This window comes from Pipra filicauda, unplaced genomic scaffold, assembly GCF_003945595.2.
Source record: "Pipra filicauda isolate LSUMZ 115617 unplaced genomic scaffold, ASM394559v2 scaffold265_size1292809_pilon, whole genome shotgun sequence".
Taxonomy (NCBI): Eukaryota; Metazoa; Chordata; class Aves; order Passeriformes; family Pipridae; genus Pipra; species Pipra filicauda.
The window spans coordinates 972,093-1,174,395 of NW_024104382.1; the positions used below are offsets into that span (position 1 = coordinate 972,093).

Here is a 202,303-nt window from a genome sequence, read left to right on the forward strand (position 1 = left end):
CTCTGATGAATCTTTCTGCACAGAAGAGCTGAGTTCTCCACATCTCTGTTTTGGAAAGCTCATTATTTTATGTGTGTGTGTATATAGCTGTATGGAGTCTGAAACATCTTGCTGACAAAAACCAGCCAATTTATCCCAGTGGAGCAAACTGAATATTTACTTCTTTTCTCTCTTGTGATCCAACCACTCCAGGCAGCATTGCAAACCTGGGCTACTGTTTTTAATGCATTGTCCTCTCAGGTGTAGATACAGGCAGCATAACTGTAAAGAGGGGCTGGAAATTCCTTTGTTTAACACGTTTTTCTTTTTAGTTTTAATTCTGCAGCCATTTTTCAGAATCTGACAATACAAATTTCAGACTGACGTGTAACACAGCATTAATTTGGAAGAGGGCACGCGTCCTTTCATGAGTTTCTTAATCATCATGAATCCAGAAGTATGTTTTCAACTGTGATAAAACACAGCTTTAATGGTTGCCCAGTATTTGGTTATTCTGGGAGGAGAAAAAGCCTGCGTGGACTGTCTGCTGATCACCAGCAACTTCCTGGAAGCTTCCATAAGCAAGGTAGCTTGGCCCAACAGAAAAAGTTTCAGTCTGAAGAAAAGATGACTCTTATTCTGTCCTTTGCTATCTTGACATGGTCATTTACCTTCTGTACATTTAATTTCTCCACATGCAAAAAAGGGATGAGGCTTTTTGCCAGCCAGCAAATGCACAGCTACTTGCTGCAGATTGTTAATGCAGAGGTATGCTGAAATTGTAGCTTTAATTCCACTGCTAATTGGAAATTGGGAAGTTTCCTAGAGCCTTTATCAAAAAGAGACATGCTAAGTGGGACTGTGGTTTTGTAAGCTGTGGCTACTTGTCATAAAGTCTTTCCCCCTGCCTGATTTTATGCCTGAAAAAGGCTGTTGAAACCAGCAGGGGTTTTACTTACTGCTGCTTATACAGACATTTCCATGAGATTTAATGTATTTTTCAATTTTATGAGTATCCATGGTAAAACTTAAGTAGTAATGAGGAATTAAGCTGGAAATATGTGGTCTCCTATGGTTTTTTTTTTCATCACTGTGAAACCAGACTCTGATGAGTCTGATCTTAAACTATTAACTTAAGGCAAATTCTGAACAGTATTTTTGACCTTTTTTAATGGATATGAAAACCCAAACTAAAGGAAACTCATTTGATGAAGAGAGAAACCCAGAACTTCTCATCAGGAACTTTTCTGGGGTGTATCCAGAGAGGAAGGTCAGGAGGAAGAGCCTCTGAATTTGAAGTACAGGTGGTTCAGAGGTCAGAGGACGCTCATGCTCCCATGAAACAAAGTTATTTCTGTGCTGCAAAAAACCTTGTATGGCACAGGGCATATTGTTTGTGTGCAGAGTCTCAAGGTGGTTCAAGGGTGTTTGGGCACCTAAACCAATAATAGTTCTTGTAGTGTTTAAGACACCATGGAATTAATAAGGTTTTCAGCTACGGTTCCTTTTCCTTTCCTAAAAATTCTATCCTTCTAGTTTCTTTTTGATTGCCACAGAATGCTGAACTAATGGTTCCAGGGAATGGTCCATGAAAACTGAAAGATTTTCCAGAGCCTGGGTATTGAATTTAAATCCTGACTTTGTACCTCCAGTGCCTAATAATTTATTTTGTGCAACCAACACTCTGCAGTTGCTGATGCTGCATTTTAGTCACCATTAAATCACTTCAGCCACTCATTACTGCAACATTCTTCTGCAGCTCTTTTCAACTGGCTTTCAATTTGGTTATCCTAAATGACATTTTATAATTTGATTTTTTTTTTTTTCCCACAAGACTATTTACCCCATTTATCAGATCACTGGTGAACAAACCCTGGCAGATCCCAAACCAGATGTGAGCAGTGTAATGCTGATCACACCCACCTATGTGAAAACTACTGTTTGTTTCTTGTCACTCCACAATTTTAATGCAGCCATTTCAGTCAGAGTTAGATCTTGTTCTCATTTCCCATCAGTACAGAGGGGAAATAGTGCTTCCTACTTTATAGGGATGCCACGGACATAAATACATTTCAGTATTACTGCATGTTAGTCAAACTGCAGCCAGAGGAACAGCAGACACAGAGGATGCTTGATTTCACCCCAGAGCTGGCAGTCCCTCAGAGCAGGAGCTGGGAGGCCCTCCTGTGTCTGGTAATATAGATAATATCCTCAGTTAGCAAGGATGGATAATGTTTATTCCACTGCAGCAAAGCGTCACAGCAGCACTGGGGAGTGTGCTCAGGAGGGTGTGGAAGGGAAGATGAAATTCCAGATCACCAGCAAATGCAGCCCTGTGGTGACCAGCTGAGGCACTGGCTAAGGTTAAACTTAGGGGATATGTTGGTAAATAATGATTGTTTGTTACAAGAAGTAGGCGTGAAAACCCCAAAGATCCTGAACAGTTGGCAAACTTCTGTTCTGTAATTTTGTAATTGTCTCCTCTTCATAAAAATAAGCGAACCACAGCCACAGTCTAGACTTCATCTCTAAACCCTGATGTCATTTTCAAATGAGAAATATTAATAAAAGTGGTCCATAAAGCACTTCTGGCTAATGGAATTATACTGACTCCTCTGTCAAACTGCCTGGAAAGACAACTAAACTTACTTTTAAAGTTAAGACTGCTTTAAAAGGTAAAAATACTTCACTTGTGCACATAAATTGTCTTCCTATTTAAGCAAAGTCTTTTAGACAGTTGAACTGATGTGTTATTAGTAAGAGCATGCACAATAATTTGTGAAATAATCTGTTGACAGGCAAGAATGAGGTGAATGTGTGGTCCACACTGTTTAAAAAGTTGAAAACTTTTGTTGGGTTTGAGTTATATGCTCAAACCTGTTGGTTGTGGCTGGTTTGCAACCTATTGCACTGTGATTCCACTGAATTCATGGAATCTACAGGTGATTTACACCAGAGTAGGCAAAAGAAATAAGGCCCCAGGTTTGTTATTTCCTGAAAGAAGACACACTGTGTGCTGTACCAGCTATAAAATTGCTTCTTATTTCAGAAAACTATAATGAACCCCCTGAAAAATAAAATAGAGCTGAGTTCACATGGGATCAGAGATGAATGATGCATCCTTGCCAAACGACTCTCTGCAAGCACTGCATTCATGGGATAGCTTCATTAACTTTCATGCAATAATTTGTAGATAAATTTCATCAAAAAAGCAACTATTTGAGCACCTCTAATAATATGAATTTGATTTTTGCGCATTAAAACTGTGATAAAGCTTTACTAATTATTTTTAATTATCTCGATGAAAGTACGTCAGTCATGTAAGTAATTATGTAAGTAATCTAAAGCTGATTACATAATAATGATGATTTGCTCACTGCCTTCAAAGTGCTTATAACCAAATTTAATTTTAAGCAGGATCAAGAAAATAATCGCTTAGTTCAAACATTAATTACTAATTGTAATCCGAATTCATTAAAAACAGACCTTTTTTTTTTTTTTTTCCTTTTTTTTTTGCAGACTCTGCAGGGCATTAATTGACATTTTACAAAACGAGTCATTCTTTTGGCAAGGAGGAGCATTTCTCAAACGGTCGAATCGCGACGGTCGGAAGGGACAGTTCAGGAGTTCCGAGGGGGCTTTGGCTGCTCAGAGAAAGCAGCTCCTTCAGCAGCAGTTCGGCTTCTCCAGGAGGAGTCCTGGTCCCTCTGCCCCCCACAGCAGCCGAGCTTTGCTGGGAGAGCAGAGTGAGCCCAAGGGAGTGTCCTCAGGCAAACAAACAGCGACAGCACAGGGAGCAGTTTGGGTGAGTTTAGAAGTGTAGGAATCCCGAGGTTTATTGCTTCTGATGCCTTTTATTTTTCTAATTTTTATAAGCTTTATAAGTAGTTATATAGTAGAAGTAGACTTTAGAAGTAGCTGTATCCCTCACCCTTTGGCACAGTAGTTTACACATTCCTCAACCCCCATTACCCCATATCAACATCCCCTGAATTCCACTAGGAAATGTTTAGTCTCTTGTCAAAGTAGGCCCATTTTGTTTAGGGAACACTTGTACCTTGGCCTAAACTGCAAGAGTACAGTCAAGAACTGGGTGAACGTGAGCCCCCTGTACCCCAAAGAAGATGAAGATGATGAAGAGGTGGTCTCGAAAAGCCCCCAGCCCCAATTCCCAAGGGGTGTGACTGAGGGTGGTCCAGGGTAAAAGCCAGTGGGTGGAAAAAACCTAAGATTGGACAGACAATATTATAAATTGTAACAACTGTACACAGGGGGTTACACACATGTCATGTAATCTTTATGCCTGGGCACGAATTAAAATCCTTTCCTTATTTCACCTCTAAAACTAATTTGCCTCGGAGTTTTTTTCTCCCTGCATTTTCTTTAGGCATCACTTCCTTTCCAGCCCGGGCTGGAGATGGACAGAGGGGCTGAGCAATCTGTGCAGGATTTGGTCTGGGACTGCAGAGCCTGACAGTTGTAGGGCTGCTTTGGGGGCGTTCTGTCCAGCCTCTCTGTACCTGTTAGTATCCCTCCTTAGGAACTGGGGGAATACCAACACCCTCCAAAAATGGGACAAACTTTTGGATGGTAAATTCCTTTTGTAAAGAATTACCTTTTTGATATGTAACTCAAAAGAGTTCAACTCAATGGCTGATTGGTCCTACAGGATACATTAAGAAAAATTACATTAATATCTCAGCAATTTTTCTGATAGTAGATCTTAAGCCCCATGTTATTATAACTGTCACATACCATTCCTGACTAATATCACCCCTTGTTCCTGCAGCTAATTCAGTCATTTAATTTTGCTCACTGCAGTCGTGTGCCTTGTAAGACTGTCATTTTATTGATGATACTTTCAGCAACATTTCCCATTCAACCTGTACTTTTTTTACCCTTACAGTTTCACCTTTCTCATCTTTTTGCTCCTCAGAGAATCCATCTTAATCTCAGGCAGAACTGGACACAGCTTGCATGGTTGGAAAATCAACAGAACTACAGTTTCAACAAGGAATTATTTAAATTATGAGGGAAAACCAGGAAAAAGGTAATCTTCATTCTTTTTGCTCCATAGAGAAAGTATTATTTTGTACTGACTCTGCATGCTGTCAGGCAATCACTAGACTTTGGGATAAAGCACTAGGAAATTTTAGATGCACAGCTGGGGGAATGAAAGGCAACAGTGCATTTTTCTGGGTCCAGTTTTTGTCCTTTTGCAGAAGAGGGGAAAGAGATTTAGTTCTTTAATTCAGGCTCAATAAAGACAGGATGCAGGTTGTTCAGGGAAGTAAAGAACTATTTTAATTGTCCCTTATCCCACAAAACGAAAAAGGATTTGACCACCAAGTACTTTTTATTTTCTCAATCTTCTTCAAGTTCAAAAGGTTCTGCTTAAAGCAAGAGGCCAAGTATTCTCAACAGCCCAACAGAAATGCATCCTGTGCAGATACCTTTCAGCCTTCCAAACCCAGGAGGAGTGCTCTGAATCCCATCTGATAGAGGGCTTATTGTTCTGCCAGGCTGGGCAGCATTTGTGGAATGGCTTGTTTTCAGCTCTGACAGACACGAGCATCCAGCAAACCAAACACACACAGAGCAGGAATGATAAAATGACAGCAGGGATTAGACAATACAAGAATTTGAAAAATTACATTAAGACTTTTATCTTTATGCAGGATACATGTACTTAGTTAAAACTACAGAAACATGACAAAAAATATAACACTATTAGTACAGTAAAATCCCTCAAACTTAAATGGGAAAACCCTCTAAAATATTCTCTACATATTTTTCCTTTTACAAAACATTTGAAAATGCCAATCCCGTGAACGGATATAAAAATATAATCTCTGGAACATTTTCCTAAAACCATGACAAGTTCTGTTTCATGCAAAAACATACCCTCCACCTTGTGTCATTTTGGAATTGTCCCCCCAGCCCAGACAAGGTCACTGATATTGGGTGCAAATGCAGTGATGGTACTTGAGTTCAATCTTACCTGAGCTACTCTAGCTGATGATTGATTAACTTTCAAAAGCCTAACACTACTGTGGCCATTCCTACCCTTTGTACACAAGGTAAAAATAAAGGCCTTTCAAAAAGCATGTCCTCTTCAAGGAGTTATTTGTCCTGTGGTGGTGTATCAGTGCAAGGATTTTCATCTTGGCTCATCTGGAAACATCTGTGAAAGCTTAACTACGAAAATCGAGCCTTTTGTTCTAAAATAATCAGGTCCTTTCTCTTTAATTCACCACTGATGCCAGTGTGGGCTTCAGAACACAAAGGTGAAACCCCTTCAGCTGATTAGGATCCAGGTACCAACAAATCTTTCTTCTGGTACACTTGATTTCAAGAGTGGGCAAGAGCCTGATTCTCAGGGTATAAAGGCTGACAATTGGAAGGATCTTAACAATATTCTCAATTAACAATGGTAAACTGGGTGATATTCTTTAACAAAGTGAAAGGTGCTACTCTGCAATCACAATTGAATAACCTCTTGCCAGGACCACAGTTTTAAAATATTATTCACCTAAAGTTTACTTATGTGCTGAATTCTGATACTCTTCAAATCAAGTAGAAACTGCTGAAGTTAAGGAAGTCTAGAGAAACTTTACACACAAATATGAGTTTATTCTTTTTCCCTAATGAAAACAGAGATGTTTTACTAGATTCCTTGATGGTATTAGTGCACAGTACTTCTGAATGCTGAAACAAGGCAGAGGAAGTACATAAAAAATACACTCAGTTCCCTTTTCTTATACCAACAACTCTCAATTATTTATGGGAAATAAAAGCAGAAATTTTTATGTGTCATTGTGATGTTTATCCTTTTTTCTAGTTTCCTGTTTTTTCAAGTCATTAAAACTATATTATACACGTAAAGCACCATCAGTTTTCAAAGCAGTTAACAATTCTTCTCCCTTGAATCTTCACAGTACCAGTGCACACAAATAGTTCCCCATTCCCTCCCCAGGCTGCTGTAGAAAGGAAATGTGAATCACTCAGTATAACCAGTGGAGCCTGCTGAGGCTGAACACAGAAATTAATGCAAGGACACGAGAATTTGTTCAGTTTATATTAAAGAAAGTGTCCTTTGGTGATGAGGTGCAGTGATGCTGTGACAGCCCCATCAACACTGTATGTACTGTGTTACCTAAGGGGAAACAGGAAGGACTTGTGCCTAGGAAGGAGCAGAAGGCTCAGAACTCAGTGGCATGGCAGTGGTTTCTTGTGCTAATCAAAGCCATGGCTCTCATGCTACAAGGTGGGAAAAATACCTTTTGCTGTTTGAAAGCTTTTCTTCCCTGTGCAGATGAACAGCTACTGCAGACTTGTCTGAATGGCAAACCTGAACTTCATATTTTAAACACTGGTGCTACATAAACACTAGCCTTGGATACAAACTGTATTGGGTAATTTGATTAACCAATGCTATCTTATCAGTAAGGCTGTGTGCTTTTGTGAATAAGCTGATTTCATGAGCTGTTTGTTGAGGTTTTTGCCATTTTAGCCATTAACAATGACCAGGTGTTTAGAAACTATGCCAGACATTTATAAAGACAAGTGTTAGGACAGATGAAATAATATACACATGAACTGTCACGGAAGTAGGACTGTTTCAGATGTTTTTTACATTGAAATTCCCAATTATTAGGCTTAGTGTTTTAAATCTTCAAATCACTTTAGAACCGTGAAACAATCAGTGCTCAAAATATTCCCTAATTAGCAGTATTTGCTGATAAGAAAATATGACAGAGGAAAAAGAATTTGCCAGAGTTCAGGTGGACTTTTCAATGTTTTTTATTCCAGATGGAAACGAGATGTGTATTTGTCTAAAGCTGTGGTTTCTCATCTAAAAATCCCAGTATTTCAGTCTGCAAATGAAGAGTGGAACAGGAAAATGTCTAATGCTGGCAGGTGGCCAAAGCCTGGGTTTGAAAAGCAGTTTGCACCTTGGCAAAGGCCAGGAGAAAAGCAGGACTACTCACCCAGCTCCCCTCTCACAGCCAGAGCAGCTTCTGGAGGGCTGGGCAGGGCAGGGCAGAGCTGGGTCGTGTCCCCCTCAGCCAGGCACCACCTCAGCCTTCACTGAGGTCACTTTTTTTGACAGAGCCTGACTGGAGAAAAACGTTTCTCAGGTCCAGAAGAATTTTCAGCCAATATTAATTAATCCCTGATCCCTGGTACCCCTTTTTTTTTCCTTCATGCTGTATTTATGTTTACACTGAACTGTCTTTACCTTTCTCATTATCTTTTTCTTATAAAGATTCCTCTTTTCCTCAACACCCAGCTACCCATTTTCACATAATTAATTAATTATTTGGCCTCAGCACAGGGCCAATATGTGTGAATACCTCACCATCCCAGCTGGCCATTTGTCTCCTAGTGCAGGCTGAGCTTTCAAGATTCTATCGAGTTGCCTCTGCATCATCTTGTGACAAACTCTATGACCAAGGTCCTTTTATTATCAATTAACCAGAAATACAGCAAGACATTTTGTTCAATCTTTGAGTGCATGAGCTAATATTTGTACTGCAAAATTCAATCCCCCTCATTTCATCCCCTTCAGCATTCAAAGTCTTACAGGGGTTTTTTGTGTGTGTACTGGGATCCTTTGCTAGAGTAGTGTCTCCCAACCCAGCATCAACCCCAGCCTGCTCAGATCTGTGCTGCAGTGGTCAATGCAAATGCAGTGGTTAAGCAAATTCAGTTACAAGATATATACATAAGAAATTCCACTTGCAGCTGCCACCCAACTCCACTTTCTTTTCAGCATTGTCTTTTTTCCTTTAGCCAGCTGCTTACACACATCATCATGCTGCTATTTCCCATGTTCTCCATCTTGACTGTTTTCCACATTTTCCACACATCCACTGTATCAGATGCTCCAAATCTATGAAATCTGTACTTGCTCAGTTGTGCCAGGCCTGACTCTTACTTTGCTTTTAGCCCTGGGAATTCCACAGACCTAATCCCTCTTTGCTTGCGGGCTCCGTTGTGCATTGCCCTCTTTTTTTTCCACTTGAATCTGTTCTTTTCCAGCACTGCATTCAAACCCCACAGTTTTACAGCATCAAAACAGGTTTTCTTTTCTACCCTCACAGGAAGTCTGCAGTGAAACCACAGCTGTAGGGGGCTGCACAAACAGGAAGAGTTCACCTCTACACTGCCACTTTGAGCTGATATCAAACCCAGCTCTCCCCTTACTGTTTAAACTTCAGGCTCCTCACCATTCCATACAAGTAGCAGAGCTTAAACTGCTCAACAGAACTTAGAGCTAAGAAACTGAAGGGGGTAACAGAAAATAAGATCATACCTTCTTTTCCTTATAATATAAACCAGCTTTTAATAATAAAAACTTCTATCACGTTTTCAGTGAGAATTACATATACATTTCAGTGTAAAACAGTGCACAGTGTAAATGCCCTTAGATACCCTTCTCTGCATCTCTTGTGTTGGCAGTGGCTGCAGACGTGGGCCAGGATCCTGCCCAGGCCATTCCACGGAGCTGAGCTGATGGAGACACAGCCAGGGCTTGGCCCACGTGTTCCTTCTTACTTCTGGGTGTTCCTACAGTTCTTATAATACTAAGTACATTTTAAGTTGAAGATTCAGTGAAGAAACATCCATTTCTTCTTCAAACAGTAAATGGTAAGAGTAACTCTCCCAAAATTAACAAGAAAGTGCATTGAAATAGTGATCTGCTCATCTGGCTGCAATCCAGAATGGACACCCAGCACCAAACCCCTGGATCCCACAGCTGGCAATCCATGGGCTGTCCTAGTTCCCTGTAACAGGTTAGAGCTGAATATTTCACAGAATATTCTGGGTTGGAAGGGACTCACAAGGATCACTGAGTCCAACTCTTAAGTGAATGGCCCATAACGAGGATGGAGCCCATGACCTCTGCGTTATTAGCACCAGGATCTAAAGAGGCTGCTGTAGGTCAGAGGAAACAGTTAAAAGTAAGAGATCAAAACAAAACATGTTCCTTCCCCAAAATTATTTCAGTCTGTGAGTGAAAAGAAAAAAAATATTTAAAAATTAAGGAACAAGGTTCAGAACAATCTGCATCCCCCAAATTGTCATAAGCCATTTTGTGTTGAAGAGAGGATCGAAAACATTTAAGAGGCCTTCACGTCCAAATGAAAAAGTCTAATTTTAGGTTTTGAGTTGGTTTGGATGTTATTAAAACAAAATGAAGTCAACTAAAAACCAAACAACATCAAAAATAACCCCCCCAAGCCTTTATTTTCTAGAAGATACATCACTGCAAAGCACTCCTGCATCTCCTGACTGGGAGCTGGTTCAAAGGAGGCTGCAGAGAGTCGGAGCAATGGGGAGATTCCTGTACACCTGCTGTGGTAGGGAGGGGTGGTCATGTTAAGGCACTCACTCCAAAGGAACATTATTTCTATCCTGAGACTGCTGACATGTTTTGATTAGTTTCAGCCAGTAATTTGGAAAAAATTACTGTGCTTAGGGTAATACTGACAGAATGGAGAACAACTTTTCAAATGAGAAAAAATAAAGTACATTATTTACAGGATTCCTTTTTTCTTTTAACTTAAAAGCATCCCTAATACATTTTAATAACTGTATTAAAGACTACTTAAATATTGAAAGATTTTTAAATAATGTAGATTTTTTTTCAGTAAACTGGGAGTAGCTGTGTAACTGCCAGCATATTGGTCCCATTTTAAACAATATAATTTTTATTTAAATCTTGTATATATAATAACATGATCGAAAACACATATTATTCCACTCCACATAAATAAGTATAGTTCTTCTGACCTGTTTTAAAAACTACATCTGTTCAAATAATCAGATTATAAGACTGTATTTTTTCCTTTGTAAAGATTCCTTTAAAATCCTTCACTCCCAATCTCTCCTCTTCACTAGCACTGTATCCCAGAGTATATAATCATAGGGCATTAGTAAAAAGTTAATCAAAAACCTGGAAGCTACAGTAAGTAAAATGAAGTAATGGTAAGAAGTATTATGGAATGTATACTCTGCAGCATAGAGAGATTGGCTCTCACTGGGCTGAAGTGGAAAATGACTCCAGAAGAAATTCTTTATGTTGATATTTGAATAAACCAAAGACTGTGCTATTCTTTGTTCAAAAGTGCAGGTCAGTTCATGAAAAACTGGTGTTTCTGAAGCCACTGCACGAGGATGTCGACCAAAATCCTGCTGGCAGTCCCAGGGCTGCCAGGGCAGCACAGGGAGAGAGACACGTGTCCCCCAGCACTTCCTGAACCAATCCAGACCCCCAAGTCCACAACCTTCAGGTGGCAGCAGAAACAAGCCACCAGTAAAACTGCACTTCCTTGAAGAACAATGGTCACTGTTCCAGGCACCCGGCAAACGGCAGCACCGTCCATCCTCGCCCCGTGGGGTCTGTTCCAAGAATTTCTTCAAGAAGTCAAAGAAACACAAGAATCCTGCACGTGCTGCAGGAGCTCAAAGGCAGGTTCCTGGGGCCTGGGGCAGCAGGTCCATCTCCCCCAGCCAGAGCAGCACCAGCAGGTGCAGTTGGTGGGGCCCTGGGCAGGGCTGCTCCCCTGGTGCTGCCACGAGTGGCTCCCACTTCTATAAATCCCCGTCTGTAGGTGGCTGGCACAACCTATAGAGCCTTTGGGGCAGATGAAGAGGAGGGAATTAAAGATCACAAGGATAATAACAAGGTTACTGCCATCGTATATGGGAGTCAGCAGCTCCTTTGTCATTTTGCAGTTTTTAGAAGTAATGCCATATCAAGAATATCATTATTTTTAATCTTAACCATTGCAAATTTAGAAGTGCCTCTAGTGATTTGTTAACTGAAGTATTTATAATCATTGTTTACAACATTGTTTGAGGCTTTCCATCACTCCCTTTTAATTTTGGGTCTTCAACAGTCCCTTCTCTCTTTTTCTATTTCCTTTGGTTTTTAAACCCAGTTCAGCATTTTACCTGAACAAAAAAGTTCCCTCCTGCTCCCTCCCAATTGGAATACCAAGCACATAAAAGAACATATTTGCTTGTTGACATGGTTGAACAAACTTTAAAATTAATAATCATATTTTCTGAGAAGTTTTTTGAGTCACAAGATTAGCAAATTGAGAGCAGTGCTTAAACCTAAGCACATGTTGACTTGTCATTCATGTACGACTTTGTGGTAGCTTTTTCTTGGCTGTTTTCTTTTCATCTGAATAAAACCAAGTCTTTTATAACTTCTCTTTCAAGACTCCTATTAGAGAGTTTGACAAACCTCAGTGTTAGGTAGTACAATCCTGAGAGTTAATATTAATTCCCCAGATCTCCTTTTAACTTAATGCTCAGTTTTATTTCCCATTATGATGATGAAACCCGGTAGGAACACACATATCTGAGCTTTATTGCCCTGAAATAACCCGAGTAAATAGCCCTGGAATTTATCATTGTGATTTGGAGTGTATTCAAAAGAACACACTCAACACAAACAAATCATCCTCTGATTTGTTTGTAAAGCTATTTCTTTTTGAATGTAACATGCTGTTATGGTCATAAAAATGGAACCAAAGTAACATACAGCTGTTAATAAGGCAAAATAACCTCCCTGTGGAAATCTGATGGATGGCACTGGGGCCGTGGTCCAGGAGCCAACAGCATCGTTTTATTCCATTTTGAAATAGCAGTTACTGGTTTGCCTTTATGTAAACAATGCCATTAATGAACAAAATCAGAAGTTCTCCCATATTTGTACAGATGGATTCTGTACATATTGTCATCTAAACCACGATGATTTGTTACTGCCATTGAGGGGAAATGCTGTGTTATGGTTTATTAAAGAACATTCTTTTGCTGAGAGGTGAAATTGGAAAAAATTGATCAGAGATACTTTTCTTAAAAATAAAGGTGTTCTTTTCCTGTAGAGAGAGGTGAACATCTCGAGCTCCCTCTCGGTGCAGTGGGATTCACAAATGTACAGAGCTTTTCAAAGCTGCCTTCTAGACAAACCCATACAGAGCCTGTGCAACAGACCCTCCTTAGGGCTGCATTACTGTGGGGTTCCTCTGACTGGCAGCACTTGCTCTCAAACCTGCTCTGCCAGAACTCAGCCATCAGGCTCTTGTAAGCACACAGTGGTATCAGCTTATGGATTATCTTTGCATATCTGCACTCAGACTTGCTGTTCAGGAGTTTTTCTTTCTAAGCATTCCACACGTGGCTGTCAATCCTTATCTTTGCCAATTCACAGCAACAGTTCAAAAAAGATCAGCTATGTTTGATTCAGAAAATGCAGAAAGTCTTTGAAGTTGATGATGCACAAATAGCAAGCAGCAAAGCTGATTAATCTACAGTGCACTTAGTTTAGTACAGGGAGAAAGAAGAACAGGATTCCTCTTTTTTTTTCTCCAGTATTGCTACTAAGATCATCTCTGGTTATAACAGGAACTCCACAATTGTTCCAGAAACATAAAACCAGCACTCAGAGCAAATGCATAATACATAATAACCTACCGAGGTGCACACTGTGGCATTTGGTCCATCACTTTCAGATTCTTGGCAGAGATTTCAACCCTTGGTCCCTGTGGAAACAGAGAATTTATGGTACTAACAGTATCGATAGAGCTGATGATCCTTAGGGGAAAATATTGTAATGGGAGTATGGTTCCTATTTGAGAATCCATTAACTACTTCTAGAAGATTTGGAATCCATTGGGTGGATACATTAGTCATCTGTGTTTACTTAAAGGACGGAATTAGTCCCAAAGCATTTTACAAGCACTGCTGTCTAGCACTAGGGAATATCTACTATTTAACACTGTGGTTGAGACTTGGGTTTTTTCTGTACTGAAATTGTCTTAAGTATGCTGCACAGTCTATCCATCAAGGCACACATTTTAAATAATGTATACTGAGGCACAGATTTTAATTGCTGTAATGGCTATACATGCAAATGTTCATTTGTTCCTGTCAAACACAGGTGTAACAATTCAGACAGTAGTAAGGTTATAAATTCCTAAGTCTGGCTACGTGGGTTTGTAGTGCACAAAACACAGTGCCCACCAAAACAACCTGGTGTTTGTGCCACGATGTCCCTGGGATGCAGCAGCCACAGCCAAATACTCACTTGCTTCCTCATGATGTCTGTAGCCTGCATGATGCACTTGGGCAGGAGGCCGTGGCTGCGGGCCAGGATGGCAGCTTGTTCCAGGGACACACTCAGGGTACTCCTGAGCGAGGGAACACGAGACAGGAGATCACAAATCAGTTTGAAAAAATATAAATATGGATGTACAGGACACTTACCTGCTCTGCTAGTTGGTTACTTCACTTGCTTAGTTTTTTTTACCTACAAAACTATTAAATTACCTCAGTCCTACATTTCCAGTCTTGTTATACTTAGATACTGCAACTGTTGGAGTCTCAGCATCATTACTACAAGGCTGTGTGTCACTGCTCTTCTGCATTAATTCATTTAAAAGGATTCACAAATGAATCTTCACTTTTGAGACACTGGAAGAACAGTGTGTTTAAAAATCATGTGCACGCCTCAAGATTCTAAAACTATTTTTGAGCAACTTCCTACATGTTCAGTATGTGACTGAAGACAGCAAGTTCTGTGCTCTCAGATCACTCAGTTGCATTGGTTGTTGCACTGAAACACAAAAACTTTTGTGTGTCAATACTAATTATTAACAAAAGTATTAATAGTCACAACCTACCCCAAAGTAAAGATGTTAGTAGATTTAGGTCCTTATGACATCCCTTAAAATTTACCTTATTTTGCTTTGAATGGAATCAAATCTCTAGGAAGGACAGAAGTTCTCACCACAGCAGCAGGACCCAGGTTTAACCCTCACCTCTGCATCCCAGTGCCACACATGGTGATCTGACAGGCTCCCAGGCGGTAACAGAGCTCAGAGGACACAGGCAGCAAGGCAGCTCCTGATGTGGGACTGCTGGAACATCCTGACTGCACTGGTTTGGTGGTGATGAAAGACTTCATCAGCCTGCAAAGCTCATCCATGGCATTGATCGGGCGAATGAGCTGAACAAAGCAATACAAACATAGTCAGTGGCATATTTACACCTTCACTTGTATGTACAAGCCTTTATCCTATATGTAAGCACAATATTCTATATGAGAGTAACTCCCACACAGGAACAACTAATCAGAACATACATGAACTTTGGAAGTGGCAAAACACAATTACTTAGGCTCGGGGTGATTCTTTGCAGTTCCCACAAATCACATACATCCTCTCCAAAGCAATTGCAAGGGTGGTCTCTGGTTTTGTGTTCCCTGCAGCAGCATTTTCATGCCTTACCTGCAGATATCCACATATGTGCCCTACCCTGTTAGACAGACTGCCTGTACATGAGATGCTGGGCAGCATCATTTTCCTCTTGGTTTAACTGTGAACAAAGTGTAACTTCCAAATGGAACATTTGCTCATTTTCATGCATCTGTGGGAGAGGAAAATGAGCCTGTTCTGTCTGGCCTCAGCCACCGTGTTGGTGAGGGGCAGGCAGGGTCACCCAGAGCCTCCTTAGTGCCAAGTTAGGGAGGGGTTGTGTCTAAGCTGGTTCTGCACAATTTCCTCTCAACAGAAGAACTGCAGCCAAGCTCCAGAGAAATTCACCCCTTCAGGGTAGGGAACATTTTAAAATGCTGTTTGGGTTTGTACAGATCTGCCATACAGGCATCCCACAGCTGGGATTTTAGAGATGTTGAAATAACACTTCTGTGAGAGAATTTATTGCAGAAATAAACACAGCAACAATACCTGGTCAATCTTCACTGCAGTAGTATTGGAATCAGTGGGCAAGTTTGATCTCTCTAGGTAAAATGTCCTGCAAAAAGGCCAGCAAGGACTAGATTAGTTGGTTGTCCCAGTTCAAGCACATATGTGTGTATTATCTTGTACAAAACAGTTGAGCAAGCTATGCTAAAAATCTGGTACTTGAGGATCTGCTTTCTTATTGAACCATTGTGATGGCAGTAATTTACAGACCCTGTATTAAAAAATATTCTGAATCTCCATTTAAAAAATAATTTTAGTTCTGCACAAAATGCTGAGGGCAAATATAATGGGCATTTCATCCTGTACAGTGCACTCCTGAACGAGCTTAACTATGGGAAGAAAATTAACAAGTTTACCACACAATGAGGATCTCCGAAAATCCTATTTGTACAAAAACCCCATCATGAATGGAACCTCTTTTTCATTAGATTTTAAGGTCCTTAGGAAGGAGTGCTCTGAAATTTTCCGTGTCTTTTAAGGCAAAGCAGAAGCACAGCATACCTGAGTTTCCGGTAGTATTGCTGCACTTTCTCAAGTGAAATGCCATTAATTTGCTGCGGGAGTTCTTCCAGAGATGAGCCAGCTGGTTGTGATTGCCCCTCCGTACTCTCTAGAGCTGAAGAAGAAAACATTTTGCTAAACCTATGTTCTTAGTGTTTTTTTTAATTCATTTATTTATCTCTGTACCATCTCATTCATTACTCAGCAGACGACTTTGTCACTGTTTGATCATGTCAAGGCTGATTCCGTTACTGCACTAATTTAGTGCCTTTCCCAATATGGGAGTACAGTGGTGATATCCTAAAGGTGAGCTTCACAGAAAGCACTTCTATCTAACAGCAACTATTCCCCATTAATGGTCCCTTGAAGGAAATGTCCTGTGTTGTATTTTGGTGGGAATATTTGCTTATCAAGTCGATTTCCAGTCCAGATGATTCTGTCATGCTGTTTGCTTTTTAAAACACTTCCCTGTAGCCTGGGCACACCTCCTGATCCCACACGAGATCAGACCATCCATGTACTCCAGTAGTGTCTCTATGGCCATTAGAGGAAAGCATAAAAAGGTCCCAAACAGGCATATCTTGTTCTCATGACTGTGCCTTATCTAGTACTCCCCAGGTCTTCCTAAAATAGAAGCACCTGCTTCTTAAATGTGTCTGTAGGTCTCAGCCGCATTTTTTTAAGAGCTTCATGGTCATTCTTTATTTGGAACCTTTCAGAACCATCAGTTAAGCTTATTTTTCTCAAGAAAGCTTTTTATAGACACCTTTTGTGAAGAGCACCGTGTGCAGTTTCAAGCTTCCCCCATTCTGAAACCGAGCAGGCAGTTTGGAGAAGTAGTAGCTGTCAAGATAAAAGATAACCTTCAAGGCCTGACGACTTCCTTCAATGTGGTAGAAGACATGAGTATCTGGAGAAATAAAGATAAAACACTTACTGCTTTACCACAGCAGGGGAATTGTGAAACCACTGTTAAGAGACTTTGTTAGATTACCTAATGACATTTCCCATCTCCACCATAAGATGAGTAAGGGAGAGCCTTTACGGAGAGAATGCAGGCTCTGACATACTACACTTAAAAAGATATTAGTTAGTGTGATTTAGTCTGATGTTTGATGCAAATACAATAAACGTGGTTAATAATTAAAATCCCGTGTTGTTTCATGGCATCTCAACCAGTAAACATGAAGAGAGAGCTGGCAGGGTGGGACACTGGACACTGGAGAGCTGGGGATTCACCACAGGGAACGTGGTGAATTACAAACATCTGTCAGGAACTGCTCATCATCTGTGACACCTCCCCAGGTACAAAGTCACCCTGATAAGGCACAAGCCACAGCTACACAGTACAGAACAGGCACCACCATCCCACCCTGTCAGTCTTGCTTTTTATGCTCTGTGTTTGCAGTGCAAACTGAGGGACTCCAACAGAGAAGCTGCCCGGTGCTCTCCAGGTCTGACATGGTCTCCTAGATCACAGTCCTAGAGGATATTAACCCATAAAACATACAACAACCGAAAAAGAGCTTTAAAGAAACAGAGGATACTCACTTGCTACAAGACTTTCATCCAGCTGCTTGAAATAGAAGGCAACTTTGTCTAGTTCAGCCAGAGTGACCTGGATGTCTTCCAGCATGGTGTGCTCCTCCTTCTGCATGTAAAGCAAGGAAACACACACAAATAGGTTATTACCTGGCAGGAAGGTGTCATTGTTATGGGTATGCTTTGGTTGAGGAGACCTAGAGCAGAGTGCAGCGCTTTCCATAAGCTCCATCCCAGCCAGGGAATTACTAACAACTCCTTAACTCATACTGGTACAAGTTTAACCACCCCTTGCTTAGGTGTCATTTGATGTGATTCACAGTCGAGAGGTTTAAGGACTGAATGTTTGAAGGGATCTCTTTCTCCAAGCTTTATTCTATAACCTAAACATGTGAAGAACAGCTGATCAGTTACTGCAAAATAAATATTGACACGCTGCATGCAATGAAAAGAAATAGCAGTTACATACACAAGTAGTTTGGATTGTATTTTGTAAAAAAAACCCACATTCAATCTACAATATTTCCACAGTCAAAAAAAAAAATCCATTTTCTATACTGTCAGAGCTACCTGTCTTTTTTATGCTCCTTTTTTTCTTAGCATTTTTACAGTTATGGCAGCTGATCTCCTGTAGCTGTGGCTCATGTGCTTGTTAGGTGCAGATGAACAGTACAAACGTGGCTGTGGTGCCTCACACCCCAGCACCACAGACCTGAGAGATGGACTGTCCATTTGTCCCAACTCCTGCAATCCTCCCAACTTTCTCGCCCGTTTGGGGAACGCGTGTCCTCGCCAGGGGATGGCAGGGGACACCTGTGTCACCAATAGCTGGGCCCTTAAAACCTCCCTAAATGCAGCAGTTGTTCCAAATGTGAAGGCAGATCAGTTCCTATGGTGTTCTGGTGTGACCATGGGCCCGGTATTTGTGAGGAGATGAAAATGGCAGGATAAGGAATATGGGCACTTGGTTGCCAGCAGCAGGAATGCCCAGAGTTTGCTGCAGTGAGAGTCTGAACATTCCACCAGAATAAGGGGCTCTAGCTGTGCTGTGAGTGGCACAGAATCACACAGGCAAGTGTGAGCAGACCCAAGGGTGCCCCAACTCTTCATCTTACCACAGTGGGGGAGAGAAGGGACTGGTAGTGCAGTAGAACTCCAGTGGCTGCGATCTGCTCCAGCCACTTCCTGCTGGCATCTCTGCTGCTCTCTTCGTACTCCCCGTTGTTGTTGTATCGATAGTTGAGAGCAGCCAGCAACTGCTCTGAAAAGGTGCAAATAGCAGCCACAAGAGACTGAGAGAAGATGGAATCACGTCTCAGCTGTAGCTCAGTATCTGCCAGAGAAGGGGAGAGAAGCACAAAGAAGTCATGAGTACACTTGTCTTTCATCTCACTGCCAACAAAGCAGTTTGTGTGGGGGTGCACATGACATTCGGCCTCAGCTTTGCACCAACTGAACAGATAACCTCCCCTTGCTGTGTGACCTGGCTGGAGAGATGAGGACAGCACAGCTGGCATACGTGCATCTTGCAAAATTTTCTAGTCCAGTAAACTGTTTATTCCTCTCTCTGCCATCTGCATGCTCCTTCTTCTGACTAGAAAGAGCTGTAACTCCTTAGATACAGCCATATCTGGACTGATTCCCTTCTTTTTATGTTTACAGAAGCAAAAGAATTATTGAAAGGTCTCTGTCCTTACTTCTCTCCTGGTCTATTACAGATTAATCTTCCTCCATCCATCTGTATTTTGTGGGCTTCCCATATGCTTAATGCATTAACTGGGCCCATCCATATGGTACCAATTGCTTTATGTTTCCTGGGAGAATTTCCCCTGCGTTAACTTTGCTTCCAGTGTGCCTGCCAGGCAGCCACATGCTGGTCAAAGCAACCTTGTCACACTTAAGAGGATTGCAGGCCAAAGAGGCACATGACTAAGTGAAGAGCTACTTCCCAGGAGCCCCCAGCTTCTCCAGCAGGCTCTCCTTGGCAAGGCAGAGTTCCCCAGGGAAAGAGGCTGAAGACATCACCCAAAGGCTTTGAATGTCTGGATTATTTTTACAAGCGCTGAACACAACAGACTGACTAATACACTCCAGGCCCTGGGCCATGTTCTCAGCTTAAGGGTAACCATCCTTCTTTCCAGAGGATGTTCATGAAAATGCTGCAGGAGATGGGGTACACATAGACAGGCATTTGGGGACACATTATATCTGCCATCAGTAAAAATAGCCTTTATGGTCACTAGACTGACCATCCACAGGCTGCTTTGGACAGACTCATGGATCAGCCCTGGCAGGAGCTGAGAGGTAACTCAGAGCCATACAAGTCTCTCATCTTCACTCTATGAAAATCTGAGAAATCAAGTCTGGCATAGTCAAATAATGACAGCATATTTCAGTTATTTATTACCTCATTTTCAAGCAAACGGACATCAAACAGATGCTACAATTACAAAAAGACTGTGCATTGGCTCCTCAGAAAGACCTGTCCCTTGCTCTGCAAGCACAAGGGTTGGTGCATGGTAACAGGTTCCTGATGTCCCCAGTGTATTTAGGAGCTCCCTGTCTTTGTCTGCTCCTGGTTGTAATTTCAGTATAGACAATCCTAACTCCCCACACGCCTGCTCTGCTTGGAAAGATGACAGAGTCCATGGTCTCACAGAAAATTGTGCAATACATCTCATTTTTGCTGCGTGTTCTCACCACAGCAGGAAGCAGTAAAGGCTGTCTGGGAAGGAGGGTTGTGCAAAGGAAAAAATGAAGACAGTAAAAAGAAAAACAGTGCTTCTGAAACAACAGCAACCAGCCAGGTAACACAAGCAGGCTCCAGTGAACTGAAATCATGTAAACTGAAGAAGAGACATCAGGTCCATGGGAAGGCTGGCCTAGATGCAGAGCAGGAGAAATGTCAGCATAAAATGCCAGGGCAAAAACCCCTAAATGCTAAGGAAACAACACATCACATTCTCATGTATGCACGTGAATGCACATAAAACTGTCTTAGGGACTTGTGATGCCTGTTGTTGTTCTGCAACAAATGAAACCCCCTTACCTGTGCATTTTAACAAGGCCAAAAGCAGCTGATTCTTCCCATCTAAAACAGTGAAGACAAGGAATGCTGTGGTCAACATAATGCAAGGAAGGTGTGTTTGGTCAACAGTCTCCCCATTTCCCCAATCCCTCACCCAGTCTTTCTACTCTGAGAGTCCTCACTCACACAGACACGTTCGTGATCCAAAAACTCAAGGTGTAAAGCAGGGAATTTTCCTGGCTACATGCTCTGTGTTAACTTCCATGAAACTTGTAGATAAATCCCTAAGGAGGTGATTTCTGCCCAGTGCTTTGCCCTGGGCTGCAAACATCAGCTTCATCTCCCATTTCAGCTCAACCAGACTGCAACAGGTTAGGATGTTGCAGCGGCTGATTAGCATTCATTTCAGTTTGGAATATACCAAGCACCTCTCTCGTCATTTTCTAAAAGCACAGGGAAATGGATCAGTTTGATATCAATCTGAATGGGCTGATGAAATAAAATAAGGGGGGGGAAGCTCTGTGGAATTGCTGCACAGGTGCAATTTCACCATACAGCACCAGGACTCTGCAAACCATAACGCTCTGCCTGCTCCTCTCTAGAGCCCAGGACAGCCTTACTACAAACTGAGATCAAAGTAGAAAACCAACTGAGAGGCTGGACTAGACCAAGATCTTTTCTCCCCGAAGCCAATAACAAACTTTTCCTTATTTACAGACCTTCCACGTGTTTCTGTATGATTTCCACAAGGTTCCTGATGCGCACTGGAAGGTTCCATGGATCTTCCTGAATGCTGGCTTGAATGTTGTTCCGGCACCTAACTGTGGTTTCTTCCTTCTGCTTAAATTCTAGAAAACATGGAGTGTGTTAGCCCTTAAGGAAATGCTCCATAGCTGAGTGGCTTAGGAGTTATAATGTAAACACAGATGAAAGCAGAGACACAGTATCAATAACAGTAATTGTGAATTGAAGAAGGTTCTTAAATAGAACCACTACAGAGGAAAAAGACTATTCCCATACTCTCAGTAACAGCAGTCTCCCTGCATTGCTTTCAGGACTGTGGGCCTGTGTGACCTGCACAGAGCAGGGAGCTCTGCCCCTCCTCAGACACAGAACCCCTCTCTGTTTCAGCTGTCAGGTAGATCTCGAGTCTCTGGCTGTGCAGAATCCCATCAGCTGTTTGGCTGCAGTTGTCACATCCCATAATACTGATGAGAAGTTCTGAAATATTCTGCTTTCTTTCACCTGATGAAAGCTAATTATTTAATTATAGAGCAGAAAATTTACTCTCCAGGACTTAGCTATGTAGCTAAGCCAGATTTCCATTGTTGAGGATAAAATGCATAAGCAGAGAAACACAGAAAAACTGTGCCAAGTAACTGCTCCAAGACAGGAACAGGGGAGCATTCCAATGTCCATCCATCACCAAAAGGTGTCTGTGGTAGCTATTAAATGGATACTGTGGTGCAGGATTCCAGCTGAGTGTAAGCATTCTGCTCTTCTCCACCAGTGATGAAGAGCTGGAATCATATTTGTTAAATAAGCAGAAAATTTACTCTCCAGGACTTAGCTATGTAGCTAAGCCAGATTTCCATTGTTGAGGATAAAATGCATAAGCAGAGAAACACAGAAAAACTGTGCCAAGTAACTGCTCCAAGACAGGAACAGGGGAGCATTCCAATGTCCATCCATCACCAAAAGGTGTCTGTGGTAGCTATTAAATGGATACTGTGGTGCAGGATTCCAGCTGAGTGTAAGCAGGGCTTGTCTGTTCCTCAGTGTGATGAGAGTGGAATCATCAGTTAAATAAAAGACTCTCTCAGGCTAATTAATATAGTTTTAATAAACGAGACTCTGTTTAAGTAAAATAAAAGAAGGGAAGTGTCTGTTGTTTCTGCACTTCATTCCAACAGTGCATGGAAAGACTAACACTCTACACAAATGTGAATGTGTTTGTAGAGATGAGTTCATGTAACAGAACTTCACATGAGTTATTCCTGGAGTCAGGAAAAAAAAAGCAGGAATGCCTCTCTAGTTCTAGAGTTTGCCACTGTAACTAAAAAACAGAACCTGTCAGGAGCTGGAGTGTGACTACAGCACCTGGGGTACAGCAGGAGTAGTAGGAAACATTTCAGATTTCAAGTGGGAAAGGAAAAGCAGCAAATGTTCAGAAAATAAAGTCCTGTGTACTACAGGGAGACAAGAAACCACATCCTGAGCCCCAAAACCACTAAACCCAAAGTCTCATCATGGTCCCTGAGGAAAAAGAAAACACGGTATCATCTGTTTGCTCTCTATGGGAATCAGTTTTCAAAATAAGTGTCATGTGAGGATGAGTTTACTCTGGCAGTTATCCATCTGAAGAAAAGCAGAGTAAGTCATTAAGCAAACTTGGGCAGAACCTTTTGGTGCCTCAGATTTCCAGCGTTCAGCCCCTCCTCAGCTTATCAGAGCACTCATTCACCTTGTATCTGACCTATCCCTACTTTGTACCTTTTGAGATATGTTCACATCAAAGGGGGGATTTGGAGACTTGTGAAAGAGCTGTGAGGATTCAGCAGCATGTAACGAAACAATGTTCTTTGTGTTCAGGAGGAATTCACATGAAAACAACCTCTTAAAGATGCAAAATTTCAGTGGTCAGAAAATTTCAGTTGTACCTGCCAATAATGCATGACTGGGCAGACTGCAGAACTAAGGAACTCTTTGTGGCCAGACAGCATGTGTGCAACCATGGTCTTGGGTCTTGGAAATCACATTACTAAATACAATCAACCTATTTCTTTACCTTGCAAACTGTGGTCCATTGGAAAGTGCTTGGTTTCTTCAAAGGCTTTAGTTATTCCTGGTCCTTTTAGAAGTGCATTGATTGCATCAACCTACAATTGGAATGTTATGCATCAGTGTAAGTAAGATTTGCAGAAGAAAATCTGAACAGAGCTCTTGTGGGGAAATGCCCAAACCATTACACTGTTTGTATTTTGGAACAACTGCCAAATAGCAGTAGGACTTTGTAGTCATGAACTGGCCTCAAGAGTCTCTCTCATTTAATACAGCATTTTGCACAATGATGATCTTCATGCTGACAAGAGAATATCAAACCATGCTCCAGTGTCACACATCTATAAAGATATCTGCAGGCCAAACCTGGGAGAACCCTCCTGCAATCTGCAAATGAGATCCATTTACATCCTACGAGTCATCAGATGCTTGTTCACCTTTTTTTTTTTCATGGAAGCCTTTTTCCTCTTAGTCTCATGCCTTAGATAAGGCAGGTCAGCCTTGCTTAAATCACATGAGGCAACTGGAATGTGGACAAAAGTGATTCCTCAAACCTTCCTATAATATACTTGCTTACACAATACCCCAAAATCCTGATAGTTTGCCCTCCTCCAAATATGATTTCATGACACAATTTACTACTTCCAATTTCTTGCACTAACACTGATAAAGAGAAAGCAATTCTGTCTAAGAATAACGTTTTACATACCTGGTTAAAAAGGTGTTCCAGACAGCCATGAAGTTTGTCTTGCTTGTCTAAAGGAATCCTCATATCATTGGGAAGCTCATCTCCTAATAAAGGAGAGATGAAAAGCTCTTAACTTCAAACACAACCTGTGACAAGGCCACAGATGACACAGGCACACCTTCACACTGGTGGGTGAACAGTGATTGCTGCTTTATCTCCAACTCTTAGATCATAATACTCTTTATTTTCATATAATGCAAGTGTCCAACAACTAAAGAAACTTATCCCTGCCTCATACCTCTCCCACGTTCCAAATTTACTGTGGTTTATTAGAAAAAGGCAAACTCTATCTTTCTGTGCTTGTTATTAGTTTTGAAGAAACCACACTTGCAACTTAAATATGCAAGTCCTTATAATCAGCAAAGACTTGTCAGCTCTGCTGAGGGGTCCAGCACGAGGAGGACTCCTGTGCCCTGTGCACATGCTCACCTGATTCCATCAGCCCTGCCCAGGTGATGTCCCCCTGCACACACTCACCTGATTCCATCGTCCCTGCCCAGGTGATGTCCCCCTGCACACACTCACCTGATTCCATCGTCCCTGCCCAGGTGATGTCCCCCTGCACACACTCACCTGAGCCCATCTCATCCCTGCCCAGGTGATGTCCCCCTGCACACACTCACCTGAGCCCATCCCAGCCCTGCCCAGGTGATGTCCCCCTGCACACACTCACCTGAGCCCATCCCAGCCCTGCCCAGGTGATGTCCCCCTGCACACACTCACCTGAGCCCATCCCAGCCCTGCCCAGGTGATGTCCCCCTGCACACACTCACCTGAGCCCATCTCATCACTGCCCAGGTAAGAGCTGTTGCTCCTCACGCTGGTGTAGGACAGCACCGAGTCCCGGTTACTGTTACATTCACTACAAAGAAAAGCAAAGAGGGGCTGAACAAAAGCTGTCCCTACACCCAGCCCCTGACACAGTGGCATTCTGGCTGCATTAGCACTGCCCCCCCACCTAATTCTGTTCCACATATGCAAATGGCACACTAATGACATGCAGAACAGCCCTCAGCAAGGCCTCTGGGGCTGGACTGCCCCAGGCTGGCTTCTCCTAGGTGTAGTGCCCACTGAATGCCCACTGTATCACCCTGGTTCTGTACAATGCAAACGGCCCTGGCACCCTCGGCTGGGTCAGCCCAGAAAACCTGCTCTGAGGACACAGAGTAGGGGACAAATAATTGAGATTTTAACTCAACGTTTGCTACAAATTCTCAGGATATTACAGCATCCAAATCCAGCATATTGAGAGGCTGCAGTAGCACAGATACTGAGATGGGAGAGGAAATTTAAGGGATCTTTACCATCGGAGAATCAGGCACTGCAGATCCTAAAACTACCTCAGGAAGCAGAGGAGTCATGACAGTCAGCTTCCTCTTGGCTATGCACACCTGGAAAACTCTAGTGTGAATCTCCCCTCCTTAAAGTTCACTTTCCACTAACTATAACTTAATAAAAGTAATCAAAAAGGCTATGGATCTCAGGCTCTCCCCTTCCAATGAAATGACAGAGGTTTTAATGGTACAAGCCCAAAACAAAGCTTACAAAAGTCTTCAAATTGTCTCTTCCTTTGATTTTGTTTTAGACTGACATGAAAGAAAAATGTAAGAGCGACTGGAAGAACCCTAATTGGGGTCCTTTGTTAAATCTACTATCAAAGAAATCTGTTTTTCCTCAAGAAGATTAATACTTATGGCAACTGCTCTGCTGTACAAACCCTTATGAATTACACTTCAAATGATCCCAGTGAAAGCAGCATAACTAATGCAAACAAGGTGTTTTCTTATCTGTAATTTGCTTGGTTTTGTAGTTCCTCAATAGTTTTTCAAATCAAAACCCACTACAACATGTTTTATTCTCCCTTGAGTAACTATTATCTGTAATATATGCTTAATTCTCTCCCTCTGTCTAATAAAGATAAGACAGAATAATGTTTCTCATCTTACATTTATGTGTAGGATTTTGGAGCAAGTGACAAACCCACAGAGACTGTGCTGTCACTTTGTTACCCAGAATAGATTAACCTCAATTACAGAAATTTAAACTAAACAGGGATTCCTATTAACAGTGAAAGAAATACAGCACATTTCACTCCAAAAGCTTCAGAGCACGTGTGCAGATTGAAATCTCACACAACAAACAGATGTCCCAGATCTCAGCACTGAACTGCTCGTTTTATTCTTCACTGACTTTGTACTTGCTGTCCTTTGAGACAATCAATACTGAACTGGACAAGACCCCGAGCAACCACTTTTGTTGGCCCTGTCCTGAGCAAGAGATGGGACCTTGGGGGCTCCAGAGACCCCTTCCAACACAAACTGTTCCCCTTCTGCCAGTTTTGCAGCCCTGCATGGATGGAAGTATAGTTATTGGTACCAGTGCCCAACAAGGGCAAGTAAAGCACCAGGACTGCAGCAGGGAATTTTCAAAGACCCAGCATTCATTCAGGTCCCTGGGATCCTCCCAGCTCTAGGGCCTTACTACAAATGTAAAACTGGCCTGTTAATGATGTTAAACTGCAGTGGTCAGACATGGCTACAACTTGTTATTCCATTTCTTCTGCAGCTGAGTTTCCAAATGTTTCCTCCCAAAAAAAGACAGATTTGGAGTGTGTGAGATCTCCTTTGGCAGCAAATATTCCTGGAGAACCAGCAGTCAATCATGTCACCAAAACAAGATTTTGAGACACCTGAATAAACATTGGCACTTGTGGTTTCAAAGGCCCACTAAAAATAAAAAACTCAACGTCCATTTCTGTTTCTGTGTCTCAGATTTTTGGGAAATTTGGTTGCAGAATCAAATGGAAACATCCCCTTACAATAAAAGCTTTATAAGAACGAACAGTCTGCAAATTCTGCTGGGTTTCTGTAGTTTCTAGCCATAAGATACAGAAAGGGAAAGTCACATTAGACCTATTTATTTAATTTTATTCAGTTTTCTAGAAGCTTTAGTATTTTGGCATTGTTTTGGGGGAGGTTTTTTGCTGTTTATGTCACCATGGTAATAAATGTAATGATAGTGAATACTTTACTAAGTGAATAGTAGATAATGGACTGACTGGAAAACAACCTGCTTGTTGGATCCACGAATTAGAACTTTGAAACACTTTATTAGCAAGGTAAAAGTGGCACAATCTTCAGACTAACCTGTAGGAGTCTCTGTAACTCATTGTGTCATGTCCAGAGTCTTCCTGGTCCTCCTCAGAAACTTTGAAACAGACCTTCTTGATTCCACCATGCTCAGCTTTGTCAGGATCACTCTCTTCTGTTCCCAGGGAAGGTGGAGATGTCTCCTCAGCAGATGGTGGCTCACAGGCACCACCCTCTGTAGGTTCTGTTATGGTGGACAAAAGTCTGCAGAAGTAGAACACACAGCTCTCAGTCTCATGAAGGAAGGATTGTGACCAAGGCTAAATTCAGCTTCATGAAATCACAAGCAACCTTGCGAGAAGTTTAGATGGACTACAGAGACCACTTCCTACTGATCCAAACACAGCCCCAGAGCAGCCACTGCGAAGGGACCCACAAGGATCCTCATGCAAAGGCAGGTGTGAACAGGTGAGGAAAGAGGCTGACACTTGGGGCTGACAGCACAATGTGTTTTCTGAGGTTAATGCCTCAATGTTATCAGAATTTCTCTCTCCAGTGCACACGGGGTTCTGTACTCACTTATTTATCTGAATGACATATTGCTTCATTTCCTTCACTGCGATGTCAAGTTTGTTAAAAAGGTGCAAGTATGAGTCCTGCATCTCCCAGTCTTCCTGTTTCAGCAGAAAACTGAGTCCTCTTTCTTCCTGAGTTGTTCCTCCATTCTGCTGGCCGAAGCTACCATCAGGATCTCCATCTTCTGGGGTCAGACATCTCCAGGACGGTGCAGCCATAGTGGTGATGCAATGTTGAGTATATGAGACTGGATTTAAAGTGCCTACTAAACATCAAAGGATCTGGTTAGTGTGGCTCTCGTGACTTTCCTCACTCCATCCCAATGAGGTTAGTTTAGGATTGGTGGAATTTTAACACGAAAAATTAAAATTTCCCAGAACTATTTTATATAATTACATTCTATGACAAAAACATTCTGGGGAAAAAAAAAAAGTTGTGGGTTTTTTTTCTTGGCATGCCAACTAGATGTTTTCAATTGACTGCAGTTCAGAAAAAGGTTAAATTACTGAAGACAGGAACTGTCTGCACATATACTCATACAGACAACATGGAGAGAATCTAAAAGCATTTGTTGAAAGTTAATGAATTTGGACTCTCAGGAATCTGTGTTATTATTCCACCTCAACAAACATTTACACTCACCCACATATTTAAATAAACAGGATTATGTCCTTACAGAAGAAAAATTAATTTTTTTTCATTTAGAAATGCTGACAGTTTTGGTGTGGTACTTTGCTAACCACCTGAACTGGGTCTGGCTGAGATAGTGTTCATTTCCCCACAGCAGCCCTCATAGTGCTGTGCTTTACCTCACATTAAAAATATTATGGGGTTTAATATTTCATATCCCCAAGCATCTTTATTGACCTCAATTTCAATAGCCATTGCCACTGTTCAAAAGATGGGTTAGTCTACACTTCCCTCCTCTAAACATTCCTGCACTCCGACCTTCACACGGCAATGAGTCAGGAGCACATCAGCTGAGATCATGATAAAGAAATGCTGGAACCCAACTAACCAGGTGGTAGGACAGAAAATAGGTCTCCTGACAGAGTGAGACTTTCAGCTCCAATGCATGGAATTTGTTCAGCAACGGCAAAAGAAACCAGCACTACAACGTGACTGACTCCTGCTGCCCCCTGAATGCAGCCTCTCCTCACAGCACGGGCATTCTGGGTCACTTTTAGTCAGGAAGTCACCTCTAGTAAGGGCAACAGTGCTCCAGGACACTGGATTGATGTGAGATGCCCAAACTGCTTAGCTAAAAACATCTGACCTGAAGCCTCTCTGTGCTCAAAGGCATTACTACTTCACAACAGAAGGAGGCTGTCATTTTACTACAAAACGTTAAAGAGGTAAAAAAAGGCACTGGCAAGGCTGTATTTCCTTGGAACTTATTTTGACCTTGCTGAGCAGTGGAAAACCACAACTTTTTACGTGGATAAAATCAGTGTGATTTGAAAGTGAGGTATCACCTTGTTCTGGATCCAGACCAATGATAGAAGGTTTGCGTCCGATGCGAATGCTGAACGACCTCCCAGCTGAGGTAGTGTTCTTGGGGTAGGACACCTCCATGAGGTTAATGTGGCAGTTGGTGGGGCAGAAATCCATGCTGCTCAGGGAATGTGCTTCCATGATGGCTTGTTTGAAGGCTGGGCTCACCTTTGTCTTCAGTTCACCTGCAAACTGGGAGAAATAAAGCAGGTGTGTGCTACTTCATTTTCAAAAAAATTATGATGCGATACAGACAATTGTTTTCTCTTCCTGCTTCCCATTCCAGAAATCCGGATTTCTGCTGCAGGTGGAACAGCACATTCAAAAAAAAAAAGCTCATAAAACAACAAATGAAAGCAATTAACTATACCTTCTAGTACACCCTTTTCAAACAGCTCAGGTAACTGCACAAAAAAAGCACACATACTTTGTTTATAGTATAATACACTGTACTTATGTTCATGTTAAATAAGACATGGATCATTCTGTTGTCATATTTATTCTTTAATACTGTGGCAATGAACCTGCAATAATATGTTATAACCCACAGCTCTGACAAGCAGAAAGGAGTGATTTCCAGACAAGGTCTTTTTTACCCAAAACTTGCAATTTCAGTAACTTGCAGAGCTGTTTTCATGCCTCCAGGACACCCAACTCAGAAGCTGCTTGGATTCATTAATACAGAATACTAAGACTCACTTATCACAATGAAGAATTGTCCTGAGACTTCACCCCTAACTAGTAGTGTTGTACCTCTTGGTAGTTCATGATCCTCCTGCTAATGCTTTCCAGCTTAGTGTCACAGATCTGCCGGAATTCATACTGGGGCATGGTGGCCACAGCACTGCTTAGGGATATGAGTCTCTTGCAATTCTTTATGAAGTGATTGTCCTCTGCAGCAAAGGCCTCTAAAATCTAAACAAAAAGACAGGGTGTCAATGATATGAGACTTGAAAGCGAGGGAAAATAGAGTTTTCTTCCACTGAGTGAGTGGTAAAGCCCCATGGCTGAAGCTGCTTCCAGAACAAGCTGCCTCTATGACTGCCTGAGAACCACCATCGTGTCCCCAAGCCACAAAACATGTCTCAAAAAATGTCAGAGTAATGGAAGTGGATCAAAAATCCACTGTGCACTGTCCAAGTTACCTGCTCTGGCCTACTTTCCTGGGACATAACAATAATGTTACTGAGATGTGACAGAAACATTTACTATGAGCTCCTTTTTCAGCGATGACCAGGACATTCAGTGCTTTGCTGCCTTCCCATAGCAGCAATTCTGCTCGATTCCTTTTGCAACCCATCCAGTCTATCAGGTGGGAAAAAGCTGCCTGATTTTCTTCCAAGTTAAAGCAAATAAAGCTGCCTGAAAAGATGAATCTTGAGTATCAGCAGAGAGTACGTTACCAGGTAGATAAATGGGAGAATTCCATAACCAAGGGCTCCCCTCCCTCTGCCTCAGCACCTGAAGTCCTGGAAGCATTTGTTGACTTGCTCATACCAAAGGAGCTGCTGTAACTCTGCACATTCTAATGAGCAGAACTCCAAGCAGGGCTGAGAAGACCATGTGTGACCTGATCCAAAGAGCCAGGCCCACACCAGCCAATAATAAACTGTATCACTGGCTTCCCACTCTGGTTAGGAACGAAGCTGGCCATGTACGTTTTCTGGTACCTTTGCAGTGAGATTGAAGCAACCTTTTGGTTCCACAATTTTCTCCAGGACAAAGGATTTGATTCCTGCACTGCTGACATACTCGTACACCACCCCGTGCTCCAGGTGGGTGTTATCCACAGTCAGGCTGACGAGAGGGGTCTCTTCCCCAGTGACCAGTGGAGAGCTGACTGTCTGTGGTGTCTGGGCTGGAACAGAAATAAGTCATTAGAGAGAATTATTAAATGCAAAGACACAACCTTTGGCTCAAGGAGCGTCTGAACTACGTACTGCTGGAGACTGGGGGAATATCCTGAGGAAGACATTTGCCCTTGGCCACTAATGGAGACAGTGAGAGAGGTTTAGATAAACCACACACTCCAATCCCCATTCTAATGTTCTTCCATGTGTGCAAGCACACATCTCTGTCAGGACACTACTTCTAGTTCTGTTCACAGACACGAGCAGAAGCTTTCAAAAGGAAGTGAAGTCTGTTAATCTGTGAGTCCTGTTGTTTGCAAAGACCCTCTGGAAGACTGAGATGCAAGGGCAGGGATGGGGTGAGGAGATAACATTTTTTTACACACAGCAATGCTATTGTCACTAGAGAACAGACTCAAGTTACATTCAGGCTGAGGTTTGCCAGAGAATTGCTCACATGCCTCCACCAGGGCACTGTTCCAGCTGTTCCACCTTGGAGCTGCACGGTTCCACCACTGGATTACCAGGTTCACTAGACCTTAGATGGGATCCACAGATGTGCATCTGTTCCAGGAGAAGTTGCCAATGGCATTCAGAGAGTCCAGGCTCAGTCCTTTGGCTTAAATCTCGTTTCAGTATTCTCCCCTATCATCTACTTTTCCAAAACAGCTCTCAACATAAAAGCTGTTTTTTATGAGTTACACTTTTGTAAGTTGGAGGAAATACACTCCCACCTTCTGCTGACACAGTGATAGCATGCCTTGAAAATCTGCTCCAGATCAAAGCAATTTAACATCTTAATCTTTAATCTAAAATAACAGAAAACACAGATTATTCTAGGTGGAGCTACTTGCAGGCCTTCCCTCCCCACCAGCTACTGCCCACAAATTCCTGGTTTGCAGGGGCTACCAAAAGATTCTAAAAATGCTGAGCCTCTTCATTCCTGAAACTGGATCTCTTGTAAAGAACAGAGTCACAGGGGTGTGATTTCTACGTGTATCTTCCCCTGAATAAATGGCAGCATATGAGTACTTCCTCTGGCAGACCTCATTTTATTACAAAGTTTTACTAAGACAAGAGATATCCTACAGTAACAATCACACCTTATATTTCTACTGCTGTTTTCCTTTTGGAAGCCTCCGAAATGCCCTAAATCTCCTTCCACCATGAGGACCTTTACCTGATTCCTGTGGGCTGTTTTGAAGAGGATCCAATTCTGCATCTCCTTCTAGTGCAGGGTGGTCTTTGGTGGAGCCAGGGTGGCTGCCATTCACATATGCAGGGGCTGCTGCTTGCTGAACTCTGTCCTCTTCAGCATCTTCATGTGTTCTGTACACCCACTGGTACAACCCCTTTCAAGAGATACAGGCTTCAGCCACGACCTCACTGAAAATGCCCAGTCTCCAAATGTTTGGACTACAAAGGTGAATCTAGCTCTCAATTCTGTACCTTCTAAGTTGGCTGAAATACGAGCATTCCCCCAGCTTTTCTCTGAACTTCAGAGAACATAAAACCTAGATCAATATCTGGGTGAACTTCTAGTGTTAGCAGTAGTTAATAACTTTCAATACTGCGTGCAGTGTGTGCATGAATTTGCTTTTATATTATTTGTAGGTATGTTGCAACTCTAGGCAACTGCAACCAGGTCCCTCAGTGACAGCAGGACACTGGGGAGGAGGAAATGAGTCAAAAGAAACACGTAGACGTTCTTTTTCTGAATATTTAGTGAGCATAAAAGCACAGGAGAAGGGGAGGGCAGAAGAAGGGCAGGAATTAATGTACTTCCTTTGAGGTTTTGAGTTCATACCAGTGCTTCCTGTTGTCTGGTCCTGTAGGCTGTGAAGTGCTCCAGAACTTCCGTATAATTGCCATGTGTTGCATTATTCCCATTAACTTTCAATATACACTGCCCGGGATGAAGGCCTGCAGCTGCAGCCTCAGAGCCTGAAAAACAGCAGGAGAGAAGTTAGACAGAAATGCCATCTGCATATGGAAGAGAACACTGGCAAGTTTGCAAAGGGTTTCTGGTTAAAAGGAGTAAGAAGAGCTGGGTGAATGCTGTGCTGCCTTTGCTAAAAAGTCCTTATTCCGAGAGCTTTGTGTTTATCCTTCATGTTTTCAGTAGTGCTGGGAAAAACAGAGACCTCCCAGATCTAAATGCACTCATACTAGAAATTGAAATCCCTGTGGGAAATCGTTTGGGATTCTTACATGGTTCTCTTTCAGCCTTATGATTACATTAGCTGAGGTCTCGCTTAAATGTAAACTGTTATATTTGTTCCAGCTTCTTGCACTCGAAAGGTACAGAACACTTGCACATTGCACAATGTGGCACAGAAAAAGACTGATGTACTTAAAGCTACAGTAAGTCTAGAGTGCAATAACCAGCTTCAATGGATTTATTCCAAACTCACACTGAACAACACTCATACCCAAATTCGGCTCCTAGAAATCAACAGCTAAGGTGATTAATCCTTTAAAGCACTTTTTTAAATGCAATTTGTCTTTTGCTGGAAAAATCCTGAAAAAAGGAGAATCTTCCTAGCTGGCATTTCCAGCTTGCCCTCTAGACTGTGACAAAGTGGTTACAGGTGCTGTTATGAAAGGGTGCAATAAATGTGTGTCCCTGGGAACACCATCTGTAGGTGCTACCTGCACAGTCACTGCACTCATCTGGAGACACGTTTGTTTGCAAGGAAGGAAGTGGTGTATGTCTGAAACACCACATTTTCTGCATCTGCTGAGAATAAAGGTTAAAGCTGTGCTTTGTTTGTAGCTCAGTTAACATTTCAGGTACAGAAGTACTAAATATCTCTGCCAAACTGTTTTCTCCTTTTAAAAAGATGAAGGAAAGCAGTTTGCCTCTATTGTACATTGGTACTTTGTAGCAGTGTAAGCCAACGTAAAGGGAGAAGTAGTCTCCAAGTATTACTTTGTGATGTCCAGATCACGTGAGGACCTGTCTCCCAACCTGCTGATCCTGCAGCAGGGTTAAGGTTAGGTTAGGGTTAGGCTTTCACTTCAAAACCCAGGGACCCAAACTGTGGCTGACTACAGGCAAAAATATTGAGGAAGCAACAGACAGCATTAACCCCTCAACTTCTTCTCAACCACCTCAGTTTTGTGTTTTAATTCCCTGTGGCTGTAAAGCTGGACCTTGGCAGTCTCAGAAGCAGCAATGGCAGGGTCACTAAGCAAGCACATTTCTAGCTTGCAAGAGCTTGAGTGAGAATGCTTTCTTAAGAGTCTTTCCACAGTACTGTGGACTGCAGTATCCAAGTTTCTTCCACTGTAGAATTAAATTATTCCTTGTTTTGTGTTGATGGGATTAGAGACCCAACACTCAGTTGGCAAGAATGATACCACTGTCTCAGAAAGCATTTACATGCTGAGCACTTTGTATGCTGAGCACTTTGAGGCAGGAACTCTCACGTTGTTCTGTGGTTACATGAGTGTGATTCTTCCCCATCACTGGGGTTCCTGTCACTGTGGTCACTAAGGTTGCCAGAACTTGTATGGAACAAGCTGGACAATGAAACCTGCATCTGTCTTAATACAGATATATTTATATACACACACACACACACACACACACACACACACACACACACTCTTTATATACATATGTATATATATTTAGCTGTACTCCCACCTTAACTGTACCACAGACTTTCTCCTTACCTCTTCCTACTGCATGAACATATGGTGGTGCTGCTCCCCGGATCTGAAAGCAAAGGGCTTCAGGACAATCTGGGATTTTAATAATCCTGCAGATAAATCAAAGAGAACAAGAAAGCAGGATTTTAAGTTAGGCTGCCAGAGCTCTGGGCAGTTGTAACAGCAGCTTTCCCTGGCATTCACAAGTGTGTTCGGCTGAAAGAAAGCACCCACACTGTTTATAAATGAGTAACAAATAAACAGACCTGAAAAAATCATCTACTCCATCATCAATCTCCAAGGCAGACGGGAGGTTCTATTTGTTAATTAAAATTTGGCATTTCTTAATTTATTACATCTTTAAGTGAATAACACCTGACAGAAACTATCTGTGGCATTTATATTCACTTCCTTTTCTAGGCACACTTTGTTGCAGCTGTGCTGACTTATACCATTTTCATTAAAAAATAAAAATATACACTAGACAAGACAACCTGGACTAGAATCCAGCATCAGGTGTTCACTGAGATGTTCAACTCTATGGTACATTCTGGGATTACAGAATCTAACAATGCACAAGACACTAACAGGGCCAACTCTCATTATAAGATATAATAATAGACTGAAAAACTGTAAGGGCTGATACTGTTAGAGTCATCAAAAAACAAGCCAAGCTTTAATGGGGTGGAAGTTTTGCTTTCCCTGGCACCAATATTAAGAGCCTGAGAAACTTCACACATGACAGAGAATGACAATCCTTGTGATTCCGTTCTGTTTGTGCACAAGGAAGTCAAAAGTATTTTACCTGCAGTACAAAGAGAACCCAACCCCTTCTAGCAGCCTGAGGGTCATCACTAAAAACAAGCTGTGACTCCTGCTCTCTCATTTCTGTCATTTGTTCTCCTATTGAGCCACTTCTGCACAGCAAAGTATTTGCACAGCTTTCACTACAACCACAGAAGTATTACTTAGGGACTGACATTTCTCAATAATCTGTCTGCCCATCTTGGCACTTACTCTTTTGACTTGGTGGCTACCAGAAGCCTGAGTGGCCTTCGTGAGCAGAAGGACTGGGTTAGGATGGTTTCCACTTCTGAAAACGGGCGCAGGAACACTAAATCCTCATTGATGGAATAGATTTTCCTTCCCGCCTGCAGGCCAGCCATCTGCAAAGGGAACAAACACCACAGAGCACTTGCATCACCGGCAGCACCTCTGAAAGCTCAGGCTCCAAGGTTCAACTCTTCCCTACTTATGGTCACTCCTCAGAGTGCTGTCAGTGGGATACCCTATAAACAGTGCTGGTTCATCAAGTCATTTGTCACTCCCCCTGAAAGTTTTCTGCTTTTGCAGAAAACAAAGAGGTTTCACCCCTATCTTTAGAAACATGTCACTGCACAGGTGTATCTTACTTTGCAACGGATATATATTTGTACTTTTCTGCTACAACTTTTTAAGGGACTATTAATAAAGGAGACTTTCTAAATGTCTTTGTGAAGACACGTGAACTTGGGATGAGCATGAGATGTGACACACTCCACATCAATTAACTAAGCAAACTCTGTGGTGTTTTGTGCCTCTCCACCTGGGTGAGCTGAGCAAGTGTCAACAGGCCCAGGCAGCTGATGCCAGCAGCAGGGGCACAGTTCCCACAGGGAGGGTCCTGGGCTGCTCATCATTCAGGAGCAGGAGAGAAAGGGCAGGAGCACTATTCTGTCTGAGGGCCAAAAGTGAGAAGCTGGACACACATGCCAGGCAAAGAGTTCCCAAACTGCAGTTCAAGTACCCCATCAGTACGTACAGGAATTGGATGTTCTTAACAACTCGTAAACACAGTTTGGAAACTGCTTCTGGCATAGGCAAATCTAACAGCTCACAAACAGTTTCTAAAACATTTTGAGAAGAAAAGACACTAATAATAAAAACAATGCTTGGCAACTCTGACAGCTCAACAGAAACCCCAAAGACCCTTGTTGCACAAGCACGAAGCTCAGTGCTGTGTGCTGCCACAACCTCTGCTTCAGCTATGTTCCAATTCTGTTTCAAGAATAGGAGGTCATAATTCCAAACTCAAAGAGAACATGTCAATCTTGAATAAATCCATGCAAGTAATAGATTTGTTCCCACTTTACTGGTGAACCTGAAATCTTACTCAGGCCTGAAGTCTGCCAGTCTTAGTGACTGCAATGAGCTGTGAAGCAAAGCTGCTGTCTTCACTTTTGTCCCTGAAGAGTATGACAGCAGGCAGAGGGTCTCTAAATGCTGAGCCACACCAAACTACACGCTGGATATATTTCTAATATCACAAAGCAATTAAAAAAGCCCAAGAATGTGATGAAATGCATCACCATTGGACCTCGGGTCTTTCCAGACTGAGCTGACAGCCCTCTGGTTCAGAGAGATGCAGATTTAGTTCTTTTCTGAAGCAATATTGTAAGACCGAGTTCAAAAGATGGGCTCATGGTCACATAGTTTGTCTTGGAAGATCAAGAAAAAGATTCCTTAAAAAATTTTGTGTTTCTGTAGTCTTAAAACACAACAGATTTGCAGGCTATTCCCCAGGCATCCAGCCAAAGAAAGGGCAGAAGGATTATCTGGCAGGCAATAGTTCACAGCACAGGTTTACATTAATAACATTTTTGGCCGACCCATGTTGACTTTGAGCACGAGGTAAAGCACAGGATTGGTTTCTTTGGCGACCATAAACCAAATGAGAATCAGGAACACTGAAATAATTTGATTTTAATACTAAACTTCAGTTCAAAATTCCTTCCCATTTGACATTCTCAGCTTGCTAAAATTCATCGCTCCACTTCAGCTGTTTCCACTGGGTAAATTATCCAGCAGTTATTTGTAGTCTAAAGCAGAGAGCCACAAATGAACATGGACATTCAGAAATTCTGTAATGGTTGTCCTGGACTCTTAAGTAGAAGCTCTGCCTGTGTGTTGCCACACTTTACTGTGAAACCCTGGACAAGTCATTTAGCCCTCTCTTATCTCTACAGGTGCTAAAAAAGCACCTAAACAGCTTTTAAAAGACAGATTTTCAGTCTGTCTGTGCCTTATTTCAGTTAATAGAGTGTGACATTGTGTCATCCACACAAGGGTTTTGTATGGATAAAAGGTGATGGTGCAGTACTCGGATTGATGATATTTTGCCCATATATGTGCCTCAAAGAAACACAGCAAATATATTCTGTAGAACTCTTGGAAAATTCCAGGGAGAGAAACGAGTGCACGCTTTTTAAGGAAAAAAAATACACATCTAAAAATGCAGCTTTCCCTCAAATAAACCTGTTTCCCACTTGAACACCTTTGCTAACCCAAAGCAGTGTTACTTTCCCTCCCTCCTTAAACTGAGGTTGCTGATGAACCTGAGGTACCACCACACAGAGATCCTGCTGTTGTCCAATCACTCATCAACGAGACTCAAGTCACCTGGTGATGCCAAAACCCTTGGCCATTCACAGGAACAGCTTTATTACCACAGCAGTTGTGGAAGACAGCCGATTTTCTATTTGCTGCCTTTAAGAGGAAACAGATTTTACAACTGTGGGTTTGTGCCTTTTCCAAGTATTGAAACACTCTCAGACAGGAGGACGTGAACGTCAGGTCCTACCTCCGCGGAGGAGCCTCGTCGAACCGACTTCACCACAACCGCTTTGTTCTTCTCTTCCACGTCAAACCCATAGTCATCCTCTTCTGGTAAAATCTTAAACAGAGCACAGGGCAATGCTTCATGAGTATGGAGCTTGCTGAAAAGCTGCTGGAGATGAGAAATCGGACTTTTCACTGCAAGCCACGATTGATATGGACCTGCATGTCTTAAGGCTGAAAGGCGCTACCAGGTCATTTGGTCTGATCTCCCACATAATATGAGGCACAACATTTAATCTAGTTATTTCCTCATTGAGCCCTTAGTGCACAGTAAAGCAGGATTTCCAGAGGGCTACCCAGGTAAGATCCACAGTCTTTAAGAAGGGAGGAACCTACTCCCACCCTTGAGAGTTTGTTCCAAACTCTTCTGTTAGAAACTGCATCTGGTTTTAACTCCTAACCCTTTATCCTTTGTTAGATCTTACACTTCTACATTACATCATTATTCGGTATTTTCCACTGGTGAAGGTACTTACAGATTAAAGTGTAGTACTTTATTTATTTTTTAAAATACATCCCATGTACCAATAATGAATGATCTGAGTCCTTCTCAGCAACCAGTCTGAGATAAATTGAGTATCTCAGGCGTATCTGTTATAGATAAAACCACACACCACAGAAATCTACACCATGACCAGTGAGAGAACAACTCCTGCATGCACAGGTCCTTCCTTTAGAGACCTGGCACAAAAGTCCTGTATCAGGGAAAAAGCACAAGCCCTGTGCTCAGTTTGCACCTCTCCCATTTGACAGAAGCCTTCATATTTCTTGCTACTGAGTTTCTGTTTCCTGTTATTTGCACTGAGGTCACACAGACCTGCCTTTTACATATTCTTTTAAACATATCAATCATGGCAAATATATGTTTCACTCATCCTTTTCAAGTGGTTTATTAATGAGTTAAAAGCTTAACAACTCACTTCCCATTATAAAAAAATTAAGCAAGCCTGGCCACTGGTAAATGGACAAGTGGAAATTCTACCAGATAAACATCTTGCATTTGAGCAAACATTATGTACTAAAACCCATCTGATAAAACAGAACTGAGCTAAAAGGAAAAATAAAGCTACTCATAATCCAGCAGGCACTGGGGAAAACAAATTACTGAGAATTGTTTCCTTGCTTCTGATGATTTCTGCACTATTTTAAAATACTGTCCTTTTTCTATTGAAGTCAATTCCATCAGCTTACACGCTTTGTTCTTTTACAGGAAATTACCTTAGAAAAAACTGAAGAACTAGAATATTTCTGTCCTGCAGGATCTTAAAATAATCTGCAGGCTGTTCAAATAATGCATGTGCAAGGAAGAAGTCCTTACCAGGTGATATTCAGATTAGATCATGGACAGGGAATTAAAAAGACTGAAAGGTAAGTTTGTCATTTTTGGCTATTTCTAACACAGTATTTTCAGAAGCAATGCTAATACTGTATGTTTAATAAGGGACCTTAGAAAACAGAGTATTCTGCTGGTTAAGAATTTTAGTGCTGCAAGTGGAATGAGTTTCAGCCCAACACAGCATGTACTTTTTATCACTTCACATTTGGGATGAAATGGAAGATTTCTAGGCTAGCTCTCCCCTCCAATTCACATTTGACATTTGAAGGGACTGTTTGTTTCTTTTGTTGAATTTTGAAAGCATATGTGGAACAGACATTAAAAAATCTGCAGCCTTTGATTTGCCCAACTTCACAAGGCAGCAGCTCCACAACCTTACCTATCTCTTGGGTGCAGCCACCATTACTATGCATGAGGATCTTTCATCTGCTATCATTTTTAATAACCTACCTTTCTCTGATCACTGATATTGCAAAAATGTATTGTTTGAAAGCAAAGAACCAAAACACTTTTAGGGAACCCCAAGTGCATCAACACTGGGAACTTCTTCAGCATGTTGTTAAGAAAATAAATCTCACATTCTGTATTCTGGTGCTCCTGTGCTGGAGACATCATGGATAATATTCTATATGCAATGCTTGGAGAAGGCTATGATTCATTCTTTACTATAAAACAGGAACACCTTACCATTCCACAGCTGATCCCCGTTCATCCCTAAGGAGTCCAAAGCAATTAACTAAATTGCCACCTACAAGAATTATTTCTGTGCCCCTAAAGCCCAATCATTTTTAGGAACATAAGGCAGCAGCTGTTTAATCTTGAAAGACAACCACGTTAACAAATGAGACCATGTGAGAAATAATGTTTAATCAAAACCAGAGGGCAAATGTAGTCAGAACACTATTCAAAGAGAATTTTGGCAGGGATATAGGGTGTGCAGAGATGAAAAGCTGTGCAAAGAATGGTCTATTACACCTGTATCAGACTGAAGCAGGAACTCTCAGCCTAAACTCTTGGGGACATCAGCACCAGATGAGGCAACACAGGCACAACAACCACTATTCCTTAAACCCAAATGTCCAGGATGCACATTCTTCTCTCACAGCCTTCCCTACAGCTCTCCAGAAAAACCCTTCTCTGTCAGACACACTTGCACAGCCTGACTTGGGTAAGAATCTCCTCAAGAGCAAAGACTTATCAGGCAATGGCCAGTCTGAACACTTCAGAACACTTCTGAGCCCTCAGCAGCATTTAAAGGGAGCTACTTTCCTTTCACCTCATCTCTCAGGGTGTTACAGCTTTTCACAAATCCACAGCTCTGGGGCACTAAAACAGGATTTGAAAAGACAAAAGCTCAACAATCTAAGCCACCCCTACTATTATCCTTAAAGGTATGTTTTGCCCCTTTAGCAAAAGAGACTGAATATATCCAGAATGACTCCAAGCTTCTTGTGGTTTGTGAGCTGTGAAATTGAGACTGAACTCCAACTGTTCCTTCTGAACAGTTAAAGACTTAAGAGCCTAAAGGCTGCTTTTCCCTTCAGAGTTCACTGGAGTTTTGAGTATCTGACTCCACCCCAAGCTCTTCTGCAGCCACCTACACCTGGATGATGGATGCCTCATCACTGACATCCCAGCCTGTCCCCTTGGGAGCAGAATTCCCTAGAGGATGAGCTCTTATTAGTGGCTTTCTTCCCAGGAGTGTTTTAAATCCTTGAGTTGAATTCTCTAGCTACAACAGACCAGTAGACCAGGATAACAAAGAACAAAGGGAAAGCTCTTTTTTGCGCTCTCTCTGCTGAAATTTTGCAGAGATAGGTTGTTTTTCATTAGCACAACACACCAAAGTAATTCTGAAACAATGAAAGATGGAAGAGAATCAAGTATGACTTTATTTCAGAAATACAAATAACTACTAGTTATTCATTATTAGAATAGCAGAAATGCATCCTATACTTTAATAAGAATTTTAAGGTGAATGCTGTGTTTATTGGTTTAGCTGGTTTAAAATGGAAAAGACATGAACTCCCATGGTATTTGTACTATTAGCTAAAAACTTCATATCTGAAGTACAGAACTATAAGGACACTTCATTTTCAAAGCTGATTCTAAGTGTAACAGCAAAGTAGCAAAGTCCTATGGATGAATGAGATTTACCACCCCAATTTTCAGATGGTAAACTGAGGCACGGAGTGACTTGCTCCAGGCAGTGAGTTCATGTGAGAAGATAAATGAAACCCCAGGTAGCCCTGACTCCCCTGGAACGTGCTGCACTACCCAGGTCCTACAGGAGCTGAATACCAGGACAGGCCCCAGCCCCGGCTACAGACTGCAGGGAGACACAGCCACACACTACTGAGGATAATAAATACAGGATATCCTGGAGGAATGTAAGAGATATCACAGGTCTGGAAAGCTGAGGAGGTTTAGAATTCCGGTCCAGACCTCAAACCCAGCACGACAGTTTTGAGAACATTACAGAAAACGTACACAGGCATCATCTTCAGAAATCACTGGGAATGCTTCTCCTCTGAGTCTTCTGGGACTGCAGCACCACGTGTGCATTAAACCTCTCAGACAACTTTGAGGGAGGCCCATGTCTACAGGCAACTCTCCTTGTGTGACACTCAGCTCCAGGTGACCAGCTCTGACGTGTGTTGTGGCTGGGCTGGGCTGACAAGGAGAGGTGCTGCTCACAAGTTCTCAGCACACTGCAATAACCAAGCCACAATGCTTGGAGCCAGGCCAAAACGCAAATTCTCCCAAATTCTCTTCAACTATGCAAAGAATGTTGTATATTTTTTCAGTTTGTCAAGATTTACGTCCCTCAATGAGAAACAATTGCGCAAATAAATAAGTATTGGATTTTGTTTGAAGTGTGTTGTTCCAGACTGAAAGCACTTTGTTCTAATATTTCTAATAAATATTTGCCAAGGTTTCTCTTGTTTTCAGTTCTCAAGGGCAGGCTCCCCTGCGATACAGCAGACTTAGATGGAGGGAGTGCAGGAACCTACCTAAAAACAGGTAGGATTTCGTGGCAGCAGAAAAGCATGTTTCAAAAGCCAGTGATGAGGAAATTCCATTAAACTTCCTATGGTGGAGTCAAGGGATGGGAAGGATCAATGCCCTGTCGTGAGTGTAGAGGCAAGCAGGGATGTTCCCCAGACAGCAAAGCCTTGGGAATTGTTGCTAAATAACTGCTCATAATTGCTAAACACAGCATAAACCAGAAGTCAGGCACTTTTTTTTGTGGGTAAGCATCATGCATTTACTGTAGTGCTTTTGTGGGGACTTCACAAATACTCAGGGCACTGCCAATTTCTGTGTGCAAATGAAAGCAACTCCTTTGTTTAGCAGGACTATACACATCTGACACAAATCTGTGCCCTCTAAGGAGGAGGTTTTTTCCTCAGCATGTGCTGCTCATTTCTGACTGTTTTCTGTTTGAGATGGGACTGCATTTTGACAAAGGCTGTCTGATGCAATTCAGAACTATAATAGTAGCAACATTAATATTTTTCCTGTCACAATTACTTCAGTTACTAAATTATGGAGTGATTGGAAGGACCAACTAGAGATTACAGTTTATTATCAGTAGTAAATAGTCCAGGAGCAAGGTCTGCTTGTTTGTTCTGTCTCTTTACTGAACACTAATAAATAATTACTACATTAAAAGAAAACAATCAGAGAACGTTAAATCCCTCCTTTCACAGCTAACATTACCACTGAGTTTTGGCATTTTAACAGAAGTGCCTTGAACTGACAGAAAAAGTGGAAGAAACATCCTGGTCAATCTGTTTCCTCACACTGTCTTGTCTTGATCAGGTATTAAAAATACCCCAACAACAGCAGTTCCCACCAACTGACATGAAACCAATGTCTGAGTGCTTTCAAACTCACAATAAAAACACCCCACAATCATATTAACTGGACACTCCAGTCCCTGGCACGTGGAAGAATAATTTTGAGGGACCATGGTGCTTAAACTATTACTTCTGGCCATTGAGACAAACACAGCTTGGTCTCCAGGGAGACAAAACAATAGTGAGATGTGAAATTTGTGTGAACCACAGGAAAGGTTTTCCCCATATAATGGACCTCTGGATCTTTTCCAGGAATTCTGCCTTTGTAGTCTCTGACCCAAGTTTTTATCCTGCTCCTGCATTCTACCAGTGTTCAAAGGGAGAAAAAGACGGGCCTGGAGCCACTGGCAGTACACATGGATCTCAGAACAAAATGTTTGCCCCAATCTGACCACCAAATCCCACCAGAATTAGAATAATCCCAGTGCAGTAAGGGCTGGGACAGCACTCAGTGAGGTGGGAATCTGGAGATAACAGTAATATTGCAAAAGCATAAATATAAACCCCAGCATTGTCTGGAAAATGGTTTTCATAAACAAAGTAAAGCTGATACTTGATCCAGTCATGCAGGGCATATTCATATGGCTTAGACTGCAATGCCCTGAAATATCTGTGTTCTTATGAACCTTTCAACTTTCACCTGAAGCTACCTCACATATAAGGGTATTTAAACTGTGTTTAAACTTGATCTCTCCCAAGACAGTAGTGCCCATTACTTTTTCCTCCACCACATCAACACCCTGGTGCCTGCTCAGACATCTCCATCTCCCAGCTCACTTCCAGACTCTCACAAGGACTTCTTGGGCATAGTGCACTGGATGAAACAGAAACATCAAGGTTTACATTAACATATTTCTTACCAGAAGATTCTTTCCCAGGATGTTTTCCACGAGCTTGAAGTCATTACGTAACTGTTTGCCCTTGGAACTGGTTCCCTCCATCTCCTCATCGGCATAAAAGCGGAAATACAAGGATTCATCCTTAAATTCACTTTTCTCCAGGACTTGAAACAATATTTATGAAATACATACGTGCATTTACCCAGAAAAAGAAAGAGAGAAACAAAAAAAGAAAGTTAAAGGAAATCCTAAATACTTCCCCAATCTTCACAGAACACAGACCAGATGCATCCCTATCAGTCAGCTACTCAGCTCTGTATTTTTATGCTAATCCTGTATTTTAGGGCAATGATTTTCTTCACAGTGTACAGTAGTTTGTGACATGATGTGACCTCCCTGGCACACAGAATGTATATAAAATGCAAAAGATCCTCTTGGAAGGAAGATGCTACTCAAAACCTCATGCTCCTTTCCCACATCAAAATGAATACAGTAAAACTACAAAAAGAGCAAAGAGGACTAAAGTGGTTGCTTAAAAGCACCTAAGATGTCCACATAGAATAAGGCTCTTCAACCTAAGAAAAAAAATGAGAGGGAAATGAGATCAATAAAATTCTGGAAGGTGTGAAAAAGTTCTTCACCACTTTCTCACATACAAGACCTGGGAAATAAAGACAAAAGCAACAAGTGAGGAGCAACTTCTTCATTCAGTGTGTATTTATGTAAAGGACTTCCTTGGCAAAGGACATTAAGAATGCAAAAAGTTTGCAAGGGCTCAAACCAGACCAAATTCTTTAAAAAAAAACCCCAATTATTCTTACATTCTTATCAAGTACTGTGCAAATTCTCAATTACTTATTTACATTAATTTGCTCTCAAAACCACTATGCAAAATACAGTGAGCAAATGTTATCCATGACTAAAACAACGTCTCACTGGACAAACTACGTTTACTCTTAGGACTTGTATGTGCTCTTTGATACTGATACAGAGGTGATTTGTTAACTTTCTCCTATTTGAGGATGGATGATGTCTAACTTGGCAATCTGGTACTTCTGATTTGGAAGCCTCAGCACTGAGGATCGTGCTTGTTGTCCAAGAGGCAAGAATAAGGCAATTTGACTTTGTACCTGACATTTCTTGGGATATTTCAGGACAGTACTTGGCTTGTGCATCGGTCTGATAGCTCTGGAAGTGATGCAGTGAAAAAAAATGTCCCCTGTAGCTTGTCTAATCCCTCCAGCACTGCCCATAGCTGTCAGCAAGGGGATTCCCTCGGGGAGGTACCAGGCTTAGACACGACGTGTAAGCTCAAAGGCTGTTCTAGAAGGACCTGCAGGGCTGCCTGCAGTCGGGTACACAGAATGTTTGGCTTAGAAAAGCCAACCTGCCTGAAGTAAGAGCTTCTTTACTTGGCTGGGGGAAGCAATTTTGGTGCATTACCATGATGCATGAAGCCGTTATTGCAGAGTCCCACACCCAGAGCCACAGCTTCCTCCCGAGTCTGACAGTCTCCCTGGAAACAAGAGGACAAATATTACAGCTGAGACAACTTTCTAAGCTAAATCATTCCCCCTTCCCCACCACACAGCTTGTGGCTCTGAAATTAGCAGGATGGTCTCTGCAGGGAACAATAGCAAGAAATTAAAATAGGTATCCCATTGCCCAAACCCTGCTCGTTCCTACAGACAGCATCTCTCCCTCCTACAGGAACCAGGAGGAGAAGGACCAGGACTGGGGAAAGTAGTTGTTTAACTCACAAAAGGATACAATTTTATCTCAATGTAAAGACTTTTTATTTGCAATCACAGTGTTGGACTTCAGGACCCATTAGCCACAGACAATAAAACTCCTTCTTGAGAGAGAAGCTGAGAGATCTCAAGAGAGAAAAACCTGAGTAAAGCCAGCATATGTGAACTCCAAAGGTCAGACAGGTTAAAACTGCAGTGGCACTGTTTGCTTACACAGCAAAGGCTTTAGTTTCTCACTACCTGAAGCCTTGAGTGCAGCCATTCAAAACAACTACCAAAGGTGACTTGCAAATTTACAAATTTCCCTGAAGTGGCAGCATTAAGCTTTGCACCCAGAACTCGGTTAAATACAAGAACTGCTTAGTTTTCTCTGTGTATCTGCTAATTTGCAGCCACAATGGAAGACTTTATAAACACAGTTGTACTTTTTAGGCAGACAAGTAAGTTCTAAATAGTGCTGGTAAAAACCAGGAGGCACTACTGGGTCTTACAGACATTGGTAACACTGGTTCCTTGATGTGGGATGGCCAGTGGCCCTGCCCCAAAGGGGCTCCAGGGAACCCAGGGTCTGGTACCCCAGTGAGAGCAGTGGGTCAGCTCATTCCAGCAGGGAGGGCACCTCCTGCTTTGGCAAGAGGAGTAATTTCAGTGCATTGCTTCCAGTCCTGCTAACTGAGAAGCTGTATCCTACACAAATAACACACCTTTTCTCCCCTCCATCTGGAGAACTAGATCCCCCAAGGCTCTCACATCAGGGCAACAAACTGACTTTGTTTTAAGCAACCAAGAGCCCTCTTATCTTGTCAGCAGAATATCAGTCCTACTTCAAGTCCTACTAAGGAGAGCCTTAGCAAATGCTGGCAAAGAACATTGTTGTAGTGTAAAGGTACTATTTAAATACAGGATAAAACTGGATCAGTTGTTGCCAATCAGCAGCACTACTGGCTTTTGTTGAAGAGGCTTTCTGAGAGCAGAAAAGGCACAACATTTACAAATTAAGACTTAAATACTGTTGTCTTGGTAGAAAAAGGATCAAGGCAGTTCTGAAGGAACTACATGGCTATGTAATCACACAAGGAAAGCCAAGAAAATAGCTTTAATAAACCTGAAGTTTAACTTTAACTATAAACTTTGAATCTTCATAAATTTTCCCTCATTTTCAACGTCTTGTCATGGGACAATTCTCAACTCCCTCTTTGTGTTACTTTATGGGATAAATGGGTTGTTTATTTTGCAGAGGCTGGGATTTAAAAACCTAATTTATTCTTTCAACTATAAATAAACTGGAGGAGAAATGCCTTCTAATATTACCATCTTAAACCCTTAGGAATCTACTTTTGTCCTAGGCAACAAAATCGTTGTGTAGGAAGGCTCTAAACCAGACTTGACTATTCCTGGTGACATTACCTTGGCCTCAAAACATTCCCCTAACAAAACAACCCACTCTCCCTTCAGGTGGCTTTACCCTATCAAAGCTACATTTTGAATTCCTCAAGCTACACACACTTCTCTGTAATTACAAGGTGAATGTGGGGCAACTACAATTTCTAAAGGCGATGGTGCAGTTGTTGGTGTAAAACTCCAGATTCATTTTTCAATAATATTTTACTAGATTGAACGAGATCAACATTAGATTAGATGTCTTCCCAAAATCACAAGAAATAGAAAACATCCCCACAAACAGCCAGTTCACCACTCCTAGGGCTAGAGCAAAGGACTTCCTCTTTATGTTGCCAAATAACAAACTTTCACCAAATGGACAGTAACAGAAGACATAAGATTATAAATTGAGAGAATCAGAATATGTTTAATTATGTTGTAATATCCTCTAGATAAATGTGTTTTATTTACTTTAAAATAGAACTGAAAAATTAAGCTCCTTATCAAAGATAGCAGTACCTGAAACTGTTCTTACCTGTGCAATAAGCCAGTCCACCAGTTTACTTGCAGGGATTACTGATTTGTAGGTCTTTAGGTGGTAGTCACGGTCTCTAATTAAGGAAGAGAATTCAGGGAAAATCAGGACAAAAAAGTATACATTTCTTTTGTACTCTAAACCCATATATACTATTGTGACCTACTATTAGTAAGCAGCAGACATCCTTTTTCTCTAGAAGAAAGGCATAAGTTTTAAACATTTCTAACAACCTGAATTAGGAATATATTTCAGATCAACACAGAGCAGTGGTATTTCTCTAGATGTTGTTTCAAGCCATCTTCAGGGAGCTCACATTCCTGCCCGACGTGACCAGGAGATTCTTTTCACAGATGTCCTGAGCTGCTGCTGTAACTCAGGTTAGAATATTGCCACCATCAGTTCTGCTAAAAATCACACTCTTCTGGCTGGAAATCACCTTCTGGTTTCCATCTGAAATCCATTCATGGCCAGCTTACATCTTTTGGCTCAGTGCCAGTCCCACCTACGACCCTCAACAGTTCTCTGGTGTTTACCCATCAGTGTATTCATAGACAGGGACCCTCCTACACACTCCCTCTGTGCCCCAATTTGGCACTTTCATGTCAAGAGAGATTTTCCTGATTGCCCACACTTGTTCAGATTTTACTTCCTTTAGTAAAATATCACATAGTGGCAAGACACAAGTAGGGTACCCAGTGTCCTTTTCTGGCATTAGATCATTTCAGTCACTGTAAATAAGAAAAGAAGTGTTGTGTTTGGGTCTTGTAACACAACTGGCACCCACTCACCCCCAGCCTTGTAGGCAGCAGCACTGCTCCTGGAAGAAGGAAAAGGAACCCTATTGTAACTTGATGCTTTTTGCAGTTTTCTTCCATTCCTCTTCTCAGAGCCATGGAGATAATTGATGTTTTTAAGTCTTCTGTGAAATACTTCTAAAGAATTTTGATACAAATATAAGAGGGCTGTGTGGCTCAGGACATTGGGCTCTAACACCTTTCACCTCCAAGGTCTCTGCATTTAATCCAGCTCGTAAGAGAAGAAAAGCCATTTGAAGGCTGTTTATTGGCCCATGTGAAATAAGTTTCGTGGTCTTGATCCAGTTCCTAGTTCCACATCACAAAAGCCATTTCCACAATTAATTTGCATTAATTGGCTCCCTCTCGTTGAGAGTCTCAGTAGAGAGGCCAAGTGCTGAACGGGCTATGAGGAATTAATTCCTCTCTCACCCTTGGGGGTGGTCCTTCTACTGGAAGCTTGAGCTGCACTGGCATGACTGTGGGAGGAAACTTTCACAGCCACTGGGACTGCTTCACAGTCCGGATGTTTCCATATGGCAGCTCAAGAGAAGATTTTATTCTTCAGTTCTGCCAAATCAACCTCCTCTTTCATCAGCACCACACTACCTGATATTTCCCTTTTTTCTACAAATCTAATATCCAAGCACCATCTAAAGTTCCATCCTACTCATGTTCCTTTTACTAATCTTCCACAGACAGAAACACGATGTGACTGGCTGCTGCAAATAAACACAGCAGAAATGCCTGTGTGTTTGTAGAACGCAGGGTGTGAGGAATTAGAAAGGGAAGCAGGACAGGAGAGCTTGGAAAAAACCCAACAAAACATGACAGCATTTCCAGAAATACGTATAACGTGTCCTCAGAACAAAAGCTTTCCTCCTCGTGCTTCCACGCAGTTTTCAACTTGTCTTCCAGTAATGTGCTAAACCCAGCACAAAGCTGTGGGAGTTTTCTGGGCAGTTTTTCCCCTCTCACACTCTTATCTTGAGAAAATGTGCTTTTGAAATGTCAGAACAATAAAGGAAAATATTAAAATATTGAGTACTAATGACTAGGGGTTTCCAGATTGTGAGAAGCAACTCCCAACATTTTCATACAGATGCTGACAGAGTTTTGAATTAGCTGCCATCAGTCTTGGTCCAAAGCCCAGTCTTTCCCTGCTTGCAGTTAAATGCTGATCAGAATCAATGTTTCAACATTAGTTCACTGGCTCTTCTCCCCATTTCAATCCAGCCTGAACAGGAGTAGAGAATGTTATCCAGAACCAGGAGCTGCAGGTGAATAGTCAATATAGAGGTGGGAACCACTCAAATTTTGGCAGAACCTTGCTGCCTCACAGAAACTAAAGGAATATTCTTCACAGGGTCCAGCCCAACGATGGGCTGAAGTATTGTCATGCAGATGCAGAAGTGGGAAGAAGTTCTGCCACCTCACAACGTCCCCAAAGTACATCAGAGACATATTCAGAATATCTAAGATTTACTTTTTATGTTTCAAGCCCCAAAGTAGTGATTTGTTTTCAGTAGGGTGTATCATCTTGCCCTCAAAGTGTAAGAGTGTCAGAGTTTACTTAATGAAAAATATAAAGGCAAAGGCTACATGGAAACTCCAAGGTTTCCAGGGAAGACAACTAAGCAAAATTGTGTCCCAAGGTTGTGAAGAAAATACTTTCATTTTGAGTTTACTATTCCTTCAGATCCTTCTGGCATATGTATCTGCTACTCCAAGCAGCTTTGCCAATTTTCCATCAGGAAGGTTGCACCAGGAAAGCCACCATGGGTGCAGGGATCAGCAGTCCTAAGATGCCAGATAAGGCAGTGTCCCAAAGGCACAGCACAAAGCAAAGGGCTTTGCCCAACTAACTTGGCTGAAAGTTACTCCTCTAGGCTAATGTCAGGCTTGCCAGAGGCAAAAAGACAGGATAAGAAGACATAAAGGGATGACAGCCTGGGAGATTCAGGAAACAGAAAATAAGAGTGGCAGGAAGAAGAGCTTAAACATATCAATAATTCAGTCCATTCAGAAGAATCCTAAAATTTCTGAGAGTCTGCTACTGTTCATTGGTCATACACAGTTTGGAGTCATGATGCCACTAGCACAGATTGATCCTGATCTGAGAAGATTCTCCAGCTGGGAAGTTATTACAAAAATAGCACACTGATAAAACACCACAAGGTGGGCCTATGGGAGTTACTTTGTCCTTGTTGATTCCCTAAAGCATTAGACTAGATCCACTTCAGTTTGTGGGTACCCTGAGGTCAGGGACATTTTTTTGAGCTTCACTTACCATCGTTTCTAGTCTGGATGTGAATTGCCATGTTCAGGGGTGAAATCTGTACGTGCAGATACACACCTGCATCTCCAGAACCATTTTGCCTACCCCTGGCAGCATCATGCCTTCCTGCTCTCTCCATACCCTTCAGGCTGAGTGAAATCTTGCAGAATAGTTATTCTGGGAAAAAAACCCAGAGGTCTAATTATATAAATTTATGACTGATGAACTGTAACTACCTTTGCAGCCTCCTCTTAGCATGACAGTGGTATCTCTCAGCAAAACATCTGTTGTGCAACCCATGAACAAGAGGTCAGTTTTGTTGAATTTGGGACTCCAGCCATCTCCACTAAAGCACTTTTTTTCTTCCTCATCAATGTTTTATTTATAAAAATGAAGTTCTCCTAAGTGAAAATGCCTAATTTTCCAACATAAACACCTAAACAGAACACCTACACAGTTCAGGGTGGTTTCCATTACTGGCCAGAAATGTTCATCTGATGTAACAGTAAGGCAACAACATCTGAAAATCACCTCCTGGGACCTGGGAAGAGAGTCACCTCACACTTGCAGACTATCTCAATTCTTCAGCAGCTTTTTATACAGAGACAAGTTCTGAAGATTCCACCCAAAACTTTCAGGACTTCTTCAAATTACAGCTTCAGGTTTTAATCCACCTCAGACTGGTTTTTGTTTGTTTAGGGTGCCCTGAATGACAGAATCCTTGCACCACACTGGAATCTGTTTACATCACGTCAGCATCTGTTGACATTTTCTATAACCCAAATAATACAGCAGCTACAATCACACCACACCATCTGCCCTGAATCAGAGTCACTTATTAATCACACCCACTACAGTCACAGAAAATGCCCAAGTAAACAAACCAAGGTGTGTCCTGCGAGGAGCTCTCCTGAGCAGCACAGGGGCCGTGTCAGGAGCACTATAATCACACACAGCCTCTCACTGCCCCAAAACCCCCCAGTCCCAACATCCTCCAGCCACAGCACAACTACACAGCTCAGCTGTGGAGATGGAAGGGCAGTAAAAGAGCCGAGAAAATGCAGAAAGTCACTGTTTATAATAAGAAACAAGAAAGATTTCAACAGTAGCAGGTCATCCTTTCCGAGGCAGGTAATAAATACAAGGGGAGCATGAAGGGGAACTTACTTCACCACTGGAGTGTAGAGGCAGTGCAGGCGGCAGTAGAGCCTCACCCCCTGAAGAAGGGAAGATGTAGGGTGTTAGCAGCTTTTTCCTTTTCAAAGAAATACTGACTAGCTAAAGCTAGAAAAACCTGGACACTGATGTCTCTACTCAGCTGGAATTATCTAGTCATTAACTGATATTCAAAACAGTTCCCTTATCCTCTCTGTCAAACATTCTTTCTTCTTTCCCTGCCTCCAACAGCCAAAAATCTGTTCTTTTATCTCTAGTCACCTCCATTCCAACATTTTCTCCATTAATGCTTCCTCACAACTAACCCATTAACCAATGTCCGTAAGAAAAAAATCAAACTTATTAAAAGGTATGTGGGCAAATATGGGATATACAGAACTCATCTGACAGACAAATATCAGGAACAGCAGTTAAATATTGATCTCTTCTATCTCCCTGAGCCATAATGCCCAGATTTGCAGCAGACATGTTGTGTTACTGCCTACTGTTTTAAGACCTTTTGTTACTCTGTTAGGAGTGCAATCAGCAGTCTTGGGTACAGTCACAACTGTAATTCACTGCTAAGCTCCCTAAAGTGAATGTCTCCTATGGCATTGGGCTGGACAGCCTAACACAGATGAGCAGCACTGGGGACCTCCTGTACAACAGGCCAGTGACATCCAGAGGCACAGCAAACCTGATGCAGATCACGAGGTTCCAGCCAAGAATGATAAAACAAACCTTGGACACGATGTCTTCCAGTTCACTTCTTGGCTTGTACGTTCCGTCATCGTAGCGAAACCTGTACATCACCTGCTCGTTCTTAAACTGGTGCTTATCTGAAACTAGAACATCAGCATGACAATCAAAATCAGTCTTTTCTTTCCCCCCCACCATGTTCTTTATTGGCCAGTTAGTACTGAGATACCAGCTAAGCATTCACTGGTGTCTGTAATTTTCTGAAGAGTATGTATTATGTACCCCAGAGAAATGACATTATTCCCAGCTTAATTTAACGGAGATTAGTTCCAACAATACAGAGAAGGAGGAAGAAATCTGGAGAAGAGCAGGTAAGGTGGGATAGCTTAGTCACTGCAATCTTCCCAAAACTATGGCCAATCTGTGTGCTGCAGCACCCTTGAATATTTTGGATGCAGCCTTTGATGAACTGAGAGAAAACATGGATTTACAGTATTTAAGATGCATCTTACTCAAGTCCAATTAACCTGAGAAAACTGGCTCCACTGGGTGACTGAGAACAATCTTCTATGGCCCTGCTTCTCAGGCAGGCTGAGGGGTTTTCACCTGACAGTAATGTTCTGCCAAGTGAAAAAAAAAAAAAGAAACTTCATAATGCAGAATGGGGGTAAGGGCTTCATTATGGTGCTTATATTTTCAGTTCTTGCTACATTAGGAGACACATAATGGGACAGTTTCATGTTAATGATTTACCAAAATCTCAAGGGATATTCCCTTAAGTAAATGCAGCATTACAAATACCTTCCAATGTCTAACAGTAACTGTCATTGAAGACACTTACATCAGGAACTCTGCACAACTCTGAACTGCAAAATTGTGTTTAGAGAAAAAGAACACTGATGAAAGTGTCAAAGTATGAATTTATGGCAAGGTAAACAGTCACCATGAAATAACAAGTCTCAAGAGACCTTTTTTTCACCAGCTGTGCATATGTGCACATTCCGAATGTAGGCAAGTCAGGCTGTGAGTGCCAAAGAGCATTCCTCATCCAAAGAGGGATCCCCATACTGGAGCCAGAGTGTTCCAGTTCTCCAAAACCACAGTTAGGGCCAAGCACTCAAAAGTGTTCAGTGCTTTTGAGCTCATGCTCAAAACTCTTTAAAGTCTCAATGTGCCTGAAAGTTTGTCTTGGTACCCGTGGGTGGAAGTGTATGTGCACGAAGGATTAAGGGACTGCTTACAATAGAGTTCTCTATGTGTTAATTAAAGTAAGATAACAGACATAATTTCTTAACAGTGTTATTGTTACCTGAAAGACAAGTCTGTGGTGCTGAGTAACCAAGAGGTTAAAGCAAGACTGGCCTAATTAAATGCCTCCCCTATTTAAATTGGTTTCCAAGAGACTACGAAAATGTAGAGCAGTGGTGACTTAACACCCATCTACAGTATTCCTTTGATGTGCATTTTGCAGCTAAACTCACCTGAATGCTGAAATTGGGGTATTTGGTGTTTAACTAGGACTATGTTGCTCTGTCTGCATAAAGTGGGAGAAATCTGAATTTAAACAATGCAATCTGGAGAAGGACCTTTTAGTAGAAATGCAGATAGCACAGACAATTTTCCAGCAAGTATCCTTTAGTCACGCAGCACTTTTGGATGCTCTATCCTTCTCTTCTAAAACACCCCTCACCACAGCACTTCAAGGTGGGTGAGATGAACAAATATGGTCTCTCACTATTTTAAAGAGACACTCTTGCCAAAAGAGCTGGAAACACAAACCCTCCATCATCTCCTCCCTTTTATGACGAGCAGCCTCATTAGAATGACCCATCACCTGGAGCCCTGTTCCAAAAGAGCACTGCTCTACTCTCTTCTGGGTTGCTGATGTCTCACTGTGCAACCCTGTGTTTATGGACTGCTACAGATTTTCAAACACACATAGTACAAAGGAACGTACACCTGATATAGTACCAAACTAAGATGTTGCAGAGAAATCAAGCAACTGCAGACATAAATATGTTCAGGATACCAAGTAAGTCCTGGTTTTGTGGCATATATTTTCCCACTCATTAATCCCCCAAATCATTAAACATTTAGAGGATTTGAAGGGTATGGCACACGAAAGTATCTGAACACCATGTGAACAGCTACGGACAATTTTCCACCCCCGTTTCCAGGGCACTACTGAAATCTGACATCTCTTTATGGCACAGCACACTCACCATGATGAATGATTCCATTTTCCAGCAGTGCCTGCCCCAGGTTGACCCCTTCCTCTGGTTTGCTTATCTCTCCAATCTCCGTGAGCCAGGACACGAACTCGCTGCAAAGGGGAGCAGAACAAACACTGAGCTCTGGGTGACAGCAGGGACCTGCCCTGCAATCATCATCCAGCCATGGAGACTCTCTCCTTGGAGCAAGTGTGAAAACTGTTGTAAGCAATGGTACCTCTACGTGGTTTGGTTTCCTCCATTTCTGGAGGAAATGCTCTGCAGAAGATCCAGACTTTCCCCACCATTCCCCTTAGCTCATAGTTAGTGTGCAATCAAAAGGAAGGACAACCTGGCTGGATCTATAAAGATGCTGCAAATCCTTATTTTATGGAGCAGTCCAGATACCCATGGGGAAAAAGGAAAGCAAGATTAACTGTTGACCTTACAGACTAGTTCAACAGTAGGATATCCTCACTTCCCAGCTACTTCTTTCCAAGCTACCCCTCTCCAAGCAGTGTTTGTGGTTTGACTTAGTTACACATGCTCATCTTTCTTCACTGGGTCTGATTTCTGCCCCCAGCCCCATGGTGTGACTGCATTGGTTTTAATGGAATCACAGTAGGACTTAGGACAGAAGATCCAACCTACTGAATTCAAGCACAGAGCAGTAACACACAGCACAAGTCCCACTGACAGGTTAATTTAAGGTCATTTTCTGGAGGTGGTGCCTGGCAGATACATACATCATGCTTCTAATTTATAGACAAAAGATGCTAAGTCTGTCTGCTCATGCAGCACGAAACCAAACCTCTCTCTGGTGAGGGGCAGAGCGAGAGGTGAGAGGCCCATATGGGCAAAATAAAAGCCAAAAATTGATAGATATGTAGGATGTTACTCATTAGAAACAGTAAGTACAAAAAACGACCATGGCAAGCCTGATGAATCCAGCCCTGTCAGAGCCCCAGGGGACTGAGCTGTTTGCCAGGTTAATTAGCAATTATGCTAGAAATGTGTTAAAGTCATAGAGAAGAACAAAAGGAGTATATGAAAGTAGAGCAACATATGGGAAATGTGAGTTCAATAAAACACTTGGGTGCTTGCCAACATGCAGAGTGCTGCTGCTTAGCAAAGCCAGTATCCAGGTCTCTGCTTGTGGGCTCTGAATGAAGTATTTTTAGTCTCTTCATATTTATCAGTGCTGACTCATCTAAACTGTAGGTAGTATTTGCATTTTGTCTTTAGAATAACTAAAAAAGCTTCAGGACTGAAAACTTCAGTTTGCTGAGGGGCTACTCTGTAGCTGTCATGGTGTAGAAAAAGCAGCAGAATCTATTCAGCTATGCCAGGGGAATCCCATGGAAACCAGCAGAGTTTTGTAAAACTCCCAGAGTCACAGTAGTGATGAGTCAGACTCTGTCCCCTAAGGAAAGCTCATTCTCAATTTCCCAGTGATTCAGAACTGTTTCTAGAAGTATTTAAAAGCTGAAACAGAATATAAACTGCAGAGGGAGGAGAAGTAAGAATGACCCTCCACCCTCACTACTGAGGACACAAGGCAGACACGCTGTGCAGGGCCCCAGCATGGCCCTGCTGCCAGTGACCACAGCCACGGGGGATGCCCAGGGGGATGCCCAGGGCCTCTACAGTTCCCCATCAGGCAGTTTACAGCACTTAAATAGCTGCTCAAAACTTCGGTGGAAGCTACCCCGTTAGCTTTCCTGCTGCTTTTATTTGGAACTGTGTCTCTGGAGTTTATCTGGAATGTAAATGTAATGCAGTCTTCTTAAAGTCTGAAACGGAGAGCAGAGAAAGGAAAATACCTGAGCACTATTCTCACAGCCTTGGAGCTTCCCAGCCATGGGATGGTTTTCTGAAGAGCTACTCTAAGACTACTCTGACATTTGACTCAGAAGTAAAATCAGTAACCATTTGCTCTGAAGGCTTTGTAAATCCTGAAACATTCCAAGAGGTTCTCAAGGAATATACCAGACTGTTTCTAAAAAATCATCAACTCAAAGAGTGGATGGCAAAGCCTGATTTGTTTTCCCATCTTGTCCTAAACAGCTCTCCAGGATAACTGAGTATCTTCTCTTCCCAGTGCTGCCATGCAAGTTAGGACACTATCTCCCAGTTATTAGTGACTCCCTTAGGTAGGAGCATCTGCAAAAAAACCCCAGGTCACAGCCAATATGCATTGTCCAGGGAAAGCTCTGGGAATGATACAAAATCTGCCAGTCATGACTGGAATGCACTCATTGAGTTGCACTCAACTTCCCAGGACTGTACCAACAAGTGACTGCTGAGAAGATATCAGCAGAGTTATTTGCTGTGGGGAAGGCTGGAACATCATGAGAAATAATCCTTTTGTCAGAGATCAGGACACCTGCAGGTATCTCAGTCTGGGCTCAGTTAGCCATAGGCAAAGTTAGGTCAGGTCCTCACTACTGGAAGGTAGGTGGCTGTCAAGCAAACTGAGGGCACTGAGCAGGACAGACTGTAAGAAAACAGACATTTCAAAAGCAGAGGGAGTAGCAGGAAATCCTGGATAAGACTTGAAACTGAGTAAAATATCATGGAATCCACAACAGACTCATACATAACAGCACTGGAAGAACATAAGTTCCTGATCTGGTACTTCTTGTTGCATGGAAAATGGGAAATGCCCTGTCAGATCTAAAAGGTTTCACTTTTAATCCAAGATCACCTGGGAGGGTGGGGGCATGGGTGTGAAGAACTAAAAAGCAACTGATTCTCCAAAAATCAAGATACTTTTTTTCTAGCTGAAGTGTCACCAGCCTATGCTCCCAGCCTGCTTCCTGTCAGGCAGGGAGACATTTCCAACCCCTGTACACAGGGAATGCTGCTGCAAACTGCCCTGGGGAGGCCAGGGGAGGGAAGAGAAATGAGGGGATACTCTGCCTCTTGGAATTCTTTTTTTCTTCCACAGCTGATCATTTCAATCACGAGCAGCTGAAGTGGAAAAGTCTTCTCAGGTCAGCAGCTCCTGTGTCTCCCCATGTGCCAAGCAGGACATTCCCCCACTGCTGCCATTTCCAGCTGCTGACTGGTCGCCCACAGGGTCTCTCCTCTGCTGCCTCATACATGTCATCCCTCAGAATTAGTCATTATTTTGTAATATCTAGCCTGAATCAAGGAGGGTTTTTCCAGCCAATACAGCCCTATACTTCTAACAAACATATCAGGTCACCTGATGCACAAAATTTCATTTGTGTCCGTTACACCGACAGAAAGGAAATTGCTAAATTAAATCCTGAGACTTGCACAGCTCTGCTGGATTTAAACATCACCAGGAAAGCACTGGTTGTATACACAAGAGGATACAGGTTAGGCCACCAACAGCCTCAAGCTTGTGGGAGTTGAGGGTTTTTCCCTCACTCCTTTTGCTGCCCTGCAGCAGTTCTGAGTTAGTGTACAACAGTGAGCTGTCACATGGTGTAATGTGCATGGTGCAAAGCAGAAACCAATGGTTAATTTTAATAAATCACAACTGTAATGGGGCTTAGGGCTTTCTTAATGAAGCTGCACCAAAACACACCTGATCTGACATCACAATGCCATCCCCAGAATATCCAGTCCATTATTTTAATTGGCATGAAAGGACCTTTTCAGTCGAAATGCCACTTACTTGCCAAGAAAGCACTTGGGAACAGTACTTAATTTTCTCCTTCTGTCTTTGATAAGGTTCACTTTCTTGCTCATCATCATTTGGTAAAGCTTCTCTCCCTTCTCTGCAATCATGACATATGCATCCCTCTCCATTCCCAGTTTCAAACCTGGAATACAAAGCAGAAATTCCTTTAGATCTTTAACATCAGACAAAGCATTTGCTCAAAGTCAAAAGCTGAGCCAACAGCAAAGAATGGAGGAAACACAAAAATTAACTGACTTATTTTCCATTTAAGGGGGAAATTAGGTCATTTTTTATCTGGGTACAAAACTGTCATTGGTGAGTTTAGCACCACTGAGATGCAGCTTTTCTTCTCCATTTCAAAAAGCAGCTTTCAACTTGTGGGCTGGGGCAACCCCAAGCACCAACACAGGCTGGGAGGAGCATGGATTGAGAGCAGCCCTGGGGAGAAGGCTTGGGGGGTGCTGGTGGGTGAGAGGCTGGATGTGCCCCATCCACGTGTGCTGGGCTGATCCCACAGCGTGGGCAGCAGGGGAGGGGGGGGATTCTGCCCCTCTGCCCCCTCAGGTGAGACCCCCCCCTGCAGAGCTGCCTCCAGCCCTGGGGAACAGCACAGGAACAACATGGAGCTGCTGGAGCAAGTCCAGGGAAGGCCATGGAGATGCTCTGAGGGCTGGAGCCCCTCTGCTCTGGAGCCAGGCTGGGAGAGCTGGGGGGGGTTCACCTGGAGAAGAGAAGCTTCAGGGAGACCTGAGAGCCCCTTCCATTACGTAAAGGGGCTCCAAGAGAGCTGGAGAGGGACTTGGGACAAGTGCATGTATTGGTAGGACAAGGCTTTAAACTGAAGAGGGAAGGTTTATATTGGATAGTAGGAAGAAATTCTTCCCTGTGAGGGTGGGGAGGCCCTGGCACAGGTTGCCCAGAGAAGCTGTGGCTGCCCCATCCCTGGGAGTGTCCAAGGCCAGGCTGGACAGGGCTTGGAGCAACCTGGGCTAGTGGAAGGTGTCCCCGCCCCTGGGGGACTGAACTACATGGCCTTTAAGGTCCCTTCCAATCCAAACCATTCTCTGACTCTGTGATTCTCAACCCTCTGAAACTGATTTCCTGTTGCAAGTTCACCTGTGCACCTGAAATAACCTCAAGCATAAGACTTGTTAAAGGCATCATTCAAGCATCTGGATATTTGAAAGAGTAGAAGACTTTCTGAGTGTTCTATTACTTGAAGCCAAAAATACAAACTGCTGAAATCAAATTCACATCTGTGAATAAATCAAAATAAGAGAGGAACATTATTTTCTCATCCTTTCTTAATTAGCCTTTTTACTAATACCTTTAGGCTAAAAATAGAGTTTGACAATCATATTACCCAGTCATTGAAAGAAATATTGCATGATTTAAAGAATAAAAGATAACTGGATATAAAGAACATTTCACATTCACTTTGTATGAGTTCCCACACAGCTCATGTTAACTTGAAAATTGCTACAGGCAGGAGGACGATTTCTGAAAACAGCAGGTGTCTACATTACAACTATCCTCATAACTGGCATTTTCTGGCCCTCTTCCCTTTAGATTTGCAAATTGCTTTAGGAGGACAGCACATGACAAAAGCTGTTTTGCTGCTGTAGATGTTTTGTCTTTTCTAGTCCAAACACATAGCTTAGTTTTCTGGCAAAGTTACTCCAGAATTTGTACATCTGGGCAACTCTGGAGTCCAAAACAGAGGCACGGATTGTAGACAACGCCAAGACTGGCCTGAAAACAGGCAGTCTGAAGTGGTCCTGTACTTACATGCCTAATTTTTACAGAGATGGACATTAGGCAGAATTTAAGTGATCAGTGTAAGGCTACAAAAGGAAACCTGTACAGGAAGAGGAGTTCATCCTAAATGCAGATAAATCCTGTTGTTTTATGGCAAGATACTGAAATGGATCAATAACCTTCTGAGCCCTCAGAGCTGCTTTCTAGCTTTTTGAAAACACTTAATGCATTTGTTTTAGAGGCTTGAAATGCACATTCCAGAAATTAGACTTGCACAACATTTTGTCATTCAAATACAGTATCTCCTTTATGTGTCCATTATCTGGCTAAAGGTTTTGGCTCCACAAACCCCCTGGTTTATTGCCATTATTCTTCCATCCTCTTCTCCCCCAGCACTGGTCCAACTCACTGTGAGTGCTGCACGTGGAGCTCAGGTTAATTCACAACGTGGACTCGTGACAGAAAGCAGCCTGTGTAACAGGACATGTTCCCTGCTGCTCTCACATCCCTGAATTCCTGAGGCTCCCCCATGGAAATGGCAGCCTGGAATGCACATTCTACCCAACTCATCCTACAGAAATGGGAATCTCACCAAGCTTTCTAATCCAAACACTGATAACTATATGACTCTGCAAGTACTCTGATCCAAAGGATATTTTCCAATAAAGCCTGGAATCTCTGTCAGAATATCTATGCTTATCCCAAATGCCTGTCATCACCTGCATCATAAAACTATATGACAAGAAGCATCAGAAAACCCACTCTTCCTGGCCAATGTTGCACGGAAGACCTTGAGAAACCTCCTATTCATGAACAGGTCTTTTCCCTTCCTGGTATTTATATTTCAGTCACCTCCCCACATTCTCCAGCAAGGCCCATGTTTAAATATGGTCTGTTTTTCCAAGTCCTGCCTTTTTACTGCTTATTGAACCATCTCTCCCCTCACACACCTTACTTGACACATGGGAAATGCCACAGGACACTGTGACCTCCCAAATCACAAACTCACTGTGAAATGGAGACTCTCTTAGGGAGACGATTTAACACTCTGAGGGTAAAAGTAAGAGCCAAGCAATGTATTTTATTAAAAAATATATGACTTGGAAGATCAGGATCCTTTCAGGAGACCAATGAGGATAAAACAAAACTGATTTTCCATGTTGCCTTCAGGTAGTTCTTTCCAATTTACACCATGCACAATCTACATTTGCTATTATCAGAAGGTGTATTGGGGTTTATATCTGACAAAGTAGGTTATAAATGTTTTATATCCTATGGTAACAACACTGTAATGTGCTTTGAGTTTAGCAAAGTAGATGGAAAGGATTGTAGCATAAAATGAGCCATTACATCTTTAATGTAGCTGTGTGTGCAGAGAGACTTTAGAGACTTCTAAAGGTCCACTTATTTTAAGACATTTTTAATGTCTTAAAATAAGTGGAATTTTCTCTGGTGAGGAGTTATTATTGTTCCCACAGGGCAAACAGGACAACAGGTTCACTTGGGAAGGATAGTTCTGACTTTTAAAGGAACCCAGAACTTTCAACACACCCGATTCTGGGTTTTGTGAGCTTGTTTCTATTGTACGACACTGTTTCAAGATAAAAAGTTACAGATAAAAGGAACGAGTATCTGCATCCCTTTGCCATCATTCCCAGTCTAAGTGTAGTGTCTCACAGAACCACACGCTGGTTTGGGTTGGAAGGGACCTTAAAGCTCATCTTGTTCCACCCCCTGCCATGGGCAGGGACACCTTCCACTAGACCAGGTTGCTCCAAGCCCTGTCCAGCCTGGCCTTGGACACTTCCAAGGGCTGGGATTTCTAGGGTTCTTCTCCAGGAACTGTCCCACTGAAAGATCATGAAGGCCAAGTTTGTGAGAATGGGTTTGCCTCACTTCATCGGGAAACAGGCTGCAAGATGGAGTTTCTTCTTTCCTTTTACTGAGAAATACAATACAATTTTATCTTCTTTACAAATAAAAGACCAACAAATTAGAAGATCAAAAAATTAAATTGGTTAGATGTAATATTTTCACAGCAATTCGATTCAAAGAAATTGGCTCTGGTAAATGAAAATATTGGATAAATTTACTGACACAAGTCCATAAAAACCCCAAAGTACACGTTCAGAAATATTTGTTCTCAATTCCTGTTCTTTGTCATTAAGGATAGGTTTTAATTCTGCCCGTGGAGAAACAAGTGCAAGCTTTTCTCTTTCTCTCAGGTCCGTCTACATGCATACACATTTCTCCTTTGCAGTACAAAACCCACCATCCACTTACTCTCTCTCTGCTCCCTTTCCTTGATTATGGCATCCAGCCATTTCTGTTTGTCTTCTGCAGTCTTGGCCATGCAGACAAACCACTTGTTTTTGGCTGTGTTGTGTATCTTCCAGCCGTTTGTCACCGTGTAGCCGTTGCTGTGATAATCTGCTGCAAGAGGCCAAAGCACAAAGTACAGGGTGAACAGAAGGTTCTGCTCCTTCCACCAACCAACTAGGGGGGACACGGTCAGTAAAACTGCCTTCTGTGAAGACCTGGATTTCTGAGGTGTTCTCCCTGACTGCCCATGGGACCTGCAGTGCTCACCCCTCTGGAAGTACAAGTGTCAAAAGGCTGCTCAAACTGACTGAATGCTTCAGTCCTACTGGTGACACTTGATGATTTCACCTCAGAAGAAGAACTCAAGTGTTTTAAATACAATGACATCGGTGAAAAAGTTTATGATGTTTGTTCAGGTTATTTGCTCTGAGTTTTCTGGGCACACACTAACTTCTTGCACTCTAAGGACTTTTGTCCACAGGATGTGGGAACTCTTTAGGTGTCAGCTGTTTAAAGGACCTAATATTAATTCCTGACCGTTTAAAACAGGAGCAGGGGCTGGTGTGGATGAAATCAGAAAGCCACCCAGTCTTCCTGCCTGTGTCAGGACACAAGAATCAAAACACAACTGCCATTCCCACACTTTGTTCATGGTCACATTCCATGCTACTGATTTGATGCTAAGACTAATATTTAGTAACATTCTAAATGAGAAGAAGATCCAGAAGATCTATTATTATAGCTGTAATGGCTTAAGATGTAAGAAAATAAAGGATGGAATGGAGATAAAAGTATCTTTTATTAAATTAACTTGGATAAGGAGTAAAAATAGACAAGCTTCTGCAAATTCTTCATAAGGTCATTTCAGAATGAAGGACTAGTGCCTGAAAGCACATCCAGTCTTTCAGCCATGTAAGTTGGTCAAATAATGAAGGTACCACAAGTTCCACAGATTACTTCAGATTTCATTAAAGGAGATGGACAAGGACTTCTGCACCGACTTCCAACACAAGATCTAAACTTACTGTGTTGTTAAAAGACAATATTTGGTCTCTTACCTGTTCCATCTTCCACATTCTCTACCTCCATGACTTCTGTATTTATTCGGCCCCTGAAGATATAAAGGGACCCGTTGATCGACTTTGTCCTTTTAGATGTTTTTTTCCCAGTAACTCTGCAATTAGGATTTAGACTGTTAGCAACACATAAGCAAACGGTGTAACATGTATATTAACAAAGCAGTCTGAGGTATGACTGTTAAAAGATGATTCCAGTATTGGTGGTATTTTAAATAACTGGAATACTCAATCAAAGGTAAGGGTGCTCCAGTGTCAGTACAGCGATAACGAGCTTATTGTGCCAGATTATTGTGAAGATGGGGGTGCCTTCAAAGTTTACACTCTTGATGACTGACTGAAATGCCAGGACAACTGAACAGCACATGGCCTTGGGCTGACAACTGCAGTATCACCTGACACCACCTTACATTTGCCTCCTTGGTTTGCCTACAGCTTTGATCAATTTGCGGTGTGTACCAAGCTTCAAAAATGGAATGAACCACGTAAAGAGGCCAGTGTCACATGGCCTGTCATGTGTGTTACCTGTCACTGAATGGGAAACTCCTGCTGTGGCAATTTTGCACCCAAGTCTACATTCTTATCCATAAGCTTTATGGTGTCTCTGTTGAAGTTTCTTGTAAAAAATTCAGGAAAGCACTTTTTCATTGCTAGTTATGCTCTGATTTTTATGTCTAGAACAGGTTTAAAACTATCCAAGTGACACCTGCTGAGCTTTAATATCCAAGAACAACCCCGCTATGTGAACCAAAACACAACTGGTCAATGGTCATTAGGAGGTGGCAGGTGTCCAAACTCTGGTCAGTGAAGGGAATGCTGGGGCAACTTGCCAGGAGTTCACAAGATTCAAAGAATATTGCAATTAAAAACAGCAGGGGAGAAAATTTCTTGTCAGAGTTAAATACCTATGATAAACTGAGGTGAGAGGAGAATCACCAAGTTCTCCCAAACATTTTTTTCTTTTACAACTACCTTCAGTGACAAATACACATTTGGTGATGACCAACCACATATTTACATCCAATCAGGCTGACAGGGACTGAGATGTTGGAGCTGCTGGATCATTTCCTAAAGATGACTGTGGAAGTCAAAAGAAAAGCTGTCCTGGTAGCCCTAGGGAAACCCTTTAAACTCTCTGCTTATTTCCCCACATGAAACATATTGTTCTTGACATCAGGATTCAATTTAAACAGCAGTCTGTGATCCTGCTAAAAACAAAAATACAATACTCAGCCCTCAAAATCTATGTCATCAGTTTGCCAGACTCCCCTAAGCTTCTGCAGAAAGAGTGACTGCAGTCTTAGAGCTAAAATCACAGATCTAATTCCAGTCCTAAACAGAGCTTACAGTGGTCTCGACAACACTACTCCTAACTTACAATATTGTGAAAAAATATGTCCAGATTCGAATGCTGCATTGACTACTTATCAAAGATTGAGGCCTGAATTCTGCTTCCAGCCATTTCTACAAGTTAGTACAGTACAAGTGAGATGAGAACCAAGTTATTCAACCTCAAATAGGAATAGACAGACAGTTTTTTGGGGGGTTGGGGTTTTTTTAAGGTATGTCCCACTGACATGTCACTTTGTCAGGCAGCCACTGGGCACAACAGCATGAAGGAAAAGACACTGATTTCCATGCTGGACTAATTATAAATAGCAGCTAGACAGCAGAAATATCCAAAATTAAAGTCATTCAGCGATCTAAATATATCTTTTACATTGGGCAATTCCCAGCAGACTTAATGAAATATGATGCTTTTTAATGGAAATCAGATTCTGAACATCCATCAGTTCAAGATGCACTGTCAGACAAAGATAAACAATATTGATCCCTTGGGAAAATCCAAGTGTTACACCAGCCTCCTCCAGAATCAAGCCAAATGACAGAGGAGCTCGGTAATGTCTCCTGCCCAAAAAGAAAGTTCTGCTTAAAAGGCAGCAGAACACTTTGTTTTCTAAATCTTAGTATTCTGGGAAAACTGCCTGACCAGTGCTGGAGCCAGGCTGACCTGAACTACAAACAGGACTAGAAAAACAGCTTCAAAGAGCTCCGAAGGAGAAAAAGATTAGTATCAAATTAACTGTTCGGGGTTTTTTTAAGGAATAGTTTTCTGCTATAAAACACACAAATTTCTGAACTCTGTTTCACATAGAAGTTTTCATTTTGACAAATCTGGTAAAGTGTCCAAATGAAATGTGTCCTCTCCCTTACTTCATTTCAGAGTAAGAATGCTTCACGTAGATAACATTAAAAGCCACATAAGATCAAATGGCATATATGTTTCTAAATTTAATTCAAACATATTTCATTCTAATAATTTCTAATGTAGGTGTCACCTAATAATTTGTATTTATGTTGTATAGATTCAGCATTATACACACAAAAAATCTGAACTTAATTACTGAAATTAATTTTCCCAGTTTAATGGTCCTAAAATTTTCCACTGAACAAAAAAAAAAAAAAAAAAAAGGGAGGGGGAATTTTGAGATATGAGAATTTTCTTTGGAGACAACATTCTGGTTTTACAGAATTTCTAGCTGGGTTTGCCATTCCACTTGGCCATCACCAGTAAGGAAGCATAACTTGAAACAGGAGGAGGATATTACAGGAAAGGAAGGAAGAGGAGAAGGGAGTGTAGAGAATTCATTGTAAATTGAGAACAGACCAAGACATGAGACTGGAGCTGTGGAGGTGAAAAGCTTAGGAACTGAAACGCAGTATAATTGCTGCAGAAGCAAGTTGCCCTCCACTCTGCCAATGCTATTTTAATAACAAGCAGTAGGTGTTAATAATAATTAAAGTTTCTTAGGTGGCACGATGCACAAACTGTTACCAGGACAGGAAAGGAAGACAACGCACAGCACGTGGGCTGCAAACACTGACAGCAACTTGCAAATCTTCATCTCTTCCTCACTCCCCTGGGCCCTGCATCTATGTAATGTTTTCTTAGTCTTCCACTCTCCCCTTGCTTGGCTTTAGATCATTTTGCACATCACCCTCTTCTGCTTAGAATAATCTCACAAAGTGAAAGTTGGCACTTTCACGTCACTCCTGAAGACCCATCTGCCCTGGGAAGCTTTTCAGCTGTAACAACACACCCTGTGCTTTTGCTGCACTGTTTTAACTCCTTTCTTTGGACTTCTCAGGGGTTGTGGGGGGGACTCTGTTACTGCCTGGAATATTTATCTACCACGTAGTGATTTCTCTTCCCTATTGCCTGAGTAATAGCAACAGTCAAGAACAGGAAGGTCCCACCTGTGACTCAGCCCTACAGAGCAACAGGGAATGATCAGTAACTGGTCATACCTTCTCCTGACAAATCTGAATAGTTCCCTTATAAACCCAAAAATACAGAGGGACTCACCTGGATTTCCTCTTGCAATAGACCAGCAGATTATCAAATAGAAAGAACATTCTCTCCTGGATGTTTCCTGCTGAGATTTTTAACAAAGTCCCTTGCAGCAAGAGCTGTGTGCAGATATCTGTCAGATTTGATCCCTGAAACATAAAAAAAGAGACATTGTTTACTTTTAACTTTATTTTCTGAGTACACAAATGCTGTTATTTTATCTGCATGCCATTAAACTGTGAAATAAATGATGCACTCCTAAAGAGGAACGCCTCAACTTCTTAACACGGCTAAACACATCATGTTTTCTCTAACAAATATTTGAGTCTGCATACACTACAATAAATCTTCCCCATTAAACAAATGGGGACTGTGGTCCTGAAGAGATCTTTCACTCTCAAAGCAGCTGTACTGTGAGCCTCTCAAGACCATGAGTCTTCCCTTCATGCCCTGAGCTACCATTGCAAACATCACAGGTGATGCTTTAGGAAAGCTTTCTAGAAGAGTAATGGTAGCTCTGACACTGACACACATCCCTATCCACCATCTGAGAACTCCTTTCACTAGAGAGGTGTCTCTCCAGCTCTTTTGTTAGGAGGACATGCAGGTCTCTCTTTTCTGGAGTCCTTATAAGCAGTTGGCCACAGAGCCACGGGCAGCAGAGGCCGAGCCCTGCACACTGTGCCATCCCAGGGGCCTGAGCTGATGCTCAGACACTGCAGCCTGGGAGCACAGCCAGAACCTGAGAAACACAGGAGAGCACTCGCAAACATTTACTCCCCAAACTGTTACTGAGATTATTCCTAGGAAAAGTGATTCTACAGTTCTTTAGTTAACAAGGAATCATAGAATGGTTTGGGTTGCAAGAGACCTTAAAGCCCATCTCATTCCACCCCCTCCCATGGGCAGGGACACCTTCCACTAGCCCAGGTTGCTCCAAGCCCCATCCAACCTGGCCTTGGACACTTCCAGGGATGGGACAACACAGCTTCTCTGGGCAACCTGTGCCAGGGCCTCACCACCCACACAAGGAACAATTTCTTTCTAATATCTAATCTATACCTACCCTCTGTCAGTGGGAAGCCATTCCCCCTTGTCCTGACACCCTTGTAAACAGTCCCTCTCCATCTCTCCTCTAAGTTCCCTTCAGGCACTGGAAGGCCACAATTAGGTCACCCTGAAGCTTCTCTTCTTCTCCAGGCTGAACAATCCCAATCCTCTCACCCTTTCCTCACAGCAGAGCTGCTCCAGCCCTCTGATCACCTCTGTGGCCTCCTCTGGACTCGCTCCAACAGGTCCATGTCTTTCCTGTGCTGGGGACCCCAGACCTTTCAAAGGCTGCCATGGATGCAGCACCAATTTGTGTTCCATATCTGCCTTTCTATACATTCTGGATAGTGATGCAAGAACTAGCTAGATGCAATAGTTCCATCTGCTGTCTGATATTCTTTTAGTTTTTTAATCATTCTGTGGAAAGACTTAATACACATCCAGAAAAGAGAACTTGTTATTTTGAAAACGACTTGTTACTATGTCCAGGAGAAATCACTTATTTTAGAATTATGACCCCAAAAGCCTATTAGAACACACACAAATAGGAACAGAAACCAACTGACTGTGCAACAGAAAATCATCTTCCTCACATGATTTGCCCATGGAGAAATCAAGACTCCAGAGCACCTCAAGATCAAGTACCTAATTTTCCAAAAGACACCCAAAGACAGCAAAAGCAACAAGTACAGTGACATCAGTAATTGAAATCAATCTTTTACTGACACAAGCATCACTGGGTAAAATTATCTGACCTATTTTGTGCAGGAAGTAAAGCAAATGACTAAAACAGTTGCTTCTCACTTTTAAATCTATGAATCTTTATTTTTCCATCAGACCCATCATGATGGTATCTAAACTGTCAATGCATTTCCTGTTTGCTGTTGGCCTACTTACTTCCCATTTAGGACATTTTGAGAGGTTTCTCAATAGTAAGAAACACAGTAAGATTTATTTGATGTTTTCAGAGACAATGCAGAATTTCTCACCTTTCTAAGTGGGACCAAGCTGCAGGGGAGGGGGGAAGGAAAGAAAGAAAAAGAAAACATCATAGCTGGCAGAACTGCAAATTACAGGCAATTATGAAGTGACTGATCAGTCTGAGCACTAACATGTATCTTCCAACTCCTGCTGTTCTGGGATGGGGATTTTGCTCCCCATGGCACTTAAACTTTGAGAATTTGGGGATATGTAGCAATTGTTCAGTAAAAGTAACTCACTATGGGGAGGAGCTCTGCCCACAGAAATATTAATATGTAATAGAAATGGCATATTGACTTGTTTTTTACTAAGCAAACAAAAGCACTGCATACAAAAATTGGTCTTCTTATGCATCGTCTACTTTTCTTTTCCCTTTTTTGAAACTAATCTTTGTTTCCCAGAAGGATTAACCAGAATCAAACTGACCTGACTGAAACTAATCCATAACAGACAGCTACAAGGGGTCTGTGGATTCCAAAAGGATGCATCTGAGCAGAGCTCACTGTGATGAGCAGAGCTCTGACTAAGGCCTTCGGTGGCTTCCCAGCCTGGGCTCACTTTAACAGGTGCCCTCATTGCAGGGTGTCTCACAAAGAGCCCCCAGGGTGATGCCAGGACACTGACAGGATGGTTGTGCTCAAGAGGGAGACGCAGATCTGCGGGGGGAGATGTTAAAGAAAAAATGCTGAACTGAGGAAATTGCTCTGAAGAACAACTCCTGCTCTTCCTGAAGTTACAGCTCCCGTCTCTCGAGGCTCTGCAGGAGGAAAACGATGCTGTTCTCCGTGCTGGAAACACTGAGGGTGGCTCTGACAGCTACAGGCTGATGAGCAGAGCAGGGGTGTTCTGCTGGAGCAGTTGAAAGGAAGTGCAAAGGCACAGAAACCAGTGAAACCACTGGTCTGGTTACAGAGACACATCAGACAAGGTGGAGCCTGTTCCCAACCGTGGGCACAAGGTGACACCAACCTTCATGCTGGGTAGCTGGCACACTCCCCACATTCAGGCTATGTGTCTTATATCTGTAGAATACTCGATCCTAAGTAAGCTGATCTTCACTTCTTTTTGACAATTTAGATCCTTGGACTGAAAAAGCTGGAAGCTGTAGGTCTTATTGCAAAGTATATATGGTATATAACCATACATACAGTGCTTCAGAATCCATACCCATGCTAACAGAAGAGGGAAACTTTCTACTTCACAGGAGAGGCTGCCATCACATAAACTAAAAATAGGCATAAATGTGCATTATAGACTTCCTCCTACAGTCAGCTCTGCGACTTATTGTTAATTGTAACGCTGTATTGTTAATCTAAAAATGTATTTAATTCAAAATTGCAGCTTTCCAAAATAGAAACTAGGAACCCTTCTCATTAGGAATAAACTGTGAAACATATCTGAAAGCACTAAATGCAGTTATTTATAACCACAGCCCTTTATTCTAGAGTCCTAACTTGTAAGACCCCTGCATTGTGAAGACTAGACACTGTCAATCAGTTTCAAGCTTCTCCACAAATTTTCTTTTCCAATTTCTTTACATTTACAAAAAAAATACCATCATGGTATTTATATTATTATATCCACCATCTATCTGTGATGTATAAAGTAAGTTTTCCTTTCAATATGCCACTAGAACAGTTTAGAAATGTTCCACAGCTAACTGGGAGGGAAAAAACACTTCTGTTTAGAAATTTTGAGCTGAGTGTGTCTGTGTTACAAAAATTTGTATAGAAACAAATTTGAAAGGGTTTTTAGCCCCAGAATATTGCTGTAGATAAGTTAAATCCTAAAAAAAAAAAAACAAACAAAAAAAAACCCAAAAAAAAAACCACCACCAAAACAAAACAAGCAAAGAAAAAAACAACCAAAAAAAAAAAACCCAAAAAAAACCCACAAAAAAAAAAAAAAAAAAAAAAACAACCAAAACAAAACAAAAGTAAGTCTGGATATCACTTTATTTATGGCATCATGGACACTTTAATAGTCATGTTTCAAGCTGCAGAGTTCAAACCAGATGCCTAGATGACCCAGGAGTTGCACCAGCTTCTAAAAGTCTTGCTACATAGAACACTGTACAACTTTGCTTGCTGAGCTTGATATCCAAAAATTACACAGCTGGATATCTGGGTTGTTCTCATGTCTTTAGCTGGATGCCAAGAACATCCTTCAGGGAAAAAACAAGCAAGGTTTAAAATATACATGAAAAATAAAAAACAACCCAAAAGAGAGCCATGGAGAGCACCCAGGAGTCCAAACATGAGGAAGCTGACATGACCCCTAACAAAATGTCCTCAGCTGGCAGTGATCAGCCCTGACACTCCGAACATCCCCCTCCCTAAAGGCCAACACCACTCTCTCCATGAGGCTGTTTAGCACCCCTGACTCCCCATGGTGAACCTCCCAGAGCCTTCCAGCTCCACTGACCCAAGGCCTCAGCCAAAATCATCACAAGATAAGCTGCCAATCCTCTGCACAACATCCCGACTTCCCACTATTTCTACTGGATTTTCCAGATCTCCTCTTCCCCCAAGCTTCACGTTCTAGTTTTCTCCCTCTCTTATTTTTCTCCTGTCCATAGAAAATGCTTCTACCTACACAGAACCACCTACTGACAAACATATCACTAGAAACACATCTGTGAGTAAACTGGAGCAAACACAAAGAGACCAATCCAATGCTTGCCAATCCAACCCTTATCTTTTATACAGAATATCCATATGAAGTTAAGTGAAATAAGTTTCAAAGCTCCCAGAAAAACTAAAGGCTTATGGGAACGGAAAAAGAACCTGTTATTTAGACCAGTCCTGATTTCATCTTCTAGATCTATTTGCCTTTCAAGGGGGATCTGACCATTTGAAATGTCAGTCCATTCTAGCCCTAACACCCTTCTTTCATAATCCATTTGTTCTGCTACAAATTGTGTGCAGCCTGCACACCCAAAATAAACACCAAATTCTAAACTCCTCAGTGATGCTGCCCACACCTTCAAGAGCATTTACACACCATGTAAGAAACAGAAATCCCTGCATACAGCATTAGTCACTAAACTCCAGCTTCCAGGGAGCTTGCTGATCTTGCATCCTACCTCCCATCCTTCAATGTGAGACTGCAACTGTTCAAGGGCTTCCAGTTTCTCCATCTGTCTCTTGGTCTCGTTGATATTTGTGCAGACTGTCTTCATTGCCTGCAGAGCATTCTGGACAGCTGGGTGATCAGGATGCTTAGAGGGAGTCCTCTTAGCTAATTCCTTAAAAAAAAAGAGAAAACATGAAACTTAGAAGTGCTTCGTGGAAAGGTACAAGCATTAGTGAGCAAACCTGTAGGAAAATGCCAGAACCACCTCAAATTAAAGAGAATCTGGGGGCATGTTACTGCAGATGCTGTTCTCTGTTCTTCATCTGCACAGGTTTAATAGGAATGCTGTGAATTAAGTGAAGTAATTGCTCATGTTAAATACGCCAAATAAGGACAGTTAAAGCCAAATACGTTTTGCTGTGTCACATGTGTTTGCTTTATGTTCATATATTTAGAAGGCTAGGGCACATGTTCTAACACGGACAAACAAGGTCTCTGCTTCACTTGTTTCAAAGCACAACAGTCCAGTTAAAACCTGTCCACTGAAAAACAGCAGAGGGAAGACTCGAGATCTGACAATATTAACCAGTTTGGCAAAAGGCACAACCACTGTCAACTCACAATCATTCTTCTAGACCAATAGTATTTTACAGTCAGCCACAATCAGACAAGAATACATTAAAGAAACCTAAAATAAGGCTGGTAATTTTATCTGGATACATAATATGGTGTTTAAGACCCACATTTTTAGATTGCCTGAAATATTTAACTTTCTCACTATGTTTGTTTCGCCTCAATACGTTATTTGTTTAAAGATCCTGTGCTGCTGCATCATATCATTTTGCACAAGATACAAGAATGAGTTTGGATTTAGCCAGAGAGCACAGCACTGTGATCTGAATGTAGCTGGATTGCTTCAACCCACAGTTCCCACAGCCAAGGGCAAACACAGCCTATTGCAGATGTTGCTCATCCAAAAGAGTGCTCACAACCCCCAAATGCCTGTCATCGGTTCCAACCAGCCTTAACCCGTGGTCTGGTTTGTCTTTTGCTTCCCCACATCAGCACATTAACCTCAGCAAGTCTCTTCACCACACAGGATTTTGCCATTCTGGCATTAACTGGGAGACCTTCGTGCTGTGCTGCCTTGCTGGGAGCTGACATCCTCTGTCTCCCGGTGTGATCCTGAGCACTGCTGGGGCCTGTCCCACCTGAGCTGCTCACACATCCTGCAGGACCAGCACTGCTCCTGAACTGACCAAACACCACCTCCAGATCACACTCACTGGGCCTTTTAGGCTCGTGTTACGTGGCCTGACAGAGTGCAGGGCAGTGTGCTGAAGGGCAAATTCTGCTGCAGCATTAACTTACAGTGACTCTAACAGCTGCTAATCCAATAATTTCACTAATCCAGACACTGAGCTGCTAAATCAAGGAACTTTCCCTGTCCTATTGTAGATTCACAGATCTGCTCTACAAAGCTCTTCAGACAGAAGTCACCTTCAGCATGTGACAGGTTTGTGCAAACCTAGCTGTACTTTTCTACTAGCAGGAGTAACTGTAGAATAAATAGTTACACACTGAGGTGCTCAGACACCAGCACCATTGCAAGGCATATCTGAAAGGAGAAAGCTAGAGCTAAAAGCAGTACAGATTCATTTCTGTCTTTGCACAGACCCTCTCAGTGCTTCCTCCCTGCTTCCCCATACTAGTTGGAGCAAGACTTAAATCACTAGCACTAGTAAACTATCTTGAGATCCAGTATTACAGAAGTACCACATACTCTAACTATTAATTTATCAACTTCTCCTTTTTTTAGAGTGAAATCTGCATCTTGAGATTAAACTACTTGGCCACTGGTGCTCCTTTAAGCAATGCAAGTGACAGGTCTCATGAGAATCAGCATATGGCAATGGGAGGTGCTCTCATTCCCACACAGACAGAAAGGTCCAAATGAATCTATGGGAATGTTGATGCTTGTCCAGTGAAATGAAGCAATTCCATTTTTTTAACAGATTCAGTATTTGGTAATTTATTCACAGCTACAATTTCTCTTTTCAGAAAATTATACAATGGAGATTGACAGTGGCTCTTGTCAGATGGATGCCAGAGGAGATGGATGGGTGATGTGCTGACAGCTGGGAATCCCACTCAGAGAGAGGAGTTAATGATTTCAAACTCTGTGATACACAGAGTGAGTAACACGTGGACAGGAAAAGGAGGCTTGCTGCTACAAATGTCAGTTGATACCAAAAATAACATTCCCTATGGAAGTTTTTACTCTATTCTTGCTGAAAAGAAGGTCAAGAGAGGTGTTGCATTTTGGGGACACCACCCTCTGCTCCATGCTTCCAACACAGAGGACTCTCAGTAAAAATCAATGAAGGTCTGCAGCTCCAGTGTCACCCACACTGCACTGGAAATGGACACACCAGCACTGTCTAAATGTCCCTTCCAAAAATACCCCAAGACAGAGAGAGATCTCTTCATTCAGAGCAGGCCCCTGCTGTGACAAACAGCATCTCCCCCACTCCATCCTGCTGCAATCCCACCCCAGGAGCAGGAGAGGAGGCCAGGAAGGGCAGGGATGGCACTGGCTGGGGCTGCCACTTGTCCCAACAGCCTAAGCTTCAGAAGCACCCAGAGAACCTGCCCCTCCCCAGCCTGAGCCACGTGAGGACAAGTCGTGCTGCCCTGACGGTGCCACTGCCCAAGGGAGCAGAGCTCAGCACTTCCAAAACACAGGGAGGGAGCTCCAGGTACTGATTTCTTCCAGTGACACATTTATGATGTGCAAACTCTGAGAGCATTTGACAACATTTTGAAAGGCAGCTGAGAGACAGACCAGGTGGCAAACCTTGGGTATGACTGCCCTGTCCCCCACAAGGTCCATGGACACTGCTGTCTGGAATTACTATCTCATGTATTGCAACTGGTGCACTAATAGGGCCAGGAAATGAGGTTGCTGCCACTCGCAGAAAACTATTCCTTGCAAAGAGTTTCTTAAAATAATTCATAAAACACACTTTTCTCTCTTCTTTGTTGGGGGAAAAAGATCTGCAAAGGTATTCTGTATCACAAGCCGGGAAAAAGAGATTATCTTTGTTCTTTAAAGAATTAAGATGGAAATGGGAACTGTGCCCTCTGGGCACAGGATTTTCCCTTTGTTTCATGCCTCTTTCATAGCTGTGAAGATTGACATTGTGTCACTCGTAACACCTACACACAGAACACAACTTCTTTTACAAAGGGAGTAACAGAGCACTCCAAGCATCTCCATCCAGCCCTGGTGTCCTCCTGAACAGTGCCAGGAAGGACAGAGGGACATCTGCAGCCCCTCTAATCACAAAGGCCAGGTTTGGATTATGCAGTGGAGTAAAAACATTTCCAACTGAAGTATTTCAATCTCAGATACTGTTTTAAATAGCTGAAAGCTAAAAGAGTTCCAAACGTTACAGAATCTAAATATAGGAACTAAATCACAAGAAGTAAGACACATCATCTGCTCATACATTTGTCTGTTTGCTGATTGTGCTGAAGAACCTCACAGAGGAAGATGCCAAGAGGTGGCAGGAGGGATGATGAGCAAACAATACAGGTGGGCAGAGGAAACAAGAGAGGGTTTAAATGTAAATGCAATTTCAGTATTTCCTAGAAAAAAAGGATGTTATTCTGCTTAACTGACCTTTTTTTAAGAAGTCTCTGTCACCCCTCCCCATGTCCTCCCTTGCCACACAACACTGACTGCTGGTGTACTTCAAACACGCTTTGCAGCTGGAAGTTACAAGTTTCTGTATTTTAGAAATTCCTTCCTCCTGTCTTTACTCTCCTGAGAACACTCAGACATGGTTTAACACGGGTTTTGTGTGATGGATGCTGCCACTGTGCCCCGGGTGGTGCAATCCCTGCTGCCAGGACTGAGCCCAGCCCAGGGCATGCACACAATGTGGTCACAGAGCCCCAGCCCTCAGCTCCCAGAGAGAGCAAATACAACTCATTTCTGTGCTGAGCAGTTCAAAAAGTTGTGTTACTTAACAGTTCAGCTCCAAAATGTGGTTTAAAAGAAACCACCACCAACAAAAAACCCAAGCCACCTTCAGTGAATATAAATATTACTGGGAGTTTTACATTTGTATTTTACAGTTTGTAATATATGCCTGTATTAAAATCTATTTTACACTTAAACTAATCAAAAAATAAATGTTACATCAAGTTTCATCTGTGTACCTGCCAATCACATTAGTTTTTTAATTCTGCATATTTTTAAAATTTGTAATTTATGTCAATGTCTCTGCAGGGTAAATACTTGACAAGCAATGATAAATCAGATAAAATAGATTAGATTTAATGTGCCATCAAACCTACGATACATGCTAAATTAAAATGCAGCAAAAACATGTTTCCAGTTTTATAAATATTAGCAGCTATTTGTGGTTATATATAGAAGTGTGGAAGACAGCAGTATGATTTATAAATTGGCAGTGTTCCTTACAGCTCTGTAGGGCATCGATGGTTTTTAATGCTGTGCTACAGAGAGCTGGATTTAACCACACAATATCATGAATCTGAGAGCAACACCGCTTTTTTTGGGGGGAAAAAAAGAAAAAGAAAGCCAAACCCCCAGAGATAAATATATTCAATTATGGCCAAGTAGAAAAATAGAAGGTTCTGCTTCTTGAACAGCTCTGAAAGGAATGGAGAGGGAGAAGAGGGAGACAGGGAGTTAACCTTCCTTCATCCTGTTCTGCATCCACACCACCAGCTTCCCATCCTTCCCTTTCCAAGTCCAGGCAGTGATTCACTAAGCCTGTGTGTGCCTCACTGCTGGGCTTTCCTTTCCAAGGGGATTCTGAATCTGGTCACTGCTCTTTGCATCCAGGCTTTTCTTCCCCTCCCAGGGCCAATGACTCTTCCCCACATGAAGCAATACATAATTACTGCCCTAATCGTCCCCGGAGTTGTGTACACACTGAGATATTTTTAAAGGATCAGAAGTGGAATGTGCATTTCTGGCTGGAGTCTGAGCAATTCCTTAACAGAACAGGGCTCAGACAGGGCACAGGCCCTGGGACAGCTCTGGGCTCTCAGGAGCCTCAGGGTGCTACAATCATGTGCTGCACATTCCTCCAGTGCTGGGAGGAAGGAGACAGAAGTGACTGCCTAATCCCCACCCCGATGGTGTGATTAACTCATGATCACCACTCCCCCAGGGTTTGCTTCTGGCTGACAGAAACGCTCTTTATTAAGGAAAAAAGGCTATTTTTGTTCAGAGACTGGTTTACAGAACAGCTGCTTTTACTCTTCAGCAGTAGGGTTCAGACTGGTTGCTTGAGTCCCCCAGGTGGGACAGAGCTGCCTTCATCCAAACCATTCTGCTGGAACACCAGGGAGTTCTCCAGCAGCACCTGCTGCTTCCGAGTGGCTCACACAGTTTATGCCCTCAAGGTCTGTGCATCCTTTTGCCTCTGCTTCCTTTCCTCCTCCCAAATGACAATGCCCAGCACAGTTTTGTTTTGCCTGAGCCTGGTCCAAGCCCCTTTCTCAATTAGAAGGAAGTAATTTACTGACCAGCAAATTCTACATGAATTTTTTTGCATGCTGTCTGAAGCAGGTAAGAACTGTATTAGGGGCAAAAATATTAATATCATTACCTCTCTATTTGTACAGAGATTATGAAATGCCATAGCTAGGCTGGAGTCTCAGCCTTCAAACCATATAAAAGGCTTGTAAATTAGACAAAAAGAAAGCAACCGAATTGCTCAAACTCAAAAAAAAACCCAAAAAACCAAAAAAAACCCCCACAAAACAAAACCAAAAGAAAACCCCAAACAAACGGAAAAGAACACAACCAAAAACCCAACCAAAACAAACAAAAACTGTTTACAGTCAGCCACTCCAAAGCTGCAAAGTTTGAGTCACAAAAATTGGGAAACTACAAATAGAACTGAAGTTTATCAATCACCATCATCTGAATCATTGTTCTGTCTCCACCATTTGCTAGTGAAAAAAACTCAGAGGATGAGAAAATATAAGGTCACCAGTTGCAGGATGCCATACGGTTTTGGAAATTATTGTAATATACGCCCAAAGTGTGTCTGCACTTGGAGATATTCCAGCCTATTATTCCTCATTAAGTAACACAAATCAACCCCATGCCAGATGCTATTATCCTGAAGAGGAATACTCACATAAGATATTAATAAAAAAAATAGTTCAGCATTTAAAATATGTGCCTTGCTCTACTGCTCTGGTTGGTTTTCAAACACAGACAAGTCTGAATTCCATGGTGGATACCAATTTTACCAAACCTACTACTCAGCTACACTAAATACTTATGCTAAACAAGGTCATATCAAAGTTATCAGAAAACCTGGATGTTCACAAGCTCTTGCTAAAAACAAAGGTAAAAGAAGGAAGTAGGCTAGCTCTGGTCTATCACTTCTCTCATCAGTTGGAATACAACAGTATCTGTTTGCCCTGGGAATTAGATAAAATAAGATCCAATCCCCATGAATACAAACCAGCTATTTCAGGAGCAATAACTGCAGTTCAGTAGCAAAGGGAGAGCAAACACTTAAATTGAGGGTTGTGCTATTTTTAAATCTATCTTTTTTTAGAGCTCCATTTTTCTGGTCCGCACGAACAGAACACGCCTGTATTTTCCCTGAGCTGTTCTAATGTCTGAGACATTTGTGTCCACTCTGGTAATTTTGTGCTAGACAGTATCAAACAAGTCTTGAACAGGACACAGTTTATTCATTATGAATTCACTACCTTTGAGAATCACAATCCACCACACTTTCTAATGGTCACTGGTACTTTCTGAGCTGAACAACCTCTAGTCATGGCATAATCTCACTGACTGAGGCAGATTTGCTGCCTAATCAAAAAACCTAATTCCCCTCAGTTTTTTTTGAAAGCTCGTATTTCCTGTCCCGGAAATTTCAAGTGGTGAACAGTGTGTCATTTCTATCGGCCTGGATACAGAAAGAAACCCATAGAAGAATGGGATGCAGCATCAGGAGACTCTTGGTCAGAGCTCTTGCTGGAAGACCTGCCCTAGAGGGGCACCACGGAATGGGAAAAGTTAAGCTGAAGAACACCAAAACATTATTGCATCAATGATGCTGCTACCTTGTAATCAAAGGTGTGCATTTCTTTTAGGTGTGTTTCTGTAGTCAGTATTCTCATGAGATTTGAGTAAAAAGTCTAGAAATTTCAGAGGAATTTGCATTATTGGCAGCTTTTGTCATTCTAGTATTTTGAAGAGCTTTTAAAACAGCACAGAAATTTCAATTTGCCAGTCAAGGTCCTGCCAGCAGACAGAAAGGTCTACAGATTATCCAAACTGATAGAAGCCTAGCACTCAATCATGCTTCCCAAAGATCTTAAAAATTAAGCAGGCCTAATTAGGAATGGGTGATCCAGCAACACAGCAATGCTAAAAAGAGAAAAAACAGAGGTACTGAGGTGCAGAAGTAACAGAGGAAGTTCTCTAAGACAGTCATGCACGTGCATGGCTTAGAGCAGAGATCCCCAAACCATGCTCAAGAGATGACTGATGGTCTCCACCCTGCAGGGTCAGACCCAACATGGGAAACTACACTGACTTCAGAGCTACCACCAGCTCATCAAGGACACAGAGTAAAAGGTAAGAAATATGGGGTGCCAACAGTGATTTTTTGATTTCATTCAAAAAGTTCAGGAAATTTTGGGATAAAGCTGCTCAAAGATTGCTTTTAGATAACTGTGTAGGCAATAGAATGATTCCACCTGTAGAAAAGACAAGTTTTGAAAATTTGGCTCTGCAGCTGGATGGAAATAAATCATTTAAATATTTATCAGATGAAATAAGTAATTTACAATTTTCAGTGGAACAGCAGATGAGTATTGAGCCAAATAGCTCGTACCTACAAAACCCCTTCACCTGGGGAGGGGAAGGGCACAGCGCTGCAACAGCTGTACAGGACACAGCTGGTTCATGTGCTCAGCCTGGGACCAAGAGTACCAGCTCAGCACAGAGCTCTTACTTTCTTCCAGAACTCAGAAAGGGACCTTTCTTTCCAAGTGTGAGGGAAGCTCCTCCTTTATTTAATTAATTTCGTTTTAGTAAATGCAGTGTGACTCTGGCTGAGGAAGGACTGACATCACAGAACACCGATGGCTGTCAGCCACAGAGCGTCCACAAGGCCACTGGTGCTGCCAGCTGTCCCAAAAACTGCTTTCTCCTTTTCCCTCTCCTTGTCCTGACCTGGAGGGATGAGAGGCAACTTAGCTCTCTTCAGGTCTTTTATTCTTTAGCTGCTATGGTAAGAATACCAACACAGGGGCCAATTACTGCCACTTACAGTCCTCATTTCTGCAATCACACCCGTCCACTGGGAATCATCTGAGACAACCAAACAGTTTTCAAACAAGCTGACGAACAGCTGTCAGATGATACAGGATTTTGATCATTACTGACCTAAACACACTCAAAGCAGACACATTGTGATGAAAGACATATCCAGTTTGGAGTCCCCAGAGCCACCCAATCCCTCGGAACATTGGCACGATTCTGGCTGAACAAAGCTTTACAGGAAGTGGCTGAAATAGCCCTCACAAGCCTTAGTAACATCTGAAGAGAACTGAAGTCAAAAGACCCTGTCTGGTCTACCCATTATAGGATTTAGCACCCACCCTGTTAGCATCAGGCACCTTTTCACCTGTACCCATAAAAAACCACTTTCTTCAGAGACAGTCCAACCTTCAGGAAAGCAGTAGTAGCAACAAAAGTCAGGGTTAAAAAAATGCAGAATCATTTGAAGAATAAAACAACCATCTGGAGAAATACTTTCTTTGGTTTACCTTAAGCAGAAGTGGATATTTGCAAATTCTCTGAATTGGAGTCAGCAGATAACCCTCCAGTGGAATGTCAGTCGTCTTTCTGCCTCCCAAAAGCATACAACCCTATAGTCAAAAAAGGGAAGAAATGTTACCTCAGACACAAAGCTTTCAGGTGCTCTTTGACACGATTCTGTATTCCTACAACATGCATTAAAGTCACAAAACACTTTGTCAAACCTAAGGTACAGGAGATGGCACTTCATTTACCACTGACACAGAGCCATCGACCCTGCAGGCATCGAGAGAAGAAAACTGGTTGTGGATAACAAGGCTGTGCAGAAAGGTATCATCTCAGAGAAATATTATACAGCTGGTGGCTCAAAAAACATCATAACAGAGGGGTGGCAATCAGCAAACCTGGATGCACCATTACCTGAAAGAATTCAACCTACCCCCACAACTGGTATGACCATTTGGTTTTGTTCACTGGTTTTACACTATTGGTCCAGCAAACTCTTGAAGGCTAAAATAAAGCCTACTAACTGGCAATCATGTCATTAATTCTAGTCCAGCCCTTATGTCTGAAGGAAACTGAACTGGAATTGGAACAAATGACTCATCTGCATCACATCCACCAATTCTCTGGCAAAACATTATGCCTGAGCACAGCTGGACAAACAGCCTGGGTGCACTGGCTGCCTAAACCAGCACACGTGAACCTCCCAATAGATTATGGACATTCATTTCTCAGAATTAACATAAAGGGAATTGTAAGAATTGGGTATGGCACTGGGAAAAAAAAAAACATTTAACAGTCCTTGATCTGTCCTTATTTGTTGCTATTGGCTGCTGCCAGAGACAGGTAGTGGATTCAGAAAGACTTCAAATCCACTTCAGATAAACTAGTCCACACTCCTATGTTCAATCATGAATATGGACTTTGCTCCAAAAATCACCCCAGCTGCAAACCTGTCCTGTCCACAGAAGCTGAAGTTAAATGCAGTTCAGCCAAGAAGGGCCTGCTTTGGGGCATCACCAGTAACATTTTCCCCTGTGAAATGTGTGCTGTGGCTCAGACACATTCTGAAATTTAGTGGGTTTTTGGCTGTAGTTCAACAATCCTTCTCTTCAAGGAATGTTCACAGACATCATACATAAAATCTCATTAGTCCTAACTGGTATTTTTACAGACAATTGTCTGTAAAATAACCCCTCCCCAGGCTATTCTAGATCTCTGGCATTGGCTACCAGCTTACAATGCTCCCTGTCCAATTTTCCAAGTCTCGAGTGATTCAGTCCTTCCCATCTCTTCTTTCAGCCCTCTCTCTAGCTCTGGGCTCAAAACTGCCCTTTAACACTTACTGATTTTTCAAACACATTCCCACATTTTCTGTTTCAGCAGCTGTGAGGGGGCAATCAGGCCAAATCTACCCTCACAAGCAAAGCTTTGTATTTTAACACTGCCTTCCCTGCACAGTGGCATTATAGGAGGCAGTGGAGAAGGGAGGGCAGGCCTGGAAGAAATTACAGCAGCCACAGCAAAGTAGACACTTCAGTGCAGCCTCTCTTCCCATATTTACTGCTATTTTAAGACTCTCTTGGATTCAGGTGCTGCAGCAACCCACAGCAGACAGTGTGACATCTTCTGTGTGCCTTGTAATCAGCTTGCCAGCTGCTGCCAGTAACACAGATAGGAGGCTTTGTCAATCCACTGGACGTGGAGAACGTTCTGAGTGTTGGGAAGGACAGTGTTTACATGTAATTTTTCTCCTCTTTCTCAAGTTTCCCTCAACAGAAGCACCCAAAGAACCCATGAACAAGGAAAGGGTCATTTGGTGACTCAGAGTAATGGCTTAACAAGGTTCATTAAAACTCAGACATGACAAAGAGACTCTGCCTACCCATCAGCATGAGGGCTTGTCCCTGCTGCTCCCTCTGAGGCCTGTATTTTGTGGCTAAAGGAATGCTCTGGCCCTGCTTGTGACTGACATTTATGCAGAAGTTTTCTTTTGCTGTACTAAATTGGGAAAGAGCAGATCTTTGGCAAAAGTCTGAAAGAAGAGCAGAAGGACAAGCAGAAAGAAGTGCAGGTCCTTGGCAAAAAGACAGCCTTTTACTTCACAGAATTTACTAGAAAAAAAGTTGATGTGCCTCACCTATGTGCCAACCCCATTCCAGATGCCATGCATGCACAGGGGCAAGCAGAACGGGGGTGAAAGTAAGGAGGAGAAACAACCAAGAAAAGAAGGAAAAATAAGAAATGTTGGGCAGAAGGCACTGTCCACTGGTTGCTTCTCCTCCCAACACAGACTCTTAAGAGGCATTTGAAGGCTGCATGGTCACAGTCCCTCCCAGTGTAGATCCACCATGCATGGCTTGGATGGGGAGTTGGGTCACTTTTGATATAAGCAGCAATGATGCAGTCAAAACAATTCATCCAGACTACATTTCCTGTCCACAACTGGACTCATGGGGAAAAGCGTGTCAGAAGCAGGTCACATTTTTCTGGTGAGCCTGCAGATGGTGAATTGGTTAGAGAACTGAGCAGGGAATCAAATCCAATGGGAATTAGCCTCAGTCCCGCTGCTGACTTATTGCATTACTCTATTAACAATCTGTGCTCATTTTTTCTGTTGCTTCTTAAAAAAAAATAATTAAAAAAAAATCTTCTCTGTTTCCCCTGCACTCACTAACACCAGAGGGGTGCTCAGTTCCGTGCCTCAACTCACCAGTTACCTCAGTGCCCATCCACCCTGAGTGCTCCATACCTGGAATGGATCCTACCTGCAAAATGCCCAGCATTCCTGGGATACCAAGGGGTTATTATGAGTACAGGGCATAGTCAGATTGTTAAGTCAAGAGTGCTAGAGAAGGTGCTTACCAGGAGGAATGTTCTCACTGTTGGGATCTTGTTCAACTCCATCAGCAGTCTGAGTGCTTTCTCGTGGTTGCTGCAGTACTCCTCGTACACAAAGAATTTGTCTTTCTGCAGGGAAAAACAGAGGAACTTATTGACTCAGACACAACTTGAGAGGATATTTTCCACAGTCTGATACCAAATTCTTTACAAATATGGGTGCACTCCAAGTGGCATTAGGGTTGGAGTTTTCATGAAGCATGTGACACTCCTCTAATGTGAATAATGTATACAGGTGTTCCACTAACTCCTGGCTTAACTCTGCTCTAAGTCAACAGAAGCCTTCTGAGCACTGAGACTTCCAGCACTTTTCCTCTTAACACATCAGTGAGATCACAGATACTCTTTGCTGAAAGGAGGGATTTTGCTATCTCAGGGATACTTGTATGTGTGTTAGGATGTTCCACGAGAGTAACCGGGAGCAAAGAAAAGCCAGGAGCAAGAGGGATGATGTTTCTGAGCCGTGCTGACCACTCCTAAAGGAGGAAGAAACACAGGTGGCTGGGAAGAACCAAGGCCTGGAAGAAGCTCAGAGACCTGGAGAGGAACTATAACACAAAGCAAGCAGCTGGAAACTCCCTGCCTTTCATGGAGTTGGTTGGTTCACTTTGTGTTCTGAAACAAGTGGCAGACAACACCAAACAGCTGTCCATAATAGTTTCCCTAACTGGAAGAATTTCATGAAATACACACAAAATAACCAGCATATTTAAAGAAAGGGAAAGGCAGCTTCAGAACTAGATTGAGGTACTACTTACACAGGGACATGTCACAGCCACCAGCATATGCTGGAAGGAAATCCCCTGCTAAGAAACGAGGGTCAGCTGGCAGGTCAGGGGCAGCAAGTTCTGCTCTTCTGAGCTCCAGATTCAAAGACAGTGCAACTTCTTCTATCTACAACGATCAGAGATGCCGAACCCATCGCAAACACCAGGTATCTGGAAACACTGGAGTGATTCAAAAAAGGAGTAACAACTATTTCCATGCCTGAGCAGATGAGGCAAGAGGTGAGTTGATCCTCTCAAGGCTGGTGGGACTGGCTGAACCTTCAGCAGCGATGTTCTGGGGTTCCAGCATTGCATCCACCAGGATAAAATGGGGTCATAACAGTGTAGTACGCTTTAGGCAGGTTGAACAATTCAGAAGCCAAAAAAACCCCACCATTTTCTGGGTGTTTCTCACAATAGCAGTTTATTTTCTGCATTTAGCCACAATGCAGTGCCATACAGAGCACCCAGACAGGCTACTTTGCATATCAGAAGTCATTTCAATGCAATAGTGTGGAACTCTGTCAGGGGTAGCATGTAAGGCCTTCCAGAGCTACACCTCAAGGGCACCAAGCCATGCAGCCAATCCCCCCCATAGTTTGCTGTTGCATTCACATCAGGATCCCGGTCTGAAAACATTCTACCTGGACCTCTCCATCTCCCCAGAACTTGGAAGTTAATTTTTTTGAGTTTTGATTTGGTTCCTAGCACTCCTAAGCCTTCCTGAGTTAGCTGAAGATCTCTGCAGCATTTAACTACTTTTAGGATAGCTCATACTGATCCAAGCAAAAACCTACTGCCAACTGAAGGAGTTCTGTAACATGAATCCATGGGAATACAGCTGCACTCCCTGGGTATTCCCTTTGCTGTTGTCATATGGAAAAGAAATTGAGTTAATGTTAGTTGAGGAGAATTTGACATTCTAGTCAGATGCTCAGAGGTAGAGGTACATGCACAGGGACTGTAAAACGCTTTTGGGTTTGGTTTATCACTAATCTGATGAATTGTGTTCCTCTCCTTGTACTTCCAAAGAAAGAACTGAGAATAAATATATGTATGTCCAAACACAAGAACAATAGTACAAAGCAAATAAAACAGTAGCCACAAAGGGTAGGGTGCAAAGAGCTGGAATGCACACGTGCAAGACTTTTATCCTTCATCGGCAGCTGTTCAGTTGCTACTGGGAATACTGGGAATACTGGAAAGCTGCAGAGAAACAAAGGCTCTGGTCACCAGATGCAGGAAAAGGCAGGGCTGGGTCCATAACACAATAGAAAAAAGTCAACAGGATTGTTGTCACCCATAAAAACTAGAGCTACAGAATAAGACAGATATCCAAGTTTCTCCCACATTTCCTCCTCTCGCCCCCTCTCAGCTCCAAGGAAGCACACAAGCACCATGCTCGAAACTAAAAATAGAGCCATTAACACGACAGCATCCGCTACATCACTGCACACAAAATGTCACTGCCCAGGTTTCTGACTGCAGCTCTGAGTGCCTGGAGTTTGGGAGGTTATATTTAGATCACGACAAAATCCCTTTGCTAAAGCTCGAGGCAGCACAATAATTGCACACACACCAGAGCAGTCCCCCCGGCCCTCCCCAGCTGTGCCGCACGCCGGCGACCCACAAATATGAGAACTATGCTGGAAATGACTCAGTGGCTCAAGTGTTTAATTTCCTCCCTGGGTGACAGTCAGTCCTGGGCTCTCCCCTTGCCTGGGGAGGAAATTATCAGTTACCTAATTACAGATGTTAGCTCAGGAATTCTGAACCTGCAGTTACTCTAGGTTAAAGTGCAATTATGGTCAGAGACGGGCCCACATAAAAATGGCACCTTCTTACTCAGCAAATCTGCAGGACACACAGCAAGACCTCCTGATTTTGGTAAGTCTGTACTGTTCTTTGTTTGGTTAAAATAAATCTTTAACCAATAGTCTATTCTCCCAATATGTTATTTTGGGTCCATTAGAACTGCCCACAAATTAGTACAAATTTGAAAACAGTTTTGACTAGAAAAAAACAAGTAAGGCATTTGGAAAACTGTAACCATTTTATTTGGACATATTTTTAACAAGGCATGGCATTTTCTTGTTTCAAAGTAGGCTGAAACCAACTTTGTCAACATGAAAAACCCAAACAGAAGACATAATTCTCAACGAAACAAGATCCCTGATGACTTAGACAGTAAAACTGATCACTCATGCTACACTGCTCCTAAAAAATTAGCATAAAACACATTTCCCTTGAACTAATTTCTAGCTAATACGTCACCAAACCTCTGGCAATATCAGAAAGGAAGGATCTGGCAATTCCCTGCCCTCCTGCTCCACAGTCACATGTTTTCATGACCTGCACAGCTGAGCTGTGGTCACTGCACAGTCAGTGCATGTGCTCTCCCTTCCTTGACTGTTCCTTACTCAGACCAGAGGTTCCACACTGCTCCTAACGGTATTCCTACATTTCCTTAAGGAAATTACAGATGAGACCAGCTTTTTCCATATATTCTGAATTAAATACATGTTCTGCTTCCACGTGCATAGGCTGCTTCTCCCCAGGGGGACCCTGGAACAGTTGGGGTGCCCATTATTGGCACTGCACTCCACAGACAGTGATGTGAGCTCCTCTCAGTCACACTGACTATCAGAAGACCAGTTCTCACCAGCACTCACTCCTGTGCATTGCAGTTTCATAACTCCTGTATCGCTTCACGCTGGATAGGTAAGGAATATTCCATAATTATCATTTATAATTATAATTTAATAGTAATAAATGCAAAGTGTTCGTATACAAGAAAATGGTGACAGTGACCACATATCTCAGGCCTTGCACTCAGTCCAACAACTGGAAGTAAACATTTCGGGTTTTTCAGCACCACTTCAACCCAGCAGCCAATCTGACAGCATCACCCTCTAGTTCTGATAGTCTCCCTAATAAATATTAATATATTAATATAGTATATCTTGTTCATAGCCAGTGATTCCAGTGGGTGGTCAAGGCTTTAACTGAGGTCACCAGTAAGTTTTTCAGCAGCTGACAGTCATTTCTCACATCTGATACAATTCTGGGGCATGGTCTCAGTCTCCCACTTTCTGATACTATTTTAATAATTGTCACAGCATAAATAAAAATTAAACGAGGAGGGTAGTTGGTGAAGCTCCAAGTAATGAATGGCTGTATAACTGCTGCCCACTCAAACCTGATGAACTGTGAAAGCATGAATTTTGATTATGAAAGCCTAATAGAACACATTTTGATAGGAAATGGGCCTGTGGCTTAATGGAGTTAATAAGAATTTGAAGAAATGGCTATTATGTACTTGCTTTCTAATTTTCAGCCATCTCAGGAGGGCTGCTCCAAGTGAAAAAAATGTGCAATTTCTAATTATGTTACATGTAAATTAGGTAACTTTGCATTTAAATTAGTCCAGCCTGTAACTCAGTGTATGCAATTGGTCTTGCAAATGCAGCATGGTCTGTACACACGTCAGTCAAGAGGAGGGCACGTGGATGTGACTGAAATCAGGCCAAGCGAGAAACAAACCCAAAATCTACCACAGGAACAATTCCACAGCATAAGAAACAAGTGACAAGGAGAGAGGCAGTGCAGGATCAGCAGCTGCAATTGCAGGGTCCCTGTTGGGGGTCTGTGCTCTCCTGGGTCAGGGAGCAGCACCTCAGAGCAGATGAGGACGGACACAAGATCATGTCACGGCTGTCCAGCAGAACAAGAACCAGCTGTCAGGCACAAAGCCAGAGGATACCACAGTAATTCACCAAAATGTCCTAAATCACCTGGCAGAGTGAATTTGCATCTTAGAAATGCTTTCCCCTTCTGTGTCTGGCATCCTGAGCCTGCAGTAGGAGTTCAAAAGCCACACTGGATCTACTTTGGAGCTACAGAGTGCAGGTACTCATTTGTTCCATGCTCAAAGGCTGGGTGTTGCAACTTGTGCTTCTTTCAGCAAGATAAACCCTCTCACACTGCCTTTCATTTACAAACAAACGTATGCACAGACACCAACTGCTGTAAATGATGTACTGTCCTTTGGGTTTAATTTTTACCTTTATGGGTCTCAATTTTTAAAAATTTTACAATACACACAATAATTCTTCATTTACTTGAAATTAAGCTGCTTTTTTGAAACATTTGGGACCAAAGCAGACAAACTCTCAGCAATAAAATGTGATCAGCTGGGTGAGAAAAAAAGAAAAAAAATTCAATGGGAAAAGGAAGAGTTTCTAAAAATACACTGTTGTTTAGCTGAGTTTGATGTGGTGCCCATTGTTCTAATTCACAAGTTCTCATTCACAAATTTTTTCCCACCCTACCTACAACCTTCATACAACACACATTGTCATAGTATTGCTACAAGCCTTAGAGATTAGGACTTACTGAGGGGCAGGAGAGCTTATGACAGGAAACTGCATTTGCAGATAGCATTAAGTCATTGTACTTACAAATTTTAAGAAAACATTTCCCAGTTCATGCTGAGACTGAGGTTCTGGTTGTAAACAAAATTCCAGGGCAGCCAGGAACTCCTTGTGAACACCAAGAATGTCTTCGATGTTAGAAAATAAGATCTGAAATATAAAAAGAAAAACATTGCTAGCTTTTAATACATCTCAGAGTGTTTGGTTAAGTGGTGGCACCAAAATATTGTGGCTCTAGACTTGCCATGATAGGATGCAAAGCACAGACAGGGACTTGTACAGAGTGAAATACACCTTATTTGCCCCTTTCCTGGCCCTCAGTGGAAATCTTTATTGCTCCTGAAGCACCTGCTGTAAATGAAGGTTATCTTTTCAGACCCCTGAGCATGATGAATGTGAGCAACCTCCTTCAAGTCTAGAGAAATTCCCCTATGAGATCAGCCACGTAAATGGAGCCACAAGGACCAAACTCACTTTGCAGGACACAAAAGTAGGGAGTCGTTTGCCTTTCCTTCCCACGCATCAGAAATCCCTTCCTGGAAGAAAGGGACTCAAAGTTCTTACACACAAAGGTGTACCTGTAAAGAGGGGATGAAATCTCTGCCACATGGGAAGTAGCATTTCACTGACCCAGGAAAAGAATAGTGTACAATCCTCCCAAACCTCAAGAGCAGCACCTCAGAGCTCCCTTTCACTGAGCTCAGTGGTTCCAAAGGCACAGGGAGAGAGGCCCCTGGTTCAGCCCTGTACTAAAAGGTAATTGTGACAGTTATGTGATCCCTGGGACTGGAATATACATGTGCTAAGGGGGATAAACTGCCAGGGTGAAAGTTGCTATAAACACATTAAATTTATAAGTCTTAATCGTTTTCATACAAAACAGAAGAAAGTGTGAATCCACATGTAGGAGATGGAATGGTACCTACAGAGGGGGAGAAGTCCTGATGTACAGTGACAGCCACCACTACTGGCAGCCACTGGAGGGAAGCCTGAAAGGGTAGAGGAAATCCTGGAGTCTGCAGTGACACACACATTGCAGACAATGTTTCTACCACTTTGCTTTAATCACAACACTTGCAAAGAGAAGATCTGCAGTGCAGTCAAACCAGCTTTCACTTTGGAAGAAGACTCCTTGGTCTGGCTCAGAGAGGGGGAGACAATTCTCTGAACCCCAAAGTCTGCAGCCCGGCAGAGCCAGCCTTCATCTTCCTGGCATTTGGTGTGGGAAGTGATCGAGCCTCACATCCTCCAAATGATTCCCAAAATGCCTCCCCTAACACTAAATGCTTCAGCTTTATGCATTGGAATTTATTCACTGGACGTGACACTGACTCAACCTGGTGGCTGATGATGTGGCAGCAATTCAGAGGAACAATAATCTGTAAATTAAGTCTAGTCATAGGAATGAAACCTCAATTCCTGGTTTATAACCAGTTTCTCTCTGGTTTAGCAGGAGTAGACCAGATCATGAATTCAAGGAGCCTTCCTCTCTGCAGGTACCCAGGTTCAGCTCTCTACCTTCTGTTATTCAAGGATGGAGAGAGTATTTCTCTCAAACTCCTGCAAGCTGGATGTGTGTGCAGAGCAAAGCCTGTTGCATGTTCCTTGTCTTTGCTCCCCTCTCCCTTCAGGAATGCTGAGACATGTAGTATGCACCATCATTAATGCATGCTTGTGTCTCAGAGCTCCTTTCTAGCCCTCAATAAACTAAAATATTCCGATGCATTGAATTTGCACTGATGGGCTCTGAAGCCAAGAAAAGGCCAGGGAGCTATAAACCTGCTCCCAGAAAACTTCCTGCACTAATTCAAGCAGAGCCTACAATGGTTCTGTCACATGGCTGGAAGTGATGTGATGACAGGGCAGCCCCTGCCTGCGTGGCTTTGCCAGAAGCTGTGCCAAAAGGGGATTAACAAGCAAGAGGCAAACATCTGTCAGGGATGATTTTATCCTTCAGGAGCAGCCTTCGGGGGGTGTTTTTTTGATCCAAGGAGTATCTGTGCAATCTAATGAGTTCTCTGGTGATCAGCAGAGCTCTGCTTGCAGCAGAATTTGCAGACAAGAGTCACTTGAAAATCAGGGCAGCAGACAGACCTTGACTGCACCTACTCCTGTGTCTAAGGCAGTTCCCACCCTTGTGCCCACCTTCCCATTGTACTGCCTTCAACCTGCTGTATCAGGGAGGTGACAGCACAGCACTAACAGATCAGGAGAGTTATTCCCACATGAGGCAGCATGTAAACTAAAACCAATTTTTCTGGTTTGATGTTGCTGCAGCTGTTAATCACTGGAGAACTTGTAAAATCTGGGCCTGGCACAGGACTCAGTTTAGCCCTTCTGGAAGGGGCTACAGTGGCCAAAGATTACTGAAATCTCCCATGCTTAGCTCCAGCTGTAGGAGAAACCTGCAAAAATAATAGTGGGAGCAATAACCCAAATTAGCCTCAAGGGCACTTTCTCCTTTTGCTCAGAGGTGAGTGACTGCCAGAATACCCTGTATTTTCCTCTAGACATTTCTGCTGCATGAAGAAAGGGAGGAAAGGACAGGCTTCTCTTTACATGAGCTGCCAAACCATTTTTACAGTCTCTGCTACCATCAGCCACCTCACAGCTCTCTGGTGACTCGAGACACATAATATCAGCAGGGAGATTATTAGAAGTCCCAACACCACCTTGCTTTTCCCATGTCTACCAGTAAGAAAGGAGAAAAAAAGGAGGGAAAAAAAGTACGAGTATCTTCCAACTGCAGGAAAAACTATTAAATTATTTGGCATAGTGGGAGATGGAGAGTGGAAAGAGGAGATAATATTGAATACATTCCTCTGATCAGAAAAACTGTGACTTTGTCAATCTATTTCACCAGCAATAGGCATAGGCCCTTTATTACTGAAGAGAAGCTCTGTTATTGAAGGCTGGTTATTGTAATAACAAGAATAAATGAGGTCTCACAGTGGCCTCAAAAAGACCCCCCAAGCACTTCAAGAATGACACAAAAATGAACTGGTACTTCCCCAGAGAAGTGTGATGAAACTTCAAATATAAATACATTTAAATCAGCAGAGAAAATATGCATTCTTCTGCACAGGCTTTGTGGGCACTGTATCTGATTATATGGCAGTCATAATTAATATTCATTTTGGTGATACCTGAATAATGATAGGATAATAATTTTCATCAGCACCTGCAGCTGCTTGCCAAATTGGCAAATAGTTGTGTAGGTTTATTTGCAAGTAGACTCACTTTTTGCACACAAGATCTATTGTAACTAATCACTTGTCTACTTTTTCTTCAGTCAGGCCTGAATTTACTTCAGACACTGGATGGTGAGTTTTTGGGGACTGGGGATTTCTAATTCTGTAGACAGCAAGAGGCTGAGCTCCACAAAGCTGCCATCAGTCTTGCTCCCAGCCCCTTCTGATGCCAGCCAGACAACAGCACTCCTTGCTGGCCTGACAGGCAGAGCACCTGGGACAGCCAGGGAACACTGGGCCAGGAAATGCCTGGTGTAACACCTACTGCTGCTGCCCTGCTCCCACAGGTGTACAGGGCAAAGCTCCTGCTGATGGAGGAGCTTCAGGACCAACAGCAGGCCCAGTAAACCAGCCTGCAGTGGCAAACAAACTGCACTGTTCCACTCACCTGCATGAGTGTACAAACAGGGCTTTGCTTTCACATGTGTACAAGGTGAGGTTTTAAGCCAAATTACTACAAGAAAGTGTTGCTTATATTTATAAGCATAATGAACAAGGTCCTCTGTGACCACAGGCACTAGAGAGGCCAGTACCTCACACTTCTGTTTCCATGTCCCTTATCTCTTTCCAGTGCAAATTTCATGCAGGAACCTCCTCACACAAGGGTCTCACACTTAGTCCTCCCACAAGAACCCAAATTCCACTAGAACACAAAGCATTCCTGCCTCCTTTTCACAAGCCTATCAATTTTAGAGTAGTAGAAGACAGCAGATATGAATTGGTTAATTGAACATTGTCAGGCAAAATGGACAAGGACTGTGCATTCCCTGCCTTTCCTCTCAAAGACACTGAAATGGCCTCTCTGTCCTCTACTCACCGTTTCACAAATCTTGCCAAAAGTTAGTATCTCTGACAACACTGCACTGTTGTCAAATTTTACTGAAATTAGCTGGTGAGATGAAAAATTGCTGGAAGATGACAGCTATAAGAATGGGAAAACAGATTGACAGATAAACTGTCAACATGAGCTCTTTCCCTTAGGGAACCAGCTTAATAATAAGCATCAATATGACAAGAGGGTATTTGATATTCATATCCCTGAACCTGGCCTTTCATTACATATTATCTTCCCTACCAAGAAAATGAGGAAGACAGAAGAAATACCTTAACATTCTCCTCTGTTATGTACTTCTCAGCTTTGTCCACAGCATTCTGGCGGATCCGGTGAAGAAATGCCTGCAGAGATAAAAAAAGATGATGTTTAAACGGCTTGATACAGTTTGATTTCACTAGTTTACATCCTGTAGGTTTCCATCAACACAGTGTGGCTGATTACCTTTAAGACCTAGAGAATGTAAACATTTTACCAGCTCCCCATCACAGATGGGAGGGCTGCAGACAGGCACCACCAAAGACATTTCCTACAACGCTGTTGGGCTTTGCCTGGCAATAAACGTCTTCCCTTTGTTGAAACTTTTAGACTTAATTATCTTTTACTACCAGCAGACTGCAGCAGGGTCCATTTGCTCTTTCTTTGAAGGTTCCCCTGTCTCTGGGATGCAGCTGTGCCCGAGCACAGCGAGACGTGTGTCAGCAAAGGACTGCGAAGAACAACAAAGGGACATTCACACTGCTGGAACTGAGGCACATCAGAGCCTTGAGCTGGGGCTACAGATGATTTCAACAACCTCAGCAGGGAAATGGAAATCACCAGACAGTGCCTGGGATACATTATCCTGTTCACTCCATTTCATTTGGTTAAACACAGACAAAACAACACTGGAACTTTTCACTTAGGTCAGGCTTCCCCTTCCCTCAGCTCTGCAGCCAAGTCAATAAAAAGCTCCAGGCCAGATACAAATGGACAGTGATCTGAACATCAGCCTGTAAAGCATAACTCTGGCTATTGGAAGTCAGGACCTACTTGCATTTGCACTGAACATACCCAGAACATATTTGAGTCAGTGAGAAGGGTTTAGCAAAGAACACTGCAAGGGATTTCTACCTCAAGGCTCCACTGGTTTAGCAACCGTTGGCTAAAGGACACTTCTGAACTGAGAGCAAAGAATTTTGTTTTCCACAGGCATCAGCAGAGATGCAAATACCTGCAGGTGAGACTGAAGGGAAGCTGGAGAGGACAGAATCTGCTGCAATAAACTACATGACCTGTGCACAGAAGGGCAGAGGGTTTTCCTCTCTGTTCTTCTCAGTGGTTTCTAACTTGCCTCCCACACAAAGCAGTGAGCCCTGGGGAGTGCTGTGAACAAGGATGAAAGGAACTTTTCTTACCCACCTGACACAGCAAGGGGAAGCGGGTCATGTCTTTGTATTTATGGCACAAAGCAGCTTTGTTACAGCTTGATAATAAAAGGCTTTTAAAAGTTGAACTATTCCTGAGCAATGTCCATGTCAGCTGGTGCATACTCAGCTTTTGCTTTTTGCCTTTGGCTTGATGGGATTGGCAGCAGCCTACAACCTGATAAGAAGTGATGTCACTGGACCAAACCTGGAGCTTGTGGAATGCCTTTGCCTGTGGTGTTTTGTTTGGAAGACAGTGAACATGTCCTTTCGCTGACTTCCAGCACTAACAGGGGCACATCTCTGTTCCCGCTTAGCCATGGCTCTCTGTCACTCATAAGCCATTTACACTTTATAGGACAGGCACCAATAAAAGTAAGATTAATTAATGAGGCATACAGACCCTACATTTGGGTTTGGCCCTGGATTTTCAACATGCTTTTGAATAAATTTCAAGGACTATAACCATGTTGCTCCTCTTGTATTGCTAAACAGGAAGGAGATCTTGTCTAGATTCCAGTTAGATATGGAGAGCTTGGAGGAGCTGTGTGGACTAAGGAGTCTGAAGAACAGATTCCTGCATTAAAGGGACAGGACACAGGTGCCAGCAGCAGAAGAGGCTTTTTACAAAAACCAGTCAGTCCACCTTGCCAAACAATGGGGTCAGGAACCCAAGCAGGGAACTGGTTGAGGTGAAGTGTTTGCTGGTGACTAATGACAGGAGGGTTGGCAGGAATAGCTGCTGCCCTCCCACTTCAGTGTGGGGGAGACAGCAGAGCATTAATAATCAGGCATCTGAGTTATACAAGGTAGCACATCACACTAAAGTCACTCATTGTCAAAACATAAGCCAGGCAGAGGTTTTTCCTTGCTTTAATCACATCTCTGTTTGGACACAACAAATCCAATTGGAATGATCAATTAATCTACACAATTAGCAGCTCCACTGGTGACTAATAGTTACCTGTACATCAGTCCCAGTATGATGGGTCTAATAATAGACAGCTGTATACAGAAGTGCAAATCACATTAGCTGTTACAGGCCAGTCAATAAAAAAGTGGAGACTGTGTTAATCTAAAAAACAGCTTTTCCGTGATGCTTGTCTGAAAAGATCACTCAATGTCAGCAGGAGAAAGAGAGAAAAGGGGAGAGAAAAAATTAAAAAAAAAAAAGAAAGAACGGCATAGAAAAGCAGAGACAGAGGAGAAAGGATGAAAGACATAAGAGGGAAACAGGCAGTGAACTTTGTAGATAGTCCATCAAATCTCCTACAGCCTCTGATTTGCCTTGATGTACACGAACAGCAGTCTCTCCAGTAATAATAAAACATGACAGCTACAAGAGATTTTGGTCCTAGAAATTTAGTAATCTACTTTCCAAAGTGCAATTCCCCCCAAATTATCAAAACTCAGCAGATGCAGAACTATTTGTTTCCCAATTTTCAATACCTTCTCAGGTGCAAGAAGAATCTTTTGCAACACAGTCATTCAAATAAAAAGTATGATAAACACAAGCTATTAAAGAGCAGGCTCATGGAGCTAATGCTGCATGCCCTGTTCACATGGCAACACCACTTTCTTTCCAAACAATTTCCTGCTTGGAAAAAGCAGCCCCTTTCCCAGAGATGGTATTCTGACATTCAGGTCAGTGTTTCCCAAACTTCTCAAGTGATTTTTTTATGCTACTTGTTTTATTAGGGTCTAAGCTCATCTGTATCAGCACCATCTCTCTAAACACCTGGTGACACAGACTACAAGACCCAGTACACAAATAGCATGCAACTCTTTTTGGGAAGGGAGTGCTATGATCTTTTATTAGACCTGTTGATTTAGCTGGAAAATCAGAGAGTTATTTGGACCAGGACATGACAAAAGTGATGCCAAAAGAGAGAAGGTGGTCATGGTGAATATTAGAAAACCTGCTGTACCTGTATCTTATTTATATTCCAAAACATTGTTATTAAAGAGGAATCAGTTGAAGGGGTAAAGGTTCTTCTGGCCACCTAAAAAGTTACTGGGGAAAATTCTCTTTCTGGCTGCTCCAACCTACATTTATGGTTTCAAGGGATCTAGTCCATGACATTTTCACGAGGAACTTTCAGTCCATCAGTACAACCCTTTTCAACTGCAACACTTCACATCTCCATAAAAACGAACTCCTGAGCCTCCAGGGACATGTGGAAGCACAGGGATCAGCTTTCTTGGGGGATCTTAAAAAACATCCCTAGGACTTGGGGACTCTGCAAGTCATTTCTAGGACGCTGCAGGACGATCACAATCACCCCTGCACCGCAATCAAGAGCAGAGCTCTCTACTGGGGCGTGCAGGTCATCAAGACACTCCTGGAGTGCTGAAACAGGCAACAAAAGTAGGCTCTGCTTCCTTCTGTCTGCCTGCTGGACACTGCTCAGGACTATAAGGCTAAAGATTTCACAAAAACCAGGGCTAAGAAGCTGGCAGAAAACTCCTTGTCCCCCCTGCCATTCCCCGTGCTCCGCTGTGCTCACACTGGGCCAGGCCCCTGAGCAGCCTGAGCTGTTTGCTTGCACAGCACAGGAGGAGAGAAGGACTGGCAGAGCCCAGGAGTCCATAACAAAACCAGATCATGGCACAGTGTAGGGAAAAACCGGGAAACCAGGCTGAGAAATTTTCATTCTCCTGGTAAAGGTTGTAAAGGTCCCGTCTTCCATGTTAACGTGCTCAGTGTTAGGAAAACAGTCCACTGAGGATTTGTTTTTGCTTAAAGTTCTGCTGCTGCATCAACATAACATTTATTTGTGCACTGTGACTTGCTGCCCTAAAGGTCTGTTACTTCCAAACTCAGCAGGTCACAGCTGATGCTCCTCATGACATGCATAAACATAGTTTATAGTTTGTCTTACAGTACAAATGCCTTGCAGGATTCAAGTAAATCTATGACAAACCAGAATGAGCAGAGTGAAATGCTTCCTTTCAGCACCACATCATGTTGACTAAGTTTCTTCCAATAAATACTAACAGAAACTACAAATCTAGAAAGACATTTAGGTATAAAGGTTCATTTCAGTAAATAAGTACTTTTTAATGGCCCTTTTTGCATGAAGGTGTTTTGTTCTTCCATTCAGGATCCTCACAGTCCACTGTTGCAATGAAACCTCGTTGATCTGAGTGTCTTTGCAGCACCTCTGAACCACAAGAGCACAGAGCACAATTTAAGGAAAGAATCTGCTAATTGCAAGTTTGTTCTCACACAAAACAGACTGAAGATGCTGGGCTTTCTCTCAAGTGCTTTTCAAATGGGCCTTGCTGAACTCAAGTTGGAGCCCTAACTTTATCAGGGAAAATTAGTTGTTTCCCACCTTCTATTTAGCATAAGTAACACAAGGCGAGGCAGTGAGTTTGCTCATGACCCTTCTCAAAATTCACGTCTACGGCAGAGACTTCCTCAAACGTTCAGAAATAGCAAGAGATTTCTTACTAAACAGCAAGGCAGGCAAAGTGTGCCTGCCCCTGAGGGAAACGAAAGGGAGAACAGAAACAGGCAGCGATGAGGCCACTGGTCCCCGTGTCCAGGGGGAGCAATAAGTGACAGCACAATCCTGAAAAACCCATTTTCTAAACAGGTGAGTGGAATGTCACGTTGCTCTTAGGAGACAATGAGGCAATTCTGTTCAGTGGCTGGGGACTGATTTGGAACAAGGATGCAGGGATTTAGATGAGCCTAGTATTTTTAGTGTTAAATAAATAAACTGCTTCACACTTGTGCAATCAATTGTATAAAGCTTCTTGCAAGTTATCTTGTTTCCAAGAAAATGTGCTCACAGTGAAAAATTAAGAGGTGACGTGGACAATGAATTCCAACACTTGACCATCACGAGCACCTTCACCTTGCAACTACAGCACAGGGGCCATGCATCTGTCCCTGACAAGACAGAGTGAAAACATATGAACAAGAAGTTGTAAATGTAATTTTCTCCTTTTTTTTTATCACTTGAATTAGTGTTGCCACTAAATGTGGCTGTTTAAGATAATATCTGCCTCTACACCAAAAAAACCCCATTGTCTTCAGCAAAGCAGCTTGAAGGTCCTGGGGGAACATGGCCCTACTGAAATATTCTGACCATTTAAAATGAATGTTTGCCAAAGTTCATGTTTTAAGAGCAGGTGCATCCTTGCTCATGTTACTCAATTGTTAGCTTTGAAGCTTGTCATCCTCATACTCTTTTTCTTTCTATCAGATATGCAGTTTATAAGCTAAAGCTCTACAGAAATGACAGGAAGCAAACACCCTGCATCCCATCCCACATGTGAACTGCAGTCCTCACCTGCACTGAAGTCTGAAAGACAATGCAATAAATAACCTCCAAATAGCATAACAATGACTGCACAGGGCTATTTATACAAAATAAATCCCATCACAACCGGGTTTCACCCCCCCCCTTCATAAAAACTAAGTGTGCATTTCTACAGAAAACTAAGTCTTCCAGCATTTCAGCTGTAACCCCCTGACTGCAGGGCCTTCACAGCTCTGGGGATGGAGACACCTCGGCTGGGGGTGAACCTGCTTCAGTTCTGTCACCCCTGGTGTGCTCTGCAGGGCTGGGCACTGTCAGCCAAGGTCTGCTGGGACAGCTGGACCTTAGAGACACACGAAGAAATTCCTGACTAAATACAGATGCCTGGGTTTCCAACATCTCTTACCGTCCTGGGCAAAAGCCAGCATAGAATGTAGAATACTGGGCCAGGTTCAGGTTTTTTTAGTTGTGAAATTTAAGTTAGAATACTGGAAACCAGAAGCAGTTCCTTTGACATCACTGGCATTACACATGTCAAATGGAGCAAGGCTGAATCAACTGCACTGCTGTTAAAGAGTGTATCACTGTATCTCCTACTGGCAATCAAGTATTCCCTCACTGTTCAATTACCAGCTGTTATATTAATATTTCTAAAAAAACTCATTTTAAATTACCAGTGCCTGAAGAAGGAAGAACTTAAGCATCAGATGAATGCATTATACCGAAATTCCTGCATAGAGGATTTCACCTATGAAGACTAGTTTCTCTAAATTCTCTTAAAACAATAAAGAGCCACAGCTGTGAGAGAGAGCAACTCTGCAAAAAGTAGCTGAGATCTACAGGCAAATTAATTCATCAGCAAACAGCTGAACAGGGACTTGCCTGATAGGCAGAGGTGTTTAGTAAGAGGAAATAGCACCAGAAATATCTTTTATTGCCCTAATTTCAGGCTTCCTGTGTATCAAATTGGCTTTAAAGCCTCAAAGCTTATTGGTACATATTTATTTTTTTTGATCTATCCCCTGATGAGGAACTAAACTATTAGCTAACCAAGATGATTAAAAAAAAAGAAAGAAAAGAAAGAAAAAGTCATGCACATCTTGGAATATCAAACACATTCTCTGCAAACAGAGAAGCTCCATCACTGCTACTGCCAAGCAGAAGCTCAAACAGACTCTACAGTTTTTAAAATGACTCTTCTTCTACAGAGGTTATAGATCTTCCACAATCCTGAGCTATAGACACGAAGTGAGGGGAACTACTTATACCAATCATCTGAGCTCCACAATACCCACTGCACTATTTCTGAAAACAACCACGAAGATCTTTCTCTTCAGAATGTGACTCCCAGACCCCTGAGGACAATGTCTTTCTTCCTCATATGCTCAAACTCCACCCCCACCTCCCCACTTCCTTCTTTTAAGGGGATTTCTTTTTCATTCGAGTGTTGTCATTTAGAATAACAACCATTTCACACACAACAAAAACATGGGTGTTACAGCAGCACCCTCTCTTCCCACAGCAGACTGCATGACCATTTGCAAAAAAAAAAAGCAGATTTCATCTCAGGTGAAACTGTGAAGACCCTCAGAAAAGAAATGCAGCTTCAGCTGCAAAACCCAGATGTGTCACAGAGGAGAGATCCTTTGACCTGAAGCATACTTTCAGTGGTATTTTTTATAATTGTACAGATACATGAGCAATAAATACATACATACATATTACAAAACCTCTACTGATACTGGTGATTTAATAAACATTAACTAAATATGGATCATGGCAATTTGGAACTGCTTCCCCACTTCTTAGTCCGACACATGGTGAATGCTGATGCATACTGAACAAAATATAGGGAAGCATTTAGAAACTCAGCTATTTAAAATTATGTAAGTGTATGTATGAAAAAAACAGTTGAATAAATAAACTGGATTATTTCTTTAAATACTAGATAAGAGAAACAGCCACTGCTAACGTAAGCTACGTGCCTGAGATAATTCCATAACCCTAACTGATTTGTCCTTAGCCAATCCTGAATTTTAAGGGTCATGCAGTTACAACCACACTTGGCTGATTTATCTTACATTTATCTTGCCACTGAGTGTTACACTGTCTGTAACATCGAAGTTAATAAGAAGCAGTCACAAAATACTGGCATTGCACAGCACTGGGATTTTCAGTGGTGCTTGAGGGACATTCCAATAGCTTTTTACTCACTTTGACTCTCTTGGCCCAGCACAAAACCGTTTCTGTCAACAAATCCCTGTGGCTTAGATGAGGATTCACCCATCTACTCACAGCCCTGAAAGCCTTCCCTGAGTTAGTGATCCACGTTGCCACTACAACAGAGCACTGGGCAGGCAACTTCTTTCCATCAAGAGCCAGCTTGGGTGACTGGTTCAGCTCAGACCACCCTCCTTGCCTGTACGACTTCCACAGCATCTGCAAATACAAATCCCAGGGCAGTGTTACTGAATGGTGTCTAGAAGTGACCCAGGACTGTCTCTCAGTCACTCGTGGACGCTTATGGACTTGGGGGCTGCAAGCTGACACAGGCAAAATTCACGTGCACAGATGTTCTCAGCACAGTGGTGGGCTGGGACTATCACAAGTGAACTGATCCAGCAGCACTTCCCAGAAAAAGTCACTTAGGAAGAAAGCTCCAGAAAGATCCCGGACCACATCTGTATTTCCAGTGTACTACTGTTTACACTGGAATTCTGCAAGAATAAAGGTCAAACCAAATTCATTCATGCGTGGACTGATGGAGGAAGGTGTAACCAAAGGGAAGTGAGAGTAAAGTATGTTGCAGTTTTTCTCCCTCCAAAGAGAGATCCCTTTCTTAAGGAGGGGTTGTTCTCATTTGAATTACAAAAAACCTTTTGTGAAGTGAAAGACAGGCTGGTGCTGCAGAGGGGCCATTGTCTCTTCTCTACCACTGCCCTGACCTCTGCCAGCCCCTCCTCCCCTCAGCCACTAGTATTTGCATCCTCAGGCAGGTCAGATCCCAATTCATTTCAGGGCCCCAAAAGCTAGATTTTTCACCTTTGCTTTCTTTGAAATCCTTCAGGGCTCATTGCTATTAATTTCTTCATATGTCCCATACCCTGCCTCTCTTGACTCCTCTTCATCCTCTCCCTCCTGTACAACACTATCTCTGCATCACTTTGAACATTCTCATTATTGTAGGCTTAGGAAAAAACCCTCCTCTTCTTTGCTTAAGCAGCCCTTCTGTGAGCATCTACCCCTGTAAGATTCCAGCCCATTCTAATATCAACAGAAAATGTATTTGTTTGGATTTTCAAAGGAGCTTAAGACAGTTATGTGCCTAATTCTCACAAGCCTTTGGAATATTCTCCCTTTTACTGGCCTCTTCGTGTCTTTCTCCCTGTACTACAATCATGAGATGATTTTAATCATCTTACTGCACTGTGGCACTCTTCAAAATGCTTTCAGGACACAGTTTGTTTGAATAGTGTGGTTTACTTCATTCCTCTGTTATGCAGCGGAATAAATCCTGACAAGTCTGTGTCTGCTCAGCCTTTACGGTACTTTAACCAAAGTTTGCTTCAGGAGCAAGGGCCCAGTAAAAAAAGTACAAATACTTCAGGATTTGACCCATATTTCTTATTCCCTGTGTTCATAAGGGAGAGATGCCTGCAGACTGCAACCAGTTCTAGATTAGTGAGGGCTCTAACTATTAAGATCCTATCAGCACCAGGGAATGTTTAACCCGGTTTCAGGCTCTTCACAGCTACTCCTTTTTCAAGAGGGACATAGAAACATCAAAGTGACTAGAAACATCAAGTGGTCTCCAAAAAAAGTAAAATCAAGATGATTAATGTAATTGTAGCAAGAAGCAGAATTTCTTCAATTAATATTTCAAGATTACAAAGCTAAAGAACTTTGATATAAAAAAGATTCTGTTCCTTTTCTACTCTCTTTCCAGTCATCGTGTTTAATACATTAAACACTAAACAGACAAGACAGAGAAAAACTTCAAATCTAGTACCATTAAAGTCCACAGAATATTTTTCATTAGTTGCAACACAGTCTAGGACTTCACCAGTGCTATTCACTCAGCAGGAAGGAATAAGGATCACAGAGAACAGAGAAAAGCTTAAAAGATGTTGAATCTTGTCTTGCATACTCAGTTTCTGAATATGTGTAATGAGCTGAACATTTCAGAGCCCCAAAGCTAATAATTTTACTTTAAGTGAATGGTCAGGCAAACAGAACTGCCCAAATGTGCAGGGGTGTAAATCCACATAACTTCACTGATGGGAGCAGACCCACCTGACAACCTGGCTCTAAGTTGTAAACTGAGTTTACATGATGATATGGAATAATACCAACTTTCAAGCTTAGCCTGAATCTCTGAGCTAGCTGAAGCAGCTCAGTTCAGCTGACTGCCATCAGGTTCACTGACACTTGCCCTAAATTACATGTGAATCTACACTGGGCCCAAGTACCACGATCTCAGGTGACCCATAAACTTGATCTACGCTGCAAACACGTAACAAAATCCCAGGATCTTATTTCCCTAGGAACACTTTATCTATGCTCTGCTGATACATACTTAAGAGTCTCATGAGCCAGTTCAGCATCACACTTTGGACCTAAATATTGAAATTGCTTCCCCAGGTATCTTCTCCAGGGGATGCCTGCCTGGCCTCACCTCCCATGGATACAAGAGACTAACAAGCTGAGCCAACAGCATTCCATGTGTCAGGGTACACCTGCTGGGTGTCTATCAGGTTAGGGACCAAATCAAATGCACATATAAAGTATTATTTGTGTTTGATTCTTAAGTTTAAAAGGACCCAAGAGTGCAAAATGACTCAACAGAATTGTACCTTCCTAACTGATAAAAATCAGAGCTACAAAAGAACCAATTAAAATGTCAAAACCCGACAGTTCACCTTAGAGAGGGCCTCAGAACTATTTGCATCAGATCTCCTTATGCACTCACAGGATTCCTATTAATTAGTGCTCATAACTGAGGTAATATGGGGAGCACTGAAATCCATAGGTGCCTTATCTGGAAAACTAGCCTTGGAATTGGCAGGAACTACTAGAAATGTCAATGAATCTCTCCATTTTCAGCATATTGGCCAGCAGATTTTAAGCAGCAAGTAGTAATAATTGCACCTGTATACAGGTGTATGAGATACATGTGCAGTGATGGCTCAAGGGACTTGAATTCCCAAGTTATTCCTAGTTTAGAAGACTCTCCTGGAACCTGCCTGTGAAGCAGCCACAGCCAGCTCCCCTCAGGCCCCTCACACACATCAGCATCTGCATGGCTGGGGCTGCACATTGCTACACAACCTCCTTCACCACCAGCAACTGGGGCAACACACAGGCCTCGGCATTCCTGCCCTCTGGAGCCTGAAATGTCCCGCTGGGAGGAATCTGCCTGAGTGCCTGTGGTCTGCCAGTGGGGAAGGCAGCTCTCCACACAGGCACTGCAAACTCCACACACGGCCGGGACGCTTCGGGGTTCTCACCACTGAGGGAATCCCAGCAGGGGAAAAGGGAACTCTGATTTCCCTGAGCCTTTGCTTTTAAAGGCAGGATGGGCTGATGTTTATGGAAACGGGTCTCTCCCCATCTCGTGTGGTTCGTGCAGCCTGAGCTGCTCTTGCAAAGCAAACAGCACATCAGGCTCTCCTGGCTATGAATTCTCACACCTCATAAAACCAGCAGTGAGGGCGGGTCTATTTGTGAGCTAAAGGATTAACCTCGTACAGGTAAATGGAAAGGAAATGAAACCCAAGAAGGACAACGACCTGAATGTTCATCTTCCCCACACAGAGGCCACAAGGCAGTGTGACACATCCCACCTCCACCCACCAAAATCAATGTCTAGTCCCCAAATTATTGTCTTTATACAAACTGCAGGATATGCCACGCTACATGTCTTCTCAGAAAAGAAAGTAGCTGTTTACAGAAATATCCATTTCTATATTTTGACTACATAGTAAATATTTGTCTATATTGCAATTTCATAACTCACAAAAGAATAATGCTGTAAACAAGAATGAAAGGTCCTTGGCCTCTGATCAGACCACCAACTTCTCTATAAGTACAGGGAATAAGTTTGCAAAAAGTTTGCTGGGTTTTTAACCCAGCATTTAATGTATCTTTTCTATCCAAGCACTCGGGCTTTTTCACTCAACTTTAATTCAAAAGAAACCCAGGGAATTTTGTCTGGTTTCAGCTACACCGTGATTCCAACATTTTACTGATCTAACTAGTCAAAAAAGCTGCTAATTTAGAGCTGGGTCTGGGTGGTTTTTTTGAAAGCATCAATGCATTTATACTTCCTCCCACAGGAAAGAAAGGAACACAGCTTCTGAGCTGCCACTTTGCGTGTGCTTTACCTCACCCTGCACACACAGACACACGGGCTGCACACACAGCTGCACCTCACAAAGTCTGCCTTGATGGATTTGCGATTATTTACACACAAAAAAAGAGGGGGGGGGGAAGAAAGAGCATCTTTCACATGGTGGTTTAAAAGAGGAGTTAGACAAATTAACCTCACAAGCACATTTTCATCACTACCCCTGAGCAGGAACAAACCCTTTGGCTGATGAAGAGCTGCTTGCTGAAGGTACAGCAGCTGATCTGAGCTAGTTTTCCTAACCAAGCCCAAGCTAACAACATCTGCACCATTTTAAAGTGGGCACTACCTGAGTGTAGCTGCTCATGGGGATGGCACACAGTTTTCCAGCCAGCTTTCCTATACTGGAATACAATAGTAAACACAGACCATATGGGACAAACAGGCAGGAGAAAATGCTCCATTAATTATGAAATATAATGCCAAAAATGTAACAAAAACAAAAATTTTCCCTGAAGGCAGACAATGTAATTTATGGGCCTTGGTTTTGTTTTTTTTTCTTCTCTTTCCCAAACAGCTCTAGAGCCCTAAACCCCACTGCAGAGTGGTCTGGGGCCAACCTCTGGCCACAGCGATCTCAGAAACATCCTCAGAAGGCTTATTCATGTCAGGGGTCCCACCCAGCTTTACACATCTACAATATTTGGGCTATTTAAAAATGCAGTTTGGGGTGCCCAGCCAGACCTAAACTCTTCACTGCACCCAAGAGTCAATGGTAACCTGTCACATTCCCTCTTGGACAAGTGGAAAATTATGCCATTTTGTCAGGTCAAAGAGCTAGACAACTAGAGTCTAAAAATACTGCCTGTCCCACTGCCCCAAGCCAGACAAGAGTCGGGGTTCATAGGTCCCCTTCACATACATTTGGGTTATTGTGACAGACAGAAGAAAAGCTTCCTCTCACTGGGGCATTCCTTCTCTGCACACACGTTCTTGCAGAACACAATCATATCACACACAGTCTTAAAGCCCAGCTTCCTGTGAATCAGAGCAAAGAATCAGACCATTATATTTTAAACATAAAGGGGAAGTTGAGCAGAGTGGAGCCTGCTGCAGCCCCTGAGCTCTCGGGCTCCAGCAGCCTGGCTGCCCTCCCCAGCCTTCCCAGGGCCTCCAGCTCGCCTGGAGTGTTCACAAGGACGTGCTGGTCCTGCCCAGGCATGAGTGGGGATGGACAGGGCTCTGTAACTCCAGGCTGCATGAAAAGGCAGCTCCACTTGGAGCTGCTCTGAGCTGATGGGTCAGATGTTCTGGGCTGTGTTAGGAGGGCAGCGTTGAAAATGAACTAGCAGTTGTGTTTCTAATCTATGCACATTCTGGAGCAAAGCTAAAAAACATGGCTTTCTTTACTGAGGTGCAAATAGATGGGAAATCTAAAAAGGAATTACTAAAATTTTCATTTTCCTTGAAGGGGCTTTGTGATCAAAACAGTTTGTTCAAGGTATTATGATGTTTTTAAATTAAAAACAGATGACATTTGAGCTCCCTTCAACTGAAGTCAACTGAGTTATGTTGCTGGGAGATGTGAAGCACATCTCTCCGATCCAATTCCTGTTTCTGCAACCTGCCCTTTTCTCAGTACAGCCACGGCTTTCTCCCCTGGATTGCAACAACAATTATTAAAGCAGTTTGGAGACCTATCACCAGGACAGTCATCTGGAAATTGGAACAACTGTTTTTAATACAGGTATCATAGAATCATAGAATCAGCTGGGTTGGAAGGGACCTCCAAGATCATCAAGTCCAACCCTTGATCCACTACCGCTGCGGTTACTAGACCATGGCACTGATGCCACATCCAGTCTCTTTTTAAAAATCTCCAGGGACGGAGAATCCACCACTTCCCTGGGCAGCCCATAGGTACCTCCTATGTGCAGACCTGCAGCCAGGATCAGGTATGACTTTGGCGAGCACCCTGCTAAAAAAAGGACAACAACCACACTGCCTACGTGCCAGTGCACTGGCTGGTGCATTTAGCAGGCCGTTCATTCAGGCTGCCATCTTCTCTTCTCCAGCATTTTCCCCTCGGCTGCCTTTTCATTAGAGGTTGAATAGTAGCACCTACTGTCTAGCAAAGAAATTCCCACAAGGAGCTCCCTTTGGAGCCAATACCCCCGCCAGGGCAGCAGCTCCCTATCCAAGCCCATCGCCAGTCACTTCAGACACCGCTGGCACTCCTTCCCCAAGGACCCATCTCTCATAGTCCATAGAACAAACCTCTGAATATGCTGCCAAAGCCCAGGTCCACGCTGGGCCAAAGCAAATAGCTTGTTTCACACCTCATCCACCACATTGACACACTGGATTGAATTTGGCCTTTGCAAGAGCCCCAACCACATCTGTGAACTCAGCTGATTGCCAGTTACTGAGTGCTCGCACATAGCAGGGCTTTTATTTGTAGTAAAATATTTAGAGTGGAAAAACACCCCAGACTTTAATAAAAGAAACACTCTCAGATTGCCAGTGACTTGTGGTGCATCTATTCAGATGCTCAGAATTCCCTACATAAATAAAGCTGGAATTCAAGTTCTGCCAATTAAATAAACGTGTTTTAACTCAGTTTTGTATTAAAACAGTAACCAATTTTACTTATACAAAGTAAAGTGTGAAGTTCTGGATTCTAAGTGGTCTCTATTTGTGGATGTCTTTTCACACAGTTACTCTCCCTAAATAGCTGACTGTTCAGAGAAAAAACACACCAATTTGCACACATAAGCACAACTGCATAAGCCAGTTTAAAGGCAAAACACACAACTGCATTTAGACATCAAAGTTTTAAATGCTGATAATTCCCATAGAATGCAAGAGATCTACAAGCTTTTCAGGAGTAAGTGTTTATAAAATTTACTCTGAAAGCTTATAGAGGCAGTATCTTCTCTAGTGAAATGTTTCAGTCTTCTTTGTACAGTGAAGATCCCAACAAAAGAATTTTGGATGCTCTATCAACTGTCATGTCAATACAGGGTCCTTTAACAAAACCTTTTTCATTTGAGCCATGTACCAAATTAAGGAACTGTGTTTAAATGCACTATAGATGGTGGACAAAGCAAAAACAAGAGAAAACTGGAACTGCAACTCTTCCTTCTCTTTTAACAGCCCAAGCAGAGTGGGCTGCTCTCCATACCCTGGGAGTCACTCTTCTGAACCGGGAAGAGCCCACCTTGTGTGTCAATATATTGACACTGAAAGCTGTCCTGTGCTTTTCTCCAGCCTAGGGACTAAGGAAGCAATAAGAGACAGAAATCAGGATGTGATTCCACAGGCAATTACACCAACCAAAGCCACAGAAGTGCAGTCATTTCCTTACAGCAACCTGAGCTTCCTGCCCTCTCCCACCTGAGCATTCCTACTAATACCTGGAACAGTCTGACACAAACCAGAGCTGTTTAAGCTACTGTACCCACAGCTGTCTTTGCACTTTCTAAACCTTACCCCAGAGAGCTCAATCTCCCACTAGAACATACTAAACTACTCAAGTTATGCTGGGGGGAACAGCGAGGATGGGGCTGCAAGGCTTGGTCTAAACTGGAGTTTAGATTTACATCCTCTCTTTGAAGCCGAGTATGGCACAGTGGAGGGGACAGTTGACCATTCTGCATCCATCAGCGACAAGCAGGGGAGAACTGGTTCCACTAATGTAATGTTGTGTATGCCTTTGGACTACAAAGTAAATCACAGAGGCTCAAGGGTCTCACTGTCACATTCTGTGGCTAACACCCTGCTGGTGTGTCCTTCAGCAGAAGTGTTAACTGAGCGGCAAATACATGTAAGATGCATGTCTTGGTAACCAGGGGAGGGAAGGCACAGGGTTTTTCTTGGTCATTTTCAAAAGCAAAAACATGTGACTTCAGTGTCAAGCCTTTTTCATCTATCCCCTTGGGTACAGAGCTGCTTTCATTTCAACAGGTTTTTTTTCCTTTTAAAATGGCAGCCTGCTTGCCCTTAAACCAAGAGCAGTAACACGCAGTTCAGCAGTGATGAAGGTACAAACAAAACACATTATCAGCCTCTCAGCAATTTAAGGACCTTCCTTGTACTTAATAAACTTCCCATTTTACTTTATACAGCGCCACCCATTTTATTTTCCCTGTTGTTTTTCCCCCCCCAAGAGTACACTAGGCTTCTCAACTTTGAGACATGTCTCACTTTGATTCTGTTAAGCTGGAGCATAAAGCTGTGGATGAAGAGGCAACAACTCCTGATGGATGCTTCCTGCTTTCCACATTTAAGCACATAAAAGACTTAGAAACATAATTCAGGTCTTGCCTACACTGAGGGATGGGTTTCAGTGGCAGCCAGACTGAAGCACCCTTCTTGCTTTACCCTCATGTATCCAGGACACACTGCTGCAAGTCTCAGTGGGCACTGAAGCAGCTTCACCTGGTTTTGTTGGGAAGACAACACAGGCAGGAACTTGTGCCACTCTGCAAAGGGCTGCACTGGTGCAGTGCCTGCTCAGCACTGGCTGTGAGCTGGGCAAAGCCACGGCCCCGGGGAGGCCAAAGGCACAACTTGTGCTGGATGTCTTGGCAGAAAAGCTTAGGGGACTCCCTGCTAGTCTTCCAGATAGGAAGCAGAAGTGAAGCAAAACCAGAAATAACAAAAAAATCACCAGGGCAAATTAACTGAACTTTGACAAACCAATACAAAGCTGTGACACCAACACCCCTGCCAAGCCCAAAGCAGCTGTGCCAAAGCACAAACTCTCTTGCTGTCGGCCACGAGGGACTGAACCAGGCAATACAAACACCCATGCGAGACACCCAGAAACCACAGCAGGAAGTAATAAGCATAGGATGTCATGAAAAGCCTCTATATTTATTTTATCTATTCTTTAATTCTCCTCCAAGAAACTTAGAACCTCCTTTAGGGCAATGCTGCTCTGAAGAAGCCTCACAACTGGGAACACTTGAGCACTGTAGCTGAGTGCCTGTGTAAGATTTGGTTCTGATGCTCGCTATCTTTTCAGTTTTAATAGAAAATATGGTTTGCCATGTTATTAGTGCCTCTAGATTTGAGTGGAACCGGCAAGCATTGCAATCCCTTTATAGATACATACATATATACACCTGGCAAGGTGGCTGGACTTTTTCTTTTGACTTTTTTTTTCTCCCCTAGTAGGACATTCCTCGAGGCCATGCAGGATACCTCAACAGGAAAGGGCTGCTCCCTGCTCTAAGGCCTTTGCAGTGAGTCCTGGCTCTCTCCTGGGAGCAATCCAAACATTTGCTGGCTTCACTTACTGCTCTAGAAAGCAACAGAAGACAAGATGCAATTACCCACAAGTCTATATGCTACTTCTTGTTTTATTACTTCTAGCAACTGGAGCAGAAAACAGTAAAAGCAAAGCATTTTATTACTGCTTGCTAGGTACAGAACCTGCACAGGGCCTCTTTATTTATTGAATACCTCTGTAAAGCTGTGCATGACCATATGGTTTGACACAGACCACGGGAATTACTCCCTGCTCACTGTATTGACTCTCAGCTGGTTGCTCTCCCATCACTAGCACCATATAATAAAGGATCAATCTCTCTTTCAAACCACATGCTGATTGAACAGGCATAATTCTGCAGAATTAGGAAGTGTTGACCTCAGCCTTAAAGGTGACAGGTCCCTTCCTACTGATGGGATTTCTGGCTCATTATCACAGAGCTAATTTGCATAGCTTTGATCACAAAGCTCCCTTCAATTACTGATGGAGAGGCAGGCTGGCACCTCATCTTTACCTCAGCCCTTGCCCTGGAGCCCCCAGCAATGCTTCTAATCACAGAACTGTCACAAACCAGCTCCATCTTCAGGGCAGAACTCTTAAAAGAACGAACCACACATGCAGGGATGCCAGAAATCTTCTGAGATGTAACCCATGGCCCTGGATCCAAGGTCCTCCTGTGCATTACAGTGCTGCTGGCACTTCATACAGGAGGCAACAACTGTTCAGAATCTAGATGATTAATTATAGTCCCATACTTACAAAACCTCCCCATTATCCTAGCAGTGCCTTCAAAATCCATTGCTTTTAATTTAAATAATATAACATTACCACTATAACAAATAACATTGAGCCTTATTACCCAAATGAAGTAGAGCAACTTCTAGGAAATGCCTTTCTTCCATCATAGATGTTGACATTATTTATTTTCTAGCTATTTTATTTAATTTGTGATGTCTGAATGCTAAAGAAACAAAACAACCACAGGGTTACTTCAGGAAAATCTGTTTTGAGTGCTATTTGGATTTGTTATCTTTCCTACAAAACCTTAATAAATCACCTCTAATTTGCAAGGGAGGGACGGTGTGGTTCAAGCAAATTCTATGCAAAATTAGAATATTTCAAACCACTCTAAAACAAATAGAACATTGATCACATTAAAATAGGTAGAAACTAAGTCTTTTCAGGTAATTGTGACAAGAACTTTCACCAGAAACTGGGTAATGAAGTTTAAAAAAAAAATCATAGTACAGCTGGTCATGGACAAAGACACGTTACAGACACTGAAACCCACTCAAAAAAGCTTCCTGACACCTATACATGAGTTTCCCTGTTATCCAAAAGGGTCTGGTAAAAGGAGGTACAGCACAAGGGACAATTTCCTTCCCAGAATTCAAACTTCTTTCCTTCAGCCTTCTCCAGAAACAGGAGAAGGAACAATAGAGAATGCGGGTGAAGGAGGGAGGCAGACCTGTGAAGAAGTGAGGTGTGTGAACAGAAGGACACCTTTTCCTTCCAAGTTTTCACAAGCTGCCCTGGCAGAAGACAGCACTGGAGTGCTAACGAGCCTGAGCCTCAGGGCAGCAACTGCAGAGAACCTTTACTTAAAATTCAGAATCTGGCTAAATGCTGTCTCTGAAATGATTCACTAATTTTGACCTAAGCCAGAATTAAATGCTGTCTTTAACATGGTAAAATAAGTGAGCACTGCCCAGGAACATACTCACATACCTTGCCAACACTTCTATGCTCCATTGTTTCTTTTCTCATTCTTTGATAAACCCAGTTATAACACCTTGCTTTTCCATCTAAGACAAGCAGATGTTTTGTTCCAGTTTAGTGAGAAGAAAGTAAATTAATCACTTCTGTGTCAGGAGGTGGTTGTCCTTCTAACAGGTCAGTCATTTCCCAGGCCTCTCAAGGACAAGGAACACAACCCTGGCTCTGTGGTGTCGGTTCATGGAGGTCTCTCTACAGACAGCAGATGTGCTTGACTGCTCTACATCTTCTGGTTCACAGTGCTCCAAGACATGCTCTTAGGTTTAGGATCTGCCAGGCTTTGCTCCTCTTGGGCTTGGTGCCTCTGCATTAGGAACTCCCTGTTGGTAAGGTCCAACTTGCATGTCAGGCCACTAATACAACTTATAGCTGGTTCAAAAGGAGTTTGATTTTATAAAAAGCAGAATACCTGTGGCTTGTACCAATGCTTAATTTTTTATATTAAAAAAGCACACATCTTCAGGTCCTCTAACCCCCTCTACACCTTCCCTCTCTTCAGTATCCAGGATTTTTGTTTGGGTAAAGAATTTCACGGGAAGTGTACGGACTTTTTTCTCACTTGCTTCTCTCCTGAGAATCTAGCTTATTCTTACTTTTGTGTTTCTTGTGTATTGTTTCTAGAGACTTCAGCTTCTTAAATCAGCATAACCAGCCCAACAGAAGGGAATTACTTCATCCCTGCCAGAACACAGGGGATTGTTTAGAGCAAAATATTTTTGCATTGATGAAAAGTCATTGTCTTTCCGGATTAATTTTTATTGTTCTCTAGTCACAATCTATTCATTGTTGTTAAATTTAAACACAGAATGATAAACTAGGAATGCCTGAATTTAAATCCCATCAATAAAAAGTTGCAACTTATAACCTGGAGTAATTCATCTACAGCCTGCAGTAAATCACTTCAGCTTCTCCCCTGGTATTTCTTCATTTGCAAAACAGAAACAGCATCATTTGTCTCCATCCTTGCTGTGAAAACATAAATAATGCACAGATCTAGACAAACCTATCCATCCTATCTCTCAGAGTGGCAAGGAGTAGTTCTTGAGGAAAAAAATGTCAGAGAGCAGCAGGTCCACCTCCTTCTTATGCTGGGGACCCCAGAGCTGGCCACAGCACTCCAGGTGGAGTCTCGGGAGAGCAGAATAGAAAACTCACACCCCAGCCATGGACAAAGCATCAAAATTTTCATTATTTCCAGCTGCCCACAGAAAGCTTCATCAACTTCCTCCTCCTGATCAGGTGGGCTATAGTAAACACCCACAACAGTGTCACCCTTATCAGCCTGTCCTTTAAGTCTTACCCATAAACTCTCAAGTCATTCATCCATCCCTGGATAGAGCTCAATACATTCCAGTTGCTCTCTCACCCAAAGAGCAGTTCCACCACCTCACCTCTGCCCTGTCCTTTTTGAAGAGCACGTGGCCACCCCTGACAACATTCCAGTGTGAGCTGTCCCCCCACGTCTGTCACTGCAATGAGATCACGGCCCTGTGACTGCACAGAGATTTCCAGCTCTTCCTGTTTATTCCCAGTGCTGCCCATTTGTGTCCAGGTACTTCAGAGCTGGGAAACAAGCAACCAGGTTCCCTTGAAGGGGTGTAAGAGGATTCATCACACACCCTCGAGGTGGTTTGCCCTATGATTCTCGTGTGGAGAGGCAGCCAAGGAACATCTCTTGCTGCACTGGTTGGCACTCTCAGGAGGAAGCAACGGCACAAGCATTGCCACCTTGGACCCCACTGCCCCCTGTGCTTCTGTTTGTTTATTTGTACACAAGTCTGCACTTATTTAAACACTTTACTGAACCAAAACCATGTTTCAGTGCTTAGAGTGTTGAGGAAGCAAAGGCTAATGCTCTGCAAGGGCTGAGGTTTACCACAGCACTGACCTGACTCTGACAAATGCTGGACAAGTGGCAGGAAAGAACAGTTACCCCTGAGGCCAGACTGAGCTGAAGAATCACTCGTACTTAACGTGAAAATGAAGAGGTATTGGATTTTTCAAATGTGGGCAAAGGACAGTATTTTGATCTTGCTGATTGAAAGGGATTCAGTTAAGCAGGTGCAAACCTCTGTGCAGATGCTGCGATTTCTGTGGAAGTATCTTAGATCAGGTTAGTTTGAGACTGCTCCCAGTTGATCTAAGCTGAACTGCAAACAACCACTGCTAAAAGAGGTTTGCACATGATTAGCAATGTGGTTTAAAATCACTTCTCAGGTTACATGGCCGCAGCTGCTTGTGTAAACAAGGACTAAAGTGACAGCGTGCACATAAGGAGAAAGAGTGGCAGCAAGGTTGGGAGGAAACAATTCAGGGAAGACATGAATACTTTCTCATACAGGGCTATATGAAAATAATAAAAGAAGTCACAGCCCAGCTCTACCCATCCTTTCAATGCCTGCTGCAGGTCACAATGAGAGCACCAAAAAGCATAAGCCTTTGTCAGGCTGACATTTGCATAACACTGCCAACAGTTCCTTTGAGTCAAGCTCCTGCTCAAGGCTCAGCTTCATGGCTGGGAGTAACCCACTTGTGTGTGCTGACTGCAACAATGATGGCTCCTGAGGAGCTCCCATTCTAAAAAGCCCCATGAAGGTTCTGTTTACAGGGTGAAATCTGGAAAGGCATTTTCTACAGGATATGTGATTTTACTGCTCAGGTATCGAGGGTGACACTGATGTCACACAGCAACACAGGGCTGGATTCCAGCCCTCGCTCTCTGATTTCAACTGACACTACCTACAAAGTCCAGCAGAAAAAACAAAGCTGCTTTCTCTTTCTTCCAAAGCTCTTTTGTTATTCACTAAGGACCACATGCTCAGAGGGTTAAAAAAGGATGCTGTTCTAAAAACTAAAGATTCATGAAGTTATTAAGCTGCCTCTCCCAAATCTCTAGCATTCGTGGGACTTGGGGCATTTAACTAACAAAATGACAACAATCAGACATACTTGACTGGCTTTGGACATTTACCTGGAACCTGAAAGTACCAAAAGTAAGGTCTTATCACTGTGCCTGGTAGTTCAGCAGCCCTCCCAAGCCAGAGGGACAATGACACGAGCAGACTGTAACTCCAGGACCCCCGAGAGCCTCCGAAGTTGTCGTCCCATTAAACTGCCCTCTTCGGTATCAGCCACTAAGAGGAAATATGAGGAGCTGAAAGCCTCCCTCACAAAGAAAGATAGGCTCAGTTACCAAAGTGTCACATGGCAACATAAGCTGTCACTGACCCAGAAGCATCAATTTTACATTGCAGTAGCTACACTGAGCCAGTCACTGAGCCTGAGGTAAGCCTCCCATCACAAGTGATATTCCTTGCAGTCCTTCTGCACCACAGCCGTTCCCTGACAGCTTGCATTTCTCTCTAATTCCGAAGTCTTATCAACAAAAATGCACTTCTAACTTTGGTACCCACAAAAGAAGCCACAGGAAATCTGACTATTAAATGCAAGCAAAATTACCAGTGCTGGGAGTACTTAAAAGAAGAAGTGTGCACGATATTTAAATTTTGTTATAAATAAGTTGAGCAACTGATCAGCACAGGTGTCTCTAGAAAAATCAAGTGTTATAAGTCATTCTGATAATCAAACCCGAGACATGCAAAACAATCCAGGGATTTTTAATCATAACATAAATCAGATGACAGAATGTTGGTCAAATGCTCACAAATCTCCTAATTATTGCAGTACAGTGAATGTAAAAGAACACTGAAATCAAGAAAAAAATGTTGCAGGCAACCAATACAAGAACACAGAATTGGAATGATTAAGGTCTGTGTGTTCCTAAGGAAACCAGCCACCTCTCACCCCCTCCCTTTCATTAACATCTCCCAGAAAAATGTCAGCTCCGAGCTCTTCCCAAACCATTCAGCACTTGAATGTTGGAAACATGCCTAGAAAGTTGAGTTCATTTCTGATGCGCCGGGTCTCCTTCCCCGGAGGCTTTGGATTTGCCTGTACATAAGGAATTTCAGCGCACTGTGAGGATACTGTAGCAAAAGGAGAGGACTGGGGACTTTACATCACCACCTTCCACAGGGCAAGGAGCAAAGTCCCTGTGACCCAGTGACAGTGCAATAGCCAGAGGCTCCAGGCTCTCCCTGAGCAGTTCCCTGTCCTGGCCCCAAACCAAGGCTTCCCACATTCTGTTGTCCTAGTTACTACACAAGGACTACAACACATTATAGTTCTGTGCATCAATTATCTGCAGCAATAACTCTGATTTTGCAAAACATAAATACTACGCTTGAAAAAGAAACCATGGCCTGAACAGATAGAGCATCACGTTGCAAAAGCCTTCACAGCTGTAGCTCCTGGACAGCCTCGACCTGTAACCCATGTCCACAATGAACAAAAGGAACGTTGATTAATCCTCAGTGTTAGAACCCACTCCTCTCATAATTGGAGCCAGCCAATTAGTCCTGATTTGGGATGAGAGGACTTGCTGAAATATTTGAAGTTCTCATATAAGAGGATCAATCTGAATTTCAAACAGCTCTGCACGTAAGATAAGCCATGGCTTCCTAGCAATGCACTGGAATAGGTCTGAGAGAGATACAAACTTCCACACATGTGGGATTCTCAGTTTTATCCATTCATCTTGAAAATAAATCTGACTTGTCGAGGCACAAAGCCCTACTTATTCTTCTGCCTAGTAGAGAAGACAATTTTGGGGGAAAACCAATTAAAAATACATATAAGCAGCAGCCCTTAGGGTGAATGCATTCAAAGCTATACATTGTAACTGCACTTAAAATGCACTTAAAAAGAAATTTGGATTGATTTATAGTTATAATCTGGGATTCTATTAAGAGCTTTGCTTTGTATTGATGCGACTAATGACCAAAGTTCTTGTAATAAGCAAATGCAGCTGCCCTTGACAATGGACAAGTCTCTGGGGAGGAGATGAGGATTGCATAATGAAGTTAATGAGGTTAACGTTGTATGAAACTTCAATTCTGTAAAACAAGCAGTGGAGGACACAATGTTTTGTAGAGGATCTGCATGACAGCACATACCATCTCTCAGTAAGTGCTATAGAATGCTTTCATAATTAAAAACATTTTCAGGCCGCACGTTTCACAAGAAGATACTTTTTTTTTAATAAATATGAAACTAGTACAAACTTTTCCATTACGTATTTTTTACTCTGAAAGGGTCTTCACTCAACAACAATAAGACTGTCCAATGCATATATATAAGCATTCCCTATGCACTTAAGAAGTGAAGACTATTTTTAAGATGTAAACCTTGTTTCCATCATAACAAAAATACTGAAAGTCAATATTAATGATGACCTGTAAATTTTATTCTTTACTACTCAAAGCTGTACTAATCGAGAAACAAATATTAACACAGAAACAAGGGATTATACCTTGTTTATACCAGCAGTTTCCAAAACAGAAAATTAACTTTCACTTGCTCCAATCAACTTCAGAAATCCATCTAATTTTCCATTATCCTGATTATGCATTTTCCCAGTGACACCTGTGATACCTGCTGGATACCAAATTGCTCTGAAACTCGGGTGGCTACTTGGATAGATCTTGGATGTTTTTCCTTTCTAATATGGAACACCTCGTATGACTTTGCTTCCACTGAGTTGGGTTACATGATCCACTGCCTTCTGAACAGCTGCACCAGGGACACTTTTGCTGGGGGGTGAGAAAGCCAGCACAAGAAATCAGCTGCTTTCAGCTCCTACTGCCTTGGGAGTGGAAGCACGTTGGACATTGGAATACACCACCCAAATAACTGGACCAGACTTAATTTAGAAATAAATGATAACATCTCCACATGATGGTACCATGGAGATGCTGCTCACTGTAAATTCTGCAGGTAACTCCTCCCTTTCTTTCATATCTAAGGAAAATGGTTTACACAGCTGCCATCAGCAGCAGAACTGCACAAGCATACTGTCATCTGTCAATGACTGTCAGGTTCTGGTAGCCAAGACAAGCAGCTTTATACCACAGCAATCAGCTGATCTCCCTGGCACTCTCCAAGTACAGCAAAGCTTCAGGGATATTTTGTAGCATCATTTGTCCAACACTCTACTTTGATCTCCCTCCTCCTTTTGGAACAGGGGTTCCTTTGTACTTTGCTGACTTACCATCTCAGTAGCAAGGCCGTTGTAATTCTCACCCGGGGCAAGACACGTGAGCAGAGCACACAAGCTGATACATCCTGTTGCTCTGTAGCTGTTAATCAATTACAATACCAGGAAGAGAAGACAGGGTACAGGGGCTTGTAATATATTTCATATCATTATATAAAAATTTGGTCAAGTTGAATTTAGCTCCCTCTAGTAATGCCCTAGCACCTCTCTCATTTGACAACGGTGTCAAAAAGTTCTGTGGGCCACAAATGAATTCTTCTAAAACCACCACTGCTATAGGCACCCATCTGCAATCCTGGTTATGGCCTAAGTAGAGAGAAGTTTAACTTTCAGACACAGATTAGGTGTACTGCACTGAACATTAAAATGTGCCTTGATGCAACACAAAGCCTCAGTGTCAGAACATGTCAAGCCCATCAGCCTCATCCAGACTGCATGGAAGTGAAACAATAAGATACCAACAAGAATATCTGATAAAGAACATATTTTCAAATACATATAAAACACTACTATGAAAGGCACTGAGGGAGAGATACTATGTACCTGACTTATTAAGTCCTGTATAGTTCCTAATAGTGTCACAATTAATGTTGTGTTTGCTTTCCAGCCTTATGCAAGCAGCCATGGAAAGCTTCATGATGCTGTAGAGGTTAGCTGCTGGGCTTGGCTAGAATGACAGGGCATTGTGGAATTTAACACTTCAGGAGAAGATGATTGCCTGTAAAAACCAAGCCAGATGTTCAGCCTGTAATGCATCACAGCCCTAAATGAATTAGCACGGAATACTGAGTCTAAGGGCCTCCCAAAATGAGTAACATCCATGCACTCACTGCAATACACCTCAACTTTCTCCACTGCAGCCACAATCATTCCTCTGAACCAAGCAAGACAGGGAGTATTTCAATTTTCCCTCAAACTGCTGCTACTTTACTCTGCACTCCATTTCCTCCAGGGTAACACATTAACCAGCGCTGTGAGGGTTAAATGAAAGTGCATTCTTTCCACCCATGAGAACAGCCTCAGAACCACACCTCTAATTTAGGGTCAGCTTCCTAGGATACTGCAGCATCACACAACTCTCCTATTTATACCACTGTCTATGATGTGGCACTAAATTTGTGCATGTAGGTCTGTAGTGCTGGCACTCTGGGGCCAGTTCCACCCAGTCATCCACTTGAGCCATTGGGCACCGAGACATTTATGGGGGAGCAGAAGGAGAAGGAGGCCAAGCTATGGAGCTCTGATGGGCAGCACTCCCCCCTCAACACACACCCCAACCTCCTCCACCCCCTGTGAAGAGATGGAGAAGCCTCGGTAGGAAATATGCAAATGCCAGTGAAGTCTCTACAAGGACATTTGGGTCTATCAACAGAGGTGACAGAGATCGAGACTGCCAGACGCTGCCTAGACACCAATTCAGAGATAGCTGGTTCCCTGCATGCAGAGCGTGGCCAAGCTGTGAATAATTTCACACACAGAGCTCCATGGGGGATCATAGCACTCACCTGACAGGTGTGGGGCCCTGGATTTCAGCCCTGTTTTCATTTGAATTGTGCTACTCGTGCAAGAAATCACAAAGGCAGATTCCCCCAGGCAGAGGGACACTAAGTAGTTTTTGAGACAAGACTTAGATTTACCACAGTAATTAGTCACACAAAACAGCAGGGAAGGGTGCAGGAAAACAATTCCAAACCTGTTGTGGCAACAGAAAACCTCCAGCTGGCCAGTAGCTGGGGCAGCAGCTCCTGAGGGGATTGCCTGGAAAAGCCTTACACTTTTCAGTGCTCTAAGCCACACATATTCAACCTGATGGATAGGTAGGCTACCATCGTTTTTCTGTGTCTGGAAGCACAGGATCCTTTGCAAAGTCAAACTGGAGCAGCATGCAATAACCCATCACTTCCTAGGAAATACTGTCTATGCTTTTTGTGTACCAAAAACCTGATGTTTCTAGGTGGCCACATTTCTTGGCTTGCACATTAAGACAGGCTAGTTCAGAAGAAAAAGCAAACACAGGTAGGCCACGAGCAAAAGCCACAGCTCTGCGTCCGTATTCCATTCAGCCCATTTTCTTTTCTGTCACTTCCACTGTTCTTCATGCTGTGTATGAAAAACGGAGAGTGTTCCCAGTTCATTTCTTACTGGTTCACCTTTTCTACTGCTTCATTCCAGACTTGCTTCTTCCTCCCAGTCCCTCAGTGCAGTTTCACTGCATTCCAGCCATTTGCAAGCAAGCACCTCCACTGCAGAGGGGGATACTCACAGTCAGACTGTAACAGCTTACACACGACAGGCCAAGTTTTGCCTCAAAACTGCCACATCGAGCTCCTTCTAAAGGAATTATTTCCAGTCTTCTTGGGAACCCCATCTGATCCAATTAAAGAAATACGGAAAAACGGGAACAAAAATAAGCTTTTGTCCAGAAGCAATGAAACCCCAAGAGGTGAAAAAAATATGTTTTCTGCACAGAAAAGCGATCCACACTGCTGCATAATTCTCTTGAGGAACTACAGAACACATCAAGTCCAGGCTCTTTTGTTGCAGTAACTACAAGATCACATCCCCTTTCCAGTAACTCAGAGCTCTCTGCTAAAGGTCACAGATGAGAAGGGCCCCTCTTTGTTTCTCTCCTGGCTACCAGGCTGCAAAGAACACGTCTTAGTCATCTCTAGCAACAATATAGAGCCGTCAAAACAAGTGCTGAACAGCAACACCCAGGAAATCAAAGCTATCTACAAAAGCTGCCTGTGGGCCACAATATGATTTAGAATTCAAAACACCTTTTTTTGATTCTGCCCTCGGAAACACAATTGATGCAGAAATTATTGTAGCAAGATACATGAATGCAGGAAAAAGGGATAAGGGAACACTTAGAAGGCTCCAGAATTACTGTGGGCAGCATCCAGTTTGTTTGACTTCATTTGACCCAGCGAAATAACATTCACTGGAATTAATTCAACTGCAAACAGCAGAACTTTAAAATATGGGTGCTACATAATAAAATGACAATGATACAGGTTAGCTCTGTTTGCAGAGACCAATGCTACCACTAAGTATTTAGCATCCACACTGTCCTAAATGCAGAGGTGCCTGTGGATAGGAAACCATCCTCCAGCCCAGGTGACTACAAGAGAAAGCAGCACATCTGGGACTGTCATTGAAAGGTCAGAGCCAGACTATGACACAAAACAGCCCCCTCAGTATTCATGGCTGTTAGATCAGGCCTTGAGGTCGCTGACTGGACTCAGATGCCATATTCCATTCACAGAAAGGACTCAGTATGAAATGACATTTAATTCAATAGTTGACAAAGCTTCTTCAGGAAAACTAAATGGAAAGCCAAAATGACCTTTTTTTTCCTCACCAAAATAGCTGCTGGCAAGTCTGTGGTACCTCACTAAAAAAAATAAAGTATGTATTAGTAAAGACAATACACAAAAAATACCGAAATAACACCACATAAAGAGACACATCCCACCTGTGATGTCTTTAGACCAGGGTGTAATGTACATTATCACCTTTAGACTTCCTACAGCTGCCCTGAGAATCACTGACAAAAATTCCTGGTGAACTCAGGCTGTAATCAGGGTTAACTCTTTAGTTTTCCCTTTCTTCTCTATGCTTAGATGCTTCTTTAGACTTCAGACAGATAAATCCTGTGAGCAGCAGTGATTCAGTTCCAAGCTCTGGGGTCTTGCTAAGTATTTTTATTATTTATCATTATCTTTGCAGGCGCTGCTTTAAACCTTGTAAATGCCGCATTAAACAACTACAAAAGGTCTGCAGGATGCAAGGACTATAGGAGGATTTAAAACCACCTCTGCATTATTCCTGAGCACACTTTGATTTGGTGTCTGTAACAAGCAGCTCACGAGAAGGAAACGCAGTCGCTGCTCGGAGCTGCTCTGCTGTGTCTCATCTGGGAGAATGCACCGTCAGCCACAACCATCTCCTGGAGATCTGCCCTCATTTTCTTCCTGTGAACTTGTATAAAACCATCTCCACTCGACTGCCTCTGAATAATGTACAACAACAGATGAGCGCCAGCGAGTGCCAAGGGAGCTCCAGCCCAGGGCAGCTCCGGGAGCCCAGCGCTGTGGCCCCGCTTCCACGGCGTTCCAAGGGAAGCGGGACAGCCCACGGAGCAGCACACGGGCAGCCGGGGCAGGCTCACCTCGTTAAAGAACACACGTGCCACGAGAACAAAGAACCCCTCAGAGTTCGCTCAGGGCTGAAACAGAACTCCCAAATCACCCTCTGCTCACAGGTTTCCCCATCTAAAATCCAGGTAACTCCAGAACTTGTATCAGGTTCCGATAAACCGATTCGCTGTAAAGTGAATAAATTGTTTTCTTGACTTTTCTGTCTCACTCTGCTACCCTTGTTTACATCATCCTCAGAGAAAACTCTTTTTGGTGACAAATTCAGTGAGATTTTAGGGTTTGTTTTTTGTTGTTGCTGTTTTGGGGGTTTGGGGTTTTTTTTTTTAGACGATAAAAAACCCTGGATTTACACTTTAGAAAATTAAGTCCATCAAAAGGGGAACACAAGATTCATTCCACTTACACTTGAGCTGTCAGGACTGCCCAGTCAATCCACAGCAGCCCTGCATTCTTCAGAGGGAAAGGTGTATGTATCTGTCTCACAATAGCCTAAACTTGTACTAATACTGAAAGAACTACTCGCCAGAGGAATCACTGAAGGGGGGTCACCCTTCTAGAGAGAACTGGGTTAAGGTGTTCCAACTGGAAGGTTTTATTCCCACCCCCCATCACCTCATTACTCAAGAGTCCTGCTAACACACAGGACTGTAGTTGTTACTGTGATACTATTTCTTTACACTGGGTTCTTACCAGCTTCACGATCTACACAGAAAAAAGAAATATTACCTAAACCAAGAAAATAGTTCCTGTCGCCATATTTTGAAATCCCAGTGAAACCTGAATAAGAGTGGAAAGGGGCATCTATTTACATTGAGGCAAGAGAGTATGAGAGTTCATCTGAAGCCAGGGACAGCTGGAGTTTGTCTGATATGTAACTCCTCTACAGTGCATCATATGGCTGTGGGTGCAGGACTGTGACAAAAGAGGTCTTTGACATGTGTAATTTCCAGCTGCTAACGCGCAATCAATCTTGCTATAGGAAAAGAAAGGTTTGTTTCCTCTACCTGCCTTAGATTCCCACCTGAATCTGAAGTCTTGTCTTTTTTCCCATTGCACTGAATCTGCTGCCCACGTCCAGCAGTCTCTGCTCCAGTGAAGAATCCCAGGTTACATACTGGCCAACTGGTCACAGCGACAGCACGAGAACAGCCACTGAACTGAGTGTTTCCAGAAACAGGCAAATGGCTGCCTGCCACAGGGCAACAGTCCTTCCAGGGATTTGGGCTAGGCAGCAAAGACCACTCCTGGAGCAGCCTGAAAGGCCTCATGAGATACAACGTTCATGCTGGCAAAGCAAAACGCAGCCCCCGAGTTTGTGACTAAATCATGTAGATGACAGTGCAGAGTAAATTTATTCAACACTGTTTATTGAACAGTTTTTCCATATGCTAGAAAACAGAGAGGGAAGAAATAAAAATTATAAACAGACACTTCTTCCCTCAGACAGGAATCTTTGCACAAGGGCCAAATCACCAAATTAGCCTGAGAGCTAATACTGAGAGCTGGAAATGATGGGAGAGATGAACCAACTGAGAGCAAAACTCCCAGCAATGCTTTCCCTAACCACAAATGAAACTTTAGGAGACATAAGCAGTCTCAATTTGGGAAGCTGCTTTACTTCACATTCCATCCAAGCCTGACAGTGTTGACTACAAGCAGCAGGCATATACTGATAGTATGTACTTAAGACACATCCTGTTCTATGATTGCTAATCCAGTTCTTCTGCAAACCTGAAAAGTTCCATAAAACTTTTAGGGGGCTCCTCCAATCCAGAGAAAATATCATAACATGCATGTCACTCCCAGGCTTCCAATCATTTCATGGTTTGTGATCAAAGCAAGTTGATTAAATTGATTTCCCAGCCCCATCTGGGAGTACCGTGTGTGAGGTATGAGGGAGCACAGGATGTGGATAGCAAGGTGTGTTGGGCACAGAATCCAAAACCCACACAAAGCTGGTGCCACCACACGCCTGTAGGAATCTCTGTGTGAGAGTGGGCAGTGCAGCAGGGTATCCAGTGCCAGCATGCTGGACTGTGAGAAGTTATAAACACAACAGCCACATTTGCATCGTAGAGACAATTTGCAGACAACTGGCATGAGCCAGCCAAATGTCTCCTTTACAACAATGCCTAATCCACACAGCACTGTGGTAACAAAAGGAACTATGAGCTTTGCATCAGCTCTCTGTATCTCTGCCCTGCCAAATGTAACAGAAAAAAATGCTTGTTGCCCCTTCCACAGCAGCACCAACACTGGCCAGCCTTTCAAATCCAGTCCTGCACATACGAATAACCTTCGAAATAATCAAAGGGACACAGCTTTGGGAAAAGAACCAAGTTAAAAGGAACTAGCAGAATGTTATGACAGCATCAGTCAGAGAGGCTATCAAAATAACTACCTCAGTCAAGGGCTTCCCTCAGCCTGATTTCATATGCTGAGGCAAATTGGTACTGGAGTGGTAATGCTACAGAGGAGTCAGAATGACCTACTTTCACTCCCTACAAGCAGGGACACATCATAGTCCCTACTAATAATATACACACTTCAGTTTAAATCATGTGCTATAATCTGAATATTGGTATAGTCCTTAGAGTAATAAAAAACCCCAAAAACCTAGTTTACAGAAGCATCTTTAATACATGAGCATTTCAGATAGTTGCCAGAGACTCATGAGATGAGGTTTGATCCCAAAGAATGTGTCCCCTTTCTCTTGACTCCTTACTGAAGTCATATCTCCTTTACTTCTGTGAGTTTGGCAGAGTACAGGCACATTCTGGTCTCACAGGTTACGAATTTTGCAGATCTGATGTTGTTAAACTCCACAAAGCATCCTTTGCATTCCACTAAGGTCTTCTTAAACATGAAGAAAGTCTGCTCCCATTCCAATGCTCAAAAAGTATATGACAAGGGAATAAATGTGACAGCTTTATCCTAATCCATCAAATCACTCACACACACGCACACGTTCCAGCCTAACAAATTCCAAAATGCTTTCAAAGCTCTAGATGATGTTTCAACTATACTATTTACCTTCTGACCAGAAGCAAGAGGCAAATGGACTCACAGCAATAACTGGGAATTCTCTCTCACCAGCACAGGTTACTAGATATGCACAATTACATGCAAATTGCCATTAGGAGAGTAGGCAAGTTCGTACTCTGTCTTACCCAAAAGAAAACAAAAAGGCTTCAGAACCACCTAGCCAGCCCACAAGGTATCAGTCCTCCCTCCTTTTGGGTGTCTCCATACTTTGAAATAATCCAGGAAAAACTGATCAGGCACATGTAATTTCCCAAAGCAAAATAGGAACTGCTTGAGGTTATCTAGGCAAAATATCAAGAAAAACTCAAGCGGCAAACAATGCACTTCCAAGCCAAACAACAATCAAGTTCCCAGAGCCTCTCTGCAAAGCACTCAGAGCTGGGGCTGGGGAAGAACCCCCGGCTCAGTAGAAAGAGGTCTGTGGACTCAGCACCATGAAATCGAATAAAACTCTCTTTGTGGAGCATCCAGGGGAGAAAGACAAAGGGCCTCTGCCACCGCAGAGCTTCTGAATGACACAGTCCTCCAGCACCTCCAGCTCTCCTCCCACCCGCAGCAGAATCCCAGGAAACTGAGTGTTTATTCATGACTTGGGCTCTGACCATTTTCTCAGTTTCCCCCTGCATCCTCCAATGCCCACTAGTTAACAATATCTTCTTTTAGCTCGCTTCTTGTCTGCCACTTCCGCATTTAATTGCAAGTTCATGGGTATAAAGTGGTCTGAACAGCTGAACTAAGTCATCTTGATTTGAAGGCTCGCTTTCCTCATAAAAGGGGAAACAGTTCTTTCTCTGTCTTTGTCTGTCTTCATTTCCCTTTCCTTGGCCACTTCTCCCCTTCCCCTTTCCCCCTCCCTCTCCCCCCAATTTTTCTCTTTCCTATTCCCTCTCCCATCCTCCGTTTCTTTCTGTGCCTCCCTCTAAATCAAATTCACACTTCTCAGAGATGTCAATGTGTGCAGGGAAGGGAAGGCAAAGCTCTCAAACGCTGGCACCTGTCCAGAAAATGGCTCCCAGGCTTGCAAAGCCATTTCTAGTCTGTGTCAAACTGTGACTGAACACAACACCCCTCCCCAGCCTCTGCGCTGAGCACACGGGCAGACAACTCGTGTGACAACAGAGCTCCCTGAGAAGGGAACCTCTGCAAAGGTGGGATCCCCTCTGTGTCCTATGGCAAGGGAAAATCTGTAGCCCAGAGTTGTGACTTCTGCACCAGTTAACTCAGAGGAGGAAGCAGCAGCACAGATAAACCACACGCCGAGTTCCCCATCGCAACATGAATTTTGACTGCACCAACGTCACCTGCTCTCACTCACTGGGCAAAAGCAGTTTATTAACACTGTAGTGTGTAAAAAAGAAAAAGGAAAGGAAAAAAACCACATGGCAACAGGTGTCAGCTTGAAAGGACCTACAGTCCTCACTGGACTCTTTTCTGACAGTTACCATGCCAAAAAGGGGGAAATCTGGTGCCAAAACCAAGAGCCGTAGTAACACCACCATTGCCCAGTGAAACCTGAGACACAAACCCCCAGAGTTAATTAGTTAATTGGGCCATATGATAAGCAAAATTTCACCTCTTTCTTCCCTCTCCCCTTTTTGCAAGCTCTCCAGGCATCTACAATGCCATGAGTTTATGCAAAAATGCAAACTAGTGGGAATTGGAAGCGTGGAAAGTAGTTATGACTTCCCTGCTAATAACAACAAAAATTATTAAAGCTATCTTTTTGTTGTATTTTATTCCAGTTAGTTAAAAAGTAGTGAAGAAGGGAGGAGGGCTTTTCAGCAAGGGTTAGTACAATACTGAGTGTTCTGCTGTGAGAAAACACAGTGGCTCATATTTTTAATGTGGTTGTTTGAACCCATATTGACATGGAATTAGAAAACTCTCCCTGATTGCAGGGAGATGTGATTTAAAATCAACCTCTGCAAAGTTCACTTAGTACAATGCACAAGGTACAAAGGAAGGGCAAGTCTGCACCTTAAGGAACCACCTCAGCACTCTGCTGACCTGAGGACAACTTGAGACAGTCGAGCCATGTCTTTGCAGAGCTGCACCAAACCAGGTAACACTGGCAGGCAGGATGAGCAGGGTGCTTGTCTGTGTGCTCCCTGGCTGAGTTACACACCCAGTCACGTGTGTGTCCGAGTCCTCACAACGTTCCCAGAGCTGCACACGGAGGGGCAGGACAACAGCAAACTCCTCCAAGGAACAGATTTCAAAACTGCCCTCACTTAACATCATCTCCTTGTCAGAAGAGGGCCATTTCAACAGTTCATTACTGCCGGGATGGTGACTCTTAGTAAGACAGATGAGGCAGTTCTAACTCTTCTCCCAGTCCTACATACCAATTTTGCCAAATACTCAAGCAGTACTCCACAAATACCAATGGTTTCTGGTGTCACAACTTTTTCCAGAGCCTACTCTTACTAACATGTTGTCTGACAATATTTGTGTTGCTTCTGGGTTGGAAGGTTATGGAAACAGAACTATCAAAAAGCTGCAACACCAAAGCAAGGCAACAGAACAACTATCCTGCTGCAGCAGAGAGCTCCAGCCTCTTCTACCGAGCACTTAACACCCAGCTGAGGTTTTATCCACTGAAACAGAGAAGCCAAATTGCCTCAACAATTCTCCACATCAAGGCACGTATCTGTTCGCTCCTTGTCAACAGGGGCTGGAGGTCGCCTGGAGGAGGCTTCGGGTCACTGTCCTACATATTTTGTGCAGTGTGGCACTAACACTCAAAAGCAGGTTTTGCCAAGTTCTGCTGGCACTGAATTAGCAGAAGGTGATGATTAAAACATTTCTGCTTTGCAAGTCTTTTTCACAGTGCAACTACTGTGATTTGAAAGTTCAGGACAAAAGCCATTTGCATTGTTTTTCCACCCCACAGTCACTAGGCATCCAGTATTCTCAAACCCATTTGCAATGGACAAATGTATGGACAAACCAGAGTTCTGTTCCATGGGCAGGCACAGTCCAGGCCTTCCACAGAAGGTGACAATGCCACCCATGCTCCTTCTGCTAATCTGCCAGCACGAGTTCTACCTGGACAACAAGCAACTGAATGTGTAAAACTGTCAACTGTGGACCAACAAATGAACTACACAACAAATGATACAGAGCAGAGGCCTATCAACCATGAGAATTTAGCTGCCTTTAAAATCAGAAGGGTTTCTCTGGGAGTGGGGGTGCAGACAGAGGTATTTTAATTCTTTGCCTTTTTGAGTTCTCAAATTTTCAGGGCTGGTATACTCTGATTCCACAAGCTGGTCCCATTTCCCTGAGGCACAGACTTCACCATACTCCATCACACACCTCTGCTCTACAACTGTGGGGTTTTTTATTCTGCTCTCTGGAGGCACAACTTTGCAAAACTGAAGCTGTAGAGACCTCCTTAAGGCCTTGTGTGATAATCTGCATGCTTAAGGAAAAATGCTAAGGCACACTAAATGCCACAGATTTTTTGTTGTCAGTTTTAAGAACAAAGGAATGTAAGCACATAAAGAGATAACAGAGTGAGAGAAAAGGAAAAGAGGCAATATGAGTTGCATGAGATTAAGTCCACAAGAGAAATCAAGAAGGACTGTGTGCAAGCTGCAAGTGGTCTTGGGTAGCTTGGACCCACCCAGGCAGCACAGATACCACAGATACAGATTAAATTGGTTGGCACTCAGGAACTGCATCCCCTACTATAACCAGAACTACTGTCAAATGCCTCTTGATACAAAGCTAGTAATTACTACTAATGGTATCATTAATTGTCATTTACTACATAGCGTAAAATAGTATTTTGTTCTTATTAAGCTCAAAGAGCACTAAGTCTCTCAGAAGCAATTATAACAAGTAAGTGTAAGCAGATTTTAGACATTGCCTGTGCTGCTGTGGCAAACACAAGGATCCAGTCCCACTGACTCGAGGCATTTAACGAAGCACAGCTTTGATACTGCAAAAATAACCAGAAGTCCCGAAAGGAGATCTCCCAAAAACAGCCCATCAGGCATATGGCTCGGGCAGATCATATCTTGCAAACAGATTTCAGAAGCAGACTTTAGAAAACAGCACCATCTGGATCAAATTTGCAACTCTATCCATAAATAAGGAGGGACAGCTTATGGCACCACTGCAAGCATATTTATAAAGTGTGGGAATACAGGGCTGGAGGCAGGAGTGCGAGGGGAAAATACTGTCTACAGGAGCGAAAAATGCAGCTGAACCACTAAGGAAGTGGGGTGGGGAAGCCACTTCACAGCAAAACCAAACTACCCACGACAAAGAGGAGTGGAAATGTGGCAGCTGGATGCCCCAAACATTCAGAGAAAGGTGAGAGCAGCCAGGTTCTGGAGCTAAATTGTAACTTATGAACAAGGGCAAAATTCTTTGTTCTGCACAGCAAACCTCCATTCTCCAGTGGTGCTCCTGTGTGCAGAGACAGCAGAGCCAGGCATGCAGGGAACACTGACAGTGTCTGTTCCCCCAGGAGAACCAGGAAAGAGAATTTCAATGTACAACTGAAAATGGTCCAGTGATTTATACCTTTGAGAATCCCGGCAGCCAAAGCATGCCGTTATTCTTGTGACCCAAGTGACTAGCCAGAAATGTGAGGGAATTGCACACTGTCCCCATTAGAATGAGAAAATTTTTAATCAAGTTAGGTGATTTTGCTTCACGTGACAGAGGATATTATTCTGATAGTCATGTCACAAATTTATATTGTCATCTTATGGACTGCCACAGAATCTTAAGTCACCGTATTTTTAGGACAGACTTGAAACTAGAAATAAAATAACTTACCTGGTAAAAAGGGATGTTCTGGGCAATCATTTTACATTATTAACCTCCCCCAAATGTGAAACACCCACCCAGTATCACAGGATACTCCCCATGGTACTCCTTCCACTGCTGCTAACAGCACCATAAAACAAGGTTCCACATTTTGATTTTAGGGAAATTGGTACTTCCAAGAATCCACATTTTTATGTATCTTTAGGGATTTGTTCTGTTTTTAAATATGCCTGGCTTTTGGAGAAGTTAGGGGAACTTGTTTGGATTGACTTACAAAGGTAAGTCCCATTTACTTTGCTAAGAACTGGAGTGATATAGGACACCCCTCCTCTTGGTTACCCCTCTGCTGCTGGAAGCTCTCCCTGCTCTCAGTCAGCTTATGTGAGCTATTCCTCTGCTTCAGCACAGTCAGCCCTCTCAGTTCATGGTGCCAAAGAAACACCTCAAGCTAAACTCCCCAACTTTTCACTCAGCTATATTAAAGAGCCCTCACAAATTTAAACGAGAGCAAAAGGATGAGGGTCATGAATACATAAAGTCAGGTAACAGGAAATAATCAGTCAGGAAAGCTGCCTAAAAGCAATTTTAAAAGCCCTTGACTAATTCCTCTTCACTGTTTAAAATCAAAGAATGAAAGAAATCAGGACTAAAAGAGACCAGAAAGCCACCCTGTAACCGAGGCAGGCACATGGCACCTTTCACACTTCTGCCAGCAATCTGATTCATTCATTCTCAGCAAGAACTACTTTCAGACACTTTAGAACATTCGCTTTACCTATTCCACTGCTTCATTATCCCAGTTTTTTGAAAGCATCTCCTGATTTCCTCAATGGCTGCAATGTAAACCCATTACTTCTTGTCCTATCACCTATGGATCGAGAGAAGAATTTACTCCCTTCCTCTCGGCAACCTTTTCAGGCTGAGCAATCCGAATTCATTCAGGTTTTGCTTTAGAACACTCCTGCTGTTCTTTTCATGTTCTGTCCTCAAACACGTCTGTCACAGGCACAGGTCACAGAGCACAGCCCGTGGGACCGGGCGGTTCACTGGGCGCTCTACGATCACCGCGCTCGTTTTTGGAGAGCAGAGCCAAGGCCGTGCCCACCGACCAGCCCAGTGCCCAGCAGGACATCCTGGGAGGCACATCCACACAGGGAAACACGGACTGGCCCCCTGCTCTTGTACACAAACACTCAGGGTGTGCACAGGACAGGGTATGAAGTGGTGTGTCACACCAACGGCTCTTCAGTTGCCTTTGAAGGGAAAAGTAGATCTTAGTTCCCCGAGTCTGCTGATTGGATTTTTTAGCCTTTTTCTTCTCTTTTCAAAAATCCTTTCTTTCAACTCTCCTCCAGGGGCATGCCTGTGCCTTACTGTGCCTACTCTTGCCTCTGCTATGAGCTCATCTGTCCTCCAACAAAGAAAGCTACCACCCAAAAATGAAGAGAAATGCTTTCTTGTTGCTCCCTCATACCCAGCCCTTGGAGCAATCATCTTACTCTGTTTGAAGTTATTTCTGCCTCTGAAGCACTGGTGGCCTCAGATTCCTCCAATAATTTACAGATTACATTTTCTCCTCTTAAAATTCAAGGCAGCAGGGATTGAAGTTTCTGCTGTGTTCCCACCACCGAAGCAAATCTATACCTCCCTGGCATTTTATTTAACGAAAGATTTGCACGGTGATATATGAAAAAATAGCAGATTTTTTTGGTTTCTTTATTTTGATTTGTTTTTGCTGAAGAAACAGCCACTGCACCTGGAGAATTCGAAACCTGGAAAGCAGATATGAGCTGCTGAGGAGGAGCACATTCATCTAATATTTAGCACCACACTCTTTATGCAAGAATACCCTCCATAACTCACTTCAGATTCTGCCAAGATTTCCAGCTCATGCATGCTTTAGCAGTTGTACCACACATCAACAGCTTATGAGTTTAGAGTTATGACTGCTATGTAAACTCATCAAGACTCCACTTAAATCAGTAATAGCCAAGAATACACTATAAAAAAAATAAGAACCCCATAACTGTATTGTAGTCTAGAAGGTACCTCCCATTAATAAATGGGGAAAGTATATCTTTATATCTATACATGTGGTGTGGGAGGAACTATCCTGGCATAAGTTTTAGAAACTAAAAACATAAACACATAGAAAGCAGAAGGAATTTACTGCCAAACAAGATTTTTAGGTAGGACTGTGCAAGTGTTGTAGCCAGGCCTCATCCCTTCTCTTCCCAGGCAGCAGGCAGGGTGCAGACCCCTCTGCTGAGTGTGCAGGCCCCAGCCCTGTGCAGGTGGGGACTTCCCCCATCCTCTTTTTGTGCAGGAACAAACCTAACAGAACCCCTTTCCTCTCCTGTTGTGCATTTATCCCTCACTGCACAGAAATCCTATTTCAGAGATGTTGTAGAAATATTAGCACTCCTGCATTTGTAATACTGTCTGCAAAGTTAAGTTTTTACATATTTTTCTAGTCTGTTCTCTCACAATTTTCTTTACATCTTCAGGTATATAATTCCTTTATAAGCAAAATGACTGAAAAACTTTACATGAAAGGAAAAGAAATTTTATTTCTCAAGAGTTTGTGGCCTCTTGAAGAGTTTATCCCCTTGAAGGTTAAAATGAGCCCTAGTCACTTTGAAAATAGTTATTTCATGCTATAATTGCTACAGAGGCAGCTCCAATCAAAGCTGGCAAATGAAGAATAAGAGCAGGTGAATCCTCAAAAAAGCAGCTTTGTGCAAATAACACCAAAAATAACAAAAACACCTGTCACATGGCTCCGAAGATTAAATTAACAACTTTTCAGCATTCTCCCTGAATTCTGAATCAGGAGACCTTCATACAATTACTTTCCTCAAGTTCTGGATCCATGGCAACTTTCTTAAGTTGATGCCATCCAAGATTAAAAAACCTTCATGTAATTGTCCCATACTAACCCTCCCCTGCCCACACCTGTATCTTCTCGACAAGAATGTGGAGAGCTGGCATTTCATGGCTCCTCTCCACCTCTCCTCTGAAATATATTCTGACTGAAAACAATGAGAACTTCTTCACTGGGTATGAAATTTTGGTATGCACAGCATGTACAGCTCACTCAGATCTCAGTGCTGACTGAAGAAAGGTGTGGAGAGAAAACTTGCTACAGCATTTCACTGCATGTCTGAACCACCCCACATCTGAAATCTGAATCTGATGTACAGCTTTTTTCTTCCTTCTCCCTCACTCCCTACAGAATAACTCCACAAACAAGGACAAAGTATGATAAGAGGATTGCCTCATGAGGCACAAAGTCCCCTTTTCAGAAGTGCTCTTATCATGAAGCACCAAACCTTTTTCTTCCAGGTACTGCAGAGCACATCAACCTCTTGGGGAGGCATCCCTGAATCCTGACAGAGTCCCAGAGCCTCACATGAAGAAGTATGTGCTGGAAATCATGCTGAGTGTCTGGCATTGTGCATCCTATCCAAAAGCTTCTAAAGGCAGCAGAGTTGCCCCAGAAAAACAGGCAAATTTGACAACTGAATGTTACCCAGACACAGGGGACAGGGGGATTTGGAAGTAGCTCCTGTCACTGCCTGGTGTTTTGACTGCTGGGAAAGAGAGGCTTCTTTTTCTTTAAGAAAAGATTCGTGTAATGATGAGTGAAGACAGAAATTATTCACTTAGCCAGATCCCACTGAAATGCACAACAGAACGGGCAGTTAATACATCCTTAAGTAAGAAGCTCTACAATTAAAAGATGATGAGATTTCTGTCACTAGTGCCACAGCTGGTGTTATCATCTGAGGGGAAAAAGGACACTCAAGCCCAAATTACTCTCCATACACAAAACAAACAAACCAACCAAAAACAACAAACCCAAAAGAACACCTTAGAAATCTGTTTTTACTTCATCCAAAAGTCTCAACCCTTCTAACCAGCTCCACCAACTCAGCTGAAACTTGCTTACACAGCAAACACAAGAAAATAACATAAGCCTAGAAAACAGAAGCAGACTAAGACAGCACATTTCTCTTCCTTCTTTGAAACTGTCACTCAAATATCATCTGTATTTAACATTTCCTGATTCTAAAATGCAAGGCAAATGCCTAATCTTCAGCCATTCCAGCTGCCATCCCACAGTCAACTACAAACTGTTAATTAATGTGCACTTGGACGAAGGACTGTGACTCCCATTTGCAAACTGATACAAATGAGAGAGCTGAAGCAATTTTTGCCCTCTAATTTCTGTTCCTTCCTCTCCTGAAGGTTAGACCTCTCTGACTAGACTGCACAGGATGTGCTTCTGTTGCTTAAACGCTGCCCTCTACAACTCAATATTTCAGCATTTAAACAAACCACTGCAGCTTTTAATCTGCATTTCCACAGAAAGCTGTGGCAGCTGAGGATACAAACCCCAGACACCCCCATTCACACCACGGGACTTGACTCCAGCAATGGGCTGGGCAAACACACACAGTGACAACCAGCACAGCCACCCCACTTCAATGTGCTTGCAAACACAAATCAGAGCTCTAAGCAGCAAATAAGGGTGAAATTGGTGAGGATATCTTCTGGTTTGGACTACTGTACTCTAAGATAATTACATGAAATACCAAATGAAATCCAGGGAAATGGCATATCACATACACCGGCATTTCCAATTGTTTGCAACGGCCGGGAAATACTGAAATTATGATCCCACTCTCCCTCAAAATCTCACCAATCTCTTCTTCAAAAGGTTCAATAGTGTCATGGTTTGCAGAGCATGGTGTTATGCTGCTGCTTTTATTTTAGTACTGTGTTAGTTTGAACAAAGCAGTCGTGGGCCTCCGAGATTCAGAACTGGTGAACAAAAATCTTTTTATGTGAAAATAAGGAGAATTTTTAAGGACAACACCCAACAAGGGTGTTAACTGAAGATGCATCCTCAAAATTAATGAAAGGAAGGCAGATGAAGCCTTAAAAGATCAGAAGTGTGCAGAGAGGTACAAAACATACCAAAAATAAACCGTCCTGTCCCTAAGGCCAGGTTTGTGCAGTGAATTTCAGGATTCAAATACTTCTTTAATTTACCTTCAAACTTCAACTCTGAACCTTGAAGCTAAAAAATTACAGAGGAAGAAACTTCCCTTCTGAATATACATCTCTGAAGTTCCAGCTCCTCACCAAAAAAACAAGTGCAGAGAAGCCACACAAGTGAAATGTTCTATATACTGACTTTTATAACAACTTTTTTGAAATCTCTCCTTGGATTCAGCTTGGCCTTAGACAGTTTTGCTTTGCTTGGCCAGACTGGCTTTTCCCAGTGAACGCAGGGCCAGCACCAGCAGTACATTCTAACCACTGACACTTTCACTTCACTTCTAATTTTATACCCTTTGTGCTCGATGTGTGCTGATTGCAGAACTCAGGCTTGCACTTACTGCCTCAGAAGGTCCTTCTGCAGAGCGTGGGGAAGGGTTTGTTTCAGCAGCTCACACACAAACAGACAGGCAAGTGTGAAACTACCAGATGTCCAAGTGTTTGTACTTGCACTTGCTGAGATTTTAGCATGAGCACAACTGTTCAGACAACTGCCACTGAGTCATTCTGAGACCCAACATAACTTCTTTGTTTACATTTTTACTACTCCCTCAGAGCAACGGGAAGGTGGCTGACTGGCAATTCCTGAAGGGCCAAGACTTACATTCTACACCTTATGTTCCCATAGGACTTGGGCAGGAAAACTCCCAGCACAGTCTCTTGCATCCAGCAGAGGTATTCCCAGAATGGAAAACTGTTAATGCCTCCCATTCCCATTGATTCTTTCTCTGTGCACAGGGACTGTCAATACTGCTTCTGGTTATGCCTAACAGTCCCCCTGGAATTGAGCTAAGACCACCAATTCATCAAGCACTAACTGCCAAGGATGTGTCAGCTGGTTGCCTAAAGGCTGAATTAAAGAATTAACATTTTTGTTGCACTTTTTAACAAAAAAAGTCGTGTAGCTCATGTGACATCTTTTGCTCAGCTTTTTCTCTAGAAGAGGAAAGGAATGGACACAAGGCTCTGGTACCTGCAGCCTTTGCACAACTCATTTTGGGTTTCTGCACCTCAGTTTCTCCTGCTAAATACTGGGCGTCTGTTTTGAGATGATCCACCCAAAAAAAGTGCTGCATAAACAGAGACCAGTATCTTTATTATCAATGCACTTCAAAGCAAAATTTTCTTCTTCTCTAAGCCAAATAGCCTGAACCTTTTCTTTCCACTGGCTTAAGCTGGTTCTCGATACCACGCTGGCCGAGCAGCTCCCCCAGAACCACATGAAAAGAGAACTGATGTCATGCAGCCTTGCTTCCACCTGGACGTGGTAATGCTGCCACTGCAATTTCGTTCTTGCTTGCTCTTTGCAAATTTCAGTTCCTCTCCTTGGGTGCTGTAAAAAAAAAAACTTTGATTCATACTTTACTTTCCAAATATTGTGGCTTTTCTTGTGCAACTGCTTAAGAAAGATGCATTGGCCTGTATTGTGCAAAAGGGTCTCTTATGACAAACTGCATGCACAGTATAACAGACAAAACCCATCAGGAGCATGGCTGCTCTTTCTGGCTTTATTTTATGTCAAGATGCATATTAAGCTGTTTTTTAAATAGGGAAGGAAACAGAGGTCAGAGTGGAATCACCAGATGTACCTCGCTGTTCATGATGTTCACATTCTACACGCAGAAGGTGCTGATCCTGCAAGGTGACAGGCACCTGCTAGAGCAGACTGAGCTTTCCCAGCTCCCCCTGGGCTTCTGCTCCCACACATAAAGTCTGCAGAGGTAGCAGAATCCTCCAAAGGTGCTCTACCAGACATCATGCAAAACAGAGTACCACCCTACATAATCCTTCTTTTTTGATTTCCCCCTGTATTCTGTGTAACTGTAGAAAACTTCCAGCACCCTTCACCAACAAATCCATCCACCCTTCACCAACAAATCCATCCACAAAGCAAAAGTTTCATCAGCCTGATCTGTTCACCATGCCAAAAATCAAGATGTAGCCGAGTACTTTAAATGTTTAAAGAAAGAATGGCTTAACAGTCAAAAAAGAGGAAAACATACATTTCTTTAGGGACTGTTTTGCTCACTGAATAATTGCCCCATTTGACCAACATACAAAAAACCCAAACCCAACCAACAACAAAAAGCAAAGAAAAGTAATAAAAACTGTGCACAATTGTTAATTTATAACAACAGGAACTGCCCACAGCTGACTTTTTCAGAGAGCCATCATAGCTGGTGAATAGTGAAAGACTATGTAATGATGTCATATGTCTGCAGTGACCTGTCTTTTTGACTTCTTTCATTCATTTCTAAAACAAATACTCTTTCCAGTTAAATTCAGTTCAAAAGCCTTGACTATATTTAATATCCATTGGTCCAATTTTGTTTCTAAATGCTTCTTGCTCTTGTTCCCTAACCTCTAAGTGCAGTTATTCTGGCAAATGCTATTTCTAAGGGCTGAAGTGAAAAACCCCACGTGCAGTGAGGTTATCTGTCCTTGCACAAGGGCTTTGCAATCATTGCAAAGGAAGGCAACAGCACACCAAGAACGTGGGGCAATGTGACTTGAATGCAGCACAGTCATAGAAGTTCAATTCTGGCAAAGCTGGAAGCCTCAGTAAAAAGCCCAGCAGAACAACTGCTGTAACACTAAATGTACTGGGTTTCGTGTCTCCTGTACCATTCAGTGACTAAGTTAAAAACTCCAGGGATACTTTTGTCTTGTATCAATAACTTCATTGGTAAGCCTCACTTTTCCACTGTACCTTCCAAAACAATCATCTTTGGTCCTGACAGCCTGAAAATCATTACTTATTTACTGACAAGTTTTCAGGACACATTCTTTCTCCTCACATGTGAGCAGAATACTGGTGCCAACGCAGAGGAGGGAACCTGTATTTGCAACGGGGATAATTTCCCACGTAAAGTTTTAAGAGCCAACAAAGGAGCCAAACTCTGTGAAAAGTGTCTCCTCAATCAATATGTATCTCTCCTTTTCCTGTTGAGGGATCATGCCTCTGACAGACCAATGCTCACAGCAAACACACTTCTGCAGCTCTCCTTGGAAAACTTCCCCTGCTGTTCTTCCCTTATTCTGTGTCTTGTCAACACCCTCTCATCACAAACAGCTGCTTCCCATCTGAGCTGACTTCTGAGCACAGTTTCAGTAACACAACACAGACAGAACCACCAGCACCCAAAGGGACACGAGCTAAAAAAATTATATGCAAGTGTCCAATGATTATCGTTTGAAGCCTCTGATTTTCCTCAATAAAAAGGGAAGTAAATAAAAGAGAAATGAGCAAGCACTCTTCATATGAAGGACCAAAGTGCTTTCAGTCTATGATATCTCAGCTCACAACTGTCAGTAATGATACTCTGAATTAGGTAATTAACATCCAGTTCCTTTTTATGCTGTCCTGAAGCATTCACCAGCCTTTAAACTGTATTTCTTTTCTGTCTCCCCTGCACATTAAACAAAATGAAAGACCTCAAGTAACGACAACAGTCAGTAATGACAGAAGTCTAAGGAAGTCTAAGGAAGTCTAAGGAAGTCTAAGGAAGTCTAAGGAAGTCTAAGGAAGTCTAAGGAAGTCTAAGGAAGGCTGACAAAACGTATTTCTAGCACTTCTGGCCTGGCACATAGAACTTTCACGTAACAACAAAGCATCAGAAATAAATGCAACCACATCAGCCACCCTCCCAGAAAAGCTAACCTTGGGTCTTGGATTCAGCTCCATTCTGCCAGAGGGTTGTTTTAGCAGGATGTCCCACAGCCTGGGGTGGGAGCTGTGGCCATGCCCCCACTGATGAGCTCCAAGGGCCGGGACGTGGGCCTGAGCCTTGCAATTCTGGAGAAAACTGGTAAAAGGTTTCCTGGCACACTTTAGCCTGGGCCTACCATCATTGTCCCAAACAATTCTCAGGAATGGTGCCAGTTAGGACAGGCCAGGACCATTCCCGACAGGGAGTCTGAATGAATCCATCCTACTTTGAGACTCAGATTCTCAGTGGTACAAGACAAGACCAGATCATGCCAGTTGGCCTCAGGGCCAGAGAATAAAGCCTGGCACTATTTTGTTTACTACATTGGTAGCCGAAGTCTCTTGCTTAACAATCCAGAGCATTAACCACTGATCAGCTCTAACAGCACAGATAAACTTCTGCCTCCATGCCTTTTCCTCTGTGACCTACTTATTAAATAGCCTACTCACGTACACCTACATTAGGCTTGTCCATTTTTCCCAAAACAACCTGGATTCTGTTTAAGAATCAGGTTTCAGAGTGCAAAACATTTTACCAGGTCAAAAGTTTTACAGCTTTCTGTCGCTGCCCCTTCACACAAAATGAAAGGGGCTTCTTTAGCCACCTAGTGATGAGGTTAACAGCCAAGGCTCCCTGTGAGGTGATGCATTCAAAGCAGTTGCCAGATCAGACAGAAAGTCCCATGGGACTGAGACTTTGCTGTGTAGCTAAAACCCACCCACCTCTCTGAGATAAGAATTTGCATTTTACTGAGTTCTTATCAGGAGTCTGTCCCCAAAGCAGGGCCCTCCACCAGTGACACGAATTTTGAGTATCAGGGAACTCCTCTCATTGTCAGCTTCCTCAGCCTCCAAAATAACCCCCTGAGTGCAAACTTTTATGTTTTCCCCTCTTTCCTGACAAGTATTTCCCTTGTGTATCCCGTGATGGGTTGTTCCAAATTACCCAAACCCTGGCTAGCATGCCAGAAGCATGAGCAGGCAAAACTTTCAGGACAAAAGTGTTATCACTGTTGTGATTTACTGCAGATAAAAAAAGGTGTAAAAGGATGTGGATGGTGTTGTCAGGATTTTTTAAACCTAAACCCATTCCGTCATGTACAAAGGTAGTTAAAGTCTGACAGACATCCACTAAAACGAGTCTCAGGGGTTTGAAGCTGTTTCTTAATAAATTGCTCAGATCCCAAAGATAAGCATCACTCCTTGGTGGGTCACCAGTGCAAAGGACTGTACCAGCCTCCCTCTTTAGAAGTGGTGCTCTCAGGGAAGGGGTGGGCAGTGTGCCTTTCAGGGATCAACGTCTGCTTATTCTGACACACAGGGCCAAGAGACCTCAGCAGAAAGGATGTGGCTTTGGTGTCACCAGCAACAGCACTGGTTCACAACTAAACCAGCAGCCTGGTTTGTGCAAGTCAAACTCCGGGACCGATCACACCAAGTTTCACACCCAAAACACGCAACCAAACAGTTCCTAATATATGCTTGAAGCAGGAGCCCTGGAAATGTTGGTTCTATCACTCAGAGAGTGGCAACTTAACAACTGACAAACCCACAGGGAATATATAATCAGCACCCTGCATATTAGATGGTTTGATCCATTTTTTATTTTTTTTAACTGGAAGTGTATTACTGGGCCAAGTAAATTGTGACTAATCTAAAAGATTTTTAATGACTAAACAACAGTGCTTGTTAAAAAAAGTGCCTTCATTTTACATAAAAACATAGTTTGGTAACCAACAAATTAACCTGTTGGCACGAGAACTGACCACAAACAAAATCAGAAGTACAAAATGCAAGTCAGGTTAAGAAAGGTCAGCAAATTTACTCCATGAGTCATGAGATATCAGATGAGTTGCAGCCAGGTTATTATTTGTATGGCTGATTATGAAATAATTACAGCAATGGCAATAGCAGTGAGAATGACCCAATATCCTTACATGAACCTAAACATTCCTTTAACTCAGTACCACAGTCCCATCATCTCAGTAACTGCCCTAACCTTTAAATAATCAGGGTTTAGAAATCTGTTGCCCTCCCTGCAACTCAAAGACATATGACATATGTAGGAAGTGACATTGCCAGCCAGTTTGTGACAAGTTCCTGTGCTGACAGCAGTGGGTGGAAGGGCAGGTTCATACATAACCTTCACAATGCCAGAAGGGTCAATACCTGCCTTTAGGTCCCCAGGTTCAAAGGAGCCTCTCAGAGCAACATCCAGCTTTGGGCAACCAGTGTGTGATGCCTGACATATGGCACTCAGCTGTGTAAGCAGTGAGGTACTGCTAAGAAGGAGGGCTCATTAGCTCATTACCACAGAGCTGTTTTCTCTTACTCTACTCTTGAGATCTGCAGTTCAAAGGGAGCCAAGGCCTCTTCAGATGAGTGGCATCTACTCCAGAAGGGTGAAGCAGAGTCTATCTGCTGAAGTCAGGCATTTTATCCAGACAACCACCCTGAGGTTCTCTCCCAGGACAGATCCACTGCAGTTCTCTCTCTCTGCTACAGCTGGACCTGATGATACATGCAGAGGTAGTCTTAAAGCTCTAATCACACCTGACTAAGCAATTAAGCAGGAATCTTCATCAGCAGTAATATTTAAATCCAAGACTTTGGTCAAGTTTTACGCCTGCTATTGGCACAATCCCCAGTCCAAGCCTCCATTTGTGACCCAGCAGGGAAAAGCAGTCAAAGGTAGCATTCAGTGTGGATGAGACAGCTTTGCATGAATTGCATCCCTCCAAAAGGAAGTCTCTGTCTGATTGAGAAACGACATTGTTGTTTATTTGAAATCTTTCCTTGCCTCTAGCTGTTAAAGGCTGAGAATGCTGCAGTCATGCCCACTCCTAAATGGGAGCTCTTCAAAATTGATAAGAAACATGATAAGATAGCGATGCTTCCAGCCCATCCTTCAAAGAGACAGGGCTGGTTACTTCAACATGAGTTGAAAACAGAAAACAAAATACTGAAAGAGAGACAAAAAGGGGGGCGGGGACTGAATGCCACACTAAAAGAGGAAGAAGCAGCAGTCACCTTATGCCACAGTGTAACTTTTACATCCCTAATTCAAACAGCCTTCATGCACTCTGAGACAGCACCACCTCTGAGTGCACTACCCAAGGGATCATCTCTCAATTCAGAGCATGTAGTGAAACACTGCTGTGTAAACATAGACTAAGTATCCCACCACAATACAGATATAATGGTAATAAGCAGAGGCATTAGGGAACTACACATGTCATCTAAGGCACAAAATAAAAGGGCCTGGCTGAATGACAATTGCAAAGAAACCTCACCATGCAGCCAGAGAAACTGGGAGATGCGACCATTCAGGACAATTTCAAAGATTTTATCCACAAAACAGGTTGCTGTAATCATGGCCATTGCTATTAGTGAATAAAAAAAACCTTCACAAACTAGATGAGTCCATAGAATATACTTCTCTTTCCTAACTTCAAGAGTATCTCAAAAAAGGAGATGAGGTGTAGGAGATTTGAAAGCCTTTGCCACAGTAAAAGCCTGGTCCAACGAGATATCAGAGCTCCCATAAGGTTTCTGCAAAACTTTGTCATTAAGTTCCCATTTTCATGCATGAAAACTGATGGCAGCCTTTGCCCCTGAGGGGCTGAGGCCAGCAATACTCTCTGGTGGTGACCAGGACAGACTGCCATTTGCACGGGGATTTCAAACATCATCAAAATCAAAAACATACATTTATATCCTAAACCACTGTGCAAGGCCTTTAACATTGCAGGCAGCAAATCCATTTGAGGAGACCAAAACAGAAAAGGGATTCTACAGTTGCAAAGAAAAGGGAAATTCACACATAGTCCCTTATATTTTCTTGCAAGTGCCTGAAGCAGACAATAGGCAGGCAACAGAAATAAGTAATTTTTTGAAAGCTTCATCTGTCACAGACTCATCTGGGTGCCTGAAGGCAGACACTGCACTTGGGAGACCCTGCTTTTTCAAGCTGCAGATACCCTCTCGGTGTGGGATGCCTCTGGGACTGCCAGGGCCTGAACACAGGAAAGCTGGCCTGCAAACTCATCACTCTCTTCCCCTTGAGGAGGGTTCAGTGTTGCACTTCCAAGGTACTCCCCAGAAGCCTAAATATTCAACTTCTCCCATAAATGCTACACGCCAGCACCCAGTCACAGTCACTGATATGAGCAAGGAGTTGTCCTCAAACGCAAGTACGAACTCAGATAAACCTTTCTTAAGGCTCCGGCGTTTTGGGCACTAGTGTTCAGGAAATAAATAGATTAGAGAATCCAGATAACAGCACAGGAATTATCAGAAGCACAATTAAACAGTTTTTGAGAAAGTTAAACAATTTGACAATTTAGTCTAGTCTGAAATGAAATGGGGAAACATCCATGAAATATGTAAGGGTTTGACGCAAAGAGAAAAAGATCACCTACGTGCTCAGTGCAAAAAAATATTACACATTTAGGCATTAAGAAGACATTTCTAATAATAACAACATCTAAACACCAGGATAAACCATCAGAAATTAAGCTCCTTACATATCAGAACACAATGGTTTGTCAAGATTCTCTCCAAGACGATTTTTCTCGATTCTGTGATATGATGTGGTTCTTCCATTTTACATTTCCCACCCCTGCAAATCAGTACTCCTGCCTCGGGCAGAAACGCTGTGACCTGGGAAGTGGAAAATTAGCAAAGCTTTCAAACTTTTTCCCTTCCAATATTTTGGGACAAACAAGCTCCCGTAACGGGTATAAATCTGCTTCCTGCAAATATCAGCCACGAACATTGTAAAAATCAAACATTAAGCTATGCATGGAGCTCAAATAACTTCTGCTCTCTGTGATGCTGGGTTCACTTTTTGATCCCTATGCCCTTCCTACCAGAGCCCGGGGTGTCTGTCCCTCCCTTCCCCTCGCTCCCTCAGCTCCCAGACTGCTATCGCAAGGGAGTTTTGTTGCAGAGGCACCAGCGTGGCGCTGGGAAAGCCCAGGGCAGCCAAGCTCTCCCTCCTCCCCCAGAGATCATGGCACATGTTCAGACAACAACTGGCATCCCTGGAGCGAGAGGGAGGGACAAAAGGCAAAGGGGCTGATTGATGAGAGCACTGCAACCAAGAGGAGGGAGAGATGCAGAGCCAGAACCAGGTCGAACACCTCATTCTGAAGGACGTAAGGAGGCCAAAGCAGGTCTGAGATAAAGGGTAACAAGGGTCAGATGCACACCGAGCTGAACGAGCTAAAGGAAGTGAAGAGAAAGGAGTTTTAGTTCTCACTCGTGTGGCAGTAAACTGGTGCAACTACACGGGGGATTTATTAATGTTTTCTCATTGTGGAAATTCTGTGAGAGTGCAAAAAGAACTAAACACCTCAATTCTTATAAAAAGCCTGCTGTACTCTGAGGTAACTGTGACTTGCGAAGCCTCCCTGCCGAAGACGTGGGCTGGGCACACAATTTTCAAAGTGACACACTGAGCTCAGACACACATGTCAGAGCAGGAGAGAACCTGGGAGTCCTGTGTCCTGTGTCCTTCCAGCCCTGCTCTGAGCCCCGTGGCTGTAATCTGGGCTCTCTAGACCACGGGCTCAGACAAATAAATATTTTCAGAGCTTCCTCTTTGCTTTGTTTTGCTTTTCTGTTTTTTCAGCTATGCTTCACCTTCTACATCCAGACTCTTTTCTTCACATTCTCTCTTTGTATCCAGGGCAAAAGAACCTTTTAACCTATTTGCACTACATCCTTTAGCAGCAGAATTTGCACTATACTTTAGTCTAAATAGAAAACTCCACTAGCAGAATTGCCAACCCCAAATACTCAAGAGTCATAACAAAAGCCCCTAAAAACTCAAGAGTGGGTTTGTTTTTTTTTGGTTACTGTTCTATCTTCGATCTGTGCTTTACAACCAGAAGGGCTACAAACATGACATTTAAAATGAAAGCTGTGATCCTCCTCAATTTACACACGTCAGGAACCAGGCTTTTAAGAGAAGTGTCCCACGATATTAAGACTAAACAGAAGAAAATCTTGATCATTTGCAGTCCTAGCAACTGGCTACAGGTGACCAACTGACCCAAAATAACAGAACAGCAAAACTAATTCAGATCATCTCCAACAATTTCCTTTTCCATCTTCTTCCTCTCCCCAGTTGCTTTTAGGTGTCTCATAATAAAGGAGCAACATTACCCCCAAACCATATGGTTCACCTTTCAGAATCAGCATTTATCTGTATCTGCTGGGGGGGAAACAGGCAGAGAACAGGGGAGGACAGGAAACCACACCCCACAGCTGAGACAAATGGTTTGTGTGCTGCTCTATCTGAGCACCAGAGCCCCGTCTTGGATGCAAACAGCATTGTGAAATATGAAGAAGGAAAAAAAAAACAAGCCTGTGATGTTTATCATGTTTCAAGATGGGTGGAGTGCAAAATCCAGAGATACTAGATCAATTACAACCATAAAGCAAGTAAGGAAAGGGAGCAAAACATAAATATTTTGAGTCTGTAGGATGTGGGTTAATGTATCTGGTGGCACATCTTACCTAACATAGTTATACAATTGATAGGATTGAAAAAGACTTTTAGTCTTCATATAAAAATAAAGGATGGCATAGCATTAAAACCTAAAAATAGTACTGGTACAACTACTTATCCAACTTGATACCTATCTGGTAAGAACAATTCAACTTTCATACTGTTTTCATGCCTGCACAGAACAAACAGCAATTGCTTAAACTAAAAGTACAGCCTGTCATTCCGACATTAAAATTTACAAGTTGGTGGTTTGTCTTTGGAAAGATGAGAGAGACATATTTATATACAACGTAGAGAACAATTTGGCTTTACATATTTGCAATTAGCTAGGTTGTGGGAGCTGCATGTGCAGGTTAGAGCAGCGAAATTAAAGGATAGGGAAAAAAAAAAAAGTGATGCAACAAAACACCTACCTCTGCAATCCAGTGTATTGGATAATTACTGCTCCTACACTTCCATGTGTAATTCATATGATTATATCTCCAAACTGGTAAAACAAACCTTTAAAAAACTGACAGCTAACTGTTGTGTACCCACTATTCTATCTATTTTTAGAATGATGGTCAATGAGCATTTCTGAAATTGCTCACGGCTCCTGTACCTCCTTACTTGAAAGCTGGTCTTTAATACCTGCAATATTAGCGTAACACATTTGACTGGGATTCTCTGGAATCAGTCAAACAAACCACAGCCTTTCTGTTCTCAACGAACTGTGGGTGACTTCTCCACACCCACTGACAGCACAGGCAAGAACAGTTACCCAGGGACTGGCCATGCCAGGGCTGCACCTCAGCCAGCCCACAGTCCTGGGTGCCAGCAGACAGAAGCTGGCATTTACCCCGCTGGTCATCCTAACTAAATTATCACCTGGCTTGCTTCTGCCACGCAGAAAAGAAATATTTCAGATTACACAGACAATGCAAACATTTCTGCATAGGTTGCACAGAGTTAAAAGAGGCCAAAGGATTTAATTGAATCTTGACATCTGGAGCCTGAAAATCCTTATGGGTGTATGATCCCACCAGAGACGTACAACAGAATTATCTGTCTTTATCTCTTTGAAGTTTATCTTGCTCCAGAAACTTTCAGTAAAGTTCCATTAGCTTCTGACAATTTTCCACTTGGATTCTCGTTTGGTCAGTGGTTCTTTTAATGATCTTAGCAGCTCTCCCTGCTGCTTAAAAGGTTTGGCTGTGTAATCAGCCTTTATTGGTAAAGGTAGTAACATAACTGCAGTATTGTCTATTAATACTCCTGATTTACACAGCATTTCTTCAAGGAGGATTCCATATTTTGCAATACCATACCCGCCTCACAAAATGACACATAAGACAAGACACAACACAGCATGTGAATATTCCTAATCAAATCAGTGACTTCAGGTCATCAGCTGTGAGTTGGTAGAAAAAAAAATTTTTCCCCTCTCAACCTCTCATTTTGAGGCTTAATGGAGGAAAATTAAGACTACTGACATCATGATATGCATATAGTGTTATAGCTGTATTATATTACCATTTAATATAAAATCCAGACTCTATCCATTGGAATGGATCATCTCACCTCGTAAGATATGGAACAAACCACAGAAAAGCTACTGGGTTTCATTCTCTCTATAGTTCTGATACATTATACTATAATACATTATATATATATATATATACATACACATATGTATATATACATATAATACAAATATCAACAGGAGTACCAGAAACTAAAGAGGAGTAAAACTGACTTGGAACACCTTCTTGTGTCCAAAATTAAATGAAATAAAACCATAACAAATCACATGCACAGTGAAAAACGATGGGAAATCTAAGTTAAATTTGCAGATATAACTCAAATTTGTCAAAGTTACTTTAGGTATGAAACATAACAGATTCTAGAGACTAAATGTTATTTAAATAGGTAAACATCTGTAGCATTTTCATTAAATGAGTGCAAAACTCATAGCAAAACGTTCTTAATGGTGACTAACACAATTTTTATTGTTAGAAAAGAGAACTCAATGTTTTATAACTTTAATAATACCCACTGTATTTATGGAAGCTAAATATGGACCACAATCTTTCAGGCAAAGGAAACAAGGATTGAGTCCTCATGGTTATAGTAAACCTACTTTCCCCTGCAGCTTTGTGGGAAAAGGTTTCTAAGCATAGGAAAAAAAGAAAAGAAAAATGAAACCTTTCCTTAAACATCATCACATATGAATCTTCTAAAAAGGATTAAACTACTGTTAATAAATTGAAGTTACTTTGATTTATTTGCAAATGCATAGTATTAAATACTTAAGAGATTCTTTTACATTACTAGGGAACACAGGAAGCTGCTGCCAGCAAGCACCCTCAGTGCTCTGATTAAACCCATAGAATTCAGTTGTTTGCTTTTTAAAACACTGTTTATTGAGAATACTTAATGAGGACTAGGGCTTCAATAGCAAATATTTAACAAAGAGCACAGATTCCCTCACATAATCTTTTTCTAAAGCACAACTGTCCCAGCCTCCGTGGGGAAAACTCATTCTGGTGATAGAAAGATGAGATTTAGCCTCTCTTTATTTAATCCAAGCTATTGAAGTTTCTTAAGCAAAGGAACCTGCCCCCCACATGCCCTCTCAGCTCATGTTTGACAGGAACAAGTCTCCAGAAGATCTGGGCACTGCACCTGTCCCGCACAGAAGTGCTTCACTGCAGCCAAAATTACTTCTGGATCATATGGAGTATAAACCACTTCAGAACAACTCACACTGTGAAGAAACCAACCAACCTCACCCAGCCACGCTGGAGTGGTAACCTGGTGCTCTACCCCAGTGTAGGTTTATTTTGTGCTGGGTAAGTGCTGCTCACACAGAACACGAGCTGGGGAGCAGGAGACCCGTGGGGCAGGAGCTGTGGTTCCTCTGCAGCAACACCAGTGCACTCAGGAGAACCACCTAATGGAGTAAAGTGCCTTCCTTTGTGAGGTCCAAGCAGAGCTGAGAACACAGGGTCCCAGAGCTGCAGCAGCACTTTCATTAGCGTATATTCATTTGTCATAAGGCAAAACTTTTGGACTACAGCTGACTATAATCCCAGTGATTATGTGGATGATATTATCCTTGCATGCCAGCTCAGCTGCCCACCATGGGAGGCAGAGCAGAATTCTCTCCCTTGGGTTACCTTGTTAGAAGGATTAAGTTATGGCTATCCATGCAGTTTATGCAGAAAATATTTCACACTCCAAATTTTATTTTTAAAACTTTCATCTCATTACTGCTCTTCTTACCCTCACACAGTGCAGTAGGATCCTCATTCTCCTTTCCTTAGGGCTAACACCATTCCACTACCCAAATGCAGCTGAACAGAGATTCAGCCCATAAGAAATAGGTCAATGACTAAAGAAACTATCATCATTTAGGACAGCACATGAATATTTGACACGTGCATAAAGTTAAGCCTGTGTGTGGATGCTGCTCTAAACCAAAGGTCAGAGATAGGAAAGATCCTATCCCTCAGTGCTTTATTCAAACATAATTATCAAAACACGAACTCCACAGGGGGGTAAAGCTGCACTACCAGAACCAAGGCCCAATACTACAGCCACTCTACACTCAGTAACAAAGTGCCTCAGGAGGGCTCTGACTGCCTGCAGTGCCAGCCCAACACCACAGTCCAGTGTACTCCATCAGGAGCTCCTCCTGCCATTAGCCAGGGCATATTACTCACTACTGCTCTCATGGAAACTGCCAACTTAATGAATGTAAATAAATAAATGACTTTTTTGGGGGCTTTTTAATATATGAAAATCCCATTAGTTAACTCTGTGAACACGTTTAGCTCTAAGAACTGAAGCTAAAAATATATGTAGCTTGAACCTACAGTCTAGCCTGCAGCTGATAAAGTCTCAAATTCAGTACTTAGGACAGAGGAGTTTTCTGAAGGATTTTGGGTTTATTTTGTCTGTAGGGTGGGGCACTTCTGCAACTTGCAGCTTTTTTTAAAAAATCTTCTCACACTGAGACAGAACCACAGTTTTAAATGAAGCTAACTGGCACTTCAGCTGGAAGCTTTCTCAAATTAAAGGCTTTGAGTTCAACTACTGGAGAGAGAAAAGGAGGATTCAAGTAGAGACTAGTTCATAAAGCAACCACATCCTTTTCCTTTATCTTTTATGCTACACAGCTTACCACTTGGGTGAATCTGAAAAACACTGAAGACAAACTGATTTTTAAAAAAACAAACAAAAACCTTGCCAGAAGGACAGGTCAAAAAGGGCTCAAGAGTCTAAGCCCAGTTAGATGAAACCAGAGTTTACTACTCATCCAACAAAACACCAGAAAGAATTTCTGCCCTGATCAATCTTTTAGAAATCTCTGCAGAGGCTTCCCTTGCTTTGATTCTTGATCTCTGTGTGATCAAATAGTTTATTCTTTTTTTTTTTTAAATGGCATTTCTGTTATCTAGTAACTTTTACTGCAGGCTTTTCTAGTTATTTGGAGGGGTGTGGTGGTGTGCTGATGAATTCCACATCGACAGCCTATATGGGAAAAAGGAAATATCCAGATGGAGTTTTTCTTCTGAACTAGCCCATGGATAATTTCAGAGGCGGGTATAATTGTCTCCACATGCACAGACACACACGGCCCAATCACATATTTATGTTTACCATTAAACCAAAACATATATAATATTTATTTATAAATAACCGGCAGCACGGATAGAGTTTTCCACGTGGGTGTGAAAGCAACTTCTGAACACCTACAGCCGAAGGGACGCGGCACTCCGAGAGCAGAGCGGCCGCCGGGGCCGCCCGTGTCCCCGCGCGGTCCGGGACGCTCCGCGCCGGCGGCCACAGACCCGCAGCTCCGCCGGCCCCTCGCACGGCCCCCGCCCCGCAGCCCCTCCGAGAGAAGAACCAACTCCCCCTCGGCGGAGCGGGCCCGGCCCGGGCACTTCCACAAGTTGTGCCCCGGCGCTGCCCCGCCGCCCTCGCAGCCCCCGGCCCGCGGGGAGGAGCCGCCTGCGGGCCCCCCGCCCGCCCGCCCCGCGGTGCCCCCGAGGGCGCTCCCCGGCCCCGCCGTGCCGCTCACCGACTGCAGGAAGCGGAGGGTCCCCACGTAGTCGCGCTCGGTGCTGAGGATCTCGTTGAGGACGCAGAGGCGGAGGCGCAGCTGGCGGTCGGTGTCCTTGGGGCAGCCGGCGGGCTCGGCGGCGCTGGGGGCGCCGGGCGGCGGCGGCGGCGGCTCCATGGTGGCGGCGCGGGGCCGGGCGTTCCGCTCCCCGCTCTCTCAGGAGCCCCCCATGGCCCCTCGGCCCTGCCCACCCGCGGGTCGAGGCGCTGCAGAGGCCGGGCGCGGAGCGCAGCCCGGCTGCGGGACACGCCGGGGTAGCGGCGCGGCACCGCTGAATGGAGCGCGAAGGGAAGCCCCGGCGGCGGGGAGGGGGAGCGAGGGGCGGGCGGGGAGGGAGGGACGAGGCGGGCGGAGGCGGCGGAGCCCGGCCCCGGGGCATGGCCGGGCCGGCGGCGGACAGAGGGGCGGCCGGGCGGGGCGGGGCGAGAGCGCGTCCCCATCACGGGACCCCGCACACCCTCACAGCCCCCTGTCCTCATCACCCGACCCCGCACACCCTCACAGCCCCTGTCCTCATCACCCGACCCCGCACACCCTCACAGCCGTGCACCCTCATCTCCACACCCCGTACAGCTCCTCTCACGCACACACCCCCCTCAGATCCCTCACACACGCACAATCTCTCTCACACCCTGCACTCCTTCACTCCCCCTGCACAGCCCCTCACACCACACACACCACTTTGCACCTGCACTTTCTCATCCCACACACACACCCCTCGCCCTCTTGCGCTGCAGACCCCCCTGCACACACCTCACACCCACACACCTCACACCCACTCACGTACCCTGCACACACTGCACACCCACACACCTCACACTCATATGTACCCCCCACGCCCCCCCAGCACCCTGCACTTCACACACATGTTCTTGCACAGCCTGACACACGCCCAGTGCAGTCACACAGCACAGCCGTGCCACACCAACCCAGCACAGGGCCATGAACACACCACGGCTCTGCTCGAACAGGGAGCTGCCCCCAGCCCTGCCCCCCGTCCCTGCCCGGCGCTGAGTGCTCGCACAAACGCCTCATCCTCAGTGTCACACAGGAGTACGCACACCACAATGGACACAAGGATGCAGAAATAAGGTATTGCAGTCTTCTGTGCCGACTGAGAATAAATGCAACAAATGCGTTTCGTTGCTGTGAATCCAAAATATGGGGGGGTTAAGTTGGTTGGGTTTGTGCGAAGTGAGTGCAAGGCATAAGAGTAGGGGTGAGTGGGACAAACTACACACAAAACCAGACAGGGCTGCAATTCAGCGCTGCTGCCCCAGCTCCCAAAAAGCTAACTTGGCTTATACCGGTGGAGATTCTCTCAGGTCTCTTCACCATAAGAACACTGCCAGGCTTTTATCAAACTACAAATACACATTTACTTATTTTTAATTAAGGAAAAAAGTTTCAAGAAGAAATTTTAAAAACGTTAATGATGTGAACTTTTAAGTGGCTTAGGGATAGAGGCACTTATTGGACATATTACCTTAAAAACTAACACAAATAGTGTGATGAATCTTCCCCAGGCTAAAACAAAACACCTCTTAGAGTTTTTTACCCCAACAGTGACTTTCTCTCTGTCTTGACTAATCTTTATTGTAGTTACTAAGTTTTCTATTCAGGAGTAAGTGATGGTAGTCTAATATACCCAATTGTTATCTCAAGGCTTCATGGATATCACATTACATGGAATGAAAAAATAGCTCTTGGGTCAAGATGCAGTTACAGCAGGCTGAAAATCTGCAGTGTAAAGAGAATATCTCGCATGCTTTCAGCCCTAAGTGTGGATATTGTCTTTATCAAGTGACAGTGGTATTTTACCTCCCCATGTCTCCTAATGAGGTAGTCTTGGGTCAAGGTGTGCACATGCACCTTCACAAACACGACTCTCGTGATGTGCTGTGGTAGCACTGTCTGCACCCTCGCCAGTGAGAAACCTTCCCTTCACTCTGAGTGGGTCTGAAACACGGCTGCTCCAAGTGGGAAAGGTCTTATCTCCCTGAATGTCGGGGGTCCGAGGGCAAAGCACCGAGGGGCAGGGAATCGCCAGGGTGGCTGGGTTCAGAGGAGCACGATGGGCGGTGGGAGAGCACGGCCAGTGAACGGTCTCCAGGAGCTCAGATTAGACTCTAAATTCACTGCAGATTTTCTTTCAGGTTGTTTACGTTTAACCTTTGTTTTCTTCTGAAAGCCATTACACCATTTTCATTTATTTACTCATTGTGTCTCCGGCTGACGTCCTTTTAAAAATCATCAAACGGGTTTTTTTGTGTTTGGGGAAAGAGGCAAGACTCTCTTACAAAAGACCTTGCTTAAATAACAATACACTCTGTTAGGAGAAATCTGCATCTCCAAAGCTACGCCCCCACCCTGTGGCTGAATGAGAAAGTTGTTGGTTTGAAAGCTGTTAATTTGTTAACTCTGTCTCCAGCGTTTGCCTCGAAAGTCTTGCAATCATTTCATTGCTGGGGTGAGTGTCGACACGGTGTACGAGCTACATTGCTTCAAAACACCTCTCCAGCTTTAGGGGCAGTATTGGAAGCATTACTGTGAAAGGATTTTTAAAAGGACGTTACTTTTGACTGGAAAGATTAAAATGCTAAGGAAAAAGGTTTGCATTCAAATTAAAGGGAGATCTTTCACTCTTTTTTTAGAAATGGTTTTCTTTTAGGTATAGGAAAATTCATTTTGGTCCAAATTATCTCAATCTTTACTTTAGGATGGATATTTTATTAGTTGCTAGCATGGCTTTTCACTTTGAAGAAAAAAACCCTATCGTTAGACAGCAAGCTCTTTTATTATTAAACGGCTACTGTGTGTTAGCTGACTGAAACTGCAACTGAAAACACGTTCCTTCTAGCTTGCTTTCTTTTTGTTTGTTTTTAAATTTTTTATATTTTTAAAAAGGAAGTAGTTTACAACTACTGTTCAGTTTTGAAGAGAATTTTACTGCCAGAATGTTTTTTTCAAGTGAGCACTTCAAAAGCAAACAAAAAATGCTGCTACTTTGTAAAACAGTCGGGGAGTCAATTATCAGGAGGCTGACATATCAATTACCACGAATTCAAGGTTTTTCGAGAAGATGTAATTAATTTACAAGTGCTTGTAAGTTGTTTGCAGCTGTTACATTTTTACATTGTCTGCCACAGTAGCACCAAGGTGGCAAGGTCTCCACATGGTATCGCACCACCGAAGAAAATAATCATCTATTCCCTCTTTGTCTGCATACTGTCTGTATTCACTCTTGTAGGAGAAAATACTGTTTACTCTTGGCCTGCTGAAGGCTCTAGAAAAGCCCCCAGAAAGTTGTGTGAGATGTGACTGGGACTACATTTGCTGTATAGTAAGATTCAGAAATCCAGAGTGATTGTAGAGTTCGTTGTTTTATACTGCTATGCCCTTTAGACTCAGCAAGGAAGATCTGACAGACCACACCAGCCTTTTCCTCACTTTTTTCCTTCTCCTTTTACCAGTTATTCCTTTCTGAAAGCACTGTCTGCTTTCAGACAAAGTATACCATTCTGAACTTTGCCAAGTTAACAGATGTTTTTTTCTGTTAACTTTAGGAAATTTAGAATCAAATCCCTATTTATGGCTTATCAGAAAATTGCCACTCGTGCATAGTTTCGAAGTGACTTGATGACAAAGGCAGATGTGGGAATGCATTACACATTCTGCATGACCCTTTTCCTGTGCACACATTGCATATATGATTTATGTCAACCGACTCCATACATTTATTTATTTTTGTAGTGCTAAATAAATTCCAGCCTCACATGCTTTGATTTATGAAAATGTTTATGCAGCTTTTCAGTGGAATTTAGCACACCACAATTTCACAGTTTACTGCAGCTCAGTGTGGTGAAAAGCACAAGGACAATCAGAAGTGCTGGGTACAGTGTGCACCAAAGAGCCCAGGTATCTGAACATCCCCCTCCTGTGTTGATCTCCACTGGGTCTGTGTGCATCTTCTTTCTGTTGGGTTAAAAGAGTCACTGAATTGCAGGTCCCTGTGTGTGAGTGTACCAGGGATCTGGATCTCTCGGTGAAGGTGGGTCTCAAACAGGTTTTTCCAAGATCCTTTAGCAAGTCGTTCCACATTTAATGATGTACTGCTTTAAAAAATGTCCTTTTGCTTCAGACCTGATGATTTCCTTGGTTGCACCTTAACTTTATTATTGCAAAAAATAGAGCTTAGTCACTGTCCCCGCTTTACTCGCCATTTAAAGACTTCGCAGACCTTTAGCTCATTTCCTCTCAGAGCTCTCCACACAAGTTAAAACACAGACTCTCTTCATATTGAAGGCATTTTACATGGCTGACCATCTTTATTGCTCTTCCCTGTACCTATAGCAGCTCTACTACACCCTTTGAGAGACAGCAGTAATGGGTTTGTGTGAGACATTAAAAAAGGTTTGTGTGCCAGGGACCTGTTCAGAGTACAGTGATGGTCCATGTGATGCTCCCACAGAGGATCTAAAAGGCTGCTGCTGAGCAGAGAATAACCCCTGGCTCCAGCACCTGCTTATTGAATGGCAGCAGCTAATTTAACCCCCCACATTGCATCTGTAGATATGCAGAGTAATTCTAGAAACTTAAGTCAAAACATTGTAGTTGATAGAGATTTCCATCTGCATAATTAAAATCAGAGCCTGGTCTGTATGAAGTGGACATGAATCACCTTCCACCTGCCCCTGTATAATTCATTGCAGCTAACTGATTTCACCAGAGCCAGTGCTGATTTATTCTAGCTAAGAATTAATCCCTTTGACTTCTACCAATGATTCATCTTCAAGCAAGATAATGTGGAGGTAGTTTGAGTAAGCTTTGCAGAAATAATTTCTTAAGTTCTCTCTCTCCAGGAACCTAGACTGCCAGTGGAGCATTTACATTTCCCTTTTTAACATGAGCCTAAAAATAAATTTAAGATAAAAACGTTCAGGTAACTTGACTGCAGAGTGACTTGGAACAAATAGAGAGAAGCTTAGAGTGAGCATGGAGAACAAAGAAAGAGAATTGCTAGGCAGGGTTGGGTGGAATTCTCTGTGATTAGGGGATAATACAGTACACACACTCAGTTGAACTCTGAAAGCGCTTAATTAGAGGCACGGTGTGTGGCAGAAGGAGGTAAGTGTTATGTCCATTTGAAAACAGGGAAACAGATACAGGCAGCTGAAGTGGCAGCCCAAGAGCACTGTCAGTATGTGCAAAACAGGAGTTTGGGAATTCACAGTTCTTGACTTGGACTTACAGAGCCCACTCAAAGGGGCCCCCACGATGTCACACGAGTTTCCAGGCAGCAACTCAGGTTTTACCCGTGGCGTTGTTCAGGCCAGTTGGGAGTGCAGTGAGACAGCAGTGCCTGAGGCTTGTGCTTTTCCTTGGCCTCCCCATAACTCTAATGTCCTAGAGGAAACTGGGGGTTAACACAACTTCGTGACAAAAAGGATTTGGGATTGGAGAAGAAAGAAGGAGATGCTATAAACTGTATCATGGGACCTGCACACAAGGTTTTGTCAAATGTTCCACCACGGCCTCACTTCACAGAGGGACAGCACAATGAGAATGGACGGTTGTGGCCATCATGAGGTCAGGTGAGATGGACAAAACTTTTTGAACATATTCCTGGTATTGAACTCACTAATTAATTGGAAATGCAACTTATTTCCTTTTCATAGACTTTAGTGAGCTTTGTGTCAAATCCTAGATGCATGTAATTGAGGAACAAGCATGTGTTATTTCATACATTCTGCAGTCAAGTCAAAACATCCAATTTCAGAAGACACTCTGGGAGGAGGCTGTATTTGTTATTACTCACTCCTCTGATATCTCTTTTCTTTCCACTGTCTGATTCACCACTTTTATCATATTTCCCCTCTTTTGCTCTTCCTCAATCATACCCACCTACTTAAAACTAATCACGTACTAAAAAGTGCATAATTACATTTTCATTATGCTCTTTCCTGACATAATTTTTGATTATGTAATTAAGGGTTCTCATTGGGCTCTTGAATTGAGAGAAGATTTTTGGTTTAATTAATCAAAAAGTCCTTCTCAATTCCAGATATTTTTAAGCAGTTTTGGTTTTAGGTCATGTGCAGAAAGCATTTCTGTTATTCCTGACATAGGGTGTTATATGATCTGCTCTTTACCCTCTTAAGCCAACAACAGAGAAATACTGTCTTGACAGCAGGCTCAGGTACATTTATCAAGAGATAAGAAGATGCATCAAACTTCAATATGCTTGAAGTAGAATGTGGGTTTTTTTAATTTTGAAATTTGTTTATTTCTTTTGCAAATTGGAAGTTTATCAGATTTCAATGAAATAGTCAATTAAACTGGGGTTGTTCCAAGTGATTTTTTTTCCCATAGGAGACTGTTTACAAGTTTTCAATTCCTTACATTTTTTTTTTCTGACAAATTCACATTCTTACAAAATTTATTGTTTCAGGGGAATACTGGAAGCTTTGCAGACTGGAGGCAGGTAAGTGTTTGCCCCAAGCTAACACAACCAAGCAAAAGACACTTTCCATAGTTTGTTCTCTGTAAGTACATGAAGTAAAATAACATGAATGCTAGTGCTTGTTTTTGTTTATAAAGTGCTTCTTCCTGACTGTATGTGCATTATTCCCACCATCAGTACATCGAACAGGAAAAGCCACCCAGCCCTGTGCCAGCACGACCAACGTGCCGTGTACACAGACTGGAATGAAGAGCTGGAGACTGGAATTGTGCCCCCACTTCAAAACTCGTGTGGTTTTCATCACTAGAGCCAGAAAGAGTCTTCTTCATGGAGCAGAGGGTGGAAGAGCAGGGAAACGTTGTTTTACAGAATACACAGCATCCATCCATCTGCTCTTCTTCTCTCCAGTTCTATTGCTCTGCTTTTCCCTGTGCACCTCAGTGGTTTGGAAGATGGAGATCTTGGTTTTAGGGGGTAGGCACTGGCACCAGTTCAGCAGGCTGTCCCTGCTGGCTTTCAGCTGAACATGTGCTGAAGAGGTCTGGGGGATCAGATCGTTCCTAAGGGATTGTCTTTCTCCCTGTGCTATGTGGGGAAAAGGAGCAAACATCACATAACATGATGCTGCATCTCTTGCTTCTTTGACATTCAGTGTTCCAAATGTATTTGAACAGAGGTATAATTTCTGGGGTTTATTGTCTGCATCTGCAATTTTGGCCAGATAGGAAATGTCTTTTTTTTTTTTAATCCTGGGGTATATAAATAACCTAACATACATTTTGAGATGATGTGTGAATTCTTCTCCACTAAATACTGAGTGACTGAAGATCTTTACTAAGGATGGGCTGAACCAGTTGGATGTCACAGTAGCACAAAATAGACAGCTTGGTCATAATACATAACTTTGCCATTTACAGGCTCCCTGGGCATCTTGTATTCAGAGTAAAACTCTATGGCTATTGTGCACATATTTTATATCCCTAAGGTTGAATTCATGTAACTGGGAAACATTTAGTCCTGTATGTATGCCTTAGACTATGGCTGTATGGTTGAACTTGAGTCAATCAAAGTATGAGCTACCCTTTTTCTCCTTTCCACATTGCTGCATGTTTTCACCACTTCCTTGGTGACACTGTGGTGAACAGGATCAGGAACTGATCAGCTGATCCAGCTGAAAATGAACCGGAGGCCAACAAACAAAAGGTCCTTTTTCAGCCAGATTTGCTCCCTGACAGGCTCAGTGTGCAAACCCCAAGAGCTGCTGCTGGCACGAGAGGAGGCGTCCGGTCTTGTGGCAATGGCAGGAGAAGGATGGGACTGTCTCCTCTGGCAGCAGCTCACCTGCAGATCAGTTTAAAGCCATTTCTGAGACTAGAGCCTTGTGAAACTGGAGCTGGGTGCAGCCCATGGAATTATAACCCCTCATATAAGGCCAGTGCATGGGCTGTGAGCTCCCAGTACAGGGGCAGAAAGACATTCTGGGAAAACACCACCAGCTAGAACAGAATACTGACTGACTACAGCAGTCCCACTGGAGAGGGGGAATCAGATGTTTTTCACCCTATTGATATATTCAAAACTGGCTTTCCCCCCTTCCCTTTTTGATTTTGTGCAGAAACATTAAAAGCAGGCGTAGCAATAAAAATGCCATTAAACTGACAGTATCACTCGTGAAATCACAGAACACTTTCATTTGATTTACAGAGTAAATGCTGTACAAGTCATAACAGGAAGCCATTGGTAACAGATTAGGGTTAGGAGGAGGCCCGTGTGCTTTGCCACAGAAGATGGAACTGGTCATAAACACTAATGGCCCAGAAAAACGGCAGTATAAGGTCTTAGACTGAAGACGGAAGGAAAAGGGGCAGATTTGTTTTTCTTGCAGCTTTTCTTAACAACCAAATTGCATTAACAGTAGCAAATATCAGTTATGGCCCCTTTGTTTTCAGAAGCTCAGTACTTTCAAGAAATCCTCATTTCAGCCAAAATTTTCTAGTCTAAGTCCAGAGGTAAAAAAATTTGAAATTTTGTTCAGAAGGCTTGAGTGCAGTAAAAGTTAAAAAAAATACTCTTTCCTTTTCAAAACTGAAGAAAAATATCACCATGTAGGCTCAATGCTATGCTGGGATTGCTTTTCAGGAAAAAAAAAAAAAAAGAAAATAATTTGAACAGAATGTAGGTAACATGATAGAGAGTGCTTTGTTCAAACAAAGACTTCTTACCAAAGTCACAAATATCTGTCTCTGGCCTGCATGATGTTTGGCTTTTATAGCTCATAGGGGCACCCTAGTGTTAGGTGACTATAAAGTGTGCAAGGCTAAGCAGAGTTTTCTTTCCCTGTCTCAGGATGCTGACCTGCAGAGGATTGTGCAGCCAGTTTTACAGCTTTACATCCATTGCCGACCTCCACGATGTTTTATTACGTCAATAGTCCCAAGCCCTCAACAATTCGCTTTTCTGGAAGTCCTTGCAGACTTCAGAGAGCACCCTGAGCTCTGCCAGTCACTGGAGAAGAAGGTAAAATGCCTTTTACGTTTGCTTTCTGCCAAGCACAAGGAAGGAAGCAGCTCTTTAGAAATGTACAGGCAAAGCCTTCTCTTCGAGCGGCTGATTCTCTGGGCATGGCTTGCACTACACATCCATTGTTATCCTCGAGCACCAAAATCCCCACAGAGCCCCATCTAGAGGGGTAGAAACCAGCGGGTTTTATGTGAAGTTTGGGCCTTGGCTGGATTTCTCTTTGGGAGGCCCCAGGGCCCTGCAGCCAAGCACGGCCTGCAAGTGCTCACAGAAATAGGCCAGCTGCAGTCACTGGCAGTGCCCACGTGCTGAAGGGTGGAGGGGGTGGGTTCAGTAAATCTGAATCTCCACATTTCATTTGGATGACCTCTGATATGGAAATTATTTTTCCACTCCACTGGCTGAGCAAATTACAGAATCATTTCAGTTTCAACTTGAGCATGCTGCCCAAGAACACCAGACCAGGACGGTCAAGAGCTTCTTTCTTCTAGGTCAGGGCAACAAATTGCAACTCAATTTTTGTACAGTAACTGTCCTTAAAGTGGTGGCTGGAACACAAGTGCTGAGGTACGGGGGAAACCAGAGCACTAAAATACTGGTTTTAAAAAGAAGGCCAAAAAATCCAATGTAATGATAAGACAGAGATGTTCAAGAAGATTGTGGAAAAGCTTCCAGTGACAACAGCATAGAAAAATAATTTTGCACTTTATAAACTGAAGCAGTTTGGAGAGAGAGAGAAAGGATCAGTCCCATAGCCCCAGTTTCTACACACACACACACACACACACACACACACACACACACACACACACACACACACACACACAAACACACACACTTCAGTTTTGTCAATATGTTTCTTCTGTTCCAGTAACATTTAGTCTCATAAAGCATTTGGGAAATACTGCAAGGACAAAGAAGATGAAGGTTACATAAAGTAAGGGTGACTGGACAGCTCACTGGACCTGTTGGGTTACACATGATAATTCTGGCCCAGTAGGAAGAAGATACAAGAGACAAAACCAGAACAAAGCTCCTTTTGTCTCTCTGAAGATTCCTCTGAAGAATACCCAACTGCAACTCGAGAATCAATGAGTTCAGTAATGAGCAGAGAGAGGAAGTCTTTCCTGCTGAGAGGAAAGGAAACAAGGCTCCTTAAAACTGAATGAAGGAGCCAAGGAACTGTCTTGAACTGGCTTTGTGGAAGACATGAAAAGTTCTGCACATGCATGAATAAGATCTGTACTGTATGGTAAAAGCCAGGGACATTTCTTGATGACACTCCGAGCTTCTTACAAGAAATGGTGAGACATAAAGATCAGATTAAAGGTCAGAAAGAAGGTCATTTGTCACTTTAATTGCTGAAGCTACTCATAGTTCTCCTTGTGGCTGAAGTCATCTTGCTAGGAAGGAAAATCAGGGCTGATGCACAGGCGTGTGTGTCAGAGGTGGAGAGCAATTGCTAAAACCCTGTAAATCTGCAAACATTGTTCAACTCCTTTCAGTTTAAGAAATTCTGACAGAATTTTGTTCTGTTGTAAGGCAGGATCTTTAGTAGTTTCGTATTCTGTTTCCTTTGTTTTTACTGAGTAAAAGGTTTCTGTTAACAAAATCTGCCTAATTACACTCTCACCTCTGTGAACAGCAGAGTGCTGTGCAGAGCAGGCTGTTCTGTGCACAGACACAATGTGGAACAGCCAGTCCTGTGGCATTCAGACACATGCAACTCTAACTACCATTTGCTTGTGTGGCAAGTAAGGTCTCATTATCACCTCTCAGACAGGAAAAATTGGAAGTGAGTAATTATTCAGCCCTGAGTCTTCCACCTCTCTGGCACCTCAGGGTATGGGAGCTACTCAATTGCATTTGAGTCTTTCCACACAATTACACTTCTCACTCTGCAGGCAAAAGCAGGGGTTGTTAAAAATATTTTTCCCATCTGCTCCCTCACTCTGGCTGCTATCTTTTAAAAATAAATAGACTTTTTGTGTTGGTTTTAAGACATGTTGTTTCTAATGTTTCTCTATATTTAGGTAATTGCAGGCTTTTCTGGCCTAGATATGGTTGTAAAGACTATATTAGGAAAATAGTCTCAAATTTTCAAGCCTGAGGATGTTAAGCTTCTTAAAATGATTGGGTTTAGGGCTGCTACCCACCAGAAGTGCATGCTGCTATCAAGGGAGCAGTGGTTGTTCAGTAAAATAGACCATGAAGACAATCATGTTTGCATATGAGAACACTTTGGTTTAGAGTCTGATCTTCAGACTCTATTGCAGATCTGATTGTCTGAGCACCGTTATGTTCCCAACAGATCCTCTCCCAGTTAGATATTATTTGTTATTGTAACAAGGAACAGAGGCTGCAGTTCAGCATGGAAAGGTCTGTAACTGTTTCTGTCCAGCACATGTGGTTTATAGCACTGTCATGTGAGTCTGGTACCAGGGCTGATCTCAGGAAGGGGCTCCTTCTACCAGGACAAGTGAATAAAAATATAAGAATGATTTGGTTTTGATTAAAACATGGGATTTTAACAAAATTACTCTGTGGGAGAAGTGTCTGATTTCTTTGGACAAGCTGCTGATCCTTTGCAATGTGAAAAGTATGGAAACTGCAGATTTTGTGTATAGCCCAAGTATATTTTTCAGATTTCATTATAAGAAAGTCCAGGTTCTCTTGTGAGAGCCTGATCTGTCCTGTTGGCTTTATAAGGACAGAAGAATTTAATTTGTATTGATTTAGACTTGTATACCTCTAACATATTCCAAATATGGCTCTTATCCTTTGTGAGTTACTCCAGGGTAAAACATTAGCTGCAAGTGAAGTGTCAGCACTGTGCAGGTCTGAGATTGGGACTTGAAGAAAATAGTGGGAATGAGGGAGAGAGAACTGGATATAAGCATCATGATGAAATGTCTTGCTAATACCAACCAAATACTTGTATAAATACCCACTTAATAATTTGTTTCAGCAATCCCTCAGTTACCTCAATTATACTGTTAGCAACGAGAGAACTCTTTATCATCTGGATTTATTGATTTTAGGGCATGCAATGTTGAACTGGAAAGAATTAGAGAGCTGAGACAGTGAATCAAATTGGGAGCCCCCTGGGAAATCCACTAAGTACATTACTGGGCAGCAGAGAAAGCAGCTGGAAGCCAGGCAGAATAAATAGGATCAGTCCCTATGGAAATGATTAAAAATGGGCAAAAAAAGAGAAAAGAAGATCTAGAAGGAATTTCTGCTAATGCTGGACTGGGAACTAAGCTGCTATACAGATCAATGCTGGTTTTCCAAGGATTTTCCCGTCCATTCTGCATCTTTTTTTTAGAGTGAGGTCTTCCCAATGCCAAATACGTAGCAATATGGCAGTGGGGAAGTGCTGGGAGGTTAGTCCTGTCAGTCAGCGCAGAGCAGCTGGTCCCTGGGCAGAAATCTAGGGAAGCTTCTTGCCAAGGAAGTAGCTTATACAAACTGTGAACTGTGTCCACCTGTTAGGCATTGTTTGCTCTTGATTTGTGTCTCACACTACTGATGTACTTGCCACAACGAGCTATGATGTGACAGAAGAGACGGCCTCAGGGAACACCTCAGAATAATACCCAGTCTAACCTTTTTTGCATGTGAGTAATGAACAACAGGTCATAATCACTCACCAAGGCTGCATCCACGAGGTTGCACCTTTTTTTAAATTACAGATTTTTCAAAGAACTCTTCTCTGCCTCTTCCACTTTTTCTTTCTTGAGTCCTCAGGTAGTCTTTAGTCTAGTGGGCTCATCAGTTTGGTACCAATGATTCAAGTATCCTTGGCCTCCATATCCAATCACCCTTACCAAAGAATGTGCTTGTATTTTACGAATACTTGTATTTCAGTGAAAGAGGAAAAGAGAGAGAGAAAGAAACCAAGAGGAAGAGGGCTCTGTTTCAGGAACACAGAAATGAGAGTGGTTCTGGTTTGTGGGAGGGAGCTCCTCAGAGGTGACGCCTGTCACAAGTGTGCACAGTGGCAGACCTGTAACGGCCAACACAAGGGAGAGACAGGTCAACAACAAAATAGGAAACCACGTAAATGGCAGACCCGCTATTCTTTGTCACGGGTGCCAACGTAGGCAGCAAATCATCATGGGAGCAGGTGCCTTGCTGTAGCATAAATACCAGTATTCCTGAGCTACTTTTTTTTCTGAAAGCCTCAGCCTGGAGAGCCATCCTGTCTCCCAGGGCTTATAAACACTGGTATTGCTGGAAGGGTTTCGTCTGCCTCTGGGTCCTGCTGCAGATCACACTGCACTTCCTCGGATTTCCTGTTTTATTGCATCTGTGAGAAGAAGCTGGAGATCCTTTCCAGGTGGGCTGTTGTGGTGAGTGGACAGCTCAGGAAGTTTGCTTAGGAACACAGAAGCAAACTGGTGAGCAAACAGGGCAGACCAAGGAGGTCAAGCAGAAGGAACAGGTCCCATAAACACACTGTATGCAACATACAGGATCCATTGTACTCCCCTGGGGTAAGGCCAAAGAATTTTCTAGGGACAAAAAGAACATCTAGAAATTTTTATGCCTGTTTCTAGAAACAAAATTTTCAAATTCACTTCAGATGCCTAAATCTTGTATATAGTGAGATTTCTATTACATGGCACCCTGTGAGGAGTGGCATATATTATGTTGTCAGATTATCCTGTTTGTGCAAAACTATTTCCTGCAAGATGGATGACTGTCTGTCTCTTTTGGCTGAAAATAATGATGGTATTGGTACCATGCATAATAGGAATTGCTAAAAGGATGTCAGTCACCAAACCACTTATGTTCTGCTGAGCCTGGAGCCCGCCTCTAACCAAACTTCCCTCAGGAGAGCTCACCATCCACCAGCTCTGTGTTCTTCATCTGCCACTTACAGTCAGAGACCTCATTGGAACTGAAGCCCTTTGGAGTCCAAACCATAACCTCAGTGTAGCCCTACACCCAGGAATTCAGATACTACTCCAGGATTTGAGAGGCAGGTTTTTTGCTTGATAGACAATTTTTTAAAAATCTCCCTAAAACTGTCTCTTCAATCTATTTTCTAAAAACTAGCCAGTATCCATTTTCCTTCTCCCATGAAAACTAACTCTATCCCACAATAAAAATCCTAAAATCAGAACTGATAATTTGGCTGACAATACATGAAGAGCTCTGCTGCTTAATTAGTTCTGCAGTGCTGCTGACAGTAATTACAGCCTTCTTTTGTGTCAATAACTAAGTCAGCAACCCTCAAAAAAAAAAGATTCAGGGCCTTATTTGTCTTCTAGTTTTGTCACTTCTGCATCACTGTAATTTCACTGTTAACAGTAGAATTACCCTTGAAATACAGCACTCTAAGTGAAAGGAGAATCAGATGTACAGATATGTACTTTGGGGGGGTTGGGTTTGCAGCCACATTTCTGACTGGGAGCATATTTGAAAAATATGCATCTAAAAATACAACAGTGTGGAGGTGTAATGTATTGGTACAATAAAACAAACACTGGATGCCTGTATAGCATTAAACAGGATCCTGTACAAACTACACAGCTGGCTTCAGGACTTGCTGTTGTAATAGTAAACAACTGAATTCCAGGGAAATACACTTGCTCTTTACTTCAGGTATTGGAGGTGAACAAACAAACAAATTTGTACAAGGGACCCCAAACTACATAAGTTTATCTGAGTTAATAATCTGTCCAGGTTCTTTTACCATAAAGTAAAGTAAAGTAAAGTAATCTAAAAATAAACTAAACTTCTGAGCTCTCAATGTCACTACTCAATTCTGTGACAGGTGAGCCTGTTCTCTCCTTTTTTTTGTGTACTGTTTCTTCACCTCTCATTTCTAATAGATCTGCATTGCTAGGGAGACACAGATGTGCTAAATTAAACTAGTCAGAAGAAATTTTATATTGTTCCCTCCTGTCACTCCTTTGATCAGTAATGAGGCTCTTAAGGTTTATACTGAATTTCTTGCCCTTCAGAAGAGAACAAATTAAATGAGATGTTGCCAGTCAGTGAGATACACTGTGGAGAGGATTTGGGAGCCTGTGGTAGAGCAGAGCAAATACATAAAATGGTTACACAGCTGATATTTTAAAATAGTAGCAAACTGAATCCTGCCAGGAAAAGACTAGGGAAAATTATGGTCTACTTCAGCATCATGAAATGAGCTGCATTTTTCTAACTATTAATGGAGTTAGCTGCTATAAAGCATACGTTACATGGTTTCACTCTGTTGTGCAGTGAAATTAATACACAAAATATCAGCACAAAGCTTGAGGATGAAATCTATTCAATGTAAAGCAATTATGTTACTGAGGCAACAAGGAGAGTGAAATCAGACATCTATATGTTAATGTATAGAAAACCAGAAATTCAAACAAACTGCAGGAAGACTGTAAGACCCTTTCAGTAGAAAAAAACCCAAAACTATATTCATGATCTGGAAATGTCTTCATTAAACAAACAAACAAATATTTACTTCTCTGATTTCAACATTATTTGTCTCTATTTTTCTGCTATTCCCATCACCATGATAATAGAGTCCTTCCATTGCTAATGGACAGCAGGTCAGGTCTGGACCAGAGATTAGGAAGAATTTCCTAATTGGATGGTGAATGAAACACTGGAGGCAAGCGAGTGCAAAGCTGTTGAATCTCCTCTCTTGTAGCTTTTCATGGAGAGGCCACACTGTGCCCCTGTGCTTGGAGATGGATTAAATGACCCATTGAAGCCCTTCCCAGCCTCGGGAGAGCAATTCCTTGGCGTGGACATCACTCACTGACACAGAGGGAACTCTGAGCCAGTTCCCTTGTGGGACCTTCAGCTGGCAAACCCTCAGAGGACTTTAACCTCCCAGCAGTGTCTCCCTGTACTGTGTGGCACATTCTCTGGTGGCAGCAGAGGCAGGATGTGCTGTTACTGCCAAGAGAACAGAGGTGACCAGCAGATTTTTGAGACAGTTTCACCCTGTTAAATTTTGGTTTAACCAGGAGCCATGAAATCACACTCATATCACACCCATGCTTGGATTGCTGACTTCCAAGGGAAATCCAAGTCTTCAGGTACTAACAGATCTTCAAAATTGTTTCCAGATAGAGGCCCTTCCCTGCTGCTTATCCAGCCCTGTTGCAATTCCTGATTTCCCATCCTCTAACTCCTATTTTTCCAGGCAGCTGGAGTCCTCAGCTCTGTGTGAACGAGGTGATCACAAAGCACCTGCCAATTTTCACTGGGAAATAATACTAAACTAATGCTTTGCACAAGTGTTTGGAGCATTTGCTAGTACTGGTTATGGAGCGTGGAGGGGTCAGGGGAGCAAATACAGATTATTGCCCCAGTTTGTACTTCAAAGTCACCGTTTGTTTGGCTTTCAGTGTCCACGCTTCTGGTGTAAGGCGTCCTACGACGTGGGCAAAGGGTAAAGGGAGAACATGCAATCAGGTATAAGATTATTAAAGGAGACTTAATTCCTGGAACTGAGAATTTAGTGTTCAGTGATTCCTCTTTAAGGCACGACTTTGGGTGTTTCACCTGCATGCTCTTGCTATGCTCGGGACTGACACGGGGGCCGGGCACGGCGGGACCGGAGGGGACCTGAGGGGGACGGAGGGGACCTGAGGGGGACCGAGAGGACGTGAGGGGGCCTGAGTGGGATCTGAGGGGACTGAGGGGGATCTGAGGGGACTGAGGGACCTGAGGTGGGCTGAGGGCACTGAGGGGGGGGAACTGAGGGAACTGAGAGGGCCCGAAGGGACGTGACGGGAACTGAGGGGACCTGACAGCGACCGAACCCCCGCCCGCACGACCCCGGCCCCGCCCCTGGCCCCGCCCCCCTCCTGGCCCCGCCCCGAACCGCCCCGGCCCCGCGGCCCCGGCTGGGGTGTCCCGAGTCACGTGACGGTGCCAACATGGCGGCGCCGTGGCGGCGGCGCGGCCGCTGAGGGGGGCGCGTCTCTTCCGGGAGGTGCCGCGGGCCTTGAGCGCCGGCCCGGGCCTTATTCGCGGCCCCTGCCCCCGCTCCCGGCCCCGCCGGAACCGCCCCGCCCCGCCATGCAGCCCCCGGCCCGCGAGCAGGACGCCCGCACCAAGAGCATGTTCGTGTCGCGGGCCCTGGAGAAGATTCTGGCGGAGAAGGAGGCGAAGCGGCCGCCGCACGGGCAGCTGCGGAGAGCCTGCCAGGTGGCGCTGGGTGAGTCTACCCGGCCCGGCCCGGCCCGGCCCGTGCAGGGACACGGGCACGGCCGCGGGCGGGGAACGGGCCTTGTCCGCCCGGGGCGGGTCCCGTCGGGACTTTGGAGCGGGGGGGGGAGCTCTCTCTCCAAGAGAGGACTTGCAAATACAAGGGGAAAAAAAATCCCCAAGTACCCGTTTAATGGAGTTCTGGCCTCGCCGTGAAGCAGGAGGGATTTGGGCTTGCCACTTCAGTTTTGAGAAAATTCATTTCAGACTGGGAAATAGAGTCTTTGAGGCCCTCGGCTTACGGTGTCCCAGAGCTTCCAGGGCTGGTAAATCTCCTGACCTCTGATCTCCGGCTCGAGGTCGGACCGGCTAAGGACTGTTAGCTGTGTGGCCACGTACATACAATGTCTGTGATGTTTGCCCAGCTGGAAACACTTTTTGTGAAGTTAGTGGACTGGTCCTGAAATCCTCTGCAAGTACGAGCTGATGTAAAGGTCTCTGTGTTAGCAGCTCTGAAAACACTGTGTCAGGAAGAGGAGCTGGGCAGAGTAGTAGAGCTCTGCAGCTGGAGTTCTCTGTGGCCTTTTTTAGTTGGTGAAGGTGACATCTCTCTTACAGTTTTGGTTGCTTCCTGTCAATATTTTCCTTTAAACTGGGAACATTTAGTGTAGCCAGGACAGAAGAAAAGACAGGTTGGGTGTGTAAGGAGACTGGGCAGATGCAAGTTCTGTCCCAGGCACTGTGAGAGTGAGCTCAAAGAAACTGTCGTTTTTATCTCCTTCCCTGCAATCCTTCCTGACAGGAGATCTGTAGGAGCTGTAGTGACAGTATATCCAGAGAAAGGTAACCACAGAGAAGGGTGTCTTTTATTGTTATTTAGAGTTGACTTTGTGAGCAAGAGAATAGCACGTGTGCCCTGGAGGTTAGAGGCTCCTTTTCCTAATGAATTCCTTTTCCAACTCCCCCCAAATGCATCAAACCCATTTATGGGATAGAGAACCTGTTTTGCTGCTATGTGAACGTATTTAGAGGTTGAGAAAGGAAACTTCCTTGTAAGATGCCCAGTGAAGGTCCATGTTTGCTAACACATCGCAGAGGATGATTTTGGGAGGAGCGTTGTGCAATAGCTGCTTGTTGGATTATGACTATTCCATGCCTGCATGTTTTAAGGTACAGTGTGTTTGAGGGGAATTAGTGCTGGTGCTGACGGACATTTTTTTTGCTAATCTTCTTTGAAAAAAAAGCCCCACATGCTTTTCTGGGCTAAAGCAGAGGTCAGCATGAAGAGATAACCTTGTGTTGACCAACTGTCCTGCCCTAGCAGGGCCTCAATTACTGTACAGAAGGACCTCTGTTATATTTGGTGAATATTTATTTAATCCTTTTAGGTTACCAACAGGAATGTGGTTTCTTTTATTTACATGTGCTTTTTTTGCCAAACATTATTCTATTTAGGTTAAGCCTTTTTTTTTTAAATTCAAGTGAAAAATCAGTTTTATTCCATATACTTAATTTTAATTAAGCTTATGCTTGATATTACCTAAGACTGTGACTTCAGTTTCAAAAGCATCAACTTAATTATCAAGCCCTGTGCAATAGTAAATATGTGAGGAGATGTGGGAAGAACATTACTTGCAGTCTGAAGAATTCAGGCCAAACTTTGTAACCTACACAAACTGCTAAGGATGAAAAGGTTCAGTGTTGTGAATAATAGTAAAAAGTGCAGTTAATGCTGCGGAAAAACAATTCAATTTGAGAGAAATGTAAAGTTACTTTATGAAAGCGGTCACTGTGTCAGCTGCTGTCTGCTGCACTTTACTCCAAGTCATGCTTTGAATAATCCATTTCTACCTCTTCCTAAGTTCCATTTGCTGTGCAGTCTTATTTGTGCAATGTTGTTTTTTGTTGGAGCCCTGAGGCATTGTACCAGTTATAAACCAGGCAACACAGGCACGGGGCACGTGCCAATGGTATCTGCTCCTGGTCCTAGGGAAGTCTAGGATGAATTCCTTTTTTCCAAATAGAGAGAAACGAGTTTATTGTACAGCTGCATAATAGAAATTAACCTGCAAACAGAGTTTCTGCTATGGTGTTACTGCAGGAGTGTTTCTGTTGCTTACCTGTGCTTTAAATTTGTTGTCTGCTAAGAGAGGAATAGATTTCTAACTGTGGGAATGATGTTCTTGTTTTCTTACATGAGTTCTCTATTGGTTCGAATGTGTTCAACTCCTGAGAACTCAAGCAAATCACTCCTGAATGTCGATGTCTTTCTTATGTAGGAAATACAGGTGTTCTTTCATTCTAATTTTCATCTGTTTTAATAGTTCTAAATTTAAACTGTTCTTAACCTTTTTTTCCCAGTAGTTCAACCCTTCACTGGACTAATACTGTGCAGTTTTGGACTGCAGAATAACCTCGTGACCTTGTAGAAATCAGAAGTAAGGTAGGCTCAAGTAGGACATAAACAGAAGAAGCGTGGAAGAAAAGGAATAAAACCAGTTCCCAGTGGTGGTTTTTTGAAGGGTTTTTTTTTTTTCCTCCCCTTCCACCCCCTCCTTTGAAACACACAGTGTTAATGTTGAGTAAGCAGAGTTTGAATAGATTCCTTCATTCAGTCTCTTGCTTCATCAGTAGGTGTAACGGTTGTCTCCTGTTCTAGTAGTGCCTGTAAGCCTCAGGAGAGATTGGGAAAAATGGAGGATTATAAACAGAGAAGCTGTTCTGCTTTGCTTTAGAAAACTGTGTTTTAAGAAAACTTGTTTTCAACAGACAGCCATTGTATTGTATAAAAATAGTTGCTTAATAAGCATTTACATGGAGATCTTGGTGCACACGATTCTTAGTAAACCTACTGAAACTGTCCTGAAAAATGTGCAGTGGAACACGGACAGTGTGTCACAGCAGTTCACTTTGGGCTAATGCTAATTGTGCACCTGGGTCTCTCACGTAAACTATTACTCTTGACCTACTAAAGCTGCTTTTAATGACACACTGTGCAGCCAGCCTGGCTCTGTGGCCTTCTTTGATTGCCTGGGCAGCTCCACATACATATCTTTGAGCTTTGTAAACAACAGAATTTGTTTAGTTAGCTTGTTAATGAGATTTGAAAAAAATCATCTTTTCAACCATGCCTTCACTTGGGAATCAGGTTGTGTGTTTAAGAAGTCTCTGGGTATAATGACAGATGTCCAAAGTAAGTTGTGTTTCCTAATTTAGCCTCTTGGCCAGTGTGTTTGGAGAATGCTGGGGCACAGAGGAGAGTTTGGGTTCCTCGTGGCAGCCTTTTCTGCAGGGCTCCCTGTAGGTGGATGTGATCAGTGACTGCGGGGTTGGGATCTCGGCTGAAGGCAGGCTGGGGTTGGGCAATGCAGTGGCTCCGCTGGGCTGGGGGAGGGAAGCTTTGGCTGCTGCTCCGTGTGTTTGTGTTGGCACTGCTGCTGGCCAGGCTGTGGAAGGACATGGCTTGTGTCCTTGTGCCAGCACAAGCCATGTTCTGCACAGGGGCTGGCTCGCTCCCACCGTACAGACCTGGCTGTGCCTTCACTCCTGCGCTTCACTGGGAGTTTTCAGTACAGGCGAACTGAACCCTCCATCTGCTGCAGGAAGGCAGCTACTCAGTGTGAGCTTCCTCCTGCTTTTATGGCCAGAAGCTCTGGAAGAAGTTGCTGCAAGGCCATTCTTGTCATTCCAGTTCTGTTCCTGGTAGGAGTGCTGCAGGACTTGCATTGGGTGGGCAGCACATGGGCTGAAGATGTTTGTGACTGGAGGAGATGCCCTGAGAGTGGCAGGGAGCCCCAATACCCAAAGCACCAAGTGAAGGGTCAGCATTGTGCTGGGGTGACCAGATATTCACCAAAATTCAGGCTGTGTTCTGTAGATGTGGAAGGCAGTTGAGCTGTGCCCTTTACTCCCATGACTGGAGGAGGAGAGTGCTGCTGGCCTTTGGTTTCTGGTGGGGCCTGGTCAGGGCTTGGCAAGCTGTTCATGGCAGCAGACTTCAATTAGGCAACCATTTCTGTTTTACTCAGTTCTGGTGGTCAGCCCACCAAATGTGGACAAACTTCAAATGTGGAGGTTCTCAAACTATTTTGATGCAACCAGTAGCAGAGGCGTGGCTGTAGCTTCCTCTTGTCCTTTCATTTATTCTTTTCTGCCAACATTATCAATTAAAATACTCTTGTGGTGCAGATGTTTTTATATGGCTTTAGAAAAGGCTTTATTATAATAAAATTGTGGGCAACTTGGTCATGCTTTGGTTAGATTTTTTTTTCTTTAATGGGGTATTTCTGGAAGTGAAACTGTTGCTGCTCTAATATGGGATGTTGTTCTTGCATATTTTTCCAATGCGGGATCTGGGACAAGTACCAGTAAAGATGGACATGATCATGTCTCCTTAAGACTAAAATCTATATGAAGTTTCAAGACTTTTTTTACTCTGCTAGCAGGCAGTATGTGGGGAAAGTGATCTCTTTGAAAGAAAGAGAAACTCATTTGAGTTTTTGCAATCATTCAAAAAGCTCTGTATACCCTAGTTGTACAGTGTGTCTGAAATACAGCATTAATTGTGCTATAGCTGCTCTCAGCATCCTGCTGTACTTGGGATTCTGGCTATAGCTAAAATATGTCTTTCTCTGCCAAGACCTGGAGGCAGGACTAAGTGTTCTGAATGTGTAAAGTTACCCAGAAAATTCAGTGTTTTAAGGAGCTGGTTCCTGCATGCTATGGGAATATGCTGCACTAAGAATAAGACAGATCAATATAGGGATGCAATAAATTGGTGGGTCCTTCAGCATATGCTTTTCTCAGTAGCTCTTTGGATCATAATGTGGTGTTAAAGATGGGGAAGTTAATAAAATCAAGAGGCCTGAATTCAAATTATACTGAACTGAACTTCTGACTAGTCCCCTTGTTCTCAGGGCAACTGGACCCTGGAATGAAGAACGCAGCGGTCCCAAAGTGGTGCTGTGTAAGACTGGTGTTGTTTGGTGCAGAAAACCTTGGTTATTTCTTACCAACAGCCTCCCTTCTGTTGCTGAAGCCTGGAGTATCAGGGGATGGCTTTGTGCAAAGTCACTGCTGATCCTGCAGCCCCAGGCTCTGGGGCTGAGCGCTGGGCTCTGCTCTGCAGGGCTGGAGAGTGAAGAGGTTCTGTCCTCTAAAGCTGCTGGACAGGGTTGTTTGCTGAGGGGCTCAATGAGAGCTGGGAACACTGTGCCCCTGTGACTCTTCCACTTCCCTTTGTCTCTTGCTGACTGGATAAGGTTACCTTGGTTGGTGTAACAGCACTGCACGCCTCAAGAACTGGGGGATGTCAGACTGACTCTCTAACAGTGGATCTGGAGAGGGAATAGCAAGTCCTAATCCTGGATGCAGCTTACCACTCACATCTCATAGTTACACAGGTTTTCTCTGTTTTGCTTCCATTTCCTCTGTCCAATGGGGGTAGTAATGTTACAAAATCAGCACATGCTGCGAGGATTAATTCCTGGGCCATTCATTGAGCACTAGGCCTGTGCAAAACCCCATGGTCTGTGTTTGCTGCAGTCCTTGTTCCTTAGTGTGGTTTGTGTATTGGTGCTGCTGAGACAGAAGAAATTACTGAGGTTCACAAACTGCACTTTAACTCAACTGTGAACATCTCATCCCAAAACAATGGTACCTCTGCAGAGCTGTGGAGACCAAATATTGAGTGAACGATGGGTTTCTAATACCTGCCATTGAAACAAGATTTGTAGGCCTGGTAGTTCCCAGTTGGGAAGGTTTGCAGCACGTGCTGTGGGGTGGGATGGACAGGGTCCTGCTGGTGTCAGAGGCTGTGCAGCCTTACTGTGGGTGCTGCTTTGGGGATTGGTTTGTCACTGTTCACAGAGGGTGCAGGTCTGGTCTGTGTTATGCATCATGGTGATACCTTAGAACTCCTCAAAAAGCCATACTACGATCTTTGGGATTTGCTGCTGTGTAGAAGAGAAATGAGGAAGGAACTTTCTTTTCCCCTGTATTTAATTTTATGAAGAGCTCTCTGAAAGTGTAATTTATAAACCAAAAATCTCTGCTGGCAAAAGGACAGAGAGCATTTAGGATTTGTTATCTCTTGGGAGCTTGTTCAGCTGATTGATGTTGTGGGGCTCAGGACAAGCAGGTTGGCACTGCGGGGAACTGGGATGTCGATCATTGAACTCATGTTTTATGCAGTGGCTCAAAGGCTTCTGCAGACCTGAGCTCTCTGTGATGTGGACTTGCACTTCAATAAAAGTTGCATACTATACCTGAGTGTTCTAAAAATACCCTTTGTTGAGAATTTATGGAAAAATTAGCTTCTTTAACATAAAAATTGGGAGATACACCTTCCAATAACAGGTGTAATTTTCATTCTGAAGCTGAGGTGTTGCAGGAAAGGAATGGGAAATACTGAAGTGCAAGACTGGTGACCTGAAACAGCTTTACTTTATTACTGTGTTATTGATAATGATAACTGAGGTTTGATTTTTTTTTTTCTTCCTTCCAGATGAAATAAAGAGTGAGCTGGAAAAGCAAAGGTAAATTATTAATTGCTGCAAACTGTGTGTGGAAAGAGCAAGTGAAATAGTTGGATGGTGGAAATGTAAGAGTGTATATACGTTACAGCAGTGAGTTTGTGAATACCCACTTACACATCTTTCTGCCAAGAACATATGGCCCATATGTTCCACTTACACAATGTTTGTGGCTGTGGGTACTCAAGCCATAACTGCCTCTGAATTTCACAGTGAAAAAATTGCAAAACTTATAAAAGGTGCCAGTTTTTCACTTCCTTTTACTGGGCTCAGTATAGTCTGGTAGGAAATCAGAAGGAGCAGGAGGTACCCTCTGTTTGATAGCATATGCTCTTTATTACCTAGATCAAGAACACTGATTTAAATATGACCTAAATACAAATTTTAAAACAGTTTTCCAGCATTGTGCTATGATTAAAAATGAGCAAATGGGTCCCCAAATGTGTTTCTATTTGCATAGTATTCCTGTTATGGGCCCTGTTTAATTCATTCTGAATAAAACGGATGGATTTATCAGTTGTGTAGGAGTTCCCTGGTATTTCAGATAATGGGACAGTGTTGGAGTATAGTGAGGGGAGAGTTAAGTTGAAGAAGATACGAAAAAGATCACATAGAGTATAAATAAATGTAAAGTGGGGTTCGTGTGATTTTAAAAGAAAATTGAACTTCCTTTAAGAAAGCACATGCAAGAAAGTTGCGATACATTTGTATGCTGCTGTGTTTTTTTCAGCTTTAAATTTAGAAAAGGAGAAAGTGTAGTTTGTTCTGACATACGTGTTTAGAAAGATGAGTAACTCTTCTTATCTGACCTAGAGAAGGCACTGCTGCTCCACCGAAAGCAAATTTCATCGAAGCAGATAAATACTTCCTTCCGTTTGAGCTGGCCTGCCAGTCAAAGTCTCCCCGCATTGTCAGCACTTCCCTGGATTGCCTACAGGTAAGTGTCTGGTTCAGCCTGGTCAGAGTGAGCTGGAGGAACATGCTGTTGGTATTCCTGCCATGAGCAATGACCTGCCCTGCACAGGGCAAGGCTTTGCTGGGGCTCAGGGATCCTCACGCTGTCCAGTAAAGATGCTTCATCTGTGATGCTCTGAAAGGAGTATCACCGTGGTGCTTCTTGTGGTGCTGATGTGATGGGAGGTCAGACTCTGCAATCTGCCTTCCTTGTTCCTCTTTAGATTCTTACACATCTTGGGCAGAATCCTTCAGTTGGGAATAGGAACAAAGACTGATGTTAAAAAAAAATTTGTCTAGTTTTATAGTATGAAGAAATGGTCTGGGTGGAAAAAGCTTGTGTGTCACTTACTAAAGTCTGTTTTGTCCAGATGTGTGAACAGTCCAAGTATTTGGTGGCCAGACTATAAGTGGTGTTAAGTTTTTGTGTTAAAACTGGTTAAGTGAGGTATGCTACCTAAAATTTCCTTTTTATGCTGTGCTAAAATGCATTTTTCTTAACAATATGGTCATCTAAACTGCATTCCTTGTACCTAGAAACTCATAGCATATGGACATATCACTGGCAACGCTCCAGATAGCGGAGCTCCTGGAAAACGGCTGATTGACCGCATAGTTGAAACCATTTGCAACTGCTTTCAGGGTCCTCAAACAGATGAAGGAGTACAGCTGCAGATAATTAAGGTATTTTATTTGATTCATTCTCTGTTTCCTACACTGTCCCATGTGCTGCTACATTCAAGGAGGCTGTCACAGGGTAGGGTTGATATGGGAAATGGATTTCCTGTTGAGGAGGCAGAACACAGGGAATGTTTTGTAAATGTTTGTCCTTCTTTCTGAGCTGAGCCATCTTGCAGATGGCTTGGTACTCATCTTACAGGCCCTCAGTGCCCACCTCCCTCAGGCCAGGGAATTGATGTCAGCCCCAATGGGCCTTGGAGCTGGGAGGCAGTGCCATGGAATGCTGCTCTAGCCTGTCTGCTCCCAGAGCCATTTGTCCAGACAGTGCAGTGTATGTTCCCTACAAGGCATAGTGGTGCCAGTGGTGTGTGTTCAGCTTCTGAAATCTACTTGGGCAGCTGAGGTTGGAAGTTGGTGAAACTTGTAGTAATCTGATGTGATGTTAGTGTAGGCCAATTGGTCCTTGCATGGAAATGAAGCTATGGAATATAGTAGCTTTTGTTTGGAGGTGGAATATCTCCCTTAGGAGAAAATCAGTTGTGATAAAACCCTTTAACAACAGCTCAGGAGAGACCAGAGATATATGGAAGTTCTGTTAAACTTTCTTTGATTTGCAATGCCATTGCAGAGAGCTACAAGTTCCTTATAAAGTTTTAGAAAAAGATACCTGTGTTTTGTAACAAACCCACTGATTATTCTGAAGACTTGCATGAAGAGCATTGCTGCCTACTTGCTTAGATTTCATTTTTACTGTCTTATGGACTTTCCCAGGCTCTCCTCACTGCAGTAACATCTCCGTATATAGAAATCCATGAAGGAACAATTCTCCAGACTGTTAGAACCTGCTACAACATCTATCTGGCCAGTAAAAATCTTATTAACCAGACAACTGCCAAAGCTACCCTGACACAGATGTTAAATGTCATTTTTACACGGATGGAAAACCAAGCTGTAAGTAACTGTTAACTTTTGCTCATCTCAAATGTTTACGCTTGACAAATGACAGAAAGCTTTTTTATTATTTTTAATAGGTCTGTCACTGTAGTTGGATATCTGTTGCTTTGTAATGTTAAAAAAGCTGTCAAATCCTGCAGTGAAGCACACTGACTGATGGAAAATAAAAGGTGACGCTCACTGCTGGTGACAAGGTTTCAAGGTTTTGCTGATGACCGTGGTTTCTGTCAAATGGCATTGGATAATCAAATGATGGGATGCTTTTAAAATAAACTTGAAGTACATCTTTTTAATCCGATAGATTTATATAATCACTGGCCAAGTGATTATAGTTTCACTGTTTCTTGCTGCCACGTGAATTCACCAAGGAACATCAGTCATCGTAGATGTGTTTTCCCTCAGATGAACCTTCTCCTGTTGGTTTTTCAAGGTCCAGGAGTCCAGGGAAGCAGAGAGGGCGGCTCAGCAGAAGGCGCAGTCCCCGGCGGTGCCGGCAGGGTCCCAGTCCCCGGGGCAGGGGCAGCTCAGCTCCCGGGGAGGCAGAGCCGCGGCCCCCGGCGGTGTGGGAATGGCCAACGGGGAGCCCGAGGGGCCGCCGGACCGGGACCGCGCCCCGGCAGCACCAGGTGAACACCAATAGCTCCTGTCTGTTGCTTCCAGTTACAGAGTTTGTACTGGAAGATGCTCTTTAGGCTACTCGGGGAAGAAGTGACTGGCTGGGGTCACCGGCTCAGACCATGCTTGGCTCTTCTCAGGAGTCCTTCAGTGTGTTGCCATCCTTGGCTCGTGTCTACACTGTAAACACTGAAGAAAGGCTCCTGTTTTCCCTAGAATTCCAGTAAAACTATATGTGCTTCGTCTATATAGAATTTTAATGGAGTTTGACTTGGTTAGGTTGCTAAAGGGAAGGAAGAGAATGGTATCATAGAATCAACCGGGTTGGAAAAGACCTCCAAGACATCAAGTCCAACCCTTAATCCAACCCTACCATGGTTCCCAGAGCATGGCACTGATACCACATCCAGTCTCATCTTAAAAACCTCCAGGGATGGAGAATCCACCACCTCCCTGGGCAGCCCATTCCAATGCCTGATTACTCTCTCTGTAAAAAATTTCTTCTTAATATCCAACCTGAACCTCCCCTGGCAGAGCTTAAGACTGTATAGTCATGGTATGTGGGATGTGGCAGAATCACTCTGAGGTAATTGAAGTCCTGGAGTAAAAATAATACATATTATGAAGACCGTATCATAAGCATCTACTGCACCCAAATTAGGAATGTGGGATATTCCAAAAGTTTGTAACATACAAATGACAAAATCACTGCATTAAAAATATCAGTGCTTTGATTTAAACAACATGAGTAACATCAATGAGTATTTTTGTATGACTGAGAACTACTGAAGAAAATAATTGTTAACCCTTCTGCCTCTGTCATGTTTTTCCTTTTAATCCTCTTCCTAAACAAAAATACTAAATTCAAAATTATCTCTATGTGTTTCATTAGAGGAAACAACTGATGGAGGAAAGGAAATGGTTAAAGACATCTTGGAAGATGTGGTCAAGTCAGCTGTGAAAGGTAGCACAGTCTTCTAAAGTAAAATAGTTGCTTATGTATTGCCAAGCTTTTATTCTCATATTATAAAAGTTATTTTTGTTACTAAGTATCTTGACAAGAACACCTACTGCAGCAGCAAGAACAGGTTTTTATTGTATCACAATATTCTTCTTTGGCTGACAGCTGAGGAACTTTCTAGTTTACCAGTGCTACTTCTGTCCCACTTGGTGGTAGAGCTTCACAAATTTGTGGGATAAAAAATGCTCAGTGAGTGATTTTAATCAGTGTTCGTTTTTTCCCCTTTAGTGGCTGAAGAAAAGCAGGTAACAGAACCAGTCAGGGCTCTGCCTGCACTGGAGACTGCAGATACTGTTCTTTCTGGCTCTAGCAATGAAAACGTGCAAACAAACGGGATTTCAGATGATGGGCAGTCTGTTTCCTCCACTGATAATCTGGTAAATAACTTCGTGGGATGCTGATGTACATTTAGGAGAGATGTTTTTATTGTGCCAACTAATAGAGTGGAATTTTGGGGTAGAAAAGAGGCAGAAACTCTCATGTGTGTGTCCTGCTCAGGTTCAAAAAGGAAGCAACAACTGCAATTTAAGTATATATTGAAAACACCTGTCCTAAAATTGATTATGTCAGTTGTATTTTAATACAGAGTGGGGACAGAGGTGAAGAGTCAGTCAATGTGTCTGAAAAGATCCAGATCCCTTGTAATCCTGTTTAGGTTTAGCTTAAAGTTTGCCAAGTGTACCATTTTTTTCGATGTGTAGCTGATTCTCAGGGGAGCTGTAGAATCTCGTAATCGCTCTGTTCCTTTGTCTCACTGAAGATCTGTGTTGTGTTTCTTGCTCTCAAGGAAACAGATGTATCTGGACATCAAGCTGCTGCCAGATTTTCCCATGTTCTTCAAAAGGATGCCTTCCTTGTGTTCAGGTCGTTGTGCAAGCTCTCCATGAAACCGCTCGGGGATGGACCACCAGACCCCAAGTAATGAGGCTGTATTTATTACACTGTCCTGTCCAGGTAGCTTTTGGACACAGTTAAGAAGCTGCTGTATAGTAAAGCAGATATTCAAGTATGCTAGTCCAAGATGTTAATATTCCTGAAAAATTCCCAAATTAAGGTGGTGGATGTTCAAAAATCAGTTGCAGGCTGATTTCCACCCCTCTTGCCCCCCACACTGAAGCGAATTAAAATAGCATGGAAGAAATGCTAGAGTGCTCATGTTGAATACAGGCATGTACTCAGAAATATAAAAATACATTTAATTTTTCCTAGATCCCATGAGTTGCGCTCCAAGGTCGTGTCTCTGCAGCTGCTCCTGTCGGTGCTGCAGAACGCGGGTCCGGTTTTCAGGACACACGAAATGTTCATCAATGCAATCAAGCAATATCTTTGTGTAGCATTATCTAAAAACGGAGTCTCTTCTGTTCCTGACGTGTTTGAGCTCTCTCTCGCCATCTTTCTCACGCTGCTTTCGAATTTTAAGACCCATTTAAAAATGCAGATTGAGGTGAGAGACTTTATAATTTCCATATGCTCTAGTTCTCACATTTAAATACTGCAGTAGGCTGGAACTTACAAGTTAATGTCTTAGTTTGGTTTGCTTAATGAACTAGTACATTGCTACTGTATTTAAATCCTAATATGCATGAAAGGATCCTCTTCAAGGGGAATTACTGAACAGAAATTAATTTGTACATTTGACATCATTCTAATAAGTTTCATATTATCAAGTCCTTTACCTTATTTATTTTGCAGGTGTTCTTCAAAGAGATCTTCCTGAATATTCTAGAGACTTCTTCAAGTTCCTTTGAACACAAATGGATGGTGATTCAGACTTTAACTAGAATTTGTGCAGGTATTTCCACTGTGAGAAACAATCACTTTCTCTGGCAGCAGATGAGAATTATTTTGAAGACAAATGCCACATATAATGTTAAAGTGTGAAAATTTGAATTTGATCCCAGAGTGCTTGGGTTAAGTGTCTGGATTCATCCACACTGCCTGCTCCAACTGGCTGATTCCTTTAAAAAATGCTATTTCACTGAATGCTAATACTTGTGTTTTCTTTATTTTCAAGATGCCCAGTGTGTAGTGGATATTTATGTGAACTATGACTGTGATTTAAACGCTGCTAATATTTTTGAGCGCCTGGTGAATGATTTGTCCAAAATTGCACAGGGACGAAGTGGGCATGAGTTGGGCATGACACCTTTACAGGTAAGGAGAACAGCTTGGAAGATAAGGTACTGTTGTTTCATAAGCAGTGTTGTCTCTGTGTCCCTACTGATACCACCAGTGGTTCCTGTTGTCTGTAACCTACTCATGGTACTCACGTTTTATTAGTTTGCCAATTTGCTGTTGGATGCTGAAGCAGTGCCCTGGTTTGCTGTGAGCACTGGTTCTGGGCTCTCTGGCTGGACTGCTATGGCAAAGAGAACCAAACAAGCCTTCCTCTGCCTCACTCAAACAACTTCCCTTCTGGGGCTTATGAACCAGCAGTACCTTCATCTTGGGTTTGCTTTGCACAGACTTTGTGCCATATCTCCACCAGAAGTATTTTACTTTTAAGATAATACTTTCCCAATCCTTAGAGGGAGATTGGTGTAGAGACTGTTTCCAGCACTGTTTGTGGTTTGGTTTCGGTTTTTATTTTATTATTATTTTTCTTCATGTTTTAGGAGCTCAGCCTGAGGAAAAAAGGACTTGAATGTTTGGTTTCCATTTTGAAATGTATGGTAGAATGGAGCAAAGACCTTTATGTGAATCCCAATCACCAGACTGGCTTGGGTAAGATTGTTTCCTTATGGAGAGACTAATTTGTCTCATCAGTTTGTCCTTGTGTTTGTTCAGTGCTTAGAAGCTGTTCAGAAGTGTGGATGCCAGGTTTGTACATAACAATTTGTTTATACAAGTGAAGTATTTCACCAACAGTTGTTAATGCTGCTGCAGTAACTGACTCTCCACGGGTCTGGTTCAAATAACCAGGTTCTGTTGATGAGCTTTAGCCAGGCCCTTGTCTACACTATGAAAGCTTGTGCAGAGCAAGACATGTGATCAATCTTGCAGGAACTAAACTGAAGTGCAGGAATTTCTCTGTAGCTTCTGTTGCTCTTCTGCCTTTGGCTGGATTATTTTGGAATTGTGTCGATAGAGCATCTTCATGTCGTGCAGACGGCCAAAATGTGCACATGGTAAAATGAGAATATTAGACTCATAGATTTCTGCTAAAAAGTTCTATAATTAAAAGCTCTGGACTGAACAGGAAAACTTAAATCTTGCCTTGTTTATAAACAGGTTCATACAAACCATCTGAACAGGAAATGGCTGAAGGTAAATGCCTGGAGAGTGGAGGGAGACGGAGTAGTGTCAGTTCCTTGGACTCCACCGTGTCCTCAGGAGTTGGAAGTGTTGGTACTCAGACTGCTGTCCCGGATGACCCGGAGCAATTTGAAGTCATCAAGCAACAAAAGGAAATAATTGAACATGGGATAGAACTGTAAGCCCAGTATGACAGGAAAATTAAAGTTTACTAGTAAAAAAACGTGTACAACCATATTGTTTCTTATGGTCTCACACAGTCATACCTGTAGGAACACTTACAAATTGATTTTAATGCTGAAGACTCTTGCCTGCTGCTGTCAGAAACCAGTGCTGGAGGCTGTTGTAGTTAAAAGGAATTACATAAAATCATGGGTGGAGTGGAAGGTGTTTTCACAGCTTTCCTTTCTGCTGGCTCAGCTGCACAGAAGTGTGTATGCCTAGAGAGAAATTGGTTTGAGGGGCAGGATTATCTTACAGATCTTACACCACTTGTTGTCTTTTATTGAAATAGAGTTTGGAGAATCATTGCCTGGCTATGCTTTACTTCTTTTTTATTAATTTGAAGATCTTCATGTCTGTAAATGCGAGAAGGAGGTCTCGAACAGCGACATTTTTATGTTTTGCATAAAGTCTCTAATTTTTAACATTTCAGAAAGGTCAATTTTTAAGTGAGTTTTTCAGCAATAACTTAAAAGGTTATCAGCAACTGAATGTACCTTAAGAAATAGAGCCTGTAGTGTGATATAGGTAATAGATTTGTTGCACATTCTTTGACTTCTTTTCTAACTAGAAACAAAAGACATGGAGCTACAGCACAGAATCTTTGGTTTATAAGGGCTCTGTAAAACTGAAATTTTATAGGCTGTGATATTTTTAATGTATGTCTCAATTTCCCCATGTTTTTGTCTGAATAGGTTTAATAAAAAACCGAAGAGGGGAATACAGTATCTACAGGAGCAGGGGATGCTTGGCACTACAGCTGAGGACCTGGCACAATTCTTACACCAAGAGGAACGCCTCTGTTCTGTAAGATTACTGCAGCATGAGATAATGAACACACTTGCCCCTAGTACTTTCTCCCCTGCCCCTGCTGTCTGTGTGCACCCTCTCTGTAGTGCCTATCTTAGTAATAGAGAACTGAACATGCAAGGCTTCTCATGGAGACACTTAATGCCAAAGTTCCTTACTGTTTACTTGCTGTCCCAGGCTTTCCAGTAAAGTATTGTGTTACAATAATGTGCTGGAGGGTTCCCCATGAATGGAACGTGCATTTCATCTGTCCCTGCGTTAGCAGCACCTTCCCAGCACTGAAGTATCGTGTACTGCAAAGCTGTGTGTGAACCCAGGCACAGTTCAGCTTTGCTTGGCTCTGCAGTAATGCAGATCTTGCCCTTGGAAGTGAGGGAAGCAGGACTATGCAGACTAAGGGCACATCCACTGCCCTTAGTCTCTCTTGCCACCCCTCCCAGGGCTGCTCTGCCCACTCAGCGACGCGTGTCAGCCTTACACAACTGAGCTGTGCAACTCTTGGGCTAGAAACCTTCTTACAAAGCTGGCAGTTGGATTGCACAGTAATAACTGTCTCTTGTGTTTTTAGACTCAAGTAGGGGAGTTTCTTGGGGAAAGCAACAAGTTTAACAAGGAAGTGATGTATGCCTATGTAGACCAGCTTGATTTCTGTGGAAAAGACTTTGTCTCTGCTCTGCGTATATTTCTGGAAGGTTTTCGTCTGCCAGGCGAAGCCCAGAAGATCGATAGATTAATGGAGAAGTTTGCTGCTAGATACATTGAGTGCAACCAACGGTAATTCAAACCTTTGTGTTGGACAAATGCCTGAAGAACATTCCCTGCTGTGCTGTTTGTGGCCCTTAGGGACAAACCAGGCTTGTGTGAGGAGCATGTCTTGCTGCTGATCCTGGTGCTGAACCTCCTCAGCAGCTGGGCAAGATGGAAACTTTGGATAGGAAGTATACTGATCCTGGCATTTCTTTAAACCCTGTTGCTGGAAAGGATTTACCAGAAGGAATTACTGGAAGAGGGAAGCCTTAAGTTTGTTAAATTGTCTCTGTACTAGCTGTTCCATTTTTAAACAAATGTAGATCAGTCAAGCAGAAAAAACAGTAGAAGCAATTGCTAAAATTAAAAATTCATGACATAAACAGCTAATATGACATTACAATGTTTTTGCTTGCCCGTCAGATGTGGAACAAAGCGTGTATATGTTATTTGATACCAAATAGGCAACGTTGCTATTGTTCCTGATGTGATAAACTAGCACTGAAGTTTAGCTCCGTGTCTGGCTTAATTGATTCCCATTCCTTAGTCCAGGTGGTACATCACTGGGCTGGTTTTGTCATTCTTTATGAAACCCTGGGAGTGAAAAATAACCTGTCCTGTAACTTTTGTGGGATTACCCAAAGAAGGATAATGTATAATCTTTAGGGAATGTACTTGAAAATCTTGGTCACCACTAGTTTTTGGTATTGTAGAGATGATGCTTTTTTTTTTTTCCTTTTTATTTGCATTTTAAACCATTTGGGGCTTGAGGTGTTTCTAACTGCTGGCTTCAGGCTCTGTTAGAACTTTGGTTGAATCCAGAGCACTTCTGCATATTCTTCTTGCATGTAGAACTAGAGCTAATAGATTGAGGAATTGAGGCTCTGTAAACCTCTTTTGTTTTTTCCTCCCTCAGGCAAACACTATTTGCTAGTGCTGACACTGCTTATGTTTTGGCATACTCCATTATAATGCTGACTACAGACTTGCACAGTCCACAGGTAGGAATTTAAAAAGCCTAAACTTCTAGAGTCTCCCTGAAACTTGCATTCAAAATCTGATATCCAATTTCCATTCTTTTTTACAGGTAAAAAATAAAATGACAAAGGAGCAGTACATTAAAATGAATCGAGGAATCAATGACAGTAAAGACCTGCCAGTAGAGTATTTATCCACAATCTATGAAGAAATAGAAGGAAAGAAAATTGCCATGAAAGAGACAAAAGAATACGCAATTGCAACCAAGTGTAGTAAACCAAGTAAGAAGAACCCTTTTGCAGATTCCCTGAATCAAAATAGGAAGAAAATTAATTTGCTTGAAAATTGAAATTACAGCCTTTAGTATAAGGATAAAGAAACACTAAGTTTTTAATTTATTTATCAAGTTGGTGAGGGCTAGTTTCGTTTTTGGGGATGGGAAGCTAAGAAGATGAAGGATTTTCTATCCATTTCTACAGGCAGAATGACTTTGCATCTCTGACTTGGAATGATTAGGTCATAGCACGTGGCATACAGTAAAGGGCTGAATTAGTTATTTTGTATAGAATAAAGTCTTACGTTTGGGTGTGGTTCTTAGTCCTGGAATTCCTTGCTTGCAACCTTGGACAGCCCCCTGACTTCTAACATTCTGAAAGATTTTTTTATCTTTAGGTTTCATTTGCAAATACCTTTATTTAAAGTTTTGTGATGCTCAGTGTGAAGACAGGGAATATGGTCTTATACAAAAAAGGCATCAGTGTGACTGGGTGGTGTTCCCCTTAGGTGTGGCCAACGAGAAGCAGCGGAGGTTGTTGTACAACTTGGAGATGGAGCAGATGGCAAAGACAGCCAAGGCCCTGATGGAGGCAGTGAGCCACGCCAAGGCGCCTTTCACCAGCGCCACTCACCTGGACCACGTCAGGCCCATGTTCAAAGTGAGTGCCACTCACTGGGTCTTCATTACCAAGAGCTTTAAGCATGGGGGGAAAAAGTGAAAAATTGCTCTGAAGGGTTTGGTAATGCAACAGCTGGACTCTTTGGGTATATTTGATTTCAGTGACCCAGTGTTTTGGGCTAAAATCGTAACAGACTTCTGAACTTACTTTCTTCCTCTCTTTAGCTCGTCTGGACTCCATTGCTGGCAGCTTACAGTGTTGGCTTGCAGAACTGTGATGACACAGAGGTTGCATCTCTGTGTTTGGAAGGAATACGCTGTGCCATTAGGATAGCTTGTATCTTTGGAATGCAGGTTGGTACCGGACTTAGCCTGGGGCTTGCTAAGAGTTCTGGGAGGCAGGTGAAGAATCAATAACAGCTTATATGTAGAAAGTGAATTGTCTCATCTGCTTTCCTGAAATGGTAAAAGATTTCAGGAGATAAAAAAATGGTAAAAAGATTTCAAGATTTCAACTTGATATAATCAAGTTTTCTTCAACTCTGCTTTCCTTTTTCTTGCTGAGTCTTCTATTAAGAGTGTTTGCTAACTGGCATCATGCTCTCCTTAAGCTGGAAGGTGTTCTAACAGTGCCAGCTACCTATGGAAGGAAAATTGTGGAGGCAAAGTACTTTCTCTGCTTCTTCAGGGACTCAATTACAATGTTTGTTTCTCTGTCTTGTAGCTTGAACGAGATGCTTATGTACAGGCCCTTGCTCGATTTTCCTTGTTGACTGCCAGTTCCAGCATTACAGAAATGAAACAGAAGAACATTGATACCATTAAGACACTCATTACAGTTGCTCACACAGATGGCAACTATCTCGGGAATTCTTGGCATGAGGTAAATATTGATTAGGTTAAATAGTAAACTGTGGTGTCCTTTGAAAACCTGCAGGATATTTTTTCTTCTATCAGCTCCCAGAACCCTCCTGAAAATGTGGAGGAAGTGCATTATATTGTTAGTGGGATTTTTGATATAAATGTGTGTGCATATACACACACACATATATATAAAACATAATGCACTGCTGGTTTTTTGGAAGACCCTGTAGAGACTGTGTGACAATACTGTAATTTTTGAGGGTGTGTTTGATATGAATTTAAAACAATATTAAAAATGTCATTTGGCTCCAGAGAATTCTGCATGTCAACTACTGTATTCTTGTTCATGGAAACAAGTTCACAGGTCCAAACCTGTCTGTGTGCAGTGTTTGGCAACATTTACAGCTAAGAGCATGAAAAATTAGGGCTGAAGTAATTTGGTTGGGGATAGGTAAGGAGAGGCTATCAGGATCATATGTATTTTTAAAGCCTGTTTTCCAGGAGCTCTTTTAATGAGCTCTAAATGTGTGCTGCTGCTGAAAGGGGCATTCCTGCTGCATTATGTTCTCTGGCACTAGTCTTGGGCTACATGGTACGAACCAAAAGGTGCCACAGCTGACAGTGCCTCGGACCTGGCTCAGAGCACACCCTCCCAGGTGCCTGTGCCAGGCCAAACGTGGCAGGGGAGGAGGAGGAGGAGGGAAAAGATGGGGAATTTTGTGCTGATGGCTGATTGACATCATGGACATTTACACTCTAGGTTGGACCATCGTTACTTTAAGTGGTGATGGCTGCAATGATTCAGTCTCTCCATCTCTCTAGAGATGAATGATGGACATTGAAATCTCTAGAAGATCAACTCCAAGTTGTTTATAGTCTTGATGCTGTGAGAAGTAATAAAAAGGCTTCCTGTAATAGTTAGAGGTCCAAGTTAGATTTTTGGGCACTGTTTATTTTATTCTTGTACTGGAATGATTCATGGTGGCTGATCTTGAATGAATCACTCAACTTCATTTTTAGTTTTACTGGTAATGTTTCAGCTACCTCAAAGCTGTGGTTGGGTCAAAGGTGTTCTAAAGGTTGGAGAACCTGGGAAGCTTATAAATATTAAATATATATATATATCTGTTAGGAATAAAAATATGGTAGTGTCCAGAAACACAATGTTTAATTTCTTTTGGTTGTAGATCTTGAAATGTATTAGCCAGCTGGAACTGGCACAGCTCATAGGAACTGGCGTGAAAACTCGGTATTTGTCTGGCTCTGGGCGTGAGAGGGAAGGCAGCATTAAGGGCTATGCCTCTGCAGGGGAGGAGTTTATGGGCCTGGGATTAGGTAAGATGATTAATCCTGGACTTCACAAAAGTGCACATGTCAATGAAGTAGGATGGCTAAGAATACTCAGTGTTATAAGATATTCAAATATGTTTACTTACTTCCCATTGGATTAATGAACCTTAAAAAAAAAAAGAGCAAATGTATATTTCAAGATGTGTTTATAATTACCAAATCTGCTCTAACTTTGGAATTGGGTTAAGCTGTTTAACAACGCCTCCAGATTTATTTGTTGGAATGTACTGTTTTCAAAACTGTTTTACCACACATGGCTTTGTTACAAGTATTATCAGTTATTTTTTTATGCTCAGTTGCTCATAGTAAGCCATTTTTCTTTAGGAATAAATAGATGTTTCAATGATTGATAATTCGTTTTCCAAAGGAATTTCTGATCTCTGCATGTTGGGCTTGCTGTTCCAGTTCCTGTTGTTTCTGCAGTATATGCAAGAAGCAAACCTTAGATTTTAGGCTGTAAATTAGAGAGACAAGGCAAGTTGCCTTAATCTTTGGAAAACCATTAAGGAAGCATTTTAATTTGAAAATACTGTGGAGTGGACTATACATGATGATGATGAATATAGAACTGTTCCCGGCATTAACTGCTTGTAGCTGACTTATAGTTCATATTTTAAAAGAATATTTTATAATTTCCAATTTTATTAACAGCATCATATCATCTTAATGAAAATTATGTTTAACTTCGTAATAATCTGGCACGGATCTGGCAAGGGCACCATCTGCTCCTTATAAATGACATGGTAACTGGAAGCAGTAGTCACTTCTCTTTATCTATTTGTTTAATGTTGGAGTTAATATCAAGTCACGATTTCATGATGCTAAATGCAGGTTTTTAATGGCTTTTATTGAAGGGAACCTGGTTGGGAGTGGGGCTGACAAACGGCACATGGCGAGCATCCAGGAGTCCGTGGGGGAGACCAGCTCCCAGAGTGTGGTGGTGGCAGTGGACAGGTACTGAGAATGGAACCTCTGCACTCTTATCTAAATCCTTATCTTTGTTGGCTCCCTTTGTTGTCTAAAGATGTGCTTCTGTCCTAAATCATGTGTTGGAATGGGACTTCTTAATAATTACTGAAACTAGTGTGCAAGTCTGTGGAGTTAGACATTCAGGCTTGCAGCATTTATTCTAACATACTATTTGATGTCCAGCATCAAAGTCCAAAAGATTTGGGACCACTGTCAGTGGTTTGAACTCCTCTTGAGACTGGACAGCTGAAGTGGGAGAAGGGCCAACAGTGCATCCTTAGTCTTCCTCCAGTCTGTTTTGACAGGCACTGCTGACCGTGTTCCCAGACCATGTTAAGATCAAGCAGGTGGCTGGCATCCAAGTCTTGCAGCAGAGCTTTCTTAATGTCTTTTTATTGTCCCTGTGAAATTTAACATACTGTCACCCAAATGAGTGTTCCAGCATCACTTGCTCTGGATAAAATGGTGAGCCTGTGCCTGCTCCTGCAGCAGAACATGAGCACAGGAGACTGTGACTTGGAGTGGGGAGAATGCTTAGACTAAGGAGAGGGGCATGAACTGCTGCCAAGGGGTAAGAATAAAACAGTTGCAGAGTTCATGGCATGGAGGATTGTGAAGTACTCCCAGGAGATGTGCTGACCTCTTTCTACAACACTGGGATGTGTTTGACTCCTGTGGATGCGCAGCTGAAACTCCAACTCGTTTCTTTGTTCCGTAGGATATTTACGGGCTCGACTCGGCTGGATGGGAACGCCATAGGTACGTGCTGAGCAGCAGTGGGTCACAGGGGCCCTGCAGTGGAACCTCTGGGCTCACTGCAGGCTTCTCCTGTGCAGTTGACTTTGTGCGGTGGCTCTGTGCCGTGTCCATGGATGAACTGGCTTCCCCGCACCACCCTCGCATGTTCAGCCTGCAGAAGATCGTGGAGATCTCCTATTACAACATGAACCGCATCAGGCTGCAGTGGTCGAGGATCTGGCACGTGATTGGAGATCACTTCAATAAGGTACTTGTTCAAATCAAGTTACAGAACATATGAGAATAGCAGGATTTCTTTAATCAGCTTTTTCCTTCTGTGTCCTTAGTGGCTTAAGCTGTGATATTGAAAAAAAAAGTTCCATTCAAGGCACCTACAGGAAGCACCTATTTAAAAATCTAAAGTGTATAAATAGAAATGGAAATGTTTATGGTAATGATTTTTAATCACTTTGTATTTGTCATTTTGTATTTGTAATTTTTCTTTGTCTTGTCTTTCTGAGCAAATGCCAAGTTAATTTCCTCTAAAATGTGCACAGATGATCCTGGAACAGTTTTTTTCCCTTGGCAACTGAACCAAGATTTTTATTTTATTATTTTTTAGCATCTAGCTGGCTATTATAGTTCTGCATTGTTGTATACAAAATCCACAGGTCTGTTCAGATGGATCAAATGACAGAAAGCCTCCTTCAAGAGGAACCCCGTATTTCCTAAATATCTGAACACTAGAACGTGCCAGCGATTTTTAGGGGGCTGAGATGGAACTGGAATGATGAATTTGTTATTCATGTGAGTGATACATGAGCTGATAAGTGTTTGAAACTATGCTTTTCTCCTAGGTTGGGTGTAACCCTAATGAAGATGTCGCCATCTTTGCCGTAGACTCATTAAGGCAGCTGTCAATGAAATTTCTTGAGAAGGGAGAGTTGGCCAACTTCCGCTTCCAGAAAGACTTCCTAAGGCCTTTTGAGCATATTATGAAGAAAAACAGGTGTGAGACACTGCAACCTCTGCTTTGTCTTTCTTTAGTCCTGCTTAAGGATGTCACTGGGTGTGGGATAGGTGGTCGAGCGCATGGAAGAGGGGCAGTTGCTTTGTGCCAGTGTAAAGTCTTGCTTTCCTGTTTATGTTTTTGAAGATCTCCGACTATTCGGGACATGGTGATACGCTGTATTGCTCAGATGGTGAACTCTCAGGCTGGTAACATTCGTTCAGGCTGGAAAAATATCTTTGCAGTCTTTCATCAGGCGGCGTCAGACCACGATGGGAATATTGTGGAGCTGGCCTTTCAGACTACAGCACACATAGTCAGTAAGTAGTGCTTGACAGATGCAAGTACCCAAATTAGCTTTGCTGCTGTGAGGCTGCTTTAAAAGGCTCACCTGAACAAGCCTTTTGTATTTCCAGGCAAATAAACACAAGACCTTGCAGCCAGATTGTTTAAACTCTGCAGCTGGGTCCTACCCATTAAGTCTCCCGATTGCTATGAACAGGAAAAACTAGATACAGATATTGTGCTGTAGAACTTTGGAATGCAGTTGGTGGGGTGGGCTTGGGAAGAATGCAAGAGAAGGCAAAGAACCATATGAAATGTAGAAGATCTGTTCCTTCCACTTTTGCCTGTCCTGTAGTGTGTACTGTGGTTGCCATGTCTAGATCGATGCAGTTTATCTACGGATTTCAATACCAGTAAATTTTAAGAAGTGTATTTGTTTGTTCTTCACAGCAAATATTTTCCAGCAGCATTTCCCAGCAGCAATTGACTCATTTCAGGATGCAGTAAAATGCCTCTCTGAGTTTGCCTGTAACGTTGCCTTCCCGGACACCAGCATGGAGGCCATCAGGCTTATTCGCTACTGTGCAAAATATGTCTCAGAGAGACCACAGGTACATTGGAATTCTTACCCTTGTGCATTCTCACTCTCTCTTCTGCTGGTAAAAAGAGACTAATCTTGTTTCTAAGAGCGAGCTTTCAGACTTAAACTTCAGTTGCAAGTGTTTGTATTAAAAGCTTGTTCGGATTTAGGAGTAATTTTGGTATTATGTAAGCAGTAAATTAGGGCTAATTAAAAAATGTTCAGTCTTATAAGTCCAAATTGGAAATAACCAAATGAAGTAGTCCTTGTTTGGTTTTTTGTGTGGTTTTGTAGTGTTAGGATGACCTGGAAAGCAATACCTTTTGTTCTGTCCCCCCTAATTCTGCCTAGTTTAATTGGATACAAACTTGCATATTTTTCTACATCAGTCTGTTGTGTGAAGACTGAGTACAATAATCACTTGGCTGAAGAGAGCCTGGAGTTCCATTGCAGTTGCATGTCCCCAGTGCACACAGCATTCAAGGTACTAGAGAAGTGCAGAACTGGTTTCTGCCAATTTTAGGTTTCCTTGTTACCTATATTTATATGACAGTTGTCTGTCCCTGTTAAAGTTGCTTTCTAAAAAGTCCAAACCTTGATAACTTGTAAGGCCTCTAGTTGGACTGAAGTAAAACAGATTGAGGTATTTATTTCCATATATTTTTTCCAGTATTTTTGCAAATAGTTACATCTTACATTTATATTTTACAGGATTTGAGGGTTGCAGTAGGAACTAAGCTAACTTTCCAAGTCTATCTGTGCCACTAGTAGTATCTAAATTTGTCACATTTAAAGATTTTTTTTAAGATTGTTGGTTTAAAATCTTTTTTTTTTCCTGCCCATCTTGAAGGTTTTAAGAGAATACACAAGTGATGACATGAATGTGGCTCCTGGGGACAGAGTATGGGTCAGAGGATGGTTTCCCATTTTATTTGAACTTTCTTGTATCATCAATCGTTGCAAATTAGATGTTCGAACAAGGTAATAAAGCTTTTATCTTTTTCCTTTTTTTTTAAATTCTGTTATTAAAAAGATCACTGGAATTCATTGTAACATCTGTTCCTTTAATTGTTTGGTTTTGTTTATAGAGGCTTAACAGTGATGTTTGAAATCATGAAGAGTTACGGGCATACCTTTGAAAAGCACTGGTGGCAAGACCTGTTCAGAATTGTGTTTCGGATTTTTGATAATATGAAACTCCCTGAACAACAAACAGAGGTAAAAGCAAAAAAACTCTCAAAGCAAGCATTTTTTAGAGTTCTGCTTTTAGGAGCTTGCACAACCAAGGCAGCATTTTGTATGGTTTGTCTTGTCAGTGTATTGCCACCCCCATAGTGCCCCAGCCTTTACGACACGTTTTGTGTTCTGTTGAGTTCTGTGGCATGAATGAAACTTGTCATAGTGTCCAGTGACCTCTCTGTGTGTTCTGTCTGTCTGATTATTTTCAAGGGGAACGTTCTCTGTTGTGAACATGTGCAGTTTTCTGAGCCGTGTTCGCGTGGCCACCTAAGAGCTTCTGACCAGGCACCTGCAGTCGTGAGGCTTTAGTTTTATCTGGGTTCTCCTCCTCTCCTCAGAGGCTGTTTATTTTGTTGAGCAGCCAGGTATAAGCCAAGTCATCATGGAGGAACCCACATAAACCCAAAGGTTTTCCATTCTCTCCCCCAGAAATCCGAGTGGATGACCACGACGTGCAACCACGCGCTCTACGCCATCTGCGACGTCTTCACCCAGTTCTACGAGGCTTTGCACGAGATCCTCCTTCCCGACATACTTGCACAGTTGCACTGGTGTGTAAAACAAGGTACCTTATTTACTTGTATCTTTTGAATAAATCTTATTTTAAAATGTTCATTATTCAAGGAGGGGAAAGGTACCTGAATTTTGGAAGAATAGAAACTACCGTTGGGGGACAGTATGTTATGCAGTGTATTGATGCGGTATCTTGAATATTTGAGCACCAATCTATTTAATGATTTGGGCAGCTCTTCTGTTTCTGTGTTCATAATGTGCTCGTGGTGTTACTGTGACACAGCAAAGGCTTTTAGAAGGTGGTGTTAATCTTCTGAGGGTTCTGCCAACAACTTTCTCAGTTTGACTGCAGGGATACATTACCTCCTTTATTTACACATAGAGGTATTTATGTATATTCTGGTTTTTTTTCTTTTTTCCTTTTCTCTCATTGCACCTTTCCTCCCTTCTCCCACCCACTGAGTGCTTTCAAATACAACTTCCTGAAGAACATGTTTTCTTTCAGGCTCCAATTCCTACACCTGTAATCCTGCATGTTGGCAGCATGGAATCTGGGGGGATGATCTTGCAGGAAATCATAAGTTTATGATTGCTGCTTTTCCTTCCTTTGTCTCACTGTGTGCTTCCTTTCTGCTTCTGTCCTGTCCTTTGTCTTCCCTGGTTGGATTTCCATCTTGTGAAGCTTGAAACTATTTTTTATTCAGTAGGTTCCTCAGCTTGATATTGTTGTACCATACTTTACAGAAAGGCTTTGAGCCAAGACACCATGCATTTCACAGTACTAGTATAAACTGTTAGTGGAGCAGTAATAGGGAATGCCTAATTTTTCATCGATATTGTAGATGTTGATAAATATGGAATGTTTCTTTCCACAGATAATGAGCAGTTGGCACGATCAGGTACAAACTGCCTGGAAAACCTGGTAATACTCAATGGACAGAAATTCAGCCCTGAAGTCTGGGGCCAGACATGCAATTGTATGCTAGAAATCTTCAAAACAACTATTCCTCATGTGTAAGTTCATACATTTCACTCTTATACTAATACCCAATTCCAGAGCAACAATATTTACCTTTCTTGTTTTGTTCTGTTTGGTTGGTATTTTTTTTGCTCTGTGAAGCTTGCTGACATGGAGGCCTGCAGGAATGGAGGAAGATTCATCTGAAAAACACTTGGTAAGAATTAATTCAGGGCAATAAACTGACTTTAAAGGGGTTTGTGTTAGGTCAACTTTTGAAATATTCTGTTGTAGTCAATACACTTGACAAGGAATTGACAGTATTTGGTGTCATTGTAAAAAAAGGATGTAAAGAATGGATTCAGGAAGCCTTTGAATCTAAGATGAGTGAAGTCATCTGAAAACTGATAGCTGGTTGAGGGTTAGTGTTTTGGATTGCTGGAATTGCTCTGCATTCTCTTTTAGGATTTGGACCTAGATCATCAGTCTTTAAGCAGCATGGATAAAAATGCTTCTGAAAGAGGACAAAGTCAGTATTCAAATCCAACAGATGAGAGCTGGAAGGGTGGTCCTTATACAAGTAAGGAGAATGGGCAAGCTTTTTCAATGCATTTTTATAGCCAGTCTTAGTTCACTTTTGTAGTTTTGGGGCAGTTAAACTTGGGGTACATCTTTGCAACTTGTGTTTATGCCTTGCAGAGAGATTTTCTCCTTAGAAGATAATTCACAGCATCACTAACTATCAAAATGCTAATGGCAATGTCCTGTTTTGTTAGCCTGTTGTAAGTGAACTGGTGTGAGTTGCTTCTGAAACTTGTGTTGCTCCATTTCATTAGACCAGAAACTATTTGCTGGCCTCCTTATCAAGTGTGTGGTGCAGCTGGAGTTGATACAGACCATTGATAACATAGTGTTCTATCCAGCAACAAGCAAGAAGGAGGATGCTGAGCACATGGCTGCAGCTCAGGTACCATCAGACTTACTTGTGACCTTGTTGTGACAGTAAAATACAAACTATGATGTGTATTTACAAAATAGTCGTTTCTTTTAATAACTCAGCACTACCCTGAATGTGTGTGTAAATTACTCTTAAGTTTGGGTTTTTTTTTTTGATCTGCCTCCAATGCTTCCTGGCAGTCTGCCTGTTGCAGTATTATATTGCCTCTATTTTAATTGTCAATATAATAGATTATCTTTCTTTTTACAATGAATGCATACTCATCAAGAATGGTTTTGGTTTGTTTTGGGGAAAGCATTCTTTTCTGCTCTTTAGTCTGAGTGTCTTCATTTAGTCACAGCTGAGGCTCTACTCAGCCTCTGGATGTTTGCACAGGAGTTTTTGCAGAAGCTGAATTTGAGCAAAGTCAGTGGTCAAGATTCCACTCATCACCAGCCTTGGAGACATCAGTGTTCCTGAAAGTTCTGATTCTAGGGAATAGTGCACAGTAGCTCTTGCTTGGCGGTTAATAAAGCACTAAGCTAGAATTTTGGGCCTAGTGCATTCAGGTAGTGTTTTGGGGATGGTATAGTTAAATTCCTAGTGAAATTAGCTAAAAATATTGACCAATTTAATTAAATTTGACCTGAGCCAAAGATAGGGAATTTCTACACCAGGCAACATTTAAACTTGCACTGTTTTTGTGGTTCATTTTGATGTTCTTCAGAATTCAACAGACCTACCCAGCCAGCTTCTAGAGGAGAAGAAATGTTCTGTATTGTATTGCTTGGACTGTAATGCTTTGATAAGGAAATTCTCCCCTTGCTCTTGATTCTTATGTTCTTACCAGTAACTAGGATAGACCATAACTTCTCTCTTCTCCAATACTCCACTGAGAAGAGTACAACTCTGATCTTTGACAGCACCACTCTTCTGTGTTTTATTACACTGATACTGCACTTGCACCTAAAATGGAATTTGGAGTTAGTGTGGGTCATGTCATGTGCTCTCTCTCCCCTGCCCCTTAGCGAGACGCATTGGATGCAGATATCCACATTGACACAGAGGACCAAGGAATGTACAAATACATGTCTTCTCATCACCTCTTTAAGTTACTGGATTGTCTGCAAGAGTCTCATTCGTTTTCAAAAGCCTTTAACTCAAACTATGAGCAGCGAACTGTGTTATGGAGAGCAGGTGAGGCTTTTATTCTTATTTGATAAAAATGCTGAGCTCCACTTCAGCTTTAACTATTGCAGCACTACAGTGTGACTTGCAATAACCTGTACGGTTCAGCTGAAGGTTGCATGCTTTTGTTTGCTAAATTATCTGCTTTGTTTGATTAAAGTAGAGCTACACAGCTGCTACTGCTGTAGTAAATTGTCTTTATAAATAGATCGGGTTTCAGTCAAAATCAAAGAGGAGGCAATACTATCTGGACAAGAAACCATTACTAGTCACTGATGCAGGTAGCGTTGATAAACTTCATTTTTGGCCAGTAACTCCAAATGTGAATGTTCCCTCTCTTCCTGTGTGTGTGACTGATCTCTAGGGTTCAAGGGTAAATCAAAACCCAATCTCTTAAAACAAGAGACCAGCAGCTTGGCGTGCTGCTTGAGGATCCTGTTCCGGATGTACGTGGATGAAAGCCGGCGGGACTCCTGGGATGCGGTTCAGCGGCGGCTGCTCAGGTAGGAGAGCCTGGGGACAAGGGCTGTTCCCCCTCAGCCACCACAGCTCACAGCCTGGGGACAGGGGCTGTTCCCCCTCAGCCACCACAGCTCACAGCCTGGGGACAAGGGCTGTTCCCCCTCAGCCACCACAGCTCACAGCCTGGGGACAAACAGCCCAGTCCGTGGAGATGACCATGGATAAACAGATAGAACGACTCTCTATTAGAAGTTAATTTAGCAGTAAGGAAACAATCTGCCTGAACAAAGGAAGCACCTTCTTGCCTGACATAGGCTTTTCTTTACAGAAGTGATGATGTCTGAATACTTTTACCACCAGAGTCCATAGTGATAGTCAGAGGTATAATAGGATACACTGCACTCCCTTTAGATTATTGTAAGCTGCTGTATACCTAGAATTTAAACAAATGTAGAAAATCATGCTAAATAAATATAAAAAGGTATTTGGATGGGTTGTTGGTACATAGAAGTTCAAATTACTAATCTCTGATCAAATGTGAAGATCTTCCAAGCCTGCTGTTGGCACTAAGGCAGTGGATTCTGATCTACTAGCATCTGTGGACGTGTTAATCTGCTTAGTGTGTAAAAGGGAAGGTTCCATTGCTTCTTTAATTAAGTGTGTCCTAAAATAGCCATAGTTAAGTGGTACAGTTTGTACCTTGTGTTTACAGTCTGCAGCAGGGACCAAAAATTTATTAATACAATAATAATTCCTCTTTAATCCGTGACGCTGAGCTCTGCAGATCTTTTTTAAACCAGCCTAGATTTGGAGGGAGAGCTCTCTCACGGTGCTGTTGCTTCAGCTGTCCCAGTATAAGAGTCAGGAAATAGTGTTTGCAGGTTGAAGGTGACAGCACTTCAATTACAAAATGTTTATTGGGCAAGTCAGACTTTTCCATCTCTGTCTCTGTCGTTCTCTGTTGCCAACATGAAAAGTATTTCAAGTTATCCGGAACAACTCCTGTAACAGAAAAGACAAAACAAATTTATGTAGTTAAAGTTGTTGCATGTGATTGAAAACTTTCCCATTGAAGTGCATCTTGCTTGAAAACAAGATACAATGAGAGGACAAACTGCACGTTATAAAAAGCTTTATAAGTGTTTTCTTTATGGTTTGTGTGGCCTGTGCCCTCTCTCCAGTGTGTGCAGTGAAGCCCTGGCATATTTTATTACTGTCAACTCAGAAAGCCACAGAGAAGCCTGGACCAATCTCCTGCTGTTGCTTCTAACAAAAACACTAAAAATCAGTGATGACAAGGTAAGAAGGGGCTGGAAGTCATGTCTGTTTGTGTTCAGGTATGTTTTCCCATTCCTGCTTCAGTCTGAGTTCATTCTGCATTACTATGCATGCTGGAGGTGGCAGTTCCTCATGGCGAGTGCTCTCCTCACACTACAGCAGTGTCTGTTGTCTGCAGGCACTCTGCATTTGGGAATGGGGCTGCATCCCTGGAATTCTCAGCTGTGTGGGAATGGGGATAGAATTACTGAAGAGCTTTCATATAGAAGCACAATGACTGTCCAGTGATGGATGGGCTTGTGCTGTGTTACAGCTGCACGAGAATGGGAGGGGTGAATTTCACCACTGTGAAACTGGAATTCCAGTTCCCTGACAGCGATGGCAGAAATAATTTTGAAGAAAAGTGAATGCTAATATTCACGTTGCTACCAATAGTCCCTGATACCAGCTCTAGGCTGAGGTGGTTTCAGAACCACCTCACAGACCAGTCTGACTCTGTGAAGGGCCAAGGGCTCTGTGTGCGGCGGCTGCGCAAACACACGCAGAGCTCGGCAGCGCCTGGTGCTTTACCAAGTTGGTGTGGCCACGAGTGTGGAAAACCTCTGTGTTTCCCTGTAGCAGCAGAGAATAACGTTGTGGTTTGTGTGTTGGACAGTTCCGGGCACACGCGGCCACGTACTACCCGTACCTGTGTGAGCTCATGCAGTTCGACCTGATCCCCGAGCTCCGCGCCGTGCTCAGGAGGTTCTTCCTGCGCATCGGGGTCGTGTTCAACATCTGCGGGACCGAGGAGCACGGACGGACAGCGGGAGGGAGTTTGCCCTCCTGGTAGCCCCGAGCAGGGCTGCTGTCAGGGCCTGTACATAAAGCTGTGCTCCAGAGATGGATTGAAGTGGACGGGAAAAAATGGGAGCCTGGCGTATCACCGCGGCAGCAAGTTATTCTTACCACAGTGGCGTTTGGGGACGAGGAAAATAATCCTGTTCTGTCCATCCTACAAAACTGTCAGCAGTTTTATTTAAACGATTGCTTACAGAGTCAATACAGTAGGTGTACAGTCTCTGTTTCAATGCTCGTCATCCTCATGATCCGGTCTCTCTCTCCCAGTCTTTTCTCCACTGCTCGGTCCTGCATCCCAGCCAGAGCTGATAAATCAGCTGGATCTCTCCACAGAAATTACGCCCCTTGGAAGTGATGACTGTAGTTGTGTAGCCTTGTGATGTTGGCTCATGTGTTCGTAATAAACTCAACTGCAGTGGCCAAGGAACCACCTGAGACCCCTCTGGGCTTTCCTTTGTGGCCAGGACCAGGCCAGGCTGGGGTGTTGATGTGGACAGCCCATAGGATATTTGGAGAGAGGGTTTTCCTCCTGTTTAGCAAGTAATTTAAAAAACTTTTTTTAATATCAGTACTGTATCTTCTGAGACTTATTTTTGGTTTTACGGAAGATTTTACATCAGGAGCATCAATAGCATCTACTCCCTTTAGCTTGTTAGGCTTGACTTAAAGGCAGTTAAAAAAAAAAAGAAAAAGCTTTCCATTTCCTTTCATACATTGGCAGATCATGGACAGATCATACAGAGGAACATCTGAGACAAGGCTCAGAACAAATAAACCCACCTTTTTGACCCTTTAGTTCAATGTATTTAGCAGCAATTGTGACTGTTTAGCAAGAAGTCCTGTCCTTAACACGAGTTGGTCTCCATTTACTGCAGATCTGCAACCTCTGATTTGTGCAAATGATTTTTATTCTCAGCTGTTAGTTCCTGTTGGGATCTAAAAGAAAAACTGAATTCCCAAAAAACTCTAGCAAAATTAACTAAGTTCATCCATGTGCTCTAAGAGTTTCTGTGCTCTGAAGGTACCTGTGAAGCAAACGTGATGTGACACCACAGCTTTGCCCTGGAGAGTTTTATTTCTTTCCTTGAACTGCATCAGGTTTCTGTGACAATGTTTCCATGACAGAATACCAGCTTGTCCTGTGAAATAATTTTAAATTTCAGGTTTTAAGTCTTCTCTAAACTGGGAAAGCATGGCAGGGTGAGAGAAAAGGCTCCACTTCCTAACATAATGCATACAAAGTGTTACATTAACTGCTGTGCTATCCAGAGTAGCAAACTTAAAATAGAACAGTATTTAGAGAAAAAACAAACAAACAAACAATTACAACCTACCTACTTGAATGGTCCTAAGTGTATAACCTGTTATTCTGCTTTTTCAGTTGAGTTTCCTGGTAGGATGGCCTGAGTTGAGGTTGTCTTGGGATACTCTTCTCTGAGCTGCTGGGAATTTGCTGTCTGTCTTTGTTGTTTTCTTTTTTTGTTGTTTTTTTTTGGGTTTTTTTTGGTTTTTTTTTTTTGTTTGTTTGGTTTTTTTACTGAGCTATTTCCAAAGGGTTCCTACGGTGCTCCTCAGTTCATCAGCTTGTCCTACGTAAGCATTGTTAGGGAAAGGTTTTGCAGTCAAGTAGTAGTGACAAGGCTTTCACAATTTATTTTTACTTTTTATTTTTAACCAAAGAAAAATAAATGGTGGTTGTGGCTCTTTGACTTTTAAATGCCCATTAGGTTAAATCTATACACTGCTATTTAGTAGAAGGCAATATATGGCTATATATGACAATAGCAAAAGACTGAAATTAAGCAATGCTGGTATTTAACTTGTGTTTGAAATGTCCTTTTGTGTTGCATCTCATGTAGCTGCTCATTCCCTGGGAATGTCACTGCATTGGTTACTGCAGAAAATGAAGTATTTATTTGAATTCTATTTAAATCTGTAAGAATATGCTATTCCTTTCCTTCTGGTCCTAGGTAGTCCTAAAGAAAATATCTGAATGGTTATTTTTCAGATGTGAAATGTGTCACTGCCTCATGGAATGTATTCCCTTGTGTCCCATCAGGCACAAAACTGGCCCAGCTGCACCTTCCTCCGTGTGTCACAGGTTTCAAAGCCCTACAGTCGTGTCTTGAAACAAGTCTCAATTTTGAGATCTTAAATGACTTCACAGTTGCTTCCTGGGCTTTCTTTACTCTAAGGGGCAGCATTTGCACTCTCTGCATGTAGGTATAAGGATGTTTAATACATCCTTCCTTTCAGCCTTTGGTCTGAGGCTGTTCTTTTCCTCAAGAAAAGGTTTTGTTGTATTTACACCGGTTATAAACTGCTGAAGTGTGGGGTATGTGACATCCAGCCATCCCAGACTCTGCAGCGTGTGAAGGAGGGGGACTGGGATGCAATGGGGTGGTCAGAGCCTTAATCCTGTCCCATGTCTGGGGTCGTTGTCCCCGTCAGAGCAACGAGCAGGGTGTGTGCAGGTTGTGTCCACAGCACTCGTTGGTTTTCCTCACAGTCAGGAAGGGCAGAACGCCCAGACCCCCCCGTGGAGCTCAGCCCTCCTGCAGTGCTCCCGGCTTGCTCCCTCCCCCCGACTCTGCTGCCACGGGGGTTTGTTGGCTCCGGTGGGACCGGGAATGGGGCCGGCCCCGCGTTGACAGCGGGACTGTGCAATACACAGGGTGAGAATGGCACCTCTTGGACTTGTGGTGCTTCAAAGGATTCTGTAACTGCTCTTAAAAACAGACTCCCCAGTTGTTGCTGTTCCATCTCATTCCAGACCCTCTCAGGAGGGAGCTGGGGAGGATTTAACGAGGGGAAACCCTAAAACTCCCTTTTCATGGCGATTAGAAACACCCCTCAA

The 202,303-nt window shown here is 42.8% G+C and overlaps 2 protein-coding genes across 5 annotated transcripts; one reads left to right on the forward strand and one right to left on the reverse strand.

The window, feature by feature from the left end:
- Nucleotides 1-5,316: 5,316 nt before the first annotated feature.
- PREX1 (phosphatidylinositol-3,4,5-trisphosphate dependent Rac exchange factor 1) lies at nt 5,317-151,651 on the reverse strand. Of its 2 annotated transcripts, none has more exons than XM_039382335.1 (40): nt 151,372-151,651; nt 94,098-94,169; nt 89,770-89,892; nt 84,507-84,611; nt 81,647-81,748; nt 72,810-72,971; nt 67,709-67,842; nt 64,324-64,439; nt 63,227-63,376; nt 59,180-59,327; nt 55,543-55,643; nt 53,363-53,466; nt 52,634-52,683; nt 48,392-48,467; nt 46,169-46,241; nt 44,747-44,889; nt 38,650-38,742; nt 36,048-36,196; nt 35,055-35,140; nt 33,181-33,317; nt 32,554-32,725; nt 31,194-31,381; nt 30,277-30,438; nt 29,505-29,715; nt 28,033-28,291; nt 27,511-27,717; nt 25,138-25,226; nt 24,326-24,408; nt 23,624-23,714; nt 21,555-21,683; nt 20,857-20,898; nt 18,923-19,140; nt 17,817-17,916; nt 17,032-17,175; nt 16,266-16,380; nt 15,747-15,813; nt 14,820-15,007; nt 14,087-14,189; nt 13,474-13,541; nt 5,317-11,623 (listed from the first exon to the last, which is right to left on the reverse strand). In XM_039382335.1, the coding sequence occupies exons 1-40, from the start codon at nt 151,528-151,530 to the stop codon at nt 11,581-11,583; spliced, it is 4,962 nt and encodes a 1,653-aa protein (XP_039238269.1). In that variant the 5' UTR covers nt 151,531-151,651; the 3' UTR covers nt 5,317-11,580. The 2 variants fall into 2 exon arrangements, with proteins under 2 accessions (XP_039238269.1, XP_039238268.1); XM_039382334.1 differs by having other exon boundaries at nt 28,033-28,294.
- Nucleotides 151,652-168,310: 16,659 nt separating this feature from the next.
- Nucleotides 168,311-199,676, forward strand: ARFGEF2 (ADP ribosylation factor guanine nucleotide exchange factor 2). 3 transcript variants are annotated; one of them, XM_027751872.2, is made up of 39 exons: nt 168,311-168,581; nt 175,077-175,107; nt 175,918-176,041; nt 176,596-176,742; nt 177,511-177,690; nt 178,124-178,319; nt 179,201-179,272; nt 179,558-179,706; nt 180,117-180,247; nt 180,539-180,773; nt 181,022-181,121; nt 181,344-181,483; nt 181,945-182,053; nt 182,561-182,762; nt 183,502-183,613; nt 184,185-184,390; nt 185,280-185,364; nt 185,451-185,622; nt 186,125-186,276; nt 186,462-186,590; nt 186,961-187,119; nt 188,288-188,435; nt 189,305-189,404; nt 190,138-190,178; nt 190,256-190,425; nt 191,015-191,166; nt 191,314-191,486; nt 191,902-192,062; nt 192,882-193,012; nt 193,120-193,249; nt 193,700-193,835; nt 194,659-194,797; nt 194,904-194,958; nt 195,207-195,321; nt 195,578-195,708; nt 196,707-196,875; nt 197,231-197,369; nt 198,510-198,627; nt 199,262-199,676. In XM_027751872.2, exons 1-39 carry the CDS (start codon nt 168,443-168,445, stop codon nt 199,436-199,438), a joined length of 5,355 nt encoding a protein of 1,784 aa, XP_027607673.1. In that variant the 5' UTR covers nt 168,311-168,442; the 3' UTR covers nt 199,439-199,676. The 3 variants fall into 3 exon arrangements, with proteins under 3 accessions (XP_027607673.1, XP_027607674.1, XP_039238272.1); XM_027751873.2 differs by lacking the exon at nt 179,201-179,272; XM_039382338.1 differs by lacking the exons at nt 198,510-198,627; nt 199,262-199,676 and adding an exon at nt 197,434-198,481 and having other exon boundaries at nt 197,231-197,389.
- The last annotated feature ends 2,627 nt before the right edge of the window (nt 199,677-202,303 follow it).

Bases quoted from the DNA above. Each gene is read 5' to 3' on its own strand.
- PREX1 (XM_039382334.1), bottom strand. From the start codon at position 151,530: ATGGAGCCGCCGCCGCCGCCGCCCGGCGCCCCCAGCGCCGCCGAGCCC. The intron at 32,726-33,180 runs GTATGAACTCAA...ATCTCTTGAAAG, and splicing joins CCAGACAACAGGAAGCACTG to GGGTTGTACCAGTGGGTGTA. The intron at 25,227-27,510 runs GTTAGTCTGAAG...TTTTCTTTGTAG, and splicing joins AGTTACAGAGACTCCTACAG to TGAATGTAACAGTAACCGGG.
- ARFGEF2 (XM_027751872.2), top strand. From the start codon at position 168,443: ATGCAGCCCCCGGCCCGCGAGCAGGACGCCCGCACCAAGAGCATGTTC. The intron at 184,391-185,279 runs GTAATTCAAACC...TTCCTCCCTCAG, and splicing joins TACATTGAGTGCAACCAACG to GCAAACACTATTTGCTAGTG. The intron at 195,322-195,577 runs GTAAGGAGAATG...CCATTTCATTAG, and splicing joins GAAGGGTGGTCCTTATACAA to ACCAGAAACTATTTGCTGGC.